Source organism: Xiphophorus hellerii, chromosome 23, assembly GCF_003331165.1.
Source record: "Xiphophorus hellerii strain 12219 chromosome 23, Xiphophorus_hellerii-4.1, whole genome shotgun sequence".
Classification (NCBI taxonomy): Eukaryota; Metazoa; Chordata; class Actinopteri; order Cyprinodontiformes; family Poeciliidae; genus Xiphophorus; species Xiphophorus hellerii.
Window position 1 is genome coordinate 15,568,217 of NC_045694.1, and position 283,728 is coordinate 15,851,944.

General features: G+C 38.5%; 22 protein-coding genes across 41 annotated transcripts in view; 7 read left to right on the forward strand and 15 right to left on the reverse strand.

The window, feature by feature from the left end:
- Nucleotides 1-1,975: 1,975 nt before the first annotated feature.
- Nucleotides 1,976-14,123, reverse strand: LOC116713983 (neuronal acetylcholine receptor subunit beta-2-like). The gene is given in 7 exon segments (XM_032554274.1): nt 1,976-2,872; nt 4,128-4,278; nt 4,280-5,119; nt 6,412-6,521; nt 7,009-7,053; nt 7,180-7,325; nt 13,648-14,123. Coding segments are annotated over 7 exon segments (1,500 nt in total). The 5' UTR covers nt 13,700-14,123; the 3' UTR covers nt 1,976-2,716.
- Nucleotides 14,124-25,301: 11,178 nt separating this feature from the next.
- LOC116714437 (E3 ubiquitin-protein ligase RNF38-like) lies at nt 25,302-38,724 on the reverse strand. Its single transcript, XM_032555024.1, is given in 14 exon segments — nt 25,302-26,248; nt 27,272-27,371; nt 27,722-27,771; nt 27,773-27,844; nt 27,929-28,010; nt 28,110-28,210; nt 28,305-28,466; nt 29,326-29,514; nt 29,646-29,786; nt 30,825-30,842; nt 30,844-31,228; nt 32,938-33,119; nt 33,264-33,316; nt 37,422-38,724. Coding segments are annotated over 14 exon segments (1,887 nt in total). The 5' UTR covers nt 37,711-38,724; the 3' UTR covers nt 25,302-26,185.
- Nucleotides 38,725-39,043: 319 nt separating this feature from the next.
- Nucleotides 39,044-45,349, reverse strand: LOC116714438 (zinc finger CCHC domain-containing protein 7-like). Its single transcript, XM_032555025.1, is given in 10 exon segments — nt 39,044-40,654; nt 40,795-40,912; nt 41,008-41,046; nt 41,048-41,113; nt 42,383-42,418; nt 42,662-42,835; nt 42,948-43,058; nt 43,186-43,247; nt 44,452-44,479; nt 44,481-45,349. Coding segments are annotated over 10 exon segments (1,464 nt in total). The 5' UTR covers nt 44,841-45,349; the 3' UTR covers nt 39,044-40,184.
- Nucleotides 45,350-47,040: 1,691 nt separating this feature from the next.
- On the forward strand, nt 47,041-49,944 carry LOC116714678 (paired box protein Pax-5-like). Of its 2 annotated transcripts, XM_032555382.1 has the most exons (6): nt 47,041-47,173; nt 47,255-47,420; nt 47,917-48,114; nt 48,199-48,239; nt 48,314-48,409; nt 49,707-49,944. In XM_032555382.1, the coding sequence occupies exons 1-6, from the start codon at nt 47,131-47,133 to the stop codon at nt 49,823-49,825; spliced, it is 663 nt and encodes a 220-aa protein (XP_032411273.1). In that variant the 5' UTR covers nt 47,041-47,130; the 3' UTR covers nt 49,826-49,944. The 2 variants fall into 2 exon arrangements, with proteins under 2 accessions (XP_032411273.1, XP_032411272.1); XM_032555381.1 differs by having other exon boundaries at nt 47,041-47,420.
- A 6,108-nt stretch (nt 49,945-56,052) lies between these two features.
- LOC116714676 (signal-transducing adaptor protein 1-like) lies at nt 56,053-62,646 on the forward strand. Its single transcript, XM_032555372.1, has 10 exons — nt 56,053-56,296; nt 56,755-56,826; nt 57,012-57,128; nt 57,451-57,507; nt 58,551-58,708; nt 59,201-59,332; nt 59,552-59,621; nt 61,174-61,276; nt 61,351-61,530; nt 62,492-62,646. Exons 1-10 carry the CDS (start codon nt 56,189-56,191, stop codon nt 62,644-62,646), a joined length of 1,152 nt encoding a protein of 383 aa, XP_032411263.1. The 5' UTR covers nt 56,053-56,188.
- On the reverse strand, nt 62,471-73,775 carry ankrd13d (ankyrin repeat domain 13 family, member D). Of its 4 annotated transcripts, XM_032555369.1 has the most exons (17): nt 72,954-73,773; nt 72,724-72,859; nt 72,511-72,635; nt 72,241-72,286; nt 71,268-71,411; nt 71,006-71,195; nt 70,822-70,888; nt 70,202-70,283; nt 69,767-69,828; nt 69,534-69,664; nt 69,292-69,449; nt 68,984-69,109; nt 67,802-67,974; nt 66,060-66,139; nt 65,809-65,856; nt 65,451-65,684; nt 62,471-64,418 (listed from the first exon to the last, which is right to left on the reverse strand). In XM_032555369.1, the coding sequence occupies exons 1-17, from the start codon at nt 73,035-73,037 to the stop codon at nt 64,355-64,357; spliced, it is 1,950 nt and encodes a 649-aa protein (XP_032411260.1). In that variant the 5' UTR covers nt 73,038-73,773; the 3' UTR covers nt 62,471-64,354. The 4 variants fall into 4 exon arrangements, with proteins under 4 accessions (XP_032411260.1, XP_032411258.1, XP_032411261.1 ...); XM_032555367.1 differs by having other exon boundaries at nt 69,534-69,828; nt 72,954-73,775; XM_032555370.1 differs by lacking the exon at nt 65,809-65,856 and having other exon boundaries at nt 72,954-73,772.
- A 1,148-nt stretch (nt 73,776-74,923) lies between these two features.
- On the reverse strand, nt 74,924-90,826 carry kdm2ab (lysine (K)-specific demethylase 2Ab). The gene is given in 24 exon segments (XM_032555682.1): nt 74,924-76,474; nt 76,552-76,767; nt 77,416-77,562; nt 77,668-77,831; nt 79,044-80,083; nt 80,782-80,811; nt 80,914-81,171; nt 81,236-81,322; nt 81,571-81,699; nt 81,976-82,230; nt 82,350-82,427; nt 82,507-82,758; nt 82,760-82,784; nt 82,888-83,015; nt 84,990-85,105; nt 85,284-85,437; nt 85,769-85,862; nt 85,985-86,091; nt 86,309-86,487; nt 86,830-86,876; nt 86,959-87,037; nt 87,197-87,335; nt 90,184-90,222; nt 90,623-90,826. Coding segments are annotated over 23 exon segments (3,942 nt in total). The 5' UTR covers nt 90,220-90,222; nt 90,623-90,826; the 3' UTR covers nt 74,924-76,292.
- A 1,195-nt stretch (nt 90,827-92,021) lies between these two features.
- stx3b (syntaxin 3b) lies at nt 92,022-112,993 on the reverse strand. 7 transcript variants are annotated; one of them, XM_032555375.1, is made up of 12 exons: nt 112,570-112,991; nt 102,152-102,226; nt 101,962-102,061; nt 101,596-101,670; nt 101,403-101,473; nt 101,077-101,185; nt 100,924-100,997; nt 99,780-99,914; nt 97,668-97,778; nt 95,869-95,985; nt 92,717-95,570; nt 92,022-92,625 (listed from the first exon to the last, which is right to left on the reverse strand). In XM_032555375.1, exons 1-10 carry the CDS (start codon nt 112,597-112,599, stop codon nt 95,899-95,901), a joined length of 867 nt encoding a protein of 288 aa, XP_032411266.1. In that variant the 5' UTR covers nt 112,600-112,991; the 3' UTR covers nt 92,022-92,625; nt 92,717-95,570; nt 95,869-95,898. The 7 variants fall into 7 exon arrangements, with proteins under 7 accessions (XP_032411266.1, XP_032411268.1, XP_032411267.1 ...); XM_032555377.1 differs by lacking the exons at nt 95,869-95,985; nt 97,668-97,778 and adding an exon at nt 97,295-97,405 and having other exon boundaries at nt 92,717-92,808; nt 112,570-112,993; XM_032555376.1 differs by lacking the exon at nt 95,869-95,985.
- A 4,358-nt stretch (nt 112,994-117,351) lies between these two features.
- ran (RAN, member RAS oncogene family) lies at nt 117,352-120,538 on the reverse strand. Its single transcript, XM_032554289.1, has 7 exons — nt 120,471-120,538; nt 119,507-119,564; nt 119,277-119,361; nt 118,387-118,512; nt 118,105-118,292; nt 117,840-118,010; nt 117,352-117,732 (listed from the first exon to the last, which is right to left on the reverse strand). Exons 2-7 carry the CDS (start codon nt 119,549-119,551, stop codon nt 117,688-117,690), a joined length of 660 nt encoding a protein of 219 aa, XP_032410180.1. The 5' UTR covers nt 119,552-119,564; nt 120,471-120,538; the 3' UTR covers nt 117,352-117,687.
- A 707-nt stretch (nt 120,539-121,245) lies between these two features.
- ndufs8b (NADH:ubiquinone oxidoreductase core subunit S8b) lies at nt 121,246-128,271 on the reverse strand. 4 transcript variants are annotated; one of them, XM_032554285.1, is made up of 8 exons: nt 125,678-125,774; nt 125,529-125,577; nt 124,978-125,026; nt 124,835-124,900; nt 124,101-124,190; nt 123,483-123,655; nt 123,186-123,314; nt 121,246-123,055 (listed from the first exon to the last, which is right to left on the reverse strand). In XM_032554285.1, the coding sequence occupies exons 2-8, from the start codon at nt 125,568-125,570 to the stop codon at nt 122,924-122,926; spliced, it is 681 nt and encodes a 226-aa protein (XP_032410176.1). In that variant the 5' UTR covers nt 125,571-125,577; nt 125,678-125,774; the 3' UTR covers nt 121,246-122,923. The 4 variants fall into 4 exon arrangements, with proteins under 4 accessions (XP_032410176.1, XP_032410179.1, XP_032410178.1 ...); XM_032554288.1 differs by lacking the exons at nt 125,529-125,577; nt 125,678-125,774 and adding an exon at nt 128,168-128,271; XM_032554287.1 differs by lacking the exon at nt 125,529-125,577 and having other exon boundaries at nt 125,678-125,759.
- On the forward strand, nt 126,074-134,876 carry tbc1d10c (TBC1 domain family, member 10C). 2 transcript variants are annotated; one of them, XM_032554282.1, is made up of 10 exons: nt 126,074-126,183; nt 126,370-126,617; nt 128,199-128,298; nt 128,468-128,575; nt 129,534-129,640; nt 129,911-130,025; nt 130,366-130,431; nt 130,730-130,919; nt 131,049-131,206; nt 132,248-134,876. In XM_032554282.1, exons 2-10 carry the CDS (start codon nt 126,481-126,483, stop codon nt 133,331-133,333), a joined length of 2,067 nt encoding a protein of 688 aa, XP_032410173.1. In that variant the 5' UTR covers nt 126,074-126,183; nt 126,370-126,480; the 3' UTR covers nt 133,334-134,876. The 2 variants fall into 2 exon arrangements, with proteins under 2 accessions (XP_032410173.1, XP_032410172.1); XM_032554281.1 differs by lacking the exon at nt 126,074-126,183 and having other exon boundaries at nt 126,233-126,617.
- Nucleotides 134,874-143,088, reverse strand: rad9a (RAD9 checkpoint clamp component A). Its single transcript, XM_032554284.1, has 12 exons — nt 142,748-143,088; nt 142,565-142,635; nt 142,336-142,409; nt 142,195-142,243; nt 140,448-140,562; nt 140,168-140,267; nt 139,970-140,076; nt 139,512-139,618; nt 139,349-139,413; nt 139,159-139,254; nt 137,246-137,477; nt 134,874-135,273 (listed from the first exon to the last, which is right to left on the reverse strand). Exons 1-12 carry the CDS (start codon nt 142,779-142,781, stop codon nt 135,157-135,159), a joined length of 1,167 nt encoding a protein of 388 aa, XP_032410175.1. The 5' UTR covers nt 142,782-143,088; the 3' UTR covers nt 134,874-135,156.
- Nucleotides 142,525-152,450, forward strand: LOC116713990 (uncharacterized). Its single transcript, XM_032554283.1, has 7 exons — nt 142,525-142,638; nt 145,697-147,112; nt 147,226-147,359; nt 148,940-149,357; nt 149,460-149,595; nt 151,236-151,450; nt 151,846-152,450. Exons 2-7 carry the CDS (start codon nt 146,264-146,266, stop codon nt 152,098-152,100), a joined length of 2,007 nt encoding a protein of 668 aa, XP_032410174.1. The 5' UTR covers nt 142,525-142,638; nt 145,697-146,263; the 3' UTR covers nt 152,101-152,450.
- Nucleotides 152,451-153,864: 1,414 nt separating this feature from the next.
- On the reverse strand, nt 153,865-160,909 carry p2rx3a (purinergic receptor P2X, ligand-gated ion channel, 3a). The gene is made up of 12 exons (XM_032554334.1): nt 160,653-160,909; nt 159,617-159,752; nt 159,441-159,512; nt 158,958-159,027; nt 158,455-158,539; nt 158,257-158,334; nt 157,968-158,100; nt 157,484-157,620; nt 157,312-157,405; nt 155,562-155,627; nt 155,397-155,474; nt 153,865-154,685 (listed from the first exon to the last, which is right to left on the reverse strand). Exons 1-12 carry the CDS (start codon nt 160,784-160,786, stop codon nt 154,566-154,568), a joined length of 1,203 nt encoding a protein of 400 aa, XP_032410225.1. The 5' UTR covers nt 160,787-160,909; the 3' UTR covers nt 153,865-154,565.
- A 4,136-nt stretch (nt 160,910-165,045) lies between these two features.
- On the reverse strand, nt 165,046-177,505 carry ssrp1a (structure specific recognition protein 1a). Of its 4 annotated transcripts, none has more exons than XM_032555344.1 (19): nt 177,425-177,505; nt 176,758-176,837; nt 176,309-176,494; nt 173,884-173,989; nt 173,166-173,359; nt 172,948-173,048; nt 172,092-172,221; nt 171,885-171,988; nt 171,067-171,195; nt 170,766-170,987; nt 169,694-169,766; nt 169,566-169,571; nt 167,460-167,595; nt 167,336-167,381; nt 167,115-167,244; nt 166,849-167,016; nt 166,659-166,756; nt 166,385-166,565; nt 165,046-165,491 (listed from the first exon to the last, which is right to left on the reverse strand). In XM_032555344.1, the coding sequence occupies exons 2-19, from the start codon at nt 176,809-176,811 to the stop codon at nt 165,423-165,425; spliced, it is 2,133 nt and encodes a 710-aa protein (XP_032411235.1). In that variant the 5' UTR covers nt 176,812-176,837; nt 177,425-177,505; the 3' UTR covers nt 165,046-165,422. The 4 variants fall into 4 exon arrangements, with proteins under 4 accessions (XP_032411235.1, XP_032411234.1, XP_032411232.1 ...); XM_032555343.1 differs by having other exon boundaries at nt 176,758-176,855; nt 177,425-177,492; XM_032555341.1 differs by having other exon boundaries at nt 176,758-176,855; nt 177,439-177,455.
- A 2,037-nt stretch (nt 177,506-179,542) lies between these two features.
- Nucleotides 179,543-198,923, forward strand: clcf1 (cardiotrophin-like cytokine factor 1). Its single transcript, XM_032555410.1, has 3 exons — nt 179,543-179,996; nt 192,953-193,105; nt 195,335-198,923. Exons 2-3 carry the CDS (start codon nt 192,977-192,979, stop codon nt 195,824-195,826), a joined length of 621 nt encoding a protein of 206 aa, XP_032411301.1. The 5' UTR covers nt 179,543-179,996; nt 192,953-192,976; the 3' UTR covers nt 195,827-198,923.
- Nucleotides 198,924-235,170: 36,247 nt separating this feature from the next.
- Nucleotides 235,171-251,122, forward strand: slc43a1a (solute carrier family 43 member 1a). Its single transcript, XM_032555544.1, is given in 15 exon segments — nt 235,171-235,324; nt 235,578-235,682; nt 235,685-235,766; nt 237,913-237,968; nt 238,226-238,302; nt 246,239-246,331; nt 247,144-247,277; nt 247,379-247,506; nt 248,358-248,504; nt 248,605-248,640; nt 248,728-248,863; nt 249,043-249,160; nt 249,243-249,316; nt 249,831-249,954; nt 250,831-251,122. Coding segments are annotated over 15 exon segments (1,665 nt in total). The 3' UTR covers nt 251,032-251,122.
- Nucleotides 251,123-254,078: 2,956 nt separating this feature from the next.
- On the reverse strand, nt 254,079-257,474 carry med19a (mediator complex subunit 19a). Of its 2 annotated transcripts, XM_032555464.1 has the most exons (7): nt 257,351-257,474; nt 257,113-257,262; nt 256,569-256,691; nt 255,844-255,977; nt 255,659-255,755; nt 255,480-255,574; nt 254,079-254,454 (listed from the first exon to the last, which is right to left on the reverse strand). In XM_032555464.1, the coding sequence occupies exons 2-7, from the start codon at nt 257,210-257,212 to the stop codon at nt 254,389-254,391; spliced, it is 615 nt and encodes a 204-aa protein (XP_032411355.1). In that variant the 5' UTR covers nt 257,213-257,262; nt 257,351-257,474; the 3' UTR covers nt 254,079-254,388. The 2 variants fall into 2 exon arrangements, with proteins under 2 accessions (XP_032411355.1, XP_032411354.1); XM_032555463.1 differs by having other exon boundaries at nt 257,113-257,465.
- A 102-nt stretch (nt 257,475-257,576) lies between these two features.
- On the reverse strand, nt 257,577-259,879 carry pmf1 (polyamine modulated factor 1). The gene is made up of 5 exons (XM_032555466.1): nt 259,677-259,879; nt 259,022-259,127; nt 258,690-258,790; nt 258,178-258,373; nt 257,577-257,740 (listed from the first exon to the last, which is right to left on the reverse strand). The coding sequence occupies exons 1-5, from the start codon at nt 259,877-259,879 to the stop codon at nt 257,675-257,677; spliced, it is 672 nt and encodes a 223-aa protein (XP_032411357.1). The 3' UTR covers nt 257,577-257,674.
- A 111-nt stretch (nt 259,880-259,990) lies between these two features.
- On the forward strand, nt 259,991-263,249 carry tmx2a (thioredoxin-related transmembrane protein 2a). The gene is made up of 8 exons (XM_032555462.1): nt 259,991-260,260; nt 260,388-260,448; nt 260,699-260,812; nt 261,501-261,577; nt 261,860-261,966; nt 262,344-262,409; nt 262,503-262,632; nt 262,737-263,249. The coding sequence occupies exons 1-8, from the start codon at nt 260,072-260,074 to the stop codon at nt 262,893-262,895; spliced, it is 903 nt and encodes a 300-aa protein (XP_032411353.1). The 5' UTR covers nt 259,991-260,071; the 3' UTR covers nt 262,896-263,249.
- Nucleotides 263,250-263,837: 588 nt separating this feature from the next.
- On the reverse strand, nt 263,838-279,457 carry zdhhc5b (zinc finger DHHC-type palmitoyltransferase 5b). Of its 2 annotated transcripts, none has more exons than XM_032555461.1 (12): nt 279,318-279,457; nt 275,923-277,236; nt 273,969-274,090; nt 273,564-273,721; nt 272,514-272,686; nt 272,277-272,379; nt 272,071-272,162; nt 271,729-271,861; nt 271,266-271,374; nt 270,849-270,955; nt 267,992-268,926; nt 263,838-266,257 (listed from the first exon to the last, which is right to left on the reverse strand). In XM_032555461.1, the coding sequence occupies exons 2-12, from the start codon at nt 276,069-276,071 to the stop codon at nt 266,152-266,154; spliced, it is 2,187 nt and encodes a 728-aa protein (XP_032411352.1). In that variant the 5' UTR covers nt 276,072-277,236; nt 279,318-279,457; the 3' UTR covers nt 263,838-266,151. The 2 variants fall into 2 exon arrangements, 1 of the variants encoding a protein (XP_032411352.1); XR_004338117.1 differs by having other exon boundaries at nt 266,141-266,257; nt 267,886-268,926.
- A 2,799-nt stretch (nt 279,458-282,256) lies between these two features.
- clp1 (cleavage factor polyribonucleotide kinase subunit 1) overlaps nt 282,257-283,728 on the reverse strand; it is a 3,315-nt gene continuing 1,843 nt past the window's right edge. The window contains exons 5-6 of the mRNA XM_032555516.1: nt 283,262-283,399; nt 282,257-283,180 (exon numbers count right to left, since the gene is read on the reverse strand). Coding sequence (XP_032411407.1) covers nt 282,494-283,180; nt 283,262-283,399 — 825 coding nt within the window. The 3' untranslated portion in view covers nt 282,257-282,493. The remainder of the gene's footprint in view (nt 283,181-283,261; nt 283,400-283,728) is intronic.

Here is a 283,728-nt window from a genome sequence, read left to right on the forward strand (position 1 = left end):
TGGTTTGTTCAAACTTAGCAAAACAATGACATCTAAAATGAATCACTGGGCATTTTATTAGCCAGCCACTAAAAAAGATACAGTTTGTCCCCATGTTACTTCAGTTTAGTCTACAATCCACAAAGATAATTCAGTTTAAGAGACTGCATATAACAGTAGGAATATTTGAACTCCAACAGTTTGAATTCCAAAGAACTATTATCTAAGATATAGAAAGAGGGACAAAATATAAATGTATCCGTAATACAATGGAATATATAAAACTGATGTGGGCAGAAAGGGCATTCAGTACCCTGGGACAATACACAGAGGTCGTAAGAAAAGGCAACAACTACACAGAAAATGCATAGTATTTAATAAAATCAGAGTGAAACTCTCAGGGTTGTCAACTGATCGGGCTACACTCATTCATGTTTGTTTTTTTTCCCTCTATTGTAGAGAGGAAAGAGGAAAAGCCTCTACTGCCTGCTCTTTAGAGATTGCCTGCTTTTACTAACAGGCAGCCTCTGTTGAGACAAGACACAAGGGGCGGAAAGGCAGCTATAAATCAAGAAACAATGTCAAAACAAACGGAAACCAAAGTGACCATAAGTGTCGAAATAAAGCAAATGACTTTTAGCCCTAAGTGACTCTCCAGCCGTGCAGATAAACAACTACTCCACACACCATTCCTCCTCCCTTAACTCTCATCCCACGAGCCACTCTAGTAATAGAAAGTGATGGAGATGTCAAGAATGTAATTTATGTGTCATATTAGGATAGGGTTGGGGCTACTAACATGAGCTATAATTGCTAAACACAATCCTACTTCAGTGGGAACAGGGATTATAAATGTTTCCAATCACGAGAGTGTGCATGTCCTCCTTGTCCAAGTTGTCTGCTCTGAATTTTGAGGGCATTTAGCTGATATTCACAGGCTCAAAGTGTCATGTGAGAAGATGGGGAGCTGGTTTCAATGTTCAAATAGAAGAAAGATTGAAGTCAGAGCTTACTGTGCACAGACACATTTATTAAGGGGAGTGTCTTTTTGTTATCATTAAAATAATTATTCAATTCTGTTTTGAGTACCTGGTTTAATGCTAAAGTGTTAGGGAGTTTTTTTTACTCTGAATTTTGTGTCAGTGAAATGTTGAAATTACAACTTGGAAAGTCAGACGTTCCTCTCCAGCAGCATCTTCAACATCCAGTATGAGGTACAGCTACAGAAACCCATGAAATGAAGCTCTCTACACACCATTCCTGAGCTAACATGAAGCCCAGTTGTAGTTTGTATTAGTTATTTGTTTGTAATGCAGTCTGAATGCTCAGGTGCTTGATTCACATGTATCTGGAGATCAGGAGCTGTTTCTCTTTCTTTTTTAGCAATTAAACTTATTATAATTAATACATCATGAAACTTCAACCTGGCATTATTTGTGACATGCAACCAAAGGCTGACTCTGCCATTTAGCTCATGACCCTTTTTCAGGACTGCACTATATTTTAGGAAGCAGCAGCTGTGATATAATCTAGATGGGGAAGATTGCCAGACTTTTGACCCCAGTTATTATGAGTGTGTTCAGTCCCAGTCAGTGTTTCTTCAGCCTCAATGCCATCTCAAAATAACAGAAGGTGAGGTTGCAAGCCCTGAGGTCAAAAGGCCGTCCAGGGAATCTGTTGACTAAGATTCATCTTTGTACATGACTGTTTCTCACACAGGCGAAAGGAGGCACACTCAAATGCCCTCCAGAACTTCTTGTTCAGAATATATTTATGTTTTTTAGTTTTTACATGTCATAGTCTGGAATATGTGGCAGTCAAAAACCCCTGTTGAAATAAGCAGTATTGTGGAGATGCCGTGACGAGGGAAACGACATCTGCAGCCCCTAAAAAGGTAAAAATGTAAAAAATCTGTTTGTATGGTTGTAACATAAAAAAAACCAAAATCTGCAGGATTGAAAAACTTACTGAGTATGAAATTCAGCACAGCATTTAGTTACCATCCTTCCCCTTTATTGGTCAGTTTAAATTAGACATTTGATTTGTCAGTGGGAGTAAAAAAACAACATAAAGTTCAACCTTCACTGAAAAATCACTGAAGAAATTAAACAATAAAGTTAGTTGTATTAATATATTATTGGCAAAGATCAAGAAAGCAATATGAAAGAGAATACAGAAATTAAAGTAAAGAGTGTCTAGATAAATTACATGAACATTATTGCTGCTGGTTTCAGAGTTGATGAATGCTAACTGGATAGGAAAACTAAAATCCACTTGAACAAACAGTAACAGCCATTTGAGAATAATTGTTTTTATCAACTGTGGACAATATCTTTTGTTTGTGCAACAAAGCTGGTTTACACACACAAAAAAAAGAAGTTGGGCAAATGCTTTCCAAGTGAGAAATGTGAGTGTTCACAGTCACAAAACCCATCAGAATTTTTATTTGTTTTCTCCTGTGTATCATTTACAAGGCAAATGTAAATAATATAAATCCATATAGCATATGTGCCATTGGCAATAAGAAACAAAGGGAGTTATCTTGCCTCATAAACACAGATTAATTAATCTTGTTGCTCTGTTGATTATAAATTACCTGATATGACAACATTGGCATATGGTGCATAGAGGACAATAAAATCAGAAGATCAAAAATCAGCAGGTGAAGTGATGGATGTGCAAGATGCATGTGTCAATTTTAGAGGAATGTTAGAATGTAAAGGTGGAGCTTCTGGTTTTATTTATGCTCTGCGTCTTCAATAACTGGGGTGTTGTAACTCTGGAACAGAGGCTGCATGAAAAGTCCTGCAGTACCAACGACGCACACACATACAAAAATCCACAGGAAGAGGCGGTCAATCACCATGGCCACATATTTCCAGTCTTCAATGATCTGCAGAGAATCAGAGACTTTGTTAAAAGTTGTCAGTTTGTTGTTTAAGGTCTTCAACTAAAGAGTAACCAATTGGCAAAAAAAATTGTAATAAAAATAAAAAATGGTGAAAAATTCAGTTCAAAGCTTTGACTCTTTTAGGAAAGTCAAATGCCTGAAACCATGAGCTCATTTAATACTATAAATAAGTTACACTATTAATAAATGAAACAATAAAGATGCAACATATCACTCATGATAACTCTCTGGACCTACAAAAGCCTTAGCGATCAGTAAGTTCTCCTCAGAACCAGAAACACGTCAACACATGTTGAAATGCAACTCGTCAACTTACTGGTCTTAATTATTGTCCCATAGAGTGATAATCAGATATGAAGTTTTCTACGATTTTCTAGTAGCAACATAATGTCAATCATTTTAAGTTTTTATAGTAATTCAGTTGAAATTTTTCTCAGTTTGATTCTTCAACTTCAATTCAACATCTCATCGGTTTCAAGCTGACTTTCTGAATCATTTCACTGTATTTTGCCACGAGTAGTGTGAATTATTTCCAAGTCATTTCAGTGACATTGTTCTCAACAAATATCAGAAACAGCACAGAAAAAAATCTGTTATGCAGAGCTAAATAAGCAGAGACAGAGAATAATTAATATGTGCTGACTCTACAGCAAACATAATTAACAGTTCCCAACATGTGTTAATCTTTAGAAAGGGAAGGACGCAATCCAGTCCGTGGGCTTATTAGGAGGGGATGCACCTCCTAACTTGGATTTAATTTTTTTCCTGGACAAAATAACCCACACTTTCGCAGATTTTCCCTCCCTGATAAACCACAGTATCGCCCATGTGGGAAAAGCTTATCAAGCTGTCTTGTAGAGACCTGCAGGCATACGACAGATGGGAGCATGGCAGCTAATTTGTAAAATATTCTGCTGAATAATCTTGAGTGACCCCAATCTTCTTCTGCTTCCTTATTTGTTTTGCTACCGTGGAACCAAGCTTTCATTTCTAAAGTTGTTAAGCAACAACTCTTCTGGCTTTGTGAATGATTATTCAAAACATTCCTTCACACAATCGCTTCTTTTTCAATCATTAAAGCGGGTGTATGGGTGATAATGAGTGAGAAAGCAGCCAGTCAAGAAAAATTCTCAGGAAATCTTGAAAGATATTGTTTAAAATACATTGAGGGTTGTTTTTGCAATGCGACACAAAGTTCAAGGACTGATAATAGTTTTCCTGCACTAGGAATACTTACCCCTTCATCATCATCTTCACTCTTCATTTTCTCAGCAATGTAGCGCACTCCATCCACTGCATCCTCCACATCAATATTGCTCTTGAGCGTCATCCTCTTCCTGATGTCTGTGTTCTCCGATAAGTCACTGGACCCTCCAGCCGTAGCGCTTGGCTGACTCTTCATTGACATAGAAGGATGATGAAGAATCCGCCACCCCTGCAGAGATGCCCGTCCCACTCTCTGCTCCGCACGGCCTCTGATCTGAACACTTTTTCCTCTGATGTTTTTTCCTGAATTTCTCGCGAATATTTGAGCTACCAGGTCTCCTCATGAAGAGGAAAGAAGGGAGCCGGTGGAGAAAGACCCGCTTGACCCAAAGTGGCATGGTGTGTGTGCTTGGGGACCGATGGTGGACGTTGAGCACGCAAACGCTTGTGACAATGGAGAAGGTGACCAGCACCATTGAAAACATTAGGTACTTCCCAATGAGAGGCACTGCTAAAGATGTTGGCGGCACTATCTTTGAGATCAGAAGTAGAAACACAGTCAGGGCGAGGAGGACAGAGATGCAAAGAGTCATCTTCTCACCACAGTCTGATGGAAGGTAAAACACCAGGATGGCCAGGGAGGTGATGAGGATGCAGGGAATGATCAAGTTGATGGTGTAGAACAGAGGTTTCCTCTTGATGATGAAGTCATAGGTGATATCCAGGTATCTGATATCATTTGGGTCTTCATTCTTGCGTCCTGGCAGGGAAACAATATCCCACTCACCGCTGGGTTTGAAGTCATCCCGTGAAGCATAATCACTGAGGAGGTTGAGATCTATTTCTGTGTGGTCGTACGTCCAGGAACGAAACTTAAGGGTGCAGTTTTGCTGGTCAAAGGGGAAATCCCGGACTTCAATTTTGCAGGCGGACTTGTAGATAGCCGGTGGGAGCCAGTCGACATCTCCATTGTTGGAAACTAAAGCATTGGAGTAGAAGGAAACTTCATACGTTCCATCAGCGCTGAAAGAGACGAGAAGACCAAAGGCAATTTTAAAACCCTTCTTTTTCTAGGACGGAATAATTATAGAACATAGAAACATAGTAATCAAGTTTCGAATTCAATCTGGAATTCCTTTAATCCACTGCTTGATCAAAATTATGACCAAGAGCTCCAGCATATCAATGCACCCCCACTAATGTTTGCTTTTGCACATTTTTCTTTGTGAGTTGAACCTTCAAACTCACTTTCTGCTATCAACAAGTTCCTGATATAAATTCTGGCTGGATATTTGAACTGATTCTTTTCAACAAGGTTAAAGTTGAAACTTTGGAGACATAATTCTGCAAACTTTATGTCAGCCTACTTTATCCATTCTAAAACCAGTTTGGTGTGTGTTTTTTTGGTCTGACAGAAAACCCTCATCCATCCATCTGCCCTTATACCTTGGGGTAATTTGCAGAGACCGCTTAACAAAACTTGTTTACCTTGGAGAAAAAAAAAATTGATATTGATGTTAAAGATAAAATAAAAGAATCACCTAGGCAAAGTCTGCGTGAACTGCAAAGTGCTAATAAATCAGGGCCACTCTTCAAGCCATCTTCATGTTATCATAAACTTATGGGATGTCAGTCAAGAAAAGAACCACCAGCTCTGAAAATGACAGCTTCAAGTTTAACTGAAATGTGAAGTTGGTTGCACTGAATATGCCTTATGCAGAAATGTTTTGTGGTCAGATAACACAAACATTGAGAAAAAGCATATTTTGAGGAGTAAAGGTGAAGCTTTCTTACTGCTAGAGCTGCTTTACTGAAAATAATACTGGTGTGCTGCACAAAATGACATCTAGATGGTTAGAACTTGGAACAACTGTGTGTTCCCACAGGATAACAATCAGGATAACAATCCTAAACACATATCAAAACCACTTTTGGAGTGTTTAATGAAAAATTGTCATTAAGCTTCTCGAATGGCTTTCCCAGAGGTCTGACATGTTGATTATGCTCAAAGCTGAGTCTTTGCCAAGAAACCAACCAATTTAAGTTAACTATGTGGCTACAGAAAATTACAGAAGTGCACATTTTCTGCGTGATTTGCCCTTGTAGTGACCAGAGACACCGTTAGTGAAAGAAACTTGAAAACTATTACCTGAAACGATGACAAGATAGAAAATATCAATATCAGAAATGAAACAGGGGAACTGAATTCCCAAATCTTTTGTAAAGTTGTGTTTTTTCAAATATTATGCTCACACACACACGCCCACCCACCCCATGCATACACACACACACACACTGTCAGAAAGCCATCTTACTTGTTATAGAGGACGATATCTGGAAGCCAGATGTGCTGTGAAGGGAGTCTGATTTTCTTGATTCCCTCATACTCGTTGGGATCCCACATTAATCTGTAGTCATTCCATCCCTGATGCAATATTGAAGTTGTGGAAATCCATGTGAATTAATTAATTTAAAAACACGCTCAAAGTCATTTCAAAACATCCATTATTTATCCCCTACAAGGAACTTTGAAAATATGTACAAATAATTGTAACAAAACAAAATATATGAATTCTGAGGTCATACGTAAACAGGCTGGTTCATCCATAAAAATATTGGTTGAGTCAGCTGTTAATACTAACTCAACCAGTAGTCAGTACTGGTAGCACATAGTACATGTGCTACTATGTATTTATAAAAGTAAGCACACCAAAATCTTTGGCTAACATGTGAGCTGACCACACCAGTGAACTTGCTTTACGTCTGTGCACAATTTTCTACAAACCACTGCACTGCGACAAACCTAAATACATTTGTGAGCATATGACACTGACTAATATAACTAAAGGCATGCAACAATCCCTTTCCTCACACAAATATAGCAACAGACAATGGAGTTCAGCTGAACAAACCTGGGTTAACCAACAGTTGGTGGTCATGATCTGCTCCCTCTCGTTCTGAAAGGCAGACAAACATGGCGACACAGTTCAGACACCTATAGAAATCCTTTAAAATAACAATCCATCATGTGATGGTGTGATAGTAGCATGTCTTTTCAGCTGTGGGATCCTGTATTCAATTACCACGTTGATCAGCTGGGCCAGAGACACTTGAATGTTAATGGAGACCTGCTGGCTGTTGTTGACAGCCGGCCTGATCAGCTTGTTATACCGCTCCGGTGACAACAGGTGACTCACCAGCCTCTCCTCTACGTCTGCACACAGGGCAGCTGGGTACATGCAGAGACAAACATACACACAGAAGAAGAAAAAAACTGTTGGAAACAAACTGCATGTTACTGACTAAAGTTTACTGTCATTTTTTACATAATATCAAATATGTATGCAGTCATGTACAAAATCAAGCCGATTTCCTTCTTCAAGCTTTCATACTAATATATTTTCTAGCGTCTCTTACATTATAGGTTTTCATATAAATTAAATATTATAGCCACAAAAACATGAAGTCACTTCCAGCTGAATACATTAAGCACAAAAAGTAAGGAAATGTGTGTGTAGGTTCATTATTCTATCCACCCACAAACAAGTGGATGAAACACCTGGAGCAACGCTGTCGACCTGTAATCACTGTAAACCCACCAAAAGGCGACTATTTCAACACGACATATGAGAATCTGTAGACTATTAGTACTGCACTTCTCAGATTTTCCACCATCTCACTAGTAAAACATGGTGTGGGCAGTATTATGCAGGGGAGATGCTTTTTCTTCAGCAGGACAGGAAGGTGGATGGAGCTAAATACAGGGCAACCTAAATCCAATAAAGGATATGCTGTGAGACTTGAATATTGCTTATTACTGACATCCATTGCCCACTGAACAAAAGCTGTTTTGCAACAAGACTTAGCAGACACTCACATCTTTAAATATGCAAAACTGGTAGAGAACGTAACTCAAACATGGTGGAACAAACTAGAGTCCGAAAATTGGACATTCTTTGGTCAAATATTTTTGAAATCGTGTATCATTTTCCTTAGACTTCATAAATATGCATTACTTTGTGTTGATCCACTTCATAAAATCTCAATAAAATACTGTACTCAAAAGTTTCTGCTCAAATTGTGAAAAGGTTTAAAGGTTTAAAGGGTATAATTTTAATTGTAAGATACTGCATATATAATGACATGCATGCTCATAAAGACACTCTTTAAATCTCATAATGGTCGCTGCGCAGTGATGAATAAAGACGAAGGTTTCAAATAACCTTACTATAGTGCTTTGACCTTGTATAATGGGCCCTTCTGCGGCATCGTCTTTTTGCTATTTTTCTCACTGTCCCGCACCAAACAGAAGAAGCCAATCTTACTTTAAAAATGTAAAAGGGGGCAATGTAAAAATAAACCGTCCCACAAAATATTTATCAACTGGGAAAGATAAATGTCTTCCTATGTATGCTGGAGCAACAGGAAAACATGAAGACGTGTAGCGCACATTGTGCAAGGTCATGTTAGGTGTTAACTCTGACAGCAAATCCTCAAAGAGAAAATAAGGAAAGAATGAGCTCTATTAGCTGACATAAGCTGAGATGGAGCTTTGTGTCTAGCAGTGGGTCTCATCACACATGCATGCCCACCCACAGAGAGAGACACTTCGGTCTGCCTCAATGCACTCTCCACACGTCAATAATTTATGGCCACTAAAATAAAAATACCATCATTTCTGGTGCAGAGAGACTCAAACATAATCAGAGATTAATCTTCAGGTCTTTCCCACTCACGGCAAAATCTTAAAGATCAGACAACGGAGATAAAGAAAAAGATGAAGAGGTGCTGTTGTGTTTGAATGACACAGACAGATGATCTGTTATCAGATGATACATAAAGGAAAACAAACTTTAGATTCTGCATCTTTTGGGTTTCTTTTTAGGATGGTGAATAATTCAGGGGAATGCCATCTGTGGTGGACCAAAACAATTCAGGCTTTAGCTGTGCTGGGATTTACTCAGTACACTGTCCTAATCGGTCATTCTATTAAAAAAAATTATAATAGAGTGCCACTCGTGCATCCTCGATCATGTGGTCAAATGCTGTCAGACCTTTAGCATTTTTTATGTGAACCTTCCTGGAGTTTTGAGCATCTTATTTCTGTTGATTGCTTTGTCTCAATTTTTCCCCTCTTAGTAAAAACTGTCTTTATATAAGGATATAAAAAACTATGAAAGCTCTATATTGCCACGTTGTTTTCTGTTTTTTTATTTCTTTCTTTGACGTGTCTGAAAACCATGGTGGCTTACAACAAGAAGAGACACAGGAAGCGCAGAAAATGGTTTCTTCCTTTCTCAGCTCCCACTGTGTGACTTTTACATGAATCCACAGCTTGGGTTGCAGCTACTGTATCTGCTCCTACAGTTTGTTTTGCTGATAGAGTTAATTTCTCAATTCATCAACTTATTCCTGTAATACAAACACCATAATCACAACAAGTCTGATAAAACAACTTGTCATATTCAGTAAATTGGAATATTATGAGTTCAGTAACTCAATTCACTCAATTCACTCAATTCTCGATTTTCTACTTACTGCTAATGAAAACATAACATTTCAGACTAGATTGTTGCATCAGATCAAACACTTAGTTCAGAAGTGTGGGCTTAAATAAAAAATACCTGCTGAAAGGTTGTTGTTTTCAGGATACTTTTAATCTTACAAATGAGCTTAATCAAAATGCATATTCTAATTTATTGTACACAACTCTGTAACCTGTCAGCTCATGGATAAGGGGTCCTGGTGACTCCACATTTATCAGTACTTATGAGAGAAGAGGTTTTATTATAAATAGTATCTTTCTAGTCTCAGAAAAAAACAGCTGTATAGTTTTGAATTTTGGTGGGGGGATTTTTCTAATCCACATAAAGTCATGATTATATATAGTTTCTATGCATCCAGAATGCTCGGTTAAATGTTTTAACTACTGGTGTTAATGGTGTTAGAATGTTTTAAATGTAATTATACAGTTGGAATAAAATACCATGTCATGAAATTTTATTGTAACATAATTCCTATTTTTTTATAATTTAAATGTCTCTTTTAAGCTACTGAGTTTAAAGAAGCTTATCATTAATAATCCATGACATCATGTTTGCTAATGGTGCAAATATGACATGACAAACAGGCTCATTTCTTTTAACAGTAGAAACTATTAGATACTATGGATACAAAATATTGTTTGGGAGTGGGTGTCAGGCGAATGCATTTTTCTGGCCAACCAACTCAGATGTAAATATGGAGGCTTTCAACAAGAAATATTTCTAACCGGTTCAGCTTCTCACAAAGAATGGGTAGTGTGGAAAAAAAAACAACTCATGGGTTTTAACTAAAGTGGAGGATGTCTGATGTGGTGTGTGTCTGCAGGCGAATATTGCTTAGCTGGTGGAGTAGTCATATTGCAATTAGAAGGGTGTAGGGTCAATTACAGCTTCCTCTTATCACACGTTGATGTGCCTCTGGGCAAGGCACAATCCAGACTGCTTACCAATCTGCGTGTTAGTGTATTAATGTAAGTGTGATTGGTGAAAGTAGCTACAGTGTAAAGTGCCTTGAGTGGTCAGTACGAGTGGAAAAGTGCTATATAATCTCAGTCCATTTACAATTTGCTTCTTGTTATTACAGGCGATAGCATCAGGAGCTCTTTGAAATATAAACACACAAATAGTTCTCTGGACACAAGATCCACCTTTATCCAAGCACATCTTCAGTCCCAACACCCACCACAACAAATGATAAAGACAGATTGTGAAGAGGAATGGTCAAATGGTCTCTGTATAAGCTTTATCCTCATGAAATGATATAGACAAAAACCAAGTAATCTCCCATTTGCTACTGTTTTCCATTAAATAAATGTAGGATTTTGTTATTTTCAAAAGTTTTTTCTGTGGTGTTATACCACAGCAGTAAAATGTGCTTTCTCAAAACAAAACAAAAAAGGTTTTACTCATATTTATGGTGGTAAATATGTTCTACGCTATGTGTGTAGAACCTTGCCAAATCCAGACACAAACAGTAAGCCTGAGATTAATTGGAAACCAGAAACTCCATGAGAAAACACACACATAGAGATCAACTCTGCAATGAATAAAATGTGTAAATGTTATCAGAATAGAGTAAAATTAACCATCTGGAAAATTTGTAAATTCTGCTTTGCATCCATGTCTGTTACAAATTTAAATGAACTTTGTCCATTCTAATAAAAAGAGTGATACCCTATAAAGGATTATAGCTTTAATCCTGAAGTTTCTTGGTGGCTAAAATAAAATCATGTGGTCAAAGTCTAAATCCTAAAGGGATGTTTAAGCATTATTGAGGCTATAGGTATATATTTGAGTTTGTATGAATAACTCTGACTCTAAGTGGATGAAAGAAAATCTTTAATAATATCAATATAGATAATTGTTCCACCATGGGAAAAGAATAATTCAAATAAATCATTAAAAGTTTAAAACCAGTGTGTCATTTATGTTCATGATAAGTGGACCACTGTGTCACCTACAGATAGAGCAAAGGTGATAATAAAATATTCATAAAAATCAGTACAGGCTGCACATTAACTAATAAATTACACAAAAATAAGTTAATTTGAGCAGAAAGAAATTCCAACTGGGACAGCAGGGCAGACAAAATAAACGTTTAGTGGTTTTATTTGCAGTTGAAGACACACAACCAGAAGTGTTGTTCTATTTTTGCCACGTGTATGAACAAATCAAATTATGATACACATTACCATTGCTTTTGCATTTTAGTTTGAGCTCATTTCAGTACCATGGAGAGGTCCTGAAAATATTTTAGTTTCTCATAATTTGCTAAATTCAAGCTTTAGGGTGAAGGCTGAGCTCATACCCAAATGATTGCATGCTCTCAATGTCCAGTGTCTTAGAAAGGTATTGCCTTTAACTTGTTTTACATTCACAAAAGTTAATAATGCATTTCATTGACATTTCAACAGACTAAAAGAAAGTGGTGTATAATTGTGAGATAGAAACCAAATTTGGCATGGTTTGGAAGGTTTTCACTAACAAAAACTGACATGTATTTGTATTCAGTCTCATTAACTCTGATACCCTAAAGTAAAATTTAGTTATTTTAAAAGTTTCAAAGGTTTTCAGAAGTAACCAAAATGTTGTCATCCTATAATCCCAGTGCATGTGGAGCCATTCTGTAAAGGCCTCTGAAGTTTGTTTGAGAATATTAGTAAATAAAAAGCTTAATGAAGACCAATTAACACAACACACAGGTCAGGGATAAAGGTGTGGAGTAGTTTATGGAGAGTTAGTGCAACAATGTTCGACAATTTCATTGTTTCCCTGAGAACTATTTGAGCCATCATCCTAAAATCGATGCACAACATACACAATGTGTCTTTGAATCATCCTGAATTAATATGAGTTACAACAAAACTTAATTTCTCTTTGGGATTAATAAAATATTTTGAAATTAATTTAATTGAATGTCACACCAGCAACTATAGATGATTATCCGGCTAGGCAACAATAATATAAATCTGTGCACAGGGTAACTCTGAGGTCACAACTGGGAAACAGTGACTTATAGTAACTGATAATGCTGAACTTCATAAATCTGGCCTTCATGGAAAAGTGGCAAAAATAAAGTCACTGTTGAAAGCTATCCAGAAGAAGATGTGTTTACCATGGGGAGTATAATGAGCACAAGAAGAAGTTGCTCTGGTCAAACCAAAACTAAACCTTGTGACATAAATACAAAAATACAAAATACAGTTTGTCAAAGCAAACTATCCGTCCACATACCATCCCCATGTCAACGCATGGATGATGGCAGCATCATGCTTTTGGGATTCTTTTCTTCAGGAAGGACAGCTAATCTGGTCCGAATTAATTTGTCCAGTAATTGCATCAAAAAGTGGTTGTGTGCTGCTGTGGGAGGTGAATGAAAACACTAACATTTTTGAAAACTATGTACCATTTTAATACTACTTTACAGTTTAGGCATGATCCCACTTTGGATTGGTCCAACACAAAGAATTCCCAATAAAATTCCCCCAGATTTGTTAATGCAAGCACAAAATTTTGTGACATGTAGGGCACAGAACACATATTTTAATTCCCTTCTTGTGTTTGTAGATTACATTATGCAGCTTTATACACCTTAAAAAGTCATAAAGCAGACATATTCATTGCTGAAATTAAGATTTGAGGCTAAATCTCAGCATATCACACCACCTGAATTATAATTAGAAACTAGTTTAATTGAACCACGTGCTTTACAGTCCATTCCCACTGCATTGAAATTGACTCTAGAAAACTAGCCATAGATTAAGCATTTACACTGAAATAAATAAATATAATTCTGCCCAGATTTTGTTGCTTTAAACTTATTAAACAATAACTTAATGCTTTGGGGCAGAAAGTGCAATAACCTTCAACCAATAACATCTCCATATGGTCAAGAAAGTGAGCAACAATTTCAAGACAGCTCACCAAATTATGTAATAATAATAATAATAATAATAATAATAATAATAATAATAATAATAATAATAATGCTTAAGAAAACTAACTCACCTGCCACGGCGAGAACCAGGAGAGCCAGCGCTGTTTTCACCGGGACCCCCATCGCTTTATCTCCTCCAGAGCGACGCGCGCTCCCAAACTTCCAGATGGAGAGTCTGTTGCGTTTTCTTGGCGTGAGATTTGTTCAAATCAGCAAGGGGAAAACGAAAATCGAAGCAAACCAAGACAAAAGCGGTTATACTGCTGACAACATGTCAGACTCTGCGGCTGAAAGCCGATAATTAGGTGAAGCTCGGAGGCATCTAGAGGATGGAGAGGAACACGGGCTGCAGACTGAGCCGGGAGAAGAGGAGGTTGGATGTCTTCTGCAAGAGCGCACCGACTCCACCGCCGGTCCAGCAGCTGTGGTTGCGCGCAGAGGAAGGCACGCTGTGGAAACCCGAGTCCTGCCTGGTTTCCTCTCACCGATGCGAGTTTTGTTTAATAGAAAGAGGGTCGTTGACTCAGTTCTCGAAATAGAGGATTAAATCACTCTCTCATCGTCTTGGCTGCGTCGGTTTCACTCTCTGCTCACCTGATCCACAGTTTCAAAGTGTGACAACAAATAGGAAGCTACTAAAGTTTCCTCCGGATGACCCTTAATCCTTAAAATTAACTGAAACCAAGCTAATCTGGATTAATTTTCTTGACCTTTTAATTGAAATTCATGCTTGAGAGTTGATTTATCGTTAAAGCCATAAAAAAAATTCCATAATCAATTAATTATGAACAAAATGTTAATTAAACAAAGGCAGCCCCTTTGCTTCAGGAAAAATGCTTTGTTATCTGTATCTGGGCTGAACAACACATTGTTGTCCAGTTCTGAATATCTTGGATTTCTAATGACTGTGAACTGCAATAAAAAAATTAAACAAAAAAGATCATAATTTCAAGCGGTACTGTTGAGACCAATATTATTCGTTCTTTCTTGATTTATTGAGATCATGCCATTTGTTACAGTGGATATGAAAGGAATCAGCTTATCTGAAGCACAGAATGGAAGTATCATCTTATGTACAAAAAAAATGCTGTCAGTTAGCTTTAAAGCTATAAACTTGATCATGTTTAAGGCAGACCCTTGTTACTTCATCTTTATCTCATCTTTCAGGTGTAGAATTATCAATCTTCAAATCTATATGAAATAATAATTTTTCACAGCAGGTGGCAATTTTTGAATTATATTTTTGAACAAATCTCATGTAATACAGTAATACAGGAAATTTCAAACACACTTTGATCTAATATAAAATATTTATTTAAAAATACATTTTATGCTTTCATGAATAGATAGATATTCCACAAAATAGTCACAGCTTCAGTTTCAGTTTGGCCCTATTGTCCTGCCATCACACACTTCTTCAGCCACACCTAAGCAGCATGCAAGCATTAGCCTTCCAAAGTCCCTGGCTGTCTCTCCTAATGAACATTATCTCTGCGTCCTAAAAGCAGAGAAGAGAAAGAGAGATTTAATCAGGGCTTCTCAGAGCTCAGTGTGGGGTCAGCTGAAAAGCCAGACACCAAACACACAAGCATGGAATAAAATGATAAAATCTGAGCTCTTGTTTTGTTCTTACTGAAACTGGACTTTTTCCATATCAAATACGACTGCTAAAGAAGCTGACTCATTGGATAAGTGATTTTGAAAAGAGCAGGACACGTAAATATGTGTTGCTGACCTGGTGCTGGGTGAAGCGACTGATGTGGCTGGTTCAACAAATGATGGTTAGTTTGCTTAGTCCTGAAATTCTGGTTTCTCCATGCAGACCTCGGTCAGCAGGAGCTTTTCAGGTTGTAATGGCTTCTTGGAGGGTAGAAATTGTCCCCAGCCTCATCGGATGCTTCTCTCCCTCTGGACGACATGGCGCCCTGGTGAAGTGACCAATTCCCCTCCTGCATTAGTGTTGTCATAAATTCAGATCACATGGACACATTAGTGTCTTCATCTGACAGAAGGAGATGGGGCTTTTTAAATTCCAGTCTGGTGACTTGTCACAGTGGGACATTGTCTTCTTCCACTGGGACAGAATCAGTACACTAGGACGACCTCTTCTCTCATCTTGTCATCTTTTTGAATACACATACAGTGCTTCTGCCAATTTTTTACCTCAGTTTACATTTTGTTTTTGTTTGTTTTGTGTTGTTTTTTCCTAATTTAAATGTTTTAGTTTGTCAAACACATTTTCAGACCAGCTACAGATAACTTAAGTAAGCACACAATGCAGCTTTAAAATTATGAATTCATTTCTCCAAGCAAAAGAAAACTATTCAATCCAATCTTGACGTATGTGATAAAGTATTTCTCCTCTAAAACTAAAACTTTGGCAGCAACAACTTCCATCAAGTGATGCAACAACTGGCAACCATCATCCTGCTTCACAGCCTAAGGGTGAACTGTAAGCCACAGAGTGATGGTCCGACGTCCTCCGTCGGGATTTTCTGGTGGTGAGCAGAAGTTATGGTTCCATCATCTATTTCAAGCCATGCAGGGCGTGAAGCAGCAAAGCAGTTCTGGACCCTCACCTGTTTGACAGCTGCATGATGTTAATTTTTCTAAAATGCCGCCTTAATTTTGAGCCTGATGTAAACAGACTTACACATTCTAAAATGTTCTATTTTTGTTTTATTTGTTCACCAACAAATTTCCCGAACACTCTGGGGGTTATCAACATGTTTTTGGAAAACATTAGACAAGGCTCCACATTATTTCTGGTCTGCTGTATCCCATTTATGCCAATCTTAAACTGTTTGGTGTTTGCTGAACTCTGAGCTAAGATAAAACAAATGAGGCCTGCAGCGGTTTATTTTGTTTGTTGTTGTTTTATTCTATTTTAATAAAATGAATGTGGCAAATTACAGTTAATTAAGGATGGCAAATAAAACTTAACATAAGGTTAGGATAGTTTAGGTCTCTTTTTTTCCTTAACAAAAATATAATAAGTATTTTAAAACTGCTTTTGTATTTTCTGTGTGTATCTTCATCGTATACTAGGAATTTTATCAGCTCCAACCTTATTAAAGTATTTTTAGCCTCTCATTTAGCCTCAATCATTTAAAAATTGCAGGAAGATTACAGTTTAGCAGTTTGCTCCTACAAAATGTATTACACAGCCTAGTGCACTTGAGTTCATTGTTTTTCGATCAATTTAGGTCACTGTCATTTATGTGGAAGTTCATAGTGTTAGCATGTTTGTTTACACATTATTTGGGGAGGAAATATTCATATACACAGCTGAGTTGACATGCAGGTGTGGTTTTACAATTTTTGGATCCCAATGGACTCTTACGTGAGCAGGAACACTCATGAATAATAAAATGCTCCATACTATTTTCCCTCCTCTGCAGTAGTTTCTGATGTGCCTTCATGCCACATCCAGGGATCCCTCTCTACTGCTTGGCTGCCGACTCATGCGTAATGAATTAAACACAAGATGAATGACTCAAAATTATTCTTGAAGCAGTGTCGTTTCCTTTTCCTCCAGTGCAACGATTTCTACAAGTAGAGATTGGTTTGGCTTTCGTGCAGCTGCATCACTTCAGCTCTTGTGGGCTTGACCAGCTTTGCACTGCCGCATGAAAAACGATACAAGTCGTGATTATCTGGGGCAGATCATGAAATGTGCTACTGAACACAAGGCCGATGGAAGAGTTCTGGGCTAGAGCACGAAAGGTTGCTGCAGCCGTCCCAGCTGAAAACCAGCAGAGCAGCTGTATGATGCAGATTCTGAGGGCTGTTGGGTTAACATTAATAAATTATCCAAAATAAGATCAGTCTTTTATAATAATGCTTTCTTCACTCAATCACCAAGTTTACATTTTCCAGCAGCATAAAAGCTCCAACATGTTCCATCTTAAGTAGAAGAGTGTATTATTGAAAGACCAAATAGCTGCAGAATTTAAAGTTTTTTTTAATTTTGTGTAACCTTACAAGCAAAAGTAAAGTGTAGATTTACTCTCAAAAAAGGGCAAAAAATAAACATACAGAAGGCAGAAAGGAAACATCAGGCAAAACTTTCAAACAGCCAGCTGGTTCATTGGATACAGCTAAATATACAACAAGCCATGAACAAATGCCTAAGGGAAGTAAAACAACACAACGGGTCAAGAGAAGGTCAATCGAAGATCCACAATTGAACCAATTTTATGTACAGATGAATTGATGAACTTGACCACTTTTTGGCTTGGTGGTTGTTATTCGTATTACCGTGCATTGAAGCGTTTCACATTATCACATTAGAACCAGAAATCTTACTGTATTTTCGTTTAATATCTCTCCCATAGCAGTATAGCAGCAAATCTCCGAGAAGGTGATTCTTTTGTGGAAAGTTCCAGAGAAACAGATCTTTCATCATCTGGACATTTTATTCCCAGCAGACATCTGCTGAGATTTACTTTAACTCAATAAACCAAACATTGATTTAGACAACAGAAACTAAAGGGACAAGAAAAATCCAAGTCTTACTGTAAACATAACTGTAATAAAGTCAGAACATTAAAAAAGAAAAAGAGACTTTCTCTTCCAGTAATGTTTTTTTTTTCTTTTTCTCAGTGGCTGCTCAAAAAATATGTTGCAGCTCTTTAAGTAAAGTCATAGGATGATCTATGAATGTAGGGTGGGTAAAATCTGTTAGCATGATTTTTTATATAAAGAATATTGTTCCAATATCCTTGATTACACTTATGTTAGGGTCATGTTTAAGATAAAAAGTATCCACTGCCACGGTTAGACAGTCACTGAGAAGATTGCACACAAAACAGAGGTATACAAGTCGCACACACCTAAAGAAAGAGATCCCTCTGAGCCTAATGGATGTTTTGAGAGAGCAAGAGTAACTTTTAGGAGCAAAATTGTAATTATAAAATAAAATTAGATCACATAAAAAAGACTGTCCTTCCCTCCTTCCTGGGGCCTCCTCCTAGCCCCGGGGAAGACCCAGGACACGCTGGAGGGACTATGTCTCGGCTGGCCTGGGAACGCCTTGGGATTCCTCCGGAGGAGCCGGAACAAGTGGCTGGGGAGAGGGAAGTCTGGGCCTCCCTTCTGAAGCTGCTACCCCAACGACCCGACCCCGGATAAAGCGGAAGAAAATGGATGGATGGATGGATGGATGGATGGATGGATGGATGGATGGATGGAAAAAAGATTTATGAACTGATTTTAGCTTTTAGAAGAAAAAGGTGGTGTGCTCTAAAAGCTACGTAACTTGTTTTTAACACCAGCAGCTTTAGCCTTTTTCTTCCAGATATCCATCTATGAATGTTGTCTTCGTCGCCTTCACAGACTAACTTACTTACCTGGCTTTGACCTTTATCTCAACCCTCCTTCAAAAACACAATATTTTTCTATTTTCATCACCTCAGCAAAGAGATAAATTTGATGTTCATGGCCTGACCTGACATGATGGTCTGAGCAAATATAAACCCTAGCACAAAAATCAACCTCAAACAAATGTTCATGTAACATGGTATTACATGTTGTGCTCACCTTTTTCAATGATGGATTGAAAAAAACTTTAAATCATAACCAACCAAAAGAAAACAAACGAGGAAAAGTAATGATTGATTTCAAATTGTTTAAGTTAGAACAGCCATTGCATTTCTTAACAATAGGAGAATATTCTTTTTTGTGTTTTTGCACCTGATATATCAGTTCAAAATGTATTTTTAATCAAACTTCATTTTAAAAAATCACAAGTGACCAGTTTCATTGCTTTGTCAGTGATGGTGTTGTTTTTAACTCACCCCTTCACACTGGAGCAGGAGACATTAATGAAGCCATGCAGCATGCAAAAGATCAGACTTTAAAAAATTTAAAAAAAATTTAATTTTAAAAAACAGGTGTGCTTTTTTTTTCTTTTGATTACGGTACTTAACTAAGAAAAGACACATGCAAAGACAATCAGAAATACGTTAAAATAATAAACTCACACTTGATCCAAGTATTTAAAGAATAACAACAAAACAAAAACATTTTCTAAGTTTATTTTCTCATTTAAACTTTCTAATCAATGCATTTATTCAAAATACATCCATACATAATGCATGCTGGTTGCTCAGAAATGGAAATGAGCTTTTGTTTGTGTTTTTCACTCTAAAGGACAGCAACAGTCGGGAGTTTTATCTTATCAGATGACTTAATGAACTTTGTTCATCTCTCTGTGGTTCACACCAGCTCCCTGGAGAGAGAATTATCCATCAGACTGGGAAGAAGACCAGAGGCTCCTGCTGTCCATGTTCCCGCTGTGTATCGCGCAGCACACAATGTGTTCATGTAGCACATCAGACACAGAAAGGATTGCATTGTTAGATTCAAAGCTTTTCCCAATTCTGCTTTCCCACACAGGGAAGCAAGCACCGCAACTTTTCCACTCCACACATACTTCTTCCACCTGCCTGAGACACACCTCATGCTCCACGAGCCACAGTGAAGTCCTCTGACAACCCAAAAAAAGATGATGGCATGGCCAGCAGCCATCCACCTCAGAGAGACAGATCCCTATGAAATAAAAAAAAACATGCAGGCTTAACCCAGAGACAGACAGACAGGGAATGACCTGCCATGCCATGCCCTGCTGAAGTGTTCATTTCAAAGCCTTACCCTGCTGATAGTGGAGAGTTACAAAAAAAAAAGGTTTTGAGAAAGGCAAATGCAGAGTGTGCCAATACACACCCGCTTATGTGTGAATAAACGTGAGGCAGGCAGAGCTTGATGCCCTGCTTTTATATAACAGCAGGATGGAGAAGCCGTGTACCCTGTCAGCCTGGGACAGTCTGCACACTACACACATGCTCTCACACTCGCACACAAGCAGAGTTTTTCTCCCTTTTTTCCTTTATACACAATAAAAGTTGAGTACAAAAAAGAGAGGAGACTGTAGGAAAATTTAACCATCTCTTCTATGAAATACAGTATATAAAGCATATATAAAATATATATCAGTTTTGTCCCTGAATCCATCCACGCATTATTCTTCCATCTATCCATTTTTACGTGTGAGATTATCGACCTATTAATTCATCCTCTCAATTATTTAATCATCCATGTATTTGTGCATCAGGTCCTTCCATTCATTAGTTTTTCTATTTGTTCCTCTATGTGCCCATGCATTCATCTAACCCTGTTTACATCTATCCATTTATCTACACAATCACTTAGCCTTTTATCCTGTCATCCATCTGTGTATTCAGACATACTTTGTCCATCCATCTTTCCATTTTTTTTGTTTTTCGATCTTTCCATCCTTACAGCCTGTCCTGTTTCCGTTTTAAACTTTTGTGTTTATAATTTAAAAATTGGCCTGAAAACTCAGCAAACTCTGACAATTTCAATGTGAATGCTTTTAATTTAATATTCGGTAGTTAATTTTGGAATATCTGAAGAATATCGAGGATCTCTGAATATAGCAAACACAAATCTACCACTTCTTTCAAACACTACTAACAGCATAACTTCAGACAATGATTCAATGCTCTGAAAAATATCCATTGAACTGATGACAGAAAATGTTTGCATGTGTAATCAGAATAAAGGCTTTCTGAAAAATGACATGGTTCATTGGTTACATAATTGTTCAATGTGATGCCCTCTCTCCCTCTTTCTAATCTGATACTGAAAGACATAAATGGGGAAAACTGATCTTGTTCTCTGTCACTGCTAGACAAGCTGTCTGAAACACATCAGTCGTTGGCGCAAAGCCTCAAGACATCGACACACACACACACACACACCACACATACACTCACACACAAAAGCACCCAGAGTGAGACCAACCAACCAAACAGAACATTCAAACCAGAACTTTCACCACTGGGACTCCTCTCGGGTGCTAAAGCTCAGCTGTGGAAAATAAATAAAAAATAGGCGAAGCAGTCCATGAGGAAATCAGATGTGATGCATTTTAAAATGTTTTGTAGCTGTAACAAACATGGGGAATGTAATCCAGACTGTGTAAAATGGATCTGTGTACTTTATAGATATTCCAAGGTTTTACTTTCACAATTGCATAAATTGTTCAAATAAATATGGGATCGAATTGAATCTTTTTAGCAACAGCATTGGCTAATTTCTTCTGTTAAAGGTGGGCAGCTTTGAACAACCTCAGTAAGAAATATAATATTATGTCTGGGTAAAACATGGGGAAGACATGGCAAGCTGCGTCTGTGCCCGGAAATGTCTGCACCGCCAGTTCCAGACAGAAATCCCCCATCACTTCCACTTCAGTGCAGCGGAAGCAGGTTAAAGGAGTGGGTGGTGATCACGGCTGAAGCAAAGAGGCAGAGGAGGCTGAAAGGGAGGATGCATACATAAAAAGACAAGAAGAGAGCAAGGAGAGCCAGGTCACTACATGAAAAGAAAGAGGTGTTTGAGGAGAAAGAGCAAAAACAGGAAATGAGGTGATGGAGCAGAAGATCATGGTGTTTTAGGGGATGCATTAGTAAAAGAAAACTGGGGACTAGAAGCTAGAAGTCGGGTGGAAAAACTCAAAAAAAAAAAAAACACAGTGACTCATCAGGTCAGGAAAAAGAGGCTCCTCATTCCATTAAACAAAAAGTTCAAATTTAGAGCTGCTGTCACACTGTTGCTTGTCATGCCATTCATACTGGGACCAAGGTTTAAGCATCAGAAAATGAAGCAACTTTTGTGAAACATAAAATCCTGTCACTTCTTTCAAATATGGCGTGTTCATCCCTTTTTTGTGCTTTTGGTTTAAACGCTGCAGTTGTATTGAAATTAAGGAGGTCAAATTGACAGAGTTTAGCTGTTTCCTTCAAATGAAAGGTGAATCTTTATCAGGGCACACCGAGTGTTTGCATTGTTTTGCATGAGATTTAGTAAAAGTTGTTTTTGGTTATGTTTGAGAAGCAGCCGTGTAGCAGCATTGTCACATGTGGCGTACAAGGGATGTAAGATTCATGCTGTGGAATCTTTCAGCCAAATTTAGTGAAGCAGTAGTGACAATTAAAAGTTACTCAAATGATCTGAACAGTTCCCTAGAGGTAAAGGTCCATGTTCAATGTAAAATTAATTGGCAAAGATTAAGATACTGTTCACTATGTTCTGTACTGCGAATTATTTTACCGACTGAGATGACTTACTCCCCAGGGCAGCGCAGACCTCTGGTAGCCACAGAGGCAATCAAAACACAAAAGCAGCACCAGCTGGACGTTTTCAGTTTGCACTGTATGGCCACTGCATGGCTGATGATGTTGAATTAATATGGCTATGATCTGCAAAACCCTGATAAGAAGAAAAAAATCTTTTCATTGTTTCTTAGTGTTTGATGTGTAACTACTTTCACAAGGAAAACTTGATTTTATTTGTGCAAAACAGGCTTCATCAGAGGAGTGAGTGTTTTTCCCTGTGTGTTGGGAAGCAAAAGCAGCTTCTGCAGCCACTTACAAGAACTGATTCTGGTGGCAACACATGATTTAACAGTGTCCCAACTTGACTGTTAGAGCTTGATTTATACCAATGTCTACATCTTTCATGAATACATGAACAGTCTTCTATGCAGACACCATTGGTTGTTATGATACAACCAAGAACTTAGGTGTCAGACCTGACAGCAAGAGTTTTCAGTGTCGCTTTGAGACTTGCTTCAATATTGGTGAGGAAAAAATACACAACATTCAGATGCAGGCTTAAAATAAAAAATAATGATTAATAACCCCAATATTTGTGTGCAAACAAAATAATTTCAACATGCTTTACTAAGTTGAATATGTCCATCTTTTCTAGATCTTGACCTCTAAATCCAATATATGTGTGGTTCTAATGCAAAATCGTAATTGTGACATCAAAAATTACGTGCATCCAAAAATAGATTATATGATCCTAGTTCTATCTTGGTGTTTTCTGTATGGTGTGCTCTTGTAAGTACAGTGACATTTGTGTTTTGTGTGCCTCAATCAGCCCCAGGCAAGCCACTTGTGAAAATGAGGCCATTTGTGCATGAAAGCCTAGAGGTGACACCTGGCCTTTGAATTTCAACAAACAACATTTCATAGGTTTCTACAGTAACACAAATGCTGTTCATCAGAAGACACAGGACAACGGCACTGCTGCAGGGAGACCTGGTGGACGACTCATCTGTGCACAAACTCTATGCTGACATTTCTGTCACTGTAAACCGTAAGAATATCTCACCAACAGTGAGCCGTCATTTTAAAAGGAACAACAATCTCTTAGGTTACCAGGTGTTGAAATGACTCAAGTCTAACCTCAAACAAAAACTGGATTTGATACTGCATTTAAAAACTAAGTACAAGCTTCTGCTTCTACTGGATTGAAGAAAGAAACTAGACGCTGCTCAGAAAAGCATCTTAATCACTGATCAATAGCAAATTTCACCACTTCTACATTGGTTTTGGTAGTTTCCTGGGGTGAAGCATGAAAAATGTCTGCTCTAATAAAGAACATGAGCAACAAACTTAGATTAAATGTGAAGCATCACAAGGCAATTTCTAAGTTAATTATTATTCAGTTAGAAAGATCAATTGCCTTCTTTAAAGTATTTGCCAATCTTTCCCAGGAGAGAAAAATCCACACCAAGTGATACCCCCCAAAAATTACTGCATATCAGCTGAAACAATTGTGAAGCATGCAGTGAAGGGGTGATGATTTGGACTTTTTTTGGAGCCAACGAGCCAGGGGAACTTGAAGTTATTGAATTAAACTTCAACTTCTCTTCAAAGCAAAGTGCTCAGAGTTAAATATGAAGCCAAATGTGCACTGAAATTTAGGTCAAAACTATATACAGTATATATCATGTAGCAAAATGATCCAAGCAGGATATCATGAACAGAATAGCAGAAAAAAATTAATGAAAATCCAGAGGAATCAGGACTTTACAATAACAAAATAAGTTTAGACCTCGGCTAAATTAGTACAATGTGGTAGTTTAAGAAACCTCTGTACGTTGCATGCAATCTTGTTAAAAGGGCCATGATTCCTTCAAAACAATACAACTTATAGTAAAACAGAACAAAGTCACTGAGTTACAACTGCTAAATGTTTCTACAACTGTGTTTATAATAAAAACCTCATTACTGTTCTTACTATTTTTCATCATTTTACTCCTTACCAATTTTCTCTCTTGAGCAAAAATATGATCCAAGTTGGTAAATGCATGACAGTAGCAACATCTAGTGGTCAATAAGGCTATTGCATCCAATAAAATCTGTCCGCTCTGATGCTGCGTTCCATTAACCTCGGAATTCAGAACTTACCTCTAGCCTGAAGTAAGTCTGGATTTCAGAATGGCCACGACCATTGACATCGTTAGCAGTACCTTTTACAAGCACCATTTTAAGCTTTAAATTTCATAAGCAAACACCACTTTTAATTTTAGTTTATAGTTGCAGGGCAGGCGTTAAATGTAACATTTGATTTTAGACTCACAGTGGTATGAGAGTCCAGTAAAATAACATTACTACATCTTAGTAATGTTGATGTGAGGAGCAGCCATAGTGTAAATCCCAACTTTGATTAGCATTCCAGTTGATTTTTTCGACTATGAAGTCAGAATTTCCAAATTCCAAGTACAACTTGAATGCAGCATAAGCTTCAGGTTTATATACATCAAGACAACTAGCCCTACAAAACCGCATCTTTGTTTCTCACCCTAATTCTCAATTTTACTTATAAACAATTATTACAAAATACAATATTTAAAAAGTTCATATCAAGCCTTTTATTTGGTATATAGATATTCATATATTTTTACAGTATATATAGATATATGTAACATGTGCCACTGCAAAACCACAGACAAACGTTTTCTTTGAAAAGAAAGGAAAATATATCTGTTAAATGTCAAAGTGGTGCTATGAAGCATTTGTAATTAGAACGGAATGATGAGGTAACTTTCAGGCAGGAAAACAACCAGTTGTACTGCTAATAATAATAATAATAATAATATTTCAAACGGGCAACTGAGAAATACAGTGGCAGCATGGACCCTTAGTGTCAAACTAGAGAAAAGTCTATAACATACATACACACTGAGTATGCATACAGACAGTGCATAAACATATAAAAACAGGAAGAAAAGTCAATCATAAGAGCAAAAGAAAATAAAAATAAAAAAATCATTGTTACTTTTGTCCAATACAGAAGAACAATTCATGCATGCTCCAGGATCCCTAAAATCCATCCCACACCTACACACACAAACACACACTGACAACACATTCATGTACCGAAGCCCTGCAATACAGAGCTGACAAATGTCTGCACAGTTGTGGTGCATACACATCTACGCAGACACACACGCATACACACAGTACTGCAGGAAGGTGGGTCATTCACTTAAACGTGAGGACCTGTGTGCATGTATTAAAAGGAAAGGAGTGTGACAAGTTATCGTATTAAAGAAAACATGTACGATGCAATATTTTAAACAAAGAAAGGAACAACTATGGGGAATAAAGTGCTCCACCAACATGTATGTGTCTGTGTGTGTGAGAATGCAGATGTGCATCAATTTATCAGGAGCAGGCAGTGCTAGATGTGTTAGACCAACAGCAGGAAGCGTATGGCTCCCTCCTGTGGTCACTCTGAGTCTCTCTGGACCTCGGAGGCGTCGGCTCGACAGATCGGACACGTCCTGTTGGCCTGAAGAGGAGACATTTCATATTAGCAACAGTGTTCTCAGCAGCAACACTGAACCAATTTTTTTTTTTTTTATAAAAAGACGCAAAAATTCACTGACAAATTAAAATGTCTCACCAGAAATTAGAATATTGGCTAAAAGTTACAGATTCATTTGACACAGCCCAAATCATGATTTCATGAAGATAAATATAACACAAGACAGGAATTGTATATTATAGCTATATTATGATGTATAGTACACAATCATGGGGAAGATAGATGACCTATCAGGTGTTTAGCAGACAGTTTCTGATCCTAAACGTAATCAGCTATAACAGCTACAGAACTCTGAATACAAGAACATTAATGGACAGTGGAAGAGAAGAAAAACATTCTGGTAGAAAAAGGAACACAAGAGATAATTACAGCCTAGAAAAAGTTGAGAGGTACAGCTTCTATTTTTTTGAGGTCCAATGTGAAGTTTGCACAGTCAAACAGAAGACATGTCATCTGTTTGAGTTTACCTCTTACTACTCTGTTCAATAAATCTACAAGAACATGCAAGACAACTCAATGTCTCCATCTGGTGACAAGCTTCATGGAGATGCTGATTTCACTTTCCAGCAGGAACCTGCTTACATTGCAAAAAGTACCAATAGTTACTTTAATTACCCTGAACTTGATTGGCCACAAACTGACCTGACCTAAAGTCCCCCAAAGATGACAAACACCACGACCAAAAATACAGATTAACTGAAGGCTTATTAAACCAATACTTCCTGAACACTTCAGAGGCTCAGCCTGAAAACACCCATGCCTCGCTGAAATGATGAAGTCATTCAAGTAAAAGGAGCCACAACCAAGTCTAGATACATACTGTACAGTACATGGACATACTTTTCAGTAAGCTCACCTTTCAATGGAATCGTTTTTTAAAAAACCTAATTATCTAATAACCTGAATCCTGCACATTTATACAAGTGATTATTATCAATAAAGACAAAGGTTTAGAGTTCCTCCTAGACAAAGGGGACGCCAACTCACCCTCAGCCACTTGTCGACACACTTTCCATGGAACTCGTGACTGCAGGGAAGGACTCGCAGCAGTTGACGGGATTCAAAATCACTCATACATACCACACACCTGTAACCAGACTTGTGTTAGATGACAGTTCTGCAACACACAAATCCTACTGTGTAAAGATGCAGAAATTGAAGAAGCTCGTGCTTGACCTAAAGAACGAGAACATTATTCTGAAGAGACCTTGTCTGTTTAGGAGACATCATTCTAACAGCAGATAGATATCTATAGTCATCTTAAAGTAACAAAATCAGACCAAGTATGGAGAACTTCTAGATGCTTCTGTTTTAGAGAAACACACAAAACATGAAGATTAAAGCTATCACTTATAAACTGCAGTCTGTAACACAAAGAAAACAATAATATTTGGCTTTTATCAGCATGCGAAGGTGCTTTGAAAGGGCAGTGCTCACAGTGTTTGCTCAGACTGATGGTTATTTGGGTTGAATCGATAGGAAGGGAGCTTGTTCAATGTCCCCCTTGGTCAGTCCGCGGAGCTTGGCCTCTCCCAGGCGCTCAGCAAGATTCAGGAGGGCCTTTGGGGAAAGCATCAGCAACAACGAAAGAGTAAAAAGTCTGCACCTGGCAGCAATAAATAATAACAATGGCATAAAGCAAACCTCATAGTTCTCCACTTCTCCGTCATCTACATCCAGCTCCAGGCTGATTGCAGGACCCGTGGGCTGGACTGGCAGCATTGATCTGTGCAAAGAGAAATCAATTAAAAAGTCATCAGGACAAAATTATGAAACTGTAATTATTTTTGCTTCTTTAGGTTGGCAAGCTTCCCAGTGAACTTACAGGAAGTAAGGCAGGAGGCTGGGGTGATAAGGCGAAGGTGGAAGCTGTTGCGAACGGTACCGCCGTCCTGGGAGACGCCGAGGAATGAAGTTTGGATAAGACTTCAGAGAAGATAAACGAGACACATGTCGGAGTTAATTCATACAGAAAGAAGAAATGTTCAGCTTTAAAATGCATTTATTTTTCAAGGCTCACCACTCCAAAGAACTCCTGTGGCAGGGGCTCGTGGGAGAGGAAGTGGAGAGGCGTCGAGTGCGGGGTCAGGGCTGGGTGTGCGGCGGGGGAGTAGTGGAGCCCACCACCCAGAGAAAGATGCTCCCCCAGCAGCTCCACATCGTTCTCTATCCTCTGTAAAGGCTGCAGAGGACAAAACTGTATTACATAAAAGCATTTTTAACAGTCATTTCACTTATCTAACTTTCCCAGAAAATAAATTCAAAACAATTAAAAATCTGCAAAAATAAATATTGGAAAGTAGTATAAAAAAAAAAGCTGAAAACTTATTTTACCTTTTTTTTTTTTTAAATCTGACAAAATAAATATAAACAAAATAATTTGGGATCTAGACACAAAATTTCTAGAAAATTGATTAACAAACTCCTCTCCAACTTTCAAAATTAAGGGCTAATTTAAGCAAATGTCTTTTCAGACACTATTACATCACACATAACCTTCCCACATAGGTAATTGTGATTACAAAACACAACCAGCAAAATGTGTCCAGCATGAGTGGCAGCAAGTGTGAAAAAAAGAGAAAGACTATCTGCCTCTGTAACAACCAGCATCAGCAACATTCATGTTGAACAATCTTGATCATTTGATCAGACAAGACTCTGTAATTCAAGTCTTTATCCATTTTGCTCCTTGTTAATTTACACAACTGTAATTGTTAATAAATTAGAAGTTTAAACGATCATATTTTTGTTCACACAGTAAGGAACAGCTTTACTGCTTTTTGTTAATGTTCAAGCAATGAGTAGAGATGTCCCTAATAGATGAAGCTTCAAAAAGTTTTTAAATTTACAGATTTTTTTTTTTCCAACCAAACAGCGACATTTGACTACCAGAGGGCTTAAATCTCTCTCATTTAACTTAGAAAGACATTGTTTTGTATTTAGACTCTGATACAAATAGCGTTTGGCAATTACCAAATGGTTTCACAAAAGATGTGAACAAAGATTACTTCGGCCCGTCAACTGCAAGGCTTCTTACTCACCGATCGAGCCTGCTGCGCCGGATAAGGTCCAAACTGCGCCGGCTGCGGCAAGTGAGGCGGATGGTGGGAGAGATGCGTTGGAGGGTGGGCGAGGTGAGGAGGGGGGATCAAGAAGGTCGGGTCACTGGACAGCAACGAGGGGAACGGGTAGGGCATGGGCAAATGCTGAACGGAACAAGTCTGAAGAACCTGACATAGATATGAAAAGACGTTTCTTACTTAGTGAAGAATGTTCACTGAAGAATGTCAAAAATGTCATGTGGAGAAAATATTTGCTTGAGAAAATGTTGAACTAAAATGACTTCAACCTAAACACTTACAGGAGGAGGGACGCTGCAGACGGGATAGTGCTGCCCGCTGAAAACCACAGAGCATGCTGGGATCTGCTGCGGGGCAGAGCGAGGCGGCAGGCCGGGCGGCACACCCGGAGGGGAAACCGGGTATGATACCGGAACCGAACCCTGAAACCAAACAAAAAATGTAAAAACTTTGGGGACACACAGTGATTAAAAGCTGAGCAGCCCACAACAACGCCTGCCAACAAGCGAAGCACTCCTGTTTGTTGCTTCCAACTGCGATATTATTTGAAATGGAAAACAGAGCTGAGCTGCAGCTTTGATCGTCTTTCTTTCAGTTTGTGATAAATGCTTTGAAATGTGCTCGGGTTTCTGCAGAAAAGTAAAAAAAAAAAAAAGTGAGGATTTAAGTTTTTAAGTTTTGTCAAAATCTCTAAATTCAAGCCAATTTAGAAACTTTAGGACATTTTGATTTTTGCTTGATTACGTTTAGTTTTTCCTAAGAACGATAAAAAAATACAAGTTAGGAAAATGTTGCTGGTTCTTTGAGTTAGGGGTATTGGATCCAAACAAACATGAAGGAATTTTTTTTCTTTTTCTGTATTTTAAGATTATTCTCATTGTTGCCTTAAAGCAAATGTCCCTAAACTGTATCAGATTTTTCTTTAACAAAGGTTCAGTTGATTTGTATACAGATTTTAATGTTGGCAGTTCTTAGTTTTGAGTCATTATGATTTTTTATTTGACCTGCAAATTACCAATCAAGCATCTGCAATTGTTACACAGGGCAAGATCCTTTCTTTAAGAGAAAACTTATATTAACTTTAGTTTACACACATATTAAAAACAAATATGCCAGAAAACAAGCCCAACTAACCAAGTGTTCGCTTAAAAAACGGTTTCTATGGTCCTAGACGATGTCTGACATCAAAAAGTCTTTTTCAATTCTGAAGTATTTGCTATACGTGGTGAATAATCTTCAAAAAATCTCCAACATACCCAATTTAAAAGCAAGCAGACAAACGGCAAGAAAATTTGGATCAACTAAACCTGAATTACTGCAAATCTAGACATACATTTGTTGCACTGTAAAAAGCAAGGTCTGGCTTCTGATCTTCAGTTATTTTTATTTTAATCTTCTCTTTGCATTTTTCTGCCCCTTTATAAAATCAATTGAATCCGCTTGATTCCCCTTAAGCCCACCTGTTCCTGGAGGTCTAGGAACCCCACTGCTCTGTTGCTGGGACGGGTGGGGGTGTGGGTGCTGCGGATGGGCTCCAGGGTGCAGCAGCCTGGGCGACAGGTTCGGTGACTGGTGCAGGGGCCTCGGGGAGGGGTTAGGGGGATGGTAACCTGGACGGTCTTCGGGACCGGAGCCCGGCCCTCGGGGGGGTTGCTGGCTGTAGGGTGGGTAACCCTGAGGAGGAGCTGGGTGGCGGTAGTTTTCGTCCTGATGTCCCGGTGACGGGCCATGGTGGGAGTGAAGATGGTGGTGGTGATGGTGGCTGTTTGGGTGGTGATGGTGGTGGTGATTGTTGTTGCCGTTATAGTGGTGGTGGTGGCGGGTCAGACGGTCTCGCCGGCCACGCTGGCGTCTCATTGGAGGACTGGAGAGAAACACAGCAGGAAAAACTAAAGAAGGGGCAAAAGGAGCCATGTTAATAAACTACAAAACAATAGTTTAACTTGAATTTCTGGCTAAACCTGGAATATTTAGGGAGAAACACTTTAGGATGATTAGGGTAAACAAATGTAAAATTAAAAACAGAAAGCATCTATAAAACTTTGTTGTGCTATAAGGTAGAATGTCAAAATCTGGACATTAATATAGAATTATCTGAAAACTCAATGATAAAAATTATAAAGAAAATTACATCATTTTTTCATTGTAAGTTTTTGTTCAAGCAATTCCCAATGGTTTTTTTTTCCAATCCTACTTACGTCTGAACATGTGCACAGTTGGACTTCTAAAAAAAAAAAAAAAAAGACAAATTTATCTCTTCCGTTTGTCTTTTTCAAACATAGTTTCTTCCTACAAAACCCAACATCCTCTTGACATCTTTGCTTGCGTTTGAGATGTCAGGATGTTTGTTGTAGCTGTAGTGTTACTGTAGTGAACACAAACACACTAGATTTAAACTTTAGCCTACAAGAGCTGTAACCCTCCAAGCTACTTCAAAATGTCAGACAACAGATTCTGTAACAATATCCATCCCCAAAACATGGATGTTTTTAAAACCTCAACAGAATACCTAGATATGAACTCATCATTTAATTAAATATAATTATGTGATTGAAACACAATGCAAGAACAGCTCACAGCACAAGAAAGAATCTTATTTATGATGATAGTTTGTTGACATTTTTGGTCTCTGTGTGCCAATGTATGTGGCTTCATACACATACAGACAGACAGATGTTCATTCTAGACGTCAGTATTTTACAGACTATCAGCTTCTCTACTAGAAGTGCCTTGTATTTTGATTCGTTCATCTTCACATCAATTAACCGGCTTCTCTAATGGATGTTGGTCCATCACATAAAATGCTACCAAAAATACATTCAAGTTGTTTGCTATGATATCCGAAAAGATGAAAATCTAAATTGGACCAAGAACATCTGCATAAAAGGCACACAGGGCTTTCATTTCCTCTTCATTTGAATCAATTAATTAAAAATGTGGACATTGACAGCAGAACAAGGTCTAAACATGATTTTACAACAAAGTTTTTACACCAAGAGATCCTTAAACAAAGCTGGACTGCTGAATGTGACTTCTCTGAAACAAAGAGCCATTAATTCAATTTACATGATCGAATGTAAACTATGGAGTGGAGAAAAAAATCCCACAGGTATCTTTAACAAATAATTTATTTTGTAATTTATTCAATTATCTTGGTTAGGTTGAGATAAACAAAAGAAATAGCATAAATAAATCACTAGCACTTTCTTCATACTTTCCTCATATACTAAAACTTCACCGAAAAATCTGCAATTGCTTTTAATTATGGCACATTTTATGTGCAGATTTGCACCTTATATAATTTGAACATGTATTCATCATACATTCATGTTTCTCTTCTTGTTTATGTGTCTCTTATCACACCGGTCTATATTTAAAGACTTGATGTTTACTGTGGGGGGGTTTTCACAACGTCTGACAAAGAACAAAGTGATAAAAACCTCTCCTTGGTGCAAAAACTGAACCATAAAGACAGTCTGCAGCATGCAAACCTTTTGTGTTTGTTCTTCTTTTTATTGTTTACTATTCTAATCATTAGATGGCACTTGCAAGGGAACTGTGTCACAAACATACCTGCGGCGGTTTCTGACAGGTGTGTGGCATCTCTCTGGCATGTAGTGGGGGTGCGGCCTTCGGCTCGGGGGCAGCTCCCAGGGCCGAATGGGAGAGGAAGGAGTGGAGGGGGGAGCCGAGCCGAGGTCCAACATGGACTGCTGGGAAAGACGCTGCCTTTTGGGGCTTGGGCTGTCCTCCATCTGCACATAAAGGAGAGGGAATAAATAAGAGAGCAGACACAAAAAGGGGAGGACGCATGGGACTGAGTAAACAGTGAAATACAAATTCTATTCAAACCAGGAGCAAAGCAGGGACAACAAGAAGTAAAGGACTTTGATGCTTACTTTGTCTCGATCATCACTGCACACATTATCTGGATGAAAATGCAGCAACCCTCCTGCAGATTAGAGAATAAAAAAAACAATAAAAAAAAAACAACTTCATCAGATAAAAACAAAGCTGAGAAAAACAACATCACAAGACAGTGAGCGTCTCTTGCTTAGCCAACATATCGACAGTAAACAAAAAGAAGGTTGGTCATCATGTATGTCAAAAGAAACAATATGGTGATCGAACCCATTGCAGCCAACGGGTGACAGATGTTTGATAAAGATTTATAGTTTTGAGTTCACAAAGTCAGATTTTATTTAAAACTATTTACTGATGTAAAGAACAAATAAAAGACACAGAACAACTCTGCAGCATATTCTTCTAATTCAACACAAAAAGCTTGTAAAGACAAACAGGCATCAATGAAAAAGCACATCACACCGGAGTTTGTCTGTATGTTTTAGTTACAACTCTCTACAGCTTTATTACTAAAGGTAAAGTTTGTCATCTACAATAGACCAGGCAGAAACTTACTACAATATTTACTTATGCAAATAAGTTGTTCATTTGTTTATATCAGATGTTCAAATTGCAAGGTTGACTTTTTTTGTTTAAGCTTTGTAGGCTAAATATGTTTTGGTTACACTGCAGGCTAGCTAAGCAAAGGATGCAAATTGAAAATAGATGTAAATCTTAACATATTCTTAATTGTGTGGATTATGGTCAACATTTTATAAGCCAAAACATTAGCAACAACAAATCAATCACAACATAGTTTTAACCTAGAGCTCAAAAACTACCATTTTACCCACAACTACTGTAACTATAATAACAGCTATTACCATAAATAATGATTTTAAGCTCATATAATGGCTATAAGCCACCCTGAGCAAAACTATTAACCATTTATGTAATTACATGGACATCGTAGCCCTATCATTCAACATTTTTCCCCAATAAGGAGCAAACAAGGTCCCTTCAGAAATACTGAAGTAGTAAAACCAATTCTTTAACTTCTTTTATACAACACAAGATAACCTTCTAGATTTTAATATTTTTTCCCCAAAAATCCATGTAGATGACATTTACTTTGTTTTCCAAAAGAAAAAAACAAGAGCTCTAAAGCTGCATTTAAAAAATGAATATAATGAGTATTTTTATTTTCTCATCTCAGAGAACATGAAAGCGTCCTGCTTCTACCCTGACAATAACATTTTATAAAACCATCACCATAATAACAAAGAAGAATATGACCACTGAACCTAATACCCAGATTTATGGAAAGGGTTCTCTCTCATCTATTTATATGACATGTGCAGTGTGGATGCAACATGAGCACGGACACATTTGAGCATGACCCTAAACTGATAAACATTTTCTTCCTTACAAAAAAAAAAACAAAGAAAAAACAACACAGGTTATGTGTCACCACAAATAGGGCAGAAACTCATCCCTTTATTCCTTCCTGCTTCTAAGCCTGCCTTAAACCAAAAACCTTTTGGGTTAAACAAACTCCTTTGATTTTCTTGCTTTTCTGACATCACTCATCGAGTCATACAACCTCTGTAGATAAGGACAGCTCAAACACTGTCAGTAGGTCATGACAACTACAGCAGGGCCAATACACTGTACTTTTATACATCTAACATGCCATTTTTTTTCCTCTGTTACATCTCAAACTGCCCAGATCCCAACACACCCAGTTTTATGGAAAACTAGGTCTAGTTGTGCTGATTCATCCCAAGGGCAAAAGGAGAAGGGATTTCAAGCCAGAATGGACGGGTTTCACTGGCGAGCAGACATAACCCTGTTTCCTTCAAGCATAGTTGCTAGGGAAGACAGACACCATTACTCCCTTTCCAGACAAACACGATCAAAAACCGAGCAAGGTCTTACTGCGACTAGCTTTTATATGTTAAACCACTAAAAGAAGCGCTGTTTTTAGAGACGCAATCCATCTACAGTAATGTGGTGTTGCAATTAAAAGTAGTTCTGTTATCAGTCCTTGTGGGTGGGATGCAACATTGATTATTAAAGCTGCGCTGTGAAACCACATGCTCCAGACCCAGTACCCTCAGTCCTATACTGCACAAATTGACGCCAAGGGATGCCAAAAAATGCCAAAAAGCACAACCAAATAAGCATTAATAGTCTTTGCTTGCACTCATAATATGCAGACAGTTGCTTAGAGAGAGCTCACAACATGCATGTTTAAAAGACCCTAACAGAAAACTGCCTGTGACCTGCAAGATTAGAAAACGACTCTTTGCATTTTGGCTTTTTGAGGACACTGCTGCTAATACGACACAGTTTTATCGAAAGCTTAAATTTTAATCCATCTCAGAGCTTTTTTTCCCCTTTTTTGATAAAATCCAGTCTGCTGTTGCAGAAGTTTTCTCTAGCAACTTTCCAGAGGTCAGCAGGGAAAACTTGCTGAACCTTGAAGTGGAAACTCAGGGCAAAAACAAATATGGGTATCTTGGTTGCTGCTTGATATTAAAATCAGTTTTATTCATATTATTCATTTTTGTTGTGAATAAATACTTTTTCGTCAGTCAACAGAGATAAATCTGGCATGGCAGTCAATGTTTGCGTTTTCACAGAACAAAACATAGACGTTGTCTTAACTTTTGTGCTTTTCAAAACATTTACTTTCCTCTGCTATGGCAAAGTCTGACAACTTCAGGACAACTCAGAGCTTCAAGGCAGCTGGATCTAACTTTAACAGCATTAGTTGTCATGGATGAAAAGACTAAAAAAACTCAACTGAGAGTAACACACAAGTCAGCTGGAGTCACAGCAGTTAGCAAAAAAGAGATAAAAAAAATAACATTCAATAGATGATTTAATTTTAAGCTGTTTAGAACAACTGCTTCAAGGATTTGAAGGGCTCTGCATCAGAACATCATGAGTTTAGAGTCGACTGACTGGGAGCTTTCTGTGGGACATCTAAAACTCTGGGAAAGGCACTCATCTGTCATCTGATAAATGGATTTTCAGTCCAAAATGCAACTTGTAGAAGTACATGCTTTTTAATTCTTTCATCTTAAAAAGAAAACACTTAACTACCACTTAATCCAGACTCGACCAGCAGTGTGGAAAATGTGAAAAGAATCGCAGAATTCGGCCATAACACGTCATTAATTATGGTTCAAAGCCAAGCGCCTGGATCACGAAGCAGAAAAAGAAATCTGCAGTAGGTTTAACCCACACATGGTAAATTGGAAGTACAAAGAAAACACATTATGGGTCAAATTATTAAAAAGTCATGTGAAAACAGATGAGAGCTAACATGAGCATCTGTAAACAGCCAACTTTAGGTTCCAAGTGGAGCATTATAGCTACGTAATGCAAGTAGGGTTTCTGTACTGACGTACAGGGGTCAATTAAAGTACTCGATTTTGTGTGGCACACGACTCCAATTTAAGAAGAATACAAAACTGGGAGCCCAGCACAAAAAAGTTAATGTAGATGTAAACTTTAAAAAAACATTAATGGAAGAGTTTTGATTATACTGAAATCTTCTTAAAATGGAAAATGTTAGATACAACATAAAGTGTTTGGCTTATATTCACTAAGATTTTTTGATTGTAATTTCTGCATAAATGGGACCACAAACTAACTTGGGGAGATTCATTTAGTAAACTTGACAAAATACAGTTTGGGTCTTGCCACTGAGAACACGTTAAAATATTTTTTTGATCAAAATAAATAAATGACTTGAATAATTGCTTGGTTTTTTTTTTTACTTTTTTTTTAACAAAAAGTAAACTTTTTGCATTTCTTAGGCTACATTTTAAAAGTCTAATTTATGTTGCCTGTAGGCACTCTAAACTTGGCAATTATGGGGTTTTAACATTTATTTGTTCTGGAACAAATCTTTGTAAAAGTAAAACAATGGCTTTCAGAAATCTTCCTGGCCTTATTTTTCTGACCTCTCAGATCAGTATAACCTTCACAGTTGAACTTCCACCACAACATTCAACATGCAGCAGGCCCCTCTACGCTCAGCTGGCAGTGAAAACACTAAAACCTTTTACTTAAATGCCTCAGAGCCTGATAAAGCTGCAAGTGGTCTGCCTGCATCCCTCAGGGGGTTTATCCTGTGTGAGTGTGTAATTATGCATCTACCCCCCTGGATGTGGGCCCCGTTTATTCTAAAGCCTGCTCACCTGCCCCGGGGTGTCTGTGAGCTCCGTGTGCAGAGTGGCGCTGCAACCCCGCGGACAGGTAGCTCCCCTGGGCGTGCTGCGGCGGCGGCGGCAGCGGCTGCTGCTGCTGGCTCTCCTGGTAGCTCCGTCCTCCGTGGTGCGGCGCCCAGCCGGGGTTACTCGGCGGCGGGTAGCTCACCCCTCCTCCGCTGGCGTTCATCAAGCCCCCGTCGTTGCCTCCAACGCTGCCGTTCATGGAGAAATGATAGAAGCCAGATCGAGACCGCGACCGAGTCCTGGGGGGGTCCATGGCCGGAGAGGAGGTGGGCGGTGGTGGATGGATGGATGGATAGATGGGTGGATGAGGAGGTGGACTAGATGCAACCGCTTCTCCGCGACCAACCTAGCTATTACTTGAGAAGACCAATACTCTTAGTAATTTCTGATGCATTTAAATGAGTATTTAATTAAATTAAATAAACCTGGAAGCTACAGGTTCAGGGAAGCACAGCCCTTAAATAGCATGCAGACACAATCTGCTTCTGCTCCATCCGCTATCACTGTGTGGAAAAACGTTATTTCAGTTTATTTGTTTTACACGATTGCAACCAAAATATCTAAAGTAATACAGTTTCTGTGTTGTGCTCTACAAAAAAAAAAAAAATCAACAAAAATCAATCATGTTCCTCAATACCAGAACAAGCCTTTTTCTTCCTTTTGTCTCTCGCTTTGAACACTGTTACAAGAAATTAAAGTATTTTATAGGCACTGGTTACACGAGTGAGCCCGTTCCAAACGCGTATATTTAACATCAACTTAACACCGCCTGCTCTTTGTCATCAAAACCCAACCAAGTTCAACACTTCAAGCCGTCAACCCGAGCAAAGATGGCTAGCTGAGGAGCGCTAGCAAACTAACCCGGATACTAGGCATTAAATAAAAGTTATCAGCATAGATTTGTGAGGAAAAATAGAAGTCAGGTGGAAGGACTGGCTGTCGCAGGCAGCAAAGTTACACCCCCTCTTTTGTGTTGGCTAACTATACCTGCTCGGTCATTAACATAATGTCGATTTTCCAGCGAGCCCGAGGCTAACAGGAAGCGAGGTCTACGGGGGAAAACAAGTCCAACGCTGCCGACATTACAGCCCAGCTACCGTCGCCCTGCGCCAACGCTGAGCCGTTCCTCTGACACACGAACCCGCGGACGACACCAACCCGCATGAGAACGCAAAGGGCAGCCTCGTCCGTCAACTAAAGCGGACGGTTTTTGTCTAATTTAAATCCCCTCTCGCATTCGCTATCGGGTGTTTTCTCTGGTCAGCGGGGAGTGGAGTGGAGATCAATCAATGGGAGCCTCGCATCTCTGTCAAGTCGCGACCAATCGATAGCAGAGGCTCATGGAGCTCGTCAGCGCAGACCTTTGTGGAACATTTCAAACTATACTGAATGGAGGGGAACAAATAAGAGATTAATTACTTAAATATACATGATTCTACATTTTTCGCATGCAGAATCCTTCATGTGTTATTTTGAATTGGGCTGTTTTTATCGAAGCCGACTACTTTTGTCTGAAAAACCTCAGGCAGCTGCTCTGCTCATTAATAATTCAGCAGCTTCACAGCAGAACTACTATGAGACAAGGCTTTGAAAGAACCCACTGGCTCCACACGGCTTTTATTCCTTCGGCATAAACAAATGCAAGCTTCATATTAATAAAGCTAACCACTTTTGTTTATTGACCTAAATATTACACTTTCTTGCAGCCTCAACATTTGCTTACACTCACAAAAATACGGTGTTTACGGTTTAAATGTTACAAGCAACAAAGGGACATTTTTCAAACTCATCTTTTACTACTCAGCATTTAAATTTACTATTGAATAGAAAAAAACATTATTGGAATCACCCAAAAGTAGTTTACTGTATCCACATTGCGACACATAACACAATCAGCAAAAATATTTTTCATTAAAAATGATATAAAATGTTTACAAACAAATTTTGCCCAGCCTATGTGATCATAGCCAGGAGTTTGGCAGTGAAACTAATAGTAGATTCAGTTTTTGTTTTTGTATCCTTTTTTTTTCTTTAAAACAATCCACACTTTAGATATATTATTGTGTTGAATAATATAAATGCAAAGATCTACACCATATTGAAAAGTGTACCTTGCAGAAAAACAAAACTTAAGTGTATTTTGAGAATACATATCCATGTGCCAGTAGTAAAAACACTAACTAAAATTTTGTAATCATATTCTAATAGCAATTAAAGTAGCAAAAATCCACCTTAAATCCTCAATGCAGCCCGACTAAAGGTTGGTTTCTATAGTAGATGATAGATATTTTAAAATTGTCAATGTTTTAAAACCAGATTTTAACTCTACTTGTGCAAATGACAACTTAAAATCATGCAACCTCAGTTTAAACAAACTTAAACTGTATTTCAGTTCAAAGGTTCACTCTTGCTGCATAGCAGAAATGAAAAGGAAGAAAATAACCATAGCAAATCAGAAAAAAATTAAATGCATAATAAATATAAAAAGACTCTTCACATGAATTGAATCCATTTGCAAGGCTTTAATATTTATAAAATTAATTGTTCTTTAAAAATTTTAAAACATAAGTATAAACTTTCACAAAACTGGAAAAAGGCTTAAGCTACTTTCACACTTGATTCAATACATTTTTCATCAATGTTTTTTACGCATTATTAAATACAAATTATAAATAAATTATAAAGAACATTTAATGCCACTAAAAGGGCAAAATTTCATATCACCTTTCATCTCCTTCGGTGACGTACTCTCTGCTTTGGAGACAGAAGGATTTCACTTCCAATGTCAATGTCACCGTGTGGATGCAAATCCCCGCGTTTTATCCCCCCTCTTTTTCTCCACTTCTCTGCCTCTCTGCTCTTCCTGCTCTTCTTTCCAGTTTTCTCCTCTCTCTTTTTGTTCTCCTGAGAGGTTTTGGACTCTCTATGACTGCGTAGGATGGATTTATAGGGGTCAGCGGGACAAACTGCATCAACAATGGTGCAAAAATGCCTCCCCAGAAATCCTCCTTCCCGCTTAGCCTGGGCCTCCCTCCTCAGTCGCTTCACTTCACGCCTCTCTTTGCGCCTTTCAGGCCAGGTCTTCCTCCTTCCAGGATGAGCGCCAGGCTCCAGCTTTGTCCTGCTTCTTCCCTGCACCAATGGCGTATCTTTGCAACATTCCTGCTGTGAAGTTAGGGGTCCAGCACTCACAAGTTCTGAAAGCACAGATAGCACTTATTACATGTCAAATTTCACCATTTTAAAAACCTTTTGTATAATTAGTACAGCTGAAGCACATTGTTCTAAATGTAGATATATCTTTTACAATAATTACTTAAAAGCAACTTTTAATCACCTTTGGCTGGTGTGAGCATCGGGGCATTCTGCTGGAGAATGTCATCCAGAGTGTCATAATAAGAAACATAAGGCAGTGAGGGAAAAGTGCCACTAATCATCCTCCTCTTTGTGCACTCCTGTTGTCAACAAAGACAATCATCCAAATGAGTAAGAGAAAAAGGACAAAATATAAGAACAGGGCATCCTGAGATGGCGAAAGTCATCTACTTACATGACCAAAGTGTCCCCTTTTTGAGCAGTTGTAGCAATTGAGCATGGTGGCTCTTATGTTTGAGACTGCAGGCGTTTCTGGGTCTGAAAGGAACCCCTAACTTGACCTAGAAAAAATGAAATTGATCTTTTATGATTTGCTAGGCATTAGATTAAAATGCATTGACAAATCCATACTTTAACTGCTACAGAGTACATTAAAAAACATATTTTCCTCAGTTTTTCTTCTGCCTTTATTGTCACCTCTGTTATTGACATGTAAAGTATTGAGACCACATGTACTTTTCCATAGTTTATCACACTATAAACACAAACTTCATTATGAGTTTTTGTGCTAAATCAACGTAAAGTAGTAAATAACTGTGAAGTGAAGGAAAAATGTTCTATGATTTTCAAGTTAGTTTTAAAAAAGTGAAAAGTGAGGCGTTCTTTTTGAGTCAATACTTTGTAGAGCCACCTGTAGCAGAGCTGCAGCTGCAAGTCTTTAAGGATATGTCTAGCTTTGGAGACACATGGAGACAGAAAATTTTACCCAGTCCTTGCTTGCAAAACTGAATGGAAAGTGACTGTAAACACTGATTTTGGATTTAGTTATGAATTTTAAGAAGGCCACTCTTGCACATGGATATGTGTTCTGTAAACCATTCCACTGCAGCTCTGGCTGTATGTTTAGGGTCATTTTCCTGTTGGATAATGAACCTTAGCCCTAGTCTTGAGCCGTTTGCAGTCTCTAACAAGCTTCCTTGTAGGATTTTTTTTACTTTACTTCTATTGCATGTGAGTACATTCTTAATTTGATGGCAAGTTGAACGATTGTTGTCATTCAAAGAATTTTGTTTTATTGTTGACGTGTGTTGACCTGCATATGACAAATAAACCAATCAGAATCTATCCTTTAAACAGCTGTAATCATCTCTCAGTAAATCCAGACCTGTTTTTCTCCCCCTGTTGCAAGATTGTTCCACTATCATGATTAATCGTGGGGTTGGTGTGTCCGCACAAGGATTTGCATGGAAGTTGTATTTTGATCATATCTGACCAGGAAACAGTTCTCCACATGTTTGCTGTGTCTCTAACATGGCTAATGGCAAACTGTAAGCTGAACTTCTGGTGGCTTTCTTCTTGCTTCTCTTTCACTAAGGCCATATTTGTGGAGTGCACAGCTAATAATAGTTCTGCAGGCAAATTCTACCCCCTGAGCTTTGGACCTCTGCAGCTCCTCCAGAGTTACCACCGGATTCCTGGCTATCTCTGTGACTAATTATTTCCTTGTCCAGTCTGTATATCTAGGTGGACGGCCATGTCTTGATATTGTAGTTGTGCAATGCTGCATCTAATTCCAGATTAATTAGGAATAAAATAAAACTTCCTCTTACAGTCAGGTGGTATTGTCGCCATAAATCTGGGCAGGCCTGAAAAAAAAAAACACAACAAACAAAGAATAAGAATTTCCCTCCGACCAACATCCAGATAAACACCGTAGTTTCACAGAAGAGGAGATGCAGAAACAGAGCAACACTTTAGAAAAATTGGGCTAAAATACACATATATTCACAAGATTACAGAATTAACTTTCAAGAATTTCTTCAACACTAAACACACTTTAATGAAAACAATCCAAGGAATTTCTAATGGTAGTTGACAGACAAACTCACATCAAACAAGTGGCCGGTCACGCCGCAGCGATGGCAGTGCTGCTTCCACACTGGAGGCACTCTGCAGGGGTTGAGGCCATGCGAAGGCAGCCCACAAATGGAACAGGGCCGGCTCGGACAGTCTCTTTGGACGTGGCCCTGGACGCCACAAAGGACACAAGTGGGACTTTTCTGCTTGAGGAGAACAAGATTTTTTTTTGTTGTTTTTGATTGATGACAAGATGTTGTCAACTAAGTCTTATTATTTCCCACATTAGGAAACAAACACGGGCGACTTTAGCTGTACCTTGTGAAAGTAGCAACTTCTGGCAACGTGTCCCATCCTGTTGCAGATGTTACAGAGGGATGAACGACCAGCCATGAAATAGCGACTGCCCAGAGACTGAGTGCCTCCATACTGGACATATTGAAAGATCCAAATTGTGTACAGCAAATAACTATTTCTGAGCTCTTACAACATATTTTCACTGAACATTCTTTGAATCAACAAGCTTAGTGTTTGAAATCTAGATGATAAGGATTACCTTGTCTTTGTCTGAGACAGCCCAAGTATCCCCTCCTGATTTCACTTCCTTGTCTGTCATACCTTGATGGAGAAAATGACCACAAAATGTTACCGTTACCTGTTAGTGGAGTGGCCACTAAGGCTGCACAATACGAGGAAAATATGCAATAATGCTGATGAATTCTGCAATAGGGACACGGCCGGCAACAAGTGATTAAGTGTATTTTGGTTTGATAGACTCCACGCAGTCTGTCTGGCTACTGGTGGGGATGAAAGAAAAACAAATCAATCCATCTTAAAAAAAAATAGTTGATTTTGTCCTGCTTCTGATTCTTTTTATTGAAGTTATTCAGTTGTTGTTTCTTAAGTTTCTTTAAGTTCCAAAACTTTTTATGCTGCATTAAGTCACCAAATATAGCTCTGGCATAGAGAACCTGAACTCTTAAATAATTTGATATTACTTGTATCAAATTGGAGTTTTTGGCAACATGCAAGGTATGTGCGATAATGATACATTTGCGACATATCGTGCACCCCAGTTAGCGCTGTATCAGCATCAGTAGTCTAGTAAATCTTTACTGGATTAAACATCCAAATATTGCTGTCCTTTTTGGGGCCCAACATTTTGTGTAACTCTATAATATTGCCTTCACATAAACAGTAGATGGCAGAAAACACCAAGTATATAAAGATGCCTGAGTTTTTAATGAATGTAAAGAATTAATTACAAAATTCAAGTCTTTAATACCTTTAATACATTGATTTTGTAAAACTGCTGTTACAAGCTACTTTGATGAAGTGAGCATTAATGAGAGAAGCAGACAAAGAGCCCATAGTTACTCTGGAAGAGCTGCAGAGATCCACAGCTCAGGTGAGAGTATCGGCTGAAAGGGAAATAATTTGTGCCCTCCACAAATCTGCAATCCTATAAGAAAACCTGACAGAGGCTGCAGCAGTTTCCTTTTCAGCATGACAACAACCCTAACACAGACCCTGGACTACAGTCTAATGGCTTAGATCACACCTGAAGTAAATGAATAGCTTATTATGAGTTAAGTAACTGATGAGGGAAGTTCAGCCATTTGATTCAGGTGTGAAGAAACGGATCTAGATCTCAGAAATCATTAGTTTATATTAAAGCATATTCATAAGGGGCACTATGCAATCCATTTAGCTAAATTTTATGTTTTTTGTGTTTTTTAATTAATATCAGACAAAAATATTTTTGCACTTCATCTACTGTGATAAAAATAGATAAATAATGTTGGCCAAGATGACCTCTAACCTTCATCTTCAACATCCTCCTCAGAGCTTCTCCCAGCAGCCGAGGTTGAGCTGGATGCTTGGGTCCTCCGCCTGCTCCTCTCCATCCAGGATCATCCACTCCTCAATAGGCTGATCGCTGTCCTCTTCCAGCTGCTCCTGTGAACCAGCACTGGAGACACTGCTGGTGTCCTGCTGAGTCTTTCCAGAGGTGATGGAGAAAGCAAGGAGCAGCGGAGGAGAGCTGTCTCTGCTGAGCTGTGAAAACAGCTTGGCGCTTTTCTCATGTTTCATGTAACCAGAACACGTCTCTTCTCCACTCTCTGAAGTGATGGAGTCCTCAATGAAGAAAATGTGGTCTTTGTCATTTCCTTTACCATCCGATACTTCATTTTTATTGACAGAGTTCATAGTACAATCTTAGGCAGGCTACGCAGCGCCACTCAGTGGTGAAGTCGTGTATTGCAGCTAAGCAGCGCGGCACAATAACGCATGTTACACTACTACTTCTCAATTCTTACCCCAACCGAAATTAAATTGGATAAAGTTGTTTTAAAACTTGTTGGGGTTTTTTTTTAAATACTTTAAAGGATGTTCTGTAAATGTTTCTAACATATCAGAAAAACGCCAAGGCAAGGGCAGTAGTACACTAGCACCTAGCAAGAAAGCTACATTACAAACACGGCTAATACGATGTCAAAACAAAGGCGCTTTTATGTAGTAACTAATTTATTTGACTGCATCTCGGTAGCGATTACCTCTGTTAACTCAAAACGCATTCCTTCCACAAAGCAGAGACTAATGTAGTTCCCCCTAAGCAGGTTTGTGTACATGTGGTTATGATTTGAATTACTTAACCGGCGTTTCCGGAAAAAGTTGGACAGCCAAAAATAAACCCGGAGTTACGTCACTTTTCTTTTCCGGGGAAATGAATTAATGGAGAAATTACATTACAGTTTATCTAAGCCAGAAAGGTCTGCAACCTGCGGCTCTTTGAACCTTCCCGTAGTGCTTCCTAATAACTTTGACTGTCTGTTTTTAAAAATAGACATAATAAAATTAAAATAAAATTCTGGTTTTAGCAGTTTTTCAGTTTTTTGATGCAATAACTGCATTGAATCTTCACAAAAGATAGTCAAATATGCATCGTTTCTCACAAATATCAACATCCTATGGAAGAAATGTATGTACCTACTTTTTTTTTTTGCAAAAGTAGTATTTTTTTTCTTTAATTTGAAACCTGACAACAAAAATAAAATAAAGGTCTTTAAAAATTACCTATAACATACTTATCAAATCCAATTTGCCTTTTATTAACACATGTTAATTTTCCAACTTTATATGAGATTTACGTGGGTGGACTGATGGAAAATGGCTTTTTGAATCATAAAGATTGTCGACCCCTATTCTAAAACAACTTATTGTATACTTCTAATGTCTATTGTATTTTTTTATTATTATTTGTTGAGGAAATTATATTTTACAGTCCTGAGGGCTTTATAACATTGGTTATTGTGTTCTATTTTAAATATAAAAAATATTCATAACACTTTTGGATTTTCTTTTCTTTGTCCTTTTCCTTTCTTGTGATATTACAGCACAAACTTCAATGTATTTTATTGGTAATTTTGATGATAAAGCAAAACAAAGTGACAAGTAACTCTAAAGTGAAGGAAAATGACATCCACATTTTTATGACTAATGCCACACATTCTCAAATGGATTTATGTGTGGACTTTGACTAGTCCATTTTAACACACCAATATGTATCAATCTGGATTATTTAATTCTCCTGACAGTGAAAGTCAGTCCTAGTCTCTTCTCTTTTGAAGTCACTAACAGCCCTTGCTGATAAGAAGCATCCCCAGAGTCTGACACTTCCACGACTATGTTTGGATAATGTGGATATCGTGTTATTTTCTGTCACATTTCTGCTGTTTTTACATAGGTCAAAATGTTTTGGGGTTTTTTTCAGTCAATGAATCTATACTAGCCAGGTACAAAGACTGGGTGGGAAATTGATCAATAAGCAGTTGAAGTCAAAAGAAATAAAATCTTTAGAAAGCCTGAAGAACTAATGAAGAATTCCAAGTTAAAAGATTTTAAAAAATCTGATTCTTTGAAACTAAAGAGATAAGGAATAAAGTTAAGTTCTTAACGCTTGATATTCTTTAATTCTTTAAAATCCCCCTTTTTGTTCAAACTGATGCATAATAATAGACTATTGCAATTCATTCTCTCAGCACTGCTGAAAGAGCTCAATGCTGGGTTAAATCTTGATCCTTTTTAAAAAGGAAAAAAATTGAACGACATCGACAATATCAAGTTCAACATTTCGAACTTAATTTTAAAATACTTACTTTTTTAAAACGAGTGTTCGCTTAGGTCTAAAGAGAAATGTTCAACAGTTTATTACAACTCATACAATCCTGTCTGCACCTTCTTTGCGTAAATGCGCTCGACGGAACCATAAGCGCCTCAGCCCCGCCTGTGCGCTCAGAGGCTTTCACCGCTGTTCACTGATCAGGTGCTGAAAGTATGGAGAGGATAGTCTGCATTTAAAGTTTTAAGTTTATACTTTATTTTCAATTTCTCCGTTTGTTTGAAGGTCCAGTCGCCAAACTTTGGGTACGGAGCTGGACCTAGGATGTAATTTTCTTGCTCAAGTATCCAAGGTCGTGGATTCTTTGACGTGTCTGTGATGGAAGTAAGTTTTGGACTGGTTCCGTTCACAGTTGCGCACAGTAAGTATCGGAGCCTTGCATCCTTTCCACAGAGGCTGTCTGAACTGGAACTGGGTCTTCTCGTTCTGCTCCGACACTCAGGGCTCGGCGGGGTAAACCAGCTCGGCGGAGTCTTCATCAACGGGCGGCCGTTACCGCACGAGGTCAGACACCGGATCGTGGAGCTCGCGCAGCACGGGGTGCGCCCCTGTGAGATCTCGCGCCGTCTGCGCGTCAGTCATGGCTGCGTCAGCAAAATATTGACCAGGTAGCCGCAGTTTAAAATGGGTTCAGTCATATGGTAATTCATATGTGTCCCAATATGGAATCAGGAAGTGATGACATCATAAAATATTAAAAGCTCATGGATTTTTAATGCTTTTATAGTGTTTGTTTGTCTTTCGGTCTGTCTATTTTAATCAGGGCGTTTGACCAAAATCAAAAATCTTGAAACTCGCTGCATGTAATGCACATGCAAAATAACAATTATTAGAAGCTTAATACAAGGATTGTAGTTTTTCGTCATAATTGCTTTCCACAATTTTTAATTTGGCATAGAAAAAAAGAGTAGTCGTTTAATTAAACTTAACACAACAAAAAAACCTTGATATCCAGAACCAAATGTTGTGGCATGCTAATTTCATCCCAGCCATGCAAACTGAAACTACACAAAGTAAAGGTTGGCAGCCAACGGGTTGCCTGTTTATCCTTGTGTGTGTAAGTGTCAACCTTTCCTCGCCACACACGACTCTAAATCATGCCAGGTACAATGAGACAGGAAGCATCAGACCGGGGCTGATAGGTGGCTCCAAGCCCAAGGTGGCGACCCCCACAGTGGTGCAGAAGATCCTGCAGCTGAAACACAACAGTCCCACGATGTTTGCCTGGGAGATCCGAGACAGGCTGGTGCTGGAGCAAGTGTGTGACCCAAGCAACGTTCCCAGCATCAGCTCAATTAACAGGTAAGGGAGTCCTGGTGTGTTTCAGTGTTTCTGCTTGACAGCGAAGACCTGGAAAATAAGTGTTGATTGTTTTGGTGTTTGTAGGATCATCAGGAGGAAAGTTCAGGCAAAGCCTTGTGAAGATGGTGAGTGTCTCTCTATCACACTTACTATATGCCCAGTCTTCCTCTCAGTAATGTTTGCACCTCTGTATTGCCAGCATCATCTGTTTCCATGGGAACAGACTGTCCCTCTGAGTCCAGGTTTTCAATAGGAGGGATTCTAGGACTCAGAAAATTCAACAAACAAAACGAAGGTGAGAATCATTATATGTTCAAACAAGCATGTGTCCGTAACACAATGAGCAAATTTAAGTGAAACTGACATTTTAGGTTAAAATACTTAAATATTACTCAAAGATTCAACAAATTTTTCTTGTGAAATGATCTTTGTTTTATAATCTTGCAAACATGTAGGGTTTTGACAAGGACATTCTGTAATCTTTAATTTTATCCATTTAAATTAATACTTCATAGATTACTTGGCATGCCTATAATATTTATCACATATAAGGGACAAAAAATAAGTGGTTTATGTGCATGACAACTGGTATTTCACATACCTATTAGTTTCAAGCAATCTAATAGATGAAAGATTGTTTTTTGTCAGTAAAATACTTGGTGTTTTTTTTAACACGTTGGAGGTGTGATAATTGTTGTGGTTTGTTAATTTTGTCCAGATAAACATGTCATGTTTTAAATTATTTTAAATTGAAAATCAATTTCAGTAAACAGAGTGTGCACATAATGTTATGTCCGTATAATCAAATAAGCTTGACTATTTAAGGTATCTTTCATATGAAATTTATTTTTATACTAAATTAATGTCTTTTCAAAAAATAAAGATGGAGAAAAGAAAGTACAAAGCTTTTTCTTGGTAAAGGTTAATTTATCCTAAACAGTAATTTACATCTTTTGATTCTATGTACTGTTGCTTTTCTGCTTTTCACATAATCTTTGTAGAATCAGTTCACTTATATGGCAATCACTCTAAATGTATAACTACTGGGAGAAAAACAGTTTTCACAATTTTGGGTGATATTTTTTTATTACTTTTGCCTGTGCATTCATTTCCTGCCTGCAGGCTATATTATTTTTCTTTCCACACATTAAAGTCATTCAAAAATGTTTAAACACAATTTAAGCTTTTAATTTAAAATTGTTAGAGAAAAAGGTCACAAAGTAGAAAATAAGTACTCAATAAGAATAAACATTTTAACAGGCTACGAATACACACAGCATTTGTTAAAATGGCTTTTAACTGGAGACCACACAGAAGACTGATGCATAAGACTTTGTGCTTTATGTTAATATAAGTCAGTCGGAGACACTATCAGCAGCAGGAGGTCCACTTCGTCTCCCCAGGTCTCCATCCTCCTCCCTGCCTCCCTTTCCATCACAGAGAGAATTAGAACAGGCGGCTTCAGAGACTAATAAGTATAGTTATCTATACGAATACAGCCATTCATGTGGGCTGTTTTTCATTCTTCTAATGAGAACAAATGGAGGTGGAAATGGAGATAAAAGTAAACCTGAAGCTGTTCTGTTTTCCAGGAGCGGACGAGTCCTGCAGTGAGCACCACACCCAGCTCTGTTTCTGGAGCAGGTCTGACCTCAGCTCGCCATTTCGCCATCAGCTGCCAGCTAACCATGATTCAGATCCTTTAGGTTAGTTTGCACTGATCTGACATGACACCCGGTGGATCTTTCGTCTTCGGCCTTCGTTTCACCGAAGAACAGAATTCATCATGTCTAAAATCAGAGAAAACATATTAAAATAAAACTAAAACCACCCTCCTCTTATGTTGTTATTTGTTTACATAATTTGGAGGGAAGAACAGCAAGGTTGCTGTGATCAGTTCAGAGTGTTGTGGCCTGTCCCTGCGGTCATTTTCTGCTCAGTCAGTGGCTGTAAAGCAACATCATTAGAGGCCCCATGATGGACAACACTGACTGCTTTCTCTCCTTTGTGTCCAATTCCCTCGCCTGCTCTCATGGATGAGGAATCTAGGAAGATGAGAGCTGCTGAAGGGACCAACAGGGTGAAAAAAAACATCAGGGCAGCTCAGTGCTTTTTTGTGTGAAGGCACACACCGACCAACAATCAAATCCATTTATAAAGCAGATACTGACAGAATTTCAGATTGATTCTGTTTGTCTCTGCAATGCATGTGTGTTGTGTTGTGATTGAGCAATGAATAAGCTGCCTTTTTGCTTTTCACCTTAACATTTCTCAAAAATGTCCCATTGACTTTGTCTCTGTTATGTTGCATTACAGTAATTCTAACAAGAGGACATTCTCATAATATATAAATAAATTATTTTATATACATAGATTTTTGCCCTCCTAATTGATAATATTAGAAAACCAGAAAATAGAAAAAATAGTACATTTGGTGGGAAAGTGGTCTATGAAGACCCTAAGTGTTTTTCAGCGCAGCTACATGTAAATCAGAATGAAGGCACTATTGACAAAATAGAAAGTTTTTCAAAGTTGACATTAGGTCTCCAGATCAAAAACTACATTGTTTTTGGTCTAAAGAGCCACCAGTAGACTTTGTACTCTGACAGTGAAAACATACCGAACAATCTTTTTTAGTGAAGCTTCTTTTTTCAGAACCTTAGAATTTTTGAATTCAGTTTTTGACTCAACAGGTAGTCAGTAAAGAGAAGCAAAAACTGAAAAAAATTGATATCTATCCTTTTAATTATTTTCATTGGACCTCTGCCTGCATCTTTCTACATCAGCTTAAGGTTTTTTATTGATGTCTTTTAGGCATCCTGATAATAAAGAACAGCAACTCAGTAAACATTCCTTTTTCAGAAACGTAAAGATGTCTTTGGCTTAGAGGGCATAAAATGAGGGCCATCCTAAATACTAACAGCCCTAGAAGAAGGAAAAGAAAGGTAAACTAAAGAAAAAAAAATCTGGGCGACTATAGACTTTTTTTGTTCTGCTATGCCCATACTTAGTCTCTAGAGGGCAGTGTTCGCATCATCATCATCATCATCATCATCATCATCATCATCATCATCATCATCATCATCATTCTCTGTGCCACAGGTTTCTTGCTTATATCTGTGTTAATAAACTAATAACACTATATAACAAGACCATGTTTATACGACACTAATAAATGACTTAGTGGGACAAGCTGAGTCTGTTAATTAGATTCAAGTAATAAATCCAGAAATTTTTGGTCCAAACTGCTCCTTTAATGTACTATATTACAGATGTTAATTGTTACCATGAAACAGCCTCAAAATATTTCTGAATGCGAGATTAGTTTTGAAAGCATATTTGCTCTGCCAACACAATTTCCTTAGCTGAGACACATTTTTATTGATTAGACTCCATCCTGAGTCTTTCAGACATTTAACCTGGTATTTAACATCAGTTAATCATTAAGCACTTTCACCTCTGGTTAAACTTAGATCGAGCCTCATATTTCCCCGTCTCGACGACAGTGACACAAAAAAGCTGAAGTTTAAATCCTGCTGCTGCTGTTAATCAATACACCCCAGAAGTCAGGATTGTCTTCTGTTAGATGTAGACGTTTCAGACTCTACTGTAGTATTATGGGCTACTTATTGATAAGCACCAAACCACTTCTCACCAGCCTGGTGTTTCTGCTGAGTCTGAATTTATTGTGGGGAAACAAAATGAAAGGCTAATTTTCAGATAGTTTTATATATACTGTATATATATATATATATATATATATATATATATATATATATATATATATATATATATATATATATATATCTCGTCAATCTCAAGGAGGAACCTGGATGTCAGAACTGTGGGGACTTAACTACAAGTCCCCACCCAGTCAGGGGATACACGGCCCCATTGAGCGAATCAGAGCTGAACGAGACGGCTGCTGACCTGAGAGAGAAAATCATGACCCGAATGACAACCAGACCTCCTCGGCGCCAATTACAACGGCTGAGTGAAGTACCATCAGAGATCATTGAGAATGTGAATGCAGCATTGAGAACAATCCCTACCAACACCATAACAGAAACCAATGAGCTGATCTACAACTCAGCATCAGTGATCCTTGAGACACTTGGCTATAAGAGGCATGAGACCCAATACCCACCATGGAAAAGACGGTTAGAGGCTAAAATCAAGGTATCAAGGAGGGAAGTGAGCCAACTGTCAGAGCTCCACAAGGGTACAATGAAAAGACCAGTACCCAGAAAGTACAGGCAGATGCCCATACCTGAAGCACTCGAAACTGCCAAACAGAGGCTCCAAGCCTTGGCCAGCCGCCTAAAGAGATACACAAGGGAGAATGAATCCAGAAGGATTAACCGGCTCTTCTCCACTCAACCAGCTAAGGTGTACTCTCAATGGCAGGGTAATAACAACAGAGTAGACCCACCAAGGCTGGAGACTGAACAATACTGGAAAGGCATATGGGAAAGGGAGGCGTCCCACAACAGCAATGCACAGTGGTTGATCTCTCTACGAGAGGACCATAATAACCTCCCTGAGCAAGCCTTGGTAACCATCACTGTGACAGATGTCCAAGAAAGAGTCTCAGGTATGAAAAACTGGACAGCACCAGGGCCTGACATGATCCATGCCTACTGGCTAAAGAAACTCACTGCCCTCCATGAGCGACTGGCAGACCAAATGAACCAGCTGCTACAAAGTGGGACTCACCCTGAATGGTTAACTGAAGGGCAGACAATCCTAATCCAGAAGGATCCATCAAAGGGTCCAGTCCCACCCAACTACCGACCAATAACCTGCCTCTCCACAACATGGAAGCTCATGTCAGGCATCATAGCGGCCAAGATAAGCAAACACATGGATAAACACATGAGCACGGCACAGAAAGGTATCGGTGTAAATAGCAGAGGAGCCAAACACCAACTCCTCGTAGACCGCACAGTTGCCCGAGACTGCAAAACCCGACACACCAACCTGTGCATGGCTTGGATTGATTACAAGAAAGCCTATGACTCAATGCCGCATACTTGGATCATTGAATGCTTAGAGATGTATAACATCAACAGGACTCTGAGAGCCTTCATTGCAAACTCGATGAAGCTGTGGAAAACCACCCTTGAAGCCAACTGCAAACCACTTGCACAAGTGTCCATCAAATGTGGCATATACCAAGGAGATGCTCTGTCCCCGCTACTGTTCTGCATAGGCCTGAACCCCCTCAGCCAAATTATCAACAAGACTGGCTACGGATACCGACTCAAAAATGGGGCCAACATCAGCCACCTTCTCTACATGGATGACATCAAGCTGTATGCCAAGAGTGAGCGAGACATCGACTCACTGATCCACACCACCAGGATCTACAGCACGGACATTGGGATGTCATTCGGACTAGAGAAGTGCGGTCGGCTGATCACAAAGAGGGGGAAGGTCATCCGCACAGAAGGGGTCTCACTCCCAGAAGGAACAATAGCAGACATAGAGGACAGTTACAAGTACCTAGGTATACCACAAGCAAATGGCAACCTCGATGAGGTCACAAGGAAAGGAGCCACAGCTAAATACCTCCAACGAATAAGGCAAGTCCTGAGAAGCCAGCTCAATGGCAAGAACAAAATCCGCGCAATAAACAGCTATGCCCTGCCAGTAATCAGATACCCTGCTGGAATAATTAGCTGGCCAAAGGAGGAGATAAAAGCCACTGATATTAAGACTAGAAAACTACTAACAATGCATGGAGGATTCCATCCCAAATCCAGCACCCTGAGACTGTACACGAGCCGCAAGGAAGGAGGCAGAGGACTAGTGAGTGTGAGAACCACAGTCCAGGACGAAACAACTAAGATCCATAAATACATCAGGGACAAAGCCTCAACAGACAATGTGCTCAGTGAATATCTCAGACAACAGGGAACGGAGGTTGAGGTGCCAGAGATACCATCATGGCAGGACAAGCCCCTACATGGGATGTACCACCAGCAAATAACCCAAGTGGCTGATATCAGTAAATCCTACCAATGGCTGGAAAAAGCTGGACTCAAGGACAGCACAGAGGCCCTCATCCTGGCCGCCCAGGAACAGGCCCTAAACACCAGAGCAATAGAGGCCCAGATATACCACACCAGACAAGACCCAAGGTGTAGGTTGTGCAAGGAGGCCCCTGAGACAGTCCAGCACATAACAGCAGGGTGCAAGATACTGGCAGGGAAAGCGTACATGGAACGACATAACCAAGTTGCAGGCATAGTGTACAGAAACATCTGTGCAGAATATGGACTGGAAACCCCGAGATCAAAGTGGGAAACACCCCCAAAGGTGGCGGAGAACGCCAGAGCTAAGATCCTGTGGGACTTCCAGATCCAGACAGACAAAATGGTAATGGCGAACCAACCAGACATTGTCGTAGTGGATAAACAACAGAGGAAAGCCGTTGTGATAGATGTAGCAATACCAAGCGACTGCAACATCAGGAAAAAGGAGCACGAGAAACTAGAGAAATACCAGGGCCTCAGAGAGGAACTGGAGAGGGCCTGGAAGGTGAAGACCACAGTGGTGCCTGTGGTCATCGGGGCCCTCGGGGCAGTCACCCCCAAACTGGACCAATGGCTACAACAGATCCCAGGAACAACATCAGACATCTCAGTCCAGAAGTGTGCAGTCCTTGGCACAGCCAAGATACTGCGCAGAACCCTCAAGCTCCCAGGCCTCTGGTAGAGGACCCGAGCTCAGAGGATAAGAACCACCCGCGGTGGGTGAGAAGGGAATTTTTTTTTTTTTTTTATATGTATGATGGTATATAGATGGTATAATGGTATATAGACACTTTATCTACATCATTATTTGATTTACTTTGGATTTTTATATGGCACTAAAATATCTTATCTAGAGGGAGTCATGCTTTATTACGGCCTGAGCAGTAAAAAGCTGTTCATATTCTATCAAGTGACTTTGGAGTAGCTTGAAACTGCAACACCACACACTAAAAAAAGTGCTTCTTTGAGCCAACTTAAAAAAAAATACTCTAATTTGTTACAGCTAATTGTGTTAGTTTTGCTTAAGCTATAAATTAAATCCGAATTATAGCTTGAGCAAAACTAAAAAGATTAACTGTAGCAAAGTATTTTTTTACAAGTAGGTTCAAAGAAACATTTTTTCAGTGCAGCCCATAAGACATTAAAACATATTAGAAAATAATGTAAAAAGATCAACAACCTTAGAGGAGATATGGGCAATATTTATCAATATAAATCTAATCCATACAGGGAGTCTTTAAACACAACAACAACAACATATTTTCTTTGTCTTTTATATTTTGAAACACAGTGTAACATTTTGTTTTCACGTGCACTGTAGAATGCTGCTGTTTAACTAGTCTATCAAGTGGACATTACAATACTTTTTATCTGATATGTTACTGCTGTAGTTGTCATTCTTGAGCATTGACTGCAATAAATCCAGAATACTTTAACCCAGTGTAGGATTTTTTTATTGGCATAAATTCAGAGCTTTTGTTCTTTGCATTACAAAGTCTCAAACTCTTATAGAGTTCAGGTATTAAATGGGAGCACAAGAAAGTCCAGTACGAAAAGGAGTCTAAACTGAGACTAAAAGTTGAGCTGTTTATCCACGCACACCTCACTTTTATTGCTAATGATTAATCTGTCCTACATTTTTAGAGTTTTGCTGTGAAAAAAGCCTTTGCGTTTGTGTGTGAGCTATTGCCAAGCACACTTCACTGCACATGAGAATGAAAACCAAATTACCATGAGTTACACCAGGGCCAAAGTACAAATGCTGATAATTCTTTGGCTTTTTTTCTGTTTTTCAACTAATTACTTCCTTCTTCGTAAATCAGTGCAGCATTTCCCGGTTCAGAGCCTGAGCAGCTCTGAGGCTGCGCGAGAAAAGTTATGATAGAGGATTTATAGAGCAGTGATAATCTCAGGCAGTAAATCAGTGCGTCTCAGCTCACACAAAAACACAGAGGAGCTCAGTTTTCCCAGGTCTCAGCTCAAAGGCTCACGAGCGTCGAGGCGAACTAGGCAAGGAGAAGAAACTCGTTGATCTGATGGAGGGCAGACCTCACCCGAGAGTTGTTCACAGGAGGAGGGAGACAATCACAGCTTTGCCTCTGTACCACTATGGAAACCTGCTGAAGAAGAACCTCAAAGAGAAGGTAAAATAACCTACACTGCAATTTAGTAGAAGTTTGAAACTGGAGATTTAAACACAGAAACTGTCAATACTGGAGGTATTCATGTATTTTTAATGTTTTTATTTTTCGGCTGATTCTCTTTGTAACAATTTTTTTAGCAACCTGATCTTGTTGCCAAGGTCAGACTGTGATTGCTTTATTTTATGGGAGGCTATTTTAAATTAATTTATGAAGAGGATCGATACCTACTGATAGATGCACATTCTTTGAACGATGAGTCTAAAAAAACTCACTTAAAACTATACTGTTTTCATATATATGTAAATTAACAATCTCAATTAGTTAGCCGGAGCTTAAAAAAAAATTCATTGTACTTTAGTCTACCATAAAGACAAGGGTGAGTTTATTGGATTTGGTTCTGTGCAAAGGTTAAGGTTTCATCCACAGCATTAACTCAAAAAGACATTTATGACTTTCAGGATTTCAGGAACTTCTACGGAGAGCTCAGAGGATCAACAGTGTTTCTATACAACAATGACACACAAGACACAGTAAGGACACAGTTAAAGTTTGTCTTTCATAAAATAATGTGGTCAAATTGAATTGAAAGTATTTTTCATGTGCAAGACCCCAAAATCTGATTCCAAAGAAACTCATCAGAGGGGCAATAAGGAAGTACAGGTCTGTTGATATTTCATCCATTAAACCGCCACGGGACTTTCTGTTTGTTTGTCAGTATTCAGAAAGGCTGGACCTGGGGCTGATAAAGTCCATGGACATGGAGTCTCCTTATAAAAACAAAGGGCCAAACATTTTCACCTTAAGCTTGCCCCTGGAGGAGGTGCAGTTAAAGGTTTGTGAAACTTCAAACTGACTCAGCATTTATCACAAAAATGGCATTCACTTGATTTTAAAAGCTGGATGATTTGAAAACATACTGTTTAGATTATACATTTTAACTAAGATTTAGCACTGAGAGAAACAGGCCCACTTCATCACAGATCTTCCACCATGCGCAACAGTGGGCCTTTCCATACATATAAGCAGATATATGGAAAGCTTATATATGCTTTCCATATTATTTATTTCACATAAAACCCACGTGCGGTATTTGTTGAAGGAAAGCAATTGGTCTCATCTTACCAACACTTGTGTTGTTTTCTCTGACTCTGCAGATGGATAATCCTGACGCAGGAGAGGAATGGAGAGGCTACATTATGACTCTGGTTAATGTAAGTCAAAAATCTGAAAAACAGAAACAAACTCAGGATGAACATGAGGCTCACAAGCTTGAAAAGTCCTGTTTTATTTAGTATTCATAGGAAAATTACTTTTTCAATGTAGGTCCAGTACTCTGTGTCATTAGATAAAGTTAAATTCATTTGTCTTTCCAAACTCCATCATCTAATTTTAAGGGTAAGCCGTACCCAGTCAGTTCAGCTGCAGACAGCAACTACTCAACTTTGAATCATTAGCAACACATATGAGCAATAAAATTAATACACTGAGCTGATATCATTTTGAACATTACAGAATTATAAATGAGATTTTAAATTTTAGTGTTTTTTTTATTTTATTAAATTCAGTGTGAATTAATATGAAATTAAATATGTTCAAAAACATTGAAAAGTATTAATACAATATTTATCTGTAACAGTTGTTTCCTTGTGGTAGAACTCAACTAGCTAAAATTTAAGGGAATTTAAGTGCTAACTTTTATAATAGCATAAAGAATTGATGGCAATTTTATAAAAGACGTTATTTTTCTATCGTCCTCCTGCATGCCATGATATTACAGCTTGCAAAACATTTTCATCATCTCTGCTTGTAGGAAAAAATACAACATTAGTTGTGGCTGATTTGTAAAGTTACAGGCTGAGCTAATGTACATCTTTCAGGTTCAGGTTAATCAGTGTCACTGTGTAATAAAATGTTGAATAAACAATGTGTTTCCACAGCATACATTGAAAGCTTGTCCTTCAGATTACTGTACATCTCCATAGAATGACTCACGAGTCAGTTATTAACCTAATGTCATAAAAGAAAATAGCAAATAAATATTACTGGTTCATTGTTTGCCTCTAAGTGCCAAGAAGGGGGAAAAGATCCCTCCAAAATTGAGAAAGTGGTAGGTTTGATATATAAAGCCTCCTAAATATTGTACGTTTCAGTTCATGTTAATATTTTAAGTAAAGTCTGCATTCAATTTTCTCTCCTGTATTTTATGATAAACTATATTGTCCTACTGTAAACAGTAATCTGTATTTTATTGCAGAAAGAGATTCCCTCAGACCTTCATATGCTGCCTGGTCAGAAAATGAAGCTGGAGGAGATGCTGGCTCAGGAAAAGAAAAGAAACCCTCAGCTGCAGCGTCCTGCTCTTCCACCCCGACCAGGCTTCCTGCAGACTAAAGATACTCCTGACATGCCTGCGTGAGTTAAACTGAGGAGCTTCTAATACATTACGTTTGTCTGCATATCCAAACAATGTATCAACTATCCTGGACAATAATATCTGATAATATCTACAGGTTATTTTAAGCAGTTTTAGCCTCTGTCTTCTCTCCTGCATCATTTCTTGGCTCTAATCAGTTCTGTAAGCATCATGTTTCCATCTCAAGACTTTTGTACTGAGAATATGAGTTACCTTCAGTTACATAAATACCAGCTTTCTCACAGGCTTACTTCCTGTAAGACTCAGGTTTCACAAAACTCATAAAACTTAAGAATCAATAAAAAATTACAAGTTTGTTTCACTTGTATAATTGAAGCAATGACCTCCAGAGAAAGTCAAACAATTTAGACAAAAAAGAGCTCTATTCACAGCTCTTTTTAAAATATTTTATTGAGAAAAATAAAATTATTTACTTTAGAAACTCATAGAAGATGTTGATTGTGTCTTTTTGCTTTCTTTGCTCCCTGCAGTTGTTTTTTCGATGTGACCCGACAGGAGGCTGAAAAGCTGCTCAGTGAGAACCCGGAAAATGGGAACATCATCCTCCGCCCGTCCACCATGCCCAAGAACTACGCCCTGACGCTCAGACAAAAGACAGACAGGTTTACTCAAACTTCATCCTGATGTCATTCAGCAGCTCTGATTTTCCCGCAGAACTTCGAAATAAACCAGCTGGCTCTTAAAGTTTATTTTTATAATCCTAGTTTGAAATGTTAAACATACAAAGAAGGAAAACCAAACATTTCAGTCAGTTAGACCAATGATAGAAACAACGTTAATCTGCATTCAGAGTAATTATCTTGATGTCCACTGTGTTGCAGAGGGTATGTCCAGAAGAACTACAGGGTGACCTCCACGAGTTCTGGCTTTGTGATCGAACTCGAGACTCCAGTAAGTCTAAAGTATTTGTTTTTATGGTTGAACAGCTCTCCTCACAACCCACAGCCTGAAACTAAAGAAAGAAAATGGTGACATGAAACATAAATGAGAAAGAATAAAAAAAACTATTCGGATTATTTACTTAAGTAAATGTTAATAAAACAACCCATTAATAAAACTATGTAGTCAGATTTACTGTGAAGTAAAAAAAAAAAAAAAACTATTTTGCAAACAAAGCAAAGAAACCAATTCTAACCAAGATTTTTTTTTCTCAATGCTTCATTTAATTGATTGTTTTCTAAAGGAAATGCAGTTTTGCACCTTAGCATCCATCCATGTGGAGTCAAAAGTGTTCAGACATTCAGCCTTACTGATGTTAATGGTTTGAAATAATTTAGGCCGAGTATCAAACATGATGACAGCAAACAATTCTGTTGTTTTGACAAATAACGACTAATTTTAATTGAAGTGCTTAAAGAAAATGACATTGGTGATTTCTCATATGTAATACCGACTGCATATTGGTTTCATGAAAGAACTGTATGTTTAGCTATTATGTAACAAAGGCTGTGAATGAAAGGCCAGATATCAGAAGGTCGTCTTGAGATTTAATGGACGTAGGCAGTGCAATCGCACCACTCACTTTAATCAGTTGTGCAACATTGTAAATGATTCATTCCTTGATGGTTACATCAGAACCTGAACATCAACCGACATCAAAAGCTGCATCGACGTGACAACACGAAGAAGTGTCTCATATTTCTGTCTTAATTCTAGGACACAAACATTGCTCAGTGGTTTTGTATTCATATTTATTTCAATAATAATATTCATAATAATAATAAGCTCCCATTTCTTTTCACTTTGCTTACTATCTTGTGATCTTGACCAATCAAAAATTGTAATGGCACCATTTGGGGAAAATGCCCTTAATTAACAAAAAAAAAAACAAGTATTCTGTCTCTCAAAATCTGTGCAGATGCAAACAAATTGTGTATTTGACACAGGCTCCAGTTAACAAATGATCGAATGATGCTGGGAAGGAAAAAAAAGACTTTTTGTGACTTGTCTCATGTGTAGACTAATACTGTATCTGGTTCATCTCTTGAGTTCAGGGTGCCTGAAAATTAAAAGGGTCCGAGGGGAACAACTAAACAAACACTACTGAACAGAAATGAGAAATTTCAAAATGATAATAATACGTAAATACATCAAGGTCTGATTAAAAGATCAAAAGAAGATCTGGTTCCATGTAAGGACAATATTAGGAAATGAAGGGTGAGTGAGCACATTCAGATTACTGTGTTTTACATAGGAGTTTATGTTATGAACTTTATATATCAGCAGTTTTATAGTTGATTGCAATATGCAGATTTTTTTTATTATTTATTTCAGGGAGATCAGAGGGAAAAGAAATTGCCATGTTTATGTAGTTACTTTGCTGTGACAGTTGAATATGTCACAGTCTGAAATATGTTTCTCTGACATCTCATGATAAGTACACCGGTGAAAAATAAATTTCATAAATTTAATAGCTAATTCTTCCCTAATGTTTACTCTGCAGATAACAGTCCACTCACTGAACGATGTACTGAAGTACTTCCTGGAGAAGACAGAGTATCGCCTCCGTCCCTATGTTGTAGCTCAACCCTACGATACTCGGATTGGTGAGGATTAGCACTCCTCTGAGAAACAAATGAGTTCACATTGACATAGATTAACATCTGTTTTTGTTTGACAGTAGTGGCTCCTCCCCCAAAATGTGTCAACATGCCACCATCTGTTGTCCCCAAAGCTCAGGTGGCCCCCATGCAGCGATCCCAGGCCAAAGACAAGCATCTTCCACCCATTACCAGGCCTGATGAGGGAGAATATGTGTTACCAGAAGATCCCATAATGGATGATCAAATGATGAAGAAAGGTAAATACACACTCACACAAATTTACTTGGATCCTGAGTAAAGATGTCTTGAAAAACTACCGTAAAATAGATTTATTTTTTTTTCATTGGTGGAAATGATACCATTTAAGAAAAAATGTTGTTTACAAAATCACCAGTGATTGGAAACCCTCAATAAGACGGATGGTTAGAGGTGAATAAAACAGGTAACTATTGGAGAACTGTGTCGTAACAACCATTGGACAATATCTGCATAGCATCTGGTTGGACCTTCTCTGTCCATCCAGTTGTCCAAACATGGGGAGTTAGATAAACTGGGATTTTAATTGAACCTATATGTTTTTGTTAGATAAGATCCAGACAGACCTTTTTTACTACAAACAAATACAGCTTCTTTGATGAGAAACTCAAGAGTATCATGCCCACAGTCAAGTGCGATGGTGGAACTATGATGCTGTGGGCCTGTTTCTCTTTCAAAAGAACCTTGTTAGGGGGTGTGGCATCAGTAAACTTTAAAAGAAAATCTGGTGGACTTTGAGAATACTGAAAATAGGTGTTCATTGAGTTTTTTTAAAGTGATTCAAAACATTCCTCCATGGCCATATCTGTCCCCAGACCAAACCCTGTATAACACCTACTGGCTAAACAGAAGAGATGAGACAATAAGACAGAAACAAGGAACGAAGAGATTGCACAAATAGAAAAAAAGTGTTTATTCATGCTCCAACCTTGGGAAATAGATAAAAAATAAATGGCCAACTGCTGATTGTATTTCTGAATATACAGAATTATCCACTGAAAAAAATATGCTCAAATGCAAGGTCACATTTTTCTGAAATGTTCTGTGTGAAATTATGCTTCTGCTATAAAAGAGTTTATTTTACATGATAACTAAAGTTCAACTGAATGCATCATCATTGTTTGTGTTAGTAGATCAAATTAATCTCAACGAGTAACACTCTTTTTTTTTTGTCTTAATCAGCTCAGGTGGCTGGTGAGCTTCAGGCAGTTTTACAAATGAGAAAAGAAAATCTCTATGTGGAAGCTGGAACGGACGAAGACTTCGAATACCAGAATGAAGAAGGTGAAAAATTCAAATCAAAGGTCCGGTGGACAACCAACATCCCCATGCCATGAACTTTAACTTTCTGCCTAATATGTGGCTCAAAGAGTACATGTTTTACTGAGCTCTGCCACCAGAATCCCCTTTTTTCTATGGGGATATTAAATGTGTGCAAAAGTTAAATAAAAAATATGAGTTCTCAGTTAATTATCAGAGAGGCAGAAGTGTGTGGGAATCTTTGAACTCATTTTTTCCAACACTGTCCAGAGTATAAAAACAGTAACCAAACATATAAACAGAAGTTTGGGTGATTTATTTCCAAAGAAAGTCACTTTACGCTTGATGACAAAGATTTGCAAGCTACTTGTTTTAAATAAAGGAAGTTGTGTAACTTGATTTTTTTCCAAGTTAGGGAAATTTGGTCAAACACTATAGAAGTCTCCAAGTCACATCTGCAATCCACAGTCAGAAAACCAGTGAAGGAGTAACAATATTTGCTAAAAAGAAATAATAATCTAAAATTTGGTGCTTCTGAGGTTTTTTCATAGAAACTTTAACTTCACACCAAACTAAGAAAGACTATGTTTGATTGTGATCAGAGGGTTTTGCACGATTCAGAGGAAGAAAATGTTTGTTTGAGAAGCACTAGAAAACTGACAAGCTAACTGTAGAAGACTGAAATAGCAAAGAAAAAAAAGTTCTTTTTTTAAAGAAAATTTCTCAATCTAGGGTTTAAGGAAATGTAAATTTTTAAACTTACTGTGTTTTGCACCACCAGCCCTCCATACGTTTGTAGCTTTATCATAAAAAGTATTTCCTGAATGGTTTTCTTATGTCATGAAGGGATTGTCGGCTAGCAGTACCTACACTGAGCTCAAGACTATCCAGAATCATATATATATATATATATATATATATACTGTATGTATATATATATACACAAACATACATATATGGAGTACATATAATCCATATTTCCTAGCCTATTGTTTGTAGATCATTACCGTTGTTGGCTACTAGTAGCCTGCTAGCAGTAGCCAACTACTGTTAGCTTTGATATTAGCTGCATTATGTTATATCCTCATTTGTCTGTGACTTCTGCCAAATGCATTTATGTAAAATGTGATTTTGTTTCACAACTCACTGTTGACACTACCAAAAAAGAGAGAGGAAAAAAATACATTTTCACATGTGACAATAATTTGCCAAAACCATCTTATTGTGAACATCGGCAGATTTTCTGTTTAAAAAGCTGATAAACTTTCAGTTTTGGCTAAATATTTTCTTTATTGTTATTGTAACAATGTCCAATGTAAAAAAAAAATAACATAATGAATATGTAAACATGTAAAATATTTTAATGCAAGCTGAAGACAGAATATTAATCCAAGATTATCTTTATTTTTCCACACTTAGGAGTAATCCAACATAAATGCTTAGAAGTTTTTTTTTTATTCTATTATGTTTTACTGTATTTTTTGTCAGTGTAGTGGATCATATAAGCTTAAGGATCATTCATCACTCAAAAACAGCAAGACTGTGAAAAATATTCAATAAAAAAAGAAAAAAGCTCCCTTTTTGTCATCTCCTTCACTTAAAGTGTACAGTATTTTATTCAGAGTAACCCATTTCGCATTTCCTACATCAGTTCCTTTCAGTCTGTGCATGTTAGCAGCCTTCATGTGACAAAAACAAATAAAATATCTGCAATAATAAATTAATGTCTTGGGATTTAAAAATTAAAACGGAATAAATTAAGTGTGGACCCGTCCCGCCGCAGCATCACTTCTCTGTGAGAGACAGCTGCAGGATCCTCTCCAGCTCCTCCTCTTCCTCCTTACGCTTCCTGGAAACGAAAGACGAACTGGGTTTAACAGTTTTGACAAGTTTTTGTGGATTCAATGTTTTCAGTGTTTATGTAGGAAAGGTTTGACTGGACACATTATTGTCTCTAATATGGGAGCTACATGGACCAGGTGTGTTTCTAGAGCTCAGATATGGAAAAACTACAATTTACCCCATCATTTATCAGCTTGTATTAAAAGAAATGTTTACAGAAGTAATCATTTTCATCTTACATCTTTGTGGACAAATGTTGAACAGTTTTTCTTTATAATGCATCTTCGAAACAATCTTAAAGAGGTTTGAAGACGTTAAGTCATACAAAACCTTTTTATGGATTACATACAGCATCAAGCTGGAGTCTGGACTTTTACTGGGCTACTGCAGCACCTTTAGTACATTTTATTGGCGTTTTGCTGCTGGTGTTTGAGGATCGTCATTCAGCTGCATCAGCCACTTCGGGTCAAGCTTAAACAGATGTCTACAGCTTTCACTAGCACTTTGGTGTACAGAGGAGTTCATATTAGAGCTGCATGATATTAGAAAAATCTTATGATTGCAATAATATTGGCAAACAGAGCAATGATATTAGCTGTGATATTTGGACATTTTCGTGGTTTGTTTTTGATGGAAACAGCCGTGTAACACAGTGGCCAACAGAGATGACGTGGATATTGTGATGATGTTAATGTACTTGTGATGTAAATTGTCTATGGCCCTCTGTATGCTTTGCATTTTATTTAGCCGATAACATTGTTTCTAAACAGTAATAGAAACTGTTAATGAGATGAATTTTCATCACCCCAGTGATAGTAATGAACATAAATACAAACAGCACAGCAAATAAATAGCTGCAGGAGCAAAGAAGTGGGTGCTCTGGTGAAGTTTAAGGATGTAGTGCAAGTGAAAAAACACCAAATATGTCTCTTCCTTAAGTGCCCTGCATGCAGACAGCCGTCACTCACTCACAGAAGGCTCAGATCACAATCTGTCAACATGAACGTTTTGCCTGAGGTGACCGCCAGGCAGCCCCCACCTGTCAATCTCCTCCTGTTCCCTGCACGACAGCTCCATGGCGAGCTGCAGCTGCTCATCGAAGCTGGACGCCACGCCGAAGGGACCGGAAAGCCTCGGGTTGGTGGCGGCGCTGTAGGAGAGCGGCGAGTTGGAGGCAGGGTCCTGCGGGGACACGGAGGGGGGCAGGCTGGGGTCGGCCGTGTCTTCTCCCTCTCTGCTGGCCAGAGAGATGGAGAGTGACTCCTGGATCGCCCTGAGAGGAGGCAGAAAAAGTTGTCTAAGGCGGCTGTTTTCAGTGTCCTTCTGCTTAAACTCCAGTAGAGGATAAAAGAGAAGTGCTGCTCTCAGGAGGAGAGAGAAAAAGCTAATTACTGAACTCTATTTTAGTATCTTTCCTTAAATTACAGCTCATGCCAGAAGTTCTCCTGAAGAAAAAAAGATTAAGACATCATTAGAATATTAATTCCCACACATTCATGTGTGCAATTTCTTCATCTATTTATTCTCTAAATTACTAATCCATTAAAAAAATAAACCTACTGTAATTATTCTCTACTAACAGCGGAGTAAAGCCACAGTTCCAGTAGAGCGATGACTGCAGAATCAGCAGCAGGTAAAATCCTCTCACCTCTCCAGCTGAGAGTCCTCCTCATACAGCGGAGACTGGGGCCCCGGGCGGCTGTTGGTCAGCGCCTCCCAGATGGTCACCTGAAAATTTAGAAGCAAATGGTTCCTGGCTTTAGACAAGAGAAGTGCTTGTTGAGAGTTAAATGATCGGTTAAGAGCAGAATCTACGGTGCTAAAAAGAGCTCTGCGCTTTTCTAAGTCAAGGAGAAAAACAGATGCAGAGACGCCAGCAAATACAGAAATGTTGCCGCTTCTGCAGAAGCTACACCAGACTGGACCAACAATGCCAATGACGTAACATTTTTATGATAAATTATTGGCATTTATAGCTCTAAATACAAGGAGAAAACTTACTTTTTACTTCACTTAAAACGTGCACATGCCTCTGTCAGTGTTTTTATCCAGTGTTTAGAGTACAGTCAGGCATCTTAAACTTTTGAACATTTTATCATGCATTTCATTTACCAAAGTAGCAAATTGTTGTGAAGTTGAACTAAAATTATGCAAACGAACATCTGCTCTCAAACAATTTTCTATGGAAACATCCACAGACAAACATCTGTTAGTTGTGCTCTGTAAAATCAGCCTTTTTGAAAGACTATGGAAACAGCAAACATAAGAAGGCAAGCGTTTTATATAACCCAAAATAAATATCTTTGACCTAAATGTCAAAAGCTCAGCGTTGTGGAAACATGATGTTGCTACTAAAACATGTTGCAGAGACATCATGCTGTGTCAAAATAATTCTAAGAGGGTAAACGACAACCTTAAAAACTCAGCAAAAAATCACAAAGGAACTGTTTAGATCCCAGAACAGTTATGAGTTACAATGGCCCAGTCAAAGTCCAGAGCTTAATCCAGGTGGACTTGATATTTAAAAGGTGCTTTACATTTGCTAAATGTGTAAAGGTGGTAGAGACAAACAACAAAACAGAGATGGTTCGGCAAAATATTGGTTCAGGGGGGATTAATACCAGTGTCTGTCACATTTTCAGATATTTATATTAAAATATTTAGAAAATTATTTGCAATTTTCCTTTGACTTTACAAGTTTGTGTTACTTTGAGTTTGACTAATACATGAAATCACAGGTTATATAGGAGAAAAGAACTGTAAATATCTCCACTGACACACCTACAAATGCTGAGTAATCTTCCTAATTAGTTGTGTTTTCCTAATTTTAACCATAACAAATTCCTCACAAATCCTTATTTACGCTTTTTTTTCTTCTTCTTTTTTTTTTTTTACAAATAGTTCAGGAATATATGGGGTGTGTCATTAATGTGCACAAAGATAAGGAGGAAATCTCAAGTGACACTGGGAAACATTTAATACCTGCACTCAGTCATACACAAGGCTGCATCACATTACAGCGTAGAACAGCCCAGCTGTTTCAGATCACAAGTCTATAAAAATATTTATTCTAGTGAATGAAACTGCAGAATAAAATCTCCTCCAATATCAACAGCAACATGCTGCACAATAATCATCAGATCTCTGTGCAGAACTTCACAAACATTTTCGATCTGCCTTACAGACATTCTTCATGGCCTGTTGGCGGAGCCTCAACTCTTCTTTATGACTCATTTTATTACTGGCATATTTCATCACATTCTGCTTGTTATAATAAAGCGATCTTTCAATAAATCTACCCGTTTATCTATCCTGTCCAAAGTCTCCCGTCTGTCTCAGCCAAACTGAAGCGCTTTACTCTTGTGCCGGGCTGACTTACGGCGCTCGGACCTGATCGCTCTCGGTGCCGGCGTCCAGCAGACTCTGCTGGATGGCGAACTGCAGCAGGTTGTCGTCCTCGTCCCTCAGCGGCTCGCTGCGGCCCGGCCCAAGGGTGGTGTAATCTGGAGGGGGCTCGAACACCGAGGGGTCCACCTCGCAATGGAAGTCAGAGGGAAGCTGACCTGAGGAGGAAATGAGATGCGTTTATGATTCGATGTGTTAAAACCCCCTGCAGGCGGGAGGGAGTAGGAGTCCAGCTGTGATTAGCTACATCTGCAATTTTTTGTGGTGCAAAAATATTGCTCAACACCCCTGGTAAAGAAGTACAAAAAGATGTCAAATAAATTCATCTTTATTGTAGTTGAATTATCCGAGGGTAAATGTAAAAAATTTCAACCACTGATCTGATTACCTTTGGGGGGGAAAAAAGTTCAGAAATTACTTCATCAATTGTTTTAAGTCAGTTCCACCTGGAGTTTTTTTTTTTTGCCCCAAAGCTCAGCCTCCAATACAGACTGTCTCGTTTAAAGTTTCAGTAGAGCCCAGTAAACTCCACATGTTTCCATTTGTGATGATAGAATAGAAAATGTTCTTCTATCATGTTAATTGCATCGAGTAGTCGCTATGGAGACCAGGCCACCCCAAGATACCACTCTTTGCTGCAGTCCTCAAACTGAGAGATTAGGAGATTTTGTTTTTAAACACTTAGCATTTTTCTTACTGTTTCTTCTAGAAAGATAAAGTTGGGTCTTTTCGATTTTTAAATTATTGTACTGACTGTCGATACAAGTTTTGGGCAATTAACAATTTTCCTGTACTAAGTTCCTAACTCATGAAGATCAACTTAGACATACCTTACTTAAATGTGTTCTCACGTTTGTCCCATTTTGAAGAGTGGTGACGACAAATGGGCCTATGTGTTACTTCAAATTTACACCCCAGGGAAACAAGGATCACAGATTAAGAGTTCCTACATACTCATTGAATTTAAAAGTAAAGCATAAACTCACTTTCTAAGAACAGGTGAGCAAAATGTTTTGTTACAGGCAATTACATTAAAAATATTACATTATTTTCCACTGAAATGCTCTAAAAATAAAGGTTTGATTTTAATATTTTTCAGTAAACATGGAGGGTGCTGCTCAGATAAATGTTTTCAGTATTTACTGCGTGTGGTGGAGTCGTAGTTACCCTGAGTTCTCTGTAGTTCTCCAGAGTTCTCTGGCGGGTGAACAATCACAGAGCTGACCGGCTCGTCGCAGCCACACAGATTACTGAACGTCACTCTGGCATTCAACACGTGAAACAGAGGAATCTCTGAGGGGCAGAAAGAGAAAATATTGAAATGGGAAGGTGCAGCTGAGTGGGTTTCCTTTGGCTGTTAATCTACTGGATCAAGCAACGTTTCCAAACTAGGGTTTAAAAAAGCCAAAGTCGCAGAGAAGCTTCCTGCAGAACTGAAACGTCCCATCAGATATGCATGTAATGACCGCACTCACCTATCTTCACAGGGAAGCCTGGTGGGAGCCGCAGGGTGATGAAGTCCCGCAGTTTAGCAAAGTGAGCGTTTGAGATGGCCATGAGGTCGATGATGGGCGTCACCTGTTCAGCCAGGGACAGAGGGTGTGTCTCACTCAGCCAAAGCGTGGCTTTAAACCTGAAAAAAAAAAAAAAAAGACAGACAATGTAGTGTGATAATAATAAACGTGACTGATCTGATGCTGCTCTGCCTTCACCAAACCTCTGCACTTTGCTTGTGAGCTCGACGGGGCGTCCGATGTCCCGGCCATTCAGGTTGAACTCCGGGTTGAAGTATTCCTCGGCTGTGATGGCCGTGGGGTTGTGAGGACTGGCACACTGGGACACGTTGCTCTGACAGGAACACACACACATACAGAGGTAGCGGTGAGTGTGTGTGAAAGGATGAATGAGATAGTGTGTGGGAAAGAACGTGCGCCGCAGAGGCTCCGTTACCCCGTTGTGAGCCGTGTGCTGCTCTGCAATCCCCAGGAAGGACTGAAGGGGAGTCTTTGAGCCTGAGAAAAACAGGCAAAATACCCGCTTTAATCAATACGGCTAGATAGAGGATCATCTACAGTGCAGCCAAACCTCTGCTCTGTTTCCCTCTCCGTTGACTACAAAGTGACACACACATCATGCCTTTTTTTTTTTTCATAGCCAACAAGCCTGAGATGTAAAGAGGAATGAACAGAAATACAGTTTGTTTGTCCAAATAAGTACAAAACAAATATAAAACCATATACACAAATCTAACAAAATACACAAACTGGGAAGTACAGGAATAAAAATAAGTAGTTTAATGTCTCAGCATGCGAACATATTCCCCCTACCATTGTTTACTTGACAAGATATCATACATAGTTTTTCTGTCCCTGTGAATTTTCTCACCTTTGTTTCTGGACTTGTCTTGGTCTGATAAATGCTCCGTCCTCGAGCGGGTCACCACCTCCACATTGGTGGCACTGTAAACCTGGACACAAAGAGAGAGCATGGACAACATGTCTTCTCACACTTTTATTAAAGCTCCCAGTAGTAATTGTTAGCATCAGACAAAAATGTCTGGAGTGAAAGTGAAACCTATGAAAACAGATTTTTTTTGTGCAGACAAACTAAAATATAGAAACTGTTTCTTCTACAACCATCAAGAGATTCTCATATAAAAAAAGATAATGATTGGAGAAAAACAAAACAAAAAAACAATATAGGTTAGTTGTTATGAAACCAGAAGGAACTTCTATAAAAAACCTAGACACAAATAAGTATTAAATTATGTAAACGTGTCCTTTTGTGAGTTTAGTTGTGATCATCACATCTTTTAGCTCCTCTTAGAAATTGGTCTGGAGTATTTTGGCAGTGGGGAACTCTTCTTCTCCCACACTGCTCTGAAACAATACATTTGTCAAATTTAAACAGAAATAAGTTCAAACATGTAATTTAGATGAAGCAAAATAAAACCAGTACTATGTGATAAAACCATCAACGTCGGGCTGGAGCATCAGCCTCCTTACCTTGGCTTCGTAACCGCTGACGACCTCGGTCTTCTCAGAACGCCAGCCCCAGATTCCCGACTTATTCCTGAGACAAATATGAAAAAAACAGGTCAAACTTAAGTTCGGCTGTCATCAATATTTCCATTTTAACTCTGCGAAAGTAAAAAACGTCGGCAGGAATGTTTGGGTATTCAGTCGTTACCGCTCAAAGGAAATGTTGCGTGTGTTGAGGTGTGTGGAGACGATAGGCGACGTGAGCCTCTGGGCCGTGTTCTCCTGCGACGGCTGCATGGCTGCCAGAAGGGACGGCGCATCACGAGGGGACAGCACAAGTGGCTCGGTATACACCACCTGCTTCTCGTGGTCCACCTCCATCACCACGGCTCCGTCATCTGAGCAGAGAGACGGACATGCTGCGAATCCCCTCTGGTGCTGTTATTCATTTATGCATTTATATCACACACCTCCACCCTTGAAAATATAGCTGCGCCGTCCTTTAAGCCAAGTCATGTGTTCAAAGCCCAGTAGTGTGGTGTCAACACGGAGGCATGAGCCGCTTTTCCAAACCCGGTAGACGTCACTGGGGCAAACCTTAGACACCAAGGGTACTGCAAAAGGAGGGGAGAGAGAGGATGGGGCTTTTTCAAAACATGTGACAGAGAAAGCAAGAAGCACGTAACCAAAGAAGAGGTTATAAAAAAAAATCTTGTTTTATGTTTTCACCAGTGCATTACATAAATTAATCTGATTAGTCCAAACATTTGAAAGACAAAGACATTTGAAAAACATTTCCATCACTGCCTAAACTAAAAAATCTCTCATTATGAAGCGGGAGTTTAACTTCAAACTAATTTAAACTAAAACCTTGCAAATCAAAGACACTGTCTCACTTCTGATTAGTCATTTTGATTAGAAATGCATAGATCAGACTTTTTACATGTCAGGTACTCTCTGGCCTGCCAATTCCAATGTTGACCAATTCTGATTTATTTTCTTCAGACTGATGACAGATTTAAAAAAAAGAAGTTTAGCTGTTTTGTTTTATTAGATGGACAAGTTTTGAATGCAACAAAAAACTTAATCACAAGATGACCACCATTCATTTATCACAGTATTTTCTAAATTATTATCTAATTTTAAATCAATATAAAAAGTGCAAAGTTTTAATTTATTTATTGAAGAAAAAAAATTAACTAATTTTTCAATATTCTTTGGAGTGGATCTGATTGGCGTGGATCTCCAATCAGAGGGAACTAAATCTTACCAATTCCAGTCTCTGCTGTGTTAATTGGTGCATGTTTATTTAGAGCTCACAAGTTTTCCCCTCTTTTTCCAAAGGTGTAAATTCAATATTGACACGGTCTGCTGCGGAGGGAGCTGTCCAGCTGCAGTGGTGCTGAAATTTACCTCTGTGTGGGAAATCTGAAATCCACTCACCCCAGCTGGTGAACTCCCACTTCATCTCCACGTAAAAGTCCCGCGCCTGAAGAGACAGGAAACTGATGTTCAGACCGTGATCAGTCCTCATCTAATGAAGACGCTGAGAGTTTTTGGCAGCATGTTGGAAATATTGTTTAAAATGGAAAAGCCACCCTGGCATACAGTGTAGAGCTCTTAGAAGCATCTTAGAAGCATCTTAGAAAAACACTTTAGAAGAGTGCATTGATTAAGGAGATGAGGAATTGGAGGATAAAGGATGATTTTTACCTGTCTCAGTTTGCTGAGCAGCTCTGGGATGCCCGCCAGTCTCTCCGTAGCTCGTTTAAAGTCTCTGTATTGAAGCACCAGCTGCACCAGCTCTGGGTCCCCGGTGCTCACCGCCTCCTGCAAGACTGAAGCAAATGTCCGGGTGTTTAACTCACAGCAGCCTGGGGACATGAAGCAAAGCAGCAGCAGCCGGCGGCAGCTTGAAGCACTCACTGGTCCAGCCCTGCGCGTTGCAGTGCGTCGGGTCCGCAGAGTACCTGAGCAGCACGCGGGTGGACTCCAGGTGACCCAGACAGACAGCCAGCTCCAGCGGGGTGCGCCCCCGTGGATCCAGGCGATCCACATCCTGCTGCATGTCCAAAACACACAAGCTGTGTCAGCGCACTGCGGCGCGACATAAAATAAAGCGCACCTGTAGAAACCCACCACCCACAGAGACTCACTTCTTTCTTCTGCAGCTCTCGGTCCAGCTCTATGTACTGATTGTTCCAGACGTAAAAATGCAAGGGAAAGGCCTCCTGAGCCATGGCTGACACACTCTTACGAAGACTTTTACAGCCACAAAGATCGCAGTAAAATGGATCGGCACCGCTGGTTAGCTAGCTAGCTTCGGTTTTCACTTAAAAATGTTACACTCTGACAGCAAAAGTTGTGTCACTTAGAAAAAAAAACTGCCACTTGGCAACTCTATTGTAGTAACTAACATGAAGCAGCAAAACTATTAGTGGGCTGAGTCAGGAAGGCTAACTCAGCCCACTAGTTAACTAGCAGCTAGCTGGCTAACCTTAGCTAACTAGCTAACAACATTATTTTCAGCTTCTGTTTTCCATACTGCGGGATGGACGGGTTTAACCAACAAACAACTCATAGCAGTGTCCTCTCATTTTTTATATATATACTGTAGCAGTTAAAATAATCTAGTTCAAGCCGCCTGATATTAAAGTTAGCTAGCTTGTCCCGGTGCCGATGAGAGCATCCTCTGTTTCCATCGCAGTGTTGTAACCAAAATAAAGCAAGACACGGCCCCTTAGTCCGCTTCCATATCCAGGTCACTCCAGTTCAGAGCCCGACGAGAAGATGCCAGCTGCTGCCAATAACGCATCTGTCCGTTGCGCCCTGATCCTCTGCGATCAGCTCCGCCACAATCAAGCTCTCGCAAAGCTGCTGCAACGGTTTATTTAGTTTGAAGGGGCTTTGTTTCCAGGTGGCGGAGAGATGCTGCTGGGTGGAGCCGGGAGGCAGGATTTCTGTCATCCAGCGATGCAAATCCGTTAGAGAGTACTTCCTCCGGATTTCTTCCCTTCTTGCTTTTTTTTTTTTTCATAAAATTTTTCAGATCAAGTAAATAAAAAAAATGTAAAAAACTCAATTTAGAAATATTTCATAAGATCCCCTTTCCTCCTTTTTAAAATCACATATTCACTATAATTAGCCACATTTAAAAGCTGGGTCTAATTTCACCAGCCACACCCACTTCTGATTTTTGACTGAGCTGAAGTAGCATAAAGTGATTTTATCATTAGAACCTGTCTGATAACATGAAGTAGGCTAAAGGAGCAAAAACACCAGCACATCTTACTCAAATGTAAGGAACAGATGAGAAACAGCATCACTTACTTTTGTTTCTCAAGGGTTAAAAAGCAGTTTATAATAGCTTGGGACTTCAGTGCTATGAATTTAAGGTAGTCCAAGAGCACATTAGCATCTATTAGAAAAAAACCCTAACATCTAAAGTAATGCAAGTCTCACATTTGCCAAAAAGACTTCAGAAAATCTTCTGAGGACTGATACAGAAGTGAACTTTTTGTAAAGTGTGTGTCCAGTTATATCTAGTGTAAAACAAAGCATTTCACAAAAAAGAAAAATCCTACCAACAGTCCAACATGGTGACGGCCGTGGACTGTTTTGCTTCTTCTGGACAACTTGGACTGAAGGAAACATAAATCATCTATCAGAAAACCCTGAAAGACAATGTCCACCCATCAGTTCAAGAGCTTGAAGTAAAACACATCTGGGTTATGCAACAGAACAGCAGGAGGACTAACTAAGTAGCCGCTCGAAAACAAGGATTTTGAAGTAGCCTTGTCAAACTTGGGGCGTAGGCCATTCAATTACACCTCAAAATCCACCAAAGTGACCGTTTTAAAATAATTCGGCAAGAAGAATGGTCCAAGATTGCTTCACAGCAGAATGAAGAACTCATTGCACCAAAGGGTGATGCAGCCAGTTCTGAGGATTAGGGGGGAAATTAGGTCTTCATGTACAGTCAGGCTGATTTAAGCAAACGTCATATTTTCAACAAAAAATAAGTTAAAACTGCATTTGTTACTTTTATCCCATTAAAATTAGTTTGACCTGAAACATGTTAGTAGTAAGGCGGAGTCGCCATCTCAACTTAGCAAAGATGCTGAAATCAATGTCAACTTTTTTTTATTTTTCTTGAAAAATAACAACATGAAGTGAAAAAAAGCTTCTGAAAATAATTACAATGCTACACAATCTGTTTATAATCTAAAAGAGGAAGCCAAAAAAAAAAAAAACAAAACAAAAAAAAAAATACCCAACACATTTACACAAAAGTAAATATTTATATAATTATATTCATTCTTAGGGATATGGCCAGGGGAGCAGTCCGGGAGGAGAGCTTTGTTTCAGAGTTTTAACACTTAAAGGAAACAAAAACAAATGAGCAAATTCTCCAAATAAAATCTTGCATCTCCACGCAGACAGAGACAAGTGAACAAAAGTGACTACGTTTTTTTCCCCCCATCCATAAAAAAAGAAAATTGTATCAAAGAGGGGCGGGGAGCAGTTTCATCTACAATATTTTTGCTTTCAATGTCTGTACAAAAAACAAAGCAATACGTGTTTGAAAATAATAGCACCTGAAGTTGAACTGCTGTTTGGAAATGCACCATTTATCTGCCACCGTATCCTTGGCTTTTCCCCCGCACTTATTACAACCTGCCCCATCCACGGGGTGAGGTCTTGTTACTATGTTGATTGCCTACTCACACAGTCTTTGTACCTTCTCAAGCTTTACAACAATGTATACCCCTAACAACTGCTGCGATAAGTCTTTTAATTACAAAGCTGGATGCACAATGGTAAACACAGGCCATTCCAGTAGTCTGATGATTTTACTTATGTTTAGATAAAAAAAAGAATCTCCAAGCATAGCTGCTGTTGTGCATAAAGCAAATGTTGACAATTTAACCCAGACAAGAAAAAAAATAAAAAATCTACTAGAAGCACCCAAATGTAGTTGAAGTCGAAGCGATTCTGTTTTGTCACAATGAAAATAAGATTTTATGATGGATTAGCAGTAATAGATCAATTATTTATATCCCAAGGATGCAACTCAAAGTCTTTACTAATTCTGAAAGGCAGGAGTTTGTGATGAGAGCCAACACTGGTACTTTTTTCACACACAAAAAAAAAGTCGAGGTGGTCATCCACAGGACAAACTGAGCTAGTTGATCAGTCTCCCATTCCAGTTAATGAAAAATTATATGCTCTTTCCAAAAATTATTTCTAAAATGAACAGCAAAAAGGCTCCTGAGCGTCTCTGTAGGTACACAGAAAAAAAAAATAAAAATAAAAGTAAGACGTATTGATCTTGCTTTAACACCTCCCTTTACCAAACACCAGTGAAGTAAGCAAGCGCTCCAGTTCAGACCCCACCCCTCCTGCAGTCCAGTTTCCCTGTAGAGTCGGGTCCGGAGCCGCGCCCTCTGCTTTTTGCATCTCAAATCACTAAAGCGCAGAGAGAAGGCAGGCGACTAGGATATCCGCTGGATCAGTTTCTCATCTGATAGGCAGTAGAGTGTGTTGACTGACAGCTCAGAGATAAAGGCCTCGCAGGCCTTTCTGGTGACTCCTTTGCAGCCTCGCAGGTCGAGCAGAGAGATGCATGACAGGCGGCGCAGATACTTCAAACACGTGTCTGTCAGTTTGCTGCAGCCTGAGAGAAACAAAGGCAAAGGTTAAACGTGAGGAAATACAAACCAAGATGTCCGTCCCGTTCTCAGCATCGCTCACCTCCTAGGTTGAGCTCGGTCAGCGTGTTCCTGGTGGACGAGCCGACAGCGGTCAGCAGGTTGATGGAGTGGTCGGTGAGGCTGTTGCAGTGGGACAGATCCAGTTTAGTTAAATGGGGCATGTGGCGGATCACCAGCCGCAGAGTGGGGTCGCCGATGTCCAGACCTGCGAGTCGCAAGCACTGCATGCTCCTCAGCTGGCTGCGATTGTCACAGCCTGGTGGAAGCAAAGCGGAGAAAAAGGTTGGATTAAGTTATGGCTGAGCGATGTGGCCTAAAATCAATACTCTCCTGGACCAATTTTTCGCAAGTATTTTTACTGCCACTTTATTGGGCTTTAAAAAAAAAAAAAAAAAGCATCTGCAAATAAATGAAGAAAATGTGCACTTAAAAGTTATTGAAGAAATTAGCACAACTGAACAAGTTTAGAAGTATTTAGTAACGTTCCAATGTTCCAAAACGTTCAAAATGTTGACGCTTTTTGGGGGCGTAATGAGCTGCTGCTCCTCTTCCTCCTTGACCAGCTCTACCAATGCAGCTTCAACATTTTGAAATTTTCATTTTCTCAACCTCCCCATCTATTTTACTTCTTGTCGCAGACTGTATAGGGTGGAGTCTAAAGACGACTGTACACAGAGCAGCATCTTAAAGGGACATAGCCTACCAATACAGACCGAAACAAAGACAAATTAAAAAAAAATTTTTTTTAAATACTGAAAGTAATGACATGGGTAAAGTCATCGTCAAATTTTGATGTCTGTTCAAATTTGTCCCATCGCCCAGGTCTACATCAACTTTATATTAATATATTGTCAAGCAGGTCTTGTAATGTATACCTGCAGTCTGAGGCGGTTCTTCTGTTTACCTGGAGGTATGACTAAATCCCTGATCTGTGCGTCTTTGACGCCGTACGCGTTTCGCAGGTCCAGAGAGCGAAGGAGAGGACAGCCAGTGGAGCAGAGAGCTGAAATCGACGACCAGGAACAACCGGACAGCATCAAATCCTTTAGTCCTGCAAAATGGTTAACAGGTTGCATTTGTTTTCATACTGTAGCACTACTAAATAAGACAAAATCAAAACGAGGAGTAGAACAAGAGGCTTGTGCTTGAGTCGTACCAGGCAGGCGGCCAATGAGCCAGTTGAGCTGTTTTTTGGAGATGTTCGTCCAGGAGAGGTCGAGTGTGACGGGTTGTCTCTTTATGATGCCTGTGAGGGCCTGAGGGGTCACAGTGCGCTTGATGCTCAGGTCAATTCGGGCCCAGAGCCTTTTATCTAAACACCTACAGACAAAAATAACTCAATAAAAGATTTCTATCAGGCAGCTTATTTCAGAGGCAAAACCTACAATCCTTCCAAGAGGGGAAATGTCCCCCTAAACTAAACTTATAAATCAGATGAAAGATTAAATTTAAGAGCATTTTTGCCTTCAATTTCAAGTTTGTTTGTAAAACCGAGTCACAGGTTAACTGTGACTGAAAGGCAGATTGCAAAATGTATTTTTTCAGTTTTTACAGATATGTCTCTTGGATTTTAACTGTTTAAATCCCAGCCTCCATTAATGGCTTTTGTCCACTGAGGTGAAGCAAAATCTACTGCACAGCTTATCTGCCAAAGTAAAATCCATGTGAAAACAAGTGCAGAACTTTTTTCCTCAACTATATCATCCTTACACACTGGAGGCAAGCTATGTGAAACTTTCTTAGGTACTGCTTGTGTCACCTCACTACTCCAATAAATATCAAACGGCTGAAAGTCGCTCAATGTAATTTGATCAGAAGTCATAATCTGTCAGATTTCCTAAATGTAAACTACATTAAACAGGAATGGATAATCAATGGGAAGAAATTGTTTACTGAAAATATTCATAATTTACATATGAATATGAAATGTAAGTACTTTTATGGTTATAAAGGCAATATTTCACTACCAAGAAAAATTTTACTGATTTTCATTGGTTCAAGCCTAAAATTATGTTTCAAAATGTAAAAACAAATCATGGGTGAAGAATGAGAGTAGGACGGGGTGAGCTGACCCAGAGTCAAATTACTTACAGCCTTTGTTTTGACACTCAAATTCCGTTTTGTTGCCTGTTAATTATCAAACTCAGAAAAGACTTTAATAAATATTAGCATGTCAAATATTGACTGATGAGTCAATGTAGTAGATGGGAAAAATCTGGGATAAATGTGAAACGGAGAAAGTGAAGTTCACGCTTTAGGGTGAAACCTTCTGTAGCTTATTGTTAAAACTCCACATAAGTAGATATCGACTTAACTTCTCACTGATGAATGAAACCAAATTGTGAGTGACTGCTGTGACGGTATCGTTTTGCAGCTCATGTCTGCAAATTTAAATTGGACCAGAAAAGATTCTGGTATTTACAAATTGACCAGTAAAGCAAAAAACAAGTTTAAGTGAGAGGAAATGAAAGGAGTTGAAGCTAGTCATAAACTGTTAATCAGATCTATAATAACTGTGTGAACAGGTCTTACCATTTGTACCAATTCTTGCAGACCGCCATGCAGACACACAGATCCGTTCGGTTTAAGTAGCGAAAGACGGAGACCCAGACCTCCCTCTCACAGCTCGGGCCGCCCCCGCAGCTCTCCCTGTCTGCTTCCCCCCCTCCTTCCTGCAGGGCGGAGAGGGGGACTCTGAGATGATGAAGCTCAGACGATGAAGAGGAGGAAGCCCCATTGCTAAGTTTAGCTGGTCTGGTTGATCTCGTCTGTTTTGATGCTTCCAGTCTGTCTGGATTGGAAGAATGAGAGTCTGTGTGTCTGCTCCGAGTGCGCGGCGGCGTCACCCGGTTTGTGTTTCGGTCCGGACAAGGCCCTCGATTTCTGATGGGGGGTCTGTGGAGGGCTTTGCTCTGGTTGGCTGCTGCAGAAGCTGCAGTTTGAGGGGTGACGGCCTCTAATTTCGGGACGATAGCTGAAGAGTCCTGTTTTGCTCTGGGCGGCTTTTGAAGCGTCACTTTAATAAACGAGCCATCTTTGTCCCCTTTTGGAATGTTGCACTCCGTCTCCTCCTCTTCGTCGTCCTTTTCTCCTCCGTTTTGGTTGCCCAGTCCACTTCCACACTCATCCTGTTCTGTGGCGGACTGCCCTTGCCTCGACTGTGGCCTGTTCTCTTTATCCCCCACCCTCCCACTGTTCAGCCTGCTCTCCTCCTCCTCTTCCTCGCTGCTGCTGCTGTTGGTGCTGCTGCTGCTGCTGCTGTCCTCGCTGTCCTCCTCCGGCTCATGGTGTCTCCCTTCACCTCTGATGCCGCGTCCCGCTCCTCCTCCTCGCAGCCTCACACCTCTTCCATGCCCCCTGCGGGGCTCTCCTTTGGGATGAAGCACCAGGCCGTGGGAGGACTTCTGCTGCCCAAACAAACCGTTACCTCCCAGAATACCGCTGTGAGACGAACCAGTTGCCCAAGCGGAGCCCCGGATTTGGCCCTGAGAGACTCTGCTGACTGGAGAGTGCAAGCGAGAAAGCATCCTGGAGCTCAGGAACCGGGGAGAGCGATATAAAGATGACTGTTTCTTTGGGAAAAAAAGGTAAACAAGGAGAAGATATTTTTCAAATGCTAAATTCAACCAGTCAAATCTGAATGCAAAACAAAGGCATGGAATGATTAAAGACAGGGGTGCCCAGAGTTTTTGTCACAAGGTCCAAAATCAGCAAGTTGAAAGGATCTGAGGGCCGAAAAAGTTTATTTTACCTCAACAAAAAGCTAAGAATGCAATGGTTTAAACAAATAAAGTAGTCGTAAATTATTCTGCATCAAAACTAAATAGTTTAGCTGGTTTGCCTTATTAAAATAAATTTTGTAACTTTTCAAGGCATTAATAAAAAAATATATAGATATGAAAATTTTGTCAATTTTAAGCAATGAAGTCAGTATTTAGGTAATCCTTTCTGTGAAAACACTTGCTGGATTTAGCCAGGTTCAGTAAACTAATTAACAGCAAATTTGAATGCAGCAAGACGGCAAATGATTGGTGTTGTTTCCAACCTTTCCTATTATAAGAAGATTTTACTTTGTGTTAAAAACTTCGTAAATAAAAATACAAGGTTTGCATCAAACACCTGTGCTGGCGGCCGGGGGATTTCTATCATTTTTAATATGTAATTAGGGGCCAATCAGACTAGGGGCTGCAAATGGCCCCTGGACCACACTTTGGACACCCCTAGTTTTAAGCACAATATTATAAACTGTGAAACAGCAAAAGTTTCTTACTCTTAAAAGTTTGCTCCGCTCCATTTTTATCTGGAAGTTGAAAAATTAACAAACATTGAAATTTTTTCTACAACCTTCTTTCAACGAGAAAAATATTAAATAGTAAACACTCTTCAAGTGAATCGTATCTACCCTTTTCTTAAGTCTGTGCTCCAGTGCACTCTCTCGTTTGCGACTCTGTTGATGCTGTAGCAGCAGTTTTTGGGAGGGAGGCGGCGCCTGTTTGTCGGCCGTGCAGTCGGCTTCGCTTCCCTCGACTCGGACCTTCCTCACAAACGTCATCCTGATACGAACGTTTAGACTGTGGCATGAATGTGGAGCCCTCCGAGTCCTCACTCTCCTCCTCACTGGAAGACTGAACAACACGATAAACCGGATGTTATATTTTAACTGGCTGAAAAAAAAATGTTTCTAATACAATGAAACACCAAGAAACAAAAGCAAAATATTGTACCTCTGAGTCAGAGTCATTCCCTTGGTAACATTTGGGACACTCCCAGCAGCTGGGCAGGTCCTTATTGATCTTCCCCTCACCAGGTTCCTGAAATGGAAGGAATACATCTTAGAGTTAATCTGACACCAGTTACCAACACAGTAATGCATATAGTAACAACAAGTAGAAGGTTGATCAGTGAATCCCTAACCAAAACAATGACATTTATGAATGAAGTATTAAGATGCACCTGCCCAAGTGCTGAAAGGCATGTAGCAACTGATTTAATGTTTAATCTTTTTTTTAACCATTTCTGTTTCACTGTATCTGCTTCTACACCTGCATAAAAGACTCACCTTTACACACTGACGATGTACGATCTGCGAACAGGCAGTGCACTCCATTAAAGAGTAAGTGCTGGGATCTGATTCGTCAAACTCTCCTTCTCCACAAACGGCACATCGGGCTGTGTTTGGCAAGGCAGGCTGCAAAAAACAAACAAAATTCTGATCTCATACAGAAGATCACAAAAAATATAAAACGCTGCTAAGAATCTTTTTTTATATTAAAGAAAAAAAGTTAAATCTCCATTTTGACAGAGTACCTCAAGCAACCAGTCTCATATTCTTTAGAATCTAAACAATTTTTTTGGCATCATTTAACAGAATTTTAAGCAAAACATTCCCATTTGAAAGACCTGCAACATTATTGAGTTTTAACATCACTTTCATAGCACTCCATCAGTTTGCCTGTCACCTTACCATTAGACATTGCCTCATAACGCAGCTCTTTTTCATTCGTCCAGGACCACCAAATTTTCTCATGTCGTGACAGTACTGGCAGTCCCCACACTCCTTCCTGCAGCAGGCAGAGCATCGCTTGCATCTCACCCGCCTGCGCCGCAGCGCCGAAATGGAAGTGTGTTTGGTAGACCGCTTAGATTTGTGCAGAGATGGACCCAGGCGGGGGCGATAAATAACAGGTGCTGGAGGTGTGGGGGGCTGGTACCATGACGGCTAGACCACAGCAGCAGAAAACGGTTGGAGAAACATGTTAATATGTAAAAGAAAAAAGAATTGAGCTTTTAATATGACAATATTAAAACAAAATAGATATATTAAATATCTGTACTCACCCTTTCAGGCCACTTGACAATTGGCTCTCCAGTGCAGGATAGTTTGATGTCGTCACCGGCACACTCCCTTAGAACAGCCTGGACACAACGAGGTGAGATGGAAAATATTTAAGCTTTTTAGAATTATATCACATTCAAGAAATGTACAGCTACCCACCCTCATGTCCTCCAGCAGCGCTGCAGCATTTCTGATTCCTGCAGGGACGCACTTTTTATGAGCTGGCAGCTCTTCCAGCTTCCCTAAAAGGTTCCACAGTCCCTCCAGTTCGAAAGGCGTCAGCACAGGTCGAGTTGTTCCTACTTTGTTTTCAAGCTCTTCGTCACCCTCCCCTTCCTTGACCTCTTCTACCTTCGGCTTTTCTTCAACCTCACCGTCAACCTCATCGGTGCCATTAATGGGGGGATCGTTATTTCCGACATCTGCTCGAGTCAGTCCTGAAAAAGAAGTTTAAGACAGAATTGTTTCTATCCGATCCGGTGTGGGAGTTTGAAAACTAGAAAAACACAAAAGGAAAACTTTGTTTTCATTCATTCTTACCAATGCCGAGCGAATATTTCTGGAACTCCTGGGGTGAGGTGGGAGATGTTGGTCAGACAGAAGAGGTATCTCTCTACGACGTACCAGCACATCTCATAGTAAAATGGGTACCGGAACTTTGCTGGCACCTAAACAATGATGACAGAAATATGTACATATTTTTAAATAATTTAATCCACCTCATCATTACTTTTCTTTATTTTCATAAAATTTATTTAGGCATTTATGATGTAACTGAAGACAAGATTTTCAGTAAGGGTGCATTCACACCAGTCTTGTTTGGTCTGTTTTAATCAAACTCTGGGTCATTTGGGGAGGCGTAAATGTGTAATCGAGCAAAAAAAAAGAAAGAAAAAAAACTAACAAAAAAAGAGAAATCTGATCTGCCTATATCCCTTGGTTCAGCTGAAGTGAACTCTGGTGTGGTTAGAATGCATACGTGAATGCCAAAGTGGACCCGAGACCGCTCCAAAGGCAGGAATGACTATAGCACAAGGCATTCTGGGTAAACACAACCAAAACAAACGTTCAAGTCTAGTAGTGCTAGAGGGAGAAATGTCTTGTAGCCTTTTATCACACACAAAGGAGAAATCCTAAAACCTCTAAGAAAAATTTATCTGCCTCGAAGCTTCGTTAATTTATGTTTTATTATTTAGCACACAGTATTCCAGCCGGGTTATTACTTGCGTTGCGCAGCGCTCTCACTTCCGCCTCTGAGTTGTTGACGAAAGCTAAGTGTTAGTGGCATAACGTCCAGTTTTGCAAGTTCGGCCTGGGAAGATTTTATTGATTGATGATTATGTTCGGGTCTTTGTCATTTTTCAGGGGACCAATAAGCATCCTGAAAATGAATGGCGCGATGCCTGGAGTACGGCAGCTTTTCTCCTCCTAGAGCTGCTGCCTGGTGACCGGTGTTCAGAGCGGGGAAGAGTGCTGAAGGTGTATTTGTACAGGTGAGCGGATAGACTGAACACTGCGGGCGGCTGCGCATTAGATGATTAACGTAAGTGCTAGCTTTACGGACGAATCAGAAAATTTATTTCATATCATCCCAGTCTCAACAAATGTGTGGCGGAGCGCACCGTAAATGTGTTTCTGTGTGTGACCCTACCCTAACCCTATTATTAACACGAACAAAAGTGTTAATTCCTGTCGCTAACAAACACAAAAGCTATAAATGTCTGGGCAAGGTGAGAGATCATCTATTAAACTGACTGTAGAAGAATGCATAAACGAAAAGCTGGAGTATAGAAATTTTTTTTACAAGCGTATTTGTGAGCCTGCCTTTTTATTAAATTGAATATAACTTCAGATTCTTGTATAATTTTTCTTCAGGTTAACTTGGAAAGTGAGCTATTATTGTTACAGGTTAATTTTCTAAACTACAGAAAAGTTATTGTTAGGGAAGCTCAAATGTGAAAAATTGGACTGATGTTGATATGTGATAGTAATACTGCTGTTAAGATAGATTTGCCAATGTTTTACTTTATCTTTTTTTTATCCGATTACTCGATTAATTGTAAGAATAATCGATAGATTTCTTGATTACTAAAATGTTCGTTTACAACAGCCCTACTTCCAGATTATCAAGTGTTGAGACGCCCTCAAACTCCCATCAGCTTTTCCTGAGCCATGACCAACCTGGTACTGAAAGGTGTGTACTTCTACCAGCAATTCAAAGCTAATACAATAACAACCGTTGCTATTTGTCATCAAGCTTCTTGCATATTCCTATGTGCAGAAATATTTTATACTGTCATCCAATCAGCAGCAACAAATACGTTCTTCTAGTTTAAGTAAGAAAAATTGCTTGAAATCTTCTCTTTCATCCCAGGCAGTAGATCAGGAGTTCAATTGCAACATCACCACAATTTAAGTCTTACATTACACAACAGTATGTACAAAGATTTACTCAACAAAACAGACCAACTGCTGTAAATAAAGATTTAAGACCTTCAGTGGTGAAACTGTGACTCAAGTGCAAAGAATCACTCTTATAGTACAGTTGTGTAATTGCTTATTCTACACCTACTTAACTGTGTCTTGAATTGTCATAATAGTAAAAAACTATCTGATAAGCTTAGGTATGATTTGTTTCTCACCCGTGTGCGGTCTTCGATATTGTAGATGTTGAGCTGCATGGGGATGTTAAAGCTGTGGAGAAAGTTCCCCCCAAACACTAAAGTATCTTCTGGAGTGTACACAGCATGGATCCACCCTGCAGCACACGAAACATTCACAATAAATGTGACGATTAAGTGCGTTCTTCTTCAACCTTTATCTAACCAGGATAAAACTCCTTGTTTTATCCTCTTATGTTCAATAAGAGGAAGCAGGTGTGTAGAGTTTCAAAAGACGAATGTGTTTGTTTGATCGTCGTTATTGGCATAACAGACCTGATGGGATTATGAAGGTGTTGCCCTGCTGGAGCTCTATCCTCTGGCAGTCGTAACACTTGTCTCCCAAGAAGATGTCCCCCTGCTTTCCCGATAAAACCCAGTTCTCATACATGTCCAGGTTCTGAGGCGTTGGTGGAATCAACCAAAACACCTGCAAGAAGTAAATATGAAAATGTTCATAGATGATTAATACAAGAGTTTGAGTCATCTTAAATATTTTCTCCCAAACCAGATTAAACTTAATCATGTCCTTAATCATCAGGCCTTCCAAACCAGTCTCCATCTCAAAAATATTCCAGCTTAGCAAAACATTCAACAAAGGTAGGTATGTAAAGGTCACAAAATGAATTTGGAACCAAATTTTCATTTTAATTTCAACTAACAGGGGATGAAAAGTGATGTTAAGGAAAACTTGGTCCTATGATCAAATACAGCAAAAGCTCTCTCTTTTTGTTTTTATACAGCATCATGTCAAAACTGACCTTTGCCCCTCGCAGAATGTGGTACCAGACTGAAGTTCCACCAAAGTCAATGTGGAAGTCTGTGAAGCAGCCCTGCACACTCATGAGACAGTACCTGAGAAACAAACACAGCCAGGTTCAGAAAACAAAGTAACTTTTCTTATACAACTATGTATTAGAAATGTTCAGTAGAGAAGCCCTAACTTAGTGAATCAAATATCCAAGTGGTTTACTCACTTCTGTACTTTGGGATAATGCATGTCTATAATGGCATTAGTGGAGTCTCTCTGTCTCTCCTTCAGATGACGAGGCCACATGTTGTCCACCCAGTCAATAAGATCCACCTGGACAGAGGAGAGAAGAAGACGATGCCAATGTGTCTTCACACTTATTTCTACTACTGCCAGCCAATATTATTTCTCTTTGCAAATACAATGCAATCTAGTAAATGTTGCCATGTCCTTGTCAAACAGCCAAAAAGTCAAAAGTATGATAAGTTCTTTGTTATGCAACTGTAAATATGTGTAAAGATCTAAAGAGTGAAATAACTTTGGTCCTTACTGATGCTGGTCGTTTGACCAGGTTCTCCAGCCTGGTGTGGCTGAACTCCAGGCTGATCACATTGTAGAGTTTCTCTCTTTCCGATGGCGGCGTCTCATAGTAGCGTCGCCACTGAGCCATAGACATCTCAATTCCCTTTTGGGTATTCACGTCCATAACATCTACAATCCGTCGACTGCCTGCAGGCCAGTTGACAAGAGTTCAGCAAATAACACCTCCATAAACAAAGCTGAAATTCAGCCCTGGAATAACTTCAGCAGCCTAAAATACACAGCTAAGCTAAAATAATTAAATAGCAATTAAATTTGACATATGTTTAAAAAAAAAGGTATTGTATAAACTTTTAAATTGTGATCAAACATGTTAGACATAAAAATTTTGCTCAATTTGTCTTTTTTCAGGAAAAATGTATAACATTCAGCTTTCCAAAATTTTAAAATAGTTGATCCTAAAGGCAAGCAACAAACCTAAGAAAAAAAACAGTTAAATATATAAACAGACTGCAGAAATCAAGAACTTACCAACAAATAACTTGACATCACTCACACTGAAATCTGGGTCTGGCATTCTGTAAGACAGAGTCATTTTTACATTTTTTCTAATTCTCTTTAAATAATATTATGAGATGAAAGATAAGTACACTGACTTACTGTATACCGAGCCCATCGGTTGTCTTAAAAATAATGGGGTCCCTGAGCCCTTCTCTCTGTATATATCCATATGTAAAATCTAGCAAGGAGATGGAAAAAGCAAAGCAAATTATTTAACAAACAGGACACACTGCTTGTAAGTTTCACCTACAAGTACAGAACAAAGTGACTTAAAAATAATTGCACTGCCTTTACACATCCTGAGTGGATCCATTTCATTTACATGTGGGCATCTCACCTTTACCCTCCATGTGTTTGACCAGATCACTGCCAAACCTCTCACACTGCAGCTTCTCATCCAGGTCAAAGGTTCGTTTCCCTTCGATCTCATCGTCTGAGATTCCATCATCCTGGTACTGCCTTCGCGGAGCCGTCCGCTAAGGAGGAAAAGTGGATTTTAAAACTCAAACAGAAGCGATTTGAGTGACTATAATATCAGAGACAGTTTAATGTATAGGTGGGGAAAAGTGATGGAGAATTTATCTCCACATGTTCTCCTGTTTTTTGTGCCCCAAATTATTTTTTAATTCTTTGATGACACTTTTCTCACTTCCCTTTTCCCTTCTGTCACATTGGTGATTGTATCCAATAAACACCGTTATGTTGTGATAGATTTAGGCTAGTTCAATTATCAATCATGTGGTTCTGTAAAAGAGTGAGTTGGATTTTTTTAAAGTCTAAAGTGCCCCAGGATTTCTTAAAGTAACTTATTTTGAGCAGAGAAGGAAAAACAAAACAGAGCAAAGGAGCAACTCTGGAGACCTTGTGAATGACATTTAAATATAATTCACACCAATACTGAACTACAAGTCCCTATGAATCATTTAACAGACACTTTCTGGGCTACGAATGATCCTTTTCCAAATTCCTTGACAAATCAGCGTCATAGCAACTAATGTAAAACAGACAACAGCCACATGAGCAAATAAGATGCAAATTAAAAAAGCTGCGCCCCAAACCACAACTGGGACAAAGACTATTTTATTACTTGTTCTGAAAATACTTATTTGGAAAACAGCATGAAAGACCTCAAACTACACAAAAGCAAAGTCAAGTTAATTTCAAAGATAATGGAAAAGATTAGAACAGTGTTTATATACAGTATATCCTTTAAAAAGGTGCATTAGCAAACCTTTTAGAAGGATCGAAGGTTAAAACAAACAGCATCATTTGAAAGAACAATAATTAAAAGAATACTAAAATGATACCAATATTGTGTGTGTAGGTTAAACAAGAGAATGGCTTCAGAAGCTGGACTTCATGAATAAATTTTGCCTTTCAATCTCCAATGAGACTTGTAAAGAAAAGGATGCAACACAAGAGCACAAAACATGTCTGGCTTAAATGTGATGGATATGGCAGTAAAATATTTTGTGAAGAATGTTGTGCCTTATGTGGCTGGAATAAATTCTTAATTAACCTTCAGCAGCTCCTTTATTCAGCACAAAGGCCACATTTGTTACTTTACAGCAACATAAAAAACTAAAAGGCACCTCACCTTTTCACAATTGTTATGATTAAATTGAAGAACTTGGACAAAAAGACTGTCACAAATTTTTAATTTAAACTTGACCATCCAGGCTTTGGTAAAACAGCTTGAATTTGAACATAGAAATGTTGACAGTTTGGTTGAGAAACATTTCAGAGACATGGTTTCATCAGAGCAACGTTTCCACTTTGATTTTTTAACAAGTATGAAAGAAAAAGATAAATTATGGTTTGAGTTTGTTAATCACCAGGAATTCTTTAAATGGAAAATCATAATGGCAAATAAAAATATTTTTAGGCAACAATTAAAGCAAAAGCATAAGATGCAACAACTAATTGACGAGAATCAACTAATTTACTTTTAATTAGCAGGTGAAATTATTTTTTTTTAAAAACAAAAAAAAAACTCTTTGTCCTTTTCATTAAACACTGCAAAACTATGAACTTGATCAATTTTCATTCTGTAAAGGTATCAGCAAGTTCTTTGATTGACTTCTTTTTGTAAAAACAGATAATGGTAGGGACAGCCACTCTAATTCATAAATGGGTATATCCTTTTAAGCTTTTTATTTTCTTTTGAGTTCAAAACTACTTCCTCTGCCAATTAACCTGTAGCATACATTTTTGTCCAAGGTGCTTCTGTCGTCAAAAACCCAAACACAAAGTTGGCCAAAATCTGAGTAGGCAGCTCCTCCTTTAAAGAAAACCATAACTCACTGTCCGTCAGAACAAGCTTGTACCTGTATTTCTAGCAAAAACATCAAGCAAAGACAGGCTGATAGCAGCATACCTACTTACAGCACATGCAAAGACACTGGATAAAGCTTGTTTTTGATCTGCTCTGAAATCATGATTAGTCTTAAACTTTATTTCTAGATGAAGACGAAAAATCAATTCGCCTAAGATCACTCAACCAGCTGCGGCATCACTTCATGTTGCACACAAAGAATTACCATAATACAATGGCAGAAGTTAATCTTCTACACACTGCCCCCTTTCAGCCCCCCTCCCACATGAAGCTCTGTTTGGTCAGACAGATGGATTAAACCCCTCCACCCCCCTTCCCAAATATGTGCTTTTCTCACACCAAACAAACAATTATTTAAGCTTAAATTTGCTTTAAGAATGAGGAGCATTCCCCAGTCTTAGAAACTGTCAATATACAATGTAATCATTGTAGCGTTTACTGCCTAGGACTGCCTAATTATGCTAAAATTTAAAAAGGGAACAGGAAGAAGAGTTATTCATCAATTTAACTTGCAATTACATTAAACTCTGAGAAATTGAACAAGTGAGTCAACAGAAAAAAAAAAATATATATATTTCCAAGCTTTCTAAAATGATGTTTAATTTCCCAGTCCAGCAACTATTAAGATAAAGATTTTAAATATATTGTCTAGGTGGACTTTTATTGCTTTAAATCTGAAAGAAAAATGGTTGTAAAAAAGGTGAAACAAGGTCGCTGAACAAACGCTATCAGGGTAGATGGTGAACTTGACCTTCTATTGAACCCAGGGTCTTTAAACAAGTTCATTACAACCAAAACAGAGGGGCTTCTGCCTGGAGTCAGTTGCACAAAAGAAGCCGGTCGTTTCATTCAAACACAGCACACAAAGGTTTCATAATTACTAACAGAATACGGCTCCATAGATATACACTGGGCAGCAAATGGATCTTAGACGTATTATAAACAACTAAAGTGTTAAGGAGAGGTAGCATCTTGGCTAAGTTACTTACCAGTCGTTTGCTGTACCGTGTGTGAGGATCGTCCATAGTCTGCAAAAGAGGAATAAAGTTAAATCTCTAAAACGGGCAAACTAAACGCTTAATGGCATTGCTATAATGTCACATGTTTCTTTAAAAGTAATATTCTTCTATTTGAGCCGGCGCTCACTGCTAGTTCTAGCCTGCTACTATTGCCTTAGCCAGCGAGCTAAGGCTAGCATCACACGATTGGTTTTTTTCTACAATATATTCTTATTTTTCAAATTGCTTAGGGTCGAAACTGACAGCAACATAGTTAATGAACTAATATGTGTCGCTATAACCAAACGTCAGCTGAGCGGGCAAACTAGCTCCGCTGACAATACAGTTCTTAGGTCGTCGGCTATAAATGATGCTAACTAGCTAGTTGTCGCTAGCCTGCTTGCGGTAGTTGGGAGCTTTTCATCATTACCTTTATGTTTAAACTCCGCTAAGACGGTGTGGTGGAAGTAATGTGTCCCGACTAACGCGTCTGTAGCCTCTGGATACGGTTTCTCCCCATGTTATGCGGAAATAAGCCCAGTATCTTTGAGGTGTTTGTTATTGTGCGATAAAAGTTAGGAGCTGTCGACGGTCCGGGCCGCCGCCATTTTCAGCTGGTTGGAAAACACACACAAACACTCACGCACACACACAAAAAGGAAAAGATTTAATCCCCGCCCCCTTCACCACCAGACTGGAGATTAGTATGAGCTGCCGTCATTGGCCACAGCGTGTGCTATTTAAAAAGCTATTACAATATATTAACATACAGGGGTGTTTTATTTATTCACCGGTTACTTTGTTTCATTAACGTCCGGATCAGGTCCGACAGTAATTTTGAGAAAGTGACAAACAAAAGAAAGAAAAACAAACAAAAACTATTTATAATTCGACGAGTTTCCATTTACAGCAAATTAAAAATACTAAATGTAGAAATCTAACCATCATAAAATGGTTTAAAATGGTTCATTCTTAATAATGGTGGATTTAATGAAAAATAATACAGGCTTAAAGGTTGTTATTTTCTAACAATAGTTTTAATCTGAGAAACGCATAATGTAATTTACTGAAAAAGGATGTCTATCAAAAATACATTAACACATTTTTTAATGTTAAAAGAAAGTAGATTAAAATAAATAAATGTATACAAACACATGTTTAAAAAAAAAAAGTTCAGAAATCAGTTTGATATCGGAAATGTTACGAGATTTATATGAATGAAATATTATTCTGACAAATGGGGGAAAAAATAATCAGAGAATTTACCAAAAACAAACAGACGTTTTCCACAGTTTTAATCTCCTTGCATGATCTTTTAATATTGGACACTCTTTTATAAATGAGTAAATCAATCAATCTTCTGTATTTCCCAAGATTACAGAATTAAACACTTAAATTTTATTCCAAATTTAAAGTTTAACATAAAAAGTTAAGACTGTCATTTATGAAATTCACAAAGCAGTCCTGAATACTTTTATGCATTTACCTTTAAAAAAAAGTTTGACTTTTTTTTTCCTCTGAAAAGGGACATTTGAACGTTTTTAAATGATTTTGACCCTTCCAGCTTATCGTCCAAATCCGGATGAGTAAAACGAACGCACCCCTGCTCCGAGTCCAGCATATGGGCGGGGCTTCTGAGCAGCGGCGAGATGGGGGATGAAATTAGGTCAGAAAACTCACCGGATGCGGAACAGCAGAGCATCAGCTAGACCAGATCTGCACAAATGATCAATGCTACGACATATACAGTATAGGTATATTTTCTCCCTTCAGCATGTATGATCAGCTGATGCAAATGATTCACTGAAGGACTGAGGCATGCACGGTTCTTGGTTCACTGTAGATTTCCTTTTATTACATAACAGGCTTTATAGAGTTGACATAGCCAGCAAAGCCAGCGAGACCCGCTGTTGCAGAAAAGATACAAGCCTTTTTTTTAAGCAGTATGGACTCATACACACAAAAATCACATTTATAACACACAAATGATAGAGTAATACAGATCTGCTTCAAACATTTTAGAGTGTAGGCAGAGAAAACCCAAGATTTTTGTAACGTTTAGATGACATTCTCAGTCATTTCTTCATAAATAATGGTTATTTCTTCAAAGAACCACCAGGAGGCGCTGGACTAAAGCTGAACAGAGTGATGCGTGAAGATTAACAGTCACATGTTGAGCCATCTGTCTAAGAGGAGGCAGACTGAGAAAAATCCACATTTATGACACGTTTTCAAACACTTTATACAGCAAGAACAGAGATTCAAATGAGACTCCGAGGGGAAGGGAGAAAGGGTAAGAAAGCAGTGGTTATTATTATTATTTTTATTTTTTATTTGAGAGTGGCTTAAATTTAATCTACAAATTTAAATGACAGAAACTGGGTAAGAACCACAGGAAAAAAAATAAATGTTTTCTCCTGGAGATCTCTATTCCTAGGAAGAACACAAAGACAGAAGAAGAGTGGTAAAACATTTAAAGCACCGTGTAAATGGTAAAAAAAATTATGACAGACTGATGTTTCACCTGTGCAAAATCTTTTATGAGAAGAAACTGTAGAGATAGGAGAACCCAACGATCCCAATGATGGCACAGCACAATGTAATCATCATCTTTTTCTGGAGAGTTAAAATACACACAAGAAAGTTAAAGAAGAAACTAAATATAAGTGTTTGCATATCTAGGGGAGTTGGTAAGAGGAAATGATGTAGGAAAAGGGAAGGAAGGGTCAGATTATGGCGTGTGTGTCTGTATGCTATAGAAGACAGGTGATGCAACTTACCTTCACTTCCTCATATCAAGTCTTTGAAAACTGTACTTTAACACAGCGGTCAAGAGAAAACACTTTCACACATCTTCTCCACAACACAGTCATCAAAACTTTTCACATGCAGCTACTGTACAGTGCCTTGTAGAAGTATTCACATCCTGTTAACGTTACAAAATTTTATCAACCATCAGCAAGCTTCAGTGCAATTTATTGGGATTTCATGTAGTGAATCAACAGAGTGGTGCACAAATGCAAACTAAGAGTATACTTTATTTTTACACACACAAAAAAAGTCTCTTAATACCCCTAAAAAACTGCAACTGGTTGCCTTCTCGAATAAATCAAAAGTGTAATATGAAGGCCGACAGCATTGTACAATCCATCTTTAAATAAATTAGAACAGCACAAGTGCAAGCCTTCCACAAAATAGCCGCCTTGTTTAACTGACAGTCTAGGAACACTGAAACTTTAAGGGTGATATAAAATGTGGAAGAAAAGCCAAACATTTGGTCTAAATGCAAAACTCTGTGTGGTGATTAAGATTGGTGGTACCAATGATTATCGAAAGCTGGTCAAAGTTCAGGGAAAGATGGAGGTTCTAAAATCTAAAGTTAGATGCTGCAAAAGATTTGAAACTGGAGCAGAGCTTCTCCTACCAGCAGGAAATCTACCCTAAACTCTGAGCCACAGCTACAAGGGAAGTGGTTTTAGATCAGAGTATGTGTGTCAGACTGGCCTTGTCAAAGCCAAGCCCTAAATCCAAATGAGGTTGATATATTTTGTAAAGAATGAACAAAAACTAGTATCTAGATGTGCAAAGCTGGTAGAAACATACCTTCAAACACTTACCGTTTTGATTCTGGGGGGTTGAAAATAAATGCAAATCAAAGTTTCCAGGTTTTTTTTTTTTTTTTAAATCATGTACCATTTTCCTTTGGTTTTGCAAATACGTCTTACTTTGACTTGAACTCTTATATAAAATCGTCATATATGTCTGACTACTCATTGTATAGTTTAGCCTGAGACTCAGAAACAGCAGCACAAACAGTCAGACTTAAGAAAAAAAACAAATCTTTAATTCTTTTGAAATATTTGACATAAGAAATGTGCAACAAGGTTAAATTTTCCCCACTCTTCCTTCGGTGACCTGCATGGCCACAAAAATCATGCTGGACGCTGATTTCAAGTATTTCCTGAAAGTGTAAAGACACAGAATCTTGTAAAGAAAATGCTTTGGCTCCTGTTGACTGACTGAAATGACATCTCGCCTTTATATGCACACAACCACCTTCTTTAACATAAGTGCTAAAGCCAATGTAATGTTTTGTAAACTGTCAGACTGCAATATTATCTACAGAGAAAAAATAATGGTGCCCAATAAAAATTCTACTTAACTACCAGCTTATGAAGTTCACCTCATTATACAATATTTAAAATTAAAATAAAAGCTCCATAATGTTACTTTTTCATTTCAATTCATGTTTATACAATTAAAAATGATTATTGAAGTCTTTGTAAATTATATGATGACAAAATAATTGTATAAACATGAAGGAAAAATGGCTCTGGACATCATTCTAACAGAAAATTGAATGGATGCACTTCATAAACTGGCAGCTTAGCTTTACGTTTACAGAGGAAACAATCACATAATACACCTAAAAAGAGCTGTTACTTTCCTTATGATTTAATTGTCCCTTTTATGTAAAAACTTCTTAAATCAAAAAAATATTTACTAGTGTTAATTCTAGTCTGCAAACTCTTTGGTAGCACATTAACAGTTTCTATTACAGTCCATTTGCCAACAGTAAATTTAAGGCACCTTCTCAAGACAATGGATTACTTGTTAGTCTTTTCTTTCAAATGTTGCTGAAATGTGTCGTCCTTCATATTTGAAAAAGAACATTTTCTTACAAGACTGTCAACAGTGCACAAATATGACTTCTGTTATTTACAATATAATTACGTAAACCTTAGCTTAATTCAATATTTTTAACAGTGAAAGTGCTGGAACTCTCTAAAAACAACCATAACCTGGAGAAGCAAACATTCAGTAGCTTTTAAAGTAGTAATATGTGTCAAGGCTCATTAAGGCAAGAAGAGTGGATCTGGGGGTGGGGGTGTGTATGTGTGTGTGTGCTCCTGCATGGTTTAAAGAACAGCTTAGGACAAACACACACAGGGGTGCAACTTTGGCATCAAATGTTAAAAACAATGAAATGTTTGGTGTTGGAGAGGTGATGAAACAGTCAGTTATTCTCCCAGTTCCCTTTTTGTTGCTTCCACAGAGGTGTAAGCAGGTAGTGAGCCGCATTGCAGTTCTCATTTCCTCATCAGAGCGTCCGTAGATTGTCTGGAACTGAAGAAGTCACAAAAGATCATCTTCCCCCTTTTTTTTTTTTAACACCAGCAGCTCTGATCCATACGCAGGAATTTGAATCCTTTTTTTTTTTTTGAGCAGATGATGAAACAAAATGGATGATCTGGGTGAAGAAAACACATGATGATGATGGCAGGGATCCGGCGGTCCCATCATAGTGTCTGAGTGAGGATGATAATGAGGATGACGACTAAAACCACAGCACAGCACACACCGATGAAGATCATCTTCTACAGAAGGGGAGAGACAGAGACACAATGAGGGGAGAGTTAGTGAAGAGAGCAAGGAGCATTTAAATCCCTCGCAGATCAAACCAACTCTCCACTAACACCAAGTCATTTAGCAGTGACCAGAAATGCCAACACCCCCCCCCCCCCCCCCCCCCCCCACACACACACACATCAAATAAGCTCCCAGGACAGACAGAAAACACACTCATTCAAGTCTAAAAGAAACCTCTTTTCCAAAGCATGCCTCCTTCCCACTTGTTACAGCACTACACTGAAGATTTTCTCCAAAATTACTCACCAACATCTCTTCTTTTAGTCAAACAGCTCCTCATTTTTTCAATCCTACTGACAACCCGATTATGAGCGCTATCAATGCCAGTAAGATCACCACAACCACCACTATAATCACAGTTTTCTGTTGGGAATAACCAAGTACACACATTCTGGTCAGATCCAAGTCTCAGTTGGAAAATTATTTAAAAAATAAAAAAAGTAGACAATGCGCCACATAGCTGGAAGTTGCAAAAAAAAAAAAAAAATCTGTACAGTTATTTTCACCTACACGAATGCTTGTGCAGGTAAAAGCAAACAATATCTTCAGCATCAACAGATGAGCACTTTAGTCATGTTCAAAAACATCAGCAAGGTTAAAAATGAAAAGGCGGGAAAGAGGGAAAAGAGAAAACAAGCAGTGTGTGTGTGAGTGACAGTGTGTGTGTTTCGGTGAGTGGGAGGAGGATCATCTTGGTTCTGGTTATGGGTGGAGGACGGGTCACAGCAACGGTTTTATCACAGGGATCCACACGGCACAGAGTTTAGTAATGAATCACACAGGAAGGTTGGGGGTCGTCACAGATCTCAATCATGAAATGAATGTGGCTTCCCAAAAGCATTGAGGTGTTCATTTAGTCAACAGGTAGTTTCTTGTAGTTTAGTTGTACTAATTTACTTTCTTAATCATCTATATTTGCTTTACTTTGGAATCATATCAGATTTAACTGGTGTTTGAAAAGTGAGATTTAAAAGTAAAAATAGACTTGTTTTTTAAGATGATTGCCTCTACTGATTGAAATGAGTTGCTTTATTAATGAACAGAAGTGGCAAACCTTAGCTGACAATTTGGAAAATGGTTTATTTGTGGAAATTGATGTACGATTTTAGTATCCGTGAAAAACTGTTCAATTTAAAAAGAAATAAAGGTTCAACAAAACACCAGTAAAACTAAACTACATCAAATAATTTTTTTCAGAGCTTCTAGGTTTAGCTGTGGTATACAACTGAACAAAACAGCATGTTAATCTACTGCAGTTTTATTATAAGAAAAAACTGACATAAATAAACTAGATTAAAATATTTTTATGCTCCAGTGGCTGCAGCTTGATTTCAATATAAAGATCACTTGGATTCGGAAAGTTCATGTTTCACATGCAATGTGTGCACTTTTAATTTAATCTCTAGTTTTGCAAAAAAAAACATAAAATACATCTTAAAGAATTAAAATATCCTTTTACTGACAGTAAAGTTTGCTAGATATTAATACAAGAAACCGCTTACCATGACGTTTTGATGCAGATTTGAAATGTACTATTTTTCTTTGATGCTCGTGGAGATCGAATGCTTTTATTTGACATTTTTCAACAAGTTGACGCCTCTCGTAAATAAACTCAAATGTTTCGGGTGCTTTTAGGAAGCCAGAGTTGCAGTTCTTAACCACAGCCACTCACACGGCGAGCCTCTTGCTGAAACTTGGCAGCTTTCTTAGTATCTGCAACAGCTCTCTCCACAAAGCCCACCGACTGGTCCATGTTGCTCTCAATCCTGTCAATCATCCCGCCCTGACAGGCACGCAGCCGGAAGCAGCAGCAGAAGGAAACGAGCGACAGCAGAGAGGAGGAAACATGCAGCGAGCTTACACATTATTCCAACGGTTGTGTGCGAGTGTTAATGGCAGTGAGGCGAACAGAAGAGCGATATGCAGGGCATGCAAAGTGGATGAAATGTGCTAAACTGGGCAAAAGTGCTAGAGTGACTGAAATAAAACAAGAAGCAGCAACAGGAAAAGGTCATATTAGTGAGATAGATTGCGAAACACTTTACCTTGCGGGCCTTGGTCTGGTACCTTACAGCTTTTTTAGTCTCCTCCTTCGCCTGAATAATGTGATCCACTGACTGGGATACATTCTGCTCTATGTTGTCAATTATTTCCCCCTGAGATAAAAAACAACAACAAAAAAAAAAGAAAAAAAGACAGGAACATATATTTTAATATCTATCAAGCAAACATGTGGTCACAAATTTTGGCATCGACACTTCTGTGTTTTGCAAACTGCAGCTTCAGTTTTTTTTTGTGATGAAAGATCAAAATGTTTTTAGAGTTCTGCAAAGCAAGATCATGCTGCATATGCCCAGGTAAAGATGTGAAAGACTACAGCTGAAATCACCAGCAAGCTCATCTCAAACCTAAAATATCTCTTCTTGAAGAGCGAGCTAAAAAATTCTTGCCACCAATGAAGAGCTTGCTCAAAACTGGCAGCAGGTGTGTGCGCATGCACAAGCAAAGAAACCATTTCTGTTAAATCCTGGCAGGAAGTACCAGGATTTAAAAATAATCAACACCATGGTTGATAAAAGCCTTTAAAAGCCTACACTCATACAAATAACTGCCTCAGTGCTAGGCGGATCGAGCTCATTAGCTCCCAACAAATTTATTCCTTTTATGAACATGATTACTTATAGCTTGAAAGGTATAATTAATGTGTTGGATGCATCTTGAGTGATGCACTGCGGATTGAAATCAGGCAATTCTTTTTCTTTCCCCAACTCAATTTGCAGCAAATAATGAGAGCTTCCAAAAATAAAATCACCACCTTCAGCACCGAAGTCCTTTGTGGTTTCACTGTTTCACACTAAAATTACTTTCACTGTCTTAAAAAAAAGAGATAATTTTGCCAATCTAAAAAAAGTTAACAGTTTAGACTTCTTATTTTTCATTTAAACATTTTCTAAACACATAATGTACATTGAGACAAGGCTAATTTACAACACAGTTCTATTATTTAGATGGAAAAAAAAGAACTGAATGTAATGAAGATCAAATTCTGCATGTGCTGTTTAGAAGAGTTAAAATGTCAATAAAATACAGGCAAAATCAATATTACTATTGTAATTATTACACCCACTTTTTATGTATTGTGCTCTCTGCTACTTTTAGAGAAAAAATTATATTTATAACTTTGTAAGGCATGATTACACACCATTTTCATAAGCTACATTCCTACTGATATGACAGCCAATCTGTACAGAATAGAAAAAAATCAAGAAGTAATACTGAGGTGGATGGATCTGAATGTGGTAGTGATCGCATCTAAAGAGTATTTCATTTTCACTGTTACAACATGCATGCTCAGTACGAGACATTGCTGAGAAAGGAATGATGTTACGCAATGAACCGTCCTCCGTCGCTACATGTTGGTTCAGGAGGGACGGTTTGCTGAAAAGTAAGTGACTCAATGCAGTTTACTGGTTTCCTTAAACAGCGTTTTTTTCTTTTAAAGAAAACACATTAAATTAAGTGGACTGCATAGTAGTATTTGAAATTTAATTGAAATTGAAGTAATTAAAAGTATTTATCAGGGATGTTAACTTCAAAACCCTTTGGAAGCAAGTGGTAATGTCGGTGATTTATTTATTTGACAGCAAAATCTTTTCAAATTCCAAACTGTGAACATAAATAACAGCGAAAAAAAAATAAGCAACATAAAGAGTGCAATGCAAGGACTCTTACCTCAAACAACCATTTCCCTCAGAAAGCATGGCGGTGTAAGCAGCACAAAACAGTTGGTCATATTCTAGTAGTTTAATTATAACAGTTGCTAAATCTCTTAGAACCCTCGTTTGTGATGAATTAGGTGTGAATGATGCTTGGTTCATATCTTACTAAATTTATTAAGGTTCCATGAAGGGAATGAGATGAAGGCGGTGGTGGCAGAGGTCAGGTGTAAGAAAAGCATGGAGCTGGAAAAAAGACAGACAGACAGACAGATGCAGAACGACAGTCATCGAACAGTAGAGGAAGAACGAGAAAAACACCAAGACAGAACAGCCAGACAGAATCACGACTGATCGCCAAGACACGGTAAAGATGAGCTGAAAGAATGGATGGATGGATTTGAATAAAGCAACCAGAAGGTGATATCCAGAGGAGTGTACCTGGCTCTCCACCAGCATGGCGATGTCTACAAACATGTCATGCAGCTCTTTGATGCTGCTTTCCAGACGGACAATATCTTTATGCCTGGATTCAATCTCACTCAGAGCTTGTTTTGAGATCCCAGAGTCCACAATCTGCAAAGACGAGCAGTTCACTGATACCATGCAGGCTCAAAACAGACGGCAAGTAAAATGTCAACATTTACTCATCAAGTGTGAATCCAAGTTATTTTTTTCTTGAATGTCAATATCAAAAGAAATTTCCAAATGTCTTAAATTGATAAGCTTAATGATCCTTGTGTTGCTTTTTAATAAATCAGATATCCTAAAAAGTTCCAGTAATTTCCCAGTTATTGTTTTTTTGCAATTGTTTGATAGTTTCATATGAATTACTGAGAACCTCAGGTGTGCATTTACATTATAGTAATAAGATATAGTAATACTTTAGGTGTGGTTTGGTCCAGTCGTTGCATATTAGGGAATCCTAAGCTGAACTCGGTGTCCTTGAACAAGAAATTCCTCCTTAGTTGTGCCGAAAACAAGCTCCTCTTGATCAAAAAGCTTGAACAGAAGCTAAAGTGCAACATGTTCTCATTTTATCAGTGACACATTGCAGTCGAAGCTACATGATTCAGTGCTCCCAGTCACTCTGTTTCTTTCCAGAAGCCTCCTTACAGCTGTTTCATCTGTTCGCTGAGACGTCACCAACAAGCATGACTCCTTTTCTTGAATCTTTATGTTTTGGTTATTAAATACGTAAAACATCATCCAGCTTGGCATCAACTGCTCTCAATGTTCTTCTCATTGATATCCAGTAGCATTAAAACAAAATGTCTTAGCTGTCTAAGACAAAATGTCTTAGCTGTCTAAGACATTTTGTTTTAATGCTACTGGATATCAATGAGAAGAACATTGAGAACAGTTTATGTATTTATTATGAACTCTTAAATGAACATGTTTTGAGTAGAAAATATATTCTAGAATCTGAACAAGACAAACAAAGTTCCTTTTATCCAAACATCAGAAATCTAAAAATTAGCAAATAATGGGCTTTTATTTTTTTAAAAACAGCAAAACCAATTTTATTTGTAAAGGTGTTAAAACAGGGGACATAATTGCTCATTTACACACAAGACACACTCACCCCAGCAGTGAAAACGGCAGCATTTCCACTTTCCAACATCTCCTCCAGCTCTTCATCTGTCTTCGCTTGTCCAGCTGGACAGAGCAAAGTGAAAACAGAGATTATTATGGGATTATTCTATACTTTGTTTCTGCGCGTGTAGGTTTAACTTACTTATCTCAAGTTGTCTCTGAATACGTCCTTTACTCCTCTCCCTGAAGTCCACCTGAGCTTCGTTATACTTTGTCATGACCTCAACAAACTTCCTGGACAGCACTGCATGCTGGGAGGACAGAATGGATGCAAATTATGATCACAAATCTTTCTCAACATCCTGGAGACAGCTGTACAATGTTTACTTTTCAGGGGGTGGGCGTCTACCTTTACATGCCAAAATATTTGACTAAACTAAACCCCATGAAACAATTTAACATGAATTAAAACAGCCCTATTTCAAAGCTTTACAAGTTTGAAAATTCTTCATCCTCCGCACAATTTACCTGCGATTTACGTATCCGCATATCAGCTGACACCCTCTCCTGCTGCTCCGACTCCAGATTTCTCTCAATGGCTGGAAAACAGAGCAACGTTCAAATTCACGTCATAAACACATCGTCCAACATTTACATCAAATTCAGGAAAAGTTTGACTCATTCTGACAAGAGAAAATGTGATTGTCGCTGCCAGACTTACTCTTGAGTTTGTTTCTTGCATTGTTGGCCATCTTCTTTATGTTATTAGTGATTGATTCCAAGTCATCCTGTGTTTCTGAAGAAAGGTAAAAAATTGTCTTAAACCAGGGATGTTCAGATAGAAATTAAGTATTTTTTAAAGATGATGTATGAAGAGAAAATGAGAATGCTTCATATTCTGTCACACTCTGTGTGCGTTTTTTCTGCTCAGATTGGAATATGGTTTAAAAAATACAATAAAAACGACAAATCAGAAAAAAGCTACAGTAACCTTATTTTTGTGAACCAGATTCAACTGGGTATGTTTTCAAAATAGGAAAACTGGGCACAAAAACACAGTAAATCAGTTAAAGGTGAGATGTCTCACTCTGATCCGACGTGGGAGCCGACAGGATGACTGAGTAAAGCTTTTTGACTTCAGCCACGTTCTCGTCAATTTTATCAATACTGTTCCTGATGTCTTCAATCTGCAGACAGACAGGTCACAATTAACAAAACAAAAAAATATGTAAGCGAAGTTAGGTCTTTGCACAACAATCGGGAGCATAAAACCTGACCTGAGAGAAGAACTCGTCCATGAAGGCTGCGTTGTCCACAGCGATCTCCACCTCCTCATCATCTTGATCACAAGTCTAACATTTGAAAACAAATAAGGTAATTAGTTCCCCATAATGTGAGAAAGTCATTAGAAACTGAAAAAAATAAAGCTGCTTATAACTGTTGAGCCTTCTAGCCTAAAAACAACAAAAATGTCTTTTCATGAGTTTAAGATACCATTTTAAATTGGAAAAAAACCTGTAAGATAATAGACAGTTTAAAACCATAAATCTGACATTTTGACCCATTTTCTGATGATTTATTTTGCAAATGATTGAACAACATTCATGGCTGCCAAGATTAAGAGGGAAACAAAAGTATTGTCAGATTAGAGTGCTGGATAGTTAAAATAATTTACTACTAAACAAATCACAAGTAGACGTTTTTTGTTCAAATTACTGGAATATCCCATTTAAAAAACAAAACAAACACAAAAACTAAGATATATCTAGCTCTTAAATTGTCACAATATAATCAATAACTTTTTTTACTTGTGGTACTATCAAAATAATACTGGAAAACAAAAATGTTATAAGTAACTATACTGCTCAAAAAAATAAAGGGAACACTTTAAGTGTTAAACACCTGTTTAAGTGTTCCCTTTATTTTTTTGAGCAGTGTATATTTATACCCATTTTAATGTTAGGGTAATAGAGTAAATGCATATCCAAATATTTAAATTTGAGATCCATCATATATAAACAATTATTTCTGCATGCAAGTATTTCATGATTCCTGTTCAAAAACTCACAATATATAATTATTAACACTCAGCGAGCCTCTTTAAACCAACACTAACACCTGATTGGTTAATCTACACAGCAAGTCACATGTCCAGAAACTTTAATGGGCAAGATAATGGATAAAGATTAAAGATAAAGTGATGCAGCATGCAAGAATAAAAACAAAGTGAAATAGTTTGGCTTTTCATAAAAACACTTATGACATATTTAACCAATTTTATTTGCATCAGTTTCCTGATTTGTTTTCGTTTCTCAGATAAGTTTATAGACACAGTAAATGAGACGGTAAATTACCGTTAACCTAATAGTCAGCTGATTAATAACAATATTATTCTTTATATTTGCCTATGTTGTACCATTTAGTTGTGAAAACACTGTGCTAAATGGAAGAAGATGGTAAAAAAATAAAAAAACAGATTTTCTGTGTACTGAGCTGTCAGTTAGCTGCACTGCAGCATCCAGTGTAGTTATTCTTCATGTCACGAATCAAAACTAGACTTGCAACGAAGAGGCCGCTGTTGGCTCCTTCTTATGTCCAGCCTCCCACAAGGTCAAAACATACCAATTCCAAACTTTACTCTGGTAACTTTTAATTCAACAATTACATACAACAGGCTTATGGAGCTAAATTGGGGCCAAAAATCTGTTAAAGAAAAAAACACTTAAAGCTGAAAAATGATTTGAAACTGAAAAGTAATTTTGAGACTAAAACTGGAAAGGGATTTGAAACAAACAAAAAAAAGGTCAAAACATCTTTCCAGATTTGAGGGTTTTTTTTCAGTTTCAAACCCCTTTGTGAGGGAGCGAGGCCTTAGGAGACACGGGGTGTGGAACCGTGACTGACGGCTAAAGACATGGACAAAATATTCCCAGCTGTTGCATTAAGAATCAGTGGGAGCTGGAAATGTATTTTTCCTCCATTTCAAATCTTTTTCAGTTTCAAAAATTGTTTTCCAGTTTCAAATCTTTTATTTAATTCAGTTTTAGGTTATAAAAAATTCCAACAATGCGTGGCTGGGAGAGTCTTTGCTAAAGAGGACTCTTTAAACCACATGGACATGATCAGGTTGAAGATGAAAAGTTCCAGGAATTAACCAACATGGTTGATCAACGTCCTCTGAACTGCTGTTTAGAAGTCAAATTAACCTCCATGTGTGAGACCTACTACCAAGTAAACCAGATATTTACATACATAATATAAAAATAACCTTTCCTCCACCACTGTTTGGTAATAATTCAATTCAAACTTTCCTGTTTTAGGTCAGTTAGGATTAGTTAGGATTTCAAAGATTTTTTTTACAATCCAGATGCCAGAATTTGCCAATCATGTGGTCAAACAAAAATCTCACTATGGAAATGTACAGTGATCACACCATTCAGGAACGATCTAGATCTGTCTCCCAGAGATTAACATGTTTTGGTGTGAAATTTGCATATCTTCCCCAAAACATAAAAGTGTGTCATGATAAACTGTGAAATGAATCCAGGAGGATGCCCAAAATTGGGAGACCCAAGTCAGTTTAAAAGACAGCTCTACCAAATACAAGAGGAAATTTACAGTATGTAAACACCTGACTTTAACTGCATAAAAGTAGCTTGCAAAAGTTAGAGTTAATATCAGACAGGACTGGAAAAGGTTAGTTGTCATTTTCTAAGCTGTAAAAAAATATATTTGGTTCAATTATGTGTGTCAGTTCCAGTATGTTTAATGGAAACCAATACATGTAGCCTTTACCGGTTATCTATTGCATTATTCTGTTATGTGTGCGTGTTTGTGTGTGGGGGGTAGGAGGCGTGATATAATGACAAATTTCATAAAGTTAATGTTCTAATGTCTACCAAGAAAATGTTAATAAAACTACATTAAAATATGTATGTATTAACTATGTATTTAACTTAAACATTTGCCATACGTGCATTTACAAGTTCAAATAGACTCATGTACATTTTCGAAATGACAAATTTGAGCCAATGTTTTACTCAGAGACACTCCATGCCATTATTCAGATCTTGTGGAAAATCTGGAGCACAAAGGAAGGTTTTAGTCCCTCACCTCCTAGCTAAAGACCACAGCATACTAGTAAAACCATTTCCTTGTTTGGCAGCGTGACACATCAAGCTGGGACACTGCTCACCCTAACTAAACCACACCCAAAATATTTATTAGACAGCTTTACTTCTAAGTCTACAAATAACGTCACTGGGATAAGTTGGCAAACACAGTGAGGTGCAGCTGGATGTTTACATGACTGCAGGAACTCCACCTGTCTTCAGCCGGTGTTAAAAACCAAAATTAAAGAGTAAACATGTCAGGTTTGCGTTTTGACAGCGTCAAGTTAAGGGAAAAAAAATTGTACCAGTTCATTTGTTTCTTCCTTTTTAAATCACTTCAACTTTTTCAACTCAAACAACGTTTTATGACACCCACGCGATGCAATTGGTTGGTGATCTTTATGCGAGTCAGGTTGTGTGAGTAATGTGTAACCAAGTCCGAACTCTTCAGGTGTGACAGTCAGGTGTGTGTGGCCGGGTCAAAGTCAAAGTACGGAAAAAGTCAGGCGTCACAGCTGTTGGTTTCCCGGCAATCATATCATCCAACTCTGTCATGATCCAAATAAACACAGAGTGAACACATGCCATTTGAAATGTTTACATTTTTCCAAGTTAACGCCATAAACCTGAATTAATTGTATTCCATAACAGACCAACACAAAGTAGATTGATTAAGTTGAGAGAAAACGACATGATTTACAAAATTCTCTATAAAAAGCGAAAATCTGAAGCGTTTGCATGCATTTATATTTAGACATTTAAGATCTAGTGCCACAATGAACAATCACGTTCCTCAGAAATTTGACTTAAGAAAGGATGGCAATAAAACACCCATAAGGATTCTCATGTGACTTCGCTAACTATCAATTCTCGCCACATTTTTCAGATTTGATTTGTAAAAACTTCTTCCACTTTACAATCATGCACTATTTCATGTTGGTTTATGAAATAAAATGCCCACAAAATACAGTGAAACTAAAAATAGAGTATGAAAACCTTTGCAAGGAAGCATGTAGCTCAGATCAGCTCTGAACAAAAGTTGGAACGTTTTACTTACAGAATAACATTTACCTGTAATTTAAGTATTTTAAGTATTTATATTTATTATATATATAAAGTATATAAATATATAAAGTATTTAAGTATATGCTTACATCTCCCATAATTTGATTACTTTGTCTATTTTTCAAACTGGAGTGCAGCTTTTTCCTTCCACCAGTTCAAAAACCAGTCCTCTTTTTTCCCAGCACTTCATCCAAGTTTGCCTTTAACCTACGCAGGCCTTCAAAATTTGAATTGCAAATGTTTTCCTGGACTATTCGTTTCACTCTGCCATGACTAACAGTTGTGAACGTGTATTGATATCGTTCTTATTCTCTGTGACTCAGTCATGTAATTTTACATCAAAAGAGAAGTTTGGCCTCACACATTACAACCTCTCTGACACACAGTGCTTCTGCAGCGATGAGATAACAACAAGAGCTCACTTCCTTCCACAGGCCTGTTCAGCAGAAACAGGAGGAAAGGAAGCCGATCTGTGCAACACGCCCTACAGAGGTGGGCTACACAGACACAGCTGGACGCTTTCTGTGCAGGATCACCTCAGAAACAATCAGAGGAAGAGGGGTTATCCAGGTCAGACGGAGAGTTTTCGACGCAGTCACAGGCTCACACAATGAATTAGTTTCTGCAGTCAGAAAGACACTGAAACACGTTGAACACTCATAAACATCAGATAGTGTCAAATGATGGTTTCTGTTCTGAACAACATTTTAAAGTGCTTGAAACCTTTTCCTTTCTTTTATAAAAGATAAACATAAAAACCACACTGACTGGAAGACCTGTGAGCTGAAATACAGATGCAGCGAGTCACGCTGGAGCAAATGAGATTTTGATCTAAACCAAGATACAATAATCTCCTACTGAACATCACATAATCATGAGAGTGAAGTGGACATAAAGCTTAAAAAAGGCACAAAACACAAATGCACGTAGAAGTGGGAAGATTTTGTTTGTTTCTTTATTGCAAAACATCATTAGACTCACAAAGTGTCTATGTGTCATGTTGCATAATTCCCTCCTAACAACAAGGTGATGCCTGAAAAGGTTTGCTTAAAGGTTTTACATTTAAACAAACACAGTGATCCTGGGCCTCAGAAATCAGTGGCTCTCTTAAAGGGGAAGCTGACTAAGCTCCGTCATTCACATTTTTCTCCTGGGCTGTGGTGCTACCTGTCCATCACGACAGTTTTACTGTAAAAGTGAAGGAGGCTTAGCTGCTTTATTATTTCAAAAAGAAAGCAAAAATAAGTCAAATGCTTCCACCTGTAAACCAGGAATAAGATTATCAATGAAAAGCTGCCAATCCCACAGTGACCAGTTGAAGATTTATTTTTAATGCACAAAGTTTGTTTTTGTCAAAGAAAGTCTGGATTAATCAGGTCTTTATAGCTTTAAGCTTCTCTTTTTAAGCTACTGCTTCAATGTTTAATTAATAGGAAAAAAAAGTCTATCTTGCTTTGATTTATTTTATTATCTGGAGCAGAAAACAGAAAAATAAATGTTGCAAATTGATGAAAAAGGCTAATTTTAGGGTCCTGCTACAATTCGAAAAGTTTAATAAAGCAATACTATGATGTTTGTGTAAAAAACAACAACAAAAAAACTTTGATCTTCAAGTAACTCTGCAGAACTAATGTAGTTAATCCCATCCCATTTTAGTTTCAGGTGTTCTTAATAGAGATGAACCAATCAGGCTTTTACTCATCCAAGCATATCTCTGGCTTTCTTTTAGCTCAGACCTGCTAATTCAATATCTATTAATTAATAGGATATACTGAAGAGAAAACTGAAGGGCAGATTGAGTAGTTTTGAATCCAACAGAATAGGAATTACAACATCATATATATTTATCCATTAAATATAAATGTGCAAAGCAACAGCTGTTTATCTGAGCCAAACGAGAAATTTGTCAGATTCTGATCTCTAATCAATTAATAAGTTTGTCTCCATTTCTGAAGTTGCAAAAAAGGACCAAGCAGCCAACAGAGTCAATTTGTTCTTTGTTACTGTTTTATTTATTGCACTTTTACTAGAACTGCACAATTCAAGTCACAGCAGCCACCAAGATACCAACGTGTGCAATACTGTAATCGCAAAAGACTGTTTGGCTTTGGGAGAAAATTATTTAGAAAGTTCCACACAAATGCCAGTTTTCCAGGTCAATAATGTTTTTAACCAGTTGTGCAAACATTTTTTGATTAGAAAGGTCTATTTTTGGTGACTGAGATGCTAAAGCTAATAAAGAGTAGAGGAGGTATTGTGATAAAGGAAGGCCTTAGTCAGGTCTATAAAGGCATCCAGCCATAATAATATAGTTGATAGTTACAGCTCAGTGGAAATTAACTTGCTCCTCAATGGAAAAGATCAAAGCAAAGTTCCTAATTTATGAACAGAGAACAAATTATCTTATATGCACTTTTATTGGTGCAATAAAGTAAAACCTGACTTCTGTTGAAGAAATTGTAGTGATTCCTCAGATTGGTGCATTAAAAACTCTGTGATTCTGCAAAAACAATGACAAAGCGAAGCAGAACAGAAAGCCATCAGTGAAACATTTACATTTAATTCAGGGCTAAAGTTCTTCTTTAAAACGATTCTCACTAACGACTCGGTTATTAACACTTTGCTGCTCTGTGCTTTACATCTGAGATGTGTGAATAATGTCACATTTCAGTTTATCGCTTTCCGGCTACAAGTCAGAAAAGCAGTGGGACTTACTTAATTGTTGATTCAACTAGACCTAGCAATACAATCCAATAGCAATAATGCATTTCTAAAGTATTTCATCAATTCGTTTGTTGATGAAATACTTCAGAACAGCATTACACCTCGTCTCAGTCTGTTCAGTCAAACTCAAAAACTGCATTTTAGCTTAAAAAGTAAATATCTTTGACTAACCTGAATGCGTACAAACACCTTCATGTTAGTCAGGTGAAAAAAAGGGCAGACTGGTCTCAACAGACGAATTTCTAAAGGTTTTCCCATTGTCACAATCACACCTTTTTACCTGCAACTCATTGGGTTCATGTGCTACTGAAGATCAGAAATGAACTCATAGTCTCTGTTTCAGGCTTACTACATCTAAAAACTTAAGACCACTGTAGTTTTAAAGAAGGCAACATGTTTGGAACCAGTTTGTAATCCTGAAAAACGGCCAGCATCTTATTCAGAGGGTTTTTATTATGTTGAACATTTAGTATGCAGCAAACATGACATTTTAGTTCTGTGCAAGCAGAGCTGAAAATTGAAGGGAATCCGGATTTCTGGGTCATTTATCTGAAAATATTTTCTTCTCAGGAACTAAACCATGTTACATCTTCAACCAAAACAAAACTTTTACAAAACTTTCATTTCAAATTTTGGTAGAATTTGTTTCCCTCTTGTCCATTTCATTCCAATAATTTGTAGTTTTGTGTATCACCCTTGTCATTTATAGTCGATTAGGATTAAACAGGATGTTATTCATTTGGTTCTGTTTTTGCTTTATTAGATTGAGCCATAATATTAGCTTATGGCTGATATATTGCCTGATACCTTCACTTCTTCACTGGACTATGACATGAAACAAGCTATTGCTTAGACAATGGCTAGCAATCTGACAAGGGAACATAAAGACTCTAGAATAAAGGAAGCAATCTAAGTGCTACTACAATTCATCCATTCATTAGGATTCAAGAGAGGAACCAAAACCAGCAGCCTGTTGAGTTAGGGTGTTGAATTACTGTGCACACAAAGCTGAAAAAATATTTAGCTTTGACAGAAAACTAAACAACAGAAAGCTGTTTAGGTTTTCATATCCACCTTTTCTTATAGCACACAGAGGGAAAACATCCAATTCAATTATTTGAGTTTAAAACCACACAAGAAGCCAGGATAAGACCAACTAAGCACCGTAAAAGCTGCCATTACTCAAAGCAAATTATGTTCCACAGTCTCTTCTTGTCCCAAAAGTCTTCAAGTTTACTGAAAGTCAGGTGATTGTTAGCAGTAGCTTGGACAAACATTTACATGAACATAAGGCTACAGAATGACACATATGCAGTCTAGATTACAGCCAGCAAGTTAAACATTAGGAAGGAAACTCAAGGAGGAAAACCTAGGCGCAGCTGAGTAAGATGATAGTATGATAAGAGGAAAAGATAAATGGAAAGGTGGTAAATATGAGAATGTCGAGTCTGAGAAGGTTATGTAGCTTCACTGAAGCATGAAACACACATTCTGTCAACTTCCCAACACATGAATGGCCTCCTTAGGTTACTATCTGTACTTTCTTTCACTAATATGAGGACAGCTGTGTGTCAGAGGGAAGCACTCCCGAGCGCAGCAGTCTTTTAAACAGCGCAAACATTTAGCCAAATGTTTTAAGAAGCCATAGCAACACACCTCATATTGGGTTACAACAACAGGATCAAGGCCTCAGCTCTATGAGCACCAAGAGCCGGGAAAACACTCAACATTGTTCACATTGTTCACCTTCAGACACAGAATAACTTATTCTCTTCGCAAGGCAGACAGCAGACTTTTAGAGTATCTTGTAGAAGTATCTAAACTTAGCCATTCATTTCCAAGAATGTGTTTTCAAAGGTTGCATTTTTTTTTACCATGGAGGCAGTTTTATTGCTGATTCATTGCATAGCAGCAGGTGGCGGCTCCGCATGGATTGGTAGGAAATCCTCGCTGGATGATAAACTTGAGTAAAAACACCAGAAGTTTGTGGTTTTTACATGCTTAAAACAAATGCAAAACATCTAACTGCTGTTTTTTCAAAGACAAAGCAACATTTATTCCTACAGCTGCCAGAAATCTAACTCAGATTACCGGAGTTTTAATTATGTCACAGTTAACATTGGAGCAAAGATAAAAAATACACATGGCTGTCATTCTGCTACTTATCACAGCAGCAAAATACTGATGTAAGCAGGTCAATTAGTTGGTGCAATTGTTCCAGCAGTAAGTCTGAAGTTGATGTTTTAAGCAGATTTTCAGCTTTTATTTTGCAAGCTGGATCTTAAACATCAATGTTAACCTAATGAAGGAGCTGTGGAGTTTGAACACCAATGTGGTCTGTGTTTGTATTGGTCAAAAATTGTTCCTAACAGCTGAATTAGTCAAATCTTCTCATTGAAAAAAGAAAGAATGTGTGCCTTCTTTCAGCCAGCTGACCATCCATGTGCAGAAACAGGCAGGAGAGGGGGGCACTGGCTTATGCCACACGACATGAGAAGAAAACTTTGGTGACCAAAGTTTGGTCACTCCAGCTATATGTCTGGTATCTTATGAAAAGGACTTTAAACAACTCTCTAATACATTTGACCTCCTACAAATCCAGTTCTTACCACGTCCACCTAAAAACTGATTGATTGGTTTTTAAAATAAACCTAAAGAATGTCGATATTTCCAAACGTCTGAAGTGAAACTTCAAAACTTTGAATTTCTAAATAGCTGATAACACCTAAAAGATGAGTATAATCTCATAAATAAGAGTAAGATTGTCAATTACTCATGGATTTAGAACAGGAAAGCTTAGTAGAACAAGACATTAAGATTATTGTTGAAAATTGTGATGTTGATTGTGATTAACCGACAGTTTTAACAGAACTCTCTTATTATCCTCTAGATGGACCCAGAATTATCCCTTTGCATTAGCATCTATGCCACTAACATCTATATCAGGAGTAGGAATAAATGACAGTGAAGTCCATCCAATTGGCCAATAATGTTAGTGATAGACAGTTAGCATAGTATGCATGGTCCCGATAGCTTAACAAAAATTGCATCCAAGCAGTCACTAGCACACTGAAACTGGATAGAATCGTGTTAAAGCGTTAAATATTATTGAATAGATACAGTAGATTTCCCCTTAGCCAGCTCCAATTTCTAAATTTTTAAAGATAATTCCCATAGTCCCAATCATTAAACCTGTCAAAACCAAGAACTCACAACATGTCTGCTCTTTAAACGTCTTAACCAACCTTAGTGTACGTTTAGTAAATCCAATAAAGTCTACATACATTTGTTTTCTGAGGCATAAAGGGGATTCAAAAAATGTAAGAAATAAGAACAACCGGAAGTGGAAAAAAAATCTGAATCTAAGAATACGACTTTTTTTCGTATTGGCACGAAAAAAAAAGTCTGATCAGTGCAATAACTGAAAAACACACTTTGACGTTTTAGCATTAAAATAAAAAGAAATTAAAACATTACAATAGATCACCAACTAATCTTAAATTTCAAGTTGAACACATTTGACACAATGACTTCAATTATCTTTATCCTTCACCCAACACCAGGATATTAAATTCACACATAAGCTACAGATTTACTACCATCTATCATCAGTTATGTCATCTCATGGCCGGATATGTCATAAAATGTGTTTCCTTTCACTCAAATAGTTTGTCCCCGTGTTAAATTCAGTGTCTTCTAACGATTTAAACATTCTCGGAAATGAAAATGTAGTTTTTAAGTGTATGCACAATGAAAGAGGTGGACAAAAAACACATTTCCTGTACATTACTCACCGCTTTCAGCTGTTCCAATCGGTCCTTCATTATTAGTTGTGTAATATAACAGTTCAAATCCAAAAAGACAACACCAATATTGCACCACAAATTGGTTGGAAAACTATTCCCAGCGCCTGGATTCCTCAGCCAGCTGCAGAGCTAGGCTGTGCAGCAGAAACCCAACAACCTGTGAAAGGAAATTTAAAACTCCCCAAAACTCCTGCAGGTCTCTGAGGAGCGGAGTTTTTTTTTTTTTTTCTTCTGAAAATTAGAGTCTTCCCGTCGCTTTTCCATACAATATGGCTGCTGGGTTTAAAGGCTGGGGTTTTTCTTGCTAAATCTCTTCTTCCAGGGGATTAAAACAACAGTTGTGTGGAGCCGTATAATCTGCCTCTGCGCTGCCCACCACTAATCATTCTAAAACGCACTTTTCTAGCTCACGCATGCGCAAACAAGTCCTTCTTCACTTGAATAAAGCCACGCCCTGAGCCACCTGCGCTGCTGATGCATTTAGGTGCTGTGGGAATAATAGCGTTGAACAGCTCCTTCTGGGAAACAGTACGTTTTTGACACTATTTGTGAACATCAGAGAATATGGAAAAAGCATCAAATTAAGAATATGATATACCTAAATAAAATTACAGCATTTAAAAGTCATGTTGTGATTTTACTCTTAGTTTTATGTCTAAATTTAACTAATCTTAGAGTACCTTAATTTTTTTTTGTTGTTGTACTCAGAACTTGTTCAACATTTGTCACATTGTAACGAGAAAGGGTGATGGGATTTTTACATTTTATTTTTATTTTATTTGTAGTTGGTCAAGGGCAAAGATTAGAGATGGAAGATAAAATATAGGTTTAAAGATGTTTTTTTTTACAGGAAAAAATAAGTAACTAAAAAGTGTACTTGCATTCTGCAGTATTTCCTGCAGAATTTCTGCCCAGGTCTCCCTTGCAAATGAGATCTAGATCTCAAGACGTTTTTGACCCGGTTAAATAAAGAAAATGAAAATGAAATTAGCCTGCCTGAGTCTGTACTTCTTAAAACCACCTAGTTACCCTACAAATTCTCAATTAGATGGAGATTTCTACTTCATACAGGCCGATTCTAACACATGAAGATGCTTTATCAAAACTAAAGCATCTTCAAGTACACAAACTCTCAAACTTCTTGAAGTCTTTTTGAGGTCATTCTCCTCTGGCTCGGTTTCAAATTGTTTTCCATTTGGGATTTTTTTTGACAGTACCTTAATTCTTGCTACTCTTTACTGCAAAAACTGTTTTGTGGGTTGCTTTGGTAATTGTTGTCATGTTTCACCTCAGCTACAAATGTACCATGGGTCTCCTGGCTGCTTCTCTGATTAATCCTGACCTGTCTGCTGTGGTCGTTGGTCTTTCATGATGCTGTTTGTTAACTAATGTCTCTAACAATCCTCTGTGGCACCTGGCAGCTGAAATGTAAAATGCTGTTTTATATTTAAATTACAATAACATGATAAAAGTTCAAAAAGCACAAATATTCTTGCAAGGCACTGTAGTTAATTTAAAGAAGCAAACATTGAGTCACAGTCCCACTATGGATAGCAAAACACTATATGGAAAGTCCTGGGGCAATATTTCAAAATAAGAAAAACTTCAAAAAAATATAATGAAATTTATATAGATATAATTTTTCAACAATGTTAATACATGCAGAATAATGATCACTGGTTAATTTGTGATTGCTAACTAGAGAACATAATTTCATGTAAAATAATGTAAGTTAATAATTTCACGTAAAATGAGGAGATTAGCTAAACTGGAGCCATTTGTCTCACTAATGAAGGAATATATTCCTCTTCAATAACATGAATTCAGAGGGGAATAAAAATAAGTCAGCTGCTATGGTAAATGTGGGAAACTAGATCAAAGCTGTGTAACACTCCAGATTTCTTCGATCTTCTCTTGAACATCAGAAGAGAAATAAAACAAAGATCAGAACAAGCTTCACAACATAGCAGCAGTATTCAGTCTTGCATTCTTCACTTGCAATAAACACTAAAGATCATTTTCATTCATAATAATTACATTTGACAAGAATCAAATGTATCCTTTTGCATCTGTTGTTTTGTAGTTTGCATTACTAAACTTAAATCATGAACCGATTCTTTTGTAAATTACTGGCCCACTCATTTTGTTTTAACTTTTCTACTCAAGTTAATTTTTTTATTAGATTCCCATTTCGATAACTTCTATCTATACCGTGTTCCAAATTATTGTGCAAGTGATATTTTCTCAGATTTTCTTAAATGGTCAATGCAAATGATGGTCAGTATAATTTTCAAGTCACTAAACTATTACAGTATAAGTCAAATTTTACTGAACAAAGCTCCCAATGAGAACACTTATTTTTTCAAAAATAAAAAAACTCAAAATGCACTGTTCCAAATTATTATGCACAGAAGATTTTCTAAACAATCTATGGATTATAAAGAACTGCAAATGGTCATTCTTTGAATGAGCAGCATTAAGTGGTCACATGTACTAAAATCAAAAGCTATTTCAATCAAAAAAAATCTTAACATACCGAATTACTGTACATGTTAACATAGGAGCCCTTCTTTGGTATCACCTGCACAATTCTTGCATTAATTGAACTTGTGAGTTTGTGGAACGTTTCTGCTGGAATTTCTTTGCAGGATGTGAAAGTGATCAGTCAGAAAGTCCATATACTTTGCTGAGGTCATTTTTACACCTTCAGGGACTCTGAAAGGGCCGACCAATGATTCTCTCCTCATGATTTCAGCCCAAAGCATGACTCCACCACCTCCTTGCTGACGTCACAGCCGTGTTAGGACGTGGTGGCCATCCACCACCAATCCACTATTGCTGTCCATCTGGACCATCCAGGGTTGCACAGCAGTCATCAGTGAACAACAATGTTGAAAATTAATCTTCATGTACGGCTGGGCCCACTGCGGCCGTTTCTGCAATAGCAGGTTCATGCACCACAAGCCTCTGGAGGATCCTCCACCTTGAGGTTCCAGAGGCACCAGCAGCTTCAAATAACTATTTGCTGCTTTGTAAGGGCATTTTAACAGCTGCTCTCTTAATCCGATGAATTTGTCTAACAGAAACCTTCCTCATTATGCCTTTATCTGTACAAACCCATATTTATTCTGAATCAGCCACAAATCTCTTCACAGTAAGATAATGCTTCCGTTTTCGTTAAATATCCAATGTTTTCATATCTTGTCATACGGCACTACACCAGCTGATGATTTTCATCAGCAGAGAGATCCTTTCTCTTTCCCATATTACTTGAAACCTGTGGCCTGCTTAAGAATGTGGAACATCCTTCTTAAGTAGATTTCCTTTAATTGAGCTCACCAGACAAACTAATCAACCCACCTCTCTGAAATTAATTATAGTGATTCAAAGAGCCCTGACACAAAATACCATCTATAAATTTAATAGCGTAACAAAAAAATTATCTTTATGACACTTAAATCCAATTTGCATAATATTTTGGAACACGGTGTATACAGACTATCATTTTATTACAAACATTAAACTTATAATGTGCCTTCAGTGTTTGATTATAATGAAGTCATTGATATCTTGTCAATAAATATTTAAATCAAATATCACAATTTACATTACAGTATATATAGAATAAATGATTTTGATGTTACAAAAGTATTGCCTTCACTTGACATAACCTGAAAGTCAAAACAAGATTGTCAAAAAATTTAGTTTGTTTTTTTTAGTCAGTCTTTGTATTTATCGGTCAGTAATTCTGAGAAAAGCAAAGCGTAGAGTATGCAACCTGATTTTCGGCATTTTTTAGTGTCACTTGAACGCACCATTCATAGTTTCCTGACAAGTATCGATGCAGTAACAATAGTACGCCACCGTACTGCCATGTGATGCAAGTTTAATTTAAAAAGGCTTATGGTTTTAAAGTAAGATAAGAAACCAAACTGCAGCTCTTTCTTGATGCTGCACATTTATGCAGATGTTACAACACAATCATGTTTCTTATTAAAACAATTATGTCTTTTTTATTAAAATATGATTGTGTTAGATGGACAATAAACTGGTTTAGGGTCTCATTCAGTGAATTGAGTAAAACTGGTTAAAAGACATTACACGTCACATTGAACGAGATCAGCAAAACTGTTACGTAATTCATTATAATGGTTCAATGCGCAACGGAGGAAAACAAGGAGGCCAGTGACACCAAGTGGACAGAGAAGTGAAACATCACTAATGTTAATGTCTAGAAACCAAACCGGCTGTTAAAAAACCCAAAAACCATTCATTCCGGCTACAATTTCCCCATTATGAATGTTCTTTAAAGCAATACATCTTTTTGAGAAAAATACAGTATTTCTCTGAATTTAAAGGTAGTTCATGCAAGCAAATTATGTGTTGCATATTCAACAATGAGGTCATTTTGGATAAATGTAAGTTTCATACACATAAAAAAGAGACAAAACTGCTCACCATAGGGTTATTCCCTGGCACTTAAGTGTGTAAACTTGTAAATATGACTTACAAGCACAGATCCTTTCTTTCCAAGTACGTCTTTGAAAAGCCTTTGCCCTACTTAAACAACTGGGACACCCTATTCCTTAAGAACACAGTATAGACTGAAGGGGAAGGGCTGAAATGGGATTCAGCCTGTTGAACAAATTAAGTATCATGCCTTTATTTGCCCATACAGAGTATTACAACTGAAATAACTTTTACATAATTTTTCCTTTTGATATTCCTAGGTCTATGATCATATCTAAAATGATTGAGGCAAGACAATTATATTATACTGAGAATGTTTTTATTCAAAGTTTATTCCCCTTAGTGCTTCCAGTACACCGTACAACAGCATTATGTGAGCTGGATATGTGCAGCGGAAGAGGGTGCTTGACGACGAAGAGAGCAGCATGTTGCCATGCCAAACAACAACACTAGGGTGGGTGTGTCATACAGTGAAATTAGAACCACAACTTTTGCACCAAGTTTTTTCTCTTAAGTTTTAAAACGAAAAATTCAAAAATAAAAAAAATCTGAAAAGGGATTTTACAGTAAAGGGGGAATAACTCAAAACTTCCTGTCCACAGCCGGGGGAGAAGGGGAGGGAAATCAGAAAACAGGTTAGAGGTCATCTTCTTCATCTGGGAGTGCTGTCTGTGATGCAACCTGGAAAACAAGAGTGAGTTTTAGCTTCCAGTTGGAGTGGTTTTGACGAGCTACAAGCAATGCGCTGCAAGATTAAATTCACATCATAGAAACACATTTAGACTTACTTGAAGCTCTTCCTCATACTTGGCGGCAAGGGACGGGTCCATCTGGACCTCTGGGGGAGCGAGGGCTGGCATAGCCACAAACTCCAAGTTGGGATCGCCGATCAACTTCCTCGCTAACCACAGGAAAGGCTTCTCAAAGTTGTAGTTACTTTTGGCAGAAATGTCATAGTACTATGGAGAGAGTAACCACAAAAGACAGACTTAGACCCAATGAAGATTAGATCAGTCAACAAACTCTGAATAAAAACGGGAAAGCATTCATTACCTGCAGGTTCTTCTTGCGGTGAAACACGATGCTCTTTGCTTTGACTTTCCTGTCTTTGATGTCTACCTTGTTGCCACACAGAACGATAGGAATGTTCTCGCACACACGGACCAGGTCACGATGCCAGTTGGGCACATTCTTGTAGGTGACTCGGGAGGTGACGTCAAACATGATGATCGCACACTGAGCTGTTAAGAAATAAAAAAAGATCAAGGTAACGCACTACACAAAGAAAGAGGTCAGCCTAACTGCATCCAAGCTGTTTAAGATGTGGTTTAGTACCTTGGATGTAGTAACCATCTCTCAAGCCTCCAAACTTCTCCTGACCGGCCGTGTCCCACACATTATACTTGATGGGTCCTCTGTTGGTGTGGAACATCAACGGGTGCACTTCTACTCCCAGAGTAGCTATAAATGAAGACAAGTTGAATGAGAAATATGAAACATTTTCAGAATTTGGCCTGTGTGCATATTTAATAGCCTGTATAGATAAAACAAGTCTGGTTTAATGAAGCAACTCAATGTGCAGCTCTATTTTAGAGGGAAGATGTTCACTTTTTCCCACCAGGTTTTGTATATTACCTCCAATATACAAGCTTTGTTGGGTGATAACTGATCTGTTTTACCTAGCCTTCAAACTCCTATGAAGTCATTTGTAGAATATTTTCTGTCCATGTGCACCATTTCCAACTGAAGTTTCATGCATTTAAAATTTGTAATCCCAATTTGCTCCCATTTTGATTAATTTTTAAACATGTTTTTAAACTTAAGGAATTTAAACCTGGCTTAGAAAATAAGTCAAATTTGGTGAAATTTACTTCATAAATACGTTTTAATATTTCAGCAGGTCATTGTTATAATAAAACCTTACGCCTCCTTAAGAACTTAACAAAGCAATCGTTATATTTTTAATCATTTGTAAGAGTAACTGTGAACATGGGATGTCTATAAAGTCTAGATCTTTTATTTCCAGATATGAAAAGGACACTTAAATAACTTTATATATATTTAGTGCAGTAAAGTCTAGCATTGATGTTCTAGCAGTACTCATCACTGAGACATTCGCAAGAACATTTAAAAATATACAAATGACATCGCCAGACATAAATGATCTGTATATTGTTTTCTGACTTCATTAGATTGCCTGGTGAACTTCATATAGGAATACTCACCGACATACTTCTTCTCAAACTCTCCTGTAATGTGTCTCTTCACAAAAGTCGTTTTTCCTGTGCCTCCATCTCCAACCAACACCAGCTGAGAGGAACAGATAGTAGTTAGTCCAAACTGGCTAGTACCGGTTCACAACTGCTAACTGATGAATGCCTCAACATCACCATTGGAGTCCCTCATCTAGACATAAAACAGAATATAATTGCTATTATTGAGTCGGAAAGCTTACCTTAAACACCGCCACAGGTACGCATTGTCCCATAGAGTCAGCCATAGTTGCGACTTTTCTGAGTTGAGGAAAAACAGGGCGGGATGGTCAGTTTGCACCTTGTCCGTTATCTCCCAGTTGATCATGCTAGGCTAACCGTGTTAGCAATTACCCATTTTATTTATTTTAATTACACCTCTAAAACAACATTGAATATATCAACAACGAGGGCTTTGGGTGGTTTGTTTAATGTTTGAGAAATCAGGCTGCTACACACACAACTTCTTCTAGCATGTTCGATCCCCGCTAACGTTCCGACACGCAACAAACGCAGTGTTACGTTAACGTTAGTGCGTCTAGCCTCAAAACGTCTCAAATAATAGAGCGTTCTGCATCCAAATTTAAGGAAAAATATTTTAAACTTAATCTTGGATGTGTGTTTAAACATCACTGGGCAGCTAACTAGCTTAGCAGCTAGCCAACTGCTGGCGTTAGTTTAGTGCGCCATATGACGAGCGAGCGCACTTTTTCTTGTTCGAGTGGAACAATCAGCCTGAAGAAGCAGCTAATGTGTTCCACACTGCGGCTAACTTTAATCATCATCAACAGTCCACTAGCTGTATAAAGACTGCTGTCCAAATTCAGAATATACGTTTTGAAAACTAAATAGATGCAAATACATGGATGCCAACAGTTCTGAAGAACAAAGCAGTGTTACGAGAGATAGCCACACATGCTAACATGTTAACATAGCATGGAAGCCATTCTCTCCTACACGCTAGCGGCTAAGTTAGCTAGCTAGTAGTTAGCACACACAGGACAAAAAAAAAAAAAAATCGATGGCGTGATCTAGCTTTTCATACGGCAACGGCTAATGAATCCGATGAGCACCTGAAAGGTTTCGCCTGCTCTGGCTGACTTTCTGCGCAAATGTAAAGTTGAAATTTAGGCCGAGCCGCAGTGAGGAAGGAAAGTAGAGACTCACCGGTGTCACTACGAAGAGAGGAAAGAGTAAATGGCTGCGTTCGCGGGAGATTCAGCGTGGACTATGAGTCAGTTTCCGCCCCGGTCACGTGACACGTGCAGCGGCAAATATGTACGAGAAGTGTTTATTCCACACACTTTTGCTCAAGTAGAAGTAAAAATCTGCGGTCAAAGAAATTACTTAATTTAAATGAAAAGGGTATTTCGTAAAAAAAAAGCTAATGAAGTACTGAGTATGATACAGACAAAAACATGAAGCTGGGTGAAGATTTTGGTATTTCAACTGCAATAATAATGCCGTAAAAACAACAATAACAACACTACTACTACTACTACTAATAATAAAACATTTTCAAAATAATAAATTCAGGCAGAGAAACTTATTTTTCTTTCCAATATAAAACGTATGAAACTAATACTGTATAATAGAACAGGGCAAATACAAGTCTTCCAGGCAACAATTTATATTTGCTCCATCTCCATATGACACAGCAGGCTTAACAGATAGAAACTAACAGTAAAACAACCAAGTGTGTGTATGAACAAGTGGTCTGACTGCATTTTATTGCTATGAAGTGGATAGAAACAAAGATATTTGGAGTGATTTGGATTGTAAGTAATTACATAAAAATTTTATGTGCCTGTCAGTGGAAAGTGCCTTGAAATGTTTGTTGTGAATTCATACAATGTATGTAAAGTAAAGCTGACTTTTACGCTTGAACTCACAAGATGCCTTTAGAAATTAGTGCATCATTTCATATCATTCATTCAAACAGTCGTGGTTTAATATCTGCTTTATTCCAGTGGACTAAAAAGCTTTAATACTTTATAATTACTGACATAAGTTTAAGTTATACAATCAAAAAATATATATCACCGTGTCACAGTAATTGCTCTATAAAGACTGTGCAAAATTTGACATAAAACAGTTTAAAAACACAACACTGCTAGGCCAAAAATAATGTATTAATGGGGGTAAAAGTAAGAACTTTGCACTAAAATCAAACTACAAAAATGTCCCACTTCTGTTTTGCATCAAAGAAATAAAAAGGAGGGGTTCTTAAACCAGGGGTATCCAAGTTATTTGACACTTGGCCCAATATTGTCAACCTGTCTTTAATTAAAAACACAAGAAACTGGTCATTTAACAAGTAAAAACAGAAATATATGTTTTTCACAAACTAACTTGCAATATTTTAATGAAACAAAATAATCTGATTCTTGATGGGAAGGCATCTGATGTACTAACTTTGTGCAGTCAACTGTTTTCTATTTTCTTCGCTTAGAAAAAAGTAGTATAAGGTTCACTCTTTTTCTCAAAAATGCTTGATCTACTTAGCCAGATTTAATGAATAGCAGGCCCCCAACCTGCTATGAGTAAGCAGGATGTTTGTGGTCCTGTGTAGTATGTGACTAAAATTAAAGCAAAAGGCAGTGTAAATAAAACACAAACATAGAGTTTTTATTTAACTTTTCCATTTTAAAAAGATTTGAACTTGTCAGCGTAGATCTCGCCATAAACAAGTTTTGAAAGTGTCCGTCCGCATCACTTGCTTGTGTTAGTACCAGTGGTGCTACTCTTGAAGTGTGATTGAGGGCCATGCAAAATTATTCCAAAGGTTGCCCATGGAATCAGGGCCTGCACTATCAACAGCCTTAAACCCTTGGGATAAGGAATGTCCAATTCATTATAAGAGTCTGGTAAGATGCTGATAAACTGTGACATGCTTAATAAATAAATAGATATTTAAATAAATGCAATAAACCAATTAATTAACAATTAAGTAAAGAATTTGCATTCTTTACGTCAAGTTAAACGTAAATGTGGATACTGCTCCAATTAATTGAACTAAACAGCTTGTATAAACAGCCGCAAGGAATAAAAAACATTCAATAAAGTTAACAGTGGAAAACGGCTTACGTCAGCTTAATAGAAAGCAGGATTATAATCTGAAACAATGGCATCAATTCACGTGGTTTAATGAGTCCAACTTGACCCTGATTCAGAGTGATGAAAGCATTATATTAAGAAGAGGAGTGGGTAAGATGATGAATTCATCATAAATAGCGTGGATCAGTTATAAAAGGCAAGCTGACACCCCAAATGCGTTAACTGACATTTTTTCCATAAAAACTTAGCTCTGGCAAGAAATGTCCAAAAGACTTTATCCCACAGTTACCATCCTCCATGTAATGTCTTAAAACTGCCACTTTGTTGGAGAATAGTTTGTTATAAGCTCATTGATACATTAAAAATTATGAGCCATAGTCACAGCTAAAAGTAGGTCAGTAAAATAACATGATATTTTTCACCTAGCAGTGAATAATTTTGTGCGTATCTGCAGCATGGCTTCAGTGCTTACCCCTAATTCACTTTTGCATCAGTAAGGCTACATGTAGCTATTTCTTTTATTGCATATATATGTTGAAATGTTTGTTACTGATGTACGCAATTCATCTGTAAAGATAATCAGCCTGTATGTTGGCTGCTATCTCAGCCTCCCATCGGTCTCCATTGTTGAGCAGCTTCTCTTTGTTGTACAGCAGCTCCTCATGAGTCTCTGTAGCATATTCAAAGTTTGGCCCCTGGGGAAAGAATCAAATGAGAAAAGATGACTCTCAGGGTAATATGCAGACTATCCCAGAAAGGTATCCCTTTTTTTCCTCAGGGGTTTGTTTGAGGCAAAACAGAAATACAAAAATACACTTTTCTCACCTCAACAATGGCGTCAACAGGACAGGCTTCCTGACAGAAACCACAATAGATGCACTTCGTCATATCGATATCGTAACGCGTAGTTCTCCTGCTGCCATCGGCTCGAGTCTCAGCTTCAATGGTAATGGCCTGAGGAGAAAAACAAAATGGCCAATAGTGGAATGAGCTGGATTAAATTTAGGAGGACATTTATTTTTGCTTATAATTAATGGAATAGCCAGTGCTATAAAGAGAAGTCTTATAGATCTGTGATCAATACATTTTTGAAATTCAATGCATGTCTGTCTTTTTGTTCACCTGAGCAGGGCAGATGGCTTCACACAGCTTACAAGCAATGCAGCGCTCCTCTCCATTGGGGTACCGGCGGAGGGCGTGCTCGCCACGAAACCGTGGTGACAGCGGACCTTTCTCAAACGGGTAGTTGATGGTGGCAGGCTCACGGAACAGGTAGCTCATGGTCATTGCCAAACCTGCAATGAATTATCACCAGAGAATGAATAAAGGATTGATGATGACTTTAATTGATGCACTTTTTAATTTAACAATTGTATATAAGAAGGAGAAAATCTAAGATTACAACAGCGTATTTTTATGAAAAGCTCTAGAGATTCGGTGGATTCATCTTTGATTGTCTGTGGCAGCAGGGCGCCCTTACGCCTTATCGAGTCAAATTAATTAAAATCATTTTTAAATTAAAATGCATTGAGTATTTTAAGCTACGAACAAACTCAGAAGCTGTGTTCATCACTGGGTAAAAATTTGCAATGAGCAACAAATCAGCTTTCCCTACACAGTGAGCAGTTGTTTAAGTTAAATGTTGGTCTTCTCGTGACATTTGACGAGAAAATACAAATTTTAGATTCAACTCCATTGCATGAATCAAGTAATTCACCTAGAAATAACACCAGCTCTGACCTCTGAAAAGCTCAGTCCATAAGAGGGTTGTTGCAGCCCGGTCAGTGATGGACCTCAGGTCAGTTGGCTGCTCCTGGGCATTTACATACTCTACCAGAAGAGAAAATAAATAAACATGTGGTTAGATAATCTGTTTGCTTTCTTCATTTTTCCTAAATATGGTAAAAGTATATACATCCTTAGGAACTTTCACATTCTTCCACTTTGCATCCACAAATATCAATGTATCTTAGTCAGACTTCTAACATACTTCAACAAAAAGATGCACATTTAACTGCTGTAAAATTAAACACGTGCTTTTTATCCAGTCTGACTTGAGCAATTTTCCAAAAACTACAATTTGCATGTGTGCAAGTATGTAAACTACATATGTATACTGTATTTCAAAGAAAACCCGAAAGAGCTCTACAGTAATATATGCAGTAAAATATAAATAATAATGGAGGAGAAAATATAAATATTTTACTTTGTAGCAAAGTAAAATATATACATTAAAAAGACAAAAGCTATAACAGAAGGCCATAGTTACAGGGAAAGGGAAAACAGAATAAAAACAACCAAGTATAATTTTCTTACCAATTGCAAATGATGCACTATTTTACCATATGTGGGTCAGTCATATGAAATCCCAATAAAATACAGACAAGTTTGTAGCTGAAACACGACAACATGTAAAAAAAAAAAAAAAAAAAACTACTTCTGTAGTGCACTACTGTATTTAGTCCAGTACTTACTGTAGCCCTCTCTCGGTGCGCTAATGCTAAGTGTGCGCATAGCACCAGAACCATGTCCAAATGTGCCTGGAGATGCACAAACACGATGGTGAGTCAACGTCATTTTAGCACACATGCATGTTATTATAATGTGGCTTTAGTACCTTTCTTCGAGTAGCAGTGCAACAGACGCAGACTTAGTGCAGCAGACATCTGATTAACAACAGAGGGTCAGAAAACAGAACATACAAACAACAATCGCAATGTAAAAACCAGAAAACTGTGAAAACATCAGAGAACCTGCAGGTAAGCAGAGTGCCAGCTGAGGACAGCCCTTCTGTAATCTGGCGCCCCAAATCCCTGCTGTATGACACATTCGCGGAACGCCGGGAGAATAGGAAATCAGATGTACGGACTGGGTTTTAGGATGTTTCTTGATTATAAACCAATTACCACCATGTAGTAATTTTATGTGAACAAAAACGACAACGAAACGGTAAATGTATTCTTTCTTCTAGCGTAAACAACATGTAAGAAGAAAACTGCAGCTATTATGGTTGTTGTAGCGATTAAACCAGGTTTAGGAGGTTTTTTTGTTCTTTTGAAGACGGACTGAATGACGCACATAAACACATGACCCAACATCGCTTAATTTACTATAAGGGCTTTATATTTACGTTTTTCAGGTAAAACGTGTTTGTAAGTCTACTCTTACTTTGCTCATAAGTCGCTTCTTCCCAGTTGTAGAGCTGATCATTTTAGGTCTATTTGACAACAGAAACCGAGCCACATATATTCAGCATTTATCGGTAAAAGTGTCAACTAACAGCAACTGTTCAGTTAATAATATTTTATGGTACATACCTCTGGAGCGAGATTTGTGATGAACTCCACCGGTCCCTGAACTGCGCAGTTTTAGAAATGCTGCATTCAAAACGGCTCGTTTATTCCCCTTTCTCTCTGAGTCACAATATCTTCACCCTGTTAACCTTTTGACATTTCCCCCTTAATTTGTTTTACTTTTGACACTGTATATTTGCAACGCAGCTATTTGGCAATGCAGTAGGAAGGGATTTTAAAAGCCTTAAAAAAGAATATTACCCTTTTTTTTTTACAAATGTGTCATGCTGCCAAAGTAATATTAGTTTCACTTCCACAACTAAGAAAAAGGAAAAACGTTAATAAAGGACCACAGTGTGTGTCAAAGGAAAAGTGAGTCAATGCATTGGCAACAGTTACAGGCAAGGGCGGTGTGCAGATTAACAACGGTAAATAGAGAGAGGAAGTTTATCTTCTACTTCCATTACTGGAAGACCTCGCTCTGCACCTCTTCTGCAAACAAATACACAATAATGAAGGGAATCTGAAAGGTATTTACATTTAAATTACATTTCATTTGATGGTGTGTCTGGTTGAATGGCAGGAAGTCAACACTCTATTAACTTCCTGTTAAAACTCTCCCAACCCTTAGTCAAGTGCGCGACAGAGAAAGAAATAGCAGCAGAAGAAAAACATGTAAGAACAGGTAGACTACTGACTACTATTGCTTGTTTCAGATGGGATTATTGCTCCTCAAGATGCTGCAGCCCGACTATCATGAACTCTTCATGACTGGGGATACTTTTACAAAGTGAACCACAAGAGCCCCCGTCTTCTGTGCTGCGAAGATGTTGAAAGCATCGAGTCAACCCCACAGGCATCAGAGTGAGGAGGACAGCTCTGGGTCGGATGCCGGATCAGAGGTCAGCCTTGAACCAGAGACGGACCGGTTTGGCTTCATTCTGACCAATGGATCCACAGCTGGGTGAGTACACCTGCAGGATGCTGGAGAACTGCTACTTTACTGTCACGAGGGGTTATACTGCTATAAAAACCACATGCACCGCTTAAGGAAATAAGATAGTTTTAAAAGTGAAGTTCAGATACAAAATTTAAAATCCCTTAAATGCAAGCTCTGACTAATTGATTTATAAATAATAAGCAAAATATCTTAATCTGCTTGAATTCATGAGGTTGATATATTCTCCCACCATTGTAATGATTTCTCTTTTCTAATTTAACTGATACAAAAGTTCCTTGTTTTTTTTAAACAAAATGTAATAAAAGGTTTTAGACTAGCAGAATCAACTTGAGAAAATGTGTACACAGGGCTCCCAGAGTGACAAATAACTTTTATTTTTGTCTTCCCATGGTGAGACCAGGAAGTTATACCTACCACACCACATATCTGAGGACTGGTGGGTTAATGCAGTAGAGAAACATGTGCATTCTACACACTGACACTAAAAGAGAGAGAGAAAAAAATCAACAAAATGTTTTGCACAACAAAATGGCAAAGGCACAAAGGGGGCAAGAGTTAATGGAGATGAACTTTTTAAGATAATAAAGGGAAATTGCACCATCTGGAAACAAAGCACAAAACAAATAATATATAATATTTGATTATTATTAGAAATAATAATCAAATTATTATTTGCAATGGAAACCATTTTAGGCCCTTTATTAATATTATTGCGAGAAAAGATAGAAGCTAGAGATAGAAGATGACTTCTATAACATCTTTATTCATTTAAGAATAAACAAAAAGCTTGTCAGATTGTTAGAACAGCATAAAGAAGCTCACAAAATATTTTCTAAAAATCAGAATATGCCTACAGTAATGGTAATGGTTAATACTCAGTGTATATTTGAGGCACTGTGAGATTGTTTCACTATTTTGACATTGCTTAAAAAATGAAAAGAATTCACAGTTTATATATGCTGTTTATAATTTCATTAATTTGCGCTTCTTTTACTTTCCAAACTATGAGTTTCTATGACACGGCCTGTCAGCCTCCTTTCAGGCAGCTCACTGGCAGTGTGCAGCAACAAGTGGGGCAGGGGCAGCGCTGCATTATCTTATTTATTAAACAGTTTGGTGCATCTTCAGCGACTCTGACAGCTTGCTCTAGCATCTCACAAAAAGGATTTTAAAGTGCAGGTGGAGTTTAAACAGGAGATTTTAAACCCTTGATCACACATCAGAACTCACACACTTTTCCCCATGGCAGCAAGTGAACACTTGACTCAGTGATGATGGTAGATGAAGCAGTATCAAATCAGAGTAGGAGAGGCTAAGCAACCTGCTACCTGTCGTCTTCACAATTTCCCCATTGATAACATCCTGACCTGTTGCCATGGAGACGTCAAACTGCTAACGTGTGGTTTTCCTGTTTCCTGCCTTGTTTTTCAGAGCTCTGCGTCTCTGCAGTAAAGGCACAGAGCAGCACTGCAGGCTGACTTTAAAAGCCCCTAGAAATTAGTTCATAGGTTATCTTTCTTTTTTCTTTTACAAAATGTGCTAAAATTACTCACTTGGTGTCTTGTGTGCTGTGTTGTGTGTCAGGAGTGTGGGCCCATCCCCTGAGCTGGTCAGACAGAGGGAAGCCAAATGGATCAACATCATTGGCCAATGGGACCGCATCTTGTTAAAGAAGAGCAGCAAGGTGTGTCCTGGTGGAGAGACGACAAGCACATAAACTCTTCTTTAGCTTGTCATAAAATTATAAAAAAGAGCAGAATAGCCTTGTTTTTTTTTCACTGTCACGACAAGCCAAATTGTTTGTTGTTAAAATGGCTTATAGGGATTCTTACTGGGTCTTGATGTCTCTGCAGGTCAAACTGCAGTGCCAGAAAGGAATCCCTGCCTCGCTCCGAGCAAAGTGCTGGCCTCTCCTGTGTGGCGCATCAGAAAGAATGAGACAAAATGAAAACCTTTATGAGGCAAGAACTAAAACGTTTTCACTGGAGTTAATGGTTTCTAGCAAACAGTGTTTTGGGGGGGGTTTTTGCAGAAAAAGCTGCATAGTTGTTGCAAGAATATGACTGATATTTATGCTGAATAATTTGTGAGAGGCTGAAAATAATTTCCTGATTATTGTGATTTAAAAATGGAAACATGTTTGTGCTACATGCAACCTCTATGTAAGTTAGCAAAGCATTGAAAGGTTAATTTAGTTCACTAACTAAATTTTAAAAAAAATTCGCTGACTGAGTTTCACAGTGGTACTTTTCAAGGATCTGTTTTCTGATTATGTTGAAGGTCATCAATTTCAATCAATAACATAAAACTGGATTTGTAGATACAACCACTAAAACAGGATTTTTATTCCAAAGTGTGCTAAATAATGATGGAGAGACTTAACTGTTCAATAGACAGGGTAAGCCAGTAAAAGCTATTGTTAAAGAAGGTGGCTCTTCACTGAAGGCTACTTTTAAGCAAATTCATGCTTAAAGTTAAGTGGAATGAAACATTTTGCTGGAAAAAGTTGCACAAACAAGTATAAGCACAGACTGAGTGGAATGTAAAGTAAATCCAAAAATTTGCCATTTGTGGATGGTGAATACAAGAACCAAAAAATGAAATTATTGCTCTAGAGTCCAAATGTTTTTTTCTATTTAGCATCTCACTGGAAATCAGGATCAGGAGGGAAAATGGAGAAGAACAGAATCTAAATTCCTGGAGGTCCACTGTGACATTTCCACATCCAGTGATGATTAATTAGGGAGCTGTAAGAGATGACCATGAAAATTAACATGTGACCCTTAAAATCTACCACTATGTATGATAAACATGCAGTTAATGTTTATTGTACAACAACCAGCGTTTACTAACTAGATAAATCAAGTTTGCCATTTTAACTCTGTGTGACATTGGAATATTAATGATTTGTTATCTCAGTCTCTAGATTCACAGCCAGGTCTGCAGAGCTGGGTGGATATAATCGAGAGGGATCTAGACCGACAGTTCCCCTTCCACGAGATGTTCCTCTCCAAAGACGGACACGGGTAGGTTTGTTTTCTACCCAGTGTTAGGTTTGTTTTCTACCCAGTGTTAGGTTTGTTTTCTACCTAGTGTTTCTGCCAACAAGCTGTGAGTGGAGAACAACTTTATGACGCCTTTAGTTACTGTACCTGCAAGATAAATCTTTGCTTCTTCAACTAAAACAGATAAATGTTTCTCATCAGTGTGAACACTTGAGCTAACTTCTCTGCATGTGCTATGTGGTTGATTACTGTGGTGTGTGGGTGTGTGTGTGTGTGTGTGTGTGTGTGCAGGCAGCGGGGGTTGTTCCGGGTGTTGAAAGCCTATACTCAGTTCCAGCCAGAGGAAGGTTACTGCCAGGCTCAGGGGCCGGTGGCTGCGGTGCTGCTGATGAACATGCCTGCTGAGGTTGGACCAAAAACACGTTTCTGTTCTGCAGACTAGGTGCAAGTTCACTTAGAGAACAATCACCATGAAAGGGAGAATAATTTCTGGCAGGGCAGACTTTGAAGTTTTACCTGTACTCACTCATCTCGTTCATATGTCTTTTTAATGGATGTTTGTTTGTTTTTTTGTTGTTTTTTTCAGTTTTTATAACAGATATTTATTTAAAAATAAATGAACAGGAATCAAACAGCCTGTAGCAGTGTCCATGTGCCTTTGCATTCTCGTTTTTAGGGGGAGTATTTATTTTTACTAGCCAAACCTCTGGTCACTACATCCTGACATTCTTGTTCATGTCTGGCAGGAGGCCTTCTGGTGTTTGGTTCAGATCAGTGAGCAGTACCTTCCTGGATACTACAGCCCTCTACTGGTGAGTGAACACTTAGTTTGGATGAGTAGTACGGCTTCCTTCACGTTTCACCTTTCCAGATTTAAGTTTCAGACTCAAACAGATGAATGAATGATGCGAAGGAAAGGTGGAGTGATGAATGGAGGGCAGATGATGCAAAGAAAGAGATAGACACCTTTTAGAGTACTTTCCTGTACCTGTCCATACTGTTCTATGGGGAAACCTTTTTCCTCCACTGCATCAGATATTTCCAGGAGACACACCTGCTCAGAGTTAATAAGGTGTGACTCTCTAACAGACAGACTGGTGTTTTGTGTAGGAGGGAGTCCTGTTCGACGCAGCCATCCTCTCCTGGGTCTTGAAGAAGACGTGCCCGGCTGCACACAAGCATCTCCAGCAGCACGGCGTGGAGCCGCTCATGTTCGCCACCGACTGGCTGATGTGTCTGTTCACACGTCACCTGCCCTTTAACACGCTTCTCCGAGTGTGGGACCTCTTCTTCTGCTATGGTGTGTCTATGTGTGTGTGGTTTTACACCAAAAACTAAATCAAATCGAGGCAATGTGAGTTTTACGTTTGCCACTGCAGTCGCTGTTGTGCATCCTTATTAGTGAAATTCTCCCACCCCTGCCGTCCAGGTGTGAAGGTGCTGCTCCAGGTGGCGGTGGTGCTGGTGCGTCGCGTCCTGGGCCGGGCCGAGCAGAGGAAGCAGTGTCCGGGCCAGATGGAGACTCTGGAGAGGCTGAGGGGCGTCAGGGAGCATGTCCAGGAGGAAGAGGAGACTTTCATAGCAGAGGTAACACTGAAAAGAGTTAGCACTCCTTGTTTGTTCATTCCCTGCAGAGGAAATATACATAATATACATATTATACAATATATATATAAATACTCTTTTCGTCTGGAGGAGGGGTGTCCAAAGTGCGGTCCAAGGGCCATTTGTGGCTCTTGGACTAATATTTTGTTGTCCTCTGCTGCCATTCAAGAACTATAAAAATTTGGTTTCCCTGATTGAATTAGATGAAGATTTTTTATTTTTAATTATGGCAAAATGATCACAAATTAAAATCTTTTCATAACAGAAAAGTAATATATTTTTATATTTTTGATTCATTCTGTATGAATGAACCACAAAAGCTCTCATTTTGTGGGGATTGCTAAATGCATTCTGTAAATTTAACACTAATTTAATTTCTAGTGTGTGACCTTGAGCTAATCAACGTGTAATTTTATTGTGTGTACGCTTGTAAGTGGATGTCTGAATGACAAATAAGTCAAAGCATTTATCTTTAAACAGTTGTTCTCCTGTAATGACCACATCTTGTGACTTTTGCTGAAACTTGGCTGCACCCAAATCTGCTTTTTGCTAATTTATTAAAATTGGCTAAATACAGGAAGTGTTTTCAAATAGAGTGATTTAAATGCTGTTTTTTGCCCAGAATTGGCTTATTTTATTTTATTTTTTGAAGAAAAAACCCCAATATTTTTGGTTTGTGAGCCCATTTGATTTGATGATTTTGGCTGATGTTACAAATAGCTTGAACACCCTTTGGACTACAGAAAAGCATTACTGCAGAACCAGTATGAAAATGTATCAGATCACCCTTTTCTGTAATAAAAAGTTGTCTTTTCAATAAATAATATAATCAGGGACACACTAAAGATTAACCCAACAATAACAACCATGGGACTTTTATACCATCCTGATTTAAACTCAATTGAAACTCTGTATTTAACTGCAATAAAACCACATTTTTTCCCACTCCCCACTCTTCGATTCTGTTATCATGAACAAACCTCTTCTCAGATTCACAGCTGCCTTCTCTCTCCCCTCATTCAGGTTTGTTCAGTGCCACTGTCAGGTAAAGACCTGGAGAAGCGGACGGAGAAGGAGTTGGGAAGGTGGAGGAAAGACAAACCCTCGTCTACGTTCGACCCGCGGGGTCGTTGCTATGGGTATCGGATGGCGTGGGCGAGAACCCGACAACAGAAGGAAGAACGTGAGCAGAAAGAGAGAGAAACGGGGAATCTGTCTGTTCCTCTTGCCCGCTCCGCCTCCACTCTTTCGCTCTCACCTGCCCTCCTTCACAAGAAGTTTAGGAAAGGAGGAAAAGGCAATGCTGGCGAGTGGGAGGCCGGCAACAAAGTTTCGAGGCATCTTTCCATGGGAGCAAAGGATGACTGGAGAAACTGGAGCGACGCAGAATTCAAGAAAAACGTCCAAGACGTCAAAGAGGAGGATGTAGTTTCAGATGGACAGAAAACAGAAACAGAGACAAAACCAGCAGAAGAAAATAAACGGGACGAAAACAAAAGTCTGCCAACAGAGCACAAAGAAGAAACAGTAAAAGTAGAAGAACAAACTGAGCCTTTGAAAGCAGGAAAATGTGAAAAGGAGGAAAGCAAAGAGACTGGAGAAAGCACAGTCATTTTAGAAAAGACAGAGTTGTCTCAATCTGTTGAAAATAATTCCCAAGCTGCAGAAGAATCAAATGAAAGTGAGCAGAAAGAGGAGCTGGGTGACACAAACCAACCACAGGTTCTGGAGGAGCAAAGTCAGGAGAGTGAGGCTGTAGACAGAAATGAGACTGAGAACCAAACAGGTCTGCAAACTGTGAGCCAATCCCATGTTACTGACGAGCAAAGTAACAAGAACAATGAGGAGAGTGGGGATACAGAAATAAACAGTGAGGCTGAGAATCCAGAAAAGCTGCAAAATACGAGTCAATCCAATTTTCTGGAAGAGCAAAGCAATGAGCCGCAGACTGAGGTGACTGGTACTCATGAAGAGGGAGAAAACAAAAATACAACCACCATGGAGGAAAATCATGCAGAGATTCAGAGAGAAAACACAAACAGCGAGTCTCACACAGAAGTCATGGGAGGAGCCAGCTGGCACAAAACCAGAGTCTGGTACAGAAACTGAAAATTCACAACAGCGGCCGCTGGACGTCCGTCACTGAGGTCACAGAGACAAGAAGTGAGACAAACCTGGACTCAGAATGTCACCGAGACCTGGATCCTAAAACAGACACAGAGCAGGAGCAAGAAGAAGTGATCACAGAGACGCATAAATGCCACAGCACTGAATCATTCGTTGAAACAAAACAGACAGAGACCCACACCCAGACAGAGACAGAAACCGATGTCCTGGCAGAAAATGTGGCCGTGCAGGACCAACTAAATGTTAAAACAACACAAACAGAGCAGGAAGATTCACAGACACCACCTACACCTGAAAGCACCCCTCAAGAGGAAGAGAGTGATACTAAGGCTGTGGTTGAAGAAGAAATTGAAGGAGTAAGGGATTGCCCTGGACAGGAAATAGGGGAGGTAGTTGTGCCTGTACATGCACAAAGTCAGGAATGTGTTTCTAATCCAAAAGATTCAGAGGAATTACACATACACGATCAGCCAGACGAGTTGGCTGCAGAGAGCGCACCACCTCCAGAAGAAGGTGAGATTATAACACAGGATGAGACTAAAGATAAGTCTGATCAAAATCAAATAAGTTCTTCTCATATGCAAACACCTGCAGAGTCAGCAGCTGGTGCTGTGGAGAAAGCAGAAAGCACAGAAAATGTTCAAGAAAGCCAAGCAGGAGAGAATAATGTCACAATTTCTTCTGAATCAACAAATACTGACAGCAACACAAATATCCAAGACAAAGTTCATCAGGATGCAAAAGATCTTCCTAAACTTGACGACGGCAGCCAGGAGCAACCTTCTGTGCGCCGCAGCAGTCGCTCCTCTGCTGATTACTGTCTGAGGAAATCCTCCGGCTCACGTGGCTCCAAGGTCACGCGTAGACTTTCAGAGGATCTCTTCAGCGGTCCTGAGAAGACCAACCAATCCCAGTTCAGCTCCAGTCAACCAGAATTACAACCTAAGGAAGCACAATCAGAGCAAGCCGTTCCTGAAGTGACAGATGATGCGGGGGAGCGACAGGAGCAGCAGCCCGACGCCTCCAAGCGATTCGGACTCTTCCGCAAACTCAAAGGAGAGCAGCCCAAAAAGCCAAGCCGAAGAAGAAGCCCAAGATGCAGGTTCCCAAAATCTTGATTCAGGACTTCAGCGACGTGATGCCAGCGGACGAGCCGGCGGTCCAGGAAGACGAGGAGGAGAAGCTGAGCTCCAGGGAGAGGAGGAGGAGGCGGAGGGAGCAGGAGAGAAAGGAAAAAGAGGAGGAGAAGCTGAAAAAGAAGAAGGAGAAGGAACAAGAGAGGGAGAGACGGAAACCGCAGACCAGGGGGAAAAGTTTTCAAGGCCCGAAGGAGAAAGTTACCGATGATCCTGCAAAGACCGTTTCACAGATCACTAGAAATTCTGTTTCCTATGCTGAATCTTACTTTTAACAAAAACGGCATCTGATTTTAGGTCATATTGTTTCCCTTTCTTGTTTGAGCTCAATCTTGGTTTACACTTGAACCTTTTCAGATGTACATAAATAATAAATACTGTTTATATAATATGAAAAGCAAATTTATTTTTCTTTGGTGCAACTGCTTCTCCATCAGCCAGACAGAGTCAAAGTAAAAACGAACAGATGTGCTTCATGTTTAGCTTCACTTCATCACAGTTTTCAAGTTCAACATGAACATCAGAATCCTCAGTAAAAACAATACAGCGATATCTGTCCAGTAAAAACAAAAAGTCGGGTCCAAAGCGTCAGTTTTTTTCGTTTCAAGTAATCCAGGTGTGGTGGAGTAACAGCGCTCCCACGTTTCGCCTCTGTCAGATCGCTGATCGTCATTCTGCTTCAGTTTCATCCTCGCTGTCGCTGGCCAGCACTTCCTGAGTCGTAAGCGGCTGCGTGTTCATCTGAGAGGAAGGAGGAAGGACTGATCCAAAGAACAGGGAGCGGAACTGTGGGAGAATACGGAAAGCCATTAAAAAATTTATTTTATCCAATATAATTACTTGGATATGGGCCAGCAATGGTCTTCAAAAAATTTTAGCATTTCCCGATATACTACTCCTACACATACAGTAGGTGCATGTCCCCTCCCTGACCTGTTGCTGTTTATGGCCGGTCAGCTGGTTGAAAGAAAGGAACTACACTTTTCCCTTTCTTATGTGAAAAACGGATGTAACTATACATTACACATCTCCTGATGGATAATAAGACAATAGACAAATGGTATATTTTCTGTTTCTATTTATATTTAATCATAAAACAGGAGGCTGAACAATATTTTATACCTTCTAGATCAGTAACCAAAAAGCCTTTATTGGGGTTACAGCTGTCAAACCCTTCTAATAACTGCTGAGCAGCTTTTACAATGTGTTCCAAACTATTGTGCAAGTGATATTCTCTCAGATTTTCTTAAATGGGCAATGCAATGGTCAGTATAATTTTCAAGTCATGAACTATTACAGTATAAATCAAATTTTACTGAACAAAGCTCCCAAAGAGAACAGTATTTTTTTCAAAAATAAAAAACTCAAAATGCACTGTTCCAAATTATTATGCACAGCAGATTTTCTAAACAATCTATGGATTATAAAGAACTGCAAACGGTCATTCTTTGAATGTGCAGCATTAAGTGGTCACAAAAGCTATTTCAATCAAAAACATCTTAACAGACTGAGTTACATGTTAACAAAGGTTCTTTTATGCCCATAGCAGCCAATGACACAGTGGTATTCCTTGCAGCATGAGGTGGTGCATTGTCATGCATGAAGATAATTTTGCTACGGAAGGTCCAGGCTCTTCTTTTTGAACCAGGAAAGAAAGTGATCAGTCAGAAAGTCCATATACTTTGCTGAGGTCATTTTCACACCTTCAGGGACTCTGAAGGGGCCGACCAATGATTCTCTCCCCATGATTTCGGCCCAAAGCATAACTCCACCACCTCCTTGCTGACGTCACAGCCATGTTGGGATGTGGTGGCCATCCACCACCAATCCACTACTGCGTCCATCTGGACCATCCAGGGTTGCACAGCAGTAATCAGTGAACAAGTCTGTTTGAAAATTAATCTTCATGTACGGCTGGGCCCACTGGACCGTTTCTGCTTGTGAGCTCTGGTTAGCGGTGGCCCGAATAGTTAGGTTCATGCACCACAAGCCTCTGGAGGATCCTCCACCTTGAGGTTCCAGAGGCACCAGCAGCTTCAAATAACTATTTGCTGCTTTGTAAGGGCATTTTAACAGCTGCTCTCTTAATCCGATGAATTTGTCCAACAGAAACCTTCCTCATTATGCCTTTATCTGTACAAACCCATATTGGTTCTGAACCAGCCACAAATCTCTTCATAGTACGATAATGCTTTAGTTTTTGTTAAATATCTCATGTTTTCATATCTTGTCATACAGCACTACACTGTCTGATGATTTTCATCAGCAGAGAGATCCTTTCTTTTTCCCATATTGCTTGAAACCTGTGGCCTGCTTAATAATGTGGATCATCCTTCTTAAGTAGATTTCCTTTAATTGAGCTCACCAGACAAACTAATCAACCCACCTCTCTGAAATTAATTATAGTGATTCAAAGAGCCCTGACACAAAATACCATCTATAAATTTAATAGCACAACAAAAAATGTTATCTTTATGAAACTTAAATCCAATTTGCATTATAATTTGGAACACGGTATACATGTTTCCTCCCTGCCATCACCCTAATCTTTAGCTCCCTACACAGATTACCTATTACATTCAAAACATTAATATGAATTTGATTCAGTCAGAGGGAATCAAATATTTATTTTAAATCTAAATCTGCCAGGGGTAAGAAAAATTTGGGGCTTAACTATATTAATGCATCAATATGTGTGATTAAATAAGTAAGTCCAACCCTAGAAAGCGGCATCTCACTATCTGAGAAACTCTTGCACCTTTTTATCTGGCGGTCTCTCTGGATCTTCCTCCCCATCATCTTCCTCCTCCTCACTGTGTGTTCTGGTCCTATAATTAGGTGCCGGGGGCTTTCTGAATGTGGCTAATGAAGGAGGGGGCGGGTCTGCGGTGGAGGGACCTGGTGCTGCACTGGTATCCATGGCAATCAGATAGGCATCCATGTCGTCACTCATGAAGTCATCAGGAGGATGTGGCTGGTCTGCGTCGCCTCTGAGGAGATAGTCAGTGAGAATGAGGAAGAACGTAAAGAACATATCCACTTTCTGAGTTGAATCTATATGAACTTTCTTTCTTGTTTATTTAAATGGGATGTTAAGTATCTAAGGCTAAGCATCTGTAGCCTTAGTTAGTTTACAATGCCTGTCCCCAGGTGGGCCTTTAACAACATCAGCCAATTTAAAAGACAATTAAAGCAACACAGCAATAACGACACACTTTTTCATATTACACAAAAGGCGAAGACATGAATAAAACCAAATGTCCTGATGTACTTTAATAATTAATGACTCAAAAGAGCAATACTTGTGTCTCCATTTTTGTCATTTCTGTCTCATCTGAGACGTCTCATTCCGTATCAGAATAAGTTATAGATGATACATCTGGACTAAAATCAAACAACCTTAAAATAAACAGCAGGCAACAAACTGTAATGGAAACTCAACATGTTTACATTTTAATCAAGCTTTATATACAGGCGAATCTTGTTAACTATTCAAAATAAGCTTATGTGAGATTTGTGATGCAATTGATGTCAGAACATTTACTGCTTCCTCTGACATACAGAAAACCTTTGGTAACAGCCAACATCCTGTGAGCCAGACTCCTCCGTAGTTAACGCTTTGCAGCCTGAACTTGTTTTATGCCAAGACAATTGTTTCAGTGATGGCAAACAAGGAAACACTCTTTCACTTCTAGAGTTTTATGTGTCAGAATATTTCACAAATGATCTGGTCTTTTACAGGTTCTGAAATTAAAACTAAGTTAATTAAACACATCCCACCATATCGTTATTAAACCGAGATGAAGCCAAACATTGAGAAGTTGGGTATGTGAAACTAAGTGCAGGTCCTCATTTAGAAGCTTGTAACAAAACAGCAGCAATAGCTAGTTGTTTACCATATGATTTTATCTGTGTTTCCTTTGACAAAACCATTGCTTGACAGCTTACATGGCCTAATTTTAGCCAAGCTAATCTATCAGCAGGTGACCTTACATTTGACTGTAGAATGCTTTGCTATGCAGAGTAATTTGTGGTCAACTTGGTGGTTTGTAAGGGACGTAGGTATTGCCAAAAAAACCCAACCCAAATTATCACTGCTTCACCACGGTGTGTGAAAGCTGGTATGAGGCGTCTGTGCTAATACTGTTTGAAAATGGTCTTATGAACCTACTCAAGTTGTGGGGCAGCAACAAATGTTGACCTAGGATCATTGCTGGCATCTTGAGAAAGATGGAGAGCTCTAATTCTGGGATATACTGAACTACTGACCACAGCAGCCCACAATTATACCAGACAGATCCAAAATAGCTATTATTGTCAGTGTTGTGAATATGAAGCAGAAGGGTTGTGGATTAAGGCTAAAGAACTAGCAGCCGCCAGAAAAAAAAAAAAAAAAAGAGTCTCAAGCACAGTGACTTCCAGCTGATGTGAATCACACTAACATTATCCACCAGGTGGCATGAAGGAGTAAAACACTCAGGATTTCCTGCCCGTTTTTAAAATGAGTCAGACAGGAAACATTGACTGAAAGTTAAAGCATTGATCTGATTTTCATTTGTTCAGCGTTTTTTTTTTTCTTTTTACTGACAGCTGACTGGTGTGTCAAGGCTTTTATAGGCGTTCTCTACAGAATCATAGCCAGTAATGTCTGTTTGCTTGTTTGTTTTTTACCCTCTGTTGCTCTTTTGAAGATCATGATTATCCGAAAGTGTCGCCAGCACAAAATTCCCCTCCAGAACGCTGTCTGTTACTGAAAGCACCACAGGGCTGAAACACAAACACACACAAAATACGCAGATCAGTGGCCAAAAGTGGAACAAGTATCTTAATATGTGAACACTCTGAAAATAAGCACGCTCACCTGCCTGGTTCATCAAAGTACATAGACACAGGGAGGCCAGTGGACTCAGCGAACAACAGCAAACCCTGGAGGGGAGAAGATAACGATTTATCTCAGATTCTGGACCAAAAGGAATCCAGTCATTTGGTCAAAGTGATTACTGTTTCTCTCTTATCTGTCACACCCGAAACTCCTTTAGACAAAAAGTGATGCTGTAGTGAGCTTTGACGGCAAAGTGGTCGAACTCATCCGCAGCCAGACACAGCTCAGTTAGCATAGCCTTCGAGCGCTCTGAGAGGGAGAAACAAAACAGAAAAGAAATGAAGACCTAACTTCTGCTTCTGTTTTATGTAACTATTTAATTTGCAAGAGCATCTCTGGGTTTAAATCCGTTTAATATAACTGTTCTGTGTCATTTAAGGCAACATAAAGCATCTTTTGTTAAATGTTCTAAACTTTTAGCTCCTTCAGATTGACTCAATTGAGTAACACACCTTCTCAAGAGGGGGGAATGACAAATATCCAGGGACTGAAAGGGAGTGTTCACTTTGTAATTTGCTGTGAAAATAACTTAACTAATCAGCTGACGTAACTGTCATGTTATTTGCTGGCTGGAGGGGGAGAAAAAAATTTTTTTTTCACCTGCTTCATCCTCCACATGATTTCTAACCCACATCCGTTCATCACTCACTGTCACGGTCACTTCTTCCAGAGACGTAGGGAAGTGCACAACCGTGTCCACCAGCACTCTGAGAACAAAGGAAATCAAAAAAGCAGATCGGGGTTAAATTTGACAGTGGCATAATGAAAGCAAAACAAAATGAGTGAATATTTGAAAACCTGGGTTGGGCTCTGAACACATTGGCACAGCTGTTTTTATCAAAGACTGCCTCCAAGCTTTCACTGTCCTGGTAAGACAGGTTATGTGTCTTCAGGAGGCCTGGAGAGAACGTCCAAACACACAAACCTTTTAAACTCAAAAGAACACGAGAGAATGCAATGTAATGAATGCGCAGTGCTGCAATTAGTACTAAATATATCAAAATGGATGACAAATGTCCCCTGTGAAACTCTCAGTGTACAGCACTGTAAATCTGAAAGGGAAGCAGGGTGGTGTTACCATGTTTGCAGTGCAGCGTGAAAGTGAGGCGATCTTTCTGCTCATCGAGACCAATGTGACATTTTTCCACCGTTTTCTCTAAAGTTGCAAGAGATTTGAAGACGGACTGCACGCTCTGGTAAGATAAAAACAAAACAGGAAGTAGAGCAACACCTCTATAACAGATGCAGGAATTTCTGTAACTTTATCTGCAGTGAAACCATCTCATACTTGTTTTATGTCATGTAAATAAAACACTTTTGGCATATTACAGGCTTACTATAACACACGTTATGTACACGTGTGTAAAATGGCCGATTTTACTAGGTGAGATTTTCTGCAACTATCTGGGGCAGGAAGCTCAGAGGTTTCACACTGATAACCACAACCTCCCGGTACCAACGTGGCACAGAGAACAGAATGTAGAGATGAGCAACGCAAGAAAACGTTCAGATGCATCCATTTCCTTCTTCTTACTGAGAAATATTAAACTGGAATTAGTCATAAAAATCAGCAATCAGATATGGTGAATAGATGACGTCAATCTATACCTGGGTTGGTAATTCTCACAACATCAAAAACGCACTTATGAAAATACTGCTGTTTTATACTAGCACAGAAATCTATGACAAAAATGTATAACATGACATCTAATTTATTTTCTTTAAAAAAGGCAAAACAATAACTACTTCAATTGCTCCAAGAAAAACATTATATCAATTTATGGTTAACTCAAAAAATGAATCCAAGGTAAATATACTCTAAATTTTGTTGTACTTTTCGAATGTAGGTTGGAGAGAATTTTAAACTATTTTTGCTGTCACTCTTTGCTTACCAGTTATACTAAGAAAAACATTTAAAACGTTTCTTCAGTAAAAGGGCCAATTCCAAACAACAACAACGACTAGCATAGTAGCTTTCTTTCAGCCAGTTGGCCTGCAGTGTTCAGCAGCAGGTGGCAGAAGGAGAAATTTCTGCCTTACTCGAGGCTTGAAACAGCCGCAGAAAACTCCAGCTACGCCATGAACTTTAATTGGCACCTCAGTGAAAAAGGAAAACTGTAACCCCAGAAATGTCAGGACGTCACATTTTTAAATCTGCCCATACAAGTAGGAGTTCTTTGAATTTTGGGATGGATTTACTGAAAGATCAAAGTTTGCTTTCATTGTTAAGCACTTTTGAGGGATAAATTTATGCTACGAGATCTTTTGTGAATAAATGTCCTCAAAACAACAGCACAACATTTAGAAGATGAGAGGATTTGCAAGAGGAACAACTTCAATGTAAAAGAAGAACAAATTACAATTTGCATTTGATATAAATACCATGATGTTGTTAAAGTATGAGGAGCTTGCTTTAAAGTATGCAAGAAGACTCCAAAATACTGGAAAAATATAGTAAACATTCCTAATGTGGCTCTCTTTATAAAATATTTTATGGTGAGGATTATTATTTAATGTAGTTTTGTTTTGTCGTGAGGTAAACTAATAAAACTGCTTTAAAACCTTTGGCCTGTTGTATACCTTGATACTAGGACATCTGAACTGTCTTTTAAAATAAATGTACTGATAAAACAACATGAAAAGCTGTAATTGTACATAAGGAAACTCTTGCAGGAACTTATTCGTTATGTCAATGTGGGAAAAACTGCAGATGATGATGAAGCAGTTCCCTGGTGGACTGTATGGCTGTACATTCCGCAAAGTTAGAAAGCCACTGACAAAGCGGCAAATTTCAGATTTTAAATTGTGTATTTGTGCTCCCACACCTTTATTGCCATCTTGCAGCGGAAGCTGAGCCCAGTGGGAATGGCATACCTGCACAGAAACGTGAAACGATGCAGTTAGTCTCTGCATAAATGTGATGCTTACTGATCTACTCCGAAAGATAGGAAAATAAAAACCTGCACCTGCTGAAGAAGAGCGGTGCGAACAGGAAGCAAGCATATGCCGATCGAGAGGAGTTCACAGACCGCAGGGCTAGCTAGAAGAGAGAGAGAGAGAGAGGGAGAGAGAGAGAGAAATACAACAAAATCAACACTGTTCATTGACGCAAGGTTTGCACTAACAGGAAGAAACCAGACTGCATGCATGGCTGAAGGAAGTGTCGCTGTATCTGACAGCAGCAGAGCAGCTCACCCCGTCTTCCTGAGGCTCCACATACAGCTCGTCCCCGATCCTGGACAGAGAGTGGATGGCTTTGCCCAGCACTGGTCGGTACACGCACACACACACACACACAATCAGTAATTAAGTCATCACTAGCATATATTGCGTATGACCTAGCTAGAGAACGACGGAACAGCAGGAAATAGTCAGTACCTTTCACGTTTCCTCCCGTTACGACACATTGCATTTTTACAAAGATATCAAGTTAAGGTGAGCAAACCTTGCTAAAAGTTTTCCAAAGCTACCAAACAGCTGTAGAACCAGTTTGTTGAGTTTTAATAGCGTCCGCCCACAGAATAAATACTCCAACGGAAAACATACTTATTATAGCAGTGGTCGTGTTTGCAAAAGCTTATTTGCGATGACTGCTTCACTGAATAACCGACTATTGCCTTGTTTACGCCGCCATAACCCACTTCCTCACTGTAGACCTATCAGAAAAGAAGGAATCAAGCGCATGCGCATTCACTTTTCTGTGGGTTTAGCTCGGAATCGACTCTTTCGGCTCGTTCAGTTTTTCCAACCTTTTAAACAAAGTACATTTTTGATATAAATGTGTATATATATTGAAATATTACCGTTTTTTAACAGTAATGAGAGGGGTCATTCTAACCCAATCTGAATAGCATTTTTATGAAGATTAATTCAGACAGATAAATGGGTTTTCAACTAGTCACCAACTAGTATTTAGTATTTGGTAACTATACTAGTACTAAGGTATTTATCAAAACATAAATGAATGCTTTTCTGCAATGTCTCATTTTTGCTCTACCCATCACTATTCCTGTAGTTTATAATCTCATGGTACAGTTCTCGTTTGTCTTGTGTGGCACACCTGAAAACATTCAAACCTAACAGCTGTTGCCCTTTTTTTAAAAAAAAATGCAGTTAGTTTCATTATATTGATGTTGCTAACAGAAACTTTCAGCTTTAGGTGGTTCCCATACTTGTTCCCTCAGGCCCACAGCTTTGCATATCTTAGATTTCACCCAGTTTTTACACATCTTACCTAAAATCACAAGCATTTAGCAAACTTTTACAAAACTTGGCATTGTAGTGTACACTCATATTTCACTAAAACAGATAGTTTAGCTCTGCCAGATAAAATGTGAACAATTTTCTATTAATATATTTTACAATTTAAACAGTTGCTGGTAAATAATACAGTGCATCAAAAGGCATATCATTGATTTGTAATCGTCTCACTGCATCCTGCAGATATTTATTTCTCTCACATTGTTTTGCTTACATGCAATGCATAATAATAAAGCAAATTCTCAATTAAGCTGCTTTCTTTTCCCTTTTCCTGGTGTAAGAAAGAAAAATAAAATTGTAACTGAATTGAGGTTCATTAAAAGTATGTTTTCAAAGTGGTCACTTTTAAAGTACAATGGTGTTTGAGGTTGATTTTAATAAATGTATGCCTTTATCTTCACTCATAAAACCTCTAGCCTTATTTCACTTTTGATTTTACCTTTAATAAGTCTGGATTGCTGTAGAATCGCCCAGATGTTTGTGCTGCACTGAACCTCACTAGCTGTTTGACTAGATTCCTATTCTCACTCCTTATGGGAGGTGATACTACAGAGGCTGACAGAAAAACAACAACACTTTCATGTAAACACAAGCAACTCTAAATCTGTTTTTATCATTTTCATCAGGTGCTCATTGTGATGGATTAGACTTTAATTATGACATCACATGTTAATAAAGTCTTTAGGATAACATTATAATACTGATATTACAGTCCTTTACGAAAGTATTCCCACATTTTAATTATAGTTTCTCAAACTACAACCACAAACATCAGTTTACGTTACTGAGGTACTGCATGACAAAGCAACAAAAATATTGCGCTATTGTGAAGTGAGAGGTAAATAATGCTTGGTTTACAACATTGCAAATAAAAATCTGAAAAGTGTGACTTTTTTTGAGTCCCACGAAGTCAATAGTTTGTAAAACCAGCATTCTTCTTCACAAACTAACTCAAACTCAGACTGGAGGGAGAGAGTCCCAGAAGTCTTGCCCCAGATTCTCAAATGGATTTTGCGCTGGACTTCGACTAGGTCATTTTAACTAATAAATATACTTTCATCTAAGCCATCCCATTGGTTGTATGTTTAGGGTTGGAATCATCTGTCCTCGTAAATTATGACCACCCTTTTATAACCCTACTAAGAAAAAGTCTCTTCACAGCATAATGCTGGCACCACTATGATTTATCTTTGGTAAGATGTGTTCAAGGTGGTTTGCAGTGTTCATTGTTCCGAATAGTACTTGCAAGTGAGGCAGAAAGTTATTTTTTGGTCTTATCTCACCTGAACGCCTTTTTCTTCTACCTGCTGTGTGGCAAATTGGACTTTCATCAAAAAGGCTGAAATTCTAGCCTTTCATTTTCATAAAGGCCAGATCTTGGATGCGTAATAAATACCTTTTTGCTGTCAATAGATTCTCTTGGTTGAACTGTGAATCTCTGCAACTCCTTCAGAGTTGTAACTTTAGATGGGCAAGCATGCCAACAGATGTATTTACACAGAGTTGGCATGTAATTCGGACCAATTAGAAAACCCAGAAATGATGTTTTTTGCATGGGACTTTATTTAGGAAGGACCAATGTAAAAGAAAGCTAGATACAGTAAAATAAATGTGAAGCTTTGTATCACTTTTTCTCCACTTCACAATTGTGCAATCATGATAGAGCAACTTTGTGTAGAACTCTAACAAATTATGTGTAAGTTGGTGTTTGTGACAATTTCCAGAAAGGTTTAAGAGAGATCAATGCTACTACAAGGCACTTCAGGTCTAACATTACTCCTGAAGAACCGTTGACACAAAATGGGTTGCTAAATATATTACATAGTTTTCTCTCAATCTAAAGAAGCTAGCTGTAAAAATAGATGCCACTCTCAAAGTAAACCTCCCTATAATTACCAATGGAGGGTCACTGTGGGAAGAAAGAGGGTGTGTGTGCATGTGCTACACTCAGCAAGAAATAGGAAGGAAGGGCGACTTAAAACTCAAGCAGAGTAACACACAGAGGGAGAGTCACTGTCAAAGTGGAATTATCTCACCTCTCTGGTTTGTCTTGTTTGTCTTCTTCAGTGCGTAAGATGTGAGGAACGCTGCCGTGTTCTCACTCTCCTCCCATCAGAGGTGATATAAGCAGCTGCTGAAGAAGAGGTATTACTAGAACAGGCTTGTGTGCCCAAACGGTGGACATTTAGAGAAAGAGAGACACTTTTACAAGAAGCAAGAGGAGCTATGTAAAAAGCTTGTTTTTCAAGAGAGAAGGACTTTTGTTGCACAATTTGAGGACTGTTGAAAGAGTGGATGTAAAATGACAGCGAGGCGTATTTGAGAAGAAGCAGCAGGAAGATAAGAGGTAAAACGTGGGCCTCGGCTTGATTTCGTGGTGAGGAACTGTTCGCACGATGAAAAGAGAGCCGAAAACTTGGCAAGAGCAAGCCAACCCTCGTCGGAGTCTTTTCAGCCAAAGCTGGATTAAAGGAGAGAAATGATCACAGCACAGGTACATTTTTCTGTCTTGTTATCCAGCTTCAACGGAATGCAGCAGTGAGTAGAAGCTATCCCTGTTGCTCTGGATGTGCTACGTTGTTCACATGTGTTTCACTGAAACCAGGATCTGACACACTGAAGATTTGTTCCTAGATGTCTCAGTCACCTCATTCAACAGACAGCCAGGCCGTGTTGCAGTCTATGCTGCAGAGACTGAAGCTTCAGTCAGGAAGAGAGGGCCAGACGCTTTTTCAAACACCTGTATCCTCCTCTGCAGCTCCGACTCTGGGCCAAAATGGTGAGAGAGGAGCTGCCAGCCTCCAGGGAGTTCCCAGCAGTCCTGTGAATGTGCTTAGTTTTAACGGGTACCCTTCAAAGGAGTTCCCAATCTCAGCCACAAACAGTACCTCTGGCTTCCTAAGGGATGAAAAACACCAAGCAAGTTCTGCTTTGGAAGAGAGCAGGAGTCCAACTTTCTTCCCTTCACAGAAAGTCAGCCCCAATGGAGACTCAGGCAAGAAGTGGGAGCTGGGTCAGGCTCCAGGGCCTGGGTTCTCCCCAACAAGCACAAGGCCGCTTTTTCCTGCTAAACCACAAAAGGAGGTTAAACTCACTTTCTTTAAGAGGGCAGATACAGAGAAGGAGAGCATTGGCAGCACCTTGATGAGAGAAGACGTTCCTGCTAATACCGGTGCTGTTTTGAACATGATGGAAAACCAGAACCATGTCCCGGCGTGGTCCGTGAACAGCACAGACGCCAGCTTAGCTGGTGGGGGAAATATAGGATCCCATGTTGGAAACGGAGGATTCGGCAGCTTGCAACAAAATAACGACTTGCAGGTATTTTCAAACAGCCAAGTAGCAACAAACATGAGGAGAAAACGATCAACTGAGAATAAAACGAGAAGGTGGACGCAGAAGCTCAAGGAGAAATTTAAGGACAGACATGGGAATGCTGGAAAAAAGGGAAAAGAAGACGGACTTCCTGGACAAGAAACGCAAGTGAGCAGTGTTCTTTTGTTACTATTATTAATATTCTTCTAGAGATTATTGTAAATAAAATAATAGTCTGAGGACATATTTCAACCTTTTATCACATTTCAATTTCTAACCAGGTAATAATGCCAGACACACCAGGCAACAAACCAAATAATGATCCAGTTGCAACCTTCTCTCCTTCGGACTGCACTGATTCCAGCAAATTACATCCTGCACAAACAGAAGACAACACTACTGCGAGCTACATCGGGTAATCACCAAACAGACTCACTCTTAATAATGTCCAAACAGGCCCAAATTGTTTCTGATGTCCTAAAAGTATTAAGAGTTAGATTTGATTTATTTGTATTTGTGCCTTAGAGCCTCATCAGAATTATGAAAGGCATTTGGGATCTTTCCAGTAATAGCCTTGTGACTACTTTACCTGACATTTTCTCATCTAATGTGCCAAGAGCACTCCTGTCACTGACAAGATCTGTCAACAGATTTCTGCAAACACCCTTTCAGACTATGTGTGTTGTGATTCTTCTAAATAGACAATTTGAGGAAGCAATGGCTGTTAGGGGAGAGGGAAATAAATTACATTTTTGATTTTATCCTCAAATTGGCTGACAGCTTCAACTCAAAAGCCCTTTTTGTTCTATAATAAATAAATCCTCAAACTCTTCTCAGCTCGTTTTTATAAGAAAGGTTGATGAAAAAGAATGAAAAGCATGCAGACTTAACAGGGATTATTGTTTGTAGTAAATTAATGAAATATACCTGTAAAAAGTCCTTTCAAGCTGGTATTTTTCCAAGTGCAGCAAAAAAAAAATGGGTAGAGAATAAAACAATCTCTGTTCTTTTTCTGTTTTCAAGGGCTTAGAAAAAGATTTACCAAATGTTACCTGTGGTGTGCCACAGGGTTCAAGGCTGGGTTTAAACCTTTTATTTTATTTATAAAGTACTTTTGTAATCCAAAACTATAATGTTCAATTTCTTTGCAGAGGAAACAATGTTATATCACTCTGATGAAAGCCAAACAGAAAGGAAAATAATGGTTTAAAAAAATGCTTGAGAAAAATAAATACACACTGAATTACAGCAGAACAAAATCTGTAAAATTAAACTGAAATTTGGTGTAAAAAACATATTTTTTCAGTGGCAATCAACTATAATTTTTATTTAAATTAAAACAATTTAAAAAGTTAAAAACGTTGCATTAAGTCAAAGGGATTTTAAAACAAAAACATCATACATGCAATATTTCTCCTCATTTATCTCATACATGACTTGTGTTGCAAAAGTATTTAAAACTAACGCTAACGTGGTTTACATGAAACAGAAAAAAGTAGAACAAAATTTGTTCTAAATATAAAAATTAAATATACATACTGTGATAGAGATCTTTAAAAACACATTATCAGTACTAAAATAAATGAAAAATGTAAAAAAAAAAAAACAGGAGGTAAATAAATTTTAAAGAGAGATTTGACTGGCTGAATCTATGGCACAATTTGTCCATATTTATCACAGACGTAATGTCTCTGTTGATGTTTTCTTATTGTTTCATAAAGGAAAAAAGTGCTGTAAATACAACTGAGTATTTTTTCAAAAATGCAGCTCTAACAAATTTTGGCTCTGCTTTTCATTTTGCAGTTTTGCATAATCTCTGCTGGATTTGATTTGATATTTTTACATTTGTTCTGAGACAAAACGAATCTAACATTTATATATACTTTAATCAGGACAATGAACTACACACTAATGATTTGAAATGTTCTGGATTATAAGATTTCAACGTTTTGCTTCCTAAAAGCCAAATTGAGCTTAAACTTTCTCTTCTTTCAGGCGTAGCAGTGACTTTGACATCGGCTTGGGGTCATTCAGCCTTCTGGACGAGATCACCAAGGGTCAGGAGTGGGCTAAGTTTTTAAACCCAAACCTCTCCATATCCTCAGTAACTGAGAGACCATCAGAGAAGCCATCAATCCATTCCTATATTCAGCCACAGCCTCACAGTCTTAATCAGTCACCGGGAACTTTGAATCAGGTTGGAGTTGGGAACAACCAGTGGAGCTTCAGGAGTACAGAGTCCTCACCTGGTCCAGTCTTCAGCATGCCACAGTCAGCCCCTGTGTTCCCAGCTGCAAACATGGACACTTTAGCATTAAAGCAGCCGGCTGACCAGTCGGAGCCAATGGAAGATGGACAAAGCCGATCGGAAATGCTGTCCAAACTCCAGCTTAGGTTGTCAGCGTTCGCAGAGGTCAGATGTTCATTTCTTTCTGAAAGCCAACATGTAAAAAAATGTGTTTTTTTTTTTTTTTACACCTCCAGCATTAAAAGTATTAATTCTTCTTGGTTGCAGCCATCAGATAATCCTTACCATTCAATAGCAAGAAACAGAATCCAGGTGAGCAGAAAGAGGCAACATCAGCCAGCTGAGAGGAAAGAGGAGAGATTTCAGACTGAGAAAATGAGTGATGGAGGGAAGACAGATAAAGGTATGTAGAAACAATATGAAAACACACAATCTATGTTTCATTATTCAGTAAACATTGTCAGGTTGTAACATATTTATATAGATATATGCAGAATCCAGTCCTTAAAGGGCATCTATACTTACATGGTATCTGTGATGCTTATTAAATACCTGCAAGGGACTTAAGACGGTATTTGAAAGTTACTTTTGAGATACTTACACACTATTTACAGCTGCAGTATATAACTTCCTTAAACAATATATCTTTTCTTACATATTTGTTAAAACTGTCACTGTTATGAAAGTAGAATATGAAACAGATAATATGAAAAAAAATCAAGTTCATCTGCCTCATCTCTGTGGGCCTAACGCTATCTTCAGAAATACTAGTTATTTCTGAAGATAGCAACAATAAATGAATAAATAACAACAATAAATAAGTTGTTTCTTGCTGCTTTCCAGTAAAAAAACAACCAATCAGAGGCAGGAGGAAGGTATTAACTTTAACTCGTTATTAACTTTAACTACCTGGACTTTATTTGTCAGGAAAAAGGCACACCATTGAATCCAAACTGGGTTTAATCATGTAAGAAAAAGAATCCTACCTATTAAAATACATATTGTGCATCAACAGCATGCTACTAGGGGTAATTATGGGTACCAACAAGGGACATACAGGAAACCTACAGGGTAAGTAAAGGAGTACTTGGAGGAATGCAATGGTATTATCAGGCTAGCTACAGGAGTTGTAAGGTACTCACAGGGAACCTATGGGATGTAAAGCACCTACTAACATTTACTCACGTTACTGTAATTATGTGTGATTTGTCCGTACTTTGAACTTTTGTTTAAGTTGCTTACAAAACCTGAACCTGGATTTTACTCAGTTACATTTGAAGTCATATTCCCAATGACTAAAAAATAAAATAAAAAAGCCACAAAAGACGGCATTGATCCTGCTGGGTTAGTAATCAGATATCATAATGCCGCATCAATTAGAAAACAGGCTGTACATAAGGGACCAGGTTAACTAGAAGTATGAGAAAGGCAACAGCTTTATAATGCAGTTCAAACTTAGTTTAAAAAATTTTAAAATATTCCGAACAATATTTTAACAAATATAAATAATGTCAGTTTTATCAGTACTTGTGATTGTAATTTGGCTAAAGCTGAAAACAGAAGATCAGGTGTTTAGCTTGGAGTCAAGTATTTAAAACTATTAGATTGGAGGGATGTTGGACCTATTGGACAGGGAGTTTTCCTGCCAGGTTCTGAGGAAGAGGAAAACCGCAGAGAAGCTGCACAGATGTAGTGAAGGATGCAGAAGGGTTGAAGGATGCTGAGATGATCGATTGTAGAGAATCCTAAAGGCAGCAACTGACCGAAGATATTGTCAATAGATATCCCATTTAAATTTTATATAATAACTCCTAAATATTCAAATCATATGCTAATGTTTTGTTTTGTGTTGAATTTTCATTTATATAGCCATTCAAGTAAAGTACTCTGTTAGTACCCTTTAATTGTCACTGTCTTCTTGCTGCCAGTTTTCGTGCTTCATCTATGCTTTAATAAAATATTTCCTCCTCTAGTCTTCATCAATAATGGCATTTGCTGCAGTTTTTGTTCATCAACCTTTTTTCCCCTCTTCTGATGAACCAGGGCCCTTATCTTCACCATCCTCAACCAGCATCCAAATGATGGAAGAGTCAGTAGAGTCACAGCAGAGAAACATTTCATCTTCACAAGAGCAAAGGTCTCTTCCTGTCTCTCTGTCTCCAACATCGCTGAGTCCTTCTGCTCCGCCTCCCCGGAGTGTGCTCAGAAACACCATGTCCCATGAAGCCGAATCCGCAATGGAGACTATGACAAAACGGGTGAGAGATTGTGGATAACAGCGCCTCCTTGTGGTGTAACGTTTTAAAGCGTAAGGTACACTTAAATATCAATTAGCAGCTAAAAAACTGATTAAATCACAATTTGAGTGCATTTTTTATGCATATATGTCAAATTCAATATGGATTGCATGCAGAATGTGTTCTGCATTCAATTCCCTGCATGCAGAATACAGAAAAAACAAAAGAATAAACTGACTTAAAATAATAGTGATAATTAGAGACATTTCAGAAAATTACAAAGCCACTCAGAAACCGCTCTGTTTTTGATAACACCATAACACCTCTAACACATTTTGGTAAATTTGACACTGATTTTTTGTTGTTTTCTGTCTGTATTTTTTTTTTTTTTGGTCATTCACGATTCTGTGACGCAGAGACGGGTCGAGGAGAACCGCCGGGTTCACTTTTGCGAGCAGGTGGTCGCCATAGAGTCGCCGGACATCATGGACGATACGGTGGAAGAGGAGGATGAGGAGGAAGATTTGGAAGCAGATGAGGACTCGTTATTCGAGCCGGACTTTGAGGCAGTACAGGCAGAAATAGACGAAGTGTTGCCGGCCCGTCGTTCAAATCTTCCTGCTTGGATACAGGCTCTGAAGAGGATGAATGCTGGGAAAAAGCACAGATAGTGGCTGTAGAACAGAAATGACTCTACTGAATAAGTCATGTTTAAAAAATACATTTTTAAAACCATCATATTTGAGGAGAGTTTGTCTCCAAAACAGATGTATCTGCTTGTGAAAGTGCCAGAGTTTTTAAAGTGGTTTGAAACCACTGGTCTAGAACTCTTTGGTTACAGGAATTTCTGCTATTTTATGCATTTTTTCCAGTCATACATGGAAACCATATAAATTAATATTCCTACAGAATGTGTGTCAAATATCTCTGGACACTTGCATTGTCCTGCTCAGAAACTGCTTTGTTAACAAGCACTCGATCAGATCATATGCATCTAGCAATAAAGTTTAAATGAAATGATTGAAATGTTTTTCTGCCATCATTGCAGAGTTGTTGTGTGTTGTTCTCCATTATTCTCCTACTGAACAGCAACTGATTGCCGTCTGATCTAATGTCTCTGCTGTTTACTCCCACACATATCCTGCCTGTCTGCGATGATTCTCTACCAGACAGTCAGAGCAATTCACTGCCAAGAGAGGAAAACCTTATCGGATTAAGATAATAACAATGATTCTAATCAACATCTGTGCAACTCAGCCATTTGCTTCCAAAGTGAAGTTTTCAGGCCAGGAGGGTTTTCATCCTGCAAAGACAATAACTATTGTTATCAACAATTGCAAACTACATGGACATAGTACTAGACTTATAGTATGATGCCATGTGTTTTTATGTTTTGCACTACATGGCATTAAAATTTGTAGCTGCAATAAAAAGGGCTAAAGGTAACAAGGAGTGAATATTTTAGAAACCCTCTGAATTGAGAAAAATAATAGAAAGGTTTATAATCTGATATGATCTGCCACTTTTGACCAAATCACTGGAAAAAATAAGAAATCTGATACAATTTTGAAGTTCTGCTGTCTGCATCTGCACAACATGCTGTCTGTGTCTGTATTATCTGACACAGACTCATTTTAATGCTTCAGCTGGAGCAGCTGGGTTCTTATTTTTAGCAAAAATCAAAAGCAATTAACCATAAAATGGAAATTGTGTGTAATGGGTAAAAACAAACTTTAAATGTTTTTGTTTTTATGGCAATTTAAATCCAATTAATACTGACCAATGAATTGTGATTAATCTTGGTCAAGATCATTGCCTGCTATGGCATAACCCCCACTTTATAGCAAGCTGACTGAGCAAACAACTGTTCATGTTCATTTGTTATCACAATGTGTTAAAAATGATAGAACATAAATATATTGGATTAAAAAGAGAAAGCAAGAAGTGTGATGCATATCATGGATGGGAAAACTTTGATATTAACTTCTCTCATGGCTCTCCCTAAAGAAACCCAAGACTCTTAAGTTGATGTTTTTAGATCTCTGATGAGTTAATGGTAAAAAATAAAAAAGGCAGTAGACAGACAAGAATGGAAATGACCGTATTAATTTATGATGCATTAACTGAGAACTGAGAAAATGACAATTTACATAAGTTACTGTATGAAAAGTAAGTATGTAGGAGTAAAGCTGGGAAATAATGAAAGAAAACGAGTGTAATGGTGTTTTTTCTTTTCCTCTAAAGTCCCTTCCAGAAATATTAACAGCATCTGTCCATTAGTGTGCACAGGAAACATCTCATATTGACCCTGAAGTGCAGCAATTATGGCCAATTTGCAAGCCTCAAGCCACACACACACACGCCCACATGCGCACACACACATATCCCACAGTCGCTTTCCTTCTCACACACAATGATGTGGATTATTAGATCTGTACAGTAAGATACATTAAGTCTTTATTTGAGATCACAGACATTTTGTTGTTTTGCAAAAAAAACATATAAACTTCTAAGCTAAAAATGACAAACAAAAAAATCTTTTTTTTTATTATATAATCTTAACAGACACACAAAATGCGACACATTATTGCACCTAAAAGGACTTAAGAAACTGATGAACGACACTTAATTCAACCAAACTGACAATCTGCTTGAAGACAGGCAGCCAAGAGGGTTAATCAAAGCCCACACATGAATCTGTGGCAGGGATTGAAGATTGCTAATCCAGCATATTCTCCATCCAGTCTGACTGAGCTTTAGTTATTTTGCAAATAAAATCTTCCATTTTTTCTGTACTTTTAACTGAGGAGCAGCTGTTATTGCAGCAAGAGCTGGTTCTCATGGCAACCCGTGGGAGGTTGAAAACATTAGCATGTCAGCTTTTTATACTATGTGTAGAAAATTTTAAACATCTTCTACAATTTTCCTTCTCAGACTTCAAAATTGTACATTACAAAAAACTATTTTGGTTTGTCACTAACTAAAGTTGAAGGGAATGTTGATCAGTTTTACCCGCCCTAATAAACCTACAGCCACCTACAAAATCCTGACCGCTGAAGAAAACGGTAAGAAAGTGTTACAAGAGAGAAGAGAGAAAAACTGTGAGGTGTGTCCAGTTTCCTTCAGATTCCTGCCATCAGCAATTGGTGGAGAGGGACACGGCTCCAGAATCATTGCAGCTACTGTTTCCTCGTCTGATTGACAGCTGACTTCCTGGTTTTAGCGTGAGGGATTCATGAATCTGTTCTTCTGACACCTGGGTGGACAAGACAATTAGAAACACACCACCACAAACACAGAGAAATCAGAGTCAAATTAATATCTGGTGATCAATGCCTTTAAAACAGCATTGATCTGCACAAAATCTGCTTGCACACCATGGCATTTTTTCAGGGGATTTATGATAAACCACACAACACTCCACTGAAACTCATTAATTTGCTTGAAACAAAACTAATACCGGAAGTAAAAACATATTTCTAGAATGAGAAAAAGAATAGCAAGGTCTTTGAATTCATGGTGCAGATCTTTGACACGACACGGCATGGTTCCAACCACACCTTGACCTTTCACCTTCTTTAACTTCTGTCTATGTCCCCCAGGATAAAGACTACATGAATCAACTGTGACTAAAAAATGGCAGCTAATGGACTGATGGACCTCCAACTGTTACTGAAATGGGTGTTTACCAAAACGATTGAATGGGACACAATGATTTGTCTCAACATGCAGCAAGGAAAAGTGTAGTTGCAGTTTTATAGTTATATTTCTACATATGGAGTTGGGATTTTGCTGAGGATAATTGTCCTTAACGCTGAAAATTATCATCAGATAAATACTGACTATGACATTACTTCACACTATCAGATATGCCTGATATTCTATGAAGAGATAGAACAATTTTACCCAACTTATATCTATTAAAGATAAGTATTGAGTTATCTTTTAGCCTGTCAACACATAGTACCTCCTCAAACTTCTTTTCTTTATAGTACTGTGCTCCTTTCGAACAGTGCAGTAAGATGAGATCACAGAGAACCGTACCCTGCCAATACAGAATAAAAACATGTTTAAACCACTGGTGATTACAAGAATATTCTATTCTATTCTGAGAATATTACATAGTTCATACCATCCCAACTGAGGTGACAGCTGTGATCACATTGATCACTGTTGGAATTAAGCTGAACTTTCTTGCCTGGAAGAACAAGAGAGATCAGAACAGAGTTAATCTGTTTTAACAGTGTTTTTTGATCTAGTTATATATATTCTTTTTAAGTTAAAAGGAACAGTCTCAATGCTAAACATCCATTTAACTCTTGATGACTTCTACAGGAAATCCCCCAGTAGAGTCAGAGTTAGGAGAGGGATCTAGGCACTGAGTATCCGATGGTCGATTGGATTGGGTTGTGGGGTTCAGCAGGAAACTGAGCTGGAGTGTGAGCTTGACTGGTACCAGTAAGATATAGCTGAACTCACTTCCACACACTGGAACATAGCTATCGGAGAGGGACTGGAGTCTCTTATACGATGCAGTGAGAGAGCCACTGGGGCGGGCGTAGAGATACTAACAAGCCCACGGCTGAGTACCCTGTTGTTGGACTTCTTCCCAGTGAGTTAAAGATCTGAGTCTGTGAGGTTTCTAGTAACAAGAGGGAAGGTTTTGAATGTTGTCTCTTTTTATATACAAAGCTCCAATTCATCCGGTCTTTGAGTCTCTGGATGCGGATGTCATCCGTGAATTCTCCTGTGCCCAAGTTGCAATGACACAGCATCCTGCAGGATGTGATTGAGAGAAACAGACTTCCTCATCTGAATCCAGACAAGGTTTTGTTATTGGATTTCTTTGTTACGAATAGGATATTGATAACAAGCACAAGTACGTGATGCCAAGTCACTTTCGGTCAAAGGTTGATGACTTTATTTTGTAATTATATCATTAAACTTGTGTTGTTATGTCTTGTACACAGTTTGACTGGTCTCACACTGAAGAAGAGGTGATGTAGGTCTTGGTTGTTCTTGTGGACTTTCCAAGCAGCAGGCAGGCACAGAATGACCAAACGGACAGCGGCTTCATTGGTGGGCAAGGAAAATATTTGGTTGAGAGAAGAAGCTAGAGAGGATTTTAAGAAAAACTCATAATGGGGCTTAAGAAAGTTTTGTTAAACTGTTTGATGGCTCACAATGTTGCAGATTGGGGCTACAGCGAGAAGGTTCTGAATCCTGACTTGGGGTCTTTTTGCATGGAGTTGGAATGATCTCCCTGTGAACATGTGGATTCTCTCAGGCTACTTTGATTTCCGTCTCACAGTCCCAAAAATGGCTATTATGTTAATTGTTTACTTCAAATTGCCCTTACAAGTGTGTGTGCTGTGTGTCCATGGGTGTCTGCCCTTTGTCTCTGTTGGATGTGATGGACTGGCAGTTTGTCCAGGGTGTACCCCACCTGTCACCTGATGGCTACTGGTGATAAGCACAGGCAGTCCTGCAAGAAGAAGTAGGTATAAATGATGGATGGTTTTTGTCTGTCCTGCGTGGCTCAGTGTTGCTTTGTGATGGACCAGTGACCCATCCATGCCTAACCCTGCAATGATGAAGAAGGCTTAGAAAATAAATGGATAAATTTTAGTTTGAAGGGTCATTCGTTCAATCTGTTTCACAGTCTTGGAAGCCTGTCCAGGGTCTTCTGGTCATTGGACCATTGGAGATATGCACCAGTCCTGCAATGTCTCTGATGAGAATTGGGCAAGCACAGAAAATGAATGAATGGATATTGCTTTTTAAACAGTTAGGTGCTCTTTGGAAGAAGCTTTTCTTTAAAAAAAAAAAAGTCTAGTTCAATGTGCATACTTTTTTCTTTAAAAACAAACCAAATAACTTACAATGCCAGTCACCATAACATCAAAACGAACTGCAAATGCTTTGTGAAGACACCGATAATCAGTTCCATCCTCCGTCTTGTAGTATTTGGCAAATCTGGATTCAATGACAAAATATGTTTAAGAAAAAGCAAAGTGAAAAAAAAATCCCAAACTACTCAGTACTATAACCTACCTAAAGTTGTAACCTTTGGAGAGGTTGGCATTTTGAAATGGAGCATCCAGTTTAGAGAAAGAGTACGTAGGAACACATGAGTTAACATTATGGTCCAGGTTACATCTCCACTCTATGTTTATTCCTATTTCACCACCCTGTCAAATATAAAGTAGACATCAAAGGTCAAAAGCTGTAAATACTGAACCTGTGGAGTTCAAAATCTATTCTACAGTCCAAAACTATTTGCATGACTAGATCCTTTTTAATAGGGATACAGTATTACATAAATAGAATGAAAAACTGGCTTTTGACTACAAGTATGTTTTGTCCTTCATTTCTATCACTTTATTACAACTGTACTCTCTGCGCTCTTGAGCACATCTTCACCATAACAGCTTATGACTTGTGTGTTTATATAGTTTTTTTTAAATACAGTTTTCTTGTATAAGAAGTTTTCAGCTCTAAAAATTAAGGACAATTTAAACAGTAGGAAAAGTGAGACCTTGTCTGCCAGCAGAGTCACATTCTGCTGAGTTTCATCCAGAATATACCCCACTCGAAAGATGGGACAGAAAGGATCTGTGTTCTTGTCATAGGTGCAATTCTTGATAGATTTTGTTGAAGGAAAATTTTCTCTGAAAAATAAAAAGGTTTGTGATGAAAACATTAAAAAAGTAACATTTTGAAACTATGCTGACTGAACTGAAGCTGTTTCTTCTTACACTTCTGCTTAACCCTTAATCTGATTTAAGTTAAGAAGATGTTTGTTTGGGGGCTTGTGAGTGACCCACCTGCTGACGTTGAAGCGGGGGAAACGAATTGTGTTTTTGATGTAAATGGTGAAGTTCACAAACTCAGGCATTGGTTTGCTGGAGATGGTGATAATATTAACATTTTAAGATGACAGAAACATTACAAATAAGTAATCTGTGTGTGTGTGTGTGTGGTGTGTGTGTGTGTGTGTGGATCTTCGTGTGGCCTAATCTCACATGTCCACTTTGTCATCCTCTGCTGGACACCATCCTTCAATCTCACAGTAACCAGCAGATGTGTTGCATGCCCCTGTAATTATACCTTTTAAAGAAAATAAAATTGGTTATCAATTTGACATTGTCTAATCATTTTAGAATGTTTAAAGAGACACTTCTACAAGTGTGTGTGTGTATATACAAGAACAACAATTGTTACATGATTTCTTCCACAATGGACACCAGAGTAACTGTTACAGGCAGTTGCTGGACCATCTAACAGTAAGTGACAACAGATACAAAGGAATCCTAGCAGATGAACAAGATTACATTACAACAATCTGAGTAAATTTGATAGGAGTTTCATTTTGGGATTGGAAACAATGGTTGTGGAATGGCACAGATGCATTAATTAAGAACTCGTCATGTAAGGCATGCAGTGTAAAACATGATTATAGATGACATGAGGTGTGTGAATGCCCTCACAGACCAAGGATCCCACAATCCTTAAAGGTTATACTCACCGTCAGCTTGAACAGAGCCAAGATGTTGTAGACAGTCTGCATTTGTGCTGCAATTAAACTCTTTCTCAGTCTGAAATAAACATGGAGACACAACAAGTTTAAGTTGTTTATGACGAAGCTAAATTTTATGACAAAGCTAAATTTTTCTGGGTACACACATAGCAAGTAGCATGCAAGATGATGTCAGTAAGATTAAGTAGTATGCACAGACAGGTGTGTTTTACTGCATAAAGCTTTACCAGCATCTGGTCCTGTAATTTGAGTCATAAGTTGTTGGTGGAACGATTTATATGCAAAAATTCTCATGTTATAAGTGTGTCATCTGTATATTTACATATTTTGTTACCTGATTCCTTACACACATGAGTGTGAGTTTAATTACAATCATGAAGGTTTTAAATATGCTAATAAATTCAAGCTTTATCCAAGTGAACTGGTAAACATTGGGAAAATACATTATCTGAACTGTTCCAAATGTGTCACCTCTGAACATCTTCCCTGGAACTGGTTGTCCGTTTTTATGATTTTCGTAATGATGCTAAACACGCCTTCACCCTGAAACACACCAAAGCATGTATTTTTTTATTTTTATTAAAGTATAATTGAGTCTGAGTTTCTGTTTTTAAAGGTGTTTAATTGTGTAGTTGTGTGTTTCACACCTGAGGAGGGTAAATATAATCAGCTACATCCATCACAGCGTTGTTAAGTCTGCCAAATCCTTTCACTTTCGTTATGACTGAGGACTCGGTGGCTGTGTCGGCCACCTGGTAAGCTCTTTCATAGAGGAAGACGTAGCTGCAGGGCAAATGAAACGACATTCAGAGGTTGAGCTCAGTTTCAGATCTTACCTCCAAGTCTAAAACCATTCAACCAAAACTTATGCAAATATCTAGGTTTTTAGGCAAGAATATAAATTTGATGTGAAACATATTGATAATAAAAGTAATAACGATTGTTTCGGTGATAATCCAAATGCATCTCAGAAAAGGAAATGTTTGATATCAAACTTCTGACCTTTAGGTGTTTTTGTGGCTTTTCCTTTGAATTATTTTGTTAAAACCTGGATAGAATTTGGACAAAGTTTATATTTGTCTACAAAATACTTTAAGAGCACGATAAACACACAAAAGAACAAATTTGTATGTATTTCTCCTACAGAATTAAGGTGCAAAGAAACTAAAGCAATATCTGTTTTCGCGGCAGCGTAGACACAAAAACAAAATACAATTTCGAGACAGAATCACAAACCAGAGTGAATACACATTGCAGCTGTCAAGTAATAATTTATCATGGTGAAAAAGCCATTCAAACCAACCTTATCCTATGTGCAAAAGTATTAATCCTCTAAACTTACAATTGGCAGGAGTATGTAGAGTGCCAACACAAGCATCGGAGTTGGGGAAATTGTCAGTTTTTATTACATATTTTAGAAAATTGTATGACATTAAAATATGTATGTCTTGTTGCTTAACTAATGTATTGTTCCAGGTGTTTTTATATACATTTTTCAGTCTTAAATACATCTTGCCCACCGGGGTGGACATGTGAAAAACTATCCTCAGAACTACATGCCAAATAATGGAGGTTCAGGTTTCAAGATGAATAGAAAAGGATTTCAAAACATCTGGAGTGAATCTATTTTAACTCATGCATAAACTACAACTTAAGTAAACATATAAAAAACAGATTACTGACCCAACAAAATATGAGATGATGATTAGCTGCATCAGTCGATAAACGATCCCTAAAGGCCAGCTCCTCACCACCACAGACTTGTAGGTTTCGTAGGTCAGGATGCTGGTCAGGCAGCTACACAGTGCTGAAGTCATGGCTGCAGAAATCCTTTGGTCTGAGAAAGAAAAAGTCCACTTTTTCTCCAGGCCTTCAACCTAAACCTTTGAAAATCAGGGAAACTCTCTCCTGCCTTGAACCAGAAATCTTCAGAGTGTCTCTCCTTGGCGTGTCTTCTTCTCTGAAAATCAGTCTCTCCCCTCTGTGTCATTGGTTAATGACATAAATCAGACCTCACCCTCTTTACTCAAAGGAGCGAGAGGAGGATGTCTATTTCCTTCTTGACCACAAATCCCAGTCTCCCATGCTGCTCTCCACATCTCTGGTTTGAAGTGAAAACACAGCAGCCTCGTGGATGCTTGTAAACACTTAGCCAGCAATCAATACGCTATATATCTCCAGTCATTTCTCTGCTAGTGTATCAAATTCATTTAGCAGGTGTCTCGTATGTTTTATCACCTCACTCCATCAGCTAAGTGTCAGTAATCGGTGTCCAGTTCACTCACAACAGCCTGGCAATAAAAGAAAGAATGTGTCCTCTGCTTCCCTCCAATCTTTCTTTGTTTTGTCATCAGAACCGCACAATTTAATGCGTTTCATTGGGATTCCATGCAATAAAAAAAAACACAAAGTAGTGAACAACTGGGAAAGTAGAAGAGAAACAATGTATGGTTTTAACAGTATTAAAAGGAAACTCTGAAAAGTTTGTATTCACTTGCCTGGAATCAATAATTTTCAGTCTGTTTTGGCTGTAACTGTGATCATTTTTATTTTCAGCCTTTAATTGACTTTCTTCCAGTGCTACCTGGTTTTTTGATCCATCCATATTATCAGCTCTGACCAGTTTTCCATGTACCAGAATAAGACCCCCCCATGATGCTGCCAACACTATGTTTCACCATGGGAGTTGTGTTGTCTGGGTCAAATAAATAGTTTTACAACAGGTTAGGTTTCTCTTGTATGGCTAAAGGAATCCACTTTTATCCCACATTATAAGTTACAATGTGGAAACAATGTTATTCCACTGGCAGGTTAATTCAGCTATAACTAGTTCTTTTTCAGCAATATTAAGGAAGTGTTGACTTAAACAAGTTCATACATTTTTCTGAAAAGCTACTTTTAAATTAGTTTTGATTTTTTCAAAGAGTACTAAGATATTTGCAATAGGCCAAAAATACTTTGTAAGATTTTTAGTTTTTGCAGTGCAGTGAAATATGAAAAGCTATGGAAAATAAAAGCCATCATCTAATATAATGGTTATATTAATTTAAATAATGTGATATATTTATATCGATCCATTACCCATTTATACATGTATTGTCACATATGACAAGGAGCAGGAAGGCTTTCTGACCACTGATAGATTTCAGCTGGTGCCTTTTCCCATCTGTGTGTTCAACACTTTTTCCTTGTTCAATTACTTGCCATTTCACATTACCACACATCATTTTTTTTTACTTATTTGTTTTAGTTTCTTTCTATGTATTGGTTACTTGGTTTGTTATCCACACCTTAGTGAAATTTAATGTCAACAGCACCTTTAAAAATATATTTACAATTAAAAATGTATTTTATCCTCTATCTATAAACCTACTAGATAAACATCACACATGGCCAAAAATAGGCTTACTTACATTATTTTTTTTAAGTCAAACATCTGACAGCCATTAAGGGTCTGGATTTAAATACTTTTTTAGTGGCTTAAATAAAAAAAAAAAACCCAGTTCATAGACTGTGTTATGTAGCCACTCAGACACGTCTAAATGCTCAATATGGATCCATTAAACTTTTTTTCCCCCCAGATTTCTATACAGAAACTCTAAAGAAAAAGTGAGTCACTGGTAACAAGACAGTCTAAAAGTGCTAGAATAAATTATAGCTGAATGGCAGCTGGTCATACGATAGGACCATTTCTAGACTCTAAAGGACAAGCAGCATTACAGACTCAAACATCAGGGAGGTAATGTAATAGAGTGACATTCAATGTCTCTCTTTCTGTGCATTTCTGCATGTGCGTAGACACCATGTCATTTCTTAAGTGGCCCCATTATGTTTGTGGTCTTCTAATGGTAACCCAATATGGCAGCAGAAACACATAAACACATGCTGTGGATGTTTGAGGAGCACAAGCTTTCAGGCAGCATGTATTTGTATGAGTTATTGTGATGGCCAATTATACTCCCAAACATTTACACACGAGACACTCGCAGAGAAAACTGTATGCAGACAGAGCAGATAATTAAGGATGAGCAAATAGGGAAATACAAACATGAGGATGCAAACAAATAGGATCAACGCTGGTACATTTGCATTAGTTATGTATGAGGCAGCATTAAGTATCCAGTTCTAATTAATGGTTGCAAGGAAAGTAAGAAAAACCCGAGACATTATTTAAAGAAACAAAAAAAATAATAATACAGATGAAACCAGCGCCATTAAATACTTGTAGAACTATAAAAATAATTATTTAACAGACTAAAAACTGGGACACACTATTATAACTCAAAGAGAAAGACATGGATCTATATTTCTATTACTGTGTAAGAGTTTTAAACCATCCCTAAATCTACTAATACTTTATTTTAGTATTACTTTATTTTAGCTGGAGTCTATTTAAAGTGTCTCAGGATGTTTAGGAACATGTTTTAGTGTTTTACCTTTGGCCTTTTTCTGCTTTTTTACTTATTCTCTTATTGCAAACGACAGAGAGCCTTGCTGCGTCTTCTGTTCAACAATGGACTTTCTTCCTGCTACTCTTCACTCCCAGTTAGCGACACAGAATGATGCTGCACTTTTAAGACTTTTGCTTGTGAAAGTTGTCTCATTTTCTTTCCACTTCATTGTTAGCTGTATGTGTTGTTCTTTCACATAAAATGCAAATAAAATACATTACATTTATTGTTTTAACGCAAAAATGTGATAAAGATAGAGAACTATTAAAACCTCAAATGGCAAGTTTAGCTTTCTAAACAGGGAATGAGTATTTTTAAAAAATTGCATCATTCACTGAAGAAGAATGACTGAAATTGTTGAATTTCCACAAAATGCTGCAAAGGGATGGTCATTATAATGATTCTTTGATTCCTGACTTTTCATCTAGTCAACCAGTACTTTAATAACAACATGCACAAAAGCACATAATCTGAATTATATCTGCAGGTGATAGAGCCTCCTGGAGAACCCTTCTCAGTGAAACCATCACTTAAAACGAACGTCTCATCCGGTGATGTTTGGCTTTTAAAAGCCACACTCCAAACCACCTTCCTCTCAGACTTTGGGGATTTGTTTGAAACCATTGTCTCTGCAGCGTTGGCCTTCTAAACACGCTCACCCAAACCCAACTGACTGGTTAAATTGGCTAATGTGCTCCAGCATGCACACATCCAGTGGGAATACCTTGAGCAAGACGGCTCTAAAAGCTCGCTTCACATTCTCCAGCATAATGAGTTGAGGAGGGTTAATGAGCTGCAGGCCTACAGGCAGAAATTTGTTGAATGCTGATATGTCTTTCCTGATGAAGGAAATGTTTTATACGATTCCATGTTTTAAAAAACCCCAAATAAGGCAAATTTAGTATCTCGTTTTAATTTATGGATTGTCTGATGACATTTTTCAATCATCTTTTCTTTCAGTTGCTTTAAAGGACATTCAAAAATGTGTCTCAGATCAGAATAGAAATAATGTAGAGACAAGATGTAAATACTTTGTGTAAATCATGAGATTTAAGCTGCATATTTAGGTGTTAAATAAAATCCAGTCAGATCGCTCTGATGAAACTCCAGCAGCTGATTGGCTGGCCGATGTGAACTTTCTATTGGTTAGCATTGATCCTACCAAAGTCGGTACTGTATGCCCTTCATTACAACACAAATACAAAAACTTGTGCAAGTTTTATTTACTGCAAAAATGTGATAATTTGCCTTACGTCTGCCAGGTTACATGTTTTTTTTTATCTTATGCAAATCCCAAAGATGTGTTTTCCGTTTGAATTCAGCATCCTTTACTCTGATGCCATCCATCACTGTCCTCTGATTGGACCACAGGTATAAATGTGTCCACAGAGACACATTCAGGAGGATCCCTGAAACTTTTTCAGGTTTATAAAATCCCCTACAAAAAACAATCCATTAATGTCCCTGAATCAACAATCTCACACCAACAACATATTTGATAGTTTAAGCTAGGTCCCGTTTGGTTAAGGTGAATAAGTACAAATAATTAGTATTTTATTAGAAACATATCAAGGCAGTCGAGGAGCTTTAGCAAAACACAAAACATAAAGACCAAAACCCCAAGAATTTATTGAAAAATTCTGCATTTATTTTGACCTGAAAACAACAAAAAAGACATATTTTTTAAAGAGCACTACACAAGAGGAACAAAAATTGATCCCCCTTTACATTGACAAGCTAATAACTCCTACAATCCTCGGTGCTATGCAGCTAACAAACATTCCCGTAGGTTCAACTATCTCATTATTTCACCGAGCCGTCAGGAGGAGACGAGCTCAAATATCAGCGCAGATTGGTTTCCAGACGTAGTCACAAAGTACGTGATTGTACTTTTAAAATTAAATGTGCTGAAGAAAAAGGTACAAGCTCAAGTTTGTTGATTGGTTTGAAATCAACGGTAAAAACAGTTGGTCCTGGGTCTGTGGGTGTGATCAGTGTCTCTTCAGTCAGACTCTTCCTCTGAGCTGGCAGGAGTGGATACAGCTTCCTCCTCCTCTTCCTCCTCTGACTCCTGGTTGAATAAAACATTTCAGTAAGAACCACTGGGGCTCATTCATCTGTTATCATAGTGAAGATTTAAAAAAATTGTTGAATCTGAGGCTCAACGTGAACTTTAGTTATAAACTTATTTCATTTCGTTCAAAAATACTTTATCAGAAAGGGAAATTTAAATGTTAGCTCATATCATTCAAGTTTCTTCAAAAAGTCATTGTGGATGCACACAGTTGAAAAAACTCTGCCAACAAGAAATAAAAATAAACAAACATCAGTAAAACAGGGAAATGTATTCAAGAAGTCAAGCAGAAAATGGCAACTCCAGTCAAACAGGAAATTGCGCAGAGTTTCCCAAACTATTAGTTGTGAAAACAACTTTAGGTGAGATATTGATGTCAATTGATGCTTAATTAATCTAAGACCAAAGTATCTGTCCTGCAATGTGTTTGGTGAGTTAAGTGAGACACAAATATTCAACTGAAACTTAGACATGCTGCTGAAGAAATGCTGGATGTTACTGAACTCTAGTGACTGAAAGTTTGTAATAGTGACATAAAAACCAGCAGAACTCAGATCGACTTCTGAGAAACTCAAAAAACTCCAGTCTGGAAATCCAAACAGCCCCTCTGTCATCAAACAGCAAAGAAAACAGCCACTAAATTTGACTAGAGCGATGCGTTTTGATAACAATAAGTGGCTACACAAATTACACAAACACAAGAGGAAAACATGTATATGTGCTTCCAGGGAAGTTGTTGAAACTTAGAAAGAAAATCAATCATAAATCTCTTTCATCTGTAAGTCAGAATTACTTTGCTGTTATCAGAGCGATGTTTGAAAATTGTGGCTTTTTCTTTTTGTTTTGAATCAATGCTTCTTTATGCTAATAGTATCCATGATTGGTTTTACCTTCTTCTTCCTCTTCTTCTTGGATTTGCTCTTGTGGTCGGAGTCGGAGGAACTATCGTCGCTGGTCTCAATGAACTCTCGGCTCTTGAAGCTGTCGTTTCCTCCTCGTTCCTTTTCTTTCTCTCCACCGCTGGACTTTCTCTTCTTCTCATCCTTTTTTCCACCAGATTTTCTCTTCTCTCTAAACGGTCGGAGGCGTAAGAAGACAATTACGGATGTAATACGAGCTTCTTTAGGGGGAAAAAAAAAAGAGACACTGAAATAAAAGCCTTACTTCCTGGGACTGGAGGTCGATCCTCCTCCGCTTTCTTTGTATTCCTTCTTTAATTTGTCATATTGCCTCTTTGCCTCCCCTGCTTTTGTTTCCCATTCCTGAAAGAAACATGAGTACAAGAAATCAGGGGTTTTGACTGAAGTGCTGCTCAATTAAAATATAAAATCTCTTCCAACAGGCCATGTCTCACCTCCTTCTCGTCTTTGTTCAGCTGTCTCCACATCTCTCCGGCCTTCTTGGATATCTCTGTGATGGAGATGCCGGGGTTCTCTGACTTGATGCGCTCGCGGCTGGAGTTCAGCCACAGCATGTAGGCGCTCATCGGCCTCTTGGGGCCAGCTTTGTCCTTCTGCTTCTTCTGCTCAGACACAAACAAAATAGAAACTGTTGCTTTCATTGAGGACGATCTGAGACTTGGGAATATACTGTAGGTATTTTCTTTTGCTGCTTTCTCACCTCTTTGCGTGGTTTTCTTTCCTTTTTCTCTTTCACAACTTTAGCTTTTTTGGCCTTTTTCTTTGCGCTCTCGTCTTCGCTATCATCTCCTTCGTCGCTGCTGTCGCTGGCAGAAGCATTGCTGTCATACCTGATTGAAAGGCAAAATGTCGAATGAATCTGTGAAAATGCAAACGCAAGCTTCGATCTGAAGTTGAAAAAGTAAAAGTAAAGGCATTTACTCTTCTGCAATTTCCTCATCTTCCTCTCCAGGGTTGAAAGACTCGTCTAAGGCGAAAAACAGGAGCTTAGCCTTCTACTCTTCAAATTATTTCAAGGAATTCAGATGCTGAATCGGTCACTTACCGCTTCCACTTCCGTCTGAATCGTCACTGTCGTTGCCCTCCTCCCTGATCTTTCCCTCAGCCTTCATCCTCTCCAGGTAGGCATCGTGCTGGTCTTCGTCAGAGTCGCTGTACTCATCGATTTTGCCCTTCATGCCCTGGAACCAAAACTCAGTCAGGGAAACACCTCCACAAATCAACATAAAACAACTTAATATAGACTGTTTGCAGCTACAATCAGAGTCCAACCCGGACCGTCTCTGGTTTTGTTGTTGGCAGAGATGCATCAACTAATCAGGATCCAAATGCAGCGTTTCCCCGTGTATCATAAGTCTGGCGGGCTACCAGGCTTCACTTGTGCCTCTACCAGGCTAAGCATCGTTTGTTTATTTGTTACAGGGTTTTTTATACCCCAGTGACGATGATAGCAAAGACAGATTAAAGACTCTTTGGTGAATTGGTAGGAAGGGACAATGGAAACATAATATGGTCAGTATGTGAACACATATGGAGACTGATGTCAGGTGTCTTTATTCACCTGAACTCCATAACCACTGCCTGTCTCTACCAGTCTATAGGCCTAACGCTAACTTCAGCGAATAAAGTGACAAGTCATGGATAAAAGATCAATTGAAGTGCAAAAAATTTATTCCAAGTTGTATTTTTTTATGTTTGCCTTTTTTAAGACTTTCTAGTCGGTACTTAGGTATTGTTAATGCCTTTGAATAAACACATTAGTTACTTAGTTATATTTTCACATTTCCAGTCAACTTCAAACTTTTTAACTCAAATAACACAGAGGGTTGCTGGCTGACTGCCCTAGCGCTTCTATCACCAGGCTTAGCAAGTTTTCCAGGGGAAAACCTGCTAATATGAACATTTTCCCCCTGATCTTTGATCTACGGGCCAAATACTGAAAAATCTGTTTTCCCACAGAGACTGGTACCGCTTCTCCTTAAAGGATATATTTAAATAAACGGTAAATGATGGGATCAGTCTGGTAAAGAGTGCATTTGGTGATTTCAAAATTAGTTTTTAAAACCAAATAAAAAAAAGAAATAAGTAAAACAGAAGCAATAGTGCAAGACCAGAGTACAGATATGGACATTGTGCCTTTTAGAGAATTTCACTGTGCCTTGGCCAGATTTAAAATATACACATTATCCACCCTATTTATAATAAAAATAATAATGCCTGCCATCAGTGCAGGAATCTTTAAACTTACATTTTAAATCCATTTTAAAGGGATTTTGCAGCTGTAACTTTACTTCACATCATCCAAGGTTCTGCAGCCTGCAGCTCTCTGGACCTTCTATAATGGTTCTAAATAGGTTTGGCTAAAAATAATAAAAAGCTATCCGATGTTTATAAATAGATATAATAGCACATGCAGTTTTTTTTAATAAAAAATGGCATTGAAGTTTCAGGATAGAATGAATCTAATAAGAAAAGCTTCCTGTTATTACAGGGTTTTTATACTTTTGACATAAGATCTTCATCTTGACTAAATTAACTTAAGGTGCAAGTAAAAAGCCCGTTGGCTCAAGCTAATACTTCGTAGACAAGGAAACCAGTCGGGCTACTCTCTCCTCGCCCCCACACGGTCCGTCCCAGCTCCATGCATCTTTATCCACGGCCTTCTGGCTGACAGAAGCATCCAGTTAGGGAGGCGGCCATTAATACATCAACAGGAAATGGAGAGGAGCTCCATTTGTTCTCATTGCCGTTCTCTGCCGACTCCATCACCATGGCGACAGATGATCGCGATGTGGGGAGAAACTTGGCGAAACTCTAAGCCAGCAGGAGCTCGTACTTGTCAGCAGTACGTTACAGGTGGTGCAATCAACGTGGTCGAGTGTTAAACACCAAAAGCCCCCAGGCAGCACATTAGTCAGCACAATGCAAACACACAGAGTTATCAGAGTGATCAGCCTCATACACACCCTCCTCCAATCCACATGGCCCATGATTAGCAATAATTCATTTGAGATTCATCAAGTAATCTGACAAGATTATCCCCCAGAATCCTGCTTGGATCCATCAGCGGCACACCATGCAATCAGAAATCACTCCACACCAATCAACTCGGGTTCCTTCAGCCACACGAGGCGCCCGCAACCATACCCACCTTCTTCTACAGGGTTTACAGACACAGACACACAGGAGAAGGGTGACATGAATCAATATCTGTAAAGGAAAACTGCTCTAATGTTTTAATTTTACAAACTAGAATGAGTTCATTTCCTCATAAATTACCTCTTTGAAGCCTCTGTTCTTGATGTTGAGCTTCTTGGCATTAACAAAGTCAAACAGTTTGCCATATTCCTCCCTACAAAGAAAAAAAAAAGACAAGGAGAATAATTTGGGTTTAATAAACCCAGATTTTGCAAAATGGAAAACAATAATAATATAGCCAGACATTCATTCTCAGATCCACTGAAGAAAAGCTTCAACAGTAATTAAACAATGAGTAATTATGGTAATCAATAGTCGGGCTGCAGCTGCTGATTATTTCAATAATCGATTAATTCTATTAATTATGCTGGCAATTGGATAAAAAAATAAACACATTCTGCAGAAATTTCATTTAACCACTTAACATTTTTAATACAATATTAAAAATACATTAAAAATGCTGTTAATTCTTTTGTTAAATTAGAAATTAAAAATGTTTTTTGACTAACATTGAAGAGTTTGAAGCTTAAACGATTCCACTTAGGAGTTCTGGGTAGAGCATTTTTACAGACAAAGGCTTTTTTTTTTCATCTCAACATGCAAAATGTGTTTATTTTTTGTACAGTTTTGGCTTAATTACAGCTGAGTGTTTTGTTCTTTCAGCAAAAAACCTTTTTAAGTCTGTATACTGCAGTTGGTGATTAACTGATTACTAAAACTGTTGACAGTTGTTTAAATAATCGATTAACCACAATTATTCCGATTAATTGTTTCAGCCCTAAAAAGAATTGATTTGATTTCCTGCCTACTTCAGCAGGTCAGCTGGTCTAACTAAAGCATCTGTCTCAAAATAATTGCTCATTTATCAAAACAGATCACACATTTGTGACTCTTTTCTACTGTTATGTCATCAATCGATTTATGTTCACACTTTAGTTTTCTAAATCAAAATTAGATTTACAAAACGCTTTTAGATTCCCACCCCCATTTTTCAGCACAGCCCAACACAACTGGAACAAGTTCCAGAAAAATCTGATAACATAGAAAGTCTTTCAATAAACACTGAAGCCCCTTCCTCTTCTTCACCAGTGCAGCTGTCGTCTTTCCACACAGCTGAAACCTGAAACACAGCGTGTGAATGAGGCGGCCTCACCTCTCGATGCTGCTGAACGTGTACTGGTTTCCTTGCTTGGTCTCGATCTCAAAGTCAAAGGACCGCGTCGTGGTGGTGCCTCTGGCGAAGTTGACGCAGGAGATTTCCTCAAAGCGCAGGTGAACCGGGGGCTTGTGGACGTAGATGAAGCCCCTTTCCAGAGGGTAGAGGAGGCCTGAAGACGCCTTGTAGGAGCAGGTGATGCACTGAGCGCCAGAGTGGCTGTGGAGGAGAAGAGGGTCTTATTAAGATTTATTTGTTATGAAATAAAATCTTCCAAAAAGAGTGAGATGCATCCTACCCTTGGAAGTTTCCAGGCACAGTGATTTTGCGGTTGACCAGGGCCTTCATCACCCTGCTGACCATCTCATAAAGAGAGCCAGACATGTTTTTACTGAGTTTGCCCTCGAAGCGTTTTTCCACATCCTCCCTGTGGTAGAGTTGACAGGGAAAAAAAAACTGTCTGAATGCAAATATTTGATGGGATTTCTGAGAAGAAAATTAAAGAGGCTATCACACTGGTAAAGCCATTTCCGCTTTACCAGAAACAGCTTTAAAAGCATAATAAAAGCTCTAAAAACCATAAAATAGCTCCTTAAAAGCTTTTGGTGCCACCTAGTGGAAAGCATGAAGATAGTAAAGAAAGCCTTGCAAAAAGTATCCACAGCCATTGAACTTTTCCACATTTTTTTATGTTACAACCAAAAAGTTATATTTTTTTATCCACAAATAAAAATCTACAAAGCGACTCTTTTACAGACCTAAATCCTACAAAGATGTAAACAGAAAAACACATTTTATTAATAAAAATGTTTTAATAAATACTAATTATTATTATTTTTTTTTTTACCAGTAACACACAAAAAATATCTTAAAACTGGTGAAAACCTTTTGTTATATATTAAAATAAAAGTGTATATGCCACACTTTTCATTCATTTGTAAAAAAAAAAAAAAAAAAAAGAAACTTTGAAAAACCAATTTTACTGTCTTTCAGTGTTATTTTGTAATGTGACAAAACGTGGAAAGGCTTGTGTGTATTTTACAAGATTATATTTATTTTAATGACCCATCTTCAGGGTTGTGGCAATAAAAATCAGCCTTCTCCTAACGTACTCACTCGCTCATGTTGAGGGTTAGGTTGATATCCTCTTCCTTAGAAAAAAGCAGAATGAGGAAGTGATAACGCGTCTGACCCTGCTTGATGGGAGGATCCAGACTGATCTATGAAGACACAAACAGGGAAGGTGAGAAACATCAGAGTGAAGTGAAACTTCAGGACAGAAATACTAGAAACCTTGAAAGGAGAAGAGAGACGTTCACTCACCACAAAGAACATCTGCCGCTGATCCTTGTGAGGCAGCAGGAAGAGTCGCAGCACGGTGGTGTAGGGAATCTTGTAGTCGAAAGTTTTACCGTGCAAGTGGAGGAATGTCGGATAGATCCGAATATCATATCTGTAAGAATAGGCCAAAAGAGAAATGAAAGAAAAGATAAATAAAAAAAAACCCCACATTTTAAAAGTCATTTTTTATTCTGTTCATAAGTATGTTTTCTTTGTTGCTTTAAAGCACAGGTGTCAAACTCCAGTCCTCGAGGGCCGCTGTCCTGCAGTTCTTAGATGTGCCACAGGTACAAAATGGCTTAATTACCTCCTCCTTGTGTAGATCAGTTCTCCAGAGCCTTACTAATGACCTAATTATTCTGTTCAGGTGTGGTACAGCAGAGGCACATCTAAAAGTTGCAGGACACCGGCCCTTGAGGACCTGGAGTTTGACACCCCTGCTTTAAAGGCTGTATCCTGTGGCATATTTTTGTTTTTTTTTGTTCATTTTTAAACCAAAAAGAAGATATATTAGGAAAACATACAAACAACAAGATAGTCTGTGTTATCCATTTGGAAAAATAAGAAGTAGAAAATAACAAAAATGTTATTCTTTTGAGCTTGAGAGCATATATTTGGGAGCTAAAGGAGACTAAAACACATAAGTCTAGTCATGGAGTAATGCATTAATCGGTGAAAACACCAAACCGAAAACTCTTGATTGGTGAAATGTTAAAATCAAGTGGGAAATCAAATATAAATAAAACGGTTGCTTTTGTTCAGCATGACACTGTTTATCCTTTGATACGTTTTTATCACTATGTGGGAATCTGAAATGATCGTTTTGTTGGTCTCCTACCTTCCTCTGGGAGTGAGACACTGAAGCTCCTTGAAGATACAAACAGCGTCTCCTGTGGCCTGAATGACATCAGCCTTTGACAAAACGTTCTGGGCGAACGCCTAGAGGAAACAAAACACACAAGCCATTTAATGTTACCATCAACGTTCATAAAGCCAAATTAGTTCCCAGAACCGCTTTTCAATAACCATTAAAAAATGTTAGTGATCCAGCATCACCTCCACAGGGTCTTGTCGTTCGTCAGTCTGACTGGGCGGGACGTAGAATCGGACCTCCATGAGAGAAACCTCGGTGTCGTCGTTCTGGTGGAACTCCAGTGTGACTTCGTTCTTCCCAGTGGCACACTGGGAAACGTTGGACAGAGGGATCTCGAACGCTGTGTGGTCGTTGATATCAAACGACAGCAGCGGTCCTGAGAAAAGAGCGAGTCTCTTTCAACTTTAAATAATCACAGACATCAAGGAGGTGCTGTATTATATTTGAAATTTCCATGCTTCCCCAAATTTATAGATTTTTCTGGACACTTACTGAAAAAAAAGTAATTGATTTTATTATCCACAAGTCATAAACAACATACAAGTTTCCAGTGCAACACTCTGGTAACCATCTATGTCAATGTATGGATATGGATTTAAAAACAAATAAACCTGAATTAAACTATTCCTTAAGAAAGACAGTTTCCTTTATAATCATTAATATCTTTGCTTTGCTTGGCCTTTACTTTTGTCCAGTTAACAAACCACAGGTCTATTTTTGACATGCTGACATAAGAGCATATGTAAACACCAAAAGAGATGAAAATGAGATGGAAAAGAGAATAAAGTTTGACAGGTCAAACATGTCTCCATATTCTAATTTTCTGGGTTTCCAGATGTTTAAGGACTGTGTAGAAACAAAGTGTATTTGACTTCAGTGACTCTATGCCGGCTTGTTTACCTGAGAACTTGGCCGTCCCCCAGTTCCAGCCCTTCACAGACATGTCCTTCTCTGACAACTCCATCTTGTAGTTCGACTTGAAAAACTCTGATAGCTTCTCAAAGTCCTGCGGAGCGAAAAATAAAACAGCAAAGAAACAGAAAGATGAGAGGCGTAAACGGTAGACGGAGAAGTCCTGACAGACTTCGCGGTGAACGGGTCAGAGCCCATTAAAACACGGCCTAGAAGGAAGCAGGAATGGTGGATAATTAATCACAATGTGATTGGGACTGTGCCGCCGGGGAACACAGGGGATGAATGTAATCCATCCGCCTCGTCTGTACTCCGACAATCAGCTAGTTTATTTATCCTGCAGGCCAGCTTACAACTGGAGAGGACGCACACACAGCGACAAACACATGGTCACTGAAACACACACACACAATCCCAGCAGTACAAACACATGTGGAAGTGATTGTGGGAGCAAGTGTGCATAGAGAGGAATCAGATAATTTACGCACCTGGGTATCTGCCTGTCCATAGAGTTATTAGAGCCAATTAGAGTGTGTGTGTGGGACGTGTGTGTGTGTGTACACTAAAGGTCATAAGGATATTTGTTGATCTGGATTAAAGAACTGTTTGTACCATCTGTAAATAAAAGTGTGAATACGTAAAATCGGGAGTTGCTGTTTTGCAGAAGCCAATTTAATAAGAACAAACACACACATCTCATTTCCATCACAGATATAAACATTCACTTACACAACATCACTACATCCTCTGTGTTTTAGGTTTCAAAGACTTTCTTCGAATCTCTTAAAGACATTTTTTGGATTGTGGCTCTATTTTTGCTGCTACTTTTTATCCACTCCTGGTACCAAACAATGAAGAAGATAAACAGAACAGGCAGGACAAGAGAAGTGACAGCGCTGAAAAACAACGTGTCCTCCAGTGTTCACAAAAACATTCGAACTACGACTGCCAAACTGGTAGATGTGAGACTGTCTCTGATGAAGGACATTTTTGAAACACATTGGACAATTTACACGCATGCTGCTGATTCGTATTTAGTTTAGTAGTGTGTATTGTGGTGACCTCTGACATTTTCATATTTTACACTGGACTTTAAACATTGTAGATGAGGATTTTATACATACAACAAATTACAGCAGTTATTGTTACAGTGTTTGAAGAAGGTAGTGATGATAGATGATTGTGAGCTTTGATGAAGAGGACTTTGAGATGAAACTGCAAGAAATAGAGGATTTCTTTACTTCCGATATTAGTACCTTTTTAAACTCTAGCTTTACAGTAACTTCATACTTTGACTTTTACTACCCTGATGTCCTCACCTGATGTAAATTTCATACCAACGTGCTAAAGCTGATGGAAAACAATGGAGAACACCATGAGGGTACAGAGGAAAATGTGTTAATTGCAAAATCACCATTATTATTTTAATATCAGACAGCTCTGCCAAAAAATAAGCTACCTACTAAGGAATAGTTGCTGTTTTGATGGAAACATTAAGTATTAATTGGGCACAAACAGAACGGGAACCAAAGAGGTTTCATTGCTAAGCCTGAGAAGAAGTAATGAAGGAGCCGTCAGCCTCCTGAAGACGATAGCAGCTCAGCGATTCGACACTCTCTGGCAGTGATTCACCATCTTCCTCGGGACATTTCACAGGGACGGATAAATCAAATTGTCTGCTCCGCACGCCAGCAGCTAAATCTCTCGCCAATTCTCAATTACCAACACTAACTGTGGGATAATAAACAATGACATCACGGCTTTTCCCCCAAAACCAGAGGATCTATATTCCACCAAAAATATGCTGATTAACCCCAGGAGACAGTCGCAGCCTGCAGGTTGTACCCACACCCTCATCCCTCTGTTACAGTTACATCCTGACGTTCTCCATACACTCAGAGAAAAGACAATTTAAAACAATGTGGAGATACAAAAGAACAATGATTTTTTTTTTCTTGTTTTCTGAGCTAAATTGCTCCAGTGAATTGACATAAACACCGACTCAGGAGAGTTGATAATTGCACTGTTTATGAACCATGCATACTGGCGCTGGTTTCCCTCATTAATCCCATTAGGGGTTTGAGGAGAGAAGCCGACTGATTCACAGGACTCTGACAGAAACCCACACGCACTTAGAGCCAGTCAAATGGCAGCCCTTTTCACACCAAGCACACTGGAGTTTATCTGTAGAAAACAACAGGGAAAGAACGGGAGCTGTTTATCAGACGGCACTTTAAAACCCGAACCTCCTTTATCAGAAGGAAAAGCCCATTCGTTCTGAGGAACATTTTATTATTTCCCAGCAATATTTAATCTGCTGGGAAGATTAAATAACTTCCCAGCAGTCCAATAACTCCATCGGACTGAGTCATTTGGGAATGATTAGCTAAATACACACAGAAGCAGAGCTTACCGTGTCCCTGAAGCCGTCATATTTGTAGATGTGCCCCGTGCTGGTGCCGAGTTTGATGCCGTGGCCTAAACACACGCGCCTCCACTGTGCCTGGTTGAGCTCTCCGGCCGGGATGCTGTCCACCTTCCCAGTCTTGTTGTTCTTATAAACCACACTCTGTTTGCTGAAACGCAGCCGTCCGTCATTCTGCAGGGACACAACGCAGATCTGGGTTTCTCTTTTCATAATACTCTCAAGAAGAGAGCAGATAAAAGTTATCAAATTTACTCATACTTCACTTTTAAAAACAACTTTAGCTGGCAAAAGGTATATGTATTTATGACAAATAATGAGGGGCATGAATCCTTTTGAAAGGCACTATAAGATTCGATATAAACAGGTTAAAAACAAAATTAGGTTGTTTTTTAACTAGGTGGGTCATATAGTAAAAAGATGGTGCTCTTACGTACCCATGAGCCTTTGACCTCCTGATAGATATCGTTGAACTCCAGCATGTCCCCCATGTTGGCTGCAGGCGATGACTGATGCTCTACAGAGAGTCCGAGAACTGGATCAGATACACACATCCACAGATTATGGAAAGCACATGTGCTACTTCAAAACTCGAGTCAGAAGACGTCAAGATATATTTATCACAACTGACTCAAAAGCTTTAAGTGAGCTTGTAAACTAAGAAACGGCGGGGTAGTATCATTGCGATTACTGTTAATATAAAGGAGGAGTTTTTCCTATGTAATTAGTTTTCACTGTAGTGAAATTGAGCTGTAGCACAGTTTTGTATTTTCCAGGAGCAGAATAAAGGCTAAGCTAGCTGAAAATACATGAGGTGCACTTCTTTTGTGTTAAAACGCTTGATGGGCTCCAGCAATCTTAAAAGAAGTAAACGACACGCGCTACAACACCGCCCAGCAGAGGCACGCCGAGCATTTAATCAAGCGCCCGGACAGAGCAAGGCCGGCATGAGGAAAACAAATCGCGATTCAAAAGGTTTAAACGTCAAACAAAACACTCGAAATAAACCTCACAAGCGCTTTGCAATCTCCGCTGCCTCACAATAACCACTGACCCCACTTCTATCTAAAACAGAAAATACCGTATGAAAACGTGAAACCTTACAATCACTGACGAGCCTCTGTTTCCCGCGTGTAGCATCAGGAGCTAGCGCTACGTCACAGGAAGTGGCGAGCGGTGTTTGTATCTGTGTCCGGCTAAGTAAAAACATTTTTTTTTTATTGGTTTATCTATATATTAAAAAAAACGTGTAATGAAATGTATTGAAAGTAACTATATGTTGTAAGTAAATTACTGGTTTACTCAAATTTGACAATAATAAGACGGAAGGGAGTTTGCGCAGATCATAACTGACTACAGTAACAACCAACTGCCACAAGAGGGCGCGCAATGATTCTGGTAAGAACTCCATCTGTTCCCAAACTGCATATTCTGACCCAAAAGAACTTTAAATACAAAGTGCGAAGAGGCGCGACTAGTTTTAATGTATATTATTATTATTATTATTCAGAATCAAACGTACTATGCCCTAACTCGTTGCATAAACAAATACACAAATTAATTTTTATAAGTTTAAGAACAGAGCAGTGTTCTTCAGGGTCTTGACAAGATTAACCTGCTGGGATAGAAAGAACAACTGTGTGGCCAGTGGAGTTCTATATTATATTCTGTCTTCATTAAACACATAGAAGAATGCAATAAAAAAAGTGAAAAGATTAAACACAAGCAGTAAACTAACCAACTAAATAGAACAGGCTGAATAGAGGGCCTGAAGGCCTGTCTTAAATCATAACCCATTTAAGGCTCCCACTCTGTCAAGTAAGATTATACTTTCAGTGCTGCGCTCTCCCAAATAAATCTCCTGTTCCATAAAAAACAAGAATTGAGTCCCAGGTCTCCTCTTTGCTCCGAATAATCCAGCCCTGAGGATCTCGACTGTCAGCTCAAATAAGTAGGCCACTTTATTCAAACTCATTCACCGCTTGACTTTAACGGATTTTTGGATCTCGGCTTGACTAAGGAGGATTTTTACAAAAAAAAAAAGTCTGTGGGGATTATTTGCATGAACGCGCAAATATATAGGCGGATATAATTCTCTAAACGGGAATGAAATGGCTATTAAAAAAATAATAAAAAAACAATAGCCTAATATGTTTAAGAGCTGCGGGAATGATTTAAGTATGCATTTTTATTTATTTATGGGTTTTTTAAATATCTTTTACAGCTTTATTCTCTACATGTTAAGATCCTCGTAGCTTTTCATTGTTGATTTGCTTTTTCTTAAACGAAACGGCTATTTGGCTGCCACGTCACTGCACGAGGTTTGTTTGGTGTTGTAATCCCAAGTAATCAATAGACCTCTGACAACACATAAACTCACACCTAACGATAATTTACACTAGCACGTTAATTAACCTAACATGTTTAGGTAATTTGGATTTAAAAAAAACAAGAAAACACTTATTTTAGAGTGTGGAAATAATACGCAGACAAGCCGGAGAAAAAGCACAGAGGAGACTAAAGGGATTCTAATGTGGGATTTTTGAGACAACAGCAAAACCAAATTCACCATGGTGATTAAAATGATAATAATAATAATAATAATAATAATAATAATAATAATAATAATAATAATAATAATAATAATAATAAAGGAAGAAAGAAAGAAAACGAGAAAGAAGAAGAGGGATGAAACACTTGTCGACACCGTTCATAGGTTTTTATTAATTTAAATTTGAATTTAAAATTGAAGGGTAAATATCTCAATGAGAGTTTGAACATTTATTAACTTAATAGCTAATCTCTTATCAACTTTAAAAAGTAGACGAATTTACTTTATAGTAATTTCAGTTGTTTTGTTGTAACACGACTTCACCCACTGTGCATTTTAAAACCATTTTTATTGCCACCATTATGAATAAATACATAAATAAATAAATAAATAAATAAATAAATAAATAAATAAATAAATAAATAAATGGCATTTGCCTCAAAATTTTTGGTGAAATGAAATCCACACGAGAACGACTACATATAATTTAGCGAGGGCATTGCAGTAATGACTTGCTTCCTGCGCTGTCGGGTTTGCCCGGCCGGTTCCTCCTGGCCCGCGGTCAGCTGATCCAGGCGGACTCGTCTCCTTATTAAAGCGCCGCGGATTAAAAGATCAAACGACCGCAGGCAGGTTGTGTTCGCCGGGATGACGAGCGGATGAGAGGCAGGAATGAGTTGTGACAAGTCCGGTGGTTGAGCGGCTCTGTCAAGCGGTGCGTCAACCCCGGTGAATCACCGAGGAGGGAGGAGGGAGGAGGGAGAGGATAACGAGGGAAGAAGAGGAGACAAGGATGGAAAAGGAGGGCAGGAATGGGAGAAAAAGAGGAGGAGGAAAAGGCTACAAAAAGGCTCCGCCGTCATGCAGTCTGTCACACGGACCACACAAGTCAGCGAGAAAGCCCTGCGTTAGATTCATCATATGACGTGTTGATTTTTTTTATTTCAGGAAAACACGCATCTAAAGACGGAGGGAGGACATCACCTGTTGACTTATCTCCGGTTTTTTTTTTCTCCCCCTCTCAGAAAGTTGAGCCAAGACGTCAAGAAAATTTCTTAGAATTTTTTTTTTCACCCTCAACAACGGAATAAACAGAGCTGGAGATGATGAGCAGCTTTTGTAGAGGTAAGACCATTAGCATTTGATTTTTATAAGCTGTAAAAGCAACTGTGATGTCAGTTGAACTCTTCAAAAATGTTTGACTTATTTATCCCCTCCCACGTCCTCCCCCCCAAAAAATTAATGACTTGCAAATTGGCCTTAAATGCAGGTGCGTCTCCGGTAAATACTGTCAAGGGGTGGCCATGGGTTGGGGGGGCACATCAAAACCAAAAGTCATAGCAGAATCTAAAGACTTTGTTTATTCATGTTGCAATGAAAGGACTTAAAATGTTGGTCAAATGAAAACAAATCTTAAAAACACAAGATGATTTGATAGAGCATGTTTGTTCAATTTAACGCCACCACAAAATTCACTGGCTACGAATACAACAGCAGCTCTATTTTCTAACCTAAGTCTGTTATATTGGAATTATTTACAGACCTTTATTTTATATAGTAAACTATGATTGAACAATGCAAAAAATAACACAAATAAATAATTCATAAAAAGAGATGGCTAGATGAGTGTGAAGTACTAAAGTTGGGGAGTAGCACACTTGATTTAGAAATAAATACTCATGCACTCATCCGTCTTAAATAAATATCAACTTATTAAGTGTTAAAATAAAATAATCAATGTCAAGTGTAGACAGGTGGCACCACTGCCAAAACCTGATACAGAACAAAAATTCAATCAAATACTGAACAAATTCATTACAAATGAAAAAAATGTGTTCGGGGTGAAAATTGTGAGCGTAAAATGACAGAGAAAAAAGCAAAAGTTAAAAGCTGAATGTGTGACAAGGTTGAAGGGGGTCAGAGCAGCCAGATCCCCCTGTCTAGTTAACTGTCACTGATATGAGAAAGTACATGATTCACTTTAGTCAGGGTGTGGGAGGACACACACACCCACACCCCCACACGCCCCCGCACACACACATAGTGTTTCCTCTTGGGATGAGTGGCCTGGCTGCTTCTCCTCGTCTATGAAAGGAAGGGAAATGTTAAAAAAAAAAATGAAAATGAAAGAAAGACAGAAGGAGAATCTGTGGGAAAATCATTTTCTCTTTTCTACCTTCATCCTTTGACCAGTCTGGGTGGCCAGAAAGTGGAGAATATTAAACTATCAGCAAATTCAGTAGAACTTTTAAAGGATAATAAATATAAAGCTAAGCTGCTTCCCTTGACACGCAGAGCAAATAAATACACAATAAGACATTGCCTTTGACTCTCAGAGCATTAATCTCTCCAGGTTCAACCGTATCTGACTCCACACAGCTCCTTTCCTGCCTGATGCTGCAGAACACACTCTCACACTGTCAAAAGACAAAAAAAAAAAAAAACTGCATGGAGGCTTGCATTAGACTCGGTGTGTTTCAGATAAAACCTTTAGTGTGTCTTGGATCAGGGAGCTCCAATCAGAGGAAACAAAGGAAGCAGGAGAGACAGAGGGAGATGTGGAAAAAAAGGGAGGATAAACTGAACTCCTTCACATCTTCTGATTCGCTCAAGCCAATTCTTCACGGTGCATACAAGAAGTCAGGAAGGTTTGTGGCGAAGAGGTTACGTTTGTGTGTGGGTGTGTGTGTGTGTGTGTGTGTGTGTGTGTGTGAAGGACAGGAAGGAGAAACAGATAAAAGGAGAGGGGAAACTGGCTGCAGAGGGGTTAATGCAGTGCAGATTGACAGAAGTTAGGAGCACCCAGAGGGGAGGGGAGGCGAGGGGAGGGGGGCTGATATAAAATGAGTCGGTCACGCTTTGAACAGTTACACATGCTGTTTACATTTTTCCCAAATTAACATGGCCCCTCGCTTCAGAAAACTCTCCCTCCCCTCCACCTTTTCCTCTCCCTCCTCCCCCTCTATCCTACCAGACTCTAACATGTCCTTTCCTCCCCAAAACCTGAAAAGTTCCCATCACAATACCAATTAAAATGTTTTCTTAAATCATACACAGTTAGTTCTTTTATTCTCCAGCTGGTACATTTTGAGCGTAAGGTTCTGAACATAAAAACACAACTGAGAGAAAAAACTAAAATAAATCACACTTAGCACACAGAAGTGTAAAATTCAGCCTGACAATGATACAGCAGACAATATGTTCCTTGTTTTCTCCGCGAGTCCAAATCCCTAAAGGTTTTACTCTGCATTTCAACTTAGTCCACAAAGGTTTAGAGACTGAACTGAACTGTTTCTCAGAATAATCTCAACAACCTGTCCAAAATAACACAAAGTTACGGGTACAAGGGCAGCAGCCCAGGGCCCAGCGTGTTGGGGAAGCAAAGATTTATCTAGTTATTTTTTTATGAATGCTTATTTTACAAACATTTCATGAAGATCTGCCAGGGGACATGTTAAACAAACCATGCATCAATTCTTACCAGCTGATGTGCAAGCCTACCTATCACGGTGCAGTATTGTAGGACAAAAATTTTTAATAATTTGTAGATAGGGGACTGAAACTGGCTCCAGCCCAGAGGCCCCCCAATAGCTGTAAATTTGGCTCTCTATGTTTTTCTCCTAAAAACATATTTGTTATAAAATCACACCTGTTTACTGAAGTATGGATTCCCACTGCAGGATTTCACAAAATACAAGGCTGTAGAGAAAATCTGCTTCGTGTACAACAGGTACAAGAATCGAGATGATCAACAGGAGTTAATAAACTCCCTTCTAACTTTCACTCAAGTCAAGTGAATTCCATGTTTTATATTTTCCAAATATTTGACAAACCCAGGCAGCGTCCTTATATGTACTTCTCAAAAGTTTTGCCGCAGTTGTACAGATTACAAGTAAACCCACTTGAAGAAAGGATTAGATTAAAAAAGTAAATAAAAAAAAAAGGGGGGAAAATATAAATGTGCTCAAAGGAACTCTGAACATGTCTTTTGTGATGACACCGGGAGAATGTGTTCATGGAAACTTCTTTTCTTTTGCAGGGTAGATTTGATCTGGAGTAATTATTGGTTTACGACTGAGAGCAAAATAAATGGAAAACATGAAATGTTGTTTTAAAGATGGTGTCGTAAATGCCACATCCTCTGCTTTGTTTCAAAATGAGCTGGCTTCATTTTACCGAGAAGCGCAGCTGGTAGCTTTAAAATCCAATAGCAACTCGTATCAGAAGAACTATTTCACTTAGCAGCAGTTCAGTTTAGGTTTCTACTGTCCAGCGTTTTAAAGAACCACATTGCAATCCTTCACAATTCACATGTTTGATCCAGACTCACTGAAGCTTCAAAACACGAACGTCATCTGAAACAGTACTGATTAAATGTCATGCAGTTTGACTGCAGGTGTGCAGCAGCAAAAACCAATGGAGAATAACGTCTCAGCACTTGGTATTTAATTTTTAATAATGTATTTGTATTTTTGGGAAAACTTTTACCTGGGAAAATAAATGCTAACGTGGAATCTAATGAAGAAAATGAAACAATTTAAAGTCAATCTTAAGTTCTTGTTTTTGGAATGAGTTTTATTTAGTGTTAAACTGACTTTATTTTTGTGCAAGAAAACCAAGTTTGTTAGCTTGCACTTTTTGATGAAAACAGTAAATATTGTAAAATTACTATTTTTTTTCAATTGCTGACATGTAAAGCTGTTTTGAGAGTAGATGAATTATAATCTTGGTGTAAACAGAGCTAACAAAACAACATCTACAAGTAGAAAAAAAAAGGCAGACAGAGCATCATAAGGAAACTATTTCTGTTATAAACACATTTTGAAACAGAGAACTTCCAAGAATGCAACTTGTGGCTTTTAGTTTTGGCACCCAAAACCTCCAAGAAGCTGCAAATTTCAAAAAACATAAGCAGCAGGTAGGGCGCCTTAGAGAAGTTTTTATGTTCCTTGAAGGTTTTCTCATTTTGTTGTGTTGCGACCACAAACGTGGGTGAATTTTAATTATTATTATTTTTTTTTGTTAGACCAATACAAAAGAAAAGATGTGAGTTGGAAGGAAAGTTATGTGTTTTTAAAAGTTTGGGTGTATGCTCAGGGTTATTGTCCTGCTGGAAAAGCTTCTACAGAACATGATGTTGCTACCGCCAAGTGTCATAGCGACATAAAGTTATTTGGTTTAGCATTCATCACTTTTGTCCCACATTACAATTTTGCCTTACTTTGTTCATGTTGAAATTTGTGATAGAGATCTCAGGACAAAAAGTGAAACAGTCAGATCTGTTAAAGATCCTGATATATCAGATATTGTGTGATAATTGCTGCCTTTTGCAGACAACTGCTTGCACTAGATTTTATTTTGGGCCATCAAAGTAAAGGATGGTTAAATGCAAATGCATGCAACACTTTGTAGATTTTCATTAGCAAAAGAAAATAACATTTGAAACCCAAAGACAGCACAGCTCAGGTTTCTTGTCCAACAGAGCCATACACACACTCACACTTTACAGTAACTTCCATTGGCCAATTAATTAATCTAATATATTTAAGTAAATTGGACCCAAAACCTAGAAGAGTGGAATTATTGACATTGATGTAGAAAATTTGGAGAGGCCACTTACAAAACAAGGGGGTCTAAGCAGGGGAAGAGGAGGAGAGTCTGATGTCTAAGGCGGATTTGGAGAAAAGACTGAGACGAATGAGGCGACAATGAAATTGAAACCAAACACAGCAATAAAAAAATGAAGCAACAGGAATGTTCAGATTTAAAAAAAAAAAAAAAAAAAAGATTAGCTTATAAGGTGAAGCAGGAGAGACAACAAGGCGAGAGAAGAAACAAAGCAGAGGATGTGGCATTTACGACACTAAGAAATGGAGTTTCTGGGAATAAACATAATTTTTATAGGATCTCTTTTATTGGACTGTTTTCTGTTGCGCTTGTTTTGGGTCACTGATGTTTCTGAGTGTCTCCATTGTTAGGGGTTTTATGAGCAAACGCCGACAAAGAAATCTCCAGAGAGAAGAGAAGGGAAAAGTACATGGATTAGTGCTTGTATGTCCATTTTTAGATGCGTTTTAGGTGCAGCGATGCCTTTGGATACATGGATTTGCGGCACAGTGCACACTTTGGATGCTTGTGTGTGTGTGTTGAGTTAGCACAGGAATGTACACGCTTGATTGAGGACAGGCTGCACATAAATCTGGCCTTTAACTGTACACAGACACACAACAATGACCCCAAGCCCACATGTGTCTGTCCTTTTCGCCTGTGCCTCTGTCCCCTCACATCAGTGTCCTCATCCGTCTCTTTGCCTCTTATTGTTCAGCATTCAGGAAAGTGATGTGATAGACGAAAAAAAAATCACCAAGTTATAAAATGACTGTAATCTATTAACAGATATGTGGAAAATGAAGCAGCTTGACTAAGTTTGGCTGTCATGAGTTGTTCCCAGAGGCAGAAGGAGCCTCCAGCTGCCACGTTAGCCGCATGACAGTAATTATGCAAATCAGGGTAGAGGATGGGTGTTTTATATAAAGAAAAAAGACATAAAAAACATTTTTATGTGTGCACTGAAATATTTAGCAAACACATGTGGTAGAACATAATAAGCTTCCTTTTTGTATAAGAATTTAAATGCTAAATTTCCATCGATTTTAAAAAATATTTTAGTTTGAAGCAGATTGTAATCGGTTTATCTTCACCAGTATTTTTCTCCCACGAACGTTGGCTGCTTTTCACTCATTTTCAATCGTAATTTTCAGACCTACTGATGATTTTCCAATGTTTTGGTTTGTTTGCTAAGGCACTTAACTCTGACCTATGACTCATGCAGGCATGAGAAAAGTCAAACTCCTTGCAGGCTAAATATGAGGTGAACGTGGGATGAATGACTCAGGCAGTTTGCGCAGTATGTACATCAGTTAAAGATGACTATCAAAGACCCATGGGTGGAAAATGCCAAATATTTTAACTAACATTTTCCTCATTTCTACCACTCATCGACGAGTTAAACTGTCTTATTTAGCAGAATATTAAGTCTAACATGCAGAACAGAAGCATGTTATAAAAAAAAAGTAGTGCAATGGACGCTGATATGTTTGTAAATAACCCATGTTTTTATTTATTGGGCCTACAAAAAAGTACTTTTAGTACAAAAATAAGCTGGAGCTAATTTGCGTCTGTAGCTTAGAAACACAATTTCTGGGGTTAATTGTCTCTGAGGGTGGAAGTTGTGACCATGGCTTTGCTGTGCAGATGGTTTGATACGGTTCTGAATAAAATTATGCCGATTTTCGCTGTGGTTTAGATTTATTTTACTGCAGTTTTGTCTCCTTTCTTTGTGATTTCCATCGTTACTCACACTTTTTTAGTCTCGCTGTTGCCATGTGGGCTGAGGTTTTTTTTATTAAGACGCTTGCTGAACTAAAGTCAATAAACATTAAATAGAGTTAATATTAATGTTATAGCAGCTAATCTTTTCAGGCAGTAGGTTTATACTTGATATCGTCTTAACTTATTTTGAATAAGATGCTGAGTAAAGAGGACTGATAAAACTTTGGTCAATTGTATATTAAACTTAAGATATGAATGAAAACAAGCTGTTACGCAGACATGAAAGGATAATACTGCAGGGCTGTAAAGGAGCAGAGAAAGGCATTCGTGATCTCCACAGTAGGAGTAATATTTTATAGTCTGAACATTTCAATCTGACTTGGATCTTTGTTTTGTCAGGTCAAGTGTTTAAACAGTAGAAAAGGGATTCATTTGGATTTTCCTCATTTACTGTTATAATAAATTATTATTATTTGTCCTTTCATCACATTTTTGGCTCATGCCGTTAGTGCAAAATATGTTTTACAGCAGGTTTTCAGCAAGCAGGTTGTGCAACTGTAGATTCAACACAATCCCAGCTTTTAAAACACTACTGCTCCTAATCGTGTTTCCATTGCTTAATCTTTTTGTTGGTGTGTGTTTGACGCTGACATTTCTATGAGTCTTTTTCACCTCTATAATATGGATCGGTTGCATTTTTTAGCCATGTTTCATTTTACTATGATTCTTTTATTTTCTAGCATTTTTTTTTTTAGATATAGTCAAAAATAATGATTGCTCTTGTTTGAATTTATTTTCTGTCTTCACTAAAACATTTAATGATTTATGTGGCTCAATAGTTACTTTAATAAATCTATATACAAAATATTTGATTACTTAGTTCAATTACTTATTTATTCGCAATTTCCACAGATTCAAAGTAAAATTAAACATCTTCCCAAAAACGCATTGCTTCCCTCAGACTGTTAAATATTTCTTATGTGTCTGACTTCAAATCTCTTACAGGCTGAAATTTAAAGTTAGGGTGTTTTTTTTTTCACTGTAATATGATTTCAGTCTGTCATGAGAACATTTTATGGAGTTTTACATTTCTCCTGTCGAGTGTGAGTGGGTGGAAGCACATTAAAAGTAATGCACCATAAGTGAATTTATTAGTTTTTATTAGTGAGTTGAATGGGAACTTTGCAGAGTGGATATTTTTTTAGTACAACTTATAAAAAGACTTTCTTTTTACTTTAAGACATTAAATCAGACTCTACTTTTCCTGTTGTAGGTCAGATAGTTACCTATTTTTAAAATTTTGTTTGTTAAATAGCCGAATAATCAGAGAACTATAGATTTTTTAAAATGTATTTAAATTCAGAACGTTACATGAATTTTCTTAATGTTGGTTAAAATTGTCTTTTAATCTGTGTAACTTGGGTCAAACATTTTGGATTCCCTTTCCTCATGATGCCATTTAATTTGTGAAATTCACCAGTTAATTCTGCAGCAAAACAGCCCACAACATAATGCAGCCACCACTCTACTTCACAGATGGGATTGGACTTGCAAAATTATTACATCCTGAGAATGCATTTAAAGTCACTCATAGAAGCTGTATGTTTGAGGTGTTTTTCTAATAAACATCCACATGTGTGCCTTGATTTAACTCAAATATTGTGAATTAACCTATCAACAATTATTTTAATTAATAGTAATCTTAGTGCATGTAAATCTCTAATACCTTGTTCATATCTTGGCATTTAGGAAATCTAAATAATTTTGCTAATCCTGTTTGACCTAAACCAAAATGTTTAGTCTGACTTGATGTCAGACAGTGAGAAAGAAGGTTATGTGTCTTTTTAGTGTATGTAAATATCTGGTTTCACTGTAACTGATATTACCTGGTTTTGTTCTCCGCTGCAGCTCCTCTGCAGCAACAGAATCAAAGCATGTAGCAAATTTAAGTCTGGAAAACACAGCTTGGGCTCGTTTACGGTTAAATCCAGTCTCCAAATTTATACCCAGATCATGACAATCTACTTTAGCCTTCCTAATCAATGTCACATGGGAAACAATAAACATAAATTTCAGCCTGATTAACAACATCTTCTGTGCACGTACATTATGTTTTCTCTCTGCTTGGGAGCTCTTTCAAGTGGTTAGAGTGATGGAGGGCAACCTTTTTTGGCAGCCACTTTTTCCTGGAGCAGACCGGTTACATTTACTTGCGCATGGTTTTCCCACCGTACCAAATTCTCTTTAAGTGCTTGTTTGAAACCTCAAATGGTGGTGCATGTTGTGAAAGATGACATACCAGCGCTCTCAGATGGAAGTGGTACAACATCCACAAACACCAGGTCATTGGTTTACCAAAACACCGTCTGGGTTGTAAAGTATCCCGCCCTTACAAGGATCTTTTTGCCCCAAAACTTATCCTTATGCCCTAAACTTCAACTCTGACCTCTGACCCTCTGGTGGTGTTTAATTTAAACCTATTTGGGGCTCAGAAGCTGTGCATGTTCCGCTTTTTTGGTCTGCTCTGCAGATGGCAGCCAGATTCCAGAGTGCCACATCTGACATTACAACAGAGAATCAACCAAAGACAAAAATATGATGTGCTGTGAATAACAGTGCTCCCATGTGTGGGTGTGTGTGTGGGTGTGTGTGTGTGTGTGCAGCTCAGATATGTATGTGCATCTGCTGTAGGATGCACAGATGCGGGTCATGGTCAGCCATTGGAGGGAACCCCGGTGTTGCTGTAATGCAATCCTCCCACTGAGAATGTTCTGGTTTCATCCCTGCCCCGTGGAGTGTGCTTCCACTGCCAGGTACACGGAGTCGGCCTCGAACCCGCAGGGCTCTCCTTGAAGTCAGCCGATATGCCGACTGTACTGTAGTTACTCAATCTAATATTATATAACAACAAAACAGCTTGGAGTCTGAATTATCTCAGTTTACTCGTACAAAGAGAGATTGTTTTCAGCTGCAGCAAAGGTTGCCTTCATACATGTCAGAGCTCAATCAAAACAACAAGAGCCTTTCACGTCTGGCAATCATCTCCTGAGCATGTGGTGGCAGACAAAGGGAAGCCGCTAGCAGTAGTTTGGGCTTATTTTTACCAGGAGTGCTATTCCTTCCTCTCCCCGGGACTCATTTTCTTTGCTACCTGTTTATACCCTTTTTAATGCAACCTACTTACCTCTAGGGCTGTTTACTGAGTCACTGGTGTTGTGGTGAGTTCTGGGGGGTAATTCAGGATGCTCTGCGGCACCAGGAGCTGCTAATGTGCAGCTGAAAGATGCGCATTGCATCTGACAGGTGATGAGGCTTTTGCAGTTAGGGAGAACGGAGGAGGTTTTGTTGGCAGATGCTGGCCTGGTTGACTGATTTCGAGGTGTGTGTCTGTGTGGGAACATGCGGGAGCCGCTTCTTGGCTAGACCTCAGTAATTTAGATAATAGTCTGGGGGAGGATTTTTTTTTTTAATGCTATCAACAACTGAAGGTTAGCAGGTAGCGGAAACATTAGCAGCTACATTGCCTTGAGACGAGCAGTTAGGGAGTTGTTTGTTCAGGTTTTGTCCATGTCAGCACAGTGACAGGCGTTTCTAATCTTGATTTAATTTGAAACTGCCAACTTCCCAATCTGTCATTCAATCTGCCAGGAAAGTTCATTTGGCAAATATGTTTTGAAGTGAGGTTTAGCCTGCTGGGTGGGTTGAGATATCTTGGGAAATATGTGTCATCACAGTGACTTAGTCTTTATTATCGCAATTTGTAACAAGAGGATTTATGCTCCCAATTTGTTCACTTTCTAATTATTTTCCCAGCTCTGTTTGTAGCATATTAAACGAAAAAGGTGTTTTCTTTTTTAAATGCAGAGCCTTGCAAAAGTATCCATAGTCCTTTTTATATTGTTACAGACTTAAATGTATTTTACTACTAGAATTTTATTTAAGAGATCAGAAAGTGGTTTAGAACTGTAAAATTAGTGAAAAATGGTTTTCAACAATTTAAAAAGATGGAAATTGTGGTATTCCCACTTTACTCTATTACTTCTAAAGGAAATCCAGTGCAAAATAATCTACAAAAAGAATCTACCTTTGTGTTGTTAAATCTCAATATGAATCCAGCTGTTCTGTTTTGTTTATTAGAGAATATTAGTCAAGAAAGAGCATCAAGAAGACCAAGAAACACAACAAACACGTCAGGAAGAAAGTTGTAAAAATGCTTAAGGCACGTTTATGATAACCATCCATACCAGGGAAGTCTCACAGGGTTAATGTTAGCAGCATTATTCATCCATCTGAACATGTAGGGAGTTCAGAAGAACTGCATACCCACAGGCTGGACAAGAACAACATCAAACTGGGAAGAAGCCAAGAGAGGGTTGGTAACTCTGTAGGAGCTACAGATCCAAAGCTCAGGTTGGAGATCATGTTGACAAGACGTCTATTAGTTATGCAGTTCACAAATTTGGCCCAAGGCTGTTGCTGAAAGAAGTATATTTGGCAGTTTATCAGAAGACGCTGAAGGAGGGTATTATGTGTTTTCTAGGCACAATAAAAACAACTTAAAAGAAATTTGATTTTGAGTCAACATAGCATGATACAAAGAGCAAAAAAGTAGATTTTGCACGACTCCACACACACCCTACTCCTCCCAATCTCCTTTAAAGACAGTTTTCTACTAAGATGAGACCAAAACTGAATTTTGTTCCACATCCCCACTTTGGCTCATGATGGTGGGAACGTCAGCATTTCTTTATGGGGGTAAGAAGAGCTGATCAGAGCTGATGGAAGATGAAAGGAGCTAAAACAGGATAAAAAGAACTGTAAGAGGCTGCAAAAGCCTTCCAGCAGGACGATGATCCTAAGCATAAAGCCTGAGCTACAGTGGATTGATACAAATTCATGTGTGGCCTACATATATGCCAAATCTCGAAAACAGCTTTCCACCTAACTGACTATTTTGTAAAGAAGCGAGCCGTGAAATATTTTGGTGGAAACATCATGCTGTGGGAATGGTTTTGTTCAATAGCGACAGCGTTCAGAGTGAATGGAAAGACAGAAAACTTTAGACAGCGGTGGAGTTTCACCTTCCAGCAGGACAACAACCCTAAACATACAAACAGCGCTACAGTGGAAAGGTTTGTACAAAGGGCTGTACATTTTTGTCCGTTGAGTAGTATAGCATACATAAGAACAGTGAGTTTCTACCCAACCCTGTTTGGGAGTGGGCACCGATACGGCTGAGTCACAGGGAAAACGCGTTGGCTGTTTAAGGTCATTTCTCCATTCATCGGGCCCAACAGCGTGTTAAAGCTAAATGTTTTGAAATATGTCAGAGCGATTTCACTTTAGGTCTCTCGTTCTTCTTGTGGGGTCCATCGTGGAGGATGACAGGAACAAAAGGGAGGGAGCAGGAGAGCTAATCAGGGTTAATTGGTTGCTGTTTTTTCTTTTTTTCTAACCTGAGGCAGAAAGGAGACAGAGGAGAAACTCTGGAGGAAAAGAGAGGAAGGCTTAAGTACACTGTGACTAATTTAAAAGGAGAAAGGGATTGAATTGGTGGGGCAACAGGAGGGCCGACTGAGGTGTGTCTGAGCTGGATGGAGGCTGACTGAGCGCCAGAGAGAAATATTGTGCAATGCACTTTTCACACCTAATGAACAGCAGCATGTTTTAGGAGAATGAATCACGACTTTCTGTCTGGGCAACGACAGGATGAAAGGGAGCGCCAAGAGGATGGGAAAGGATGACGGAGTGCAGGAGGAGGAAAAAGTGTTGTGTTTGGAGAAATTTAGCGGGGAAAAAGGTGAAAGCATCCAAAGAGTGCAACAAAAAAACAGGAGACGGACGTACATGTAGTACCGTACTGTCGAACAATCAAGCTTTCAGCTCCAATTTTCTCTGTTTGAAACCAGAGATTTGGGCTCTGAAAGGTTTCAGTGTTGCTACCTCCCACTTCCTCTGATCGCCCCGTCGTCTCTCTTTTCCTCAAACACACATAACATCACTGTATACAATCACAGCAATGTAATGCTAATCCACGTATATGATGTCGTCTGCAAACATTCTAGCAAACATTCTAGCAAACACTCACATGTAACCTAAAGCAGCTATACAAACAAGCTAAAACCTAAACAAGACAAGACGACAAACCGATGCAAACACCTTAATAGTTTGTGATGGTAAAGAAAGCCACATGTCTTTGTTTTTGGGGAATTTTGGTCAGGAATGAACATACGTGAGCTTTTGTGTGAACCCTGAACATAGGAGACATTTGTTTTACTGTCTAGAGCTATTAAGCAAGGTTTTATTTAAAGCCAGAATAAACCTCCAGCAGCCAGAGACCTCTAAAACGAGATTGGAAACGGAAAAGGTTTCATTGGCAGTGTCGGATAACTCTGACCCCGGCAGGGTGCAACCGGGTTAAAGTCGTCGCCACACAGGCAATGAAATAAACCTGAATATTTTTTACAATTCCAACAAACAGGGTTATGGTGAAGTCTGGAAACCGCTGCTGAATGTTATTTCTGTCCATTTAGTCATTAGATGTATTACAAAACTCGGTTTCCAATATAAATAATCTCAAAACATGTGAGAAAATAATAGCTGAAATAAATTCTGCCTCTTTGTTTTTAAAACAAATAACTCTGCTGTGCGTGCTAACATTTGGACACCTAAGACATGCACGTCATTATAGAAGCATCTCTAATTGCCGGAGTTTTAATCAGCCTTTTTCTTTTGATTTCCCCCCACAGTCAGTCAGCTGCTGGCCGGTGCTGATGGCTGCTGCCGTGGCAACGGCCGTGGATCCTTCCCACAACCTGGCCAGCGAGAGAAGTTCGATCGAAAGCACATACGAGCTGACCAAATACCTGGAGTACCAGCTCAAGGAAATCAAAGACGTATATGTGAGTAATTCTTTGAGATTATTTTCATACAAAATGGTTACACACTAAGATACAAATTTTTCATGAAACTTGAAATGTAATTGTTTTTATTTAACAAAGTCACTCTTACTGGTAGGTAACCACAAAATAAATGTGCCTAAAGGATTACTAAAATGTACGCTTTCCTCTGAATGTGGATCAGACTGTCCAGAAACCTTTAATTAGTAGGCCAATTAATTAATTAATGATTCTTGTTTACCTGAGGTATAAATATGATGTGACACAAAGGTCTATTTCTCCTTTCTCTACAAAATGGGAAAAACAAACATGACATTCAAGTAAAACATATGCAGATCTTTACAAGTTATAGAGTGGCTACAAGACAGAAGATACTCACCTAATGTCAAACTGACCGTTTGCACGTGACGTCACTCTCGTCGAAACCCCGCCCACTCCGCCATGACGGACGTCAAAACAACCTGTGCGCTCCTGTAAAGCTTGTCAAAAAATAAATTGATTTAGCAGTAAAAATGGTCACAGGGTGCTGCGCGGTCGGCTGCAGGGAAAGACAAGGATGAAAACCAAACGTGTTATTTTATAACTTTGAATGAGGAAAGATATGGCGGTGATGGATCAGCTCTGTCAGTAGTAATAACTGCTTAGCCCTCAGCGTGATCGCGGATTTTCAGGGAACACTTTTTACAAGGTCAGAAGATTAACGTTCCTAAACTTTATAAGTAAGTATGATCAGAAATCAAATATCGCATTATGGGGAAGGTATGCGTCTAACCATTAGTAACCATGGAAACAATGCCGCACCGTCATGTAGCCTAGCATGTATGAAAACAAACAAACAAACAAACTGGTTAGCATCTCGTCTAACAGGACCGTCTATGGTTCCCTAATCAGGTGTGTTACGTTCACAGACAAATTAGCTCGACTCGAACAAGTAGAAGCTATGAATAAACTGACAAAAACAACTTGGGAAAACAATTTTAGTTGCTCTGTAAAATACTCCCGTCCCTCACTTCCGACGTCAGTCATGGCGCCTCGAATGATTAAGTGACGTAGTTGCAAAGGGTCAATATATAACTTCAGTCTCCATAACAACCATTCAGCGCTATTTAAAAAACCATTTCGGAGTGATTTTGTCAGTAAAAAGACTTTTCTTTCCTGTCCTACATCACAAACAGGAAAATATAAGTTTGCTAAACTCTACCAGAACTTTAACTGGAAGAATGTGATTAGGTGAGACCAGGAGATATTTGGGAAACAATGACTGAATATTTGGAAAAGCTCCTTATGCTCACTGTTGGGTATGTTGGAGGATTGTTTTCCTTCTGAAGATATGCTAATATTTTTTTTAAATTTTAAACCTGAAAACAAACATTTGTTTAAAATAATTGTATTAGGGTGCTGAGATCCTAAATTTAAAGAATTATATGCAGTTCTTTGACTCTTCTCCAGGGATGAGAGAGACAGAAAAGAAACTGTTAAGAAAAGTTAGTTTGTTTTAGCCAAACATTTGTTTTTCATTTATCCTTTCCTCTTGCTTAAACTGAAGTAAGTCAGATAAATCAAATTATTTTGACACTTCTAGCTTTACTTGAAATCCAGAAGACTTAAAAAAAAATTTTTATTGTTGATTTATGTCACTTATCAACTATTAATCTTCTCCTTTTGTTTGACCTGGCAGTAGCACTGATTTGGCAAAAATCAAATAGGACATTGTTTTTATTAGACAGAAAATCCATTTTGGTTTATTATTTTCCCCTTTTCTCAGCTGACCTGCTGCTTTTCTTTTTATTATTCCTGAGTTTTGAGAATATTCCCACAGCAGCCTAGTTCTTGAAGGATTTCATTGACTTTCAAGCAAAGAAAAAACAGTTCAAAGTGTTCAAATGATGTTTTTTTATGCTCCAAAGGTTTTTGCTAGCCTGCCTCACGAAGCCTTATTTTTCTAATTAATTTGCTGAGATATGGGAATGTGTCAGCAGAGCTCTGTTAATCCAAATCTGGCAGATTTTCATTCAAAACACTGTGGTTAACCCAGCTGTTTTGTAACTTTGTTGGGAAAGAAAACAAAGTCAAACTGCAAAGTCACCGTCACTCGTCGCTTTGTTTAATCTGCTGTTCTGCTTGTCTTAGTGTATTTCCAGTTTGTATGTATTGATTAAATGTGAAGGCAGCCCTGTTTGCAATAGTCTTCTTTATATTTTAATCATCTCTTTCTTTCTGCTTTTCCTCCAGCTGACATATCTGGGCCCGCCGTTCAATGAGAAAGACTTCTCTCCTCCTCGGCCCAACAGCACGGCTCTGACTCTGCCGAGTGCCGCCACCCGACTGGAGCTGTGGCACGGCCTGGAGAACCAAGCCCGACTCGCACAGAACCAGAGGGCCTACTCTATCCTGCTGGCTGCTGTCAGAGAGCTGGCCCGCTCCACTCTCTGCCCATCCCTCAAAACATCCCTGCTGCACTTCTGCACCGGTCTGGATGGACTTCTCGGCTCCATTTCTGCACTGATGAACTCCCTTCGGTTACTCGTCCCCCCCTCAAGCTGCAGCTGGCGAGCTGCAGTTCCCGCAGAGGGGCACTGGGAGCAACCGGCCTGCTCCGCTCATGAGCCAGAGCCTGTACCGATCCAGAGATGGGTCAAGAACAGAGTCCAGTCAGCGTGGCAGCCAGAGAAGAAGTCGGATAAAGATGGTCAGAGAGAGGGAAGACGGCGACCAGATGGATAGAAGAAGAGGGAGAACGGGGAAGAAATCGGAGGCAAACACTGCTGTGGGGCAGAGTGGTGGACAGAGGGAGAAGGGAAGAGGAGAACGAGTGAGAAGAGAGGAGAGGGAAGAGCAAGAGGAGGTGCAGGAGCTGAAGGAAGAGGTGGACAACTGGGGCAGAAGGAGAAGATTGTTGAGTATAGAAGAGAATGAGGTTGAAAAGAACAGGGAGACTAAAATCAGAGTTGAAGTGTCGTATCTGGGCTCTGGAGAAACCATAAACCATCAGGAAACGAACAACCAGTACAGCTTCAGTCTGAACTCAGCTCACCGAGACGCCCTCAGAGATGACGGATTTATTTTAGAAACAAACAGCAGATTTGTTTTAAAGGGAGAAAAGGACACAGATATGGACTCGGCCTCTTCTTTCTCCTTCCAGCAGCACCAACGGCGTCCTCGCTCTCTTCTCTACCCCACCCTCCCACCTCCTCTCTCCACTCTCTCGCTCCTGTACCAGTTTGGAGTGGGTGAGGAGCACACCTTGCTCCCCCAGCCTGTCCCTCTTTCTCTACAGAGGGGCACCTCCCTTCTCTCTCCTCCTCTGAGTCCACTGCTCTCCTCTTCGTCCTCCTCCCCCTCCTACCTCCTCGTCACTCCTGTCAGCTCGGCCAACGATGAACGATTTCGCAAGGAAGGTGGAGGGCTTCTGGATCCTGCGAGAGCTGCAGAGCTGGTTGTGGAGATCGGCCAAGGACTTCAACCGTCTCAAGAAGAGACTCCGAGGCTGAGACGTTTAGGAGGCCCAGACAAGGAGACAAAGACTCATAAAAGTACAGCAAGGACGGAAATCTATTGTTTTCACAAAGTCTGAGAGGAAGCAACCAAGATCTCTCTAAGCACATTACCACATCTATACTGAACACATCCATTCATCCCGTACTGGAACCAGTGGATAAAGGACTTTTTTGGTTGGTCACCATTCCTGCTACTGGAACATAAAGCACACAAAGCCATGACAAGACTGTTCTGACCGCACATTGGAGGTTATTGAGATAAACTCACTGAGACTGGGTCTGAGTTACCGGACTTCACAGCTCATAGATCAACAGAAAAACCACTGTAGGTGGTTTGGCTTGAACAACACAGACACGCAACGCAGCCTGGCCTGGTGACCGGCAGCGAGACAGACAGTGCAGTCATTGTGCACAAGCTGATTCAGTGACCTCACATGTGTGAATCAGCAAATATTCACTTTCTCTAAAGGAAGAAGGAAAAAAATATGAATGGGCAAAAGACAAGAGGAGGAGGAAAAATGGCCAAAGGAACGATTGAGGCAGAGAGAAGGCATGAGTCAGGGAGTGATCACATATACTAACCAGCAGAAGGTTATTGCTGAGTAATTATTGAGGAAATTGTAGTTTACCGTAATCGCACAACAGAGCCACACATACAGTCCAAGCTGAAGCGGCGAAACACAATTTTTGCCTCTGTTTTAGATTTGGTGCTCACAACGTAAGCTTTAATCTACTCAGATATCACCACTTTTTATAATCTGTGTAATTTTAGAGGCTAAAAATAAAAACTTAAATCATTTTTGCAGTCCTGCTGCATCATATTTTAAGTTAGTGGAGGCACTTTCCCTTACAATAACTTTTATCTTATCAAAAATAAAATAAATGCAGTTCTTTTTTGGCCAACCTAATTGGGAAACCAGTGACTATTTAACCACTGTAGCTAACTTCTACAGTGGTTAATATTAAGAGACAAGTTCAGACCTTTTTGTTTTTGTTTTTTTCAGATTATATTTGTTTGTGCTTTGATAAAATTAACTTCTTTTTTTTGTTCTAAAAAAAACATTTTCCCCAAATTTCAAATGAAACAATTTCATCATATCAGCTTTGTTAAACTACATCTTAGCACTTTTTTATAAGTAGTTAAATCCAGATTTTCAGAAAACTCAATAAGATTTTGATTTCCTTCTGTTAGCCTATTCATTAATGAAAAAAACAACAAAAATCTCTTTCAAATGTTTTATTTGGCATGTGGTTTTTTAAATGCTACATGTACACAAACACACTAAAATCAAAAACTGTAATATCTATATTTTAGCTAAGTGTATACATTACAGGACCAGAACTTGCTAACTGAATTGATTAGCTACACGGAGTGTATATCTAGCTTTCTCCTTTCTGTTAAGCTTCTATATGCATATGTCATTGCATCTGTAGCTATTTGTAAACAAAGTGTTAACACACCAAAGCTGACACATTCCTCTAGTCTGCAAAATTTGTGAAATTGTGTTAACTAGATCCTACTTAGGGAAACTGCAAGCAGTGATAGCTGTCAAGAAACTTAAATAAACAAAGCTTGTCAAAAAGTTTTGTTTATTCAAGGGGAAAGTTAAAAAACAGATTACAAGAAAACTCAATATAAATATGAATCCACCATTCAACTTCCTATCCTTACAAATAAACATGCATCTTACATAACCTCCCTTTCTAAAAAACAACTAAAGTGGTTAAATGTTTAGAGCAATGCGCCCAATCAATACACGCAAATATTATTAATCAAACATATCTTAAATTGGCTTATTTTTAACTGCATAGTAGTGTAGCGATATTGCTTAAGTGTAGACAAATAAAGGGTTTCATATAACTTGTCCTTCATTTTGCCCCGTGGCACGTCTGAGTTTAACAGCTGGAGTATTTAAGCCATATGCTGGAAAGAAAAACTGAAGTAAATCAGTGAACCCAATGCCTTATGCCTTCAACTAGCCTTCAGACTGGATCACTTAAGACACATGCTTGTGCCAGGTGTTATGACAGCAAGTTCAAGACATGCTCACCACTCTGATATTCACTTTTCAAAATGTTGAAGTAAAGCTGTAAGTTGGCTTCACATTCCTAAACTCAAACCAGTCAGCTTTCCCTCCAAGCAAGTTAAAACATTTTGTTTTCAGAATAAATTTGTCGTCATGTGTTTGAAATGTGTGCTGTTATGGCCAAAGGTTATGGATCATATTGCCATTATTTATTGAACAAAAAATGTTTATTTATTTTTCCCTGTGTGATAATACTGTATTGTAACTTGAGAGAGAATAAATACTAGGTTTTGTACACAGCGTGGTGTCATTGGTCATTTGGGATGCAGTAAATGAGAGAACTGGACTCTGAGGTCTGGGCGTTTTCTGAAAAACAAAGCTTAGTTCCCATTTGTGGTTGAAAAAGGAAGGGTGGGGGGGTTAGCAGAGGTTTTATTCGTCTGTCCTTGCGAAAATTTACGACCTTTTTCTTTTCATCTTTCCCTTCCCTTCTCCTAGCTTGCACCATCCCACCTCCTATTTTACTTTCCTTTCTCGTCCAACTATCTCACGAGGCTCGTCTTCCCCCGACTTCCAAAAACAAAAAAAAAAAAACAACTATTGGCCATACTCGTGACAGAGCACATAAGGACAGGTACAAACACACCTTTCCTAATCCGTCCAACAACCCGGCTGTCTTGTTGTGTCTGTTTTAATGCCGCCACTCGGCTCGCTTCTGTCACCACCTCTGCCTCTTATCGTTTTTGGTCATCCCCTGTCTCCCGGTCTTTTATCGCCTCCGCACCTGTTATCTTTTCTTTCTTTCATTTCGTGCTCTCAACTACACGTTTTCCCACAGGCTCTCTGGCCTGAGGCCGGGTATTAAGGGATCAATGAGTATCTCCTCTCTATTACCGTCACCTCCAAGGTAGACACCTGCACACAACCGCATGTTTCCACCCTAAAATCACCAACATACTTGTGCTGGATGCAAAATAAACATCAGTTCACTTATGGCTCTCAGACTAAAAGGGAAAGGGTTAACCGTGTCAGACACATGACACATGTATACATGCACACACACGAGACAATGTGTGTTTTTTACATTTAGTAAGCACTGGCTGAGAGGCTGCCAGTAGTCAACAAAGGCAGCATTGTGGGCTCCATGTGTGCACATTTTATGTGTGAGTTTGTATTGTTTGCCCCTGTGTGGGCTTGCAGGCCCAGCACGTGTGTGAATCATTATCTCTATGTGTCAGAACTTCGTTGGAATGAGGCTTGTCGTGCATAGCTATCTAACAGCCATCACTCACCGTTGCCCTCGCGGTTTCCCTCTCTGCCTGCCTGTTTCTCCCTGTCAGCGCGGCAGAGACAAATCGCTGGAACTAATACGCAATATAACAGCTGAGCTCTGTTAGAGCGACTCAGCCAGCCAGCTCTTTGACGAGGCATCGATATTATTAGCGAACTTGGTCCGCCAGGCTCAGACGGGACTGTCTGCTTGATTGACGCTCAATGATCTCATAAAGAGGGAGCGATGACCTGGGGGTTATCATAGTGGAGAGCTTTTATTTGCTTCTTGGGACCTTTCTTCTGTTCTGGCTCATTGGCTTTTTCTGCTTTTCAACGCTCTAAAATTTAAATCTACCAAAAAAAAGGAACAAAATTTTCCTTTCTCCATCATCCTGTAGCAGAGGCAACTGTTAGGCCTTCATTTTGATTTGTGAGTTAGTCTAATTCTCAAATCCTAGCTCTTCCAAAAATGTTTTTACAGATGTATTAAATGGCATCAAGCCCAAACAAACCACTAAAATGTGAGTTGGATCGAGCCCTGAATCATTTTTTAACCCCATTTCGTTCTTAGACATTACAATTTTGGATTTTTCTATTTCCTGTAAACTATTTTATTAATTGTAGTTAAGTGTTTACACTAGTTGCGAAAATAAATGACTATAAAAAAATAATCAAATACTCATGTCATTTAATTTAGCATCATCTGAAAACTATGCTACCTTTATTTTGGTGCTGATGATTTGCTCTGTGATAGATTACAACCTCTGATTCAACCAAAACACACTAAATTGCCAAACGTACTATCTCATCCGCCTTCATATACAAATGAACTCAAATGATATACCATTCATAATCCATAGAGTTTAACATAATGTCAGTCTGCCCTTTTCAACTATTAGGTTTTATGGGAAAGCATTCCACAAAGTTTTGGAGCGTGTGTGTGAGAAAATATGACCATTATTCCTGAAGCCAATCTGTGAGGACCGCAATAATGTTGGATGAGAAGACCTGGTTTGCACCGTCTGCTCTAAATCATCATAAAAAGTGTTAGGGTTACCGAATTGTGTCCCTTTCAATGGATCTAAGGGTCAAGTGCAGCTCTTGAAAAATAATCCCACATCAAAATCATCACTGCACCAAACCTTACATCTGTTCCAATGCATTGTTTTTCTCCTGGTAACTACCAACCCAGATTAGTCCATTGGATTACCGGAGAGGGTGGCATGATTTGCTCCTTCACTGCACTGGTATCCAGTGGAAGTGGGATTTACATTGTTGCATTTGATGCTTTGCTTTGCTCTTGTTGATATAAGACTTGTTGCTCTGTCATGGAGACCCATTCCATGCAACTGTTATTGAACTAATCTGAAGACCACTTGAAGTTTGGAGGTCTGTAGCTACTGAATTTGCAGAAAGTCAGCCACATCTGCACAATATGCTCCTCAGAATCCATAACCTGCAGATCTAGCGATTTCACATGCTTACCACTTTTTGGCTGAATTGTTTTCCTTCCCAGTTGCTTCCATTTTATGATATTACAGCTAACATTTCACCATGGAATATTTTGTAGCTATAAAATATCAAGACCTGACCTATTGCACAAGGGACATTATCTCACCAGACCATGTTAGTTTTCACTGAACTCCTGGGAGTGACCCATTCTTTCACAACTGTTTGTAGAGGCTGTCTGTATGCCCAGGGGCTGGATTAAATACACCCAAATTCAATGACAGAGAGGGGCGACCCAAGGCTTTCGTCATGAAAGTGTAATTCTGACCAAACTCCTGCTAGATGTTGGTTATTAGAGTCACTGAACTAATTTCTTCACAGTAGACCTTGAGTAAAACAGTGGAAAACTACATTAAATAACTGAATGCCAAATCAGGAATGAAACATGCCCCTGGTGGGTACAAATTGATGCAGGTCTTGTGGTGGACAGCACCATTTCTTACCTGAAAATGTCAGCCACAAAAAGGCGAAATGACCAGCAGCTGTTGGATCTTCCTCTGATTAGTTTTGAAAATCAAATATAAATTCACCTGGATTCTGTTGGCCAATCTACATGTATATATACACTTTTATTTTGAAAAATGCTTTTATGTGAAAGTTGCCTTGTCCACAATAATCATAATCAGTGCTCACTGTTCTTCTCCTCAGAAATGATTGATTTAGTTTGTCGGTTCATGTGAATCATATAATCATGGATCCTTGTTGGGCCAGCTGCCTGTTAGATGTTCCCATATTTTAACTGGACAAAACATGGCATTTACATTGTTTTGAATAAAATTTCTTTGCTTCATTGTCTTGATATTAAGCTATAGATACTTATCAAAAGCCTGTCTCTTTATGTAGACGCTGTGGGCAAACAAGAAATAAAAAAGTCCTAATCATTTACTGGTTATATTATAAACTGAAGCAGTTTTAAATGTGTGTTAACTGTTGGTTCATGCATAAAAGATCAACTCTAGCCAGCAATTTATTTTTTGATAAATGTTCATATTCTGATAGATGAAGTGATAAAGATACCTAATAATAAATTTGTTACTAAAGCTGTCGCAAAGAGAAAGTTATATAAAGTAAAACTTTGATTTTATGCCTGTAATAATTAACAAATAATCAAAGAACAGATTGTTATTTTACTATGAGAAAGACTGCAATACGATAAACCTTGTGTTTTGTTTCCACAAACCCGGTGATAGCCCTGAGGATAGGGAAACGTTTGCTCACTATATTTGTGTTCAAAATGTTCACTTGTTCATTCTGTAACTGCAATGCATTAACAACATAGAAGGTGTAGCAGCAGCAGATAGCCAGGTGGTTTGCATTGTAATTCTGCCGTACAGTGCTCGTCATAATAATTCAAGTCAGTTCAATTCAAAGATATTTTTTTCCCAAAGGAAAATGTTATGTTTCATCTCTCTAAGGTGGTGTTGGCAGGGAGGCTCTTCTACAGATCCGTTGCTGCTCTACAGTCTGGTGAAGAGGACGCTTAGTTTCGTCCATTAAGTTATTTTTATTTTATGAAGCCTCCCTCTTTGTGCAAATATCTCTGGAGGCTTCAGAAAAGACCCCAGAAGTAAGACATCCTCCTATGTCAACTTGTTCACAATTTTAACACTAGCTCCTTTCACAAAATACTTCAAGATGGCAATGAGGCACCTTTTAGCCCGGCCATGTGTTCTGTAAAATGACAGATGAAGGAAGGGGGTGGAGTACAGCCAGCCTGTGTTTTATGTCCCTGAATCACATCAGCTGACTTGTATTGGAGCAAGCAGCTTTCACAGGTCAAGGTAGTGATTTAGTGATGAAGTATGGTTTGTGTGACCAACCAGCCAAAGGATTAAAAACTTGAAAAAAACTCCAACGAGAAGAAGCTGGCATACTTTATTGAAATCTGAAGCTTTTGCTTAGCTAGCAATGCTATGAATTGCTCACTGTTATTTTTTTTAAAGGAATAGTACGTGGAAACTTACGATGCAGATTTGATGAGTACTGACATCGGTACTTCTGACACCTCCTGTGTTTTTTGATAAACTCACAGCTGTGTAGGATCTGAACTTGTAATTTATGAATGGCCAAAAGAAGCTCAGAGGGAGGTTTATTACACAAATACCTTGTGAAAGAGGCTACTGGCTCTGATGCTGCTTTCCCAGAAAGAGACTGCACTTCCAAAGACGTGATGTATCAAACAGAAAAATGAGAAAGGTTTGACATGCAACTAACCTGTCACATTGTGCAATGGTGCATGCTTAATATAGCTGACGTTTTTTTTCGCCATTTTTGATTTATTTAACCTCAAAGCTTTCTTTCTTCTCTTTTAAAGAGACAGTTAGCAAAATACAGCATTAGTCCTACCTATCAAGAAAACTGTATTCCTGTGAGAGGATTGATTTGATCAAACTGATCTAAACAAGAGAATTAGCATCAACCTGTGCCCAAGGGCAATTTTAAAAGCAGTGTGAGTTTATGCATGTGATAAACATGCCATGTTAGATTTGTTGTGGCGATTGAGAACTCAGATCTGAGTTTAATAAGGAAAAAAAACCCAAAAGAAAAACAATCCTTTATGTAAAAGTTGATATTCGGTGTGCCACTAAATGAAGATAAGTGTATGATTCCCAAGCTAAACATTAGTCGAGAAACTTGTTTTGTAGTTTGTCACAATGTTTGTACCCACATTTTCTCTACATATTTCAGGTTTCTTATTTGCCACTTGGCCCTGATAATCAGATTTTCTAGAGGAATACGATCTGAAGACTGGAAACATCCCTGCATGACCTTATTTCACGCTGATTCTTGACCCATCTTCAGTATTCTGGTTGAGGAAAGAATATTCTTGTCCAAATGCTGAATGGGAAACACTTACATCAGGCATTTTCCATCCTACTATCCATGTAATTAGCATTACACAGAAGCAGTTTGGTTGGCAACTTGGGGTTAAGTGCTTTGTTCAAGGGGACAGTCACATTGAACTCACAACTCTCTTATGACAAGACCAGTATTCTTCTCAATGATTCACCCAAATGTCACCCCAATTTCCCAGTAAACAGCCCCCTCAACGGATTATGGCATTGTCTGTCTTTAGTAGAGTAACGATCCCAATGCTTGATCCTTTAACATCTGTGCTTGACAGTGGATGTTGTGTTCTTTGTGTCTTATGAATTTAGGTGTTCAACAAAGAGCTTCATGTTGATTTTATGTGACCAGAGCATTTTTATTTACATTTCTACAGGCAAACTTAAACTGGCATATGTGTTTTTATTGCAGGGGGACTTTGGGATTTTAATCCATTGCAGCTTAATGTATTGTGGTTCTTGGCGACTGTGGTCTCCACTGGCTTCGGATCGTTAACAAACACCATGTTGCTGTGGACTGGTTCTTCACTTTTCTCACAATGAGTTGAGTTCTGCTTGACTTTATTGAACATAGTGCAATAAAAGCACCAAAGTTATATGCAAAGAAAATAAATTCAAAGAAAAGAAGAAGAATGAGACAAGATTTATCTTCCATATCAAGAGTGGTTAATTTAGTGTTTTGTTTCCTCTTTGAGAGTAATTTTTCCCCGCTGTGTATTTCCAGTGGAAAATAATTGCCTGCAATATGTCATTCAGAATTTATTTTCAGTACAGATTTCATTCATGAATTACCTAGAAAGTCACAGATACATTAATCAAGCCATTTCTCTTGCGCTCCTCATCCTTGTTAGCTACTTTCTGTGGGTTTTCTTCTTCTCTAATAATTTTCCCCCATGTCTCCCCGTCTCGCTTCCCTGCGTCCATCTGTGTGCCACCCTCTCCAATGGCAGAAGTATCCATTTTGCTTTATTTGAGTCACTTTTGCTCCATTTTCACCCCACGCGCCTCATTTTTCCCTGCTACAATCAGACCCTTTCACGCTTCCCTCAAATTCCCTGGGCCACCCCCGTGCTCCGTCCATCTTTTTCCATCTGTCCATCGCTGTCTTTTTTTCTCCCCCTTCTCCCTCTGTGCTCTGCTCACCTGCAGCACATAAAAATTCTTCTTTTCCTTCTCCGGAGGATAGTTCAGTCGCTCAGGGATTTACTGCATTCCTCTATGCTCTCTCTCCCTCTTTGTCTCCATATCTGTCTCCCCTTGTTTTGGCAGCACTACACAGCATCTGATTAGGCTTATTTTGTCTTTTGTCTTTTTAACACATTTATATCCCTCTTCAAATCCCTCTGTGTTTTCCCTCTCCATCCCTTCCTGTCTTCTATAATAACACTCACTAATCCAATAACTCTCGCTTCAGTGAAACTCACCCTGATTTTTTTTTCTTCCCCTACTCTACCTGCTCCACCTGGCCTCTCCCTCCTGCTGGGTTTCTGCCATGAGCTGTGAACATCCCGCCTCCACTTACTTAGCTGGAGGCTGCAGGGTTGGGCCGTGGATTCACAGCACATCTATTTTTTTTTTTTTTTTTAAAGTTCTAGAGGGTTGGAGATGGAGGGGGACGCCACAAGGCCCGGGGCCTGGGATGAGGCTGATTTATGAGTTAATCAATTGGTCGTCCGTGTGAGTGAGCATAACCGCGGAGGTGTGTGAGCTCTTTCATGTCACTGTCTGAGCTTGTTGACTTAGTCCCTCAGGAAAGCACCGCGAGCTGTCACTCCCCGTGTTGTTCAGCTCTCCGTCATGTTTTCAAAAGCAATTAGGACGATGAAGAGGGTGGGTGTTCATTCATCTGATGTTTGAATGGCTCGTATCTGTGAGCACTTAGTTGTGTGGCTATCAAAGCCTCACCGAAGCCTGTTTTGAGAAAGAAGACTCAGATGTCTGAACGAGGTAACTTTTGGTCACTATCTGGATGTTTAATGGATTGAGCAGCTCCTCTGACTGTCGCTGACTCTGGTATTTTTACAGTTTGACATTTCAGTCTGCTATTTTACGTTTTATCACATTGCAACTGTCAGCTGGTGAACTATGCATTAAATAAAGTTGCAGACAGCATCACACAAACCATTTTTATTTTTGATTTATCTCGCCAGATTAAAGTTGTGTTGCTTTGTGTCTTTGTACTTCACTCTCAGTGCAGTGATTCTGATGGTTACTTTATTTTTTTGTTTTACTCTAAATTTATGTGGGTTTTTGTCCAATTAATGTTTCCAAATCTGAGCAGGAGCGCTCCACACTTTATGTAAACAAGATGATTGCCACAACACTTCCACTGGGTTTTTGAATTTTTGTTGCACTGTCAAAGTAATTTATGCAGGTGAAGGCAGTCAAAGTATCTGATGACACTTTTACAGTATTACTTCTGTAGTGCTGTAAACTACTCTGTGTGCTATGTATGCTTCTGATTTTCTAAGACTTTTCCATTTTGATGAAATTACCATTCATGGTGGTTTGTAGTGTAGGAGGAGCGTCTAGTATAAATCTCTGTTCATGGTTGATTTTAGTGACAATTATTTGGATTAGCTTTTGGGTTGTTTTGTCCTCTAACTCTTGGCCAAATCCTACAGCATACAAAAACTTTCATGTCTTTTATTGGGATTTTATGGAATAGATGTAGAAAAATTATCACATAAATGTGAAGTGTAAGAAATATGATACATGATTTTCATGTTTTATCTTTTGGGGTGTGTCTCCATTAGCATATCTAGAGGCTGAAATGCTTTCCTCTGACAATTATTTCTTGTATTACAGTTAGATTTATGTTTTCCCAGCTCCTCTGTTAGTGTTACTTCTCCTTGTTCTCTTGTATCATTTCTCTTCCTCTCCCAGCCTCTTGCTCTCCTCTCACAGCTGCACCTTGTTTCCTTAATTACTACTGGTCCATTGTTCCAGCCAGTATTTAACTGTCTCTCCTTCAGTCATTCCCTCCTGGATTTTTACGCATTTTGGACCATGTTTGTTTCTGCTCTTGCTCCATGTGCTCTCCTGGGTTTTGTCTATTTGTGTTTTCATCAAAAATATGAATAGCTCTACTCATTACCACCAAGCAACGTGACAAAATATGCTTTTTTTTAATATTCTCATTCTTGTTTGGTTCTTTGAATTTAAAGAATATCCCAGGGCACCACATTTATTGACTTGTGGTCTCAATCTCAATCCGCCTCACTAACCTCTCAGGAATTCACAAAATTTATGATGACATTAAATTACAGGTGGCTCCTATGGACTGAAGAGGTGAATAAAGTAGGTATTGGCACTGGATTTTATTTAGGCATTTTATCAAAGCAAAGGAAGGTGAATTCAAGTGCACGCCACACTTTTCAGTTTCATTTGTTTTTTTTTTGCTCTTTGTGTTGCCATATAACCCTAATAATGTGGTTTTATATTGTCAAGATTTGGTTTTTAAAATATGTACAGATTTAAAGGGAATGAATACTTTTGCTAGACTCTGTGCATAACAAGTGGAGGTTTCAATACAATTCTGAGTCTAACACCCATTTCCAAACTCAACTACGTAATTTTAAGGTTTTGTGTCCGGATGGTGCAGTTGCAGTGAAGTCTTTTTGAAAACATCTGTCAACAGTTATCCAGGCAAATGATCTTTAAACACCTTACAAAGCACCTCAGACCACCAGTGTGTGAGGTCCTGCTGCAGCTGTGGGTTCACGGCCACATGATACACAAACAGGCAGAGTCCGAAGATAGGAATAATAAGAGCTGCTCCCGTTAATTTAACTTTGTCAGTGTTGATGAATGGAAGTTGTTTAACTCAGCTGATTTGGGTGTAAATGGTGAGTTTTGGCAGAAACTAGTAGAGGGATATAATACAAAAAACAAAATTAAGTTAGCTGACAGATTGATCTGAACATGAATCTGTTCTTTGAAACTGTGGGTAGCTCAACTGGTTGAACAAGCATCCCATGTCCTCGTTTCAGCAGGCCTAGCGTTGGATCACAGACAGAAATGTTTTAGTTTGTACTGAAGTTTGTAAAGTTCCCAGAAAAATGTGGTTCAATTCTTCACCTTGAAAGAAACACCTTTCTTTCAAGTTGTTTCTTGAAAGAAACAAGATTGTTTGTAAAAGCCATTTGAGCCGATGGTAATGATAATATATTACACACAAATGTAATACAAACAAAATGTCTAAAAGATTTGCTCATTCACATTCACACACAAAAATAAACTTGAGTGACATCTCACACTTAATCCGTAAGGTTTAACAAGATGTCGACCCTCCCTTTTGCAGATATAATAGCTTCAACTTTTCTGGGAACGCTTTCTATGAAGTTTAGAAGTGTCTTTTTGAGAATTTCTAAGTATTTTTCCAGAAGCACATTTGTAAGGTCAGACACTGATGTTTTACCAGAAGGCTTAGCTTCCAATCTCAAAGCTATTCTCTGGATTAAGGTTAAGATGAGTAAGACAATTTCTTACACAATAAATGTGCTCATCCATGTATTTGCTCACCAAACTTTGAGCTTTGATTAACATGAAGGAGCCATTCTCATCCAAAAATTGTAATTTTCAAATAATATGACAAAAAGACATTTGATGACATCTTGGCAGCCTGACTTCCATCCACTAAAAAACAAAGATTAACAAAATGAAAGCAGGGAGAGTTTAGGATTAACAAGCAGAGAGATAAACACACACACACACATCCAAGCAAAAGACACGTCTTAACAACTTTGCTGTTTCACCAACCTATCCTGAAGGGGTTTACCTGTAGCACAGGAATTCTCGGCGGCACATTTGTTTGAGCCGTTTTTAATACTGTTCCATCATTTGTAAAATTTCAAACATGATTAATGGGTTCAGGCTGAGTAATTGAGCCAAAATATTTATTTTCCTCCTTTGATTTGCCCGAAGCTTTGAGTGCAAGTCAATGAAGCGTTTTACGTGTTGCTCTGTTGCAGCCTACGTTACATGTTTGACATGTCACGGTTTGTTAGAGACTAAAACGCCTGTTTGGGACCAGCTGTCCACCCCCACAAGAGTACTTGTAGTGCTCTCTCTCTCTCTTTCTCCCTAATACACACACACACACACACACCACTTGAAAAAGGAGAACGGTGCGGAAGGTAAATAGAGGGCTTTTAAACTGTCTGCGCGGCACACAAAGACGGGAGATTACAGAAGAACTACAGACTCCTTTACACGTACACAGCCACACACTTGTTTTGTCATTTTGGACGAGACATTATGTTCGTATTTTGGAGATGTAATTTTAAAACCAACCCTTGAAATTAAATAAAATGTGATTTTAAAAACTATGTTTTTGCCTCTTCAGCTAATGTACTTTGATTCAACAGCATGTAATTTGGCCTTTTTCACATGTCATGTCTGTGCATTTGTAAGATGGATTGGTTTTCTTAGAGCGGCTTTAAAATGACACGAAAAGCAGCAGGTTAATTTATGCCTTTTGTGGCGACTCCAACCAATACAGCAAACACAATAAATTTCATTGCTCAAACTGAATTCTGTGAAACAAAAGGAGCAAAATAACAGTCACTGCGTCTTCCTCCTGTACTTGTACCTGTAGAAGTGAAATGAAACATCAGTTAACTCAGGTTACTATTGGTATTATCAGGTATTGCAAGTCAAAAGATCTCAAGTTTTTTCACCCAAGTCTCAAAGTCCAAAATCAAAGCATGCAATTTTTGAGTTGAATGGAAATCTTTAACTATTAATTTTGAGTCTTAAATAAATAATTTGACTAAATATGTAACTTAATAACAGTCCTATGCATTTTTGACTTTAAAATTATTTTAAAAGGTGTTTTTGTTTGCCTGAGCAACCAGTAAGAGGAAGTGAACTTCATCCATTTGAAAATCACTGTTTGTTGCTTTTTACAGTAAATATGATCCAATAAACTAGCAAGATTTGAACATAATATGCAAACTGATCCATAATAAACAAATATCAGAATTATATACAAAATAAATTATGAATTGTATTTTGACCAGTTCCAACACCATTAACTTACTTTGACAGTACTATCTGAATTGCATTATTAAAATAACTCAAATTATTTATACAACTTACTAACATTTTTTTGTGATCAAATTCCTTCCATAAAACATTATTACTTTGTTACTGACACACACTGGAACCTGTAATTTTCCATCCTCTATGATTAAATTAGGAATCACACAAAAAAACTAGTTAAGATAAAATTATTTCCTATAGCGGTGAGCCTCCATTCTTTGTGTAAAATCAAATGTCAGAAGGAGGTCAGATGTTGTCTCTAGTTTTCAGCCCAAATCTTTTCCTTTTTATTTTTGATCACTTTCTGTTTGGTGTAAGATATCAAGTCAGTTCAAATCGAAGGTTTCAAGTCAAACTGAGATCACATGTCAGTGGTGTGAACGTCCCAAGTCTTTAATCTCATCAAGTCGAGTCTAAAGTCGTTCATTTTGTATCTCTATTCTAAGGTGAACTCATGTCCACATCTCTGGACCAGTTTATATCTAATTTGTATTGAAAGCTGATATCAAAGCACACATCAACTTAAAGCTAAAGATTATGTCCAAGTCATTTGTGACTGCGGTTCTTTGGAGTTATCAGCGGTCATTAGTATTCTGTTACCTCAGTTAATTGAGGTAATATTGAGGCATATTCCTCAGATTTGCTTGTGCAATTCCAGGTGGTCTCAACTTTTTTTCTCCCCAAGATCTCAACCTATATCTATGAAAACTCTGCACATGCAGGCGTACATCCAGGCCATCCATTGATATTAGATTGAGTGAACTATTGTTTATACATCAGGACCAGTATCTAGGGTGTTTTTTTCCTTTTTAGAAAAAAAAGCTAAAAGGTCATGTTGGCACTAAATACCTTTGTCCAGAGATGAGACGACAGGATGTCTGCAGATTTAAGTTAAAGACTTTTGCTTTGAGCAGGTATGTAGGGAGGGAATGACCTTAAACTGTGTGTTTGTCAGGCCTGAGGGCAGCAATGTGCTTAATGATACAATACGTTGTCTGTGTTCTTCTGAAAATATTTCTTTGACATGGAATCAACTTGAAGTCGGGCAAACTCCTTATTGACATTCCAAGCCACGTCATCCATCAACTCACTGTGAAATTTATTAGCAACATAAACAGAACTGTCAGATAGCTAAGTGCAAATACACACACTGAGTTATTTGGGGGGGCAAAAATATTTTAGGTTTTCATTTAACATTTTTCTAGATTTTGTCTCTTATCTAGTGTGTGTACGGTGGTTCACTTCTGTTTGCTGCTTTTGCTATTGACATTTGGGCTAACTTGGTTTTCTGTGTAGAGTGTGTCCTGTTGTATATAGATGGGAGATCCAAACACAGACAGGAAGCAAACAAAACTGTGAGGAAAATGAACATTTTACAAAATAAAGAGTCTAAAAACTCTCAAAACCATAAAAGGGATCAGGAGCATGAAAACTAATAAGGCAATCTATCTATAAGTGAATTGAAGAGAAAATATCTGTACTTGAATGCAGGATTAGTGGAACAATGAACAGGTGAGTCTAATTAAGTGCATGAGCTGCAGCTGTTGGGGAGGATATCCCGAGGCACTGAGGAAGAGTGGCTAGGAAACACAAAGAGGCTGCAAACACAACACAGGATGAAACAACTAAATAAGATAAGCCAGAAAACAGAGGGACAAGTAAAAATATTTAAACTGAACATGAGAAAACCAATGAAGCTACTGAAATGCAAGACGGGTTCAAAACAACACAGAATTCAACACTAAAGAGATAAAACAGACTCTGATCTGCTTCCCCGTCGTATTTAGACCACACCTTTTGCTGTTTCATCTCGTCATTTGAGATTTTTCCAGTCCCTTTATTTTTATAGATTAGTAGTTATTTACTCTACATTGAATTACCATCAGTAACTCAGTCCAAGTCAGATTAATATGTTCTGTCTTGCAGTAAAAGTTTCACACAAAAACTTGAAGCTTCTAAAACACTTATTTTGCTGTGTATAGTAGGGGTTCACTGATTGCAGTTTTCTGGCCAATCACGGATTACCAATTTCTTAAAAAGCCTAACTTACCGATCCCAATTTCGGCCGATACCATTGTTTTTTGTCTGAAATGTTGCTCAATACATCAAGAAAGTTGCTGAATTGGCAGCAATGTGGTGACTATTGTAACTGTAAGTGTGCAGACATGACCCGGTCAGCCGGTTTATCAGTTAAACGTCTCTCCAGGGAGAAAATTAAAGCACAGTGGTTGATTTTTAGACCTTTGCCGAAGTTGATAACATCGGTGGATAAGATCAAAATTAAGGAAATCTGCACCGATAAATCGGTGCACCCCTGGTGTTATAGCAAGAGATATTGATTCAAAACCTCCATCTCATCTCCATGAATGGCTGTTAAACAGAAACATGACATTTCAGATTTGAAGCTATGAATTTGACTTTTAAGTCAGCGCTATTTCCTGTTGTTTTCTTTGAATTTTTTTCAAAACTGAGAGAAGTCTGCAATCAAGCGTCAGGAAAGATACTTACAACTAATAGGAACTCCACAGATCCCCAAAATATTCAAAAAATCAACCAAACGGCTCTAGATAGCTTATTTGTCTTCTTTTAAGTGCATCAATGAACCCAACAATATAACACACTCTTAGAAACTCTTTGAAGCATTGTATATTATATGCAATGAATACTAGCATAGATATTAAAGAAAGTTGTTGTAATCTATGACGACAGAATTAAACGAGTTTAATATCAACAGATTTAAAAATGTTTTAAATGGTTGACTTGTTTGCTTTCTCGACAAGAACTCACACAAAAACATATTTTTACTTAGAAACAATTGTTCACAATTTCCTCCTTTGTTTTCTATAATTTTCCCAAACTTTCATGCCATTTAACTCTCCCAAAGTTCACCATTTAAAAACAGCAGAACTTAACTTTTTATTCTTCCCAGCTGGAACACACTCGGGGCATATCTTTTTATGCTCATCTTAAAAGCCCCGTGGTAATACGATGCTGTTTCTTCATTCCGTCACGCTGTCTGAGTTTTCTTTTCTTTAATTTTTTTTGTGGTTTTTCCACAATTTGAGCACACCGAGACAACACCGGACCAAAACAAACTCGAGCAAGACATGATCATGTCTGCCAGGAGGGACAGACAAAGATGCTTGACTCAGACAGGTTTGTGGAGAAGAGAACGAGACTTAACTAGAGCACTGGCAGAGCGGGTGGTTTTGATTCACAAATTATGACTCTATGTTTGAAAAATCAAACCTAAAGATGTCCAGAATTGAAATGCCTGCACTTTCCTTTTGGCTCACTCTCATTTTTTAGCACTACTGTCAGTTTTAATCCAGTTTTTTTTCTCTCTCTTTGACTATTTTAGTGATTAAAAAAAAAAAGAATAACCCACAACTGCCATATATGTATCCATTGCGAGGTCCGAGAACATTGAAGGGAATCCAAGACGAGTTGTTCCTATTAGTTTGTGCTTTCCCTTTGCATTTACTTGGTAGTTTGAACAGAGATCACAAGCGCTGATCAGTTTCAATCTGTGTGGTTTTTGTTCTGTGTGACAGAAAGAGTTAATTCCTCGAGAAAGACCTCGGTGGGAGCTAAAATAACGAGTGACCAGAATATGATTTTGCGCTATGTGGCTAGCCCTGATTGACGCATCCCACAATCAAATCAAAGTGCTGACAGCTGTTGCTCATTTGCCACAACTGTTGTGGTTTAAGGAGAAAAATGGGAGAATGGGGGGGGAAATACAGCAAAGACGCTGAGAGAGAAAGAGGCTCGAATGTTTTTGCCCCCCTTGAAATCTCAGAGGAAATTGAACTTTACCACATTTTTAGGATAACAAAGTCAGCTGTTAATTAGACGAGTTGACCAGAAACAATCTGAAAATAGAGTTGCTTTTCTTTCTGATTTCATATAACCATGTAATGCATTAAACATCAAAGCAAGTTTAAATTTACTGTATTATTTTACAGTCACTTGGAGGGAATCCAATGACAAATTCTCACTTTATAAAAGCTTATTTGGCAAGCAGATGCCTTACGAAAGCATTTAGCTGCTGCCAGACGCAATACAATACAAATGCCACTCAAACCCAACATCTTTTCATGCCTGTTTCTGACCAAAAACATTTTGGATACGTCACTCCCACTGACAAAAACGTTTGTAGAAATCCTTGATCATGGAAATAGATTGAGCGGAAATAATATTTTCTTGAGAAGAGAGTTGTCCCAGGAGATTAGAGGGAAAATAATAAACAAGCATAAAGGCTATAAGATCATCTCCAAGCAGCTTGATGTTGACTAATTGAAATAAAGGAGAGTACGAACACTAACCAAAGAGTTCAGACCAAAGAAAGTAAAGGTGAACTCCAAGATCAAGGTACATCAGTGTCAGATCTGTCATCGTTTTGAGCCAATGGGGGTTTCATTGGCTCAATAGTAATATTAAGACTACATTTAAGCTGTACTGATGAAGCTATCTCTGATTTCTTTAGCAGAAATAACAGCTGCATCGTTAATATGGGTTTTTGATTATTTCAATTTTAAATTGGACTAATCAAGAGGTTTTCTATCTGTGTGGATCAGTTCAACCTGCTGACCTCTGAGACTCTTCTATTCAGGCTGATTTATTTCACTGAAGAACATACATGTTTTTATATGTCATGTTTTTATATGTTTTGCTCAAAATGGCTGAGACTTGGTCATATTATATGGACAGTTCCTCGTTTGATTCCAGTTTTAACTTTCTAAGACAGACAACTTTCCAAAGATACAGTTTTGTTTTAACTGTATCTGTTTCAGGTTTACTTTTTGAAAAGTAAAAGTACTTTTTGAAAAGTACTTTTACTTTTCAAAAAGTAAAAGTTTTTTACTTTGAACTTGGAGTTCATAACCTAGTTGGTCTCTAGGGCTTCTGCAGAGTTATCCTGGCTGCTTCCCTCAATTTGTTACGCTTATGTAGATGCTGGGGTTTATGCTTTACATTTTTGTAGTATTTGGTATGCATGTTTATATTTTAAAGTTTCAGATTATACAAGACATGTTTCTATATTAGTGTAAAAAAAATTAAAACCATCTCTCATTTTCTTTTCTTCTTACAATCATGTGCTACTTTGTACTGGTTTCTCACTTAAAATCCCACTAAGTAGACCTAAGTTTATAGTTGTAAATCTATACAAACTATGAAAATGTTGCAACACAGTGTATTTTTCTAACCTCTGAGACCAATCCCAGCATCTCTCCCTCTCCTAAGCCTCTCGTGGACTTTCATTAAAGTATGCTTTTAAGTCCATGCATGATCTTATCACGCATCACCGTTCAGCTCGGCTCCTCTTGCTTCATTTGTTATCACTTCTAATCTTCCTCTTCCCTTCACTGTCTCCCACTGCCTCTCTGTCGACTCTCGCCCCCCTTTTCCACACGCACACATTTTTCTCCCTTCTTTTGTTGTTCTCCATCTGCTTCAAGGCACTCATTATCTGCTTGAAGTTATGGAGTTCCTTAAAAGGGAGAAACAGAAGACGAGCAGGAGGAGAGGCCTGGGACTCTAAGACCTCCACCATTACTTGCCCATCCTTCAGTCCATCTTTTGTTCTGCCTTCCCTGTCCATCCCTTCTTCCAGAGTTAGTGTTACACCAGCACTCCTGTCTGCCTTCCTTCGCTCGCCTTCATGTTTTCTTTCCCTGACTCATCCATCATGCGCTGTCGCCGGCGGTGGTAGCCCTGTCGTGTAATTATCTCATATTTATGCGAATATGCTTGTCCTGTATTCTCGCTGCATTGGTTTCATGCACACGCAGGACTCCCTGCACTCGGAGCCTCTGGTTTGAGAGGCTTTCAGTCATAATTCAAGCCAGAGGGAGTCGTTCGGTTGGCCCGCGGGCCTCAACGGTGATTCACAGCCTCTTTGATATTTTTTTCTTACACCAACCTAACTGGTCGCTACAGCAGGAATCCTTGTAGAAAAACAAACGCATGAGCTAATTACTTTGAGGCACCTGCATGCCTCGCATGGTATATCAATCTCGGTGTAGAGGATCAGCTTTGGTATCACTACGTACTTTCCTTGAACTTTTAGGAAACGTTTTAGGACCATTTCTGGGACTTAATGGGCAGGTTCCATAACCTTCATGAATCTGTCATGAATCTTACCCACCAGGTAATTTTACAGATTTAATCAAGAAGTTTCAAAAACCTTCATGGAACTCCCCAAGTACTTTTCAGCACTTTCTATGACCTTTTACAGAAGTTCTCGTAGAGGTCCACAAAAGTCTCCTTTCCTAAAGATTTCCATGAAGCTACTTGGCAAGTTCTGGAAAGCAACAGGTTTGTTCTTTGAAAGTTCCTTAAAACTTCTATTACAGAACTTTCGCTGTAAAAAGTTCCATGATAGGACCCGTTGTACTCTGATGTACAGCGACTTCCATGAAGCACATGTGAAGTTTTTGCCAGAGTACAACATATGTAAGCTGTACATCACAATTAAAAACATTAATTCATCAATGCATTGGATTTAATTTTTCCCCCAATTCAGTATCAGTTCCTAAAGCCCTGTGAATCGATCAGATTAATTAGTGGGTTCGCACACCTTCAAGATCCTTACGCAACGTCCAGGAATGTTCAAGATTTTGATCGATTCCTAAATTTCCACCACGCTTTCTTAGCTAGCAGCTATTTGGAGAGCATCACCACAACCAAGTGATGAGTGTGGGCCAGAATGGCAATATTGTTCAAATATACAGTATTTAAAAATGATGATTATGTGAATAATGTCAGTTTCCACAAGGATAATTAAAATTACTTGGTATACCTGTACGCTACTACTAAATCAATATAGAAATATTTAAACTAATATTGAACTTAGTCCATATTTAATTGTGACCCAAAGAATCAAAATTGAATTAAATTGGGTTTATTAAAAAATCCCAGCACTAATAATAATACAACCTGAATGTACCCAACTTGAATGTGAATCCAGTGAAAGCTCCTGAGTTTCAGGAAAATAATGGCTTTAATATTTGTTGTTATCTCATTGTTAATACTAAGTGAAGCTGTAATTTGAACTTGAGGAGGCACAGTGGGAGTTTAAACCCCTAAGTGGAGCAGCTCCAGCGCCTGCTCTGCCCACCGAGCTTCAAACCAGCAGCATGCAGAGAAACAGCGAGGGAGATAATCACTCTTTGCCCTCAAGGTCTGAATGCCCCTTGAAAACAAACCTCAAGCCGGGTTCAAACCTCCTGGACTCCATCTCTACATCTTCTTTCAATTCTGGCTACTAGCTATGACATATCTCATCTTGTTGTCTTTGTTGCCAGCACGCAGTCTCCTCGCTCCAAAATCAACCTCAAAGCTCCTGGGCTTTGCTCCATCTGATTTCAACTTAATCCAATGACAGATAGTGCAGCTCCAGGGAAATTTTTCTATTTCTTCATAGAAAACAAAGAAAATACATATTTTTTGCACATTTTGTTTTTCTTAAGAGACTCAAATTATTGTGGACTTATGGAGGTTATGTCGATGCAGCTTCTAATTTTCATCGCTTTGCTGAACCTGCATCTTCTCTGGTCAGTTTTCCAGTCATACTGCAAAAAAGGTGGAGTTTTCCTCCCACAAAGAGTTATTTTAGTAACATTAACAATTTGAGATGTCTGGTCTTTCACAAGCTTAGACAGGAAGGACTGAGTTTTGTTACTTGATAAGTCAAAGTAAAGAAAACTACATGGACTGCTTCTTTTCTTTGAACTCAAAATCTTGTTATCCTGATTCTCGCTCCAGGAGGAATTTCTAACTCGGTTCCCATGTTTCCTGGGTTTATAAGGCACTTATCGATGAGACAACAAACGTCTCCAAATTCCCTTAAAGCCTTGTTTTGATAAAAGCCTAATAATTATATACATTTTTTCTTGAAACAAGCTAAGTTTAAGCCAAACACAACAGGAGAGTTATTCTTTACAGGGGTTTTTCCTATAATTAGAAACGATGCTGCTTCATATCTACAGTTAATTCTTTGAAAATATCTTGTGCAAGAAAGGTTGACATGAATCCTTTCTATAACTTGATCTGCAAATTAAAGAGACTGAGGAAATAGTGTCAGTATGCATAGGATTTACTTCAGAAAATATAGTTTTTTTTTTTAGTTTGGCAGGTTTTTTAGGGTGAAGGTATTAACTGTATGAACCGTGTCCTGAGTTTCCCGTTCTTAGCTAACAGGAAGGTCACCTGCTGTGGTTGTTTGCTGCTGTGGCCCATCTGCTTCCAGTATGTAGATGTTGTGCAATCAGAGATGATATTCTCCACAGTTTGGTGTAACAATCTGGTCTTTCTCCTCTGACCTCCTAAAAAGAAGCCAGATTGTCACACTTACCTTTGTACAAATTCAGTCATGGTCAGTATCCACCGTATGTTGTGAAAAGGTTCAACTTTAAAAATGACAGCTGAAGTGATTAGAGAGTGTTTGCAGCAGCTGTAATATGTATTACAGTGGTCAAGCTCTCACAATACTAGGTTTAAACATAAGTAAATATGCAAAACTTTGACAGAATTTTTATTTTGAGAGAGAAGTAAAAGTGTTATTTTCATCATGGAACATTTATTCTGGTCTGTACACAAATTACTGACTTTTTCTCTGCATTTTCATGGGTAACATCAGTGTATATGAATTAATGTAAAAATTGTTAAATTGTTTGGTGACTCATAAAATTTGCAGCAGGAAGCAGTGTTTTACAGTTAGACCCATTTGGATATAAAGATAACCTGAATTGGAGGCTCTTGATAAACAGTTAAAAGATTTGTCTCTCTACATTATTATTAAAAACATTTTTGTTGAATCAGAAAAGCTCAGTCTGCTTCAAATTAACGAAGCTAGCCGAAAGCTGCAGTGGTGATGACGGAAAGAAATTCAAATTACTCTGAAAATTTTTAAGAATACAAAAATGTATGTCTCAACTGTTTTATATATGTGTGTGTTAAACTCATTTTCCTTAATGTGTTTAGTCACAGCACAATATACTCTACTGGAGACCCATTATTACAAACATGTAAACCAAACAGTTACGAATTAGCACAATGAAATGTGAAGATGAAAACTGTGGAGATGTTACGTTTAGTCCTGCTTACTTCTCATTTGATTAGTCCTTTTACTCAATGTTTAGGATTAAATTTATGGTCAGAGTAAAACAAAGAACATTGAGTTTCCACAAATTAAATTTCATGTCAGTGTCTGACGCATGTTCAAAGTTGCTTTTGTCAAGCTTAACTGGTAGCCAGTCCTAAAAAAAAAAAAAAACATAATGCTGTTTAGGAACCACCATGTAAGGAAACCCTCCATCTGAGAGACATTAGTCTCAAAGTCATGAAGACAAAGTCCATGTTTACATCCTTCTGGTCAAAGTTTTATAGTTAAATTCAGAATGAAAGAGTTGAAATGAGGTATTCAGATGGGGTTTGTAAGCAGCTGAGGCCTTTAATTATTTTTTTTTTTGCCACAAAGATAATTTTTAATAACATTCAAAGCTGCACACTTATAAGGACATTTGTCTTTTTTTCTATGTGTTGTCCAAATAAACAAAGTTTTTCTGAATATTACCCTCGCTGCTTGTTCCAAGCCAATTCGACGATCATGGATAATGCTGTGTGTGTACGTAGTTTTGGTTGTTAAAGCATATAAATCTTGCAAGTTTCCAAATTAATTGTATTATTTGGCAACTAAAGAGGAATTAATAGATGTCCGGGAACAAATAAAGGGAGCGTGTGTACGCTCTGCAGTGAAGAAGCTTGTGAAAACGTTGCAGAATTGGTACACTAAAGAATAATGGGAGATGTTATGTTCCCAGTTGGGAAGTGAAGTGAAAAGCTGTAGAGGCAGCTTCCAAATTACAGGAGGTAACCGGAGTCTGGGACCAAAGCGGGGTGTCAGAAAGACGTATTCCTGGTTTGTTTTCTGTGTGAGGAAAGTGCTGGATTCCATTAAGGAGAGCGGTCCTGCTCCACATCCTGCCGGGGGGTAAATAACCCCACTGGAAACTGTTTTCCCTCAGCCCACAGTTCTGCTTCCTAAATGATTGGCCAGTAGTTAATGAGGTTAAATAGACTCCTCTTGTAAAAGTGAGTTCCACACTGATTTTATGAGCCTCTGTTGCCCTCCTGTGGTGAGCAGAAAGCGTCACTGTGGATGTGGGTGACCCCTCAGGAGCTGTGAATGTGTCTGGCCACCTGTGTGTAGTTTAGAGCCGAGAAGAATGATGTGCTATGTTCCTCCGCTAATGAAATCACAGGATTAGATATGTTTTATGTTTCAAGTACCGTGAGACTGGGCCTCTCGCCCTGCCAACCCACCAGCCATCCTCACGTTGATGAAAATTAAGACCACATTGAATTTGTCTGCGTGTTTATGTGCATTCACTGATTGCTGCCTGGACCTCATTTAAACAGAAACAGATTGAAGAATGATAATTAGGCCTAATAAGATGGAATTTCCCTTACTATGTCAAACAGCAGCCGCCGCATCACAGAGGAGGATTCAGGTCGACCAGAACCACATCCAGCCCAAGACACAGGAGAACCGGGACACTTATTCTCATCATAATTTTCTAACTTTGTTTGTATTCTCTGACTGGTGCTTCCAGCTAATTCTTCTTTATATTAAACCGGCCTTTCTGCAACCTCTCAGTTTAGGCTGCATGAATCAAATTGATACACCCGACTGCGTTTCACAAATTGATATTTAACTCACCCCTAAAAGAGTATTTTTATTTGTTTCTTCAGCTGTTACACAGTGGTTTCATTGTTTGTTTATTGGCTTATTGTAGTGCTTGATATAAATCTATGTGAACATGAACATTTTCATAAAAAAGCAGATTTGATCCAAAAGGATTTCCAGTTACAATAAAACTGTCTTAAATCTAATGCTGACCATAAACAACTACAAAGACATTCGGGTAAAATATAAACCCTCGGCATTATGTTGCAACTGCAGATCTCAGTCTGTATTATTTGGATTTTATGTGCTAGACCATCACATACTGATGCACAATTATGAAATGGAAAAAAAAGATACATGGTTTCGATGATTTTACAAATTTAACAGCCTTCAGATGTTTTGTGAAGGCCTCAGAGGTTTGCTAGAGAACATAAAAGAACAAACAGCCTGATGAAAACTAAGGATAAAAAGCAGAAATAACTATATTACAAATATTAAAAAAAAGATCCACAGAAATATGGGGCTGTGCTCAAATAAAGAAGTTTGGCATATAGAAGCATTTACAGTATAACAATATAATCCAACTACATTAAAAGATCATTTATGTACTGTATACATAAACACTGAATTAAAAATAAAAGTAATGAAAATAACTTTCTTGTGGATTTAGCTGGATTAAAACTGTTTATGTGAAGATATAAATAGATTTAAAAGAGGTGGAACCAGAATTTTCCTTGATGATGTATTTGATATGTTAATGAAAAATTTTTCTGACTTCACCTCATGAAAAATTCATAAAATGAGATGAAGTGGTTCATGATGAAAGCTGTGGATCTGACTCACTTTTTGGGAGGGGAACCATAAAGATGAAACATTCAGTTTTAATTTGAGTGAACTGAACTTAGACCTTGTTCTTGTGAGGAGGAACACATTGGTAGTTCTTACTGAATGTTGTAGCATAACTACCCTACAATTTAACAACTATTAAATCTGGTTAAACAAAAACAGCCTTGTAAAAATATTGAAACCCCTTTAATCTCTTGAACTTTCTCACATTTCATCAAATAACCCCAACAAATTCATCTAATCAGCACAAAGTGGTGCATAACCGTGAAGTAAAAAAAAAAGATTACATGCAGAAAAAAACTGAAAAGTGTGACGTGTTTTTGGATTCAGCTCTATTGAGTCAATGGTTTGCTGAGCTGACTTTTGAGGCATTCACAGCTGCAGGCCAGAGCTGAACATCTAGAGACTGATTGTTTTAGCAAATTTTCTTTCCAAATAAAATCTGTGTTAGTCCGATCTGATTGAGAGCACCTGTGAAGATCAGTTTTCACGTCTTGCCTCAGATTCTCAAATACATGTAGGTTTGAACTGTGATTGGCCCATTAAAACTCATGAATATGCTTTGATCTAAACCATCGCACTGGATGTTTTTCAGTTTTACATTTCAGTTTTTATAATTAAACTGTGCAGCAGATGACATTAAATACGTAGGTATAACATTTATATTCCAAAGGTATGAACACATGGACACCTTTTAGGTTTCAGAAGCATCACATCAGGATCAAATACAATTCCTAAAAACCTCAGAGGGATGACGTTGATGCCTTGTCAGTCTGGAAATATCTCTAAAGTCTTTCCAAAAGCTCCAGCGGCTTCTCTGAATCTCGGCCAACTTCATGCTGCTCAAGTAGAAAACAGTCTGCTCAGTCTCCCTGCCAAAACCTCTTCCAGAGACGAGTGCAAAAAAAAAAGACATACAAGAACTTAAAAGGGCAATTAGGCTTCCTTTTGTCCTTTACTGCAGTCAGGTTTCATGTGTCCACCTTTGAGAAGAAAAACGAGATCCATGGCAGGATATGGAGTCAGAAACCAAGAGGGAAAAAAATTGTTTGTCTGAATTTTACCAAAGTATATCTTGGTGGTGGCTGAAAACAATTTGGCTTCACACTGTAGTCTTTACAAAAAATGTGTTCATGGGAGAAAAGCAGCTAACAGTTTAACTATAAATGCATTCCATGTGGTCTTAATTATGTTTTTTAATCATGTGTTTGTAGAGCCTCAGTTTGATTCTGACCTATTTGGAGGTTTCCTGTCAACCAAAAATTGATTAATGTAAAAGGTTGGAAAGTTTTGTAAATGCAAGAAAACATGTTCAGTTTTAACCTGTATTAAGCAGACACACGATGTGTTAAATACATAAATGTATTTTATAAATGCATAAACAATTCTGGCATTTAAAGGCAGCAGCACACTCTAAGCATTACTGGAGCTTTGTGAGAGGACTCTGAACTCGCCAGCAGTCCTTGATCATCACTCTCTGATTCTCCTCTTCTTGACACTTAACACATTTTTAACAGGAGACAGATCTGATTTCAGATCTGAGCCATGTTGCATTGAGTCATTCAGAACGAGCTCTGGCGTTGTTCCTCTGAATGTGTCAGGAATATGTTCAGTCTTGACAAAAGGAGCATCTCTAAAACTCCAGTATACTCCTCTAGACATCCAGTTACACTGAAAATAATCTACCCAGCCTCCATTGCAATGCTGTTCATTGGTAAAATATACAGACTGGCAGAATGCCACTTTTAATGTCTGCTGCAGTTTAACCCTCACACATGAGAAGAGGCCTCCAGTTTGTTGTTGTTGTTGGGTTTATGTACTCATGTACCTGAGTACAATGTAATCAGGTTTTTTACATTGTACTACAGATTTTAAATTGAGTGCTGGTAAGTTAACTATGATGACCACCAGCATCTTCCATGTCTTCTTCAGAAATCAAGACTTTGGGATGTGTTGGCGTCTTGTCTCGTTTGACGGTCGCCCGTCTTGTAAATTACATTTCTAGGCCTTTAGTAACTCCATCTCACCTTCCAAACTCAGCAGGTTTCCACTGCCAGAGCCGCCTCAGAGCATCACTAACGCCATGATTCATTCTTCCTCCTTCAGACACATCGCAAAATGTCTAACCAGTTCCAGTTTTAAATACATGGATTCACATAACAGAATCTCTTAATTTCTTTGGCTTATTTAAATTGTTGAGTAAACTGGAGCTGACTTTTTTTGTGCTTTTGGATCAGTAATTTCCATGGAAACTGAAACCTCTGTGATGGCTGTCACAAAGGTTTTTTTCTGCTCTGGTGGTTGAAACATTTTGAGACTGTGTTACACATTTTATATAGGATTTGTTTGATTTTCTATTTAGATAAACCCTCAAATTATTTATTTACTGTAAAACATTAACTTGTGCCTCCAACAGAAAAAATTTACAAAATTTAAACAATTCAAAATGTCTGAGATTCTTGGCCAAAGGGGTTGAACATGTTTACATTAAAACAGCTTTGTCAACCAACCGCTGTGCATATCGACATTTCACCAATGTTGCTTCCTGCCCAGCAGGTGGCGCCCGACATCAGGAGTCCAGAGCGCGATTTGGTAGAATTTGCATCCTTTTCTTTATTTTCCATGAACATATCAGTGTAAACTGTAATATTGCTACTATAACTACTTTATATCAAGTATAGCATACTTGATAAAAACTTTATAGTATAAAGGTGTAAAGTAATTTATGTTTTTATATTTGAAGACTGGAGAGGACCAGAGCAGAATGATGAGTGATGTATATGTATATTGCAGTGGCATGAGAATAAGTTATTCTCAACCATAACTTTAGGATTGATATTTACTACCATCTTAAGTAATAAGAATGACAGCAAAACAACTTTTAATGAAAACCATAAGTTTTAAAATCTGGTTTTAATCTCACAGTAAATACAAGGACTTGATTTAATTCCAGCACTTTATAATAAACACAGATATAGTTTTTTTTTATTGTTTCCTTTTTTATTAAAAAAAAAGGATATAAATGTGCCCTCAGAAACTGAGACTTTCACAGATTTTCCTCATTATGTGGACTCTGCTCACAGTTGCTCAGCTCACATATGAAACTTTGCCTTCCCTGCTGTGAAATGAGTCCAGTTCAGCCTGACAAGTTGGTGAGGATATTACAGTTAGCAGGTGAGGTCAGCAGGTGAGTTCAAAAGTTATATTTCCAGGTATCACAGCTGGAAAGAGCTCACACAAATTCCAGCAGGATTATTTCATTAAGAAACTGGAGGCCCTGGAGTTCTCAGATTTACACCTGCAGCTTGAGCAAATGCTCCATGACTTACTGCAAATCTGTGATTAACCTGCACAAATTGTTACAGATTTAAAAATAGAGTGCTGGGTAGCTTCTGGTGAAGCCCTGCAGAGTGCAAGTTTGCAGATTGCGTGGAAATTATGATTAGTATAGATCCTGGCAGGTATGCAAAAATACAATAGAACGAGAAGCTTCGATAATTTACTTCCCTATGTGCAACGTGTTGAGAGAGAAGAAACTTTTTTTGTGCTCATAACACCAGATTCAGAAAGTTAAGTTTGATTTATGAATATTAGTTTTAAAGTCCAAAGTTTGCTTTGTAATTCAAATGTATTTTTATGCATTTTATATTAAAATACTTTCTGACACTATTATCTCAGTACTGAAATAGTAAAGCTTTGCTGTTTCAAGTAAAACATTGCTTCAACATAAATCACAGGCCAAGCCCATATAATGAGTCAAAAATTTTCTCTAAGCTCAATAAAGTATTTTTGAATTGGACTGAATTGTATTTATTCAGAAAACACTTTCAGCAACATCCTGTGTTGCTAAAAAGACGTCCTATTGATAAACAAAATACAAATAAATGTTAAAAAATATATAAAAACCTAATTTTAATAGTAAGTTTTGATCTTTTATCACATATTGTAAAATTAGAAACAATGATTTTACAGTTTTAAACATAGTGTTGCGAAACCAAAAATGGGAAAAATGCATTAGAGTTTTAAAACCCTGCAAGAATTTTAACAAACTTAATAGAATACTAAGTTATTTAAATTGTTTCTCAGTGTTCAGCAGTTATATTATTTACATACTGTGGTTTCCAGGTGTTAAATGACAAAGTGGAGTCCAAAGCAATTAGCTTAAAACCTGTTTTGCGGGTTTTTTAAATCCTATTATGGTCAAGGCATGTACAAGGTAACTATACACATATTCTCATGTAAAAATACGTCTTCAGCTGATCCAAGAAATTTCTTTGTGCCCTGAATGATGTCTTCAAAAATCCACGCCTCCGCATGTCCCCAACAGAACATTTTGCTTTCAGACTGTTTGTATTCTTTTGGTTTATGGAGGATCTGAAACTAGAATGGGAAGATAAGCTTTTGTCATGTAAATGTATTTTCTTTGATAAAGCTGATAAAACTGGAACAATCCCTCATTTCCTCAACATGCTACTTCTTCCTACTACTCTCCATTTGTGCATACTTTCCAATTACAGTATTGCTGAATTAGGTCTGTGTTTCCTCTGTTTCTGCTTTTGATTGAAGACAGTTTTTATTTCTTTGAGTCTTCTTCCTTGAAATACATGGTTTTGTGTTCTGTCTTTGTTTTTTTTTTTCTGTAGAAAACACACCAGGGCCAGAGCTCCTTTGTTTAACTGTGCCACTTTCCAGGACAAAGCCAACAAAAGATACACTGCTGTAAACTGACATATTAATAATCCCTTGTTTATATAGTAAAATATATAGTAATATGAATTTCAATTCAAATTCGAAAATACTTTGTTGATCCCAATATATTCTCTCCTATACAAAGACATTAACAGAGCTATATGTTGCCAGTAACAATGTTCTTTATCATAAAAAGCTACCACTAGACCAGTGATTATGTGATTTTCTTTCTTTTGCTGCTTTCTTACCTCTTAGCTCCCAGTCAGTTGTGGCAGGTTTTATACAAAGCCTAATTTTTATGAATGTTTGTTGTACTTAATTTCTCATTTAAACTATTGCCATATGCTTGTTTTGAAGGAGGGATTATTGCAAAAAAAAAAAAAAATCAATTCAATGTAACCAATTAATTTTCCCCAGTAAGATAATGTTTTTATAAATTAGGGTTTACTGAATTTGACTGTGCTGTACTATTAATAGCATTAACTGGGCTCATTGCAATTGTTTTGGAACAAGCAGATTTTGTCTGAAATGACAAAATCTTGCATTCCTTGCATCTTATGCAAATGTATTTACAGTGGATCCAGAATGTCTTCACTGTTTCTGAAAACATCTCAATTGCAAAGCTTGTGAATACGTACAGTTTCCAATAGTGACCTTTTCACAGTATTAAAATTTTCTGACACTGAATGTTTGTGTTTTCATTATCTGTAAACCATAATCATCAACATTACAAGAAGCAAGCTTGGTTTATGTCACTCAGTGTGTGATGATTTTATACATTTCATGCTCTGAGATGACTGGCAATACATATCACAGTTTCACAAAATATTAATGTTTTTTAGATGGAACTTATGCTGGTTTAAACTCCTCACCCTGCAAAATAATAAGACTAGAAGTGGGAGTCTTGTAAAGCTCCCACTTATGTAGAACAAGAGTCAAGGCTAAAGCAAACCTTTCTGACCCAAACCAACCTCTTTTTAGTTCAGCTAAAGGTTGCTGCCATTGCCACACAGATGCACAGCGATAAAATGCAAACAGAGCCGTTCATTTGTTCCTGTTATTGTCACCATCATCAATAATTCAACCTGATAGGCCGAAACTGAGACTGCAGTAGTTTATGTTTGTATTCTGGTTGTGGTTATTTTTCCAATTATATTTATACTTTTCTTTGTATTTATTCTTTGCTGGCTGCAAAACAAATATGCAAACAAATAATTGAATATGACATGTCATCACATTGTGTGTCCTAACATTTACCATGTGGGACTACATGTGTTTTTAGTATTTGGAGAGAGAGAAGAGCGTTTGTAAAATGTAGGAGGTGGTGGGAAAAAAAAGAGCAGAAGGGTGGCAACTTATCTCCACCCATGTAAACTGAAAGAGGGAGGGAATTAGAAGTCAAATAGGAGAACAGAGAGTGTCTCAAACGAAGCCAGAGAGAACAGAGAAATGTGTGTGAGAGAAACTTAATCCTCAACAAAGAAGAAAAAAGCAGGGAAAAGGTACAACTAACTCATGGCTTCAGGATCTTAACATTGACTAATATAAGAACTGTTGTTAAGGTTTTAAGTAGCAGCTTGATACCCTGAATGAAACTTAAGACATCATCTGAAGATTTTGTTTCTCTCACAAAGAAAACACACAACTTAAGTAAGTAAATACTTGTTTTTTTCCCCTAAGATTTGTCATGTTTTTGTATGTTGTAGACGTGATACTGATGGTGATAATGTAGATGTAGACTGAGCGGTAGCTGAAAAGGACCGGCTACAGACACGTGGCATTAAACCAAACAGGCGGACAAACTTTATAACTTCGCTTTCATCAAGGCGCTTCTTCATAAACCCGCGAAAATGAGCAAACCACGTAAAAAGACGCGGCGCGACACACGAGGAAGTTAAGAAGTAAAAACTACATCTAATGATCGGGAATCCACGGATATGTAGGAAATGGTAGTAGAGTTTCTGCCATGCTTGAACTGTGCTCTTATTTCTTCCTTGTTGTAGTAGTAAAGCATTGTTTCCATCACATAGGTGAGAGGAACTTCCTATGAGTAATCGCACCTTTACTATTGACGGAAAAGCACGTAACACAACTTCTAAGGTATTCCTTCACCGCATTTTAAACTTTAACATCATTTTATCATTAGTTTTATTGTCTCATGAGAATAAAGAAACGCGTTGCCTTTACTGGCTCCTCCCAGAGTCAGAATTTACCAAAGTACATGTAGATCCATATTTACTTTAAATTGGGGAGTTAAATATTTTACAAATGTTCTGTTTTGGTAATATTTCATTAACTTTGTTTAACATGTTGATGTCTATTTGTGAAATATCAAAGAAAAAATAAAAAGGATGCTGTCATTATGGTCAACTTATTAGCCTTGTAGTTGTGGTCGTTTCGTATCCGCATTAAGCCATATGCTGAGGGACGTTTGGTACCGTTTAAATTATTTTTTAAATGTAAGGGAATTTGATTTTATGAGTTTTATCAATATCTACCAGTCGGTGGTGGATTAGACTTATTTTGGTTTGATTGAGGGTCACAATTTATCACCTGGTCCATTTGGGAATTGAACTTCAGCAAATAGAAATGGGATGTACCACAAGGCTTTCAGAAATTAAAATATAGTTATATGTAATAATATGGGAGATTAGAGCATTTCTAATGTTGTTTCTAATGATTCATCAAAAAAGAAAAATAAACTGGTTGTATAATGGTTTTAAGTATCCATGGGTACAAAATGGTTTGGTTCTGGGAACAAAAAATTGGAAGAATTGTCCCCTTACCCATCAGCTATCTGGGGGTGTCAACAAAGACTGTTCAATTATTTAGTGGGGTGGTGGAAAAAAGAGCTGAAGGGTGGTAACTTCTCTCCATCCAAGTAAACTGAAAGGGAGGAGAATTAGAAGTCAAATAGGAGACGAAAATAACACCATCCATCCATTTTCTAACACCCTTGTCCCAAAGGGGTTGGGAGGGGTGCTGGTGCCTATCTCCAGCTAACGTAACGGGCGAGAGGCAGGGTCCACGCTGGACAGGTCGTCAGTCTGTCACAGGGCAACACAGAGACAAACAGGACAAACAACCATGCACACACACACTCAGGGAGAATTTAGAGAAACCAGTTAACCTAACAGTCATGTTTTTGGACTGTGGGAGGAAGCCGGAGTACCAGGAGAGAACCCACGCATGCACAGGGAGAACATGCAAACTCCATGCAGAAAGACGCCGGGCCAGGGAATCGAACCCAGGACCTTCTTGCTGCAAGGCAACAGTGCTGCGCCACTGTGCAGCCCTTGAGAATAACACCACCTCCAGCATTGGTTGTCAACATATGACTGGGAAGGTTTGCAGACAAAAGTGAGCTTTTGTCTAGTTTATTCAGATAGAAATATATATTTTTAGATGTTTTTAACTTTTGTCCATTTTTCCAATAAGGCTGGGAGATATGATCTTGACCACAGCAAATGGTAGTAGGGTGTGAAAGCACGTTTTTTTTTTTTTTTTTTTTATTAAAATACTTTTAAATTAAATTCGAAGTGAGATTTTTGTATTCTCACAAAAAAATTGCAACATCAAAAGACAAAGTGATGGGAATGGGTTTATGTACATGGGAATGAAATGTACATAAACCCAGTTTAGAGGGTTTATGAACAACCCAGTTGTTTAGAGGCCCTAAATGGACTTAGTAAGGAACAAAAATTGCTAAATGTTGTTAGCCTACCAAAAGGGTGTGTACTGGAGCCATTTAAAGCTGTTCTGGTGACATTTATCTCCACGATTAGGCCAGTATGTTGACTTACATCATTTTAAACTGTAAAAATGTGGAAAATACTTACTGGAATGTGAGCTGGTTGCACAAAACTGTGTTTATCAAGAAGAGAACTCATTTTGTTTACATAAATTGCACATTAGTAGCTTTTATGCCTGTAGTGGAAGTTGTATTTGTAAATATTGTTATTGGTTTTAGCTAAAAAAAAAATTATTAAACCAGAAAACTAGAAACATTCTTGAAATTTTAAATATAAGTACTGAACTTAAATATACAGCATTTCTTGATCTGGTGTTGGTTAAGGCTCTTGTATAGGCGTGTCATTGGAAACTCGATATTTTTTGGGGGGGGGTCATTGCTTGTTTTAAACTCATAATTACTGTTTTGTCAGTGAACGCAGCATTGTCGCTTCCGCACGGGCCGCCCCTCGGAGTCAGTAATCTGACCCAGGCTGAGGTCACACCCGCGGAGAAGCAGCCGCCCTCCCGGCAAGGCAGCGTTAGAGGGTTGTCCCGGAGCGTGTGGTTTATTTTCTTGGAAACGTATAAGAATGAAGAGTTTGTCCTGCGGTTCTTTATGTCCTGCGGAGAATGATAAACACGGCGGGTCGGGGCCAGCAATATTCCCCAGCATGGAAAAAAGAGCAGTGCTGGATGTGAGCGGGGGAAGAAACACGTAAAAAGAAAAGCTGGGCACATGAATAAAACAGACATGGCCAAATTAAACACTATCATTTATTTATGTATGTAATCCAACCTCATAACCAAATACGTCTCTCTATACTACAGCGCTGTATGACTTCAGTAGAAGCAAAATTGAATCATTGGCACCTCAGGTATTTCAGGAAACGTTTTCCAAATATGGGATTCCTTACTCAGGCTTCCTGCTCGCCATATATGCTCAGCTAACACACTTAGCATTGTGGTGTCAGGAGTCACGGCTGCCTACCAACACTAAGGACACATTGCTTTCTTGTTTTACTTGTTTGCAAGTATTTGTTGTGTTGACCGCTCTACCTTATCATGACACAAAGGCTCTCATGTTCCCGCAGCTCGTATTCTTAAAATACAATAGAATGCAAAAGTATTAACGCCCCTTGAACTTTACCACATTTTGATACTGGAACTTCAAACTTCAATATTTTTATTTTTTACTTTGCAGCACAGCAAAGTTATTTCACATTCTTCTTTGTGAAATAACTCAAGCTCAGTCAGATTGGATAAACAAAATCACATGAACGTTACCTTTCAAACTGTGCCACGGTTCCTCAATTGGATTAAGATCTGGACTTTGACTGGACCATTTTGACATGTGGTAATTCTTTGTTGGAAGCCATGCAGTTGTACTTCTGGCTGCATGTATAGAGTCTTTCATTGTCCTGCTTTAAGACAAATCTCTTCCTCAGTCTCAAGTTTTTTGCAGCCTCCCAGGATTGCTCTATATTTAGTGATGTACTACTTTGTGTTGGTTTATCACAAGTTTTCAGATGGGACATGATATAATCTTAAAAACCTTGGAGTGTGAACACTTTTGAAAACCTCTGCAGCTGCAGTAGTATCAGAGAGCAAAAAACAGGATGGAAACAATTCAGAAGAGCAGCAGACCCCAGATTGTCTCGGTCCACGTCTTCCTTTAACCTGAGCTCAGATACTTGATACACACACACGCACGCACACCCCACACCCTCACACACACACACAGTTATTCTGATACCTTAAAATCATGGCTGCTGGCTATTGCCTTCAGAGAACTGGTTTCCAGTGTGTGTTGACGTGTAGTGTTTATCTTGTGACCTCACAATCTCAACACAACTATCATTGTAAGCTAAGATAGAAACCTTTGGCTACGTTGACTGCCTTTCCTCAGTTCTACATGTTCTACATGCAGTTTCTCATATTGTACAAGAATATGAAATAAGCAGTAAATCTTGTTTTAAGTAACAAAAATGATCAAAAATGTGTGAGCTACACTATGGTGGTCTTGAAGATATATAAAAAGCATAATTGTGGTGTATATTTTCACTGCCCTTTGTTCTGACTGCCATATTTATTTCTGCTGATAGTTAAATTAGAAAACATGGAGCTCAGTTTGTGATTATAGAGGCTGCAGTTGAATTTGCTGCCATTTAAATACCGGTACTGTCATTTCTTCTCTTACCATGGCCTAACTTCAGTTCAGGAACATTTTTTTTTTTTCACCAGTGCTGGCCTGGTAGCTTGTCGAAGATTGAACGTTTTCACAAACGTCTTTACTGCAGTTTCATGACAGCTACTGTGCTGTTTACACATCACATGATGCTTTCAAGGACAATTTACGTTCTGATGTTACTAATAACACACAAGTAGGACCACCTTCACATCTGTGGTTGGTTTTTTCCATTATAGTTGTCATAAATCAAATTACTGCTAAACATTTCAGGTTTGCCAGAGATCAATGTAGGACATTTATAATCATATTATAATGGCATAACTCAAACTAAACAAGTCAGATGAAGCACTTCCTGGGAGTGCATGTCACTGCTTTGCCATTTCATACTTTGGCAGTTTTGGTCTCTTTGTAGCTCAGTCTTTTCAGGTAAAATAGAAGTGAAATAGATCAATATCTACCCACCTTGCAGGGAGATAGAAAATTATGCATTTGATTCCAGCATCTTGTTGTGAATTTGACCAAAGCTTTTACTCACAAGTTGCAGCTGGAAAAATAATCTTTTAACGTAAAAGCACTGAATTGTTGGCATGATTAGGAAATCCTTAGTAATTATCCTGGTTAAAATGTTATTGACTTGCAGTGATGTTGAGGTTTTGGGGTCACTTCACCACTATTAGTGTCTAGAGTTATGGTACACATCTATTTAATGTGCTAAAAATTAGAGATGCATCAGTCAGTTTGCCATTTTTTCCCTTAACCTGCTCTGATCTCTAATCACCAAGGCAACCACTGAAAAACATTTCTTCTCCTGTTTTTAAATGCCTCAAAATAAAAAACTGGATTCAAAACTACTATCTGTATCAATCAATCTGCAGCACATTTGTACCTTTTTATGAGATAAAATCCTTTGAAGAAATAACCAAATTGGTCAAAATCAGAACTGGCAGCTCAGATCTGTTCCTATAAGAACAATGGAAACTGCGGCATAAACCTAAACTATCCAAAACTGATACAGTGACATAAACCTGAATAATGGAGCTATAATGAAGATAAATGCTGGTTTGAACCTTTGATATGATGAGCAGGGTTCACATTGAAGGTAATGATGCTTGAAAACAACTAAAAACTCATTTATTCCTATATAAAGGCGTTTAGGCTCTTTGAGACTAGAAACATAAAAAGAGGGGAAAACTCCAAGTTCTTTAATATATTCATGACTTCATGCTGCATAAACCAGTTTAATTCAGCTGTAGTTTCAAGCCCAGACCTTTACTTTCCACTCATTCAGAGTCTTCCTTCTTACTTTCTGACTTTATTATCGGTCTCATTTATGGATTTACACAAGTGAGTGAATGAGAATGGTTTCACTCTGTCCATGATGGGGGTAGAGGGAGTTGGATGTAGGGGTGTGTGTGTGTGTGTGTGTGTGTGTGTGTGTGTGTGTATGTGTGACTGACCACTGCAGAGATTTTCATCACGGGGTGTCAGTTACAGGGAAATCCTCCGTTTTAAATGCTCCTTTCAGCAGACTGGCTGCTCGCTGGGCTGTGAGTAATCGCATTACACACATGCCTCACAGGCACACGCAGAGGCAAATCTGTCCCTTTAGAGCTTCCCAGTTTGTCCAGTACGACCCATGTAAGAAATAGGCCCTCGTTAAGAAGTGTTTCCTGTCAGAGGGCCTGACTGTAGTCCTCCTCCCACTTCCTGCCTTCTTTTCCCTTTACGCCTTTTTGCAGCTTCACATAGTTGGTTATTTTTGGATCATTGTGTTTTATTTAGACATTTTCCAGATGAGTGCCGTCAGATTTCTTTTAACTCCACTGTCAGAGGTGAAAGTGACCCTCAGCCTGTCCTGAGGCTGTGTTCGTGTGTCTGTTCTTTAGAGGTGGTCACGACTGGCTTTTCTTTGTTTGGTTTGGCAGTGCAGGCCCTTCTGTTCGAACACGGATCTGCAGTTACATAAAAGCCACCCATTTTGTGAACCAGTTTTACCCAAGAGAGATGAAACCAGGAACTGTCCATAAAAAAGGCTCATTCAGCTAAAACCTGAAGCTTTTAGGATGCAGCTCTGATATGCACAATAAAAGTTTAGTGCTTGTTGACTCTTATCCACATGAATGAATGTAGCTGGTGTTTCATTGAGAGCATAATGAGGAGATTACTGTGTATAATGTGTGGCAAAGTAAGGGTTTACAAAACAATAACACAATTTGGACTCAAGCAAAAGGCAAATTAAAAGATAAAAAATGCAGAAACATAAAATTTCCAAGTCTAGAACAGGAAATCATATGAATGTGATTAATTTAGCCTGTCAGTTAATGTTAAAAGTTAATGTGTTCATTTTAGTAACTTCCCCTTGAGTTTGCATCGCTACATGTTGTAAAAATAAGACACCTCCACTGCTGGTAAAGGCAGCTGCCTTTAAAATGCTAAATAGTATTGGACTACCCTTGCTTTCCAACCGTAGAAGTATACAGTACATAAAATATGTAAATATGTAATATATAACTTGCTTTAAAGAATGGTAAATATGATTACTTATACTGAAATAATCAAATTAAGACTTCATAATTTCAGTACCTCTGCTTAGCATCCGATTTTAAAAAGTATATACTGTATTTCAGCATAAAACAACAAAGCTTTGCTAAACATTTGATTAATTTTATTTATTTGCTTTTTTTCACAATCTTCTCTCTTCTTTTGGGTTTCAGGGCATCAGCCATGGCGCCCAGTCTCGTTCAGGCCTACAGGAGGCGCTGGTGGATGGCGGTGACAGCGGTGATTGAAAACCTTCTGTGTTCGGCCGTGTTGTTGGGATGGGGCTCCCTTCTCATCATGCTGAAGAGGGAGGGCTTCTACTCTCACCTGTGCTCAGGTAAAAAGAGAAAAGCATTTTGTTGCTAAAAAACCCATTCAGTTCTCTCAAACGTAGTTTATCTCGGTGAAAAAATAAGAATAAATATGTATTTTAGATGTCAGTGTGTGTTTGAAGAGGAGCACCAAGCCTTCTTTTGGTTTTTCATGGTTGTCTTGAGAACCTTGGTTATTTTCTGTTTAACTGTAGCAGCTGTTTTAGGATGTTGCTCTGGTGTAGCTGTCTGATCAGCTTTTTACACTTTCTCCCTCAGAAAACGACTCGGTGGTCGTGCATTCTGAAAACGTCACCGAAGGTGCGCATGACTGGGTGTTCTGTGTGGAACAGGAGGAGATGCTAAATCTTGGATTCACCATCGGCTCTTCCTGCTGAGCGCCACGACCCTGCCGCTAGGGATCCTGATGGACAAGTACGGCCCACGTCCAATTCGGCTGGTCGGCAGGTAGGGTCATAAAATACACTTTGCCCGTCTGTCTGTGAAGCTGGAGTGAAAACACCACAACCAACCCAGCCCTGGTCCAGTAGCTTGTCAGAAAAGAGTCAAATTAGCTAAGCGCTGCCTGTGCCCGGTGAACTGGGTCACTGAAGTGACTGACGCAAGCTGGTCACAGATTTTGATCATAGTAGTCATCAGTCACTTTTTCTGAGTAAAGACATTTAACAGGAATGACAGCTTGCCTTCATTTCCCAACATGCATACCTAGGATTCTTGTTGCGGCAACACGCTTCTTCTCACAGCTTTTACCTCCATTATTTCTTTACTACTGCTGTGTGTAGGGACAACATTCCTAAAGAGAAATGCGTTTTGTTGTATTTGTGAAGTGAGTCAAGGTGGAGCAGTTTTGTATTTGTTTGCAAGAAGGGAGGAGTAATTGTGCAATTATCATTCATAACATTACAACCCCTGCATGATGTTGGCATTGAGTTCCTGCCTGAACCTCAGCAACAGTCTGGACATGAGCAAAGATCATTGAAGTCTGGCTCTTTGACATTTACGATGGACATTTTACTTCCTGTTTAGTTTTCCACTGAGTAGCTCAGGGTGAGGGTTAACCCTCGGCTTTCCCTTCATTTTGTGTGTCAAACACAAGAAAATGTAAATATATATTTTAACCAGAATGCCTTTCTTAACTTCAGTCTTCACCATACAACCACTATTTATAATTTTTATTTTATTTTAACTCCTTTTCTCAATTTTAAATTCAAGCGTCGTTTTTTAATCCCACACATGTAAATGGGATTATTTGCCAGTTATTAAGAGCAAAACTAAGTTTATTTTGGTGAAAACCCTGAAATCAGCTTGCAAGTAGATTTCTCTACCTTTTGTGTAAAAATTGGTAAATTTACACTACACTAAAAAAAAATCTCTTCACCTGGTACAGATCGGTATAAAATGAATAACGAAATAATTTCAACACAAGGAAACAAATAAAAATAGAAATTAGCTAAGTGCTGCCTGTGCCCGGTGAACTGGGTCACTAAATTTACTGATCAAAATTAAATTATTCAGAAAGAAAATTTATGCAAGTCAGCGTGCCAATTGTGCATCAACATGTAAAAATAAAGTTTTTTAAAAAGTATTCATGAGTCCAGGGGGTGAAAGTGAGGCTGCTATGTCAGAAAAATCCAGTTGAAACTTGAACAGTTAATTAGCCTATAAAAATATTTGAGTTTAGGATCTGTGAAAATGCCAGGATGTAAGTTTTTTCCCTCTACATCCTTTTTTTTAAATAAATGGATCAGAGGGATATGACAAAGTTTTTGTCAAATCTGAGGTTTATTGATGATCAAAATGACACCAGGACAGAAGGAGAGGAGATTTAATGGAAAACATAAAAAACCTGGAGAGCATCAGGGAACCACAAAATAACCACAGCAAGAACAGCAGTGAAATCCAGGAGAAAATGAAAGAAACTGAGAGACTTGACTGTGATTTCTAGTGAATACAGATGGGTCTAAAAGGCAGAATAAAGGCCAGCTGTGAAGGGATAATGCAGAGGTCTCTGGGGTCAAGCTGAGGAAATACAAGAAAATGGCTGATAGAGACAGAGGTCCAGTTTCTATGCATCGAATTTCAGTGTCAAACTTCTTTTACGTTTTGTTTGTTATATGCAGCATTTTTATATCAACTAATGGTAACACAGTTGCTTCATTGTGCTAAAAAAATCGCCTTATGTGCCTGGAAAATACATAATACCGGCCCTTTAAGGCTAAGAAATAAACGGAATAATGAAAGCAAAGAATGGCAAATGCAAAATAAAGCAAAACACAAAAGCAGTCCCAAAGATTATGACAGTTTTATAACTACAAAGATTGAAAAACTCTTCAACCACATCAACAGACTCCTTCTGGGTTTTTTTAGTGTGTAAATTTTTCTTTTAGTACATCTTTTAGTACATACTTTCTTCAAGACACACCTTTTAATCAGACTCATGAGAAAATCCTTCCTCATCCTTTTACTAGATGATCCTTTTGTTGTGTGATTCACACAGTTATTTATTGACTCATTTTTGCAGTGACTCACCAATGTTACTACTATGGGTTTGATTATTTTACTGTTTACACACGCCCTTCGTGTTTCCTTGCAGTTCCTTGTTTGCTTTGTCCTGCATCATCATGGCTGGTTCTGCTTACAACACTCACGGTGAGTACGAATAAGTTAGTCCTCTACAGAACATCACCGTGACCTCACAAAGATACACAAACCTGTAACATTCAGTCATATCCAGTAAAATATAAAATACGTTCCCTTGAGTCTCGGCTGTCAGAGTAAAAGTAAAAAAATTTAAATCGCATCATATCAGCCCCTAGAAACTTTTATCTTTATATGCAGTTATTCCTACACTTTCTGCAGTTTTATTTGGACAAAACGTAACAGTCAGATGTTTGTCATCTCTGCAGCTCTGTCGGCGCTCATCTTCTTAGCTCTCTCACTGAACGGCTTCGGAGGAATTTGCTTGACCTTCACCTCCATCACGGTGAGAAACAACAACAAATGACATCAGTCATTTGTTGTTGGACAATAGAACAATAGAAGTAAATAGATAACTTAGTAAACATTTTCAAGGTAAAAACCACACACCGCTTTTTCGGTGATTTTTACATTGTTAATCTATATAGTTACTTTTTGATCTTACATGGAAGATTTCCTTTCTTATTAAGTCTAAAAGTAATGCAGCGACTGGTAGGTGGTAGGTCTTTAACGATTTCACATTTATACAGCATGTCCTTCATAATTAAATCTATTTCTGGGGATGTTTAGTTCATTTTTAATTTATTTTAAAGATAAAATCATAAGACATATATGTTGATCCAGTAGCTCATTAAAGGTTTCTGTTTTTTGTAGATGGAATAAATGAACAGGGATATTTTGACAGCTGACCGCCTCAGCATTGTTTGGGTCAGCTGAGCGTGTTGTGACTGGGCAGCTGTTTATATCTCACCAGCATAAGGCTGGTGTATGTATGTATGTATGTGTGACGTGTCAGCTGCCACCAACATCATTAGGGCTGTTTTATCAGTGCAGCTGCCTCTTGTTTCCTGGCGTGTGTTTAGAGTCATGCTGTTTGAGAGTACATTGTGTTTACCTAGGGCAGCATCTGACCTCTCAGAGATGGAAACTCTGTCATGCCTGTTTGGACCAATGATGGCCCATGGCTGCCCACACACCCTCCCTGCAAAGCTCTGCCCACTTACCTCTACCTAAAATACACAAGGACGCATTTTGTAATGCGGGGTCTCTGTTATCTGATGCACCTCCTCGTGCTCCTCTCTTTATTTTAACAGTTTTCCAAAACATGGATATGACGCTTTTTCAGATGTGTTTGACCAGACAAACATGATGATACAAGCTGTTAGTGTCCATGTGATATTTGCACATAATCTTCCCAGTTATTTGGATAGCGAAGGGTCAGGCTGATTAAGTAGATGACATTATACCACAGCCTCTATGCGGCGTGTGTAACGTGGCGGTGTGAAAACAACACCTGCTTCAGTTAAATAAACTTTATTTATACCTGCAAGGAAAACCACTGGCACTGCTCAAAACAGCTGACATGGCAGTTTGTAGTAGGAAACATTTAGAAACAGTTTGTTTTGAGATGAGATGCAAAGTTTGCTTTACCTAACAATTTCACTTTTTTTTTTTTTACTTTTCAGACTTGGGTTACGATGGTACTGGTGTTAGCATTTTCAGCAGAAACTCCTTTGAATAAAAAAGGATTCATGAGTTGCATTTGTTTTGGTGACTTAGTGCACAAAATATCTTTAACTGAGTCTCAGTTCACAGTAGTTGCATGAAATAACTTTAAGATTAGGAAAGATAAATGTCTGTACGACTTTGAGAAATCTATGGGAGCTTTAAGGAAAAAGTTGCCATATTTTCCCCTCTGGTGTGTGCTAGTCAGATGTTTGTTTGTTTTTTTTTTTCTTGGAATAAATCTTAAAAGTCAAACACTAATGTCCAGATCTCGACTAAAGAATTTTAGGAACAAAATATAAAGGGGTAGTATCTATTTTCCAGGCAAATATTGCCATTTTATACATCATATATGTAACATCTTCCATAGTTTGAATTTTTGTTGAAGGACATTGTACTTTTATGAAATCTGGGTTTTATTTCAATAGATTTCCAACAATTGAGAGTGAGCACAAAGTCTGAAAATATAATCTTCAGGGGCCTCTTTAGGTTGCACAATTCAAACATATTTTGCTTTTAAGTGGAATACGTGAGTCGCACCAGAGTTATTGTAACCTCTCTGACTTTATAATGCAGTTTATGTGAGCACAGCCTGAGTGAGCAGCTTCAAACAGGCTGATAGAAAACAAATGACCAAGTCCAGTTAGTGAAGCAAGTTAATGTGCTGTGAAGCAATTAATGTGCTGTATGACCGTACAGAAACAGTAGAAAAGCTGCATTTGAATGCACTTTGTGGTTGAACGGTCAAGGATTTTTAAGGTCCTCTCTCAAGGTCAGACAGTGGTTATGCATGTAATCTGGTTCCTTAGGAACCTGGAAAGATTCCTGCAGCCCCAAAACACAAATACTTACAACATAAACCTTCCTTTATTTTTACATGTTACCTGCTGCTGATAAAATAGAAAATATTTATGTATAATGTGGCACATTTGTTTTTTTTATCTAGGCTTTGGAAATGTATCTGAAAATCTCAACTTTAGACCTTGTAAAAGCTGAATTTAGTAAAAAGTGTTAAAATTCACTTCAGGCAAACATAACTGTTCAGGTTCGTGAATGAAAAACAGCCACATGACACACTGCCAGGCACCCCACCAAAAAAAAAAAAAGAAAAGAAATGAGTGTGAGCACAAGTATTGGATAGTTACTGCATCTGGCAACTGTCTTCCAGATGGCAACAAGTAACTTAACACCCAGCTGATGCAATGATGTAGCTTCTCATATCTTAAACAAACATGTGGAAATACACAGACTGTGGTCATGGAAAGGATGTCAGTCTGTTTAAGGAGGGTCAAAGTATCGGCATCAAACAGAGAAAAAGTCATAGGAGGTTGCAGAAACTACTGAAAATTGGGTTGATAACTGTTCAATGCTTCATTAAAAACTGGAAGGAAAGTGAGGAATCATCGTCTCTGAGGAAGAAATGTGATTGGAAAAAATCCTGAATGACTGTAATTGGCTTTGTCAAGGCTATGTGGGATTGGCGATAAATCAATTTGATCGATTCATTGAATCTTCTGTTTACAAAGATTTCATTTTTGGAACTTTTTTTTTTTTTCACAAATGCACTCTTTGGTTTCTGTACAGTTCAGAGACCTAGCATTCAGTTTTACAAAAGCATTTCTCAGCTTGTATTTATTTGGAACTTGAAGTTAGCTCAACTCCCCAGAGATGAACTAAATTCAACTCTGAATTTAGGTCAGAGTTGATTGAAATAAAAGCAAGTTGCTGAAAATACTTTCCTCTCCTTCAGAGACTCGGTGTCATAGCGTCACATGAACAGCCCTGTCATTGTTTAACCTCTCACATGCAAAAGATATGCTGTTCATTCTGTCCCATCGCTCACACACATACACACACTCAATTAATATTACACCTGCGTTAATGTTAGAGTCACCTGACACTTACGTTTGTCCTTGCCTGGCCTCTTGTCAACATTTTTCTGGATTTATTGTGGCTCACAGAAGCTACAAGCTGATGTTGTTTTGATGGAGGAACAGCAGCAGAGCAGAAGGACAAAGACACACAAACACAGATATCATGAAAAATAGAAGACGTGAGAGATCTGAGTCAAAACTGTCCCTGTTTCTGCTTGGATCTCCAGTCGTCAATTACTTACATTTTGATACAACTTTTTAATAATAACCTTCAAGAATTACACATCAGTGTTGTACTGCTTAACTGAGTTATAGGAATAAATGACCCATTTAAATTACTAATAGGGTTGCAAATTATAAACAATATGTAGGCGGAACATGTCATATAACAGACTGAGACATTGTTAAGGTTTGCTAATATTTTGGTATATTTAGGCTATTTGTTCTGGTGCCTATGTCTTCTTCATTTATTGAAGATGTATCAAAAAATTTTGTTTTTTTTTCCAAGGTAAAGAAAATGCAGACAAAAATCAATTCTACTTTTAAGTAACAGCGATAGAAATTGTAAATAATATTTATTTTCTACAAATGCAACAATTTGAAAACTGCATTTAAGATGAAATCTTTTGCAAAGTAGGCTATGAGCGTTCCAGGGTTCGTACCTAAAAACAAATAAAACGTATGGAACATGGGTATTTTTTCTGTCTGGGTAGTTAACATGGGAAAGGAAACCAGTTACAGTAAATTCTGAATTTCAAAAAATAAATTAAAAAGAAAATGCTAGGTTGTAAAAAAAACAATACAACCTAGCATAGCAGCTACATTAAGCAAAAATTGACCTCAGATTTATTTTCTCTTGTTTTAAAAGTTATATTTGAAAAAGTTGAGAATAAAAATACAAAATCTGTTTCAATCTCCTCAAAACAACGACAAAAAAAAACATTATTATACCTAAATAAAATGATCCAAACATTAGATTTTTTTGGCGAGGTTCTGATTTTATAAAGAGTTTTGAGGAAGCTTCAGTTCTCATTAAATAGCATAACCAGTAACTGTAAAAATAGTTACTGGTTAAACTATCTTCTTGTTTTCTGGGGTTTTCTTGTGAGAGATACAGAGACAGTACAACAAAAGATAAACTGAAAACAGCATCTTATTTGCTTCTGTTAGCTAAAACTCATGAAAAATTAAATGAGAAGTAAAGCTTGAAAACCTGATCTGCACCTTTTTCAGCTTTCCTTTAAGAATTAGTCATGTCTCTGTTGTAGCCTATGGGTGACACACCTATCTTTGATGGTTTCACAGATTACGGGAACACACGGTTGAATGGCAGCAATTCTCTTCCTATTGCTGGGAACGAGTAAAAGCAGTTCTGCTTGTTAGATAAGTTTTCCATTATCGATTGCCAGCTGTGAGCAAATCAGCTGCACCACATCAGCGCTCCAGGAAACAAAAAAAGAGGGTGTAGAGCAGAAGTTGCTGCTGGCTCTCCTGCTGGTGATGAATATGTGCTCAGTTGTTCCTTCCTGGGGTTATTGAAGATGTTGGTGAAATTTGTTCAACAAATAGAAAGCAAACTACAGGGAAGTACGGATGTGGAAGACAGTGACACTCTGGGTCAAACATACAGAAACTTTTAAAGCTTTGATCCAAATCTAAACACTTGGCCTTGCTCTGGTTTATGCAAGTCCAGTGCAGCTGGAAGTGACAGTTCAGCCAATCTGTGAAAGGTTAGCGAGGACATAAAGCGAGGGGAAAGAAGAAGCCGGTGCCACTCAGCTGTGGTTTAGTGTTTCCTGCTGAGGAAGTGCAGCTGTGGTTTAAAGAGAGATTAGTCAATCCTGAAGAAATGCTTCTCCCACTAACTTTTCCCCCTTTTTTTATATAATTTCTGCCAACTTCTCCGCATGTAATCTACTGTTCTTCCACATCGTTAGAGCTGAAACACATCTCTGAACTCATTAATCTGTCATTTGGCATATTCTCAGTAATTAAAGTCCTAATTAAAGTCTGTGCCGGCTGGCAAGATCTTACAGAGTCCAGCTGAGTGGGCACAGCCGGAGCAGAGGCTGAACTGATCGGCGGTGACAAACGAGTGGCCTGAGCTCCTTTTCTCTGTGACTCTCTGACCCCTGGTTAACCACCGCATGGCTCGGTTCAGTCACCTGCTAACATGCAGGGCTTCGTCATGTCTGTTCATACAGATGAAATGTGACATTTTCCAAACTTTGTCATATCATAACCTCAAAACTATAGTGTATTTTCCTGGGATCACTGGTAGAGAAAAACCTCACAAGACTTGCTGCTGTTACTGCAGCAAAAGACGGTTCTAGAAATACTGAAACAGGACGGCTGAATCCCAGAGTTTTAACATTTTCCAACCCACAATTATGTGCTATTTTGGCTGAATCCCAGACTTTTAACATTTTCCAACCCACAATTATGTGCTATTTTGTGTTGATCCAATTCCTTTAAAACAATGTTTTTCAATGCATTTTAAAGGAGAAGGTGGATATGCTAAATAGGAACGAGGCATTGCATTTTGTTCTGCCTGCTTTTCTAAACTCTTCTCTGTGAACCTTTTTTCCTTGAACCTCTGTGGCCAGAAGAGTCCAGATCCACGGATCCAACAGCCATGAAGGTGTCAAGTTTTTCCCTCGATTCTGAGAAATCGTAAATGAAGACGAGTGTTCTTCGAGATGTTTTTCCTCCTCTTCCTCAGACAGTCAGGCTCTCTCTACCACGCTCTGAGGGAAACTTTTTTCTCCTGTTTGCCTGCTAACCGCTTGCTGTGGGCCTCTCAAAGTGACCTGATGCTTCCTGGTGCAACGCAGACACATTAGCACTCCGGCATGCAAACTGTCACCATATTGCGATCTCAATGCAGCTTTCTCACAGACACTGAGAATAAAATGTCAACATTCACAGAAAAGCACACTTGACACCCACATACAGAATCTCTAGAGAAAGATTTTCAATATGTGGCTCTGAAGTTCCTGGAAGTCTGTTCCTGGTGGGAACATCTTCCTGTCTAAAATCTTTCTGTTTCATAAAATGACTAGATGAACATTATTTTGTTGTTATTCTTGGTAGAAACATAAAAATGCATTGAAATTACTTTTTAAAACCGCATATTGACAACACAGCCAACCCTAACAACTGTAACAAGTAACATAGCTTCGTCCATCTTGTCATCAACTCTAACCACAACATGATACTGCCACCACCATGCTTCACTGTGGGAATGCTGCGTTTAATGCTTTTTATATAGGATGAATCATTCATGTTTGCTTTTTCCTCTACATGGCTTGAGGCAAACTGCAAGCAGGACTTCCTGTTGCATTATTTCAACAATAACTTTCTTCAGTGAAGGCCAGATTTGTGTAGTGGATGACCCACCTGAGCAGTGGAGCTCCCCCAGAGTGCCACAGGTCTCTTAACAGATCTCTTAACCCAGCTTTGAACTCCTCCAGATTGTTATTTCAAGGTGATTTAGTTAGGAGTAGCAAAATAAAAGGGGTTGAGCTACTTCAGGCCCTTAAACAGATATAAATGCATGTATAATCTGGAGGGTTTGAAAAGGCAAATCAAAACAAAGCAGGCAATAACATGTTGCAATGGTGAAATTTTGCTCCCAGAAAAAAGGTTGTACAAAGTGCAAACTGTTTTTTATTCAAACGATCCCGTTTGTCGATAAATTAAAGGATGATGCAACATGGTGAAATCTCGCTTCCAACTTTTGAGAAACTAATCAAACAGGATATTTTCTGTGAAAATATAACTGAAATAGACAGTGTTGGTTTTAAAACATCAATTCTATTCAGTAAATACCTGATGTTTAGTTTGACTATCAGATTTTCCCTCCACCTCAGGGTCTATGAGTCTGCTAAGCTTGGCAGAGTTGCCTTTTTTAAGGTTCAGATATAATAAGGCAAGTTTACAAATAGCTCTGCATGATCAGTTATTAGGAGTGATTAAACATGTTACAGTTCAAGCTGCTTGGTTTATATTTACTGTGGATCACAGAGGATTACGGTTTCTAGCAGCAGAAAGTGCAACTCCCAACAAGTATTGCTTCATGGCAGCTGGATGCGTATCAAAAGGCGAGTAGTCAACAAATAAGCCAGGCATATTTGCAGGTAGCTGTTGGTTAATGCACCTGTCCTTCTGGCCTCTTCTCTCCCAAATGAAAGTCAGACTCTGAGCTCTGAACCTATCAGTGTCTCACGGATGTGTGAGATCAGTGTGCAGCAAAAAAAAGGGGTCACTGACACGGCTTGGTGAACCCTGACACAGCTGAGGGATTAGGTGACGCCGACAGCAGGTTAGGTAAAATAGTGAGCCCGTCATGGAGGACAACTACAATCCCTCACATGTGATTTTTAGAATCACGATTGACCCATTTAAACCTGCAATCAAAGGGCATTTAGTGTGCTGCCAGCACAATGGATTGTTGTTATATGTTATAATCTTCTTACTGCTGTGAATGGGCGAGCTTAATATATGATGTGTTGGTACCTGCCACCATGTGGTTTGGTATGTTTCAGGCAGCCATTCACAGCGGGTTAAACTCAGTGGGTCAAACAGTATGCTGAAAGGTCAGACTTTAATCCCAAGTCTTTTAATCCCAAGTCTTTCAGATGAACAAAGCTGAAACTGTGAGGCTGTCATGTAATAAATTAATAAAAAGTAATAAATTCCTCTGCAAGAGGAGCAAAACGTAGAAAGTTGATGCTCTCTGCCCCCTGGTGGTGAGAAAAATCAAACAGCTTTCACACATTTAATGTTAATTTAATAAGTATTATAAATAACTGTGTGTGTGTGTGTGTTTTATGCCTGCAGCTCCCCAACATGTTTGGTTCTATGAGCTCCACCATCATGTCGCTGATGATCGGCTCCTACGCCTCCTCTGCCGTCACTTTCCCCGGCGTCAAGGTGAATTATAAGATTTAACACAGCTCTAGTTTTTCCCTGTGTGTCTCGCCTTCCTCCTGCAGGTTAAAGGTGACACAGTGTGGCTGTAAGTGTGTGCACGCATTTCTGTTCAATCAAAAGTGGACAGAATTGGACAGAAAAAGTCTGGAAAAAGCTAATAAGATATTTTATTTGGTTATATTTTGAGGCTTTATTGTGATCCCTGTTGTCTAAAAATTGTCCTTTATTTTTTCTCTTTCATTTTTCCCTTTCTTCCTTTGTGTCCTACTTTCTTTTTCTACTGTTTTCCTTCCTTTTAGAAATCTGTCCTATTTTTCTATCTTTCTTTTATGTTTCCATCTTTTCTTCCTTCCATGTTTTTTTCCCCCCTTCCTTCTTCATTTCTTTTCGGCTTTTTGTTACACACGCATTTATAGCCCACTACATTATGTGGATTTTAATATTTTATATTTTGGAAAGCTTAGTCTGGATAAGTTTGGATGTTTTATTTGCAAAATATGTAGGAACCTTGTTGAAACTGCAAGAGATTTCTTCACAATTTGCTTTTAAGGATCCAGATGTTCTGTATTCCTCTAAAGTGGTCAAGATGAAAAGCTGTCCAGGGTTTCTGAAGATCTTTCAGTTTCAAATTTTCTTTGAAGCACTTGAGGCTTTTCAGAAGAATAATTATTGTTTGTTGTACAATATTGCTGAAGAGTATTAAAAAGGACGTCTGTCTTCAATGACTACAGTGACTTGAGAACTTTGCTGCGTGCACTAAAAAACTCAATCAGCAACTTATATTTTGCAACAATCATTTCTTGTCTTTGTAGTTGATCTACGATGCAGGCCTGCAGTTCCATGTGATCATGTGGATATGGTCGGGTCTCGCCGGGCTCGTTTTTATTAACTGTTTCTGGAACTGGCCCTCAGAAGGCTTCCCAACTCCAGACGAGGTTGACTACAGGTCAGTGTAACGCCCGCCTGTCTGCTGGAAACGTTACCAGGGATTTAAGTCAAGCGAGCGGGATCTAAAGCTGTAACCGTCTCATGTTTTGTACTCAACAGTAAGATTCTCACGACGCAAGAGGATCCTTCATCTGAGCAGAAGGCTGTAGGGGAGAGACTGAACCAGAAAAACGGAGATGTCCGACATTCCCTGGAGAAGCTTCCCAACGGACCCGACACTGCACCAAGTGAGTTAGCTAACCGCTCATGTTAGAGAAAAAAAAAGAAAAGACAATTCTCAATTATGTTCATGTACTGATCAAGTTGTCTGTAAGCCAATGTTAGGATGATGGAGAGGTAAAACCTCTTACGATGACCTCTAATCACTGACTCCCTGTATGAAAAAATTATATTTACAAAATTAATCTAATCGAATGAATTCTAACGAACAGAAGATAAATGTAGTTACTCAAATAAAATAGTTTTTAACCGTTGGAACATCAGTACCTTCAAAGTGTTTGGATTTGACAGAGCAGAAGGTGAAACCACCCTGAAGGCTTTATACCCAAAGTGTTACATTACGGTTATGTTGCGTTACATTACGTTATGTTACGCTATTTTAGTAGCACTGTGACCAATATGGCTGAAGTGTTGGGCCAACAACAATACTTTTATTCATTTTTTACAATTCATTGATAATTCAGCTCATAACATACATTAATGTGGTTCCAGTTAATCATGTGGAATAAAAGCAAAGTAACCAGAGCTGGTCACATGACATAGAAAAACAGGAAGTTGCAGCAACCAAGACAGTCTTTCACTGTAAAATTATAGCAAAAAGAATTAAAAAGCTTTAATTTGTTAGGTAAAACTCAGATTTGTTAGGTTCACTACTAATTACTCTTCATACGATTCAAACATGAAGCTTTATCTTTTGGTTAAGGACACATTTTTAATTTAAGCATAATAAAAGATTCTATAAATTTGGGCAGAGGTTGTTTAAATTATCGCCTTTTTAGCTTTACTGTAACCTCTTAAACTTCAGGTTCATTAACAGCGTTGAAAACTACGTCACCAAAGGTTTCTCCTCCTCCCTTAGATGCTGTTCCCTTCCGGCGGTCTGTGTTCTCCGCCATCTTCCTGTGGAGTTTGGTCACTATGGGGATGACCCAGCTGAGGATCATCTTCTTCATGGGAGCAATGAATAAAATGCTGGAGTTCATGGTGACCCGGGGTGAAGAACACCGTGAGTGTCCAATGAGCTTTAACCTCGTGGTCTGACCATTTATTTTTTTTCTATTATTGTTTTATCACTATTGTAAATTTTGTTGTTTTTTATATTTTAGCACCCGACGAGGTTGTGCTTGAGGCAGAAAAGACAGGTGAGTTTTGTTAGATTGTGGCATAAACCTTTAAGAATGTACCTGACCTTTTCTCCTCATTTTACTGTTTTCCTCTTGATCTTTCAGTGGGTTTCTACGCCTCCATCTTCGGCACGCTGCAGCTGCTGTGTCTGGTGACGTGTCCTCTGATTGGTTACATCATGGACTGGAAGATGCAGGAGTGTGAAGAGGAGAAGTGTGCCTCTACAGGGATAGTGAAGAGGTACGTCCAGTAAAAAATAACAAATGTGAGTTGTTTGGAATTTTATTTCTCAGCTTCAGGCTTCCTTGGACCGCATGTAAGGATGCAAACAGGAAGTTCTTTTAGATGGTGGGTGGGTTTTGCACACAAGTGTGATGCAGGTTAAAAAAATGTCCTGTCCTTTTGGCTCTCTCCTTTAGAGCCAAAAGAGACCGTAAGATCCAGAAAGTGACCAACGCTATGAGAGCCTTCATCCTCACCAACATCCTTCTGATCATTTTTGGAATCTGTAACCTCGTGGATAATCTGCCTCTACAGGTAAACACACCACATTACACGTTAACAATAAAACACCATCAGCACAAACGCTTACAAGCTCTTTTCTGTTTTTCTGCCATAGATTTTGACGTTCATCCTCCACACTATGGTCCGAGGATTCATCCATTCCTGCTGCGGAGGCCTCTATGCTGCTGTGTGAGTCCTGCAGCCCCAGCAACACAACAGATACAGGATGCATTCATTACCTTAGGCGAGGAAAATTTGACAAGATTCCTCTTTAAACCACAGAGCAAACAGTACAGCTGTGCCATGTTTGTTTTTATAAGGTAGAAAACACTACAATATTCAGCGTGCCAGTATTAAAGTCCAAGCAGATTGTTTTCTGACTCATTTAGAGTTATCTTCTAACACCAAATAAACATCAAAATAAAAGAGAGCTTTACAGTGTGATAAAAGCAACCAGATGTTTCAGCAAAACCAGAGCAGGTCAAATTCCCTACAGCAAGATGACATGCGCCCACTGGAGACATGGAAACAAGCCATCTCTGGCAGTAATTAACATTTTTTAATATATATGTTGCATCATCAAGAAGAAGAATTTAACATAAAACATAAAGGTTAGATAGGTTACTCTGCATTGAAGCTCATCCTGATGATCCTGGAGTTTATTTTATGCTATGCTAAACCACTCATTATTTTTCTTCAACAGCTACCCGTCCAACCACTTCGGTACACTGACAGGCCTCCAGTCCATGATCAGCGCGGTGGTTGCTCTGCTGCAGCAGCCGCTCTTCATCGTCATGGTAACACATCTTCATGGGAACGCCTACTGGGTGAGGAAATGCTCTCTTACCCCCATGCATGCACACGTACCTCTCAGGTCAACATATAAGCAAAGTAATGCCTTAATTGTCAGCCTAAAAAGGGCATTGAACAAATTTTCTTTTTGTGACAATGAATCAGAGTCATACATGATTTATAGCAAAATAAATAAATAAATATAGAGTCATCAGTACATAAAGTAGGACATTCGGCTCTGTTAGAATTTCATTTTGGACCACTAGCCTTTAATTTATTTTTTTTCTGTGACTCTTTAAAGACAGACTAACTCAAAGTGTAAAAACATAAAATAAAATATTGTATTTTTACAGCAGCTTTTGGGAAGCAGATATTTTTATCTTAAGGCATTTGATGCCTTTAGGTATTTGATTTGATAATCCAGTGTCAGATTTTTTTCAGTCTGACACTGGAGAAAAATTAATGATGCATTAGTTGCGTGAATAATCTTATAATCCACTTTAAAGGATTAAAAACCAAATAAATCTAATGAATAATTCTAAGAATATTTTTGGCTAAAGTAGATTTGAAAGACAAAGATCTCTATTTTGGAAATAATTCTATTTTTTCTGCATGTTTTGAAAAGTAGACATATTTTGTCCTTAGCAACGAATCTTGTAGGACGGGGCGCCTGAGTCCAGTCCTTAAGAGCTACTATCCTGCAACTTTTATAGATGTTTCCCCTGCTCCAACACACCAGAATAAATTGCTTAAATTTAGGCCAGTAGAAGCGTGGTATCGAGCTACTCGTTTGTTTCCAGTGTGTTGAAGAAGTGATGGGATGTCACCCATTTGATTTAGGGACATCTAAAAACTCCAGGACATCAACCTTGTGGTATTGCTTCTCATCTGTCCCCCCGTCTGTGTTTCAGATCAACTTTGGCCTTCTGATTTTCTCGTTCACCGGCTTCCTGCTGCCAGGTTACCTGTTTTTCCACCGCAGAAACCTGCTGAGGGAACAGAAGGCCAGAGACAGCCAACCTGCCATTCAGGAGATGGAAGCTCTCAAGTCCACCGAAGCCAACGGCTTCAACAAGCCTCACAGCAACGGCAACGCTTTGACAGATGCTTAGACAGATGCTTAGACAGCAGCAGAGCTGAAAATTATGGGTCATTTTAAGCATGTGGCTGCAAAATGAACACCAGATTTTTTTTTCTCATTGAGAAAAAAGTGTTTTATCAATATACAGTTGAAACCAGAAGCTATCCATCCATCCATCCATCCATTTCCTGTACACCTTTGTCCCTTAGAGGGGTTGGAGGGGTGCTGGTGCCTATCTCCAGCTAACGTTCCGGGCGAGAGGCGGGGCCCACCCTGAACAGGACGCCAGTCTGTCGCAGGGCAACACAGAGACAGACAGGACACACAACCATGCACGCACACACTCAACTAGACCAATTTACCTAACACTCATGTCTTTGGACTGTGGGAGGAAGCCGGAGTACCCGGAGAGAACCCACGCATGCACAGGGAGAACATGCAAACTCCGTGCAGAAAGACCCCAGGCTGGGAATCGAACCCAGGACCTTCTTGCTGCAAGCCAACAGTGCTACCAACTGAGATTTGTATTCGCTAAATGCCTGCAACAATGAAAGAGAAAAATATGTCAGATTTATTATTAACGTCTTCAAAATGAGGAGTTTATAGATAGAATAACTACTATATTTTTAAACAGTAATGAAAAGCGCAGATGATGATGTCATGGCTTGGGAAACATCTCATGAGAAAGTTAAAAGAAATCAGCCAAAATATCTGATATATTCTTTCTCTAATTATTGTGACATTTAGCATATACTGTAGATATAATGGTAATCAAGACTGACCTAAAACAAGAGACATCTGATCTGATTTAACTTTAAGCATTCTTTCATTCAGTGTATATAAACTTCTGGTTTCAACAGTATTATTTTTATTTTTTAGTCATTGCTAGTGCTTGTTTTGCCTGCCACAAACGAGGTCATGGAGCTTTTTTTTGTTACCAGTCAGAATTTCCTGTTATTTGGAGAGACGTGTCATCAGCTTTTGTTGCTCTTTTATTTATTTGGATTTAGATCCAAGAGCCAAAACAGTTTTCATTTCAAGCCATAAACCTAAAGTTCAAGCAGAGGGAACGACAAACTGTGGATATCACTATACTTGAAGTAGTTTCCTGACAATCAGTACTAACCTGCGAACACCAAAGAAACGACGAGGTTTTTAGGACAGTTGCATAATCTGATCAGTATTGTTTTTGTATTATGCAGAATGTTATTTGTGCTTTTTCTACAGGATCCCCAAAGTAAGAAGAATCTAAGCAAATCAGGAAAATGTAGAGCATGCACCTTCCAAAGTAAGAAGACTTATGAGGCATATGAAGAAGATTTTGAGAATTTTATCTGAGCCCATCTGATAATTTGAACACAAAAATGACTGGATGTTTAGATACCACATCTACCTCCTGTTGTTTTGTCCCAGGTTTCATCCACAGTACACTGGACTCTTTCGATTATCTGATTTTTCTTCAGATAAACACTAAAAACATTTGTAAATTCCATTTTTACCTTTGGTCATCCACTTGTTTCACCAATAATGCTAGAACCCAAACATTTCTGTAATTTATATATACAGTACAGACCAAAAGTTTGGACACACCTTCTAATTCAATGGGTTATCTTTATTTTCATGACTATTTATAAGGCAAGAAATCCCACTTATTAACCTGACAGGGCACAGCTATGAAGTGAAAACCATTTCAGGTGACTACCTCTTGAAGCTCATCAAGAAAATGCAGAGTGTGTGCAAAGCAGTAATCACAGCAAAATGTTGCTACTTTGAAGAAACTAGAATATAAGGGGTATTTTCAGTTGTTTTACACTTTTTTGTTTAGTGCATATTTCCACATGTGTTATTCATAGTTTTGATGCCTTCAGTGTGAATCTACAATGTCAATAGTCATGAAAATAAAGGAAGCTCATTGACTTAAAAGGTGTGTCCAAACTTTTATATATATATATATATATATACTGCTCAAAAAAATAAAGGGAACACTTTAAGTGTTAAACACCTGTTTAAGTGTTCCCTTTATTTTTTTGAGCAGTGTATATTATATATATATATATACGTATATATTGTATATATAGGAACAATTTTGTATAGGAAATGTGACTGACAGGGGTGATTCTGACACAGTGTGTGTCTGAACAGTTTTAAAACACTTTGTATTGCTTTATGCACAGAAATTCACTAGTGTGTGTATATGAGTATGCAAGTGTATATTTTATACTTTAGCTGCAGTAGAAATAAAAAGGGAAATCTATTTTGTAGAGGATTTACAATAAAAGTAGCTCAGATGATTCTAGGTCTATACAGCTTTTATTTCTATGGTCTTGCATTGACTTGGAAAAAAATATATTTTTTGTAAATACAACGGTGGTGTGGCTTGTTACTTTTATAACATTTTCAGCTTGTTTTACTATAAATATTGGAGTGTATAGCATAGGAACATAAGGACGACCTGCTGTGCTTTAAGTCTGTTTCCTTGATGTGATTTCACATCTGATTTTAAAATAAAAACTGTTTGTAGCAGGTTGTGTTCCCTGTGTCAGTAGCAGAAAAGTAATGATACTAAATGTATACAAAATGTATATGTTTATATTACACAGATGTAAGTTTTTGCCACTTTTTCTTATTTCTGATGCATGGTTTGTTTTTTCTCTGTAGAAGAAAATAGTTTTGCTATATTATTTTTCGTTTTGCTGTCACCTTGCCTTTCAGTAAAGAGGTATTTCTAAGAGCATTTCTGCCAAACAGCTTTCTCTGTAAACCAAAGCCATTTTCCATAAACGAACAGTTTGACAATAACGCAGCCACTGACCTCATGAGAACAGACTGAATTCCTTTCGTTATTCCAGCAGTAAGTATAAGTTACATGTGGTCTTTTCGGCTGTGATCTACGAGCAAAAACATTGGCTTAAACCGTATTTAAGGACTTTACAGCAGTCCCTCTGTACCGTTAAAGAGTTTTTGATTTACAGAATTCATTTAGGTTATCCAACATTATTTGGTAAATAAATGTACAAATAAAACATAATGCAAATGTGTCATTTTTTGGTAAGGTGATTCAGATTAAGGAAAGAAACATAAAATTAATAATCAAAGTTTATTTGATTTTGGCATTATGGTCAAAATAAGAACAAAAAAATTAAAGAAATACACAACGGCTGTTTAGTCCATCCACACAGTTGTTGTTGTTTTTTTAAGCTTAATCTGTAACATCTCTTTCCATTTTTACCCAGCATCTCTGCTTACTCAACACACACACATGCACACATTATACAGCCATTTGTTTATCTCATTTAGCATACCTTTAATAATACAATAACCTGTAAAACACACACTCTTACAAAACGTCACACATTCAAACAGGCAGACACACACAGTGGGCTTCTGTCTATCTGAGGCTGTTGCTGCTGGGCTGCGATCCAGTGAGGCCGGGGTGGTCTGGGCTGTGGCGGTTCTGGATCAGGGCAGAGACAAACACCGGTTTAATTTTATATAGTCACGCTTTCCGACATTGTTCACACACAGATAAAAGTTTCAAACTGGTTTAACAATTCTAATGCAAGTTAAGAAATAACCACAACATTAAGATTTCAAAAACCTTTTGGATTTGTTGTCTTAATGCAAAGTTAATCTCTAAGAAAGTCCAAAATTGCCTTAATTATACAAATAAATAGTTTCTTATAAACAAGTGATAATTAAAATGACAAATGCCAAGTTGCTTTATTAAATATCTTGACTTTTTTTTTCTTTCTTTTTTTTTACAAAAAGCATGAGCAATTATTTCAGTATTTATTAGTTTCATGGTCATGGAAACAATTATCTCACTTTAAAAAAAACATGTTTATTATGCTAATTTTACTGTAACAATAACTTCGTCATGAACCAAAAAAATTAACTATTTATTTGTTACATTGAATAAATAATGTACATTTTGCTCTCCATGCATCTCATATGCACATGGCCGTAATACCTAAAAATGAACTAAAGAAATTTGTAGTAATCAAAAGACATTAAATACCAAGCCAGCGTTGCACAGCAACACTCAGGATGTTGACCAAATATGGTGATGTAGTTGTAGTTTGTCACACAAACAAAGAAGGAACTAGGAGCAAATCAAGAGCTGGAAAATTGACAGCAACCTTTAAAGTCAACAATGATAAAAGTAACACCTGTTGCTCACAATGTAGTTATAAATCCATTTTCTTCTCCAGTTTGGATTATTTTTAATAATTACTAACAGCTTACATGAGCCAACACCAAAATCTATTTTAAAACTTACTTAAATGATGTATTTATATTTTTCAGATTCACTAGAGAGATGTTCGATTTCTTTCTGTAGATAGGTGTCTGAAAAAAACATCATCCTCTTGTCTTATAGATTTAGACAAGACAATCAGATCCAACTCAAAATGTAATCATTTTTGATCCGAGTCATAAAGAAAATAAATTATTACTTTGATGTTAAACATTTATTCTCACCTTCTTCTTTTTCTTGTCTTTCTTCTTTTTCTTTCGATCCGGGTCATCGTCCCTCTTTTTCTTCTTTTTCTTAGGATCAGAGTCTGAGGGAGTTTCTGAAAACGGTAGAGAAGCAGGTAAGTAAGTGGCTTGCAGACATGCTGAACTCATTTGCATTTAAAGGTAATAATTTGTCCTACCTTGTGGTAATGGGTCCTGTGGTCGGTGGTGCTTGTGTTTATGCTTGCTCTTCTTCTTTGGAGGCTGTATGTGCATCAGTCTGTACTGTTCTGGGAGCTGGAAATATGTGCATGCATTAGTATTTAATATCTACTCATGATGTGTTTAAGACGTTAGCAGCAGACCAGAATATGAAATAAAGTACCGGTCCTGTGTGTAGTCTGAATCCTGTGAGCGAAGCACCAGTCAGCGGGCTGAAGGAGTTCCCACACACTGGAGGCTTATCGATCAGAGAGCGTAACGAGCTGCCGTCCTGAGTGCCCGGACAGTCGATCATACCTGCCACGCAGGAGATGGAGAGAAAAGTTTAAAGAAAGCAAACTCACAAATATGTGCAAGGGACACATATGACATATGAGTATTTCAATAAGATCTTACAGCATCAGATTCCCACACCTGAATTAGGTGATCATGGCTGAAATGCTAAAGATCACTGAAAGTAATGGGAACACTGGTGGCAGAATTGAAATTAAGCAGTAGGGAGAATAATGTGCCTTTTTTACAACTGTTACCCTCATTGTAATATTCAACAATAATGTCACATGACGTTTCTTAATACTACTGCAGTCCTTGCTCAAATTGTGCTTCTATGCAATGCGTATTAACATTATGACACTGCTCCACTTCCTTTGCATCTGTATCCTATTACTGTTGCGTACTTGTACTTTTTGAGGTAAAAAGTTTACTATTTACATTTAAATGATCAAACAAAAGACCAAGAGTTAAATTTAAAAGATTCCTAGCATCTATAGAAGAGACTGCAATTAAGTCTTCCTGACTTTGAAAAAAGGTCATTTCCCATGATAAGAACAGTACATAGGAAATGACAGACGAAAGCTTTTGTTTTTTATAAATTAACAGGCTGCTTACCTGGTAACTCTGGCAGAAAGTTGCTCAGCTTCTCCTTCACCTTCTTCCCACAGAACTTGTTGTAGGCATGTTCCAGGTTGTAGTGTGTGATAAGGTTGGTGTTGCCCGTCAATTCGTTTCCAACTAAACACACAAAATTATATTGAAAAAGTTTAGCTAAAAATTGAACAAAATATACAGTAAAGTTGTAACAAACATCTAGTAACGTGTAGGTGAACGGTGACTGTTGATGCTACAACACGAATGCTCCCTCTAACATTTGGTTTTAAAATGAAGCATAAACGAATATACGGCCTTTAAGAACAAAAGTAAACAAACGTAAGCTTAAGGTATGTTTGTCGAGATGTAAAGAATACAACTATTCTGATTAAAAAAAAGAGAGGCTAATAACGACAATTAGCTTTCACTTGCTTCACTTGTGCCGTTAGCAACTGTTAGCAACACTGTTTACAAACTGTTTGTCAGTGTGTAATATCTCAGCCAAACCCGTTGAAAATACAAATATCACACATTGTGTCCAGCAGGCGTAATAATGCGAACGTACCAGGAAGCTCTCGCAGTAAATAGAAAGGTTCGTTCATGGCTCCGGACTTTCGCAGGGCAGGCCCTTCATCCACGAGCTGCGGTGGCATCTGCGCCGCCATGGAGACTTGGTTCTGCGGGATAGGTGGCGGCGGCTTCCCTGGTCCAAAACCTAAAGACGAAGACCCGGGAGGTCCCTGAGCTTCATTTTGCCCGAACAGAGTGGAAAACATTTCAGTCATATTTATCAAGATTAATACATTTAAAGCGCTTTGGGGGAGGGAAGCCGGTCTTGTCTAGCTTAAAGCTTGTCCATGTAGCGTTGCGTCAACGAGTATCCATGCGAGCGTCAACTGCTTTGCTTCTCTTCTTTGTGGCTTTATTTTCATGTCCCAATTTACCGTAATACTGGAAGCAAACACGCACAATACCGTAGTACCGCCATTTACATGTGGATGTCAAAAACAAACAAAAAACACACAAATACTGACTTGTATAATTTAATTTATTTTCAAACTGGGTGGTAGAGTAAATAACATATGTGCATTTTAAAAGTTCCCAATGTTAAAACAAAATAACAATAGTCATTCATCAAATACATGAGCAGGGCAAAGGGAAGAAGCCAATCTTTCAAATTCAGTCACTGTGGCCTGTAAATGACAAAGATAAAGAAAAAATTAACAATCATGGTTAAAATCCTTACTTTTTAACCTAAGAGGGAAAACACTCCATGTACATATGAGTGCTTTTTCTTTATTACTTTTCATAATTTACAAATAAAAAATATCATAAAACAGAATTTAACTCAAACATCAATGCTTATCTTTGATAGTGCTTCAAACTTCCCTTTGTTAACAAATTTCAGCTAACTTGTAAGAAAAAGAAATAAACAAAAATTTTAATCTAAAGAAACTGTGACTATACAACATTAATGAATTCTGAAAGATAAAAATTTATTTAAAAATAAAATGCTAAAAAAAACTGTGGTTATACGCTCATGGACAGAAAACTTAAAATAACAATGAACTCTCATCTCTATATCTTGTTAATATTTGAAGTCTCCTGCAGATTGCCTCTTATTTCTTACCTTCCACTCATCTACACCTGTAGAAATCCGATGCTCAGTTTGAGCAATGCCTTCTCTCCCCGCCCGAACCCTCTCTGCCAGTGCAGCGTTCTCTGCTTGAATCCTTTTCAGCTCCAGCTTCATGTAGGCCTCTTGCTTCATATAGTATGGCATCAAAAAGCTGCAGATGTCCTGCTCAGGAACTCCACTGGGCCGCCTTAGAGAAGTTGAAATAAATAGAGACCAAAAAGCTTCAACCTTAAATACTAATAAATATATATACACATTTTTTTTTTTGTCTGAGCTTGTCCTATTAGCTAACAATAACCCTGAGTTAAAACAAATAGGTTTAGGAAATGGGGCTGCACAGTTTGATAAGTTATGATAACTAAGCATAAAACTTCAGGTAGTGAGTTTATAGTGAGAATCTCAGCATGTTTAGATGGATACATGACCATCTCTTGTAACCTCTACACAACTGTAATATAAACAATGCTTAGGAAAGTGAATATTATTTATTAATGTGTACTGACCATGCAGGGTCTGGTTTGTCCTTGGCCTTGGTTTCCAGCTTGTCCAGTTCATTAAATTTGGACTCAAACTTGCCTTCCTCCATTAGTTTCATGATGTCCTCCTTAAAGTGAAGAGAGACATAACAAATACAATCAAGCAACTAATCACATAAAGACCTTAAATATATTTATACATTTAACTTCTTTTGCTGAAAATTTTCAGAAGTCATATCAGCAAGTGCAGATGAAAGATACAATGTATAATACATAATGAATACATGATACATTTTAATGGATTTGAACAATGTTACGTGCTGTTGTGTGTATGAAACAATCAAAACGGTGCTTCTCACCTGTATGGATTTCTGCAGCATTTCTGTAAAATGCTTATGAATTTCCTCCATCCTCTTAATGTTCTTCTTGAACAGTGGGCGAAACGTGCTGGCAAAAGCCTTAAAACTGAAAAAGAGAAATGTCCGACTCTTTATGTTGTTTTGTTTACATCTGATTTGTAATTTTTAGTTGCATCTATGAGTATTATGTAAAAACACATGTTTGAGTAAATCACTCTGGACTAAAAATGGCCACAACAAAATAGTATGACGGGAAGAAGAAAAGAGTGGATGACGTAAGGAAGGAAAGAACATAAGGACACGAGACCAAGTTTTGCAAGAAGAGAAGGATGAGAAGAAAAGAGTAAGTAACAGAAGAAAGAAATAAGCTAAAACACAGTGCAAAAAATTGATAACACTTGAGGAGGACAACATGGTAGTGAATGAGGATGTATTAATTTTTCTAACGACAATTAAAAGCTTGAAAACACTCAAATTAAATTGTATATTCTTTTTACTCTTTTCAAGAATGCACTTACATTTTCATTTATCCCAATTTAGGAAAATTGTGTATCAAGTAAAATAAAAATAAACATGTTTTTTTTTTTTAACGTGACAAAATGTAAACGAGTTCAGAAAACCTTCTAAAGCCTAGAGTAGTTCTTCGACGTGTTACCTGGCATGCTCTATGAACTTGTTCAGGCTCTTCTGAATCACTTTATCGAACAGCTTCAGCCGGTTGTACCGAGCAGCCGTCTCCTCCGCCGCTTTACTGCCAGGTTCGCCTACTGTGGCCGCCGCATCAGTCCGCTTTTCGGTGGAGTCGCTTTCTTTTTGCTTTTCATCTTCATTTTGTCCAGAACCACCCTGGCCCTCCATCTTCAACTAGCTTTGTTTACGTTTTTGGAAGTACCCGCCAATCTACGGCAAGCCGCTGTGCCCACAAAGAAAGTTCAGAAAGAAGAAATGTGTCCCGTTTGACGCGCAGGCGCAGTGTGTAACCCAGACCGTTCAGCTGTCATTTCATTTCACCCCTGTGGTCTGTCCTGGTGGGCTGTCTCCTCTAACACTATGGGGTTAATCACAGGAGTGCTTGCCTTCTTGTATCATCTACCGCAGATTTACAAATGGCTGCTGAAACCTTACTACATCGTGTCGTTCCTTTTGACCGTCGCTTTCTTAGTGGTCAGGAAGGCTCCAGGACTGTGTGAACACCTGGCGACCGACCGGGAGGACGGCAACTCCTGCGACTTCGACTGGGTGAGCACGCTGGGGAGAGGGGGTTGGTGCTGCTGTTAAATATCGTGGAGCTAACCTAGCATGTGTCGGATAATAGAATAAACAGTCAATAAGATTGTTTGTAATTGATTTTTATTCATTTTACCAGAGAGAAGTGGAGATACTCATGTTTCTGAGTGCGATTGTGATGATGAAGAATAGAAGAGCCAGTAAGTACAAATCTTTTCATTCATCCACCTAAATGTTATGTATTTATGTCATTTTTATGCTATTCTAACATGTGGCTCTTTGGGAATCTCTGACCCGACACCAGGCCACATACAGGAAGTAATTCCCTGAAACCCTGCCTTTATTGTGTAAACATTACAGGTGCAGAGTAGTCCCACCCTCATATGACCTTGCTCAGGACTCTGAAGGCTTTTCCTGCATGCTTTAGTCAATGATTCTTCTCTTTTGCAGTAACACTGGAGCAGCACATAGGCAACTTGTTCATGTTCAGCAAAGTGGCCAATGCGATCCTCTTCTTCAGGCTGGACATTCGGCTTGGTATTCTCTACCTTGCACTGTGTGTAGGTCAGTCACGTTTTAGAGTTTAGTCATTTATCACCTTCTCTATTAATAGATCTGCATCATAATTAATAATCATGGAAAATTATGTTCCTTTATAGAACCTGTATTACTCATTCAGCAGATTTATCAAAACACATTTCTTCTGTATCAAAATATGCAAATTTCAATGCATCATCTTTCCCCCCAAACATGTCGAACCCATTTAAAGTAGCATACAAATATGCTACTATGTGTTGAAGCATTTCATGACCACTTCTGAGTGCAGTAGAGGATCTATGATGCCATATTTCAGGACTTTTTACACCTTTAACAGGGGTGGCACTAGTTGTATTAATATATTTAATTGTACCAATCTGCTTTTAAACATATATATTTTAAATATTACCAATTCCAGGTTTCTTGCATTTGTCATCCCCAACAACTAATGCCAAAATGTCCTGTCCTTCCAGTTCTGTCACTTTAAGTATTTCACCTGAGTTTTATTTAAAACATCTGATTTACTCAGTCCACCTTTCAAACATTTCCCTTTATTTGGCAAAATAAAGCTGAATCACACACCCAAACAAGCAACAAAATACACATGTAGTGGAAGTTACATATTAACTGAGTTACTTTACTTTTGAATTAATTATTACTTATTTAGTATAAGTATTCACATAAAATGTTTTCATGTTTCATTCTTTGTCTCCAGCATTTGTCATGACGTGCAGGCCTCCTCTCTACATGGGCCCAGAGTACATAAAGTACTTCAGTGACAAAACCATAGATGTGAGTTTTAGCATTTTTTTATGTAATAAGTCTTATTTCATGTACGCCGGCACCTCATTGCTGTTTTAATTCAAATTAAAAAATCAAATGGTGAAGAATATCGAGTTCTGCAATTTCACACCCATCTTCATGAGGTGATAAAGTATTTATATGCAATGTAGTAAGAACATAATACTGTTAAACTATCTAGAACTCCATAACAGATAAGTTGGTTTAAGAGTAAAGAGTGAATCAATAGTTGCTTGGTGGTTTTTTTCATTTTTTACATATTTTTGTCGACAGGAGGAGCTGCAGAAGGACGGTCGCGTCACCTGGATTGTTGAGTTTTACGCCAACTGGTCGTCTGACTGCCAGTCCTTTGCTCCCATCTTTGCCAACCTTTCTCTTAAGTGAGAATTTAATTTGATCTCTCCAAGAGTTTGTAACTTGAGCTGTAACTTTACAATGGAGGCATTTTCACTCACACAAATGCTTCATTTTATGTAAACCAAAAGACCTGGGTACTCCAAAATCTATATTTTACTATAATAGTTGTCTCTTAGAAAATGTGCTCTGTGTCCTTTAAATTTTTTTGGAAACTATTACAGCCCGTTTGTTCACTTTTCAGATGATTAAACATCACCTTATCTGTAAAATAACTCCTGTTATGTAGGCATGCACAAGCATTTTTCATCCCTAGATATGTGTTGATCATTTTTTAACATATAAATGATTGAATGTCATGCTTTAGTTTCAGTTTTATTCTTTTTGGGTGTTTTTATTACAGATACAACTGCGCTGGACTCAGGTTTGGAAAGGTGGACATTGGTCGCTATGGAGAGGTTTCACAAAGGTGATTTCTCTACTTTAATCTTTTAATTGCCACCTTGATGCTACAATATTATTTATTCAAATATTTGTTCCACTTTATTCTTTTTAAAAATAGGTACAAGGTGAGCACATCTCCTCTGGCTAAGCAGCTGCCATCACTGCTGCTTTTTCAAGGAGGACGGGAAGTTATGAGACGTCCAATGGTGGACAACAAAGGGAGAGCTGTGTCTTGGACCTTTAATGAGGTTTGTCTGGGTTTTTTTTTTTTAAAGACAGTAAATGCACACTCCCTTTTTCTGACTGGCTAATACAAAACAAAGTTAACGAGAATACCTCTTTTCTTCGCCAGGAGAATATTATTCGAGAGTTCAACCTGAATGAGCTTTTCCAAAAGTCCAAGAAGCTGAACAAGAAGCAGAACGGTTTTCAGACAGAAGATGGCAGCGGAGAGCTTCAGCAGGAAACCAGCGAAGTGGAACAGTCAACAGAAAGCAAGAAAGACCAATGAAGAAATCCAGCAAGTAACAGGATCGGTTCAATTTTTTTTTCTGGTGTTGCATTTTGGATAAACTTAAAAAAAAAAAAAAAAAATAGAATGGAGTACTGAAAGCTGGTTCATCTGTCAGACTCAAACTCCAGGGAGAATCGAAGCCCAAAAAAACTGGAACATGAACAAAGTCTTACTGCTACATGTTTGAACCAAAACCAAGCAGAAGTTTAAGTTATTTAAGTAGACATTTTTAGGAATTTTTTGTTAATTTTTAAATGACTGAGTTTAACTTCACAGCTGCATGTGAATGTCTGCTACCTGTATTTGTTACCCTGTTTACTCTACCAAAGTAAAAACATGTTCAAAAAACAAGACCCATCACATTTTTATTTAAACAGATTGACCTTTTATTCTGAGAAGACATCTTCTTAAAAATTCTTTATAAGGCCATTTTGGAAATGTATCTCATATACTCACTACAGATATTTGTGAAACTCACTCCATCCGTCACAACCCACAATATCAATATTTATTCTCACGAAGAAGTATACTTGCTACTCGCACATATCGTCCAGATTGCCAACCTTGGCCGACGCAGTGAGAAGTAACGCAGGTTTGTGCCATTAACGACGTTGGTTTCTGTTACCCGCATGTGAGCATGGTGGAATTGACAATCACACAAGAATGCACGCAAGTGAAGCAGTCAGCATGGCCAAGAACAGGAGAAAAATAAAAAAAAAAAAAAAATCACATGCACACTAAAGATGTAGCCTGGTTGGGTTGGAAACTCACAACACAGTTGTTTGGGTCAGTTCATACTCATGTGATTAAAGCGTTCATTTCCCTCCTCAACATGTGGCACATTCACACCGCTTCGACATTCTACTCCAAATACTACTATGGGCCTGGAACAGGAAACAATTTAATAAATTAAAAACTCTGTGATGCCCAAACCAGAACGACAAACACATCTCCCTTCATCTAATTTTTTTTTTTTTCTTGAACGTGGCAAAAGTAAAGAAAATAAATGAGCCAATCAATGAGATCAAAGTCACTTTTCAAACTGGAGTCAGCATTAGGCATGGGCTGGTCGACTTCATGAAGGTAAACCAATGTCTTAAACAGCTACTGCCTTAAAACTGGTCAAATTCTTTCATTTTTATAAAGTCATCCATCTATTGCTGTGCATTAGAAGGATGGTCAGCTGGCTGAAAGATGGCTATACAATATTTCCCAACTTCTAGGAAAAATGCATGTCACTGTTTAGAGACATTTACATTCTTAAACATGAAGTGTTGCATGCTTTTAAGGAAACCAAAAACTACAGAGCTCAGAGCAGAGCATCTTTGAAGCAGCTGACTGCAGGCTAGCTACCTGAGCAGACAGCCTGAATAATTTAGATTAGCTTGTTAGACTGAGTGTTACTCCATGAAGGGAAGAAAGGTTAAAAATCGTATTATATTCTACACAAAATGCTCATTTACTAGAGGACAAATACTTAATTGAGAGGCAGTTTAATCCAACACTTAAACCTTAAAGTGTATTAATTTTAGCAGCATGTTTCTTTTGAATGTAAATAATATGTTTTTGGAAAATTCCAACCTCAATGACTTAGGCACATTACTGGAGATTAATCACCAAAATACTACTGAAAACATACAAAACGCTGAATAAAAATTGTATGGTTTAAGAAATACTTTTGTAATTTTTGACATGCCATTTTTATGATGTGAATAAACACTGCTTATTTTCCATTAATATATATATATATTTTTATATTAGCCGGTCTCATTTCATATCAGAAACAAATGTCTCAAGTCAAATAAAAATAATTTTCAATTTAAATCTGCCAGTGGTATCAATAATTTGTGAGTTAGGTGTGTATTAAGCTCAAAACAATTAAAATGATTGTTTTTCCGTTTAAAATAAAGCAAATAATATCAAATTGTATATATCTGTTTGAAGTAGTAATACTGTGAAACCTTATATTATAACCTTAAGTTATAATGTTAGAACCTCAGACCAGCCCATGCCTAATCACTATGAATATTCAATCAAATAAAAAACAAACAAAAAAAAAAGCAAGTCAGTCTCTCTTTGCTCCATTTAGTGGCATCTTGCATAAACATTTTAATATAAAGATGTTCAGACTATTCTGCTGAAACTGATTTAATTAGTGCAGATTATTCTGTCTGGTGAAATAAATAAGCCCTTCCCTTTCTGCCCACTATTTGGCTAAACATCCGTTAAAAAATATATATGGTCGCTAGCATTCAAAACTAATTGACAATTTACAGAAAAGGGAAAATGAAATAAAACAAAAACACTATAAAGACATACGACGATCTTAAAGCTACAGACAGATTTTGCATAATGCTTCTAGCATAAACATTACAAGCGTACATTCCACAACGATGCTTGTGCTGCGACTGGGGGGGATGAAAATTTCTTTGTGGCTTTCTTAAAAAATAATTTTGATTATTTGCCACACCTGGTGTCCGGCAAGGATCCTCTCCATCTTTGGATGTCAAAAAAAAAAACTCCATCAAGAGCTTGCAGGTGGCTGATGCAGCCATCAAATATAAAGAAGTCACAAAAAAGGAAACAGGCAACTGATCTGAAATAGCTTTCATGATTAATTACATACAGTACATCTGCCACCATTATCTTCAATATCTGACATTTTCACTCTATAATAATCTGATTTTTTTTTACATTTATATAAAATGATGTTTAAAAAAAAAAATACAAAACTTAAATGATACTGTTTATAGCTTGGACTCATCCATCTATGTGTGGTCCGTACAGATGTTTCTTTTGGTCAATTCCTTTTAAAATTTAACGTCAGCTTTCCTTAAAATGTGTTGGACACTTTTGTCAATACTTTGTCTTAAGGTAGCAAAGCAACATAACAGATCATGGAATAGGTATGTGTGTTTGATAGACATATCTGTACCCAGCCGTAATGACACAGTCACATCAGTCTATGGCTCACAAAGTGGCAAAAATGGAGAGAGCTGATCCAGCGAGAGATGAATCAGCGTCCCCGGTTTCTCTTTGTTCAAACCTGAAAGGCGGAGAAGATTGGCCCGTGCCATTACAAAGATAAAACAAGTACCAGACAAGCCATTTCCTGGAGTCCACAGCAGAAGAACCGTTCCTCAGAGGCGTTCAGTCATGAATAATCTCCAGCTACGGTTAAGAGGCAAGTGCAAGATGTGACTTTTTTTTTTATCCCCCATCCTCGTCACAGATCACTCGGGACTGTCGTCACTCAAACCGATATCTCGTACGTGGTCCCTCCAACGCCGGTTACCTTCTTCACCCCACCCACCGGTTTGGATGTGGTGTGATTGGCCAAGGCTGGGCGAGAGGTGGATCTGATTGGATGTTCATTCAGAGGCGAAGGTTGAAAAGAGAGGAGAAAGAAAGAGGTGAGAAGTTTGGCTTATGAATTCACAAAACATTCAAACAGAAAATGTTGCTCCACCAAACCAATTATAATACACGTGATAATCAAAAATACCTTGCAAAAGTATTTAAACCCCTTGAAATTCACAAACTTTAATGTATTTTAATGAGATTTTAAGTAACAGACCAACATGTATTCATGTACTTTTAGTCTGTTTCCTGTAACCCTATAATCTAATTCGTAAATACAGTCCACCTGTGTGTAATTTAAACTAATAAAATCAGCTCTTCAGTTTGTTAGAGAACATTAAGTAACAAACAGCAGCCAAGTCAGGGAGACGTTTAAAGTCAAGTTGTTATTAAATGATATTCCTACTGGGGCTGGGAGATATGACTTAAAACTGAAATCTGATTTGTTTTTGTATGAATTTCAGTTTCTAATTTCAATTGATTTCTTTTTCTTACCCTTTTCCTTAAGAAAAAAAAATGGTAGGAAATATCAAAGAAACTGGTTTTTGTTTTAATAATTCCTTATGTGAGTTGACTTGAATTCAAAGGTGAAATAAATAGAAGCTGCAAAACAAGATGGCCGTTCTTCAGTGGGTTAACATCACTCTGGAAACCCAAGAAGTGCATTGGTGAAAATAAAATCCAGATTGTCCAAAATTTAAATCTTCAATAACAGAAAAGTTGATTAATTGATAAAAATCGATTTATCGCCCAGCCCTAATCCCTAGTTTCAAACATGCAAATCCATCAGGCCGGGCAGGAAGAGCAATAATCAGAGATGCACCCAAGATGGCTCACAGTAAGCCTGGGATTCATGCTGCAGTAACGCTTTTGTCAGGCTTGGAGAGGGAAGATGATTAGAGGTGATGGGAAGTCTGATAGAGATAAACTGGTAGAGATAAATGACTTGAGACACACCGATGTTCACTTTCCAGTAGGACAACCACCGTAAACATAGCTACAAAATTTGGATTAAAATAGATTTGTATGTTAGAATGGCCCAGTCATAATCCAAAAATAAAGTAAAATGATGATTTGTTGCCAGGCTTAAAAATGAATGCTCAGAGAAACTCACATTTGAGATGTTTTTATCAGGCGAAAAGGATAGAAATAATCCAACGTATTTGCAGCGGAAGGTGGTTCTACAAAATATTGACTCAAATGGGGTAAAAACAGATGCATGCCACACTTTTCAGATTTTTATTTGTAAAAATGTTGAAAACCATGTGTCGATTTTCTAACACTTCACAGTTGTACACGGCTGTGTGATGGTCTATCAATTAGAATCGTGATAAAATACACTGAAGTTGTAACATGATCACGTGTGAGAACGTTCAAGGCGTGTGACGTCTTTTGCAAGGCACGGCGTATTTTGTGAGAACAGAACGTCCCAATGGACCACAGGACAGGAAAAGAAACCAGTAGAACAACACATGCTGTGAGATCAACAAAAGATACTGGCATGCTTCAAATGTCAAACTACAGATTCCAACTACTGAAAGAAAATCACGTTTCCGAAAACACACCCAATCAGTTACAATAATTACGCACTGAATGTAAACTAGGTAGGAGGAGAAGGAAGACTCACACAGATCAGGAAGGAAGAGACAGGCTGACACAAACCGGGAAAGAAAAACAGTAGAGAAAGGAGAAGAGTGGCAGGCTGACGACTCTGGTGACGGATCACTACTCACTGTGGAGCCTGTTGCCCTCCTCCAAATCCCCCCACCCCCAGCACAGCGCCCGCCCCCACAGGACGGGGCTTGTGCTGAGACCCCGTCTCCCCTATGTGAACCGGGGACTTGGTGAGGGAGAGGCCACGGGGCGGTGGGGACACAGGGGGGTCTAGTGAGCGAGCCCCGGGGGAAGAGGACGAGGAGGAAGGGTTGCGGGGGATGCGGGAAGTCAGGTCCTGGTTGTGATGGAGCAGGTGGCGGGCTTCAGGAGCCCCGGGGGAGGAGGACGGGGGTGGGCTGACAGCACGCAGGTAGGCCCTATGGGGGGAGGAGAAAGTGGTAGAGCCCTGGAGCAGCTGCCCCTCCCTCTGCTGAGCGATCTGAGCTGAGAGGAAGGGCGACGTGTAGCCCTGCAGAGGGCCGCCGGGCGGCGCCACCCCGGGTCGCCCGCCTCCCGTCGTCGACAGGAAGGGAACGTGAGGCTTCTGTGGCGACAGCTCATGGGCGGCGGACTCAAACTCCGGGCTCTCGGATGGCGTCAGGAGGCTGTCGTAGGACAAGCTGCCATTCCGAGGCGTCTGATTGGCTAGGCTTTTGTAGCTGGTGTCTGTGGTGCCCTCCGATTGGAGCGTGGCCAGCGGGTTATGAACAGTCTGAGCCGAGCGCAGGCTGGACGAGTGCGAGCCGCCCGTGGACAGAACCAGCGAAGATGGGTAGGAGGTGTAGGAGCGCCCAGCCAGGGAGTAACCCGACATGCCCCCTGACACCACACCAGCCATCCCGCCAGGGCCCCCAGGGCCCTCACCCCTGTCCCCTCCCCCTCTGCGCACCCCTACACCCCTTCCCACCACTGTGGCCCCATCCAGGCTGCTGGGCTCCGAGCGGTAGCTAGGCTGGCGACTGGACTGAAGGATGGAGGGCGAAGGGGAGTCAAGACTCTCCCCGCGGGTCATCTGAGGAGAGGAGAGGAGGAGAAAAAGACCACAGGCAGAGAGGGAGAGAAGCGAGGAAGAAATGACAGGGGGCAGAATGATGAAAATTTCCATCTAAGCTCAGAAAGAATAAAGAAAGTACAGGTACATCTCAATAAATTTAAAGAGCAGGTAATTTCAGTAATTTAACCAAAAAACAAGAATATAATATAGTCATTTCACAGAGAGTGATGTATTCCAGGGTAATTATGTACATCATTTCTGATCATTTTGAATTTGGTGGCTCACAGCTAGCTTGGTCATTGCATTCCTACAAAATTCAAATCTCACTTCACTGCTCTGTCTGGATTTCTCCCATTAAAGGGGATTCCCTTCAGTAGAATTTTTGACCGGACCAATCAGCGAAGGAGATTTTGTGAATGATGTTGATTTTATGCGCTGCTTTAGAACTCGTTTTAGCAATGGCAGCAGAGGAAGTGAAAGACGCCGTTCAGTCCACGTCACCCACGCTTCCAAATATTGAATTAACATCAACAGCCGCCTGGTTCGGATCAGCACTTCTCTCTTCGCTGTGGAGGATGGTTGCTTACTGTGCAGGCAATTTCTGCAAGCATCAAACTGCCACATTAAATACGTCTTGGACAAACGTTAGCCACTGGATAAACTTCAGAGTCCTCGCCTCCAGGAAGCAATCGTTTCTCTATAGAAATGTTAGATTATGGTTCATACAGTCATAAGGGAGATTGTTGACTTGACAGCTGTCTAACAGACTCTGCACAATAGGTGTAAACCACAAAAGAGTGTGGTTGAAAAAATTGCTATATCCAAGACATTGATAGAAGGTTGAGTGGAAGAACCAAGAGTAGTTTAAAAATTGTGATAACAGCAGTCTGGGGAAGATTATAAATCAAAGGTAATTTAAAAATTTAAGGCATAGACGGTAACTAGAGTCGCTTCTTAAGAAGCCATACCCACAGCCGCCGTTTTCAGGGAATTGAACAACAACTGTTGCAATTCCTGGACTAACACATGTGTAGGCCTGTCGCACAACAACAAATTTTGCTGGGTTATAAATCATCCCAAAAATTATTGCAATAAAGTAGTTTTGAGGCCACTTACAAATAACTGTAGTTTATTCAAAATGAGCTCTGACAAAGCGTAATTACATATAATAAACTGAATTGCCTTTTAGCTACATAATTAGCTGAAAGCCATGATCATCAAAATGAACAAAAATTATCACTCTGTGTATAACAAAAATATGAGCTGCACTTTTTAAAAAAATTTTTATTACAATTGCAAGTTAAACTTTTAATGATATCATAATTTATTGAGATATACCTGTAAAGAGGCTTTGCACAGATTGTAAAAAGACAAAAGAGTGGTGGGGAGCATTGGATGCTTAACTGGTGCTCTACTCCATCATCACACTACTGAAGTAGAAACATTGACTGGTTTGAGACTCCGTGTGCAAACACATAAATGGAAATGCAAATACATATGAACGATGAACTGCACATTCCAGTCAATGCAGTCTGAAGGGAGAGGGTAGATCCAGTCAAACACACAGACAACCAGGGGGACACACACACACACACACCGAGACTTACTGCTCAACCGATGGCCACTGATCAATTTCAAGTAAAAACAAAAAGAAGGGCATTTATTTTACAAATGAAAGCAGAAGGCGGACACAACTGCCTCCACACCACTTGACACTTAAACAGGATAGCGCATTTTCTGCTCTACTGGTTTCCTTCTCATGCAACCAGCTGAAAACTGGAAAATTAGCTTTCTGACAAATTTTAACATGTTTGTTTCTATTTAAAAGACCGTATCAAGAACTTCCCCCCTAGTTTCCTTCCCAGCATATACAGTAGTTGCAGTACTTACATGGCATGCTGTGAATAACCTACATCACTGCTTTGAGCATTTAAATGTACCTTGTTTGGATGTGTGACACCAGTGTGATTCTTCCCTGGGCTGCTGTAGGCTGGTCGGTACTTGTACATCGACGGCGTAGGTGGAGCCTCTGACAACAAGCTGCTCGCTGCAACACAAGGAAGCAAAAGTGACACTTAAAGGAGTTGCAGGAAAGATTAGAAAACACATTTATCCTAAAGAATCTTTGCAACATTTTATTGTTAACTTTTCCTTTTACACACATCAGGTGATTTATATCTCTGTAGATATTCTCTCGTATGTACTTTCAGGGCCAGAATCACGGCAAACAATTTCAGTGCACTGAACATTAGCTGTGCAGGTGAGGTTTCAGGTGGTATTCCTCTACATTCCTCCATGCTAAGCAGAAAAAACGAAAAGAAATTCCCCCAAATGTCTGAAGGGAATTTGCCTCTAACCTTCTGTGTCGGCACGGGGTAGACCAGGGTAACGAAAATCCGGCTTCGGAGGAGGTGGAGGCTCTATGTCAGCTGACTGGCTCTCCATCTGATCCAGACTGCTCTTAGACTGGAGGAAACACAGTTAGTTGTTAGAGGCGCATAATCTGATAAGAGAAGTAAATAAAAAACACAGTGATGAGGCTGCCACATCCTTAAAAACTTCTGAAAGTATAAACTCCTGGTCTAGCGTCTAATACAAGATTTCTCTTTGAAATGTCTAAAAGGTCTGTCAAGTCAGGTCTGACTGATAATATTTGCTTTCACTAAAATGGGAAGGAAAAAAAAACATAAAGTGTTTTTCAAACACAAAATGTAAGAGCAGCAGGCCTGCCTGCTTACAGCGTGATTTTCTGTCTCATAAAAACACATCTTAAAAAATATTAGCTGTGTGTTTAGGAAAGCCAACGCGAGCATGACTCACCCTGCTGCTGTGTCGGTCATTCTGGATCCCGTTGTCCAGAACCTTAGCTTCTAACTGAGCCTCAGTAAGAGACGGTCTAAGAAACGGTGGTTGTACTTCCACTGTCTGACGGTTCCACCACCGGCCCATGTACCTATAACACACACACAGATATTTAAGCATCATTTATTAGAAATTATGCTGCAAAAGGTGTTCAAAGGCAATTTCCACACTCATATTTCAGAAACTAAACAAAGTTAAAAACAAAAAAAAAGGATTGAAAATGGATGCAGAGAATGGAAGAGTGAAAAACAGACTTGAAGCCAGGAAGTGAATGAGGAAAATACGAGGAAAAGTGCTGACCTTGGTGCCAGCGGGCTGCAGAGAACATGTGAAATATTCCTCCAGCAACCCTTGGTGAAAGGGTTAACACCTCCTCTGAACTTCCCCGTCACCTGCAGTGGGAAAGAAACGTATCTACCTGCTCAGGTGGATTTCAAATGTTTGAAGGAAAAAAGTAAATACATGTCAGGGAGAGGAAAAGATGCACACTAAGCACTTCCTTGTACCTGTTCATTAGTGGTCCTACCACGAGCCACCAACACTACGTGGAACCCAGTCAGGCCAGCAACTGGGACAAAAAACAGACCAGCAACACACATCACTGCCATACTGGTAAAAAGGGTTAAGGAGATTTTTAGAAATGCAGAGAAATTAACCAAAAAGAAGAAGAAAATACATTAAAAGTAATTAAAATAGCCTCATTCTGCACTTTTATGGCTTCAAAGTCCCCACTTAAAGGATACGTAACAGCAGCATGCGGCGTGTCGAGCTCCTGGGAGTGCCGCAGGATGTAAACCAAGCCGAAGCCAAACACGTCCATGATGTGGGTGGTTAAAGACAGTAAAAACAGGAAGAAATAGCGATAATTCCTTCGGCCAATACAGTTGTTCACCCAGGGACAATGGTGGTCAAAATCCTGGGAGAGAAAAAAAAAGATAAAATTCAAAGTAAATATACAGCTTAAAAGGAAAGAGTATACAAAACAAGGGCAGTTATGAAGTTATAGACACGCTCAGCCTCCACTTCTCACATTGGCCATCAAGAACATGACAGATATCTGGAGTTTATAAAAACCAGTAGTGAAATGGGGATTTAATATCAAAATTAATACACAAATTACTTTGAGGGACATGTATGCAACGCCTTGCGAAAGTACCTGCACCCCTTTATGTTTTGTGTTTTATTGGGAGTGGAGTGTGAATGGTTGTTTTTAATGTGACTCTGTATTGCTTGATTATTGACTAGCGACCTGTCCAGGGTGAACCAATCTCACCTTTCACCCAATGACTGCTGGAGACAGGCAGCACTTCCGCCAACCAGACAACAATAAGCGGTTTTAGACAATGGACAAATTTTCTTGGAATTTTATGTTTTTTTTACAACCACAAAAATCTAAAAAGTGTGGTATATTTTTATATTAGGTCCCTCTGATTCTGATACACCTAAATAAATCCCATTTGCCTTCAAATGTAACCCAATGCAAAATGCAGACAAGGCTAATCAGCTTTGGTCACAGCAAATATCTACAAAGCATTCACTCAAAAGGGACCGAATATTTATGCAGGTCCGAATCGTTTGTAGTTTTTTCTTCTTCCACAATAATGCACAACTTTGCGTTCTGTACTTCTTTAAGAAACTAGTGTGTGTGGCAGCTTGACTAAAGAGAAAGAGATAAACAACAAATGCCAAATTTAAAAGTGAAACCAAAAGTGCAATCTTATTTAAAGAGCCAAACATTTTCCATAAGTTGGGTGAATGTCTTTACGTGAACATGCACGTGTTGGTGTGCATACCTCCACACAGTTGTCACAGACAGAGCAGTGTGAGCAGCGCGGCGGGCGGTAAAAGCGGCAGGTTGAGCACCACTTCATTCGCACCTGGATGCTTCGGATCTCAACCGTCTTATAGAGAGGAGCACGGAAATCGTCCTCTTTGTCCTCGTCTTCCTCGGCTGCAAATACAAAACATGCAAAACAAACTGTAAGCACAACATTTGTTTAAATGAAGGCGTGCTCAGCAGCAAAACGTCTGAAGCTGAAAGGACAGAGGCCGCTGAAGACCAGAACTGCCGACTCCGGCTCCATATCATGCTGCTCCAGTGAGTCACAGCAACATTTGTAATAACTTATGTTGTGCATCATGCTCTGAAAGTATTGCAGCATTTGCATGTGTGCACACACTTGCTGCCACATCCTTACCTCTGGGGAAGACTCCAGGATCCATGAATGTAGCCATGCAAAAGTTGGCAAGTGTGAAAAGGAAGATTACAGCAATGTAGATGGGAATTATACCGGAGATTTCCTCCGATAAACATGGGGACCTGGAGAAAACATTCAGGGAAAAAAAGGAACATGTTGCTCAAATATATTCAGATTTCTAGATTGTCATAAAGACAGAAAATGCTCTTTTCACACCCCATCAGCACCTGATGAGGAATCTTTGAGAAAGGCAATTTAACTCCCAAACACCTCCACTGAGACTGCAGAGAGACTAAATTTATACTGCATGAAGAGCTCAGAGGTGTGACAGTGTGAAACCGTGGGAGTGTCAATGAACAGATGGCTATAGTGGTCTGTCAATTCTCTCTCTGAATAAATGAAAGTTACAAACCACAAAAACAGCAACTTTTAATCCTACATGATGAGTTTCAGATACAGGGGCATCTTAACGAAGGAGTATCTTTGAAAATTTATTTGAGTAATTCAATACAGAAACTGAAAGTCATACAGGGATTCATTAAACAGTGTTATATTTCAATCATTTATTTTAATTTATCCCAGAAACACTAAATTAAAAAACAAAAATGATGATTTTGAATTCAGAATATTATGCTATGATCAATTGTAGCTTACACAATCATGGGGAAGACTCGACTAAACAGATGTTCTGCCACATAAAGTCATTGCTACAGAGGGCCGTTAACATAGAGAGGTAACCAATCATATAAAGGGAAAGTTGAGTGAAAGAAAAACATGTGGTAGGGAAAACAGTAGGGATAAATAGAGTATTGAAAGGATTGTGAAGTAAGGCAGACTGAAGAGTTCAAGGGAGATTAAAAATGTGTGGATTGTGGCTGCAGCAAGTGATTCAAGAGCCAAAATACAGATAAATGCAGGACACAGCATACAATTATTCACTCCTTGTGTTTGAAACTCCTAAATGAGAAAAAACTGACAGAAGAGTTTTATGTGGGTTAAAGGAAAAAAAAGCCTCAATTGCTATTCAGTGGTCCAAACTCCTCTTTACAGATCAAAATAAATGTTGCATTTCAACATCCCAGAGTTTGGAGGAAAAGTTGAGAGGCATGAATCAACAATGTTTGAGGTTCAGTGGGAAGTGTCCACAGTCAGAGATAATTTGAGGTGTCCCACAATGGTGTTGGTCCACCATGTTTTATTAAGTCAAAAACCAGCACAGCATCTCACTGGATGTGTCAGAGCAGTTCATGCTTCCCTCAGCTATAAAGCTTTATGAAGGACTTGACAATTACCAACACCACTAATACTTGGTTTCATGACTGAGCAGCTATCAAAGCTATGAGGCATCCTCTTAAACTCAACATGGCAAATGAGCTGAAAGTTGTACGGTATTTAAAACACATCAGCAGAGGAACCGGTCCATCCAAAAGGAGGCCTGACCAAGAATGGAGTGCAAAGACCAATATATATTGGTTTCCATGAACTTTTAGCCATGCTCATATAAATCGAAAGAAATAAATGCTTGAAAAATAGCAGCCTATGATGTAATTAATCTATAGAGCAGGAGTATTACTTTATGATTTGACTTACTAAATAAATTCACTTCAAAATTATATTTTAATATACTGAGATGTACTTGTAGTTATCCAAGTAATTGTACTTCGATATTTCAATGCATTAACATCAGGCCAGTCACAATAATCAATAAATCAATTAATCACATGATAAATTAAAACAAGCTCAATTTCCATTTTTTAGAATGTGCTCTTGCATTATTAATTTGCCATTACCATTATGTTACTCAAAACAACAGTATTATCGTTTATCTCAATAACTTCTGGAACAACTTATCGTCCAGCAAAATTGGTTATTGTGACAGGCCTAATTGACATAAACCTGATTAATCTTTTTTAAAATTACAACAGTTTTTATAAGTAAAAAAACAAATACTCACGTGAAACAAAAGAAGAGAGTCGTGGACCCAACCAGGAAAGTTATGGCTGCAGACACCGGCACATATCGGCTGGGGCGAAACGGACGGGGAGGAGCAGAAGCTGGGCCCCCTACCCCTCCCCCAACCACCCCACCACTGAAACTGGGCATCAGTGACGGAGAAAGGGGAGGAAGAAGAGAGCGAGGTAGATATCGACTGTCTACCTACTGTAAAGGGGAGGTTACAGGTCAAAATGATGATGTAGGTGTTTAAGAGGCGGGGCCATGGCTACAAATCTATGCAAAGCAGAAATTGAGTGGAAACATGAGGGATTCTCCGTGTGCACACTTCCAATGTCTCCTGACTGAGATATAAAACCGTTTTCAAAACAGCAACACACAAAACTTGGTTGTGCACAGCTTCTTGTAGATAATTAATTTGAATGCATACATTTAATTTCTATACAAGAGCAAAATAATACAAAAATATATGTATGCAATTCATAAATATTACTGAGTATGGCTTAATGTATCTGTATTTGGTGCAATAACGCAACAATATAAACACTGCTGTGCATATATGAAAATAGGGCAAAAACTCAAGCACAAAACCGAAACCGGTGCAGTGTTTAGTTAAATTTGTGTCGCTGTGCTTGAGTTTTGATTATCAGAGGATAACAGTATAAAAAGAAAACAAAATGAAAGAGGTAGTCCATCAGACAGAGAGCAGAAGCACGTGGAGGAGAACAAGTACAGAGGATTGAACACAGCAGCTGCTGATGACTTCTTCCCAAGAGAGCTTATTTAGGCACTGGGTGGGTGGAAGAAACTGAGGATGGTGGCAGGAGGGACACTTCTGGCATTTCAAACTCAGTCAGGAGGAAGAACCAGCTGAAACAAATCCAACTTTAAGCCAGGTGTGGGAAGCTTCAAAACAAAAGTCCAGGTGGGTTTTTTTAAGTTGTCAAAAAAGTGTTAACCAGTTAATGTCCTTGTGTTTAAAGGCTTTTAAAAAGGTAAAAAAATATCATCCAAGAAGAGCCTGTTTCAGTTTTTACTTGGTCTGCTGATACAATGACAGAATCAACTCATTCCATAAAGAAGCCCAATGGAGCTCAGCAAGGTGCCACTGTGCTTGCTTTGGGATGGGTGTAGCAGGAACCTTTCCCACCTCCAGCTTCTCTGCAGAACGCTCTCCTCTCTCATTCTGCATCCCTTAAGGAAAGTCACACACAGCTTGGGCATCATGTAGATGGACACATGCCAGTCCTCTTCTTTTCATTGGTTCCAGCTCCTTCTTCATGACCTGGTGCTGTGGATTAACTGCTGGAGGTACCTGAAACAATATGAATGCAAAACATTAGAAAACTATCAACATGTAAGTATAAAAAGCAAAACACAAATTATCCAAATAATCTGAGTTTTAACAAATAGTAAATTAGCTGATGCTGTTTGCTGGTAGGACTGCACAAAAACTGCTTGACTTGCATTCCTGAATTTATGTTTTGGAGTCATTTTTCAGTTTTCAGACTTTTCCCAATCTTACTACATATTAAGAATGGAAATAATAAGACATTATTCCCAGAATGTTTGGAAAACAGTAGAAATATTTTCTTTACCTTGTTTTATCACCGAGGACCTGTACCATTAAATATTAGAGGTACTACTGATAAACTATCCAATATGACTATAAAATACAAATAATTGATGTATTAAACTGTACAGTATGGTATGAATGGACAGTGGTTTGCAAAGTATTCAGATCCCTCAAACTTATCCACTTTTTCTCACATTACAGCCACAGACTTTCATGAGTTCATGTGACAGAAAAAACCAAAGTAGTGCATATTTGTGTTGTGTTAACTGGATACGTAGTTTCCAATACTTTTACTCATAAAAATATGAAAAGGGTGTCATGAATTCTTATTCATCCCCATCTACTCCTTATCCCCAATTAAAATACAACCAAATACATTTAGAAATTATCGTATCAGTAAATCTAAGTTCACTTATGAGTTATTTAAAATCAGTAAAAATTGAGCTGTTCTGTGAAGGAACACAGCAAGAAGGGAAACTGTAACAACAACTCCCCACAAAGTCTCCCCACAAAGTTGGCCTTTATGGACCAGTGACAAGATGAAAACACTTGCTGAAAAAAATCCACAAGATATCCACGAAACTCATCTCTGGTCAGGTGAGATCAAAACTACAACTTTCTGGCAGGGACACGACACAGTGCATGGAAAAGAAACAACAGTTTCTTCCCAATTTATATTAATGCAACTTTGTTTTGGTCCGGTCACAAAAAACGTCCCTCAAAATAAAATTAAAAAAAAAAAAAAAATTATGGGAAAAAATGTGCTTAAGTTCTTTTACACAGTGCCATGCAGTCTAGCAAAGTTGATTTAGTTGTAGGGAAAGATTGGTTTCACTGATTTCACAATAGTGTGACTGACACAAATTACTACTCCAGTACTTTTCACCATTCCTCAGAAAGTTGTTAAAACTGCCGGCTGTCGGCCAGCTGTTAACGTCAATGCCCTCAGGCGGCAAAAGGAAAACACCTCCCGATACTGGAAAGGCAAAACACCCCTATGACACACACGCATATCATTCCTCATTTATTTCATATCCAGAAGAAAAACTTGTCCGTGTTGTGTGAGCCAACCGCAAACAGATCCGCTGCTAATGGTGTAATCCGATAGTCTGATAGACACACCCCTCTGTCCAACAATCATCTGTACTTGGTGGTAATAAGGAGCTGGAGCCGAGACACCGTCTCTTGTCGTTAATCATCTCATCTGACCCACAACAAATCCCCCCCACCCAGACTATAATGGATGTTAATCCTAAAATCTCCGTGTCGAGCTTTGTCGGTCATGTCACTACTACAGCCTGCTCCATTAAGTGGCCGATTGAGTCCACTTTTTTTTTTCTTCCCCCCCAAACTGAAACCAGTTTCTGGTGTTTTGTTTGAAACCGCACAGGAGATGTTTAAAATGTATGAAACAATGAGACAGAACAAGATGTGAAAAAGGAGGAAGGCCAGCCGAGCATAAGGATTCAGTGAAGTCAACTAACGTTACCCATAATCTGCTCCCAGCGGAGATTCTCGTAAAAAAAAAAAAACCCACAAAAAAACACAAATATTACTCCTTTAAACAGTCATTATTTCGAGTTTCGTTTCAAGTGAGTAATAACAACAGCAATATAAACATCGCAATTACTCACAGGCTCTTTTTACCCAACCTCGAAAGTTTTTTGCGACACTGCTCAGTCTTTTACCACAGCTACTGAAGTGAGCTAGCGTCAGTTCTCTGACTAGCTTCTCGGCGAGAAGCTTTCGTTGAAGATTCGAGGGGCAAATGTGGAGACTTTTACCCGAACAGTCACTAAAGACAACGACTAAACACCTACCCTAATGTCGACGTGTAGAGTTGTCTTCCCTGTGGTGTGTGTGGGTCGTTTTAGTCCTCCTTGAGTTAGCCACCAGCAAACTACTTAGCCGTTTTCTAGGCCGACATCGGAATCCAGGAACTGGCCTGTCGTTTCCCAGGTTGGACGAACAGCCAATCAGAAGCAGAGGGGGCGTGGCCTCCAGGAAAAGCGACAGCATAGGTTTTTACTAGTAAAGCAATAACTACAGTATGAAAGATGACCACCCGATGTTTTTAAACAAATACATACAGGAGCGTAACCACATACTTCCTGAGGTGTATGCGAACACGTCATCGGCATCCCCCACTTATAAAATACAGTAATTAAATTCAGACCATCATGGTATATAGGTTTTTGTTGCCTCCTTAATTTAAATATTCCTACCTGAGATTATCACTTGTCTCCTCTACAGAGCCTATCACTGAGCTTCAGCCCTGTGGTGTCCTCCACTAAATCATATGGTCAAAAAGGCATTATATTAAAATTTCTGATTAATTCTAATTTCTTAATACAGTTTTTAAAAATAATGTTTAAAAATTATTGCTTGGGACAAAGTAGCTGTTCCTTAACTTCCACCTAATATTAGACCAACCTGTTGCCTTCCCCTGTCTGTTCTGATTCTTCCTCTGTCATCTTCTCTTCTTTCTCTCCATCCTCACAGCTGAATGACATTAAGTTTGTGTTAAGTAGGTTTAAAAAATACAGCAGTCAAACCACACAAAAAAATGAAACTTTCATTTTAAATTATGTTCTTGTTGAATAACAGTTACTGACTGAACACTACACCTCATTTGACTTGTCAGATACACCACACCACCACTGTAGTGATGTTATATTGACTGAAGACATTCAAACTTAAGTGTCCCCCTACCAAGTCCTATAACAAGAGTCACCAACCTTTGTGAGTCCATGGGGCTGTAGCGACACTGAGGACTAATTCATACTACAGTAATATGTGCTGTGTTTTGTGTTGGTCATTGTTATTACACTTATTGTTGAGATGTATGATAGGTGCGTCTATCAGACATTTATAGAAATACAGAACAAATCGCTTATCGGTTCAATAAGGGACGATTATGTACTTTATGTGACGGGCGGCAACCCTAGTTCAAGACAACTACAGCCACCTGTCATTTTAGGCTAGCTTAAGCTAATCTGAATATTTACAACCCTCCTGTTGTTATGGACTTTTACAATACATACGTTATTATAACTGAATTACTCATTTCAGAGTTGTAAAGGAAATTAGTACTGAACTTAAGTAGATTTCTTTTTAATTAAAACACTTTAAGGTTCCAAGATTTGCAGACTTGAAATCAAACTAACAAATCATGTGAAAATAAAGTTGCCCCCAATGTTTATCTCCAAAGTTTAACATTGTCCCCAATGTTAAGCTTTAGCCACCAATGATTATCGTTATGGGTGATGTTCAACATTCAGTGTTATCGTGGCTGTTTAATGCCAAATGTTGTTTAACTTTATCTCTGATGTTTAGCATTTAATATCCAGAATATTTAACGTTGTCCCTGATTTTTTATTTAATCAAAGAGAATGCTTAACGTTATCCTTGATGTTTAACATTATTACCTATGCTTATTAGATGTCAAACTTCATCTCCAGAAAAGTTTCCTTTTGCGCTAAACATTGGAGATAAAGTAAAACATTCCTAGATACAGTAAACATCAGGTATAACCTTAAACATCAAGGAAAATGTTAAGCACTGGAGATAAAATAAAAAATTGGGGACAACATTAAACATCCTGGACAACTTTAAACATTGGCAATAACATCGTCCCTGATGTTTAATATTGTCTCTTTTTCTGTCATCTCAAAGGAATCTTCATGTCGAATTTCCACATTCAAAGACAAAGTTTGAGGATTTTCTGGATTTATTTATTTTTATTTTAACAGATTGTGAGAACAATCCTGTAAAGAAATTAAAATGGTCACGTAATTCCCGGAGATGGAAGGGAACCAGGATGGATGGATGGATGGATGAAGGGAACCAGGAATGGTTGGATAGAGTTCATCTGGGTCTAAAAACAGCTTCTCATCAGGACGGTATAGTTAAATCCTCATTTTCTTCTCTCAGATCTGCCCAGCAGGAGAAGCTTGCTGCGTCTCCTCTCTTCCAGTGTCCATTGGCTCAGTGTGACGTAGCGACTCAAACTCAATAGGTGAGGCCGTTTTCAGGCTGTTTGATCTCAAATCTCCCCACCAATCATGCCTCAGATGAGATAGTCGTAGCGACACGACGTCGACCCATTTGGCTCATTACTGACAGTACCGGAGTCTCATTCCATCAATGCAAAAGAAATGAATTTCTCTGTTCTTTGACATGTAGTATTGTTTAATGTGCTGTCCTTGATTAAATAAATTTGAATTGAACTGAACCCCATTCTGTGTCCACATGGGAAATGAATCATGCATGTGCAAAGCTGCTTCCTACCGTAGCACAAATAGATACCTACTATGTACTATGGAGAGAATTAGGGCCACTGAATAAAAAGAATTCTGACTTTAATCTAGGTCTGAATATTGCCTGAGTTGGTACATGTTTACACAACAAATATGAAATGAGCTCTTTATGTCATGCTCCAAAACATTTACTGCCATACTGGTAGCGTTGCTATTGGTAACCACCAAACAGGTTGGTGCTTTGCAGCACTAAAAACAGACACGATAAACACTGTCTGGATGTGGACAACACAAAATACCGGCCATTCCTCCCATTTCATACACAAACTTAACAGGTACAAAAAAAATCTACATGACTTCACTTAGAAGTGATATAATCTAATAATTTTCAGGATTTAGTAAATTAGCCACCAATTAGGATAGACATGATTAGCTTTTGGAATTGGAGGCGTGGAAACAAACTGCTTCATTTTCGAATAAAAGTATAATTAACACACAGGGTTTCTCAAAGTTAAAATTTATTTGTACAAGAGAGAAGACATTCTATAAAACAGATTATCAAGAAAAATATTCCAGCACCTATAAATGCACAGTGTAAACAATAAAGGAAGGTATAATTTAACTAATTTTAATTCCATCTTGTTTTATTTTAAGTCCTTGCAAAGCCCCCAGAAAGAAAAAGTACTCACAAATACAATTATTACTTTATCCCAAGTCCTCTTCTCCAACAAGTGGCTTCATTTCATGTCCATAAAGCGAATGTCCATGATGAGCAGCGTGTGTCTGGGCAGTGGTCTGGGTGCAGGTGACAGCACTTTCATCACCTGTGCCTGAGTGTCAACGTTTGTGACCACAATGAATCCGCAGACGGGGCTCTCCACAATGCTCTTCCTGGCGTCTTCGTCTCCGTCATCGACGCTGCTCACACTCAGCATGTGATACGTCAGGTCCCTCCCTGGAGTTACCGGCACCAGTTTCAGCTGCGTGTCGTCCTGAGACATTCCCAGTGGCAGGCAGGAGTCTGGGATGGACGGCGCCCCTATCTTGTAGATGCGAACATCCGAGAATCGCACTTCATAAGAGAAAGGGAAGAAGGACAGCCCGCGGAAGCCATAGAAGTACTCGCGGATCTTTTCATCCCGAGTCTCCCGCCGGCACTCCTTGGAGCGTTCCACCACTCCTCCGGACTTCGGCAGCAGCACAACACGTACAAAGTGCGGCAGGTCCCGTTTGAGTTCATTGTAGAGCCTCTCATGGTCCAGCACAAGCACCACATCCACCTGGAAGGTGGAGGCACAGTGGACCAGAGCCTGGTACCCAGAACCCTTCACCCAGCCACAGGTGTTGATGATGCAGCCGCCAACGCTGGCCTTCCTGTTTACCTCACAGCGTTGAGAAAACACTTCGGCCAGGCACGATGTCAGCTATGAGATTAGATAAGAAAGTCAGACAAATACAAAACAAACCAACTTTACATCAGCAAAATGCAGAATCTTTCTTCTTACCTTGTTGTAAAGTTTGATGTTGGTTCCAGGAGTCGTAGAACCAAAGTGATAAACTAAAGGAGCCTGGACAGAGAAGCCCTCCTCCACGTCTGCAGGACGCTCGATGCACAGAGCTGATACTGTCCCTGGAACAGAAACCTGAGACAACATAATACAGTACACAGCTTAGTCCTCAGAACAACAACATAGAATAAGTCTTGCCAGAGTCTTAAAATCACTGGAAATTAGGAGAGTAACATAATTCACATCAATTTATGGCTCCTATGATTAACATAGATTCACCTGGATACACATCAACAATAGCTGCACAGTAACAGAACTCATGCAACAGTGATATTAGTATTACAGACTGTGAATGCAATAAATCTAATCTTTCTTATTAGCCATTACAATGGATCCACCGCTCCCTGCAACCTTTAGCACCTTACAAGTTCAAGACTCATACAATAAAGCTGGTGTTATTTTTA

Coding starts and splice junctions, on each gene's coding strand:
- tmx2a (XM_032555462.1), top strand. CDS start 260,072: ATGGGGTTAATCACAGGAGTGCTTGCCTTCTTGTATCATCTACCGCAG. Junction 260,449..260,698: donor GATGAAGAATAGAAGAGCCA/GTAAGTACAAAT, acceptor TCTCTTTTGCAG/TAACACTGGAGCAGCACATA. Junction 261,967..262,343: donor TTTGCCAACCTTTCTCTTAA/GTGAGAATTTAA, acceptor TTTTTATTACAG/ATACAACTGCGCTGGACTCA.
- p2rx3a (XM_032554334.1), bottom strand. CDS start 160,786: ATGACTTCAGCACTGTGTAGCTGCCTGACCAGCATCCTGACCTACGAA. Junction 159,513..159,616: donor ATTATATTTACCCTCCTCAG/GTGTGAAACACA, acceptor GGTGTGTTTCAG/GGTGAAGGCGTGTTTAGCAT. Junction 158,335..158,454: donor GAGGATGACAAAGTGGACAT/GTGAGATTAGGC, acceptor CACCATCTCCAG/CAAACCAATGCCTGAGTTTG.
- LOC116713990 (XM_032554283.1), top strand. CDS start 146,264: ATGTCTCAGTCACCTCATTCAACAGACAGCCAGGCCGTGTTGCAGTCT. Junction 147,113..147,225: donor TTCCTGGACAAGAAACGCAA/GTGAGCAGTGTT, acceptor ATTTCTAACCAG/GTAATAATGCCAGACACACC. Junction 147,360..148,939: donor ACTACTGCGAGCTACATCGG/GTAATCACCAAA, acceptor CTCTTCTTTCAG/GCGTAGCAGTGACTTTGACA.
- ran (XM_032554289.1), bottom strand. CDS start 119,551: ATGGCTGACTCTATGGGACAATGCGTACCTGTGGCGGTGTTTAAG. Junction 119,362..119,506: donor TACCTGTGGCGGTGTTTAAG/GTAAGCTTTCCG, acceptor TGTTCCTCTCAG/CTGGTGTTGGTTGGAGATGG. Junction 118,011..118,104: donor ACCGCAAGAAGAACCTGCAG/GTAATGAATGCT, acceptor CTCTCTCCATAG/TACTATGACATTTCTGCCAA.
- stx3b (XM_032555373.1), bottom strand. CDS start 112,599: ATGAAGGACCGATTGGAACAGCTGAAAGCG. Junction 102,062..102,151: donor TGGACGAGTTCTTCTCTCAG/GTCAGGTTTTAT, acceptor GTCTGTCTGCAG/ATTGAAGACATCAGGAACAG. Junction 101,474..101,595: donor TGCAAGAAACAAACTCAAGA/GTAAGTCTGGCA, acceptor TCTGTTTTCCAG/CCATTGAGAGAAATCTGGAG.
- ndufs8b (XM_032554285.1), bottom strand. CDS start 125,570: ATGATCAGCTCTACAACTGGGAAGAAGCGACTTATGAGCAAA. Junction 124,901..124,977: donor GCACTGCTACTCGAAGAAAG/GTACTAAAGCCA, acceptor GTGCATCTCCAG/GCACATTTGGACATGGTTCT. Junction 123,315..123,482: donor AAGCCATCTGCCCTGCTCAG/GTGAACAAAAAG, acceptor TTTTCTCCTCAG/GCCATTACCATTGAAGCTGA.
- ssrp1a (XM_032555344.1), bottom strand. CDS start 176,811: ATGGGGGACATGCTGGAGTTCAACGATATCTATCAGGAGGTCAAAGGC. Junction 171,989..172,091: donor AGCGGCAGATGTTCTTTGTG/GTGAGTGAACGT, acceptor GTGTCTTCATAG/ATCAGTCTGGATCCTCCCAT. Junction 167,245..167,335: donor GATGAGGAAATTGCAGAAGA/GTAAATGCCTTT, acceptor CCTTTCAATCAG/GTATGACAGCAATGCTTCTG.
- clcf1 (XM_032555410.1), top strand. CDS start 192,977: ATGGCTGCTGCCGTGGCAACGGCCGTGGATCCTTCCCACAACCTGGCC. Junction 193,106..195,334: donor AGGAAATCAAAGACGTATAT/GTGAGTAATTCT, acceptor CTTTTCCTCCAG/CTGACATATCTGGGCCCGCC.
- zdhhc5b (XM_032555461.1), bottom strand. CDS start 276,071: ATGCCCAGTTTCAGTGGTGGGGTGGTTGGGGGAGGGGTAGGGGGCCCA. Junction 272,687..273,563: donor TCTGTGACAACTGTGTGGAG/GTATGCACACCA, acceptor TTTCTCTCCCAG/GATTTTGACCACCATTGTCC. Junction 268,927..270,848: donor GTGTCACACATCCAAACAAG/GTACATTTAAAT, acceptor TCCTCTCCTCAG/ATGACCCGCGGGGAGAGTCT.
- LOC116714678 (XM_032555381.1), top strand. CDS start 47,131: ATGGAAGTAAGTTTTGGACTGGTTCCGTTCACAGTTGCGCACAGTAAG. Junction 47,421..47,916: donor GTCAGCAAAATATTGACCAG/GTAGCCGCAGTT, acceptor AAATCATGCCAG/GTACAATGAGACAGGAAGCA. Junction 48,115..48,198: donor AGCATCAGCTCAATTAACAG/GTAAGGGAGTCC, acceptor TGGTGTTTGTAG/GATCATCAGGAGGAAAGTTC.
- pmf1 (XM_032555466.1), bottom strand. CDS start 259,879: ATGGAGGGCCAGGGTGGTTCTGGACAAAATGAAGATGAAAAGCAAAAA. Junction 258,791..259,021: donor TGCTGCAGAAATCCATACAG/GTGAGAAGCACC, acceptor CTTCACTTTAAG/GAGGACATCATGAAACTAAT. Junction 257,741..258,177: donor CAGGTGTAGATGAGTGGAAG/GTAAGAAATAAG, acceptor TGTCATTTACAG/GCCACAGTGACTGAATTTGA.
- rad9a (XM_032554284.1), bottom strand. CDS start 142,781: ATGCAATGTGTCGTAACGGGAGGAAACGTGAAAG. Junction 142,636..142,747: donor AACGGGAGGAAACGTGAAAG/GTACTGACTATT, acceptor TGTACCGACCAG/TGCTGGGCAAAGCCATCCAC. Junction 139,414..139,511: donor TTTGTCTAAAGGAGTTTCGG/GTGTGACAGATA, acceptor TCTCCCCTCCAG/GGTTTGCTGTTGTTCGCTGA.
- tbc1d10c (XM_032554282.1), top strand. CDS start 126,481: ATGTTGAAAGCATCGAGTCAACCCCACAGGCATCAGAGTGAGGAGGAC. Junction 126,618..128,198: donor ACCAATGGATCCACAGCTGG/GTGAGTACACCT, acceptor GTTGTGTGTCAG/GAGTGTGGGCCCATCCCCTG. Junction 128,576..129,533: donor AAAATGAAAACCTTTATGAG/GCAAGAACTAAA, acceptor TTGTTATCTCAG/TCTCTAGATTCACAGCCAGG.
- ankrd13d (XM_032555367.1), bottom strand. CDS start 73,037: ATGGCTCAGGAGGCCTTTCCCTTGCATTTTTACGTCTGGAACAATCAG. Junction 71,196..71,267: donor CTATATTTTCAAGGGTGGAG/GTGTGTGATATA, acceptor CTCTCTGCTCAG/ATGACGGAGCCGTGGTGATG. Junction 65,857..66,059: donor GAGGACTCTCAGCTGGAGAG/GTGAGAGGATTT, acceptor TTTTTTCTTCAG/GAGAACTTCTGGCATGAGCT.
- LOC116714676 (XM_032555372.1), top strand. CDS start 56,189: ATGGAGGGCAGACCTCACCCGAGAGTTGTTCACAGGAGGAGGGAGACA. Junction 58,709..59,200: donor GATACTCCTGACATGCCTGC/GTGAGTTAAACT, acceptor TGCTCCCTGCAG/TTGTTTTTTCGATGTGACCC. Junction 59,333..59,551: donor CTCAGACAAAAGACAGACAG/GTTTACTCAAAC, acceptor ACTGTGTTGCAG/AGGGTATGTCCAGAAGAACT.
- med19a (XM_032555463.1), bottom strand. CDS start 257,332: ATGACTGAAATGTTTTCCACTCTGTTCGGGCAAAATGAAGCTCAGGGA. Junction 256,692..257,112: donor TTTACTGCGAGAGCTTCCTG/GTACGTTCGCAT, acceptor TTGTGTGTTTAG/TTGGAAACGAATTGACGGGC. Junction 255,575..255,658: donor ACAGGACCCATTACCACAAG/GTAGGACAAATT, acceptor TACCGTTTTCAG/AAACTCCCTCAGACTCTGAT.